The 275,085-nt window shown below is 53.1% G+C and overlaps 15 protein-coding genes and 1 long non-coding RNA gene across 43 annotated transcripts in view; 10 read left to right on the forward strand and 6 right to left on the reverse strand.

Annotated features, from left to right (window-relative positions):
• Positions 1-379: 379 nt before the first annotated feature.
• LOC102461821 (RNA-binding protein 14) lies at positions 380-19,664 on the reverse strand. Of its 5 annotated transcripts, none has more exons than XM_075939254.2 (4): positions 18,214-19,664; positions 5,139-6,744; positions 3,891-4,036; positions 380-3,484 (listed from the first exon to the last, which is right to left on the reverse strand). In XM_075939254.2, the coding sequence occupies exons 1-4, from the start codon at positions 18,557-18,559 to the stop codon at positions 3,480-3,482; spliced, it is 2,103 nt and encodes a 700-aa protein (XP_075795369.1). In that variant the 5' UTR covers positions 18,560-19,664; the 3' UTR covers positions 380-3,479. The 5 variants fall into 5 exon arrangements, with proteins under 5 accessions (XP_075795369.1, XP_006131671.2, XP_075795371.1 ...); XM_006131609.5 differs by having other exon boundaries at positions 3,833-4,036; XM_075939256.2 differs by lacking the exon at positions 18,214-19,664 and adding an exon at positions 17,827-18,207 and having other exon boundaries at positions 3,833-4,036.
• A 152-nt stretch (positions 19,665-19,816) lies between these two features.
• Positions 19,817-29,349, reverse strand: CCS (copper chaperone for superoxide dismutase). 4 transcript variants are annotated; one of them, XM_075939277.2, is made up of 8 exons: positions 29,296-29,349; positions 26,557-26,629; positions 26,336-26,473; positions 24,892-25,069; positions 23,533-23,593; positions 22,373-22,450; positions 20,869-20,972; positions 19,817-20,464 (listed from the first exon to the last, which is right to left on the reverse strand). In XM_075939277.2, exons 1-8 carry the CDS (start codon positions 29,332-29,334, stop codon positions 20,311-20,313), a joined length of 825 nt encoding a protein of 274 aa, XP_075795392.1. In that variant the 5' UTR covers positions 29,335-29,349; the 3' UTR covers positions 19,817-20,310. The 4 variants fall into 4 exon arrangements, with proteins under 4 accessions (XP_075795392.1, XP_075795390.1, XP_014433288.2 ...); XM_075939275.2 differs by lacking the exon at positions 29,296-29,349 and adding an exon at positions 28,720-29,261 and having other exon boundaries at positions 22,373-22,495; XM_014577802.3 differs by lacking the exon at positions 29,296-29,349 and having other exon boundaries at positions 26,557-26,719.
• Positions 29,350-29,639: 290 nt separating this feature from the next.
• Positions 29,640-32,575, forward strand: CCDC87 (coiled-coil domain containing 87). Its single transcript, XM_089781124.1, has one exon. It carries the CDS (start codon positions 29,640-29,642, stop codon positions 32,388-32,390), a length of 2,751 nt encoding a protein of 916 aa, XP_089637250.1. The 3' UTR covers positions 32,391-32,575.
• A 7,654-nt stretch (positions 32,576-40,229) lies between these two features.
• LOC102462531 (RNA-binding protein 4-like) lies at positions 40,230-62,875 on the forward strand. Of its 2 annotated transcripts, none has more exons than XM_014577804.3 (4): positions 40,230-40,366; positions 41,499-41,921; positions 57,235-57,933; positions 62,716-62,875. In XM_014577804.3, exons 2-3 carry the CDS (start codon positions 41,510-41,512, stop codon positions 57,924-57,926), a joined length of 1,104 nt encoding a protein of 367 aa, XP_014433290.2. In that variant the 5' UTR covers positions 40,230-40,366; positions 41,499-41,509; the 3' UTR covers positions 57,927-57,933; positions 62,716-62,875. The 2 variants fall into 2 exon arrangements, with proteins under 2 accessions (XP_014433290.2, XP_075795385.1); XM_075939270.1 differs by having other exon boundaries at positions 40,292-40,438.
• LOC149523796 (uncharacterized) lies at positions 57,147-67,564 on the reverse strand. The gene is made up of 3 exons (XR_016350425.1): positions 67,488-67,564; positions 60,289-60,385; positions 57,147-57,282 (listed from the first exon to the last, which is right to left on the reverse strand). It is a non-coding gene; the product is annotated as an uncharacterized LOC149523796 (long non-coding RNA).
• Positions 63,031-74,454, forward strand: LOC102445986 (uncharacterized). Of its 5 annotated transcripts, none has more exons than XR_016350424.1 (4): positions 63,031-67,727; positions 71,373-71,466; positions 72,002-73,699; positions 74,194-74,454. XR_016350424.1 is itself a non-coding variant. In XM_089781127.1 (4 exons), exons 3-4 carry the CDS (start codon positions 71,394-71,396, stop codon positions 73,339-73,341), a joined length of 1,413 nt encoding a protein of 470 aa, XP_089637253.1. In that variant the 5' UTR covers positions 63,031-64,703; positions 67,506-67,727; positions 71,373-71,393; the 3' UTR covers positions 73,342-74,454. The 5 variants fall into 5 exon arrangements, 4 of the variants coding, with proteins under 4 accessions (XP_089637253.1, XP_089637252.1, XP_089637254.1 ...); XM_089781127.1 differs by having other exon boundaries at positions 63,031-64,703; positions 67,506-67,727; positions 72,002-74,454; XM_089781126.1 differs by having other exon boundaries at positions 72,002-74,454.
• Positions 74,455-77,255: 2,801 nt separating this feature from the next.
• ZNRD2 (zinc ribbon domain containing 2) lies at positions 77,256-80,610 on the forward strand. The gene is made up of 4 exons (XM_006131612.5): positions 77,256-77,615; positions 77,983-78,134; positions 78,892-78,976; positions 80,037-80,610. Exons 1-4 carry the CDS (start codon positions 77,597-77,599, stop codon positions 80,414-80,416), a joined length of 636 nt encoding a protein of 211 aa, XP_006131674.1. The 5' UTR covers positions 77,256-77,596; the 3' UTR covers positions 80,417-80,610.
• Positions 80,611-83,319: 2,709 nt separating this feature from the next.
• FAM89B (family with sequence similarity 89 member B) lies at positions 83,320-87,248 on the forward strand. The gene is made up of 2 exons (XM_006131613.5): positions 83,320-84,003; positions 85,937-87,248. The coding sequence occupies exons 1-2, from the start codon at positions 83,749-83,751 to the stop codon at positions 86,219-86,221; spliced, it is 540 nt and encodes a 179-aa protein (XP_006131675.2). The 5' UTR covers positions 83,320-83,748; the 3' UTR covers positions 86,222-87,248.
• A 2,490-nt stretch (positions 87,249-89,738) lies between these two features.
• EHBP1L1 (EH domain binding protein 1 like 1) lies at positions 89,739-124,315 on the forward strand. Of its 5 annotated transcripts, XM_006131614.5 has the most exons (21): positions 89,739-90,574; positions 90,975-91,202; positions 96,342-96,399; positions 96,549-96,644; positions 97,104-97,157; positions 98,471-98,649; positions 99,331-99,482; positions 99,901-99,936; positions 100,038-100,151; positions 100,490-100,880; positions 101,648-103,508; positions 104,258-104,430; positions 105,010-105,058; positions 110,987-111,988; positions 112,669-112,738; positions 114,141-114,226; positions 114,325-114,445; positions 114,902-115,001; positions 115,092-115,165; positions 115,252-115,366; positions 116,520-124,315. In XM_006131614.5, the coding sequence occupies exons 2-21, from the start codon at positions 91,099-91,101 to the stop codon at positions 116,605-116,607; spliced, it is 4,923 nt and encodes a 1,640-aa protein (XP_006131676.3). In that variant the 5' UTR covers positions 89,739-90,574; positions 90,975-91,098; the 3' UTR covers positions 116,608-124,315. The 5 variants fall into 5 exon arrangements, with proteins under 5 accessions (XP_006131676.3, XP_075795361.2, XP_006131677.3 ...); XM_075939246.2 differs by having other exon boundaries at positions 89,739-91,202; XM_006131615.5 differs by lacking the exon at positions 99,901-99,936.
• A 5,055-nt stretch (positions 124,316-129,370) lies between these two features.
• On the reverse strand, positions 129,371-134,814 carry KCNK7 (potassium two pore domain channel subfamily K member 7). Its single transcript, XM_075939247.2, has 3 exons — positions 134,346-134,814; positions 130,550-130,945; positions 129,371-129,688 (listed from the first exon to the last, which is right to left on the reverse strand). Exons 1-3 carry the CDS (start codon positions 134,668-134,670, stop codon positions 129,429-129,431), a joined length of 981 nt encoding a protein of 326 aa, XP_075795362.1. The 5' UTR covers positions 134,671-134,814; the 3' UTR covers positions 129,371-129,428.
• A 9,757-nt stretch (positions 134,815-144,571) lies between these two features.
• SIPA1 (signal-induced proliferation-associated 1) lies at positions 144,572-171,710 on the reverse strand. Of its 3 annotated transcripts, XM_075939232.2 has the most exons (18): positions 171,589-171,709; positions 167,041-167,185; positions 166,084-166,141; positions 158,363-159,703; positions 157,940-158,061; positions 157,604-157,792; positions 156,937-157,111; positions 154,329-154,432; positions 153,890-154,047; positions 150,917-151,499; positions 150,498-150,772; positions 149,717-149,950; positions 149,190-149,280; positions 148,687-148,852; positions 148,040-148,138; positions 147,701-147,779; positions 147,203-147,284; positions 144,572-146,959 (listed from the first exon to the last, which is right to left on the reverse strand). In XM_075939232.2, the coding sequence occupies exons 4-18, from the start codon at positions 159,306-159,308 to the stop codon at positions 146,813-146,815; spliced, it is 3,450 nt and encodes a 1,149-aa protein (XP_075795347.1). In that variant the 5' UTR covers positions 159,309-159,703; positions 166,084-166,141; positions 167,041-167,185; positions 171,589-171,709; the 3' UTR covers positions 144,572-146,812. The 3 variants fall into 3 exon arrangements, with proteins under 3 accessions (XP_075795347.1, XP_089637256.1, XP_075795348.1); XM_089781130.1 differs by lacking the exon at positions 149,717-149,950 and having other exon boundaries at positions 171,589-171,710; XM_075939233.2 differs by lacking the exon at positions 171,589-171,709 and having other exon boundaries at positions 167,041-167,314.
• Positions 171,711-172,717: 1,007 nt separating this feature from the next.
• PCNX3 (pecanex 3) lies at positions 172,718-208,311 on the reverse strand. 2 transcript variants are annotated; one of them, XM_075939227.2, is made up of 35 exons: positions 207,077-208,311; positions 204,717-204,913; positions 204,315-204,420; positions 203,768-203,807; positions 202,992-203,087; positions 200,856-202,244; positions 200,364-200,493; positions 192,660-192,829; positions 192,161-192,257; positions 191,563-191,674; positions 191,112-191,272; positions 190,746-190,899; positions 189,844-189,876; positions 189,236-189,407; positions 188,377-188,487; positions 187,983-188,074; positions 187,528-187,637; positions 187,096-187,201; positions 184,144-184,236; positions 183,533-183,683; positions 182,833-182,980; positions 182,189-182,366; positions 181,679-181,787; positions 180,778-180,907; positions 180,471-180,529; positions 179,794-180,009; positions 179,214-179,467; positions 178,614-178,844; positions 178,286-178,389; positions 176,665-176,812; positions 176,127-176,357; positions 175,697-175,971; positions 175,274-175,482; positions 174,491-174,894; positions 172,718-173,943 (listed from the first exon to the last, which is right to left on the reverse strand). In XM_075939227.2, exons 1-35 carry the CDS (start codon positions 207,227-207,229, stop codon positions 173,758-173,760), a joined length of 6,555 nt encoding a protein of 2,184 aa, XP_075795342.1. In that variant the 5' UTR covers positions 207,230-208,311; the 3' UTR covers positions 172,718-173,757. The 2 variants fall into 2 exon arrangements, with proteins under 2 accessions (XP_075795342.1, XP_075795341.1); XM_075939226.2 differs by having other exon boundaries at positions 191,563-191,698.
• A 2,783-nt stretch (positions 208,312-211,094) lies between these two features.
• On the forward strand, positions 211,095-226,384 carry MAP3K11 (mitogen-activated protein kinase kinase kinase 11). 2 transcript variants are annotated; one of them, XM_075939234.2, is made up of 11 exons: positions 211,095-212,859; positions 216,149-216,226; positions 217,270-217,450; positions 217,620-217,768; positions 217,950-218,125; positions 218,782-219,022; positions 219,700-219,813; positions 221,534-221,675; positions 221,999-222,090; positions 223,863-224,459; positions 224,624-226,384. In XM_075939234.2, the coding sequence occupies exons 1-11, from the start codon at positions 212,169-212,171 to the stop codon at positions 225,091-225,093; spliced, it is 2,931 nt and encodes a 976-aa protein (XP_075795349.2). In that variant the 5' UTR covers positions 211,095-212,168; the 3' UTR covers positions 225,094-226,384. The 2 variants fall into 2 exon arrangements, with proteins under 2 accessions (XP_075795349.2, XP_006131683.3); XM_006131621.5 differs by lacking the exon at positions 216,149-216,226 and having other exon boundaries at positions 211,105-212,859.
• A 1,478-nt stretch (positions 226,385-227,862) lies between these two features.
• Positions 227,863-249,153, forward strand: LTBP3 (latent transforming growth factor beta binding protein 3). 4 transcript variants are annotated; one of them, XM_075939228.2, is made up of 28 exons: positions 227,863-229,044; positions 232,942-233,268; positions 233,592-233,827; positions 234,221-234,326; positions 236,331-236,423; positions 237,120-237,242; positions 237,686-237,844; positions 238,080-238,265; positions 238,836-238,897; positions 239,124-239,208; positions 239,509-239,604; positions 239,970-240,095; positions 240,574-240,705; positions 240,926-241,054; positions 241,675-241,794; positions 242,096-242,218; positions 242,841-242,963; positions 243,500-243,619; positions 244,418-244,546; positions 244,806-244,973; positions 245,609-245,692; positions 245,998-246,126; positions 246,431-246,568; positions 246,970-247,110; positions 247,496-247,660; positions 247,952-248,032; positions 248,280-248,411; positions 248,718-249,153. In XM_075939228.2, the coding sequence occupies exons 1-28, from the start codon at positions 228,786-228,788 to the stop codon at positions 248,870-248,872; spliced, it is 3,927 nt and encodes a 1,308-aa protein (XP_075795343.1). In that variant the 5' UTR covers positions 227,863-228,785; the 3' UTR covers positions 248,873-249,153. The 4 variants fall into 4 exon arrangements, with proteins under 4 accessions (XP_075795343.1, XP_075795344.1, XP_075795345.1 ...); XM_075939229.2 differs by having other exon boundaries at positions 227,868-229,044; positions 247,499-247,660; XM_075939230.2 differs by having other exon boundaries at positions 227,868-229,044; positions 238,836-238,852.
• A 738-nt stretch (positions 249,154-249,891) lies between these two features.
• Positions 249,892-258,239, forward strand: MEN1 (menin 1). The gene is made up of 10 exons (XM_075939245.2): positions 249,892-250,049; positions 250,461-250,920; positions 251,250-251,458; positions 252,816-252,944; positions 253,972-254,012; positions 254,978-255,065; positions 255,314-255,450; positions 255,760-255,898; positions 256,102-256,272; positions 256,534-258,239. The coding sequence occupies exons 2-10, from the start codon at positions 250,479-250,481 to the stop codon at positions 256,978-256,980; spliced, it is 1,803 nt and encodes a 600-aa protein (XP_075795360.2). The 5' UTR covers positions 249,892-250,049; positions 250,461-250,478; the 3' UTR covers positions 256,981-258,239.
• An 866-nt stretch (positions 258,240-259,105) lies between these two features.
• MAP4K2 (mitogen-activated protein kinase kinase kinase kinase 2) overlaps positions 259,106-275,085 on the forward strand; it is a 21,402-nt gene continuing 5,422 nt past the window's right edge. Inside the window, exons 1-23 of one of the 5 annotated variants that reach the window (XM_075939238.2) lie at positions 259,107-259,318; positions 263,352-263,409; positions 263,849-263,939; positions 264,185-264,249; positions 265,090-265,145; positions 265,569-265,616; positions 266,351-266,393; positions 267,095-267,167; positions 267,675-267,806; positions 268,299-268,361; positions 268,615-268,696; positions 269,136-269,243; positions 269,797-269,875; positions 270,318-270,376; positions 270,708-270,748; positions 271,420-271,458; positions 271,915-271,945; positions 272,031-272,190; positions 272,732-272,844; positions 273,444-273,485; positions 273,604-273,688; positions 274,053-274,132; positions 274,383-274,443. In XM_075939238.2, coding sequence (XP_075795353.1) covers positions 259,223-259,318; positions 263,352-263,409; positions 263,849-263,939; positions 264,185-264,249; positions 265,090-265,145; positions 265,569-265,616; positions 266,351-266,393; positions 267,095-267,167; positions 267,675-267,806; positions 268,299-268,361; positions 268,615-268,696; positions 269,136-269,243; positions 269,797-269,875; positions 270,318-270,376; positions 270,708-270,748; positions 271,420-271,458; positions 271,915-271,945; positions 272,031-272,190; positions 272,732-272,844; positions 273,444-273,485; positions 273,604-273,688; positions 274,053-274,132; positions 274,383-274,443 — 1,705 coding nt within the window. In that variant the 5' untranslated portion in view covers positions 259,107-259,222. Of the gene's footprint in view, positions 259,319-261,196; positions 261,718-263,351; positions 263,410-263,848; positions 263,940-264,184; positions 264,250-265,089; positions 265,146-265,568; positions 265,617-266,083; positions 266,134-266,350; positions 266,394-267,094; positions 267,168-267,674; positions 267,807-268,298; positions 268,362-268,614; positions 268,697-269,135; positions 269,244-269,796; positions 269,876-270,317; positions 270,377-270,707; positions 270,749-271,419; positions 271,459-271,914; positions 271,946-272,030; positions 272,191-272,731; positions 272,845-273,443; positions 273,486-273,603; positions 273,689-274,052; positions 274,133-274,382; positions 274,444-275,085 lie in introns of those variants that run through there. The other 4 variants (XM_075939236.2, XM_075939235.2, XM_089781131.1 and 1 more) reach the window with 4 other exon arrangements.

Consider the following 275,085-nt stretch of genomic DNA (forward strand, 5'->3'; position numbering starts at 1 on the left):
GGCCCATTCCAGCCCAACCCCATTTAATGAGTTAACCAATTAAACTTAATGTTTAACAAGTTAAACAGGATTTTACATCTCTACTAGGAGAATACCTCTGGCTGTTCTAAGTGGGGTGATAAAATGATGCTACAGTCTTGCCACTGTAAGAGTAGACATAGCCTGAGTTCCACAAACTAGTAAGACAATATTTCTTCCACATACTGTAGTTTTGAATGTGTCCCCTTATTTACACATCCAGCCTCTTTCCAGATTTTTCCCTTCAAACAACATTTAACAGAATCAAAACTTTTAAATCCTCCCCCAGTTTCCCAAATAGGATTAGAACAGGCTAATTCTTTAATAAGTGAGCTTCCACTGAATTTCACAATTCAAAGAAAATATTCTAGATATTTTAATAAAAACATACCAGCAATGAAAAAACCTCACATTGATATAAGAAATCAAAAGTCAACCATGTTACTACTTACATAAAAACATACAAAATCAGTTACAATCAGTACAAAACTACTGTCATGTAGTAAATGTTTTTAAACTGTTGAGATAAAGATTTTTGGCTTGATTATAAAAAAGCATTTAAACATAAGTTGAGCTAAATTCTACAGGATTCAGAACACAGGTATAAACTAATTATAAATTCTGCCCAAAGGACAGATACCATTTTCTACATGCATGAATGACAAAGTTAAATCATCTGAAGTTAAAAAAATATTTCTAATCTATAACGTATTTAAATTTCCATATCCAGCCCAGATTTTCAACAAACACCTACAGGACAGCAAGTGTACTAGGGACCAGATAGATATTTGACATGGAACATTTAGCAGAGAATGTTTAAAGTAACTTTTGAAGTAAAAATTGCAAAAAGTTCATACCCCACAGTTATTTTGTCACCAATTCCAATAGCTACAGAATTTCACAAAATTTTCTGGATACAAATCATTTAACCATAATATAAGTTTTCCAACTGAAACTGTTTTCCTACTCAAGTTTAATTATTTACATGTCTGCATTTAATTTTTAAGAGCATTTTAAGAAGTTAAACAGGTTCAGTGGCAAATCTAATAAACATTTACACTCAACATACTGGAAGGGTAAGATTTATGTGGATAGTTAGTAAAGCAAAATTTGAACAACCCTATAGACAAGGCAACTGCATACCACATCAAATCAAAGTCACGTATAAGTGACTGAAACATACAAAAATAGATATCTTCTGGGAAAAAAAGTTGAGGTAGCTCCTGCATTTATCAATTTGGAAAGAGAATATTCTGATGCGGTCGTTACAGGTCATGGATTATACAAAGGAAGTTTGATGAGTCATTATCAGTCCTCTTGGTTTAGGGTTGGGGACTGAGGTAAATACTAAGGTAAAGCATCCACTACCACCTAGGAGACCTACAGTGGGGAAAGAAGCCCTCATCACTAGAACACACAAAAAAAGGAAATTGATGAGTTGTCATTTTTGGCTGGCCTATGATGAAATCACACCGCCTCAAAGAGATTTTAGAAAGAGCAGCAAAATTATTACTAGCAATAAAAAAAGCCAACTGCTTTTGGCATCAACAGGAAGCAAGTACATTCTAACAGCCAGAGGAAAAAGCAAATTGGGATTTTAATCCTTGCAGCTGTAACATCCCCTTTTATCCAGCAATCCACAACCATTCTCAACATCGTCTGTTCAAGCATCAGACTCCACAGTGGATCTCTTTGATCCTTGCACTAGGGATGCTAAATATCTTGTAATTAAAGATGTGTAACCGCATGAAATCTTAGTGGTTACACGATTATTCTACAGTCCCCGGCAGCAGGGCCAGCAGCCAGTGCACTCTAAGGATGTCAAGTATCCGGGTAACTGAATAATCAAATAATCAATACAGTTTGCATCGACTATTTGAGTAGTTGATAAGGTGCCTCTGCCTTTGAAGTGCCGCAACAGCCCTAAGCACCGTGTGGAGCCCGAGGTGCAGGGCTGCCGCTTTGAAACACTGTGGTGGTGTTTCAGAGTGGCAGCGCCGCACTGAGCCCAGGGTCAGTCCCCAGCTGATCCAAGGCTCCACGTGGTGCTGCCACTTTGAAACGCTACATGCAGCCTGGGCACACCCTAGCTGGTGTCTGGGCCCAGGCTTCAAGCAGCGCTGCCACTTTGAAGTACCTTCTCTTCTCCTCCTCTATAGGAGGCAGTGGGGGGGGGGGGCCATGGCCCGTGGAGCTGGTATTCATGAGAAGATTGCTTGCCTGCCCCTCTCAACCTTCTGTGTTACTGCCTCTTTATCAGTGTCTTCAGGCAGACACACATCCTTTCCCTATCCCCGCTGCTTTCAGTCCCTCAGATATCATTCCTTAATTTGCCCTTATACACCTAGGCCACTTGCTTCTTCCTAGCTACTCTGCTCTACTTTGAAAATTCAGAACATTCTCTCAAGGCAAGTTATTTCCATAGCCCTTGTCCTTCCCTTCCCTACACCTGTCCTTTAGCAGTTTCAGGCTCCACGTTAATCTAATATATGCTGTAACAAATTCAGGACAGGGACTGGAAGCTCAGTTCTTGCATCATGTAGATGGCGAATCTTTAACACCTTCAAACCCCAGGCTTAAATGCTGGAAGAGTTGATGGGAGCGATCTGTGCTGTAAATGAATCCACTACCAGGCAGTGTTGTGTGAAGAGGTACTTTGTAATAGGACTTAAGAGGTGTTAACCCACTTTAGGAAATAAGTCACCCACTGCTCTCCCCCCATGCATATTTTCTGTTTTAAGTTCTCAAGGACCTCTGACATGCCTGTTAAGGGGGAGCAGGGCACAACTACAATGCAACAACAAATCTCACAGCACATCTTAACAGCTGACATCTGGCCTGCTCTTAACCTAACCTCCAACTTTCTTTACTGTTGTTCAGCAGCTAACTACCACATTTCTTCCCTAGAGCTGGCTGCCTTGCAGTAATCTGATTTACTTTTAGGATGAAAACAAGAGTAAAAAACATGGGACATGACTGCTGAAACAAAATAAACTGGGGGAAAAAATACACCAAACAACTTTCTAAACTGTAAATAGCCCCGCATTTTATTTACAGTGAATACAAAAACTAACTCATTTCAAATGTATAGATTCAAACATCACATCTACTGCAAACTTAACACGGGTGTAAATGGAAAAAAAATTTCATGTTACATAAAACAGCATTTGCTCTTCCGTTCAGACACAGCAATTGCTCGGGTTATAAAAACAATACTGAGCAACAGTCATTGTAAATTGCATTTATTAGAAATCCTGCATCTGCAACTTATGTCTTACTAATGGAGACATGAAGCATCAGAAGTCGCAAGCAAAAAACGATTCCAGGTATGCTATGGCATTCTTAGCCCTACTGGAGCACGAAGGAACTCGAGTCTTCAACTTTCAAAGACAATGTGCAGCAGCCATCTACATCGTTCCTGGGATCGCAACACGGGTTCTTCTTGAGATCATAAATTCAGATCATTCTAAAAATGCAACAAAAAAGGCAGCTGAAAATAAAATCCTCAAAAGTAAAGACCAGGAGAATGCTATTTGTGTTGGATGTAGTAGCATGTCTCAGAGACGCCTCATACTATCACCACCATTCTTTAATCAAGTGACGTGAAAGTACAGAACCAAAACAGGCGGCTATGACGACGCCTGCGAGCATGGAAGGGAAGGAAATTTAGTAACTCAGAATCTGCAAAGAACTGAATGAGGAAGCCAGCCTAGTAAAGACGCAGATTGGCTTTATGCTAAGAACACGTCCCAATGGGGAACATGTAAGCAATGACACAGCCCCCATCTGGCACAGGGACCCCACCCCCACCTACAGGCGGCGCTGAAAATTTGAATGTAGTCGAGCAGTATGCATATAATCGCCATAGGCACCCGAATAGCGGGCATAATCGGAATGCACTTCTGGAAGACGGCGATAATCCAGCGGGGACTTTGTCGGCGAATGACGGAACACAAGTGGCGAGTCTGCTAAACGACGGTAATCTGAGAGGTCAGATAAACGGCGGTCGGAACTGTACCTGGTCGAAAAAAGAGACATTTAATGAATAAAACAAAAGGTTCTATAATAATGCCCTAACTGTGCCCTGGTTAAGCAATGTATATTGGCGAGACCCTCATGATAGATCAGAATCTCCACAGTAAAGACAATACCTGCAGAGCAACACGTCTCCCTAAAGCACACTAGAGGAACTTGTGGGTTAATTAGTTCTTTTCAGAACAGTTCCTTAGCTATCTTTTACCTCCTTCATGTATAACTCAAGAAGACACATTACATTTCCCCCAACTCTTCGCCAAGTAAATAGCACTTGGGAAAACAAGAGCTGGATGCACTTGCCATTTCTCTTAAGCAATGCCCCTTATCAAATACTGAAAATAGGGAGGACTGGTCTGATGACTTATGGAGTTCAGGACACTGGTTAAAATCCAATCCAGGTCAGTTCTCAGTCCAGTTCCTAGAGAGCAGGCCCCTACAATACTGCGCGCCATAACTGGCGGTAGTTGAGTCGTTCGCAGTCTAAGCAGAGGTGCCAACCTGTGAGAGAAACTCCCCAACTTAGCCCTAAGGGTTGTAGTTCCAAGTGAAAAATAAGGCACACTGTGTAGAGTGCAAGAAATCTGCAATCCCATTGTCTGGGGTATACACGCCCTAAATAGAAAAAGTTTCCAGGCCCCAGGGCTGCCAATCTTGCAGTTTTCACACAAAACTATAAGAAAACACTGTAAATAAATATCCAGTAGAATCTGCAGTCCAGAAAGAGGGGTGCACCAGCCTATTATCCCACCCTTCACCCTAGACGCACCAGAAGCAAAGAAATGGGAATGAGGGGGAGACTACATAAGGACCTGTATTACTGCGGCAGTGGGAAGCCATTTTGTCATTTTAATAATGCAGCGAGTAACACCTCCCACCCTGTCAATGCTTCCAGAACTGTAAGTAAGTTTAATGTATTAGCAGGGGAATTTCCACCTTTTGCTGAAGCAGAACCAAGTTTATAAAGGCGAAGACCAATAGACTTGTATTGAGTCTGACTGCCTCTAGTCCCTTGGACAGCACATCGAGATCCTTGAATGAGAGGCGCTATTTATGTGCAAAGTATTATCACTGGCTTAGCCGCATACCTTTTAGCCAAAGCAGATGATTTTTTGAAAGGATCATCATACCCAGCACTCCGTGGAGGAGAGAGGCGGGTGCGTTCGTATGGTGGTGCGATGGCAGCAGAAGACTGAGACAGTCCCAAATACGGGTTTGCTTGTTGTCCAAGCTGGGTTGGCCCATCATATGCAGTCACAGGCTGAGCTCTGTAAGCGGCTGCCAAGGGAACAGAAGAGGGTTGCTGTGCTGTATATGAAGCTGACATTGAGTTTGAAGACTGTGTTCTATAGGGTGTCGTCAGTGGAGCAGAAACCTGTGATTTGTAGGAAGCTGCTGCAGACTGATTGCTGTAAGATGCAGCCAGAGTGGATGCAGGCTGGGTGCCATAGGTTGCTGAAAGCATAGCTGCAGGCTGGGCACCATACGAGGCTGAATGACTGGCCATAGGTTGGGTGCCATATGAAGCTGAATGACCGGCAACAGGCTGAGCACCATATGAAGCTGAGAGAGCAGCTGCAGGCTGAGTGCCATACAAGGCTGAATGGCTGGCCACAGGCTGAGCACCATATGAGGCTGAGAGGTTAGCTGCAGGCTGGGTTCCATAAGAGGCTGAGTGGCTGTCCACAGGCTGGGCTCCATAAGAAGCCAAGTGACCTGCTGCAGGCTGGGCTCCATAAGCAGCTGCATGTGTGGCCACAGGCTGGGCTCCATAGGTGTTTGTATGCCCAGCTGCAGGCTGAGCTGCATAGGCAGCAGCTGCATGCGTGGCTGTCGGCTGAGCTCCATAGGATGAGTAACCGGCCATAGGCTGAGTACCATAAGAAGCTGCATGCGTGGCTGAAGATTGAGCTCCATAGGATGATGCTAGTGTTGCTGTGGACTGAACCCCATAAGAGGCTAACTGAGAAGCTACAGCCTGGGTGTTGTAAGAAGCAGCAGCCTGAGCACTGTAGGAATTTAGTGATGAGGCTGCAGGCTGGGAATTAGAAGCTCCTAGTGAGACAGAGGACTGGGTTCTGTAAGTATTTCCAAGTGAGGCGGAGGGCTGGGCTCTGTAAGAGGCTGCCTGTCCTGTTGTTGGCTGGGGTCTGTAAGACATTCCGAGTGATACAGAGGGCTGGGCTCTGTAGGCTGCACCCAGTGAGGTTGATGGCTGAGCTCTGTAGGATGCTGGCTGTGCTGTCATGGGTAGCGACACAGTGACAAAGCTGGTTCTTGATGGTGATCGTCGAATTGGGCTTCTGTCCCTTCCAAAATATGAGGGAGATGCTTGCCTTATCTGAGTATCAAAGGAGTTGTATTTGCTTGAAGTGTTGGCGCCACCGAAACGCTGCTGGTACTCGTAGACTGAGGATGCAGTGTATCCTGCAGAGACTGACTGGTAAGTAGAGTCTGTAGGCCTAAACTGCTCATAACCATCTATCTTGGGTTGATTTCTCTCTCTATAGTCCACACTTGCTCTCTTGCTCTTGTCAGCATTGGTGCCTGCCTGGGCATTTTGTCCTGCTCCCTTTTTCTGAACATTAGTAGAGAGTTCCACATTGACTCTTCTTCCTTTCACTTCCTTTCCGTTAAGATTTTCGATGGCAACTTTTGCATCTGCTTCTTTCTCCATGTGAACAAATGCATAGTCTGATAAAGCAGACAGAGGGTTATCAGTGAAGAAGACATTTTATTACAGGATCGAACACTTAACAGATGCACGCATCTCTCTGCTATTATTTAAAAGCAGTTTGGTTATAAACATTGTCTGTATTGTAGCATTCCTAATACACAGCAGGCTTGCAACTAAGTTATCTCAATTTACCATAGCTGCCACATTATGAAAACTGATAGCTATTCTAACAAAGATGTGACGAGAAAACCCGTTTGTATCTAAACACGGCACAGAAAGAAATCCATAGGCTCAGTAGGTTTGCCTACAAATATTAAATCCTCAAACAAGTCCCTCAAAAAAATTTTAAGTTGTGCAATACTGTCTCATTCACAGTCCTGAACATACTGAGCCAAACTGAAGTTCATGGAGTCACACCAGAGTTGAATTTGGTCCATTCTGTGACATTAAAAAGTGTGTAACCAACACAATTTTATTGAAATTTCAGGAAACTACTACTAGCCATATAGCATTTCTCCCAGCAGGTCATGCTAATCTTGCAAAAACATCCAAACTAATTTGCTTTTGGAACCATCTAATTTGTCAAAGATATTACAAAAAGGTGCATACTTTATTAAAGTACATTTAGTCAGTGGAGTGAGCAATCAGTTTAAATATTTATGAAAATCAAATATATCTGATCAGCTAGAATGGAGACTCTGTGCCTTTTAGATGTTAAAAAGCCAAATAATTAGGAAAAATAGCAGTACTTTGATTATTCTGACTTTAATACTCCTGAAATTCAGTGGGGGATGAGCATTTTAATCTCCATAGTAGCCTCTGGAAATTCTAGCTATAATGTGCAAGTTTTACAGTTACATTGAAAAAGTCAGTATTTCAGAAGGATTTATTCTTTAGTTTCTGAACTTAAAATTTTTAATTCAAAAAGGCACATTTTCTGTGATGTATCATACTAGACAACCAAATCCACTGCCATTTCCTTCCTGCACTGAAAGTGTATTTATTTGAAAGTCTACATATATTAATAATTTGGTATATTCACCTCTCCTTTACAGAAACTGTACAGTTCCCCTATTTAAAAAAAAAATCAAGTGTGTGCTTGTGACAGGACGCCAGGATGAACATAATAGCTACTAAGGATGTAAATAGTTAACCGGTTAGCCTCACCCTTAATAGGTGAGGCTTACTGGTTCCAGTTACCTGGTAGGAGCTGGCACATTTTTCTACTCACCCCAGTAGGGCTGTAAGTGATTAGTTGAGTAGTCGACTACATGATAAGCCCAGGCTTATCGGGTAGTTGAGTCACTACTTGACTACTCGCTTCTCCTCTCTCCCCTCCATGCTGCCTCTGTATCAGAGGCAGCAAGGGAGGGGGGGGGAGGAACAGGAGCCAATGCTGGGGGGAGCCAGCTTTAGTTCCCCCAGCACCATCTCCACAGGGTGGCAGGTGGCACAGGGGAGACAGAGGCACAGCAGGTGACCTGGCATGAGCCAAATCCACTTCAAGGACTGTCAGGTGGCTCTTACTACATTTAAAAGGAAGAGGTGCAGTGGTTGAGGACCAGGCGCAAGCCAGGACAGCTCAGTCCTGGCTTGCACTGCCAAGAGAGCTAAACCCTCTGTGACTCTGCAGTTTAAATGGAGTAGGAACCGGGCTGCCTACACACCCAGCTCCTACTATATTTAAACTGCAGAGCTGCAGTGGGGGTAGCAAACATCCCACCTTATTGATTAATCATTACCTAATTACACACTACTTAACATCCCTAGCCCCTAGGGCCAACTACAGGCAGGGGCTACTCTGGCCACCTAGCCAGAGCAGCCCCTGTCCTTAGTGTGCCTGGCCCCAGTCAATTACACACTGGCTCCCTGGCTGGCCCCACTCCTGGGGAGCTACCTACAGAGCCTGCAGCAAAGCCTTCCTGGGGAGCGGGGCTAGTAGCCCTTGCTACTCTCCATCACTGGCTGGCTGCTTTTGGGAGTGGTGCAGGGACAGGGTAGGAGTGAGCCTGCCTTAGCCCCACTGCACCACCATGCAAGTCACCTGTGGTAAGTCGTGCCCAACTGGAGCCTGCACTCCAAACCCCGGCCCCAGTCCTGAACCCCAAACCCCTGCTCCCAGCCTGATTAAAGTGAGTGAGGATGGGGAGGGAGGATGGAGTGAGCAGGGGCAGAACCTCGGCGAAGGGGTGGAAAGGAGGCGGTGCAAAGGTGTTTGGGTTTGAGGTAGATGGTGGACAGCATTTAATTTCAAAAAGTGATCTCATGCTTAAAAAGTTTGGAGACCACTGGTATAAAGTATGGATGTGAATGTGTATCTAAGTACATGGTTACACGCGCACCTCCCCACCACACTGCCATGTGTGGGGAAGGGGGGGAGGGGAGGGGAGGCGGGAGCTGTCTGTCCCCTCCCCACTGCCTCCCACAGTGGCAGCAGCAAAGAGGGAAGGGAGGGAGGGAGGCAGGCAGGCAGAAACTGGCTTCCAAGCCAACTCCCACCGAGCCAGCTGTCCTCCTCCCCTGTGCTGCTGCCTCTATCATGGGGAGCCAGCTTCCCCCCCATGTGTAAATGTGTAATCACTGCATTTTTTTTAGTGCTTACATGTTTACACACAAAAAAATGAATTTTAACATACAGGCAGTCCCCGGGTTACATGGATCCGACTTACATCGGTTCCTTACTTACAAACGGGGTGAGGCAACCCCGCACTAGCTGCTTCCCCCCAGCAGACCAGCAAGACGCAGAGCGGCTTTTCTCAGCAGACACCTCAGCTTGAGAATAAAGGACTGAGGGAAGTGAGGTGTGGGAGAATAAAACTGAGCTCTGGAGAAATGTTTGGCTAGAGTTTCCCCTACAATATGTACCAGTTCCGACTTACATACAAATTCAACTTAAGAACAAACCTACAGTCCCTATCTTGTACGTAACCCGGGGACTGCCTGTATAAAGCTTTTTATGGCAGAGCCCGCAGCATGTATAACCACTAGGATATTTAGCAGTTACACAGTTACCTTTTTACATCCCTAATAATTACAGCAAATTCAAAGCTACAGCAGCCCAGGTATCATTCTAGAGGTGTGTGTGTGTGTAATTTTCTTATAGGTATAATTCCAGTGTATACCAACAAAAACTTGAAGTAACTACTACATTTAAAACAGGAGCTAAGAGATATTCAGCAGCAATTCTATAGCAATTTAGAAAAGACACGAGAAACTATAATTTTACTGAACACAAAGCTCGTGCCTAACCCAACACTGCATAATGTAGATCCCCATACTCTGGGTGGCAGAGACCCTACACACACAGGACAACCCCTACACACACAGGACATGATGGAAACTAATGGCTCAAGGGACAAAAAACGGCCCGCATAAAACCAATTACTCAACCTCCCTGTTACAAAAGCAGAATCCAGGCCCTGGTATTTCTTTACTTCTATACTGAGGACCCTGGCAAGTCATTTCAATTTATTTGCTTCTGGAGATAATCCAGCTCTTTTATAATGAACAAGAAGAAGAAAGGAATTGGCTATTCATGGACTGGATACTAACACAGCTAACAAGGTCATTGTTCCCGACACTCCTTATACAACACATTTTTCTGGGTCCCTGAAGCAACATGAGCCCTTTCCAGTGTACTACAGCTGAGAATGCTCAGCTGAGTTGGGACTGGCAACATGGGAAGCTGTACTGTCCCTGCAGGGTACCTTCCCAAGGGTTTATGTAGGCTTAGGAATTCTAAAGTGCCATGGTGTTCAAACATGGCTTCTACTGGCCTGCTTCACAAGTAAGCCATCTTTTTCAACCAACAAACCAGAACGCAAACATACTGAATTTAATCTGGAAATGAAGGAGCTGGAGCCAGGCTGTACTCACAACCCCATACATCTTCCCAAGGGCTCATTTGGCCCGATAGGGCCATACCAATAATGCCGGATTCCAGTAGTCGTGCTACAAAAACATCCAACCGTACAAACACGGTGTGCCCATGTTACAAACACATCAGATGCACCAATGCCTCACAGACTCTCTCAAAGTGCCTCCAACCATCCTTCTACTATTTCCAGCAGGGTCAAAAGAAGAGTGGTATTTTTTTGACACAAGTAATGATGGTAGCAGCTGATTTCAGCCTAGAGAAGCAAGGAATAGTTTTCAGCAATAATATTATGGTTCAATCACTTTCAGTAAGTGGGCATGGCAATCTGTTGTTCGTGTGTGATGGTCAGGTCTATGAAAATAGAATAGATTAAACTTGTAAATTTTAAGGCCAGAAAGGACCATTACAATCATTTACTCTGACCTCCTACATAACATGAGCAAGATAATCCTAACCAGTGATTGCTGCATTCAACCTGTTTTAGGTAGAACTAGAACATATCTGAAAGGTGGCACACACAATTTCAATAGAGATTGCAACTAATGGAGAATTTCCCACATCCCTTGGTAATTAGTCCAAATAGAGCAGTGCTATAAGCATCACCATGACTTGCTCAGATGTAGGCAGCTAAAAAAAATTGAAAACTCTCTCAAAGTCTCTCAAGGACTCAGCAAGCATCTCAACATACTTGAATTAGCAGTGCAGATTATATAATAGTGGTCTGTTAACCACCTGCAAGTGAAGATAAGGGCATTAAAGGATGTGAGGTGAAACACTCAGGACTCAAGTAATTACAGAAGAGTCATCACCACTATTTATGGTTTGGTTCTTGAATTCTCTTCCTGAATTAAGAGAAACCAAAGCTCAGCACTTTAGAACCTTGGCAAAAGGGCTCCCTATTGCCCCATGAACAAAGCATATGGACACCTCTGTGCTGGTCAGTTCCTATATAGTGAACATTTGGTATGTGGCATAAATGACCTAGACTGCATGCCAGAAGGTGAGCTGAATACTCTTGAAGTGGCAAGTAATGATTAGTAGAGGAAAAAAGTGAAATTTCTATGCAACATTTGAGGGTAAGACACTCAGCAATAGTATTAGTAGACAAGTATGAAAATGCAGAGAGCCACAGTGAAGAATTATCATGCTAAATGGGGGACTTGGGCTCAGACTTGAGCCCAAAACATCTCAAACCCCACGCCCAAACTTTGAGCAGAAGGACTGGCAAGATCCACTGAAGGGTAAAATCACAGCTAGCAACACCAAAATTAAGATCCCGCTCCTTCCTCAAATCAACAAAGGCAGTGCAAGAAATGGTACAGGGCAAGGGATTGTTATTTACAGTGAAGAAAGTTACCTAACAGGCCATGCCTCCAGTGGCAGCTAGCACACAAATTCTGTCAGTTGCAATTTATCATAATCAATGGCGAGTCCAAATCACTCAAATTTACCCCATACAAGGAGGTGACACTTTTCTGGGAAGAAGAGGCCTTATTTACCTCATTTAGAAGAGGAAAATAATCATGCAATTTGAGCTGCTGTTGTTCCAGAACACCACTCTCTGAAATGAATCCCAGGCACACAGGTACTACAAAGCTGAGCTGGGCCCCAGGGAGAGAAGCGTAGCCCAACTGCAGCAACAGGCAGCACTTAATAAGGGAGAGCATGTTGTATTTAATATTAGATCCAGGAAATGATGCTGCCTTTCATCACTTCCAGAAGAAATACACAACCCTATGAGCACACGAGTTCTGCATTAGGCTCATCTGGTTGAGTCAGGAAGCTGGGGAGTCTGCCAGGGAACATTTGAATAGAGTAGATGAGAAGCTAGGGATATCTGCTCTGCGTGAGGGGGCCCTTTTGAGTCACAATAATTTTAATTATGAAAACTAGTGGGCTGCACCCTCTGCTCACCAACCTCCCCCCCCCCCCGCAGGGATAGGTGTCTGGCCCCGGGGGAGAGGGGGAGGGAGAGGTGCAGAAGAGGGAGCAGGCTGGAGGTAGACCAGGGAGGTGCGGGCTGGGGGTGTAGGATCTCGGTGGAAGGGATGAGGAGCTGCAGGGAGTTGGACTTGGATGACAGAGGGGACACTGTGTGGCCCAGGCTCAGATGGCAGAGGGGACACAGCCCCTACAGCTTCTCCTCGGTGGCACAGCCCCCCCAGGACATGAAGCAGGAGCTGGAGCAGCCCATGCCCAGAGGGGACGGCACAAAGACTGGCCACAGCAAGCGGCTAAGGACAGAGGCAGATGGCGGCATGAGGACGCAAATGATGTTATATATAGAGATTTTCTCCAACGACATGTTGGAAACGAATAGGGATGTAAGCGACTAGTTGCTTCCCCCACGTCCCTGCTGCCTCTATAAGAGAGGCAGCAAGAGTGGAGGAGACACAGAGGCATGGGGAACCCATGCTAGCCAGGCCCAAAGCTGTCCCTGCTGGTGTGCCTCTCCCTTTGAAATGTACAAGAGCCACCCATGACACATACATTTTAAAGAGGAGGCACAGCTGGGAACCTGAAGGAACGGGGACCAAAGCAGTCCCTGTTGGCGCAAGGTCCCCGCTGCTGCGCCTCTCCCTTTATATGTACCAAGAACCACGGCAGCTCTTGTACATTTCAAAAGCAGACACACAGCAGAGTGCCCTCCCCACTCCTGCTTATGGAAATTCCATCAACTACTCCATTAGCTGATTGACATTTAACATCCCTAGAAATGAGAAGTTAAACCCCTCTGAGAAAGAGTAGAGTGTCTATTTAGTTTAAGGGATATTTGACTCTGCCATGGAGTGTACATCTGGAGGAAAAGAGGCTGTATGGAGCTCTTTGCAAATAGACTTTAACAAAAAAAGCAGCAAGAGTGATAAAGGAAAAACACCAAAAGGATAGTTAAAAGGAAGTTAAAAAAAGGATAAAGACAGCAGACACAGAAAGCTCGTTACCCCTTGCTAGGCTCTGGCGATGGAGTTGCTCCCAAGATCATGAGGCAAGGAAGTATGTTACCTTTCATTGGGAATGTTAAAATGCATTTTATTTTTGTAAATGTGTAACCACTGAAATTTACAGCAGTTACACATTTACACAGGGCAGGGGAAGATGCGTGACCTGGCGCACCCCCCCACCACCACCACGCTGCTGCCTCTGTGGGAGGCAGCAGGCAGGGGGGAGGGAGGCAGCTCCATGCCAGCTCCCTAGGCATACCTGTCCCCTCCCTCTGCTGCCTCTGTATCAGGTAGCAAGGAGGGGGAGAGTGCTCAGATGCAGCTGATATGCACAAGGTGCAGGCTTAAAAGCTGGCTTCCACCTCCCCCCCCCCCCCATCTCTGTATCAACGGTAGGGGTGTGGGGGAAAGTAGATGGGTATTGAGTGAACCTGGGCTCAGTTAATCGCGTAAAACAGTACCTGTTCACATCCCTACCTTTCATTACACTGGATTATGGGCTCTGGCCAGACCTTCAAAGGTGCATTATCCTAGAAGTGCTGGGATAATACAGGTGTATATGGGCCCCAAAATAAATTTAGTTGATTGACTGTTATGGTATTGTTTTAAAGAACAGGTTCATGGAATCATAGCTTATGGGCACAGAGGCTGGGCCTGGAAAGAGGTAGTTACACTGGTGAAGCAGAGATGGTTACCTATGTTGCATCTGGTGGCAGATCCATATTACTTTAAACAGTTCTGCAGATCCCAGGGAAAGTAGTACGCTCCCCACCCCATGATTATGTCCCAAGAGCAGAGTAATTACCTTTCATTATATTATAAGTAGTTAGAGGATGAGACATTCAAAAGGTGGCATAAAGCTAAAGAGTTCAGTATTGATTACTGGCCATGTGATGCCATAGTTGATGGGAGTACCATGGCACTCTATATACAGCTCTTTCATAAGGGAAAAGGGTGGTGGGATGGTTTGTCCATTCAGTGGTCCCATATAAATGTCATACATGACGACGGGTCCAGGACATTAGAAAATGGCGCAGGTTATAAAGGGAATTTTTATGCAGGGGCAAAGAACGGTGATTGGCTTCAACAGTGCCTTAATTATGGTCCCACATCCCTGGTATTGCAGGACAAATAGAAAGGTGTTGTAAACTTCGAATGATGTATTTGACAATAGGCTCAGGAACTGCCTGATGGTCCAGGATACACTTCTGAGGATATATCCACTTCTGAGGACACTGATTATCTAAGGCTTAGAGAAATAACCTACAAGTATTAACCCTAGATCCAAGCCTATCAGCTAATGAGAAATACCTGTGCTACCACATTGTTGCTTTATTTTGAAATATTAACTGTTACTATTAGCTCTAGCACTTAAAATCATTTTATGTAGCAATTGTATTACTGGGTCTAATGGAGTAGCAAATAATTTCAGATATATTGTAAGGATGTTAAATTGCGGTTATCTGGCTAATTGTGTATCAACAAAATCTGTACCAACGACACAGTTAGTCGATAAGGGCTGCTCTGCAGAGCCACAGCAGGGGTAGCTCCTGGAGCTGGCTGCACTACAGCTCTGCATTTCAAATGTAGTAAGAGCCACTGGACTCTTACTACATTCAAAATATAGAAGTGCAGTGTCCCAGACCACTGAGAGCCAGGACTGCTTGGTCCTGGGTCGTACCAAGTCCAACAGCCCCTGCTCATAGCAGCCAGAGCTGGCTGTGACCAGAAGCTGCTCCGGCAGAAGCCTCTGGCCACCATGAACAGAACCCCTGGTCGCGGTCAGCCCTGGCCATGGATAGGGGTTGCTGCCGGAGCAGCTCCTGTCCTCGGCCAACCTGGGCTGCTGTGAAGAGGGGCTGTTTGATAGCCACGGCCCCTGTCTGCAGGGGCCCAGCTCTCCCTAGGACTCCCACGGACAGGTGCTGCTGTCTGAGCAGCCTCCCTTATTCCCTCCCAGCTTCCTCTGAGAGAGAGGCAGAGGTAGGGAGGCAGACAGCACCACACAGACAGTGCTGGGGAGAACTGGCTTTTAAGATGGCTCCCCCCAGCACCAGTTTCTCCACCCCACTGCCTCTCATACAGATGCAGGGGGTGGGGGAGATGAGTAATTGATACTCCACTCAACTACCTGATAAGCTTATGCTTATTGTATAGTCCACAACTAACATCTCTAATATATCGTTCAATAAATTTTAGCCGCATTCAGATAGAACTCATCAGCAGTTTGACTAAAACTCTTATGAAGTCTGCCAAATGCTAGTGAAGCTAGAGCAATAATTGTTAATACTATTCACACCCATCTCTCCTGCTTTATTAGACCTCTGACCTAAATCCTCACAGCCTATTTGTCTTATCCAATATACCCCATTAATTTCTCCTGCCCATCCACTCATGTTCATTTGAAAATGTTCAGTTCCCAAAAGCAGAGGAAATATCAGTCAGACTGATATAAAAGGAAGGGAATTCCACTAGTCACCAGAAAATACCCAGTGAAAAAAATAAACCCATCCAGGCTTGGTGAAGACTGTGTTACTTTACTCTCAACCTATTTTTGCATTCTCCTCCCCTTGGAAGAACACCCTCACACACCAGCAAAGACCAAACTGTCACCCTGAAGGATGCAGGGGAAGGGTGTTAGAAGTTGTTGGCACCTTTATCACAAGCCTGTGCCAACTGAAGAGCTCTCAACTCCAGCAAGTGTAGGGGCTGAATTGGAAAGGAGGGGGGCATGCTCTCAAAGTGAGGTGGGATGGGTCGTGGGTACCTTTGTCAGTGTACTCTTCCAAGCATCCATACTGTTAGCAGAGGCCTCAAATAGTCCCTTGCTGTGTCAGAAAAGCATGGATTAAGGCAGTATCTGCCCCAGGAAAGTTTAGAGTGGTTGTCTACCCACCTGCTGGTGGACAAAAGTAAATGCTCTCTTAAAAGGGGGAGTTGAGAGCAGTCAGTACCATTGCTGATATTGTGCTCAGTAACTATAGCAGGCCCTTCATCTCTCCCCTGGTATGTGGGAGAGGTGTTATGGAGAGTATCTGCCCCCAGGAAGTGAGGATTGATGCAACAGCACCTTTTAGGTCATGCTCCATTATGGCCTTATATTGCCAGAAAATCTCCATTAACATCCTGCTGGAGTAAGGAGAGGGAATTTTGGGGGTATTTGCTCCATGAGGGGCTTGGGGCAGAGACCCCTTCTGATAGGATTGATATTTTTAGCATTTTCACACTGTACTTCAAGCCCGTGTTCCTGAAAAAAATCTCTATCACTTCCCACTGGTTCAGGGCAGAGAGATGATGGCAATACCTGGTCCATGGGAAGACTGCTACTTTTGACATTACATGTTCTACTGATGCCTTGCTTTGCTAAAGAGGCCCCATAGCTCTCCATCCCACTAATGCAGGGAAGAGATGTGGTAGTACTGGTCTCAAGAAAAGTGTGAAAAAATTGGTAATATGGTAACATCTCATTTCATCAAATACATAGTGCTGGATTGATGATGGAGTCTCCATCTCATGAGGATTTTGGTATCTTGGACTACATGACATTACACTACAGGCCCATGCTGCTGGGAAGATGGAGAGGGTGTTTGCCTATAAATCAGGTGGTCATTATCTTTAACCATGTGGCATTCCACCACAAGTTTGAATTGGTAGGATAAAGGAAGATATTGGACTGAGTATTAGGGTGTGGGCGCTGCTCCAGTGAGAGGATTAGTATCTTCAACTGTATTACACTATCATAGCTCATGGGCCCATACTACTGGGGGAGGAATTCCTGGAAAGGGATTCCAGCCCCATGGAAGGGAGAGTTGGCATCTGCCCACATCATACTCCATCTCAGGCCTGTACAGAGAATAATGCTGTGACCACATGGCACTCCACCATGGGCCTGTGAAGGGAAAAAAAAGATCACTTGAGGGGTTGGTACCTTTCACCATGTTGCACTCCACCACAGGCTGGTACTACAGATTGGGGAGGCGAGGGAACCCAGAGAAGGGTACCTTTCACCACATTGCATGCTACCAGGCTGGTACCAAGTGGTTGTGAAAGCTGGAGGTCGGTATCTTTCATCCCCAAGAGGCTGATAACTTTGACCACGTTGGGTGGAGAATCAGAGGGGTCACTACCTTTGACTAAGTTACACTCTACCACAGGCCAGTACCACGTGTAGATCAAAGCACCCAGAGATCAGTACTTTTCACCACATTGCACTCCACCATTGGCTGGTAAGTGGGGGTGAAAAGTCCCAGCCCCACGGAAGATACGGAGGGGGTCGGTACCTTTGCCACGTTGCACTCCACTACAGGCCAGTACCAAAGGTGGGAGGGGGTCTCTGTCCAGGGGGAGGGTTGGCCCCTTTGACCATGTCGTACTTCACCATGGGCGGGGAACCTAGGAATCGGTCCGTGTGACCACGTTACACTCCATCAGGAGCGGGAAGTCCCTGTCCCAGGGGAGTTGGGGGTCAGTGCCTTTCAACACATCGTACTCCACCACGGGCTGGTACTGGGGAGCTGGGGGAAGAGGGATCCCACGCCGCACTCCACCGCGGGCCGGTACCGGGCAGGGAGGTGGTGGGGATCCCGGGGGTCGGTACTTTCCCCACGCCGCACTCCACCGTGGGCCGGTACCGGGTAGGGGGTGGTGGAGATCCCGGGGGTCGGTACCTTTCACCACGTCGCACTCCACCACGGGCCCGTACTGCTGGAAGAGGGCCCGCAGCTCTCCGCTAGTGCAGGCCGCCGACACGTTCCCCACGAAGATCTTGCAGGTATTGGTGGGCCGCGGGCGGGACGGCTCCACCACGATGCGGCGGCCATGCAGTTGGTGCCCGTTGAGCTGGGCGATGGCGCGGGCAGCGGCCGCTTCATCCCGCAGGTGCACGAAGGCGAACTGCTTCATGAGAGCCACGCCGAGCACCGGGCCCGCCACGCCCGTGAACAGCTCGCCCAGCTCCTCGGCCGTGGCCTCCTCGGGCACATTCCCCACAAACAGCTTCACGCCAGGACGCATGACTGCGGCCGCGCGGGCACCGGGACGCCTGACAAAATGGCGGCAGCACCTCCGAAACGCCGAACGCTCAGCGGGAAGGAGGAAGGAACCACCCGATTGTCAACGCGCCTGCGCAGTGCGCTGCCTGCCACCACCTACGAACAACTGCGCCGGCGCAGTGAGACGCTCAGTTACTGCCACGCCTACGTCCTTGCGCACTCCTGTCTTTTCGTTCACGCCTCTGGTCGTCTCCTAGCAACGTCGGTGCGCCTGCGCCCTTGCGGGCCCAATCGCCCATAAGCATTATGCAGCCATTACAATCCACAAAATACCGGCCCTTTCGCGCTTGCTCCCTTCCAGAGTGTCCCCATGCCTGTAAAGTGTGACGCGTACGCCTATCCGGGCGCATGCGCTAAGCCCGACCTTACATTTTAACTCCCGCGTAAACAAAATGGTGCGCCCGTCAGCCATGTGCAGCGTTCGCGGGAGCCACGGCCCTACGAAAGGCCCCGCCCACACCATGTACCCGCCTCGTAGTGTTTGTCTGGGAGGGGAACCAGCTTGTCGGCTTGCCCCCGCATCCCCCACCCCGAGTGCCCTCACCCAGAATCCCAGGCAGACAGAACTGTGTGTTTAGGGCATCTTGTAAAGTAGGTGCCTGGCAGTGGAGTGGGCATCACCACAAGGACAGTCGAGCACCAAGACAGCAGGGTGAAAGTAGGAAAATAATGTGTCAGGGCAGATTCCATGCACTGAAAAATGAAGTGGTCCCAGCTTCCCAGTTAATATAAATGGAAAGCAGGCTTCTGCCTAACCCGTCTTCCTCTCTGGCTGCTTATGTTCAGGCTGGAGTCCTCTAGAAACATTAGGCATAAATAATAAGCAGCTCAGCACCTTCTCTTCTGTAAGTAATCAATAGTACTTGTGAGGAAGAGGCAGGCCTTAGCTACTGCCAAATTTCTCAAAACAGTCTGGGGCAAGAAGAACAGCAAGAGATTTTGATGCTGAGCTCAAAGAAACCTGTGTAGGTTTCCTGTAGATACTTAACTCCAGTGTCTAAAGCTCCTTATAGGCAATATTATATCTGTTCATGTGACTTAATGGAAAGAGCACTAGATTGGGAAATGGGGGTTCTAAACCCACCTCTGGCACTAGCCTGCTAGATGATTTTGGACAAGTCACTTTCACCCCCCTGCCTCAGTTCCCTCATGTAAAATGCAGAGGATACTAAACTCCTTTGTCAAGTACTTAGTGAGATGCTGGATCAAGTGCTAGATATGAACTAGTGATTATTAATATTTTATTAATGATTCAACCCCAACCCATCTACTTAGTGCAAAAGTGATCACAAGATCACACCCATTCTTGCTTCCCCCTTCCCAGTTTCCCATCAAAACCACCCTTGACATCCCTGCTGTTTGAAAAGAAAGGAAAAAAAATTAAGATGTTTTTTCACTGCCCTTTCAAATCCCAAAGCAGCAAAAAACTTCAGAGCCTATTTACAGCTCCCCTATAAAATGAGACATCATTTGCAGTAAGTTTAGCAGCACCCACCCAGGGAAGGGTCAGGATAGAAAGCTATTCAGAGCTTGGCAATAGAAAAAAAAATGAGACTGTGGTATTAGAGGGAGATGCTGTGAAGAAGTATAGTGCACACCTAAAACTCTCCCATACATCAGGCCCAAAAGTGTCACCACTTCAAAGCTAAATTACCCTGAGCCCTGGCATAAAACCACCACCAGCTGGCATAATGTGAAGGGAAGGCCATAATTCTACAAGTGAGAGGCAGGCTGGCCTTGCACTCTCCTGCCTGGTCCTGCCACTGGCTTCTCCCGCTCCTCCCACAGCGTCACACCATCACAGGTACAGATTTGCTTGGGGTTCTCGAACAACCCAGCAGAGCGGGCAATAATCCCACAGGCCAGCCTAGAAAGAAGAGGAGGAAGAAGGATTAGCAGGGTGATTTCCAGGGGGCAGCAGCCATTGCAAACTGAATGGGCAGCCCCACAGCCTGGCCATTTGCCCAATCACAGGTCAGACAAGGCCAGATCTCTCAATTCTTATAATGCAAGAAGTGAGCTGTACCAAGACAATAAAGAGGTGTTAACCCCTCCTCTGCTGACTCCACTCTTGCTTCATGTTCCTTTGCCAGGGGCAGACTGACTCCTTCTACCTCCTGTGGATCCCTTGGGCCAAGCCATCCATCTTTACAGTTGATCCTACTACTCCATGCTGTTGCCTGGTCTGACAATCAACTTGACTAAGTATTTGTGCCAGCAAGATGCCTTGAACTACTTCCCTGGCCCCTGCTTCCTCCCCTGGCTTCTCACCTCTCTCCCGAGTTTCCACAGACTTTAGAGAGCGGGTGGCCCCCTTGACCAAGGTCATCCTCACCAGAATCCACCACCAGAGAGCGGCCGATGATGTCCCAGACCTAGGAAGAATCACAGCCTTTGGTCAGTTGTGTTGCATGTATGGATCCCCAGCCCCCCAGGCAGAGGCCAGTATTGTCCTGGGAAGGGACTTCTGCATGATGTGAACCAGTGCAGCCAGGCACAATTTGGACAAGGGTTTGTGCCCTGGACCCAGGGCGAGTACAATCAGCTCTAAAGAAGCTCTCAGGAGACAATGCCCCACCCCCATTGCTTAGCTTCCCATCATCTGTTGCTAGCTCCACTTCTGCCCCCTCCCCAGAGCTCAGCTCCTTGTCCCATTGCACAAAGTGGGTGGCTCATCTGCCACAGGGCATGAGTTTGGAGGGAAGATGGAACTCTCCTCCTGAAGCTCTCAGGACAGCACCTTACAGAAGCTTTGGCTAGGGGAGTGAGAAGCAGAGGCAGCCCCAAGTTGCTACATGCTCTTAGTACACCTATTGCTTCAGGGTTCAGACAGTTTAACTATTAGAGACAAGGATGATGCCTAATGCTTGGGGCCAGAATTTCCCACATCTGCTATTTTAGGCAAATCTTCATGTGAAGCACCTGGTGCTGGGCCCCATGCTAGAAGAGACCCTGTAGCGACATGGCCAGAGGTTTGAGCTACTTAAGCAGTGCCTCTCTTCCTATGAGATCCCAAAGGCCAAAAGTGCTTAATAAGATTCAGAAAAGGATCAGAATTCTCATCTATAGCCAATGTCTGCAGCTGTAATATTAGAGAACCTGGAGCTGAGGAAGTAAGTTTTCCCTCCTATTTCACAGTAGGAGTTGACATCTCACAAATGGGATCAGGGAAATGTTCCATAGGGTGAGGTTATCCCATCAGTGTCTAATGCAAGGCTGAGTGTCTCGCCCTCTGAAGCAGCTGGGGGATAGTTGTAACCACAATTTTTTTTCAGGAACAGTACAAACTTATTATTCAAGTTCCCTCCCACACAAGTACTAGCGATGTTAAAAAGCATATATACACAAAGGCAACAGCATGCCGTGCAGCGGAACAGACGGCTTCCTGGGAGCCAGTGCTCTCAAGAAGCTGCCTGCCCCCCCCTACCCATGCTGTTGCCTCTGATTCAGAGGCAGCAGCGCTGGGTGGAGGGGGCTTGTGTGTAAACTTGAAGGTTAACCAATGAGTGTAGGCTCATCCATTAGCCATTTACAGTATTACATCCCTAACAGATACCACAATTTGCAGCCTGGGCCTGGGCCCCCCCAGGCTCCAGTAAAATGTACCTTTCCTCCCCTTCTCCTCCCATCCCCCGTGTGGGGGCCCAGACAACTAGATTGGTTCAGAACAATGAACCTCTCTAGTGATGCCTTTCTGAAACAAAGAATTGGATCCCTTCATGTGCCCTGATCTGACAGATCTCAACAATTCCTTATGTGGCTCAGGGGACCTCACCTTTAGCTGGGTGTCCTCCATCTGGAAGGCTGCTCTTCCATTATTGCCAGCCAGCACGTTGCCAAGGTCTCCAAGATGCTGGAATAGAGCAGCCAAATTGTCAAAGTTCCCAGGGTGAGCTAACTACAAACACAGCAAAAGCAAAATGAAGTTTCTTCTCTCAAAACTCTATTCTATCTGAGGAATAAAAGCTAGCTTTTCAACCTAAAAATCATGATTTGGATTGAAATTTGCTGGAATGGCGAAAAAGAAATTGCCCCAAAATCTAAGGTGTAACCAAAAAGAGTTTTTGAACGCCGTAATTTTTTACATTTTACTGGAAAGACTTTTGAGGAAAATGTTTGTTTTTCAAAACTTCACACAAAACAGTAATTGGCACTTTCCAAGCAGCTGGATAAGCAACTGTGTGGGCTGTGATCAGGCTGTAAGGGGTCGCAAGTATTTCAGATTTAGTTTGTTTCAAAGCCAGCCCTATGTGGCAAAGCAAGAGCCAGCACACTAGCATGGGTATGCAAATGGAGATCCCTGAGCAGTGACTTTAAAGAGCAACAGAAAAGATGTGGCAACCTGAAGACTGTGAAAGGTGCTTTTTTGCAGGGAATTACAATGTTTGAAGTCTTTGCTGTCTCTGGACAGAGGTGACTGACTTAGTTTCACTCTGGCATGCTCTCTTTTGAGTCACCCGCATACTCTCCCAGTATCACGCTAAGGTCAGCCAAAGAACACCCTATCAAGTCACACTCTCTCGCCTGGTCACCCCCAGAACTGACTCAGGGGAGAGTGCTATACTGAGCTGCCTCCCAGCTCAATGCAGCACAGCAGCCTTTCCAAGATGGACACAGACTGAGAGAATACTAGTGTTCCCTGCAAGTTGTGTGCTTGGGCAACCACCCTGGAGAGATTCCAGTGCTGCCCAATTGATTAGCAGAACAGTCACAGCATCATGTGTTTATATTGGTGGTGCACATCTGCTCATGCTTTGGTGCACATAAAAATTATTCCACACACAGATGGGAAAAAAATTGCAGAGAATATTGGAGAATGCCCCCTCATAAGTCACTCCCTCCTCTCTTTGAAGCACTGCACACACTACTGCCACCCAAAGGCACTGGGGCCAGCACTGACTGAGGGCACAATGCATGAACATGATCAGAACTCACCCTGTGTGCATCCTGCGGGCCCCCATGACACTCCCTGTTTGGGTTGAAATGGTCTCCACAGCTGTTTGGAAAACTAATGAGGTTAGTATGACTTCGTACAGAGGCCTCCCATATCCAAACCACAGCCTCCAGAGCAGGAGTAGGCAATTTTTAAGGGGGTGGGACACTCCAAGATTTTGGTAAGTGGTCAAAGGCTGCACTTCTATGGAGGGGATGCGGGGTCTGGGACAAAGGTTGGGTGCAGAAGGGAGCTTGGGATGAGGGACTGGGGTACACGAGAGGGTATGGGATCTGAGAAAGAGTTTGGATGAAGGAGGGGATTGTGATCTGGGGAAGGGGAATGGGGTGCAGGGTCCAGGAGGGGTTATAGGTGCAGGAGAGGATTCTGACCTGGGGGAGAGGTGTAGGAGGGGGTGCAGGGTCTGAAAGTTAGTTGTGATCTGAAGGAGGTGGAGAGGGGGTACAGAGAGGGTGGTGGCCTGGGGCAGGTAGTTGGGGGGAGTAAGGGGGTGGGGTGCCAGAGGCAGGCTCTGGCTGGGAGAGGCTTATCTAGAAGGCTCCCAGCCACCAGTCCTGCAGAACTTGAGAAAGGTTCCCTGCCTGTCTGCTGCAGTTCTAGGCTGCTCCACATGGCTTCGCTAGGGCGGGAGGAGAAGGAGACTTTGCATGCTGTGCCTGCCCCCAGCAAAATTTCTCAGCTCCTATTGGTCAGAAACTGGCCAATGGGAGCTGAGAGATTTTGCTGAGGGGCAAGGGCAGCATGCAAAGCCTCCTCCCTCCCTCCCTCCCCAGCATCCAGAGCAGAGAGCAGCCAGCCAGTAGCTGTTGCTGTTCTGTGCTAAGGGTCCCGGCAAGGCGACCATGGGACAGATCTGGCCTGCTGGCTGCATCTTGCCCACCCTTGCTACAGAGAGATCTGGCCTGCTACCTGCTCCATTCTACATTCCAACATAAAGCTGGAGTGTGCAATGGCCAAACAGCTCAAAAGGAAAACAGCCCTTAGCCCAGTTCATGTCCTCTTGCTGTGTCTGTCTACATGCCTCTGCCAGGTGTTCCCCTCAAAAAGCTAATCTGACTGAGCTAAAGTCAAATATGCTCTTCACAGTTGCTGAAAAATGGAGGATCTAATGAAGAGGGCACTGGGCTGGGAGCCCTGGGTTCTATTACAGGTTCTGCCACTGACCTCAGGAAGGCCACCCCCTTTGTCACTCAATGCCTCAGTTTCCCCACATGTGAAACGGGGAGCTTGATACCAAATACCATTAAGTTAGGAGGCACCCAGTTCCCTTAAGTCCCTTTGCAAACCCCAGCCTGATATACGGGAGAGCAACACCTCCCTGCAGGAGAGAGGTCTCTCACCTGTCACAGGAGTTTGTGATGTCCCCAAATTCATGGATATGCAGCCCGTGCAACCCTGGCTCCAGCCCATCAATGGTCCCTTCAATTATACATTTCTCTGGAGAAACTTGCAGGAATCTCACCACTCCCTGGACCAGGCTGGGGCCTGACATCATGGCAACAGCTGCACCAAGGCTGTCTAAAAGAGAAGGCAAAGTCAGGTGGACACAGACCTGCTGTCATGATCATGAGGGTTAGCCAGCAGCCTGGGAACTAAGGGGTTAACCTTACCTAAGTCAGGTAGATTCAGCCAATAGGAATGTAGGTAGGAATTTCAAACTAGGACAAAGGGATGTTTGGTTTCTCCCTCCTTTGTACTGGGGAGTGTCTCTCCAGCTACTGAGGGAGTCAGACAGAACGTCTCCCTCCAAGAACAGATTCTTCACTCTTCTGTAATTTGGGTAAAGTTTAGATAAATCCCTTAGGTTTTATTGTCAGATCCCATTTCCCAAACCATAAAACCTAATGGATTTATCTAAACTTTACCCAACTTACAGAAGAGTGAAGAGTCTATTCTTGGAGGGAGACGTTCTGTCTGACTCCCTCAGTAGCTGAAGAGACACTCCCCAGTACAAAGGAGGGAGAAACCAAACATCCCTTTGTCCTAGTTTGAAATTCCTACCTACATTCCTATTGGCTGAATCTACCTGACTTAGGTACGGTTAACCCCTTAGTTCCCAGGCTGCTGGCTAACCCTCATGATCATGACACCTGCATTCCCCTTCCCAGCCAAGATGTAGGGGAGCCCCTGCTGTGCAGAGCAGCAACAGTGTCCAAAAACTCCCTGTGGAGGAGCGGAGACGCTTCAAAACACAGACTGTTTAGGGAAGGGGAAGATATTAACCACTCAGCACAATGGAATGGGACCATTCTGTGCATTATGATATAGTGTAGGGGCTAAGGCATTAGCCCAGGCTTTGGTAAACTTGGATTCAAGTCCTTGCACTGTCCCAGTCTCCCTGTGTGACATTGGGCAAGTCTCTTATCCTCTCTGTTTCAGTCTCCCACTGGTACATTTGGGATAATTATCCTGCCTTCCAGGAGAGCTGTGAGGATAGATGCAGTAAAGACTGAGAGTCACCAAAATACTACAGTGATGAGGATCATAGGAGTAGCTTACACAGAGATATATAACAGAGGCATCAAGACAAGAGGCACCTATCTGACATTGGGGCCCCTGTGGTGTCAAGTACAACATGCCCTTCCCCCCTTTCAGGTGCAGCAGAGATATACAGCATGAAACAGTCTCTGCTCTGAAGAGCTCAATGAAAACAGACAGACTGTGTGTGTCAAGAGGGGAAAGGATTTGCCCAGTGCCAGAATAAGACAAGACAGGGATTCCTAGTTGCTACCTCACACTGCCTCCTGTTCCATTCAGACTGTGACCCAGGGACTCCACACTCACGTGGCGCATTGCTCCCCATGCCCTTCAGCACAGCCCGGCGGCCTGTGCTCTCCAGCAGATCTTTCACCTTCTCAGAACTCATGCTGGTCTCCACCAGAACACTCTGAGAGTCCAGCTGAATGTCCAGCACCCGGAGGCCTGCAGGAAAAGCCCTGGTATGGTGAGAACAGTAGGAGCCTGCAACAGCTGTCAAAGAATGCAAGAACTGGAGTGCATCTCACCTGTTGCTCCTTGCAGAGAAGCCTGCACAGCATCCACACATTCCTGGCAATTCATCTGCACAGCAAACTCCAGCTGGTTGATTTTAGGAAGCATGAGACAGAGTTTGTCATGGGAACCAACCCAACTCACCACCTTGGAGGGCTTCATCCAACAACCCTACCCAGCCTCTGGTCCAGAACGGCAACTCCTTTTTTGAATAGGAGTCACAAAAGAACTGGGTAAGTTAATGGAGAATAGCTATTAGCCATCAATAGCTAATAGTCAGAATGGGCAAGGATGGAGTCCTAAGGCTGTTTGCGCCAGAAACTGGGAATAGGCAACAGGGATGGATCACTTGATAATTACCTGTCCCGTTCATTCTCTTTGGGGGACCTGGCATTATCCGCTCTTGGAAGGCAGATACTGGACTAAATGGACCTTTTGTATGACCCAGTATGTTCACTCCATAACAGGGGAATTTTTTATCTTCTCCATAATTGCTTCCCACACAGAGGAGGCTAAACCAACCATCTCAAAACCTATAGCTGTACAATCCTCCCTACGTTGAGTAGTTTGGATTTTTCCCATCTGCAGCAACTTCCCCTCTCTCAAATCCTCCAATGGATACACTGACCATATGTCCTGGTTTTTCCGGGACTGTTCTGAATTTAAATGTTCTATCCCAGTCGCCCATCAAGTAGGGAAGTGTCCTAGAAAGCTCTGTTGGATCAGTCTAGAAATGGCACCGCCATTTCCCTCCCCCACTGGGACAGCCTCGCAGATGCTAGTGTGGCGCAGTAGCAACACCCCCCTTCCCCAGCAGGTAGGCAGCTCCCTGGGTGCTTTGCTAGCTGGAAGCCAGGGCCACTTTCAATGGCATGCAGTTACCAGGTTGGGTTGGAAGCTGGAGCCCGGAGCATACTCTGAGCTCCAGTGCAGTACATGCCGCCAGCCGGCAACCCCCTGCCAGCCCCTGCCCCACCACCACGTGGCCCACTCCGAAGGAAACCTCTGCAGCACGTGGCCCAATCCGGCTGCACCGTCTCCTCCTCCATCCCCATGCAGCCTTTTGCTCTTTGTACAACAGCTGCTGCGGGGAGAGGAAGGAAGCGCACCAGACAGGTCCAAAAGTGCACCACATGCAGCTGCTGCTTGACTCCAGCTGCAGCCGGGGCCGCCTGTGGTACTATTTTTAATACCGCGGTCCTGGTCCCTGAGAGTGGCCCTGGTTCCATTCCCAGTATGTGGTCCCATCCTGGAAGCAGCTGGGCCCGGGGCTGTTGTGGGCCCCGGCTCCAGCCCCCGCAAACTGCTTCCCACATGGAAGGCAGAAGGTGAGGGAAGGGGCAGGGGGAGAACTAAGGAGAAAGTGGGGGTGAGGCGAGGAAAGGCCTTGTGCTTAGGGAAGAGGGGAGAGCAGGGCAGGAGAAGTAAGGGGAAGACACCAAAGGGCAAGGTGGAGGAGACACAAATGAAAAGGGGGCAGGAGACAATGAGGGGAAAGGGCAGGAGGGGGAAAGGGGAGATGTTACTGGGGGTTGGAGAAGGGAGGGGACAGGGTGATGCTGGGAGAGGGGAGGGACAATGTGGGCAAGAGGGAGGAAGAGGGGAGGAGTGGGTGCTGGTAAAAGAGGGGCTGAAAGGAGGGGTGGGGATGGAGCTAGTCATGTGTGAGGGCACAGAGGATCATGAGGAGAACTGGCGTAGAGAACGTGGTGAGGAGGCAGGCACCAGGGAGAATGTGGGCAAGGAGGGCAGGGGCAGTGAGGAAAGGGGGAAACACCGGGAAGGTGCAGGGTTAAGGGAAGGTGCAAGTGCCAGGGGTACTATGAAGGAGAAAGACAGACACCAGAGGAGAGAGGCAGGGCGGGTGTTAGGAGGGGGGATGGGGAGGGGTAGCTACAGATGATCAGAGTGGGGCTAGAAGAGGAGGAGTGGACACAGGAGAAGAGAAGGGCTGGTGCAGGCAAGGGTGGCAAGTTAGGGGAGTGAGAAGGCAGGACAAGCAGAGAAGGGTGAGGGGTGGGAGGCAGCAGGCACCAGGGGAGCAGATGCAGGGAGGGGAGGAGACATGGCAGCAGAGAGAAAATGGAGAGTTATGTAAGATATTTATTAATAACTTGGATGGCATACATCCAAACAAGCACACATGGACTCAATACTGGTACACAAGACAAACTCACTCTGCTCATGGGTGGAAAACCTTACAGGGAACACTGCCCCCGACCTCTCCCCCAGAGTTAATGCAATGCAAGTTGGGTTAATGGAATTGCAGGCTAGTTGTGGGAGGTAGGTGTCCCGTGGAGGCCAAACCCCTCCCTATTGGTAGAGGATGGTAGGAGGAACTGAGGGAGTGGGAGGACACCCTTTACTTCCAGTCATGTGTCCACCTGGACCCCTGGAGTACTACCTCCAAGGGTGGGATTTCTTGTGGCAGAGGGCGTGGCTAACAGGGTCAGGAGGCGTGGTTAACGTGTCACTAATTTTGGTTCAAAAAAATACGGTCATCGTACCAATGGAGACTCCGCATTGAGCCCCGCATGCTCCTACAGAGGTGACTTTGCCCCCCGCCCATGGTCATCGCTTCACCCACAGGATGTGAGTTCTGCCCTATTCAGCCCTCTGCTCAGCACCCAACACGAGACGCCGCCCAGAGGCGCTCTCCGCCTTGAGAGACCGCGTTCCCCATTGGCTCCGCCAGCACGAGGGGCAGGGAGAGCCGGGACAGAACTCTCCTCCCTGCTGCGGAGCCTTCTTACCCGGCAACTGGCGCCTTCTGCCTCCGGTGCCGCCTCCATCGCTCGCTCTGTCCACCCGGACTCGTTCTCAAGGGGACGCGCGGCATCCTCACTTCCGGCCGCCAGAAGCACTGAGACTGCCTAAGGGCCGCTGGGGTCTACCGGAAGTAACTCGTAGATAACGCACGGGCTATTTCCGGTGCGCTGTTACTATGGAGACTACTGCTGGCTGGGACGCCCTCCTGGCTCTTGCCGGGCAGCGGCTACGCTGAGCCCTGGAACTAGGGCGCAGCAACTGGGGTTGTTGTGAGGCAGGGGTGGGGCGCTGCTGGGAAGCTGAGGGTCAGAGCCCTCTTTGGGCCGGCATGTCCGGATTCAAGGGTGCCGGGCCACGCGCTGTGTCTACCTGGGATCACCGTGCCTTGGAGAAGACGGAGGGAGTGACCCAGACGCTACAACAAGTCTACCAACGCATCCTGACCCCTCTTTCTCTCTTGCAGCCTGCCACAAAGGAGCCCCAAGGCACCTCACAGCTCACCCTAGCCCCACCCTCACCCAGCTTCTCGCTCCATGGTACACCAGAGGCGAGTCCTGCAGAGCCTCCCAGCACCCTGGAGACCAGCCACATGCCATCATCTGGCTCCCCAAAGACTCCAGCCTCGGCATTCTCTATCCCCATCTCCCTAGCTGCTCTGACCCAGCAGATTGAAGGGCGGCTTGCCCAGGGCAGGAAGTCGTTGTCCAGCAACAGCCAGGCAGGGCAGGTCTTCAAGGAGATCATCCTGGCAGAAGTAAAATTTGCTTGGGAGGATGCCAGTCAGTCACTGTCCAACCCCGCCCTCAGCAGCTGGCAGAACAAGGATGTATACCACCACCTGGTCTCATACATCACACTTGTCTCTGAACACCTCTTCTTTCACTATCTCTGCCTGATGGAGCTACATCGGGACATGGCTGTCTTCACCGACTATGCCAACCTCACCCGATTTGCAGCCCAGCTCTCTTTAGATTGCTCTAGTCTCCTCAATATGACTGCTGTTCAGCGGCGTCTCATAGCAGAACTAAAGACCCCACAAAACCACTTTTTTCTTGACAGCAAGCCAGCTCGGCCAGAGCGAAAATGTCCACCACAGAAAGGCCAGGGCTCAGCACGAAACACTCCTGGTTGCCGTCTCGGCCTCACCATGAATCACTTCATCAAACTGACCAGGCCCCACACCCAGACATTCAGGCAAAAAATAACAAAGGATATAAAAGAACTTGAGGACATACCCCCACTAGATTTAAACAGAATCCATCACTTGATCCCAAATGTAGAGACTTTTGACAGCTGCTTCAGTAACTTGCCATGTGTAACAGTGAGAACCACCTATTCTTGTACCCCTGCCTCAGAAGATCAGGAAGACAAAAAGTGGATGAGACATGAGGCTGGCTTAATTTTCAAGAAAAGTCATTCATTGCCCAATATGAGAGATGGACAACTCCTTTCAGATGAACTTGGGATCCATCTCCCCCCTCGCCCTCTCACACCAATAGTGCCCAGTCACTCTCCTGAGTCAGCTACAGATAATCTCCAAGAGTCCACGCTCATAGCCAAGGACCTCTGCAAACTAGTTCAAGGTTCCCTTCTGAGTAGCTGTAGAAGAGACAAGAGTGAGGACACCGAGCTGCCTCATATCATTGGAGCACTGACACGACGCAGAGCCAATGAAACCAAGCTGCAGCAACTTCAGGAGACACTTAGATGCCTCCAAGAAGAGGAGATAGCTGAGCAGCAGCTCAGGGAGTTGGTAGTTTTTGCACCACCCACTCACCCTCAAGCTGCCACAGTGAACCTTCAAATACACCATGGCATGGTAGCAAAGGCGGCCGACCTACAAGTGTCCGACAGAACACTTGTTGACTCTGTGGCTATTCATAGATATGGCCCCTTGTATAATGATCTTTTGGGAGAGATTGATAGTGTTGCAGTGAGTTACCTGGATGCAAACCTTTCAGCTGGGGAAGAGATCAGGGAAATTTACAAGGAACTAATAAAAATCATCCCCACAGAGCATCTCAGATTTGACCAAGGACCTTTCATAGAGCCTGCAGCTTTCAATGTGGATTTCAGCCTGGCTTCCTCCACACTGACCAGAAAGAAAAACGAGCAGGTGATCAATGAAGAATTGAATAATGTGTTGCCTGGTGGGCTGTTCAGCACCCAGAAAGTGGATACACCAGTGCAATCAAGCTTGTCCGTTATGACTGCCCATAAACAAAAAACCACTTGGTATCAGTGGTGGAAATCCGCCCTGAATGCTGATGACTACCTGAAGTATATCTCCACCAAGGAATCTGATTACCTACATGTGATCTTTCATTTGTACAATGAGGGGGAGGAGCCAATTTTCATAGATGAAGCCCAAAAAAAGCTGCTGGAAGAAGCACAAAGGGAGGCAAAACAGAAAGTGGCAGAGGTCCGCTCACAGAGAGAGAAATATATGCCTGGGATGTGGAACACCAATACCATCAGGCTTGGTGGGCTTGGAACTTTTGAAGACCAGGACCATAAGCCTGAAGACATCAGACTGCTGCAGAAACGCCTGGAGAGACTTTGGACAGTTCTTCATTTCCCTGATAGGGAGAGGCTTGATATGGCAATTAAATATAGCTCCAACCAGTATTATGCACAGCTCTCAGCTATGCTTGAAGCCTGGGAAAAAGCAGCAACAATTATCCAGGAACGGGAACTTTTGCTGGTAGAGCTGGAGAAGTTTGAGCAAGCTGCCTCAGACCCAAACCGCTTCTTTGAAAGGAGCCTTGAGTCTTCTGCCACACGCACATGGGAGTCAAGGACAAGAGGCCGCCTGTATGCGGCGATTGCTGAGTGTGACATCGACATCTGTATCATTCTGCAACAGATCAAGGAGAGCTTCCATGACACTGTGACCTTTAAGGGCCGCCCGTACCTGGAGAAGATGCGGTGGGACAAAGTGGAGATGCTGTATTGGCTGCAGCAGAAACGCCGTGCTGGTGCCCTATCAAAAGAAACAAGGAGAGAAGCGAGGTTTTGGAAGCTGCCTCCACTGGCTCAGGTAGGCAGCAGTGCAGGATTTTCTCCCCCATCCCAGTAATGTTCAAAGAAAGAATTAGCTTGGTAAATGATTCAATGGGGACAGTTCTCAGTTCTTGCCAGGCCAAAGCAAGGATCTTTATATATAGTCACTCTGTGATGGAAAATCATCAGAAGAGGGTGAGGGACATGCCAAACAAGATCAATAACACATTACAGAGCCAGAGCAATAAATTATTCCCTTAATCTGTATCTGTTTTGACTCGGCGTACACAACTTAGAGCAGCATCAGCTAACCTTATAAAAAACCCAGGGAACAAAGTTGGGCTCAGGGAGGCAGATGCCAGTGTTTGGATCATCCAAGGTGAAATGCAGCAGCGAGAAGAAGGAAGGGGAGACAGAACACTCCATTGGGGAAGGTGGGGATTAAGGTGTGAAGAAGCATGGAAAGGGAACTGGGATTTGGGAGAAAGGGAAAGAGCTAAGATTCACTGGAGTAGGCTATAGGTGGGGAAAGAATAATGCAGGGAGAGAAAAGTCATTTGAGACAAACCCAGTAGAGGTGGGATGCCAAATACTCAGGCTTGTCCTAACTTTGCTCCCATTGACTTTAAAAAAAAAAAAAAAAAGGAAGATTTTAGCACTAACCATAATGGAAGCAGAATCAAGCCAGCATCAGATGCTTTGCAAACTCCAGCTCTAGAGGATTGATGTTCTCTGAAGGGCCCAGAGTGGACAGAAGTCTGGTCAGTGTAATGGTAGGTACAAGTGATGAGCTATGTGGGATGCTTCACCCTATGTTATACAAGGAGTTGAACTGGATGATCCAACTGGGCATTTCTGGCCTTCATTTCAATTAACCCAATGAGCCTGAGCCCACTTAACACACCGCTACAAAAATGGTTACCACAATCTTCTCAGTGCTGGGGGAATTGGAACTGGCAATTTCTTGGAGAAAAAAAAGAGTTAGTATGCAGCCCAGATATTGCAGGGCCTTGAAGGAAGATTGAGCTACACCAAACCAAGGCAACTTCACTTCTGAATGAGAGCTTCTACAGAGCTTAATGCCCTTCCCCTCACTATTCACTTAATTCAGCTTTCCAAAGTATCCCAGTGCAGACCAACTCTAACAGACAGCCAAAATCAGACTGCCTGTATACTTGGAAGTCTCTCCAATCCAGTGTCCTCCACAAAAAGATCATGCTCTGCAGAGAGGGTTTTTCCCAGACCCGATTTCACCTGCCCACTGTCAGGTGAAGTGAACTTGCTCTTTGTTAGAAAACAGTATTTTATGATGGGAAATACTATCATCTATTAACTCCTCCATATCCTATTGAAAATGGCATATCCACATCTGCTGTAAACTGTTAATCACCTGCAGGGACAGATTGAGCCTGGAAAATTACAGTCCCAGAAATTAATTTGTTCAACTTAAAACAGACCATTTTTAATTATAGTAATCCCTAGCTCTTATACAATGCTATTTATCAGTAGACCTCAGAGCACTTTGCAAAGAAGAGCAGTATAATTATCACCATTTTACAGAGGAAAAAAAACAGGCAGAGAGAGGAAGTGGTCACCCAGCAGGCCAGCAATTGAACTGGGGCTAGAACCAGGTATCCCAAGTCCCAGTCCAATACTGTAGCCACAAGGCCATGCTACCTTGCCCCAGTGAAGCATCCACAGCTGATTTGGCTGGAGAAGATTCCCACAGGCTAAATGAGCAGATGGGACCTTGGCTGCACAAGAACAGGCTGCAGTGTTATGTCAGAGGCATCCCGGTTCCCTCTCATATGGCATTAGTTGGGCAGATACCACTTCTACTTCCCACAGTGCAGGGAAAGCTGTAGGAGCTCAGTCTTCCCTCCACTGCCAAAAAAACCTGTGGTAGCTCTTAACTGCCTATTTTTCACAGCACACCATAGGAACACCTCACATTTACAGACCAAGCTCCAAGCCTGCAGCAGCTGGCTAGGCTATCCAACTGACTAGGCTCTCCACTGGCCTCTGTGAGCAAGTGCAGTGATACAGTCCAGCCAATGGCCATTCCGACTCCCAATGTCACAAGACACCATCAAGGCCAAGAACTTAGTAGCATTCATAAAGGTCTGGACAGAAGATTCCCTTTAGCCATGTATCTCCCTAGAATTCCAAAAAGGATCCGAACCATCCTGCATCAGGGCATATATCAAACACTAATTCTTGAGGTCAAGAGAGAATGGCTCTGGAGGACAGCTTATACCATCACTGCAGGATTTCTTGACCTTTCCTTTGCTACTAATCACTATTAATGACAGGATGCTAAGCTAGAGGGATTCACTCATCTGATATATTTTGTTTGTTCTTATATTCCTAAGGAGTAGCCATATGGAAACAGGGAAGGGAAATATACATACACATAAGTGAAGAATGAGGCCAGTATAGAGTGGTATAGATGGACATGTGAGGTGTACCTGGGTACAAACTCCACCAATAAAGTCTGTATTTATATGGCACCATGGATAAGAGTAGCCAGCTTCTAAGGACAGTCAGTTTTACAAGTGGGCAAGCAGGGTTGTAGTGACTCATTGTCAGAGCCAGGCACAGAATGCATGATCTGGCCTATTCCTTCTCTCTGCTAGATCAGCAGTTCCAAAATGTGGTCTGCAGAAGACTGTCTAGCAGCAGGACCATGGGCTCAGGGCTCACCCTCCCCCTGTAGCAGGGAACCTGCACTGGCGTTCCAGCCCCACCAACTCTGCCCCTGCCCACAAGGTTGGAGCACCAGCTTTCCGCTACAGGGGCGGAGAGTTGAGCCTCATGGGCTGGATCTGGCTTGCGGGGGAAGGAAGCAGCTCTGCACGCTGCCACCCCCTCCCCTCCCCTCCCCCAGGCTGTGCGAACCAGTTCAGGAAACTGGTCACCTGGAGGCTTTTCTGGGAGCGGCAGGAGGCATGGAGCCAGATTTGCACTCCCCACAATCTCCCTCACACATCGCTCCTGCTAAGACTGTTTACCCACACTGCTCTTGTACCTTCCCTTCCTCCCAGACCTCCTACCACCACCACCCCACTCCTGTACCTTCCCACCTAGAACCCCCACCTTCAGCCCAATCATGTACCCTATCTCCTACCCAGACCCCTCTCCTGCACGCTTAGCATTCTCCTGCTCCCAACAACCTGGACAGACTCTCCACCCCCAGACTGCACCTGCACCCATTTTGTCATCATGGGTGGTGGGCTGGTGGTCCGTGGAAAGGTTTGCGTTGAGCAGGGTGGGCCATGGACCAAAAAGTTTGAGATCCACTGTTTTAGACATTCCTTTAAAAACAACCCAAACATCTCTCCTAAGAAAATACTTTTATTCCTCACCCCCACACAAAAATAGTGTCCTTCCCTGTACTACAGAGGGTGTCACCTGCAACAGCAACTGGAGCACACAGAGCATGTGCATTTACATGCTAAGTTGGAGAACAAAGTAGCCAGTTTTGAGTGTGAGAACTCAATGTCATTATCTGACAGGCCTGGCAGTACTTCTGGTTTCTGCTCCCCTGGAGTGAACTAAAGCAGGCTTAAATGGGGCACAGAAATTTTAATGTGTCCTACACATCTTTCTGCTCTCTCTAGTAGAAGAATTGCTCCCAGCTCTAGCTGTCTCTCATTCCAGCATTCACGAGCTACCCTAGAATAGCATGGGCACTATCAGGGTGATCCTATGGACACACAGATCTCTGACAATCGGCACTTGAATCCTGGAAAGTGGGTAAGGGTGGGTTAGTCTTCAGAATGCTGAAGACTAGTATATCATGCCTATCTCTCTCCCTATCAGGGAGCTACCCTGCCTTTACTCAGAGACCATTCAGCCAATCACATTCCCCAGACTCAAAGTCCGCTCCCCAACTCAATGCTCACTCCTTCCCCCTCAGATTCCCAGCTTCATAAACCACAGCAGACAGGGCATTTAAGAGCAGAGGGGGTCTAAATAGGCCTTTGCCACCCAAGAGCCAGAACCCCTCCCTCCTGCCAGCATACAGCTCCCTACCTGGAAAATAAAGCCATTAGCCAGGCCTCTAAAGAATGAGAAGGCAGCAGGATGATCCGTGACACTGGGAAGGGGCTCCTCAACTTACAGTGCAGTAGGCTGCAGACATGCACTTTTCCAAGTTAGGGCTGGAACACTCTCAGAATATGGGACTAACCCAGAGGTTCTCAAATTTCATTGCAATACAACCTCCTTCTCTCAACAAAAATTACTACATGACTTTAGGAGAAAGAACAGAAGCCTGAACCTACCTGAGCCCTATTGCCCAAATAAGGGCAGGAGCCAAAGCCCTAGGGTTTCAGCCCCAGGCAGATAGCCTGCCATGTGAACCCCACTATCCAGGGCTGAAGCCTTCGTGTTTCGGCTTTGGCCCCATGCAGTGGGACTCAGGCTTCAGCCCCAGCAAATCTATAGCCAGCCTTGGTAACCCCATTAAAACAGGTTTCAAAACCACAGTTTCAAAAATGCTGGATTTAACCTGTCCTCTACATCCCTGGCTGGGGAAGTCACTGCTTCTAGAACCAAAATCTACAGAGGCTACTTGGCCAAGGCTGCTGAGTACCTCGGGGATAGAGCAGGGATGAAAGTTTAGAGAATTCCAATCCCCAGTTTTGCTCAGGATAGGAGGAAGCAGTGCCTCTCAATAAAGGCCACTCCCATTCCTTACCCTCATGTTGGTGGAGAGGTTCAGTTCATTCCAGGCTGCCAATTTCAGCCAAGAAGCAATCTATGGGCAGCCAAATATTGTCTCTCTCCCACAGCTAGACTAAAAGAGCATGTGTGAGTCAAGTACAGTTCTGTATAAGCTACAGCCAATCCATAACCTAGTAACAGTTCTGTGGTACAAATATAGTAGCATCTTCCATGCTCGTAGAACTATCCTCAGTCACTAACCTATGGACAAATTAGAGTTTTTTAAAAAACAAAATGCAGTCCCCTGCAGTGAAATCCAATGTTAGAAGCAGGAATTGCTGGCAGCTCTTCTTAGGACAGGTCAGTGCCAGGAATGCCACCAGGTCTGGGATAAGATATATTTCAGCTGCTTAGAGAGAGGTGAAGTCCATGGTTTGTACCAGATGCTCATGGTGAGAACTTGGCATGCTAGTCCTTTTCCTCACCAAGAGCCGTTTCAGAAGCAGCTGGTGCAGCACAAGGATGCTCTCTAAGTGAGGCTGTCTCTGAATCGTTGCACAATCCGCGCTCTCACTGCCCGGGCCTCACTGGAGATCTGAACAAAGGGGGTTTGTACTGGTAGCTCGAGTTCAGCATCCGACCCTTCCACCAGCTCCTCCCCCTCTGCCAGATCCAAGGGCATTCTACGGCTCAGGGCGATGTTGTGCAGTATACAGCAAGCCAGGAATATCTGGCAGACTTTCTGGGGTGTGTACTGTAAAGAGCCACTTGATTTATCCAGGCAGCGAAAACGCATTTTCAAGAGGGTGCATGTCTGCTTGAGCACCAAGAGGGCCTCTTGATGCATAGCATTGTACTTCTCCTCTCCTGGACTACATGGGAATAAAATTGGAGTCATGAGCCATGTTTTCAGCGGGTAACTTCGGTCTCCTGCAGGCACAGAAGCAGCATACAAGAAATACATTAGCAACAGATTTTCCCAGGCTTTGGAAGCTGAGCTCCCTCCCTTCTTTGGCAGAAATTAAACCAAAGCAAGCACTCCTTCCCAACCCCATCATGTGCTGCTAAAGACCACACATCATTTAAATGATCTTCACACATCCTTAAAAACATAACAGCTATGTCTACACTGGCAGCTTCTTGCGCAAGAACTCTTCCAGAAGAGAGCGTCTACATTGGCATGTGCTTTTGCGCAAGAGATGTGCTTTTGCGCAAGAGCATCCATGCCAGTGTAGACGCTCTCTTGTGCAAGAAAGCTCTGATGGCCATTTTAACCAAAGGGCTTTCTTAAGCAAGAAATTCATGTTGCCTGTCTACACTGTCCTCTTGAGCAAGAACAGTTGCGTAAAAGAGCTTATTCCTGAGCGGAAGCATCAGAGTTCTGGCGCAAGAAGCCCTGATTTCATACATTAGAACATCAGTTTACTTGCGCAAGAACACGCGGCCAGTGTAGACAGGCAGCAAGTTTTTGTGCAAGAGCAGCCGCTTTTGTGCAAGATCACGCCAGTGTAGACACAGCCAACTAGAATCAGTACAAGACAGATGATAGACTGAAAGGTACCTGCACACTAAGTACTCACCTGGTGTAAGCCTACTCCTTATTGACACTGGAAGTAGTTGCAGCTCTTATTTTTCTAGATGAACATTGCCATCAGCTCACAGTTTACCCTCATGCCCCTGAGGCAAAGAAGTCCATTTTACAGACATAGGATGGGATGAAGTGACTTGCTGAAGGTCACACAGCAGGTAAGTGGCAAATTGAACTCAGCACCCTATTCTCTGGACCATCCTTCCTACTTATTGTAAATCACATGGAGATAAAGATTATCCCACCCAGGTGCTAGAAATCCCTGCATTCGATGAATGGGATCATTTAGGAGACTGCTCCATCAGAGAAGCGCCTATGGCTGCCCACCCCCTAGAGCATCATTGTGGTCCAACTCACCCAGCAGCCACAGCCCATCAAGATGGGCTCCATCGAGTAGCCGAGCCAGGGCAGAGTTCTCCAGCACCGCAGCATTGGGGCAAGAGCCAGGATACTTGGCCACCACGTTGATGATGGTACCACGGGCATCGCACACCACCTGCATGTTCATGGAGTGATAGTTGCGGGCATTGCGATAGGCAAGCTCATTTTCTGAGGGGGCCCGCAGTGCCACATGCATGCTACCTAGCAGACCAAGCACCCCAGGAAAGCAGCCCTCAGTATGCCCTGCTGTGGCACCTGGAACTGGGAAAGTAATGTAACGGGCAGCCCGGCGCTGCAGTGCTTCCAGGAATTGGGCCAGGCAGTTGGACATGGCTGACTGGCTGATGCCTGTGGTGTCCCGTGTGGCCGTTTGGAAGGAGCCAGAGGCCAGGAATGTGAGAGCAGAGGTCACCTTAACAGCCACAGGCAGGGCATGGCTGCGACCTGTCAGGCTCTCCAGGTCTGAGCCCAGCTCGCTGCAGAGCCCTGCAATCGCTGCCTTGTCCAGACGATAGCGCCGCAGCACTTGTTCCTCACTGAGGTCCAGGAAGGAGCTTCGGGCCCGGTACACCCGGTGCTCAGGATAGAAACGGCGCCGCCTGCTCCGCTTCCTCCGGGCCCCTGCAGCACCTTCAGTACTGCGCTCCCGGACCCGCCGCAGCAGCAGCACTGCCTCTGACATCTTTCCCACACCTAGCACACCAGAGACAGAGGAAGACAGAAGTCACCCCACCCCTCCCCTCCCTCAAGCAGCGGGGGCCTCAATCCCTAACGAGAGGGACCCCCATTTCCCTAAAACGGGTGAAGGGTTAGCAGCACAGCTAGTGGAGGCCAGGAACCAGGGTGCCTCTCAGGCAGGGCCCCTTCTCCGAGCTGGGGCCCGAAGTGCGAGCCAGTCGTTCCACACCTGCCAGCTAGTGGGTACTAATGCTGTCAGCGGGCACCTCCGCCACCCCTAGAAACGGGGATCAGGAGACGCCCGAGAAGGGGACGGGCTCCCTAGGCCGCCCGAAGCCCCTATCCTTGGTCTGCAGCCGCAATCAAATTAATCCCGCACTGACTCTCGCAACCTCTCCAGCGGTCCGTGGAGCGAAAGCAAGGCAAAAAAAAAAAAAATCCACCCCTTCCTGCCAGCATTGATTGGCTACAGTGCTGTCATATGACCGGAACTTGCGCTCTATCAGAACGCGATTGGCTGAGAAACGCGCAGTGTCAACTCCCTAGTCGTACCCATCACCCATCACTTCTATTCGTCCAATAACAGTTCACCGATAGCAACCGGCAGCCAATCAGAGCGTTGTGCTGGGAGAAATGAGGCGGGGACATACGAGGTCAATGGCGGGGTGGAGTGAGTAGGAGGCGCCGCCATTTTGTTATCGTCATCGAGACCGCGGGCTGCAGAATAGCTGATCTTGGTGAGAGACCTGAGCCACGGTCCCCTCTCTCCCCGCAAACGGGCCTTGGACGGGATAGAACCAGCAGTTCTGGTGACTAGACCCTGCCCCCGATCCACTACCATCCCCTTGGAGTTAGGCCAGAACTCAGGAGTTCTGGGGCCCAGGCCTCCCCCTTTTCGTCCATCTCCCCAGACCTGGGATAGATCCCAGGAGTCGGGGGGCCCGTCCTTTGCCCTGAGCTAGGATAGAAGCCAAGAGTCTTAGCGCTCCACCGCCCCCGCTTAACGTCTTCACCCCCTCCCAGAGCTGGAAAACAACACGGTTCTGGCGCCTATCCCCACCCTCTCCTGAAGCTGAGATTGCTACAGTTCAGTCCACTGAAAGGGGTGTGGAAATCTGAGAGCCAGGACTTCCATCTCAGCTCTGGGAGGTGGAGGGAGCTGTGCTCTATTTCATCTTTTCCCCTTCAGACAGGGCCTGAATTTCCCTGAAATATCAAATAGAATCTTTCCTCTTCTCTTGTTTGTTTTTTAGGATAAAACACTCCTGGCATCTTCTGTCACAAAAGACAAAAAAGGGGCATGCACACACTTTTCTGTTTTTATTTTTTTAAAGATCACCTTTGAGATGGGGGCCAGTGAGCATGAGCCTAAATCTTGTCCTTGGCCTTGTCACCAACTATTGTGTCATCTTAGACAGGTGACTTAAGCTAGGACTTTCCATTTGGACGCTTACTTCCCATTGACACCTGATTAGAGTTTGTAGCCCTGTATGTGAAAGAATCAGTTTGAGTGAGATGCTGAAACAGTAACTCAAGATAATAGTGCAGTCAGTAAAGGCATGCCCTTTGAATATCCCAAATGCAACTTCACTGCATAACATGGTGATGATGTTTCACTTTCTCCTGGCCATGTTCAAGGGAATAACCACCAAATGATTATAGAATGCTTTATCTTTAGTTACAATTAAAAAATAACTAGCTGAATTAAAAAGTGGCCCTCTTAAGTCTGCCAATGCAACTTGAAAGCTAATATTTGAAAGCAGGAGGCTTCTGTTACCCCCCAGCTGATGTCATTTAGTAAGGGATCCTGGGAACTGAGTCAAATCGTTACTTGTGCTAGTGCCTCATCTTTAAGTATTCCACCCACAGGTTCTGCTGCAATGGTGAAACTCTTCATTGGAAATCTGCCCCGGGAGGCAACAGAGCAAGAGATCCGGTCGCTTTTTGAGCAGTATGGGAAGGTGCTGGAATGTGATATCATCAAAAACTATGGCTTTGTGCATATCGAAGACAAGACCGCAGCCGAAGATGCCATCCGTAACCTGCATCACCACAAGCTGCATGGTGTCTGCATAAACGTGGAAGCCAGCAAAAACAAGAGCAAAGCCTCCACCAAACTGCATGTGGGCAACATCAGTACCACCTGCACTAACTTGGAGCTGCAGGCCAAGTTTGAAGAGTACGGCCCAGTGATCGAGTGTGACATAGTGAAGGATTATGCCTTTGTGCATATGGAGCGGGCTGAGGATGCGGTGGAGGCCATCAGGGGCCTAGACAACACAGAGTTCCAAGGTGAAACATGAACCAGGGAAAGTGCAGCCTTCCCTAGGACTAGATAGTGCTAGGTTCTGTCCTGAAGAGCGGGTCAGGTAGGAGTGCAGGATGGCAAGGCTGTGTCTCTGAATGTGAAGCCAAGATATGGGAAGGGTCTGCTCGAGATGTGAGCTCTCACTCCTGACATTAAGTGTTACTAGGTAACCATGTGAGCCAGATTCTATGTTAAGAGTCCACAAAGGACTTGTGTTTGAGTCAGTGCACTGTTCAATCAAATTAATTCCATTTTTCCTCAGAGGATTTTGCATTTTGTCTAATAAGTTCTTGGACTGCATTGGAGACAATATTTTATATCAGAAGGTTGAGAGAGCTACTGGGGAGGAAGCTGTTCTAGATTTGATTTTAACAAATAGGGAGGAGCTGGTTGAAAACTTGAAAGTGGAGAGCAGTTTGAAAGTAATTATGGAATCATAGAGTTCATGATACTAAGGAATGGTGGACAGCAAAACAGACAATAGATTTCAGGAAGGCAGATTTTAGTAAACTTAGAAGGTTGGTAGATAAAGTTCCAATGGGAAGCCAAGACTAAGAGGAAAAACAACTGAAGACAGTTGGCAGTTTTTCAAAGGGAAATTATTAAGGGCCCAAAAACAAACTATTCCACTGCATAGAAAAGATAGAAAGTATGGCAAGAGACCACCTTGGCTTAACCAGGAGATATTAAAGGATCTAAAAAACAAAAAGTAGTTGTATAAAAAGTGGAAACAAGGTCAAATTTACAAAGGATGAATATAAGCAAATAATGTAAGTATGCAGGGGCAAGATTAGAAAAGCAAAAGCACAAAACGAGTTCAATCTAGCTAGAGACATAAAGGGTAACAAGAAGACGTTCTACAAATATATTAGAAGCAAGAGGAAGACCAAGGACATGGTAGGCCCATTGCTTAGTAAAGAGGGAGAAACAATAACTGGAAACTTGGAAATGGTGGAGTGCTTAATGACTTCCTTTTTTTGTTGTTTGTTTTTTGTTTTCAGCAAAAAGATTGATGGTGATGGGGTGCCTAACGTAGTGAATGCTAGTGGAAATGGGGTAGGTTTAGAAGTTAAAATTTTAAAAAAAGTTAAAAATTACTTAGAAAAGTTATAGAAATGTAGCCGTGTTAGTCTGTTGTAGCTGAAACAAAATACAGGACTATGTAGCACTTTAAAGACTTAACAAGATGGTTTATTAGATGATGAGTTTTCGTGGGCCAGACCCACTTCCTCAGATCCACTTCCTGGATCTGAGGAAGTGGGTCTGGCCCATGAAAGCTCATCATCTAATAAACCATCTTGTTAGTCTTTAAAGTGCTACATAGTCCTGTATTTTGTTTTAGAAAAGTTAGATGTATTCAAGTTGCCAGGGCCTGATGAAATGCATCGTACAATATTCAAGCAACTGATAGAGGAAGTATCTGAGCCTTTAGCTATCATCTTTGAAAAGTCATGGAAGTTGGGAGAGATTCCAGAAGACTGGAAAAGGGCAAATATTGTGCCCATCTATAAAAAAGAAATAAGAACAACCTAGGAATCTACAGACCAGTCAGTGTAACTTCTGTGCCAGGAGAGATAACGGAGCAAGTAATTAAGGAATTAATCTGCAAACATCTGGAAGATAATAAGGTGATAGGTAACAAATCATGCCAAACCAATCTAACTTTTTTGATAGGTTAACACAACTTGTGGATGAGGGAGAAGTAGTGGATGTGGTATATCTAGACTTTAGTAAAGCATTTGATACGGCCTTGCATGGCCTTCTTATCAATAAACTAGGGAAATACAACCTAGATGAGGCTGCTATAAGATGGGTGCATAAGTGGCTGGATAACCATTCTCAGGGAGTAGTTATTAAATGGTTCACAGTCATGCATAACAAGTGGAGCTCTGCAGGGGTCTGTTTTGGGACTGGTTCTGTTCAATATCTTTATCAGTGATTTAGATATTGGCATAGAGAGTACGCTTATTAAGTTTGCAGATGATACCAAGCTGGGAGGGGTTGCAAGTGCTTTGGAGGATAGGGTCATATTTCAAAATTATCTGGAGTAATGGTCTAGAGTAAATAGGATGAAGTTTAATCATGACAAATGCAAAGTACTCCACTTACGAAGGAACAATCTCTCTCACGCGCACAGAATGGGAAGCGGCCTTCTAGGAAGGAGTACTGATGAGAGGAATTTAGGGGTCATAGTGGACCACAAGCGAAATATGAGTCAGTCGTGTGACACTGTTGCAAAAAAAGCAAACATGATTCTGGATTGCATTAACAGAAGTGTTGTGAGCAAGACACACACAGTAATTCTTCCCCTCTATTCTGCACTGATTAGGCCTTAGTTGAAGTATTGTGTCCAGTTCTGGGCACCACATTTCATGAAGATGTGGAGAAATTGGAGAAGATCCAGACAAAAGCAAGAAAAATTATTAAAGGTCTAGAAAACATGACCTATGAGGGAAGACAAAGAACTGGGTTTGTTTAGTTTAGAAAAGAGAAGGCTGAGAGGGGATGTATACTAGTTTTCAAACATCTAAAAGGGTGTTACAAGGAGAAGCGAGAAAAATTGTTCTCCTTAGCCTTTTGATGATAGGACAAGAAGCAATGGGCTTAAATTGCAAGAAAAGATGTTTAGGTTGGACATTAGGAAATATTTCTTATCAGGGTGGTTAAACACTGGTTGTGGAATCTCCATTGCTGGAGATATTTAAAAGCAGGTTGGATAGATATGTACAGTAAAACTCCATTGGTCCAGCATCCAATGCTCCGGCACTCCTGATGGTCCGGCACCATCAGGAACCTGGAAGTGCTCAGGGCAGCCGGACAATTGGAGCTGCTCTGTGCCCCGCTTCCCCAATTCAGCTGCTGCTGAAACTGACCAGCAGCTGAATTGGGAAAGCCAGGGGACGAGCAGCTGGGGTGCTGCCGGGTTGGTCCCATAGCGCTGCCCCTCGGGGCTGCGGGACCAACCCGGCAGCACCCCAGCTCCTCTGCCACAGGCATCCCTGATTCAGTCGCTGCTGAAACTGATCAGCAGCGGCTGAATCGGGGACTCCTAGGGCAGAGCCGGACTATCGGAAGGAGGAGCTCTGAGAGGTCTGGGGTGGCATCCCCCCACCCCACCCCCTTCATAGCCCCCCTTCTGATAGTCCGGCATATCTGATAATCCGGCACCCCCTGGGTCCTAAAGGTGCCGGATTATTGGAAGTTTACTGTATCAGGGATGATCTAGATCAGAGCTTCGTGGCCCATGTTCCCTTTGTTTGCAGCCTGCGGGTGGGAGCCAAAACGAAAAAGTAGTCAATATAATGGTCTTCTGTTGATATGTTTTAGTAGTTAAATTCTTGGACTGTCATTGCTCATTAAAAGTGCTGACATATGGGTGGAAATCAGATAAAGATTGCATTTTATTAATATCAGCAGAACTGACTTAAATGGGGCCTGTGTTGTATAGTCTTTCCTTAATTTTTGTATTCATGCCCATCAGTGTGAAAGAAGCTATTTACATATATTTGTGTATATAATTGAATGTATATGCAACCGCACTTAAGTTGTGGCCCTCAGCATGTGCTGTGAGTATCATAGTGGCCCTGGGGCTTCCAAAGTTGAGTAGCCCTGATCTAGATGGTACATGATCCTGCCATGAGGGCAGGGGACTGGACTTGATCTCTCTAGGTCCCTTCCAGTTCTAGTATTCTATTGTTTGTTTCTTCTATCCTGAGTTGCTTATGTCCTGTAGAATGTTTAGGCTGCTAGTCCTAGATTTCATTGCAGGATCCGCCCCCTGTGGGATTGTGGGAGAGGGGATGAAAAATCCACAAGAAGGAGTGAATAGTAGACTCCTGATAGGTGCGGTGAGGGAAATGGGAGACACCTTGTCTCTTGTTCCATCCCCTCTTCTAGACAGGTCTTGCTCCTCTCTCCCTCCTTTTCCCTTCTGTCTAGTGTTTCTCCGACTGCTGAAAGAAGATGGAAGTGTTGGGCCATGTGGCAATGCCAGATTCAGTATTGTCTGAGTAGTTAATGTAGCCTAATAGAGTAGCATTATCCAATGATGTGGGTCCTTAAATTGCCTGCTTAGTTATGGAGCATTACAGTAGCATGTCTTGAGTTTTTTACCCCATTGTGCTAGGCTCTGTGCAAAACTTTAGCAAGACAGTCCCTGCCACACACAAAAGGCTACAGTCTAAGATAAGAGAGAGCAGGAGGATATAGTATACAGATGTGGTGAACACAAGCTAACTGAAATAAGCAGCTGCTCCAGCATGGCAACCTCTTAACCATTCTTGTAGCCATCACACCAGAGGATAGTCTTAAGGCAGGTAATGTAGGTCCTGTGGGTTTTGAATGGAGCGTTTCTTCTGTCAGAAACCCATAAAATAGCCTCAATTGAAGATAGCATAGCGCTGGGTCCTGTGGGTCTGTCCTTCCTCAGATTGGTACATGCAGTCCCCGAGTTACGCGGATCCAACTTATGTCGGATCCGCAGTTACGAACGGGGTTTGCTGCCCGTCTCCCTGGTCTGTTGGAGACCAGCAGACCAGGGAGACGGGAAGCAAAGCCTCTGAGGACGCCGGCAGCAGGACAGCCGCAGCGCGTCTGGGCTGTCCGCTGCCCGCGTGCTCCGCGGCTTTGCTCCACGTCTCCCCAGACCAGGGAGACGGGGAGCAAAGCCGCAGAACACGCCAGCAGCGGACAGCCCAGACGCGCCGCAGCTGTCCCGCTGCCGGCGTGCTCCGCGGCTTTGCTCCCCGTCTCCCTGGTCTGCTGGAGACCAACAGACCAGGGAGACGTGGAGCAAAGCCGCGGAGGACCCGGGCGGCAGGACCACGGTGTGTCTCGGTCGCCCGCCTGTGTCTCCCTGGTCTGCTGGGGGGGGGGGGGGGGCGCAGCTAGTACGTCCCTTCGGGCCCCCCTCCTCCTCCCAGCAGTCCAGGCTTCTCGCCGGACACCTGTGGTAGAGCAGCTCGGGCGCTGCCGGTTGGTCCCGCAGCGCCGCTCTGGGCACTACTGAACCAACCCGGCAGCACCCCAGCTGCTCTGCTCCAGGCATCCTGATTCAGCCACTGCTGAAACTGACCAGCAGCGGCTGAATCAGGTTTCAGCAGTGGCTGAATCAGGACGCCTGGGGCAGAGCAGCTGGGGTGCTGGTGGACTGGTCCAGTAGCGCCGAGGAGCGACGCTACTGGAGCAACCCAGCAGCACCCCAGCTGCTCTTCCCCAGGAGTCCCCAAGTCAGCCGCTGCTGAAACTGACCAGCCCTGACTACAGGAAGCCCGAGGCAGAGTTGCTGTGCCCCGGGCTTCCTGGAATCAGCCGCTGATCAGTTTCAGCAGCAGCTGACTTGGGGACGCCTGGGGTTCTTAAGTTGAATCTGTATGTAAGTCGGACCTGGCGTCCAGATTCAGCCTGTTGAAACTGATCAGAGGCTGATTCCAGGAAGCCCGGGGCAGAACAACTCTGCCTCGGGCTTCCTGTAGTCAGCCGCTGGTCAGTTTCAGCAGTGGCTGAATCTGGACGCCAGGTCCGACTTACATACAGATTCAACTTAAGAACAAACCTACAGTCTCTATCTTGTACGTAACCCGGGGACTGCCTGTAGTTGGTAGTTCGGAGGAAGGAAGTAGTTGGACCTGCATTCTCTACCATCACTGTAACTGTTCCAAGGAAACCGGAAGAGCCAAACATGCCGAGTAGGATCCTTCCTTCCTAAAGGGGGCATCCTCTGTGTGTGACTCAGTCCTTACTTTCCTGGCTGGACTCTGAACTTTGCCTGATTCAGCTCTTAATTTCTCAGGCCTATAACTGGAGAAATTTGGTTCCAGTATCACTAAAATAAAGCTGTTTTAATTGTAGGAGTTTGTATGCAGTGGGGCTGAAGGAAGCTGGGCAGCAAGGGAAGTTGGGACCAAATCTAGCTGCTGAGAACAAGAAGAAACGGAGGAAAGTGATTTGCATTGGGTGTGGGATTGTCTTTTTTGATCCCCAGTGTTGCTAATTGAACTGTTACCAGAAAATTTAATCTTTTCCTGTGAGCTGTCAATTTTCCCTTACTTTGAAGTGTGCATGTGTGAAATAGAACTGCCTCAACATAAGGAAATGAACTCCAGAATTGCCCTGCGTCTCCTACTGGTAGAATCAGCACTTCGAAGGAACTATAGGGTTAAAAACCACATGTCAAAGTTATATTTGCTCCTCTTGTGCCCTGCAATTCGATGGTTGGTAAAAGGCACGTTCATCTTTGTTAATACCAGTATTCGTGCTGTTTGCTTTTGGACAATGAAAGTAGCTTGTGTCAATGCTACAGATGCTGACCTGATCACTGAAACTGAGGCCAAAAACTTGGCTTGTATGGGACAGGACCAGTTGAGAGGAGTAGCTGGCTTAGATTTATGCTGTTATGGGCTGTGTCAGATCCATACCACTCAGGAAGACTGGGTGAAGTTTTCTGGTCTGTTAGGCAGGTGGTCAGAATGGTCCCTTCAGGCTTTAAAATCTATGACGGTCAAATCCAAAAACACTTTTCACTGAAATGTAGCAGAAATGTTTCCTCTGAGGTTTCGTAAAACTGTTTTTAGCCCAGTCAGAGTCCTTGGCTTGAACTTTCTGATCTTAGCATAATTCTATCCCAGAATTAGAATAATAGCCTTCTATCTTGGCTAAGGTATTAGTTAGGAGAGGGTTTATAAGTAAGTTTTTAACTTAAAAGCAAAGCCCTTCAAAAAGCAGCAGTATCTTATAAATGCTACCTCCTAGTGGCTGCTTTGGGGGTTTTCAAATTTAATGTTAGTTTTCCAAAAGGGTGGAAGGGGTTTCACCTGTGGTCTAGTTCTGCACAGGGCCAGTTAAGACTGAGTTTTCAAGGAAATATTTTGTGGAGTAGGGCTGGTGAGTGGGTAGCATTTGGGGAGTGTGAGTGGTGGTGTGAGGAATAGCATTTATTTGGAAAATATGTAACTTTCCTAGATTTTTGCACTGTCCCCCATTGTGACTTGACAAAGAATAGCTCTTGCTCATTCTTGTTTCAGAATAGAATATCTCTGGCACGTACTTAGGTCTGGATTTATTGGATTTGTCAGAGAGGGGTTTGAAAAGAGACACCAGTGGCATAGTAAATGCCATGTAGTAGGGATGCTAGTGTACAGCCGTTTAAACAATTAACTGATAAGCCTAGGCTTATTGGTTAATCCAAATTACTACACACAGTCCCCACCTCTTGCTGCCTCTGATACAGAGGCAGCAAGGCAGGGGGGAACAGGAGCCTATGCCTGTGGCGAGCTGACTTTTAAAGCCAGGTTTCCGCATGTGCCAGTTTCCAGAGCCACCTGCCCCCTCTGCTGCCTCCCACAGAGGCAGCATTGCAGGGTGTGCAGACGGGAGCTGGTGCTTGGAAGGAAGGGGTAGGTGGGATGCCAGAGCAGCCTCTGTTCTTGGGGAGCTTGTATACCCCATGGACAGGAGCTGCTGCTTCCTCTGTATCCAAGGTAGCGGCGTGGGGTGGCAGGTGGGAGCCAATCTGTGCGGGGAGCTGATTTTTAAACCAGCTCCACCTGCCATTCCATACTGCTGCCTCTGATACAGAAGCAGCAGCACATGGTGGCAGGAGCTCCCCAGCAGTGGGGTCCAGAGCACATTGGCTGCCAGCCCTGCCCCCGGGGGAATATTTTAGTAACCATGTAACCACTAAAATTGTTGCAGCTACACGATTACTAAAATACACGATATCTAACATCTCTATCATGTAGCTCAGGGACATTTGCATTGCCTGCTTAGTACATGCATAGCTGCTTCTATAATCAAACACTGGCTTTTGTGTCAGTGAAAAACAGGTAGTCAGAAGGAAAAATATATTGCAGTGATATGCGGCCCATTTACTAATCATGGTTGCCCAAGTGGCCCTCCTTCATCTTAGTGAGCTGCATGTGGCCTGTCCGCTTCCTCCACAGTCCTCTTGCAAACTGAGGCACTGCCCTGCAATTATCTGCTCCTTCCCCCGCCCTCAGCACTTTTGGAGCACCTGCTGATTCACATGCCTCCATGCTCCTTCCTTTCCCTCCCAGAGCTGGAAATTCTTAGCTGTTTAAGCTCTGGGAGAAGTGGGAACTGAGAGTGAACTCTTTGAAAGGGGTGGGGGGGAGTGCAGGGCTTCAGAGCTCTAGTGTGCAAGAGGGGCTTAAGGAAAGGGGCAGAGAGGAGATCCATGGGCCACAGACAGAACCCCAATGGGCCGCGGGTTATCTTGACACGCCACTTCTGGTGTGTTAAATGGCTGTTTGATTCACATATCCTCAGCTCATCTACCTCTAGCTTTTTCAGTCTTTTCCCTGGCTATTAATTGCAATAGGGAAGAGTTACTTTATAGACATTAGGAAAAACTTCCTGTCAGCATAGTTAAGTACGGAGGCTGTGGAATCTCCGTCACTGCAGGTTTTTAACAACAGATATGGGGCACACCTATTGGAGATGGTCCAGATGATACTTAGTCCTGCTTCAGTAAAGGAAACTGGAGTAAATGATCTATTAAGATCATTTCAAGTCCTACGTTTCTGATATTTCTATGAGAGTTTTTCTTAGCTGTACTTCCCCAGCGTGGCTTGTAGGATCCTGCCTCTCCTTTCTAAGGTAGGAAGGTCTCTCTTGTGTATTGCTAGAAGTCTCTACCTGGCTGTGTACTTTCCTGACAAGCTGCCAGTAAATTGGCTTTTCTCCCTAGTTCTGTAGCTCACATCTGGCCTGGCCAGTTGTTCACCTGGGGCCATCTTCTGCAGCTCACTTGGGATGTACATGGGCTTCTACTCAACAGGCAAAGTGGCATTGTCCAGACTGCTGACGACAGAACCACCAGGTTCTTGTAGGAGGGGGAGCGTTCCACACCATGGCCAGCGGGCTCAAGCAAAAGAATACCTGCTGCTGTCAAGCCCACCAACCAATATGTGTCCTCCAAGACCAGAGCCCCCCATCCCTTTTGTAGACCAAAAAGCTGCACAATTTGAATCCGAGAGGCTCCAACTAGAAGTTTGATAAAAAGAATCCAAAATAATATAATAATGGAGATTGCCTATCTCCTAGAACTGGAAGGGACCTTGAAAGGTCATCGAGTCCAGTCCCCTGCCTTCACAGCAGGACCAAGTACCATCCCTGACAAATTTTTGCCCCAAATTTTTGCCCACAAGGATTGAACTCACAACCCTGGGTTTAGCAGGCCAATGCTCAAACCACTGAGCTATTCTTCCCTCCTTTCTAAACTGTATTAGTTTAGAAAGAATCATACAACTTCAGATCATCTCATGATTTTGGGTGAGCCAGATGTGCTTGTGCTTAGCAGTACCCAAAGAGCAATAAACATAATGCTGATTCTCAGCATCACTCACTCACAAGAAAAGTCCACTACATTTTGTCAAGTAGTAACAGATTCTGGTCTGTGCCAGCCTATTACTAGTTTCCTGGGAGTGACCCATTTAATGTGCCAGGTCCCATAGACCCACACTGTTCCACATGGGTAGGCCTGTGGTTTCCAAGACTCTAAGACCAGGCTTTTGGCACTGCAAAATATCCCCTGCAATGAATTTAGCAAGTCCCAGCTCCTGCAAGAGGCTTGTAATCTAGCCCTTCAGGACTCAGTGCTTTCAGTGAATATTCACAGCGACAACAGGCAGACTTTTAAAACAAGGTAACCATGTGATAGTCATCTGGCTATAGAATCTGAAAGTTCTTGGATCAGCAGAAGGAGTCAGAAGTTAACCCACAATGCATCCTGGCCGAGCCAGTGACACAATGAGCTGGCCGAGCTGTGATGGGCTCCAGTCCTCCCTCTTCCCTCAGGACAGAGCTTTAGAATTCTAAAAGGGCACCATTTATTGCTGTCCCCTGGCACATCAACAGAGTTGGAGTGCACGTTGCTTCTGCAGCGGTTCCCTGTTTTTAGATCAGGGTGGGGCAAGATGCTCCTTGGGGGCTGGATCTGGCCCAAGTAACGTTTTGATCCGGCCTGCAGAGTGCATCTGGCAGTTTTCTGTTTATATCCTGCTGCACATGCCACCAAATTTCTAGGAGGTGACTCAGGCAGCAGAATCCTATTTAAATGGCTCATGTCCACAGTGCTACCCTGGCAGGGGCCATAGCTACAAGCCTTTTAAATAATGCAGAAACCCTGGATGGCTGCCAGGCAACACACGGTAGCAGCAGGACCAGGAGCCGTGCGCCCTTTGTGATTTTAATTCAAAGCCTCCAGCCCCAGACAACTTGGGGGAGGCTAGTCCCCAGCCCTGCCCCTTTGAGGGGTGGAGCCAGCCTGTGACCACATAGCAAAATTCATTGTGGCCCTCCCTGAAAAAAATGTTGCCCACCCCTGTGTTAGATGGTGTTTCTTCACTAGTTTGGGGAGTCTTTTTCTATGAACCCTTTTGATTTGGGTTGGTTTCAAACAGTTCTTTAATTACTCTAATCATTCTACTCAGATAACAAGGTCTTTTTCTCTCTCTCTTTCTCCTGTCTCCTGCATTGTTCCAGGAGCAAAGTTAACCCTTTTGCACTCACTGCGTAGCAGTGTGTACAGTACTGTGTACTTCTATGTACAGTAATATACAGCGGGAAACTGAGGCATGCTTAGAATTCATGAAAATGTAACAGAAAATTCCAATTCTGTCACCCACTTATGTGAGCAAAGGAAAAGGGTGGTCACTTATCTATATGTGGTAGCTTTGAATCTCTGCAATTTCATAACAGGTGTCCCCTGGAAAATCTGCATTCAATATCTGCTTGAGCAGTGATTAAGGACTTTCCTGTCTGAAGTCCTCACACTATGGGTTCATCTACCCTCTACCAGCAAGTACACTTGTAGGAAAATCAAGCAGTACATCTCACCTTTTCAGGCTTAATATTCTGGAGACTTGGTCTGTTGGCGTCTGTCTGATGGTAAGAGGTATTGTAGCTTAGCACCAAGCATGTTACCTGAAAGAAGTGGTTAGTGTCCATTCAGTACTATAGTATTTTCTTCAGATGTCTTGGAAGAGTAGTTCTCAACCTCTTCCACATCGGATCCCCTCTCACACTCAGTGTGGGGTGGCAGGATAGCAGTGACTCCCTGCCATTTGTTGGCTATACCGGATTGAGAATCCTTCTGTAGAAGCATCAAAGTCAAGCAGCCAATATATACCAATGAGGTTATCAAGAGCCATTTTAATCTTGGGCACATCCATTTGGACTTTGGAGTGGCCCAGTAATAGGACACTGTGCTGCGAGCCAGCATACCTGGGTTCTATTCTCAACTCAACTGTGAGACTTCGAGCTAGTCCCTTCTCCTTTCTGTTCCACTTTTTCATTCTCTGCCTCACTTATAAGCAACAATATTCCTATTATGCGAAGTGTTTTTGAGATTAACAGATGGAAAGCTCTGTTGAAGAGTTAGATATTGTTAAACATTTGCTAGGCCCTTTCATTCATGGGCCTGATGCCATTGGTAGTAACTGTTCATATTGTGATAGTGCCCAAAGGACCCAGTTGGATTTGTGCTGGGTCTACATATTAGTTCAGTGGACATGCTCTATACATTAGAACATATTTGATTTCTTGCATTAACAGGCTTGCTGTAAGCAAGACACAAGAAGTCATTCTTCCCCTCTACTCTGCACTGATTAGGCCTCAACTGGAGTATTATGTCTAGTTCTGAGCACCATATTTCAGGAAAGATGTGGAGAAATTGGAAGAGGTCCAGAGAAGAGCAACACAAATGAATTGGGTTTTAGTTTGGAAAAGAAGACTGAGAGGGGACATGATTGCAGCTTTTAAGTATCTAAAAGTGTGTTACAAGGAGCAGGGAGAAAAATTATTCTCCTTGACCTCTGATGATAGAATAAGAAGCAATGGGCTTAAATTGCAGCAAGGGAGGATTAGGTTGGACATTAGGAAAAACTTGCTGTCAGGGTGGTTAAGCACTGGAATAAATTGTCTAGGGAATTGTGGAATCTCCATCACTGGAGAGATTTAAGAGCAGTTTAGACAGACATTTGTTAGGGATGATCTAGATTTATAGAAGGTACTGCCATGCAGGACTTGATTACCTCGCAAGGTCCCTTCCTCGTCTAGTATAGTAGTCTATGATCTTTGTCAGACAGAAATCCATATCATCCAATAAATAAATTTTGGCAGCATGGAATTAGGAAGATGTCTTGTTTCCCTAAAACAGTCTGACAAGCCAGAGACGTGTTGGTGTCACTTACGTTGTCTTCTCCAAATGGATAGCTTTTCATTAGCCACAATTTCATTGTCTGACCTATTTCCCCTGCTAGATGGCCAGCTCTACTCAGCCTACTACGCTCTGCCTTTAGAAATTAAAAGGTTAAAAAGACCACTACAGTTATTTCTGTTTGAGTAGAGATTCCTACTTACATCACAGTCATATTTTGCTAGACACTATAAACACAGTGAGTCAGTGTCTTCGCTAAACCACCGCAAGGTGGGAAAAGAAGGTACATAAAGAGGAAGGGACTTGCCTGGAGCCAGCAAGTCAGTAGAAGAGCCAAGAACAGAGCTCAGGTATCCTGACTGCCAGTCTGTCCACTGGAAAAGGCTATTAGCCAGGGGATAAAATGGTGTCCTTGGCCTCTGTTTGTCAGAGGCTGGAGAGGGATGGCAGGAGACAAATCGCTTGATCATTGTCTTCGGTCAACCCTCTCTGGGGTACCTGGTGCTGGCCACTGTCGGTAGACAGGATACTGGGCTAGATGGACCTTTGGTCTGACCCAGTACGGCCGTTCTTATGTTCTTATGTTCTTATGAACTATACTGTCTTTTTCACTCTGAAGGTAGTTGAGCTTCTTAAGATAGCTGGAGGTGTAGTTAGTCTACTGTTTGTGTGTGAGACTTTTTTTTTTTCCCCTCAGTGATTATGTGGCCACAAAGTGTCCAAATGCTGCTTTTCTGGAGCACTGAATGACTGGCCATCCAGACAAAACTCTACATTGAGATTGAAATGTGCCCCACTTAAAGCCCATCTGCAAATTCAAAGGAAAACATAAAGCACTCTCTTAAGAGTTCTATAGCCCCAGAGGAGAGTGCTTATAATTCTTAGTTCAGTTAACCTTTAAGAGTAGCTTTATCTTCAAACAGATGATCTGAGCTATAAGCTAGGTGGAAGGCCAGGTGCCATATGACTGCAACTGGATTAGAAGCCATTCCTCCCTACCAAGCTGCGGTTCCTGTCCTTCTCCTAGTTACACAAAACAAAGAGCATGATGGTATCTCTTACTCTGAATCCATCTCCTGTAAAGCCATTGGAACTGTGTTGCAAGTAGTATTACCATGATTGCCTGTCCTTGTTTGCTTTCTGAGGCTTTCTTTTAGTCGGATGCAACTTGCTGTTCCCAGTAATATGTGCTGCCCTTGACTACCATCAGTCCCATCCATCATGGAGGAGCTGAGCAGATGGCTTTGCCATACCCCTCTCTCGGTTATTACCTCTTGGAGATGGGGAACTTTGAGCTCAATTGTTTAGCCATATTCACTGGGATTTTCAAAGAAGCCGAAACATAGACTTCCAGCTGCCTTCTCGTTGAGCTAGGAACTGAGCACATTGACAATCCCAACTTCCTGGGTGCATCATGCAGCCATGCATGGACTCAGAGTTTCATGCTTGCAGGATAACTGCTGAATTATGCCAGTGGAGAGTAGAGAGAATAGATTCAGTTTTCTCTGTTGCATGAGTTTCCTGTTGGACTCTGCTGATAGGAAAGATTCAAGAGTGCAGCTTCTTTAAATGGAAAAGCTCTGTTCAAGCTGCAGTTGGCGTGACTAACCGAAAGTGCATTGCATAGAACTGAGGTTCTGCATAGCCATTCTAGCAGCCTAATTTCCCTCTGTCACCCAGCTGCCTATTAATCCCTGTGTAGTGGCTCAGGGCTGCAGCAGAGAGAGATGCTTCTCCCCAAGTCCTGAACCAGGCACATCCTCAGCAGGGCACTTCTCCCTGCCAGCTGGAGCTGCTGCAGCCAAAGGAGAAATACGTCTGCCCACCGGCCCATAACTAGAGCTGCCGCAGCTGGGGGACAAGTGCCCCTCCCCCAGATGTGCCGGCTGGGGCAGTAGAGGGGCACCTCTCACAAGGCCCTGAGCTGCTGTGATGAGAGAGGCCTGGGGATACTCCTTGCTCTCTGGGGCATCATGTGCCCCCAAGCCATTCATCCTCCAACCCTGTACCTCATTCCTGAACCCCTTCTTGCATTCAACCCTTTTACTCCACCGCAAACACACACTGTTCGTGTGTGGAATGACCTCCATATTGGTGCACATAACAAAGTTGTTCCGTACGTGGACATAAAAAATTAGAGTGAACACTGCTAGCAACCCTGTGACAAATCCTGCAGCAGCAAGAGTAGTTTACAGGCCTGGAAAGAGTGAGCTACAGCATGAATTACAGTAATCGGCTACTTGTCAATGCAAGCTGTACGGGGGCTAGGGTGGGAGTAATCCCAAGAATGTGTGAAAGCTAAATTGCGGTTCTTGAAATGCACTCTTAAGCATGATATCCCCTGCAGTTATCTCCTCATCTCATAAAACAGAGATTGAATGAGAGAATTGTCTAGAGCCAGGCTATGAATTGCATAGTCACCTTGGTGAGATCTTACTCATGAGAATAGACCCAGTGATTTCCCCAGGGTTAGAAGACTGACCTAATAGAGTTCTGGCTTGGGACTTGGGAGCCCTGTATTCAGTTCCTCACTTGGCCACAGGCTCCTCTTGTGACCCTGGGGAAGTCGCTTCTTGAACCCTGTGCCTCAGTTCCTATACAACAGCAACAATACTTCCCTACTTTACAGTGGGGCTGTGAAGATGCTAACATGAAGCACTGAGAATCTGCAGGGACCATATAGGTCCCTAGACATGTAGCTATTCACCAGTGTGAGGAAGAAGTTGATAATCTGGTCTGGAGCACACTTAAACTTGGATTGAGATTGGAACTAAGGAAATGTATGTGAGTAGCCCCAGAGAGCTAAAGATTTACATCTGGCAAGTAGCTATCTGGATCATGATCTAAATACCTTTCTGAAGCAGGCCTTAATGCTATTGAAATGTTACTGTTCATGAGAGCTTGCTTTTTATTCTTGGCATGATTCTTACTGTAAAACTGTTCACCTCAGCCAGTAGGGATCCTTCCCCATTGTAAGTGCTGTGGAAAAGCTAAGTTTAGATTGGCAACTGAGGGAATGAGATGGCTGAGTTACTTGGTTCTTGCACACTGCAAATCTTGTGGTTTTCCATGTGGCGTCAGTTTATTATAGCAACCATTCTTGCGTCTGTTTCTTAAAGGCAAGCGGATGCGCGTGCAGTTGTCCACCAGTCGGCTTCGGACGATACCTGGGATGGGAGACAAGAGCGGCTGCTATCGGTGCGGGAAAGAAGGGCACTGGTCTAAAGAGTGTCCGGTAGATCGCACGGGGCAAGTGCCTGACTTTACCGAAACCTATAATGAGCAGTATGGAGCGGTGCGCACTCCCTACCCCGCGGGCTATGGGGAAACCATGTATTACGATGATGGGTATGGAGCAATGGTCGACTACTACAAAAGATATCGCGTGAGGCCCTATGCTACGGCATCTGCATACGACGCCTATGCAGAGCAAACAATGGCCCAGTATTCTCAGTATGCGCAGTACTCACAAGTACAAACCACAGCCATGGCCGCCACCACAGCCATGGCCAATCGCCTCACTACTACCCTAGACCCTTATGATAGAGCACTGCTGCCAACCCCGGGAGCAGCAGCAGCAGTCGCTGCAGCTGCAACTGCTGCTGCAGCAGCTGCGTCCTCCACCTATTACACCCGGGATAGAAGCCCCCTGCGTCGCACGGCAACCGCGGCCACCACCGTCGGAGATGCGTATGGTTACGAACGTTGTCAGCTGTCTCCAGTCTCGTCGGTCGCTCGGGCCTCCCTCTACGACGTTCAGCGATTCGAGCGGGAATCATACGCGGACAGGGCGCGGTACTCTGCGTTTTGAGTCGGAGGTGAGAGCTTTGTGCGTGGCAGGACATATGTGCTGCAGGAGTATAAATTGTGCTTGATGCACAGACAGATGTGCCAGAGTTTCCACTAGCAACTGTCTGTGATCTGCCAACTTTAGCCCAGTGAAAGCACATTGGTAGTGTTACTGTAAAAGCCTGGCATCTTTACCACATTACTGGAGTATTTGTATCCCAAAGAAGCCACAACAAATGTGCATTCACCCGGGATGGGCATGGAGGTTTTCAGAATAATCCCTACCACCAGTGTTGAACGAGTCCAGCTCATTTGTCATGTTGAATGAAGATGATTTGAGATAAGCATTATGCACTCTGAGAGTTGATATGGGGTCAGTGTAAACCTGCTTTGCTATTTTACCACAGGATCTAAATCTGGACTTTAAAGTAACTCCAGATTAAAAACTATATTTACACTTAGAAGAATGACTCTGTCAGAAGAGATTGTCACTGTTTTCCCCATTTGAAAAGTTGACTGGATCCATACTTACATGCTGGATTTGAAGTGTCAAAATGCCATTCTCAGTTTATTCTTGAGAAAAGGGTAAAGTCACATTTTTACCATGGAAATGCTGCTAACCTTTCAGCATACTCTAAAATTGGCAGAGATTTTGATCTTCCTGCTTAAGGGTCTTATAAAATAGCACAACACTTTAAATAGTGAAAGTGCTAATTAAATGTTGTTCCTGAACAACATTTGAAACTATCAGTAGGACAGCTGTCAAGTCAGATCTGACCCCAACATTTCTTAATTTTAAAACAAGCCTTTACAATTTTCCATTGCTTGAAATCTCTAAATCGAGATTACAGATCTTTCTCAAAACCCCTGTTTAGCTCAACAGGAATTTACTGAACATAATCCAAGCACAACAGGATAAAGTTCTCTGGCCTCTTGTACACTAAGCCTGACTAGCACATACAACTAGAGGTCCCTTATGACATGAAAAATCTCCGAAATGCTAGAGTGAATAGAAATGTTTTTATTTTAAAATTTCACTAAGGCTTATGGAAGAAATCTTTCCCTATGGTATTTACAGCCTCTGGGAGCCAGTAGATACAGACTAAACAAAGTCTAGTTAACCAGTCTGTTTTCATTGTTTCAATGAAATGGCACCAAAGTAGACTTCAATTTTTAAAAAGTCTGGAAGCTTTAATTTTAAAAATATTTCACCTGGGAAACCCCACCCCCCTGCCCTTATAACCTTCACAAGTGTATCATAAGTCTTGTGATATAAGCCCCTGTCCCTGGAGTCATGTGATTGTGTGAGAATCTGTTTACTTAAGTTATTAGGCCTTGTGATTGCAAACATTTTAAAACATGAAGTAAGTTTACCCTGACACCAAGTGTTATTCAGGAATGCTCTCAAGGCTTTGTATTTTCCAATTCCAAATAACTCAAACATCTGGATTACTGCTTCTATTGAGGTATTATCTCTGTTTTTTCTCCTGCTGTTGCCTTTAACTCCATCCTGTTACTCCTGACTAATCTTCACTTGTGTAACTTTGAACCATCTCTTTTCCCTCGCTGCCAATTCAGCGTTTATATACTCTGCTAACACTCAGTGCTCTCCAGGTCCCTTCCAGTGCCTTGGGCACATTGGCGGTCATCCTCCTTCCCACAGGTGCATAGCTAAGCTATCTACCCTAACCATCTGTCTTCATAAATCTGTCTGGACTGACTTGTTGCCCTGCCCCAAACGCCTGACTTAGGGTTGCAGGTTTTTGGGGTCTGTTTCCCAAGCCCTGCTCATCTTCTCCCTCCCCTCCTGTGCTTCTGACTTTTAACCTTCACTCTTTACTCCTAAATTTGGAGACAGTGGAAGAAACCACAAATGGAATGAAAATTCTGGAAGATTTTCTGCTCCCTTTTATGTCATCCTAGTCCCATCCCATGTGTCTCCTAATCAACAGGTGACTTGATATAAGGGTCTTGATGGAGAGAGAATCCTGGTTACTAAAGGGCTCTTACATCTAGCAGAGACTGGTACAATACGAACCAGGGGCTGGGAGTTAAAAGCCAGACAAACTCAAATTAAAAATAAGGCATAGATTTTCCACAGTGAGAGTGATTAACCATTGGAACAAACTCCCAAAGGGAAGTGGTGCATTTTCCATCTCCTGAGGCCTCCAGTCCCACCTGGCTGCCTTTCTGGAAGGTGCTTTACTCAAACACAAAATACTGGGCTCAAAGTGAACTGTGATATATTCTCTCAGGTGTTTATATAAGAGTGTTGCCTGACACTCTGGCTGTACATTTATAAATCATACACGGGCTTTCAAGTTTGAGAGACTGCAAGAGCACAGAAGCTTCTCCAGAATATCAAGATCCCTCTAAAAACTTACCTTTAATTTAGTCCGTCCGTTCCCCCCTGCCTCCGCCCCAGTTTTAGCAGCGATCAGAGCAGATAGTTTCTGCTGTGTTGTTTAGCTTGAGGGAATCCTGAGTATAGCAGAGCAAAACAACTCACATTAATGTGGACAAGCAATGTAGGTTGAATCAACAAATACCTTTTGCCTCTGACATCATCTCTGATAGCAGCTTCACCTCTCTCTTGTAAAAGCCCATCAAATATTCCACAAACGAAGTGGTGAGGATTTGGCTGTAAATGGCAGTTTACAAATGCACCAGCTCTGTAGCCTATTAGTGTTTGATGTGCAAAATTGGACATTGTCTGAGATTATGGTAGTTGTTGAGGGAGTGACCATTGAAGGCAATAAAACCCCAACAAACTGATTAGCTAAGACTTTCACTTCTTCTGTTTGATAACCTCTTACTGGAACTTAATCAGCACCCTGATTAAGTTGGAAGGGCAAAATGCCTCCTGAGATGCCATTGGCTGCTGTCATGAACAGAATATACATGGTAGTAGCTAGTGGCCCTAGGTCTGCCAGACAGTGAACCATGTGCTCAAAACTGTGGAACTTAAGCATGTGCTTTGCTGAATGGAGATGGATGTGAGTGAGTGCTTAGGGCACCAGAATGAGAGCACAGAAGGGACTTCACGTAGCATTAAAATTAAATTCCAGGGATTTTTAAAGTTATCGTGGACTAAATAGTCCCTGCTGATTAATATTTCTACTACATGGTGCACAGTCAGAAGCAGGCATAGATCCATTGGCTTTTGCAGCTAGAACCTGGGCAGCAACAGTGTGGTCTAGAGAAAGAAGTGCAGCCCCGGGAGGCTTGAGTTCTAATCTTGGCACTCTCCAAGACCTAGTCTACACTATGCCCCCTCACCCACAGCCATCTAAGCTGACATACCACAATGTTTTCTATGCAGTAAGGTCAGCGGGGACTGCTCTCCCATCGATTCAGACTAATCTTGTTGTCCTGGAGTACCAAAGTTGACAGGAGAGCGTTTGGAGGTAAATTTATTGCATCTAAGCAGACACATTAAATCGACCACCGGTGAATCAATTGCTGCAACATTGATCTACCATGTAATGAAGACGACAAGCCCTTTGGTTTAGTCTACATAGGAACACTTGGTGGAGGTTAAGGCTAATTAACTATAGGTGTGAAATATAAGCACATCAAACCCCTGTGTGGAGACTTTCTTTTAGAAGTGAAGTGGGGCTTTAGTTGGCTGCAGTGAAGGTTATGCTACACCAAACTAAGGGTTTGTCTACACAGGGACACTTGAAAATTGTGAATTAGCTTTTAAAGTTAATTAATACGCTTTTAAAGCTTTTAAAGTGGATTAGTAAAACTGTATTAAATCCCTGGGTGGACATTCTTATTCAAAACTACAGTGGCCTCAGTTTGGTTTAATTAACTTTGTAAGTAAATTAAAATAACCAAAGTAAGGCCATTTTAATTCTGAGCAAGAGCAACCACACAGTGGCTTAATGCAGTTTTGTCCTCTTAAAATTCACATTGTTAGTTAATTCTTCTTCACTTTCCAAAAAGTCCCTGTGTAGAGTCATTTCACCATTGATTAATCTCCACAAGAGCACATGGGTGGTAAGATGACAATATCTGTACAGATAAAGTGCTATTTAAACTGGAAAGTGTTATTAATTTTGTTCCAGTGAGCCCAGTGTTGTGATTCCACATCGAGGCCCTAATTAAGATAAAACCCCCACTATGCCCAATGATCTGCAGACAGAGTCCCTGCCCTGAAGAGCTTGCAGTCTAAATAGACCCAGATGAGGAGGACCAGAAGTGCAGAGAGGAGAAAAGACTTGCCCGAAGTGTCACAATAGCTCAATGGCAGAGCCAGGAGTGGAAACCAGGAGCTTTACAAGGTCCTCCTTGCTTCCGCCACCACTTCTCACCCTGAGGCAGGAACAAAGCACAAGTCTCCTTATTCTCAGTGCAGTTCCCTATCAACTGGGCCATATTTTATGTATGGTGTTAGGCAAGGTGCTCCTTTGGTTTTGGAGCTACTTTGGGGTGAAATGGATCTCACTCCCATGGAAATGTAGCACTATCTACATTAAATTGTTGTGCCAATTTTACTTAAGGTATGATTTTTAAATTGGTTTACTGAAACCAGTGCAAGAGATACAAGTGGGTGGACTTATAGCTGTTTAAACCACGCTTATTTCATTTCACTTTAATTGGTTATGGACTGGTTTAAAGTACTCCAGAATAGGAGCATCTACCAAGGGCTCCCATTACACCAGTTTAAAGCCAACTTTAAACCAGCATGGCTTCTGTGTGTGGACAATACTAAAGCTTGGGGTAGACCTAATGTCTCTGCGTTTTTTTCCCATGATGGCTATTTCTGACAAAATACTTTGAAACTGTATTGTGCTTTCTTTCAGGTAGCGTATTCTCGGGCGGACCCTCGGGCTCCCATTACACAGGAAAGTTTGTCCTACTTCCCCCACCATCCCGCTGCCTGCGACGGGTATTGGCTGCCTCTAGTGTGTTTTATTTTTAATGGAGATTCTTGTGTTTTCAGTAAAGTTGTGACCCACTGTATCTTTTTCTTAATTTTTCAGCCCTTGAACACTTCCCCCTCACCTGCAAGCATAGTTCCTTTTCTTCTCCTAACTCCACATTGGCCCTGTCTGGGCTCAGGTTGTGCATGGGTTGAGGTGGGGATTCACTGTCTTCCAGGTAACTTGCTCAGAGTTCATATTATTTCCTTTCTCTTCTCAGCATTGTGGATGGAGAATCCCATGTCTCCTCTTTATTTATTTGTTGTTATGTAGGGAGTTGTTTTGAATCCCAGTTCACACCCATCTCCTCTGAGACTAGACTGTAGCCAAGGTGTTTCCAAAGCAGCTAGTGTTTGTGTAGAAACTTATCTGTTGTGGAGTTTTGACCACGGCTTTTCCAGCAAAATAAAAATTTCCAACAGAGGGCCCTGGCTATTTTCTTTCTTTCTTTCTTTCTTTCTTTCTTTCTTTCTTTCTTTCTTTCTTTCTTTCAGGAAAACTCTTTAGCCTCAGATGGGTTCATCTCCTGGGGTGTGGAACACTTGTGTCTTCTGCAGCCTCATTGTTCAGCTTGAGCAATAGAGGTTTATGTTTGAGGGCAAGCTCTTCAGTCTGGACAGGGACACAATCCAGTCATGCAGGAGCTGGGTTGAGGGAGTGGAATTGTACTGGAGAAGCTCCTGAAGGCTCCAACAACTATAGTGAGAGCCACTTCCCTGCCCCAAAGAGCCCTCAGCTAATGAGAACATACTTTTATGTATATATTTCAAAGTGTGTCCCAGACTGAGCCAAGCCATAATGGGAGGCTGCAAATGCCTGAGGAATGGATGATAGTCTCACAGAGGGGTGGGAAGAGAAGATTAGGTTAAATAAGGCATTTGTGAGAAAATGGCAAGGAAGAATGAGGTGGAGAATAATACTCAAGCCATTATTAATGCCACTTTGTATATCTATCGTGGACACTGGTAGGCCCCTCTTACCATAGTGTCTGAACATCTCACTATCTTTTAATGTAGTTATTACATCCCTGGTGGCAGGGCAGCACTCTTGTCCCCATGTTAAAGTGGGAGAGACTGAGGTGTAGCGAGCTTAATGCAACTTGACCACAATGAGTGGGGCAGAGCAGAGAATTTAATTTGGGCCTGAGCCCCCACCTGCTACCTGAACCATCCTTCCTAAAGCAGGGGCTGCCCACTTCTGAAATTCTGTGTTTGATTCTGATCCTTTCATACATTAAGCCTTAAGTGTGGATGCCTTTCTAAAGAATATGCTGTAGGTCAGGAAGAAGGGAGGTGCCTGATCCAGGAATCGTTAACTGAGATTGTCTGCCCTGCTACAGACTTGAGTATCTAATAAGGATGTTAAGGAACGGGTATTTTGTTAATCAAATTGTATCCTCTACATGATTAGTCAATAAGGGGAGGTTCGCTCCAGGACCGCTGTGCCTCTGCATTTTAAATGTAGTAAGGTCCTGGCAGCTATTACTACATTTATAATGCAGAGGCGCAGCGGTCCCAAACATGCACAAGCCAGAATTGCTTGGTCTGGGCTCACGCCAGGTCCAGCAGCCCCTCTTTGTGGCTTTTAAGCTGCCTTCCCCTAGCACCAGCTCCTGTGCCCTGCCTCCTTGCTGCCTCTCATACAGAGGCAGCAAGCACGGGTGGGGGGGAAGCAAGTAGTCAACTACTCGCTTACATCCCTGGTATCTAATGGTCCCTTCTTGCCTTAAACTCTATGAATCCAACTGGCTTTAAACAGTGGGGGACAAGAATGGAGGGGAAATCTCTTGAGAGATTGAAGAGACTGGGATTGCTCATCTTGACAGAGGAGATTGGCTTGGACCTGTGAAAGACTACCCACTGGAGAAGGTAGGTGGGGGCTGCTCTACTGCCCATTTCATGATACAAGAACAGAGATTGCAGAGAAACTGAAAAGTGACAAAAGAAAATACTACTTCATACATATACACCATATACTTTGTCTGGGAAACATTGTCACAAGATTTCACTGCAGGTGAGAGCTGAGTAGAATCTGAAAAAAATCAGATACTTATAGGGGTACTGGAAATAACTAGAATTAAACCATTAATAAAGAAGATCTTGTGAATGGCTCTAAGCCTGCCTGTTTCAGGGCATGAATTGACCCTTAGCTTAGGGGGGCAGAAGGTCACCAATTACCCCAATACTGCTTCCAATGGGGATTGGTGCACCACTTTGTGAAGCTGCTGATAGAGATAGGATGCTGGGCTCTATGGACCTACAGATCTGCTCCATTATGACAATTCCCATGGGAATGAGATGCTCCATTATGACAATTCACATGGGAAAAGGGGTCAGATTACTCAGGAGGGAAGGTTGTGGAGCTCTGATATTGTGCAAGTGCTTGGGGTTAAAGGTGTGAGCTCTGCACAATTCACTTGAGCATGTAGGAGCTGAGTGTTTAATCCCCTGGATTCATTGAATGACTAGGGAGGTAATTCTGGAAGAGCACTGTGCTACAGTGCTTCTCCCCCATGACTTTCCAATTCTGTGGTCAGAGATGCTTCTTATGTTGTGTTCACACATTTAATGGAGTGGAAAGAAGGAAGATTTGAAGATCCTATTGACTACAAATGTCACCATAGTCTGAGTTAAGGATGGAGATGGGCCACCCTATGGCAGCACACTGGAGATGAGACAGCTCTTCATGGAAAAGCAGAAATGTCTCCCCTAATCTGAGATCTGCAGCAGGGAAGTCAAAGAACCATCAGGTAGCTAGGAGAGCAACAGCCAGTGGTCCTGTCTAGTGTGTTAATGCTGGATGCACTCACCCTTCTTCCAGCCACAACCTACAGTCATGTGCAGATTGACGTATGAGTTGCAGCAGCCCAGTCAACCGTGGTTTAGACTGAATTGTGTCTTAAGTTCAACAAAGGGCAGTGTCTTACCACACAGATGATGTGGACTTTTCACCTAAAGCTGTGTCTCAAGTCCTATATGGCCACTAACCTGCCCTTCATTGCCAAGAGGTTATTCCAGTGAGAAGCTACCAATTAAAGTATATGACCCAATGCAGGATTGTGAGAATTAACTTCATTTGGTTCCCAGATGATGGTGCAAAATCATCCATAATTCACTGCAGTTTGGCACAGTACTGGGAACTCAGTCTGTACCCAGCAGGACTGCATTAAGACAGTATAAGACTATGCCCAAGTTTCTACACTAGTGTGGATTCACGACTAGCAGTCTCAAGTTTGATTTATAGAACCTTCTGCAGATACAAATTTTGTATCTGCATCTGATCTACAAAGGTGGTCTGTGGGTTTGCAGGACTCTGTTTAAAATAAAATGTTCGTTTCCAGCCCTTGTGCTTGTACATGTCATCTGCTGCAGCCATGCCAGCCTGAGTCTGCAGTAAGCCTGGTCCAATTGCTCCAAGGGGGAAATGATGTGAGGTGTACCTGAAGCTGTCTACACTAGCACTTATGTTGCTCGAGGGTGTAAAATTTCCCTTTGAGTGATATAATTAACACCTCCAGAAGTGCTGGTGTAGACAGTGCTATGCAGGCACTGACACAGCTATTCCTGCTCATTGGGGGCTGTTTAATTATGTGGAGAGGAAAGCTTTCTCCATGTCTGCATAGAACAGTTTACAGTGGAGACCACTGAGCAGCACAGCAGTATCAATACAGCTGTGCTGCTGTAAGATCACTAGTGTAGACATGACCTGAATTTATAGAGATCTTGAGAGAATTACTTGAGGGAATTGCAGGGTCTAATCAATCCAATGGAACAGGCTGCAGTGGCAGAAAACCTGATTGCTTGCAGCATTGTAACTGGTGCATTGACTGTGGCTGAGAGCAGGGAGCCTGTGCTAATTGCTCCCAGTAAAGGAAACGGCCCTGTGCATCCAGGATAGGGTAGGTAGATGTTGATTACCAGCCTGCTTCAGAAAGGGTCCTTGAGGGGCAAAGTTCAGTGGGGTCAGTTCCTCAATTCATGCAGACCCCTGACTGCTGGGGCAAGTGCTGAGGGTCTCTGCCACTAACAAGCCAAGTTGGGATGGGGCCATGGTGCAGTGGCAGGGCTTTAGGCACAGCCATGGGGGAGCTGAGCTGCAGGGGGAATTCCTGCTCTTCCCTACTGAAACTACCTTCCCCAAAGCCCTCCTTCCCACCCCCCATAGAACCCACCTCTCCCAGGCTATGTCTACACTGCAGAGTTTTTCCAGAATACCAGCGGTATCTCAGAAAAACACTGCCATGTCCAGGGAACACATCTGTTCTTCCAAAAAAAAATTTTTTTTTTTGGAAGAGCAGATGCGCTTTTTCAGCATCCCTGTAAACCTCGTTTTACGAGGAGGAAGAGCTGTTCTGAAAAAGGGTTTTTTTCTGACATTTGGCCCAGTGTAGATGGGCCAAATGTCAGAAAAGCCTCTTCTGAAAAAATAAACAAAAAAGCTATGCAAATTGCAATTCACAGTTGCATAGCTTTTTCCGGAAGTGCAGTGCAGTGTAGACATAGCCCCAGAGTTGCTCCCCAATAGAAAATACTTTCCCCCAAAACACAGAAACCACCTTCCCTAGAGCCCTACCCTAAGCCATCTCCCCAGACATCACCTCGGTGCCCACCGTCCCTCTAGCAAGCCCCCTCCCTCTCCCCAGTAGAAATCACCTTTTCCTCCATCCATAGCAACTGCCTCTAGTGGAACCGAGCAACCATCACTGCGCGACTCCCCTCATCATAGGAACTACTTTCCCCAGAGTGCTTTGCGAAAGCCTGGCTATTTCCCATGGTGCCTTGCAGGGGAAACTACACAAAGGGGGCAGGCTGCGCTCTGCCTTCTTAACCAGCTGCTGCTGCAGGGCCTCCAACCCCGCCTGCATCCTCTTCCCGTGCACTGTGGAGAACCAGGTAAGTTGCCAGCAGGAGTAGCCCCACAGGGGCCGGGGACAAGAAGCCTGTCCAGTGCTGAATGCAGGCCAGAGGGCCCGGAATGGAGCCAGTCTGTCTCAAGCACTCTGCTGGGCAGCCCTGTCCTACCCCAATGCTTGGCGTCTGCCCCACTGCCTGTGGCTGGTAACACACTTCAGGGCTTGCTGAATCTCAGCACTGGGCGAGGGTTCCCTGTGTGAATGGCCTTTAGGCCCCATTGCAGAGGCAGCTGCATCTCAGCACCGGGTGAGGAATGCCTATATAAACGGCCCCTGTGCCTCACCCCAGTGACATATGCATTTCAGCACTGGGTAAGAGAATTTTGTATGAACAGCTCCATTCTAGAGGCAGTTGTCTATTAGTGCCATGCAGGGGATCCCTATGAACAGCCTGTGTGCCTCACTCCAGAGGTGGCTGCTTCACTGATGTGGATGAGGGATCCTGCATAAACAGTCTCCACTCCTAGGGCAGTAGCATTGTGGTGGGTGCCATGTGTGTGCAGTTACCTCCGGTGTTCCAAACAGAAAAGGAGATAAGGTCTGTAAAGTCCTTTGGGAGCTGGATTTATGTGTGCCCAGGACTGTTGGGGTAGTTGAGATAAATTTCTGCATGCAGGGTTATTGTAGCTGTGATAGGTGAGGTAACTTCTTTTATTGGATCAATTTCAAAAGACAAACTTCTGATCTTACACAGAGCTCTTCTTCAAGTCTGACCTTAAACGCCTCTCTTTTGTAATAAAAGCTGTTACCTCCCCTATCTTGTCATGCAAGGGCAATTTAATGTTATGGGGTCTCTGGAAAGGGCTTTATTGGGATGTTGTGCTTAATTCAGAGTTGTTGCCACAGAGCTGATGACAGCAGCGGGGTGATGTACCCTACCCCGAATCAGGAGTTGGGCTGAACCTATTTCCTCCTCCCCCACTTGAGCACAGGTCTTCTTATACAGTGGATTCTTACAAGGACTGATTATATCCTGGGGGGCAGGCACCCCTAAAGATCTAATGAAGGTCAGCACAGGCCAGTGGAGAAGGCAGTGGATTGGGAGTCAGGACTTGTGGGTTCCATTCCCAGTTCTGGAGAGGAGTGGGGTCTAGTGGTTAGAACAAGGGGGTTTGGGAGCCAGGAATCCTGGGTGGCTTTCCTAGCTATGGGAGGGGAGTGGGATCTAGTGGGGAAGAGGAAAGGAGGTGGCTGAAGTCAGGACTTCTATTTCAAGTCCCTTCCCCTCTTGAGCTATGTCTACACTCACGGCTTCTTGCGCCAGAAATATGCAAATGAGGTTAAGCGTGGAATATTGCCAAGCCTCATTTGCATACCTAATGAGCCACCATTTTTGCAGAAGGAGCTGTCTACACTGCCCCTTCGTGAGCAAGAAAAACCCTCTTGCGCAATGCTGCTATGCCGATTATTTTCAGGAATAACGGCATTGCGCCAGAGGGTTTTTCTTGCGCAAGAGGGGGCAGTGTAGACAGCTCCTTCTGGTGCAAGAGCCTTTTCTGCAAAATGGCGGCTCATTAGGTATGCAAATGAGCTTGACGATATTCCACGCTTAGCCTCATTTGCATATTTCTTGTGCAAGAAGCTGCAAGTGTAGACATAGCCCACATGTCTTTATTTCCCCCACTACCCACCTTTCTGTACACTGGAGTTTCTCAGCCTTTCCAGGTCAGTGATCCCTTAATTGAAATCAACATTTTTTTGCGATTTTTTTTTTTTTTTCCCCCCCCTACCACTTTGCTATCAAAAGTAAAATTATCTATCACTGACAATGCTAACTGTAATATAATGCATTGTTTATTTTGAGAGGGTGACAGAAATATTTGACCTTGAAAGGGTCAAGCTATGTTGGAGAGGAGTGTGATAGGAGATATTGTAATAACCTTTGCAGTGCATTGGTACCCCGGATTGGCCTTTCATAGCCTGCATGGGGGCGGTGAGAAGCTCTGATTTACTGTGAGTTCTTGGGGGCAGGGATTGTCTCTCTGTGTGTCACAGAGCAGGTGCTAGAGGATCAGTTCTTCAGTTTGCCCCAGTTCCTATCATTTTAAATGAACAAGAGGTAAGAGGGAAAACAGACACTAAGAAAGTAAAGGACTTGCCCAAAGTCAAGGGCGGAGCTGAGAGAACCCAGGCATCCTGACTTCCTGTCTACTCCTTGCTCTAACCAATAATCCCTCCCCCCACCCCACCTCAAGCTAGGCTAGAATCTTGGACCTGCCCACTGGGCCAATCTGCCCTTATGAATTTCAGTAGCCCTATAATATTTGGGTTCTAATCTTCTCTGTCTCACTAAAAACAATCAAAGCTTCCCTAAGGCCTTTCTGTCTCTCACATACACCTCTCTCCATATATACAGTACATCTGGGGAGGGGGATGTTGTGTCCTAGAAGTCAAGGATAAGGAGGGTAAAAGGGATTTCTTGCCATGATTTCACCATCTACTACCAGAAAGCTGATGTGCCAGGGAACAAGGGACCAAGAGAGGTTTGGGGGCCAATTTCCCCTCATTAGGTGGGATTTTTCTATCAGGGCTTTTGGCCGCAGTGTCCAAAAGCCTGAGTGATCTGAGCTGATATTTCTCCAGGCTTCCTTCATTGTGTTTTCAGAGTGTTCTCACCTGATTCCTGGAAGAGAGTGCCCAGAGTGATGGGTGTGCCTAGGTTCTGTTTCCAGCACTGTAATGGGAGTGGAACCTAGATGGTTAGAGCGGTCAAGACTGGGAGCTAGGACTACTGAGTTCCATCCATAGCTCTGTGGCTAGAATATGAGTGAGGGGCTGGGAACCATGACTACTACTATTCCAGCTCTGGCTGGGGAGTAGGGTCAAGTAGACTAGAGTTGTTGGGGGTCACCAAGTACTAAAAAAAACCTCATGAGGCTGACTTAGAAATCATGAGCATCTTGGCTGTGTCTAGACTGCATCCCTTTTCCATAAAAGGGATGCAAATTAGACACATCGCAATTGCAAATGAAGTGGGGATTTAAATCCCCCCACTTCATTTGCATAAACATGGCTGCCACTTTTTTCCAGCTCAGAGCTTTGCCGGCAAAAAGCGCCAGTCTAGACTGGGATCTTTCGGAAAATAAAGCCTTTTCCGAAAGATCCCTTATTCCTTTTTTTTTTTTTTTTTTTTTTTTTTTTTTTTTTGAGGAATAAGAGATCTTTTGGAAAAGGCTTTATTTTTCGAAAGATCCCCGTCTAGACTGGTGCTTTTTGCCAGCAAAGCTCCGAGCCGGAAAAAAGCGGCAGCCATGTTTATGCAAATGAAGTGGGGGGGTTTAAATCCCCACTTCATTTGCAATTGCGATGTGTCTAATTTGCATCCCTTTTACGGAAAAGGGATGCAGTCTAGACACAGCCCTTCAGGAGAATTGATAGTTCAGCTTTTCAGAACAAAAGTTGCAACTCTTATTCAACCCCCTGCTGCCAGGAGCTGGGCATTTGAGAGAGGCCATGTAATAGACTCACAGATCCCTTAACATCAGTCAGAGACAGCATGTATTTTTCTCACTCTAATACATCTCCAGTTTTCCCCAATATCCCCTCTGGGGAGCAGGAGCTGGAGCTCCCCATGCAGATGGTCTCTGAAGGGATCTTGCCTCATCCCTTTGCTTGCTCCAAACAGGGCTAGGAGTCCCTGATCCAGATGCAGAAGGAACCGGGGGAGGAGTCCACTCTTCTGGATCCTCAGGGCTCGGAGGAAATGGAGGCTGGAGTAGGTGAGTGACTGGGTCAGTCTATTCGGAAGCTACCAATGAGTGAGGCATAATATAGAGCTTAAAAAGGAGGGATTGGAATCTAGTGGATAGGGCATTGGGCTGGGAGCCTGGACTCCTGGGTTCTAGCCTGGCTCTGGGAAGGGAGTGTGATCTGAGGTTGTGTGGAGCCAAAATGTTTGAATTCTATCCCCAGCTTTGACCTTGGGCAAGTCCCTTTCCTTCCTGATGCCTCTGTTTAACCCTGCACCCTTCTGTCTATTTAGATTGTGAGCTCTTTGGGCCAAGAACTTTCTTTCACTGTGTATCTGTGCAGTGTCCAACAATGCCAATGTTGGGAGCCTGTCGTGCATTTGTGTGTGTCTGTGCCTCTGCGGTGCACAGTGCAACAGGCTCTTGTGATCTTGCGTGGGGGCAGGTTGCTCCGTAAAATAGGGCCTTGATCTCTGACTGGTCACTATTTCTGCCCTGTTGCCTACCATCCTACCCCAGAGCTCTTTCCTATATCAATGCTCACCTGCATTCTGCTGTCTTCCAGCAGACGACTGTGCCGCCTGCCTCTTGAAGGAAGAGGATTCCGAGCTGGAAGACCCGGAGATGGTGCCATCCCACAAGATGCAGCCAGGGGTCTCCAAGGGCGACATCTCACCTGGCTCCCAATGGGACATGGCTGGCCAAAGCCCAGGCACTGGCGCAAAGGTGCTGGATGACTCTGGTGATCTAGAACAGGGGCTGGAGGGGTTTGGTGATATCATTGTGCACCGGGTGACACAGATGGGTGTGAAGCCTTGCCGCTACATTGAGGGGGGGCGCAGCTACGAGCTGAGTCCTGGGCTGGCCCGCAGGCTTCTGCGGCTGGACGAGAAGCTGTACGAGTGCCCTGAATGTGGCAAGAGCTTCAACCAGAGCTCCAATCTGCACCGGCACCAGCGCACGCACACTGGTGAGCGCCCCTACCGCTGCCCAGCCTGCGGCAAGGCCTTTAGCCGCCGTTCCAACCTGGCACAGCACCAACGCATCCACACCGGCGAGCGCCCCTTCCACTGTGGCGACTGTGGCAAGAGCTTCAGTGAGAGCTCCTATCTGATCCGGCACCAGCGCACCCACACTGGCGAGCGCCCCTACAAGTGCCCAGCCTGTGGCAAGGCCTTCTCCCGCAGCTCCCACCTGGCGCGGCACCAGCGCACCCATACTGGCGAGCGCCCCTACCCCTGCACCGACTGTGGAAAGCGCTTTGGGCTCAGCTCCGACCTGGCCACACATCGCCGCACCCACACAGGTGAAAAGCCGTTCCGCTGCACCGACTGTGGCAAGGCCTTCTCACGCAGCTCCCACCTAGTACAGCACCAGCGCACCCACACTGGGGAGCGTCCCTACCACTGCGCCCAGTGCGGCAAGAGTTTCTGCCACGGCTCCAACCTGCTGCAACACCAGCGGACGCACCGCGGTGAGCGCCCCTACCGGTGCCAGCAGTGTGGCAAGGCCTTCAGCCTCAGCTCCAATCTGATCCGCCACCAGCGCATCCACACTGGTGAGCGCCCCTATCGTTGCACCGACTGTGGACGCAGCTTTGTACTGAGTTCTGACCTCCTGCAGCACCACCGCGTGCACACAGGCGAGCGTCCCTATCAGTGTCCTGACTGCGGCAAGGCCTTCTCACGCGCCGCCCACCTGGCCCAGCACCGCCGCACCCACACAGGCGAGCGCCCCTACCACTGCCAGTACTGCGGCAAGAGCTTCAGCCACGGCTCCAACTTCATCAAGCACCAGAGCACCCACTTGCATGGCTGGCAGCCTTGCTGGCCTCTCACAGAAGGTGGGGAAGGCCCCCAAGATGGCGGGGCCAGCAAGGAGGTGGAGAGGCAGGCACAGCCTTAGCGCACAGCAGTGCTTGGAGCATGGGACCTACTACACACAAGAATCCATTATTGCCATCCTCCTAGCCAGATCACTTGGATGAAGTGAGAACCTATTAAACACCATGGAACCCTGCTCCGGATGCTGCCGGGAACCTATTAAATGTTGCGGACCCTACTGCTGCTTTAAGAGCCACATCACAACCCACAATGTATTGTACATCAGACTATGCTGCAATAGGGTTCATAACCACCCAGCCTATCAAGCATCCAGCAACTCAACCCTGGCTCCAGCACAGTCCTTTGGGCTTGTTTAAGTTGGCCTGGTTTAGAAGCAAGTTTTTTGGGCCTGGTGCAAACATGATCTCAGCGACCTGCAGGTGAGAGCAGCCAAGCCATAGTTTGATCCTTGCTGTCAGATGAATGCAGCTCCCATCTATGCCAAAGTGCTTAGTACTTAGAGTGGAGGGCTCAGATCTCTCAAAGGCTGAGCGATTCAGCAGGCAGAAGCCAACCTGAGCCAAGTCAAACTAGCAATGAAGGGCAAATGTGTGCCAGGAGGGGGGATTCCAAAGCAGGGCAGCTCCTTCGGGGCTGGGGGGAGGAATGCTCAATCTCTGGGGGGGCACAACATCCAGGCCATGTGTCTCTGAAAGCTGTGTTCTAGCTCCAGGGTGAGCTCATGTGATACAGGGAGGCAGGTTGGGAGATGAATACTGTTCCTTCTCTCCTGTTAGCTGTAGTGGCATTCCCACATGTGCCCAGCTGTAGAGGGAGGCTCTTGTGAGCAAAGGCCTTAGAAGCTGGATCTGGGCCCTTCTTTTTGCAGTAACCCACCTCTACCCAGCAGTCTCATTTCCTCCCCTTCTGCCAGAGTTCAGCATGGCTCACACTCAAATGAGAAGCTGACCAGCAAACCCAAAGGATGTGCACGGGTGGGGGACGTGCTCCCAGAAAATCCAGCCAGCCAGGTGCCTCCAGATGAGATGCTACTAACCTCTCCTCCACCTGGCAGCATGCCCAGCCTGTGGCAGCTCTATAGAAGGCTGCCAGTTTGGAAGTACACTGATAGCTGGGCTGGAAAGAGGCATCTTGGATGAGGTTCTGTGGTCTGTGCTATGTGCAGGATAGACAGGTGAGTGCTGTACTCCACTGGTTCTCAGATGTCTGTGTTTGTGACCCCTTTCACCCAGCAAGCCTCTGTGTGAGACCTCCCCTTATACATTCAAAATACTTTATAAAAACACCATTATAAATGCTGGAGGCAAAGTGGGGTTTGAGGTGGAGATTAGCAGCTCTACCCCCATGTAGTAACCTCATGATTCCTGAGGGGTCTCAACCCACCCCCCATTTGAGATCCATAATCTCTTCTGGTCTTGGACTGTACACTCTTGTCCTAGTCCGTCCTTTACCCAGTCTGTGCTGCTTCCAGCCTTCCTGGTTACTATCACTTGCCCAGGTCTCTCTCTTGCCAGTACTCTAGCTTCTTTGGGTGATAAAGAAACCCCCCATTTCTGCTTTATAGCACTTTTAGGGAGTGATCTGTATTTTGTCATGGGCTACGTTCTCGCTGAGTGATTTCTCTGAGAGCCACTGCCCTTGTCAGTCTAGTCTTCAAGACACACAGTGCAAAGAGACAGGTGACACTCATAGGCTGTGTTCTTCCAGTCTGATCTGGGAGGCGATTGAATCTGCCCCCCTTTGGAGGTGCTCTCCTCAGAGGCTGTTGCTGTTTCCTAAAGGCATTCTGCAGGGTGGGCTTGGGGCTGGACTTGACCAGAATGAGCAGGTTCTGGGCTGTCCCTCAGTGAGAACGTGGGAAAGCATAGCAGCCAGCTAGCTCAAAACCTCATGTTTAAGTCAGCAATGGCAAGGCAAAGAGGTGACTTGGTACCCGTCTGTTAGTCCCGGCCTACAGGGAGAAGTTTCTGACAGGCAGTGACATGGGCCCAGCAAGGCTGGGAACTGTTGCCACACAAATTAACACTGGCACTAAGGGGCAAGAATTTCCCAGGGGAGGGATTCCCCCAGTGGAAGAAGTGACCTGCAGAGTGGGAGGGAAGATTCTCCATTGGTTGGAGTCCTTCGGTCCAAAATGAGCTGTCTGCAGAAGCTACTAGGTGAGTGCTATGCAGGAGGTGGAATTAGACTATCCTAAAATAGTCTTAGAATGGAAATGTGCCTCACTGCCTGTAGTGCAGTGGTGGGCAACTTGTGGCCTATCAGGGTTCTATGTATGGCCTGCAAGACATTTTGTTTACTGTTGCCTGTGTGCAGGGTTGCCAGATTCTGCTGGTTTCCATCCACATTATTTTTTCCTACCAGTATTACTAAAGTGAAACACACACAAAGCAAAGGCACGTGAAGCAATGTGCATGCTGATTGCTCATACTATTGACTGCAAGAGCCATGCACGCCCTCTGCATCCAATCAAAGTGCTGCTATAGTTCATTTGGCAAACTCTGCAAATTCTAGGTATGCAAGTGCAGTTAGCAAAACAATTCTATCCCAGGAGACTGTCTTGGTTACAACAATCTTGCAGACCACTGAGATGGAGGGCAACTCATGCAGCCCATGCACTTGCCTAGTTTGCCCACCACTGCTATAGTGGCTTTGAAAACCTCAAGGCCAGTTCAGGCAAGCAAGCAGTGTGGAAGAGCTGTCCAGTACTGCTGCAGTGGGCTAATATGCTGCCAACCATACTGGCTTCATTATGCTTTTGTTACCAAGCTGCATTGTGAAGACATGACAGTCCAAAACAGTGTGGCAATTCCCTCTAGGAACCAGCTAAACTGGTCAGTCATTCAAGGAGGATAAGGACACTGCTGAGATATACATGATCTTGTGGGATGATAAAGTCAGTAAGGCATCCAAGAGTTCATAAGAAAGAAGCTGCTGAGATTTTTGGGAGCACCTACTTATAAGCAACAAATGATGTGCCTCCTTAGAAAATCCTGGAAGTTTTATTTCATTCCTTGCTAAACTGTTTGGAAGAAACACAGTACTGGAAGCCATCAACAATGGGGGTAGGAAGAGCTCTGACTGATGAGGGAAAGTCAGGCTGTGCTGGTGCATTAGACTTTGTGGAAAACAGCTCCAAACTAAATGTCAGCGAAAGAGAATCCAGTCCTATCATTCATCTGAATTCACAAAAGTCTGTGGCAGAGTCTCTCCCGAGAGCAAGGAAACTAGAAAGGAGGCGAGAGAGATAAAGGCTTGACATCTACCAGAAATGTCCTAAGAGACAGGAACTAATGGGTAGCCTTAAATAAATGGTCTCCTTTCATTAACATTCCAGTCATGCAAATCATCCCAGCTGATTTCAGTAATACCTACTAGGGCACATTATTACTCATCAATGAGCAACTGCACTTCATTTTGTTTATTATGCAGGCTCATAGCATCAGTGTAGAGGCAATTAAATAATTGCTTTTCTTTGGGTCCCTTGTCTTGCTTCAGTTCCTTCTCACTAAATGATCACCACTCTCTCGCTCCTTGTCATACAACTGATTACAAACAAGCTGATACAAACACTGAGGGGGAGTACAACTCTGTATAGCCAACTCTGACTGAAGCTATTCCAGAAGATTATTTTCCCCTGACATGGCATCATCTCAGTTTCTTGCAATATTCTATTAAAAGCTCCTGGATTGCTGTCAGTAGTCACCTTGAAATTGAGGCCAATTCACGAAGGCTCCAGGCTAATTCTGGAGAGTTGGCAACTAAAACGGGGAGCCAGCCTAGCTCCTGCAGGGTTGAGTGCTCCCTGCAGTGTGGTGTCCTGTGGGGGTGCCCTCTGGCTGTGGAGATAGAGCTGTTGGAGGGCAGTGACCGAGCCCAGCTGTAGGTGGTGGGACTGGAGGGCGGGGGGGGGGTCCCAGCAGGCTGGATGCTGCAGGTGGAACCTAGGCGTCCTGGCTCCCGTTGGTCTTGGGCTGGGGGCTGGAACTGGCCTTTCCCCGGCCTGCAGGCCGGCGGTGGGAAGGGAGGACCGCGGTCGCTTCAGGCCGGGACCAGTCTCCCGCCGCGGAGGTGGGAGCGGAGCAGGGCTCCCTCCGGTTGGAACGCGCGGTCTCCAGGCCGGGAGGGTGGGAACAGGAAGTGCGCGGAACGCTAGAGCTGCTCCTTGCTCGGGGTTGGCACTTCCTGTCCAGTTTTCGTGAAACGTCACTTCCGTCACTACATTGAGTCTGGGTACCCTGCGTGAAGGTACTTCCGGCCAAAGCAGGAAGGGGCTGGGACTGAAGCGGCGCAGCAGCGAGGGAGTCCCAAGCGGCATGGCCCTGAACGCGACAGGTACCGCCTGGGGGCGGGGCAGGGGTAGGAGCTGCCTGGGGCAGCCGGAGGGGGCGGGTGCGGCTGGGGGCGTAGGGCTGAGGGAGGGGAGCTGGGTCCGTGGGACTCCCCCAGCAGAGCCAGGGCTGGGGGCATCTGGCAGTAGAGGGGGGCAGCCCCATGTTACGGCTTCAGCCCAGCTCAGCCTCTCCTGGGCACAGCGGCACCGCTCTAGGCAGGCATAGCGCTGCGCGAGCGATTCAATAGAAACCCCCTGCACCCGTCGCTGAAGTGGCTCCCTCTCGGGGCCGGGCGCAGGGTCACTACACTGACAGCTTGCAAGGACTGCTGTGCGATGGCTCTGCCAACTTCCTGTATCCTCCCTCAGGCAACGATGATGGGAACTGGGAGCCACCTTCAGAGGCAGAGCTGAAGGTGATCCAGGCACGGAGAGAGCGACAGGATAAGATCAGCAGGGTGATGGGCGACTACCTGCTCAAGGGATACCGCATGCTGGGGGAGTGCTGCGAAGAGTGTGGGGTATGACCTGGGGCCCGTGCAGGGAGCCCAATAGAGGGCACTGTGCTCCATGCAGGAGCAGAGGGCGGTGGGGGTCCCCCAGCTATCCATCATTAGTTGTGCAGGTAGTGTTCATGGCCAGCTGCATCTCTTCTAACCTGGACTGATGCCTGAGTGTACTGGGACCTTATAGGGAGCAGGCTGGGCCAGACCTGTCATGTGCATGGGCCTGTGGGTCTGATCCAGGGGGGATACTGGTTTGGATGGGCCCATTGGTCTGCTCTAGCAGCCAGGGGGGCTGGATACTAATCTAAGTGGGCCTGTGCATCTGACTGGGAGAAAGGGAGGCATAGTGAGCTGAATGGATCTCAATGCCCTGCTCAGTGGTTCTGGAATGGGAGCTTCCATCACCCAGGAAGAGTTCCCTCCACTCCCAGTATGAGATCCTCCCCTTCCCATGTTACCTATTCCACCCATCCATATACATTGTGTTCCCCTGTAGAGCAGCATAGGCTGCTGGGAAAGCTGCTCCACTTCAGGGTCATGAATTCTAGTCCCTTCCATGCAACAGGGCTCCCAGCCTTCTGAGAGAGAATTATTGGATTCACCTCCTCCCTTTGCTCCCTCTCCCTCATTAGAAGCCTAGGGGTAATTCTAGTCTGCCTCTGCATTAGAGATAGAGAGCAGCTTTGGTGTCACTGCTTCCCCCAAGTTGGGCCAATCCTCTCTCTTATTGTTATGCCCTGAAGTCCCACACTAGTCTGTCTCCCCTTTGCAGACCATCTTGCTCCAAGACAAGCAGAGGAAACTTTACTGTGTGGCCTGCCAGGAGCTCAACTCTGACATCGATAAGGACAACCCAGGTATGGCCCTTCCCAGCATCATGCTGTCTGCCAGGGAGGGGTTGGAGTGACTTGGGAATTATGGGGGAACTAGCTGATTCAGAAGCCAGGGAATGAGACATTGGTAAAACGGAAAGCATGTCACAGAAGTCTGTGACTTCAGCAACTTCTGCAGCTGGCACGTGCTATTGACCTGAGAGCCACCCCAGAAGCTCAGGCAGCACAAGGGCCATCTGTACTTCTCCCCCCCCCCCCACCCGATCCCGCTGCAACAGTAGCAGTCCCAGGACACCCTCCCCCGGTAGCTGTGGCAGTGCTAGGCCATCCCCTGCCTGCACCAGTGGGTGCACCAGAAGCCACCTTTAGATCTCCCACTACAAGCACCAGCAGGTGTCCTTGAGCCATCCTAGCATCAGTGGGCACCTCGAGCTCCCATCCAGAACATACAAGATAAGTCATGGACAGGTCACAGGGCCATGAATCTTTGTTTATTGCCCATGATATATCCATGGTTTTTTTATTAAAAATACTTATAACCAGGGCTCGACAAATTATACAATCTACTCGCCTATGGCGAGTAGATTGTAACCCGTAAGAGCCGGGTTTGGGCGATCTGCGCATGCACAGAACGATCTGCACACACACAGATCACTGGACAGCGCGGCTGGTGAGCGGGGCTCGCCACAGTTCGGCGAGCCCTGCCTATAACTAAATCTTAGCTTTAGACATAAGGCATTCCCTTCTCATCCACTCTTATCTAATTCTGGGCACTGCATAGAACCCACCTGGTATCTGGGCTCTGTAAAGCCAGGCACTGCACAGAGCCATAGAAAGAAAGACCCTGCCTGGAAAAGCTCATAGACTGAGCAGATCCAGGATGGAGAAGGAACAGGCACTGAGAGGGGAAGGGACTTGCTCAAGTTTAGTGGCAGCACTGGGAACAGATCCCAGGTGTTGTGGCTTGCCTGCCCTCCCTCACTTCAGCTGTGGACTGTGACTGCACCCCATTCTGCATCCTGCTGGCGCTGGAGGCAGCTCTGGTACTGGCAGATCTGATCTCATCTGTCCTCTCTCTTTCCAGCACTGAATGCCCAGGCTGCACTATCCCAGGTCCGTGAGCACCAGCTGGCCTCCACTGCAGAGGAGGCCACGCCCCTTGGGTACCTCCCAGCCACTCACCAGCAGCTCCATGTGCCACGACCAGAACATTGTGAGGGGGCAGCTTCAGGACTCCGAACTGCCGCCACTGCAGCTGCCATACCACAGGCCCAGCCTGCCCCAAAGCCTGCCCTGCCTGCCAGCCCCCTGGCTGCAGCGGAGGATGCCATCCTCCGGAAGCTCGTCTGGGCCACCCAGGAGCTCCAGCACAGCATCTCCATCGAGCTCAGCCTCCAGCTGTGTAGCCTCATCCGCTCCTGTGCTGAGTCCTTGAAATGCCTCAAGGAGCTGACCCCACAGTGAGTTGTGGAGGCCTCCTCAATGCAGTGACCAGGTCCCGGAATGCTGACTACACCTGGCACAGCCATGCCGGGGGTGGAGGGGAAGGAGGATGCTCCCCCTCCTCCGAGACTCTGTTTCGCCAGCCCCCTTCGGCTGGACAAAGATCCGGTTCTTTGTCTGTAGATTCTGATTAAAAACTCCAAAATCCTGGGCAAGACTAGTCTGATAATTTGGGGTTGGGTTGTCAAAGCATCAGATCCACAAGGATGCCAGACTGGATCTAACCTGGAGAGGGGGGGATCCTGAGCTGGATGGTTCATGGATCTGTTCTGGGGTGAGAGGAAAAGATACTGGGTGGGAGGAGCAGATGGGGCCAGCCCATTCTTTGTTCCATTGTCTCATGGTCTCGCCTGTGCAGCTGTGGGAGGGGCCATGGAGCAGGCATCTGCCAGGCCTATTATAATATTGAGACAACCACTATGCAGCTAGGATCCTGTAGGCCTAGGCTGTCATGCCCTGTCCATCCATAATGGAACTCATAATCAGCAGGGGGTGGCTAGGAGGTTGCTGTGGTGACTTGGGGGCTCAGCAGGAGGCTGTCTCCAGCAGTAGCCAGTACTGGTCCAAATGCTCAATTATAGGGCTAGGGGATGCTTTGCTGCAGGAAGTGGGGAGGGGCTGCTATGGGGTGATCACCCCTTCATAAGTGATCAATAAATATCCCACTGGAGTTTCACCAACAATCACAATTCCCTACATTCTTCCTTGCATTGAAATCCTTTGCTTCCTGTTGGAGATTTTAAGCAGTGAGTGAGACAGCCACATTCTCACTACTGGATGAGGGACTCCTGTGTAAACATCCTTCCCACCCACCCCAGATCTCAGCACAAGGAAAGCAACCCCTGCATAAACAGCCCCCACCTCAGAGGCTGCTGCATCTCCACACCAATCAGAAGGGATTTCAGATCAGGACATTGTCATGCCCAATGTGCAACCCTCAGGCCCTACACCTTGTGGTCTGAGATGTGGACATTGAAATTGACTAAGGTCTGACTTGAAATTATCCAGCCTAACTTCACAGTAAAATGTGAACACACAGTTCAATGAGCTTTTTCTTTGCTTTTTTTGATTTTTTTTAAGTGCAATGTGACTCCCCCACTGGTCACTCAGGGGAGCCAACAGCTTCATTTTGAATTATTTTGTGACTCACCTTTACATATATGCACACTCTTTCCCAGCACCACAGCCTTCATCCCAGCCCCATATGGAAGAGGTGAAGGGTGGGATGGAGAGTACACCTGCCCTGCAGAATGGAATGTGCCCCCACCAATGTTCCTTCTAATCTTTTCCATCCATGTGCAGGAAAAAATTTTTATGTGAACGGAGGCATGTGCTTCATCAATAGAAACAAAACCTAGATGTGGGCACTCTGCTAATCAGCTGGGCAGCCTTTGAATCTTTCCTGAGCGGGCGCACAAGAGCACATCTTACAAAGAACACTGCCCCCCACACATGTTGGCCAGACCTCACACATTGCGTGTGCAAGGTTGAGATTGAGTGGCTCTTCAGAAGGGCATTCACTGTCCAGCACCCAATAAAACATTGTCCAGTTTTGCTTCAGTAGTGATGGGGGACAGTCCCCCCCAAAAAAGAGGGCTGCCCAGTCCAAAGCCAGATTAATTACCTCCCTGGACTACGGAGCTGGTTCCCCTTCCATAAGGCTGGACTCAGCTCCCTGCTCTGCCTTAGCAGTTGCCACCTGGTACACTGGAAAGCAGTGCCACTAAGCTGCCCAGACTGCTGTTGAGAGGGGAGGGCCCCTGCCATGCTGGGTGCTGCCCGGGCTGAGACTGCACCCTTTTGGGTGGGGCGCCCTACCGAGAGAGAGAGAGAGAGAGAGCCCCACTCCTCAGAATGTTGCAGTGGAAACAGCCAACAGAAGTTTTCCTTTGCTGGGAAACAGGGGCCAAAGGCCACACTGCAAGTCAGTGCCAGAGCCAAGGATAGAGTCCTGACCCTCGTCCCTGCCCCTGCTCTCACCCCCTAGTTTCCCTTCCAGAGGTAGCAATAGAGCCCATCATCCCTAGCTGTCCGGTATATTTTTTTTACCTGATGGAGGAGGAGAGAGGTAGAGCATAGATGCCAGGGTAGCAGGCTGCACAAACCCAGCACTCTAGACGGGCCCCTGGGGACATGTCTGATCTGCCCCTTCCCCCCAGCCCTGCTGCTAGCTGAGGCCACTGTTTTTCTCCAGCTAAGCGGCTTTCCGCACCCTCCAGGCGTCTGGCCAGAGGATTAGCATCCCAGGGTTGGCCTTCCCTGCCAGTGGGCCCCACCGCAGACCTGGAAAGAGCCTATTGGTGGAGACGGGGAGGATCTGTTTGCTAGGCCACTCGCTGAGGAGCCAGAGCCCTGTTTGCCCTCGGGAGGGGGTCTCCTTGTGTCCCAGCCGCTGTTGCCCCTTTAAGCCCGAGGCGGCCTGCCCCTTTCGGGGAGGGGGATCTGAAAGGGACCAGGTGGGGTGTGGTAGCAGCAGGCAGAGCAAACAAAGGGCGAGCCGGCTCGGGGGACGGATTAGGGAACCCATCAGCTGTTGTCAGGCTGCCACGCCCCCTCTGTCCGTCTGTCTGTCTCTGTTCCAAGGGCTGCAGGGCCGGAGCGGACATCCGAGCTCCCCGAGCCGCTGGGAGCGTGGCTTGCTAGCCCCGCGCTCGTCCGCCTGCGAAGGGTTTCTCCATCGCTCCAGCCGCCCCCACCCCTCGAGCTCCGCAGAGGGCGGTTCGCGGCCAGAAGCCCGCGGAACAAAGAAGCAGGAAAAAGGCACCAGATGGAAAAATAGACCGGAAAATAGCGAGCCGGGAAGCGGAGCAGCGCGGATGGCAGCGGGTGGAAGGGGAAGGAGGCTTCGAGATGAGCTGTCCTGAGATCCTGGGTTAGCCGAAAGCGTTGGGCGGGAGCACAGAATGATCCGGCCGGCCCTTTCCTAGCCCCCCAGGGGTGAGGGAGTGAAGCTAGCGTGACCCACCCCCCCCCCGCCCTGAGCTAGATCAGCACCGGACTGGGCGCTGCAGGGGCTGGCTGACGGGGGGATCGGCCTGTTAGAAAGCTGTGGGGGCAGCTACCAGCTAGGACGGTCGAATTGGGGCATAGTTAGCTCGATCGTGGATGCCCCCTAAAGACAGTGTGTGGGGACCTAGTAGAAGGACCCTCCCCGCTGAGAATTAGGCTTTGGACAGGGACAGAGAGAACTGGACACCTGTATAGCCCGGACGCACCTCTCTGCCACAGGCTGAGCTTATCTGCCTGGGGGGCTCTCTCTTTTTCTTTCTTTCCCTCCCCATCTCCTGTCCACGATGAATGGCCTCCAGCCCCCCCAGGACTGCCTGGGGGGTAACGTCTGCTCCATTGAAGGGCTCCCCCCGCTGCCCAAGGGCCTCAGCGGGATCCTCAACTCCAGTGGCGGCTCATGGCGTGAGATTGAGAAAGTGTACAGCAAGAAGACACGGATCCAGGACGACCTGAGCAAATCACGAGCTGCCTCCGAGAAGCTGCTGCGGAGCAAACCAGCCAACCTGGACTCAGCGCTGGCCATGCTGCGCAAGGAGATGGTAACCGCATCCCTGCCCCCATAGCACAGCCTCCCCCACGTGGCATGGCCGTCCTCTCCATGGCACAGCCTCTCTGCCCTCCCATGACGTGCCCCCTGCCTCCCATGCACCACTTAGCTGGGGTAGACTGCTAAGCTCCCCGGGCAGCCGGCACTGTGGACACAAGTTGGGGGGGGGGGGGGTGGAGACTTGCCTCAGAACTTGGGACACTTGTGGGCTGGGGAATTTCCCGGAGTCACAAGCTCCCAAGGTTTCACTGAGAGTCTCATCGTATTTGGGGCAGCTTTCCTTGACTAGTGCCTGCCCACATTCCAAAGCTGCCCTGCTCTAAGAGCTCCAGGCTCCTTAAAGTACCACAGTGCCTGCTTGTGTGGACACAGTTCTAGTGGGATAGAGGTGCTTATCCCAGGGCAGCTATTCCTGATTGAGAAGGGAACTAACTAGCTGGAGGATGTGCCTATGCTATGGTCCTCCCCTTACTCCCACTTTCCAGGCTCCAAGGCAGCAGGCAAAGAAATGGGACCCACCATTATGTATGCCCATGTGCAGTGAGGCGGGGATCTGGCTTACAATTTTTCAACTCCTTAGGCTTGGCATGACTGAATGTGACTGGCATTTGGATCAAAATGTCTTTGGTTGTGTTTGTGTCCATGTACATGTGTAACTTTATGTTGGTGTCTGTGCGTGTAGGTGGAGGGAGTGTATACAACAGCATATGCATCACACATGTGTGGGTATTGTGCTGCATGTGTGTATTGTAAATACCTAGCATGTGGGGAGGACATATATGGGCATGTTTGTGTACATGTGTGTGTAGCATTATGTTGGGTTTGGGCAAAAATGCATGTGAATGTCCAGGCTGTGCATAAAGGATGTTGCATACATACAGGTGGCATTAGCTGGCCTGTGCAATACAGGAAGTTAATCTAGATGATCTAATGGTCCCGTCTGGCCTTGAAATCTATACATTTCAGTGTCATTAGTAGCAGTAGTGAATTAGAAATGAGGTTGTGAAGGACCTCATGGGGGTTGCCCCATTGAACACAAGTTGAGAGAGGTCAAGCTGTGTTGACATGGACCTTACCAGTAGGGATCCCAGAGGTATATTCATAGGATGGCCCTTACAATGACTGTGAATAGAAGATGACCCAAGGAGAAGCCAAAGACTCGGAACATCAGATACATTAAGAAGGGTAGGTTGATCAAAATGTCTATGAGGCAAGATGGTCAGGGATGCAACCACACACTCGGGGTGTCATTAAATCCCTGACAGCCAAAAGCTGGGACTGGACAACAAGGGGTGGACCACTCAATGATTATTCTGTCCTGTTCATTTCCTCAGGAGCACCTGGAATTGGCCACTATCAGCAGATAGGACACTGGGCTAGAGGGACCTTTGGTCTGACCCATTATGGCCCTTCTGTTGATATGGGCCAGATATAAGCAGAACTTAGTAAGATCAGTTTGCACCAAAGGCAGACACATGGTCATGGGTTTGGAAGAAGTCTATAAAGGTTGCCAACCCTGAATAGGGAAGTGGAAAGAAGGAAGAAGAGTATTAGCATCTAGGAGCCCTCGTCATGGAACGGGGCTCCATTGCACTGGGCATTGTATGGATACAACTCACACAGCCAGGCTAGTGTGAATGTGCACTGTATTTATAGAATAGGCATGTAGTGTGGTGATAACGGTGTGCAGACACTGCTACACCTGAAATACATGCACCCAAGTATGGATATCCATATATGCAAATACACACATAAAGCAGGTCTTGTTCCCCCCAACAGGAGGCAGCAAAGGTAGGATGGAATAGCAGGCGGCAGAGTCACTGGCTGAGCAGTGGGGCTGTGGGTTGGGAATTGAAGGGCATCAGGGAGCCATGAGGAGGAACGGACCCAACTGTGACAGACCCTCCTGGTCCCTGTCCTCACAGGTGGGCCTGCGCCAACTGGACATGTCACTGCTGTGCCAGCTGTGGTCGCTGTACGAGTCAATCCAGGAGTACAAAGGGCTGTTCCAGGACATGTCGTCGTCCCTTCACTCTGAGGGCTCCTACGCTGCTGAGAACGGCTTCTCTGATGAGGATGATGAATTTGAGGTGGAGCCACCAGGACCTGATGTGCACAAGGAGACACCACTGCTGGGCCGGCTCAGCCTGCCTCAGCCCCAGAACTCCCGTGACCAATGGCTGCAGGACTCCTTCCACATCACTATCTGAGCCTGTGGTCACTGCAGCCTCACCCCCTTTGGACATAGTAGCATGTGTAGCTGGGAGCTCCCTATGCTGGGAGAGGCCAGGGCTGGAGAAGCCAGGCATTCCCCCTGCAGCCAGCGATCCTGTCCCACTCCCTACAGTGCCGCCTGCTGGGAGAGGCCAAGGCTAGAGTATCTGGGAGCTCTCTCTGCAGCCAGCTCCTGTCCTTCTCCTTGCAGTGCCCCCTATAAGGAGAGGCTAGAGCAGTGCATTTTGCTGCATTGTTGTGGGTGGGCAGTTAGGATCCTGTTAGCAGGTTTTAGTGCCTCAGCAAGGAGCCAAAAATGGCCACTTTTAAGATATTTAAAAATAAAATTTAAAAACATTTGACACATACGGGAAAAAAACCCGGCCCCTCCTGAAGGGGGAGAGGCGAAATGTAATATATACAGCCTGTCGGGACTTGAACCCCAACCGAGTTGTGGAATAAATCCTCAGAGATTGACTTTGCCTTGTAATATTCCAGTACATAGGGATGGGAGTCAGAACTTGGAAAGTAATTGCAGCATTTGTGTCGGACCTACTGGAATTCTAGTTTCATCCCCCACCCTCGCTTGCCCCACAAGGTAACTGAGAAGGCCAAGAGTTACCTGTCTCCATTCGAATTGTCAGCTGGACCTGTAATAGCCTTCAGGCAGGATGAAGATGGAGGACAGGTGTGGGGAGTGCATGCCAAGAAGGGCCATGGAGGGGTATTGGTAGTGGTAGAGAAGAGCAGCATAGGGTTAGCAGCCCAAAGTGGGGGGATGTCCCAGCATGAGGAGAACAAGAGGAGAGAGAGCTCCCAAACCACGGTTTCATCTCCCCAATGTGATTCTGAGGGCTAATCTCATGACATTTGACTGGTCGGGGTTGGTGACACTGTATTCCCTGAGAAGAGCCCAGCAACTGCTCCTGCCCCACTTATCCGGGAACAGAAAGGGCTGGTATGTTGAACCTGGAGGGCTCTGTGCACTGCTTAATTAGTAATTAAAAGAGTGCTTGGGCTTAAGCAATCTTTTTACTTTCATAACTGACATGGCAAGCCCAGAGATGCCAGGCTAGGAACAGCCAGGCTTAGAGATTGAACCCCAGCAATAGCTGATTCCGTGTAAAGTTTTCTTGCATCCCTGACCCCAGGGCTACTCAACACATGGCCCGTGGGCCACATGTGGCCCGCGGTGCATTTTGGGTTTACATGGGGGCTCAACCCGCGGCCCATGGGTGGGATCCTTTGAACATGGCCTCCTCTGGGAACACACTCCACAACGGCAAGGCCTCTCCCAGGCAGGGTGAACACTGGAAGACGCAAGTGGATGGGCTACCTGGCACAGATGGATACAGGGTATCGGTGTTTCTAGCCCCCAGGGAAGAGGTGCTGGGAGCACCCAGGGTGGGGGGAGAGGTACTGTGTGAAAGAAGCTATTTGCACATATTTGCATATGCATTTCCATGTATATGCAACCACACTTAAGTTGTGGCCCCCCGCACATGTTGTGAGTATCATTGTGGCCCCCTGGGCTTCCAAAGTTGAGTAGCCCTGTCCTACCCTGTAGCTGACATTTCCTGCAGGAACTACTCATGGCCAGCAGGGGGAGCAGTGAGTCTGAATTTCTGTCCACAGGGAGATGGGCTCATGGCTCCTTTAGCAGGATGGTGGGGGCAGGGACATCCCATCCCTCCAGGCCCAGCCAGTCTTGGTGTCCCCCTGCCAGATTGATCGAGGGGACAGTGGGGCCCTGAACCCTCAGTCCCACACTGTGTCATTCAGGAGGCTCCCCACACACAATGTTCTTGTCAGCCCCTCTTCCTCCTATTCTCACCCAGCAGCTCTAGTGGGAAGGCCCCTGCTGGCAGGGGTGGGAGCGTGGCTAACACTGTGGACCCTCCCCATCCACTATGGGCCCCCTCGAGACACACAGCATTGCCTGGGCCTGGCTGGACAATATATACCCCATCCCTTCTCCCTGGGGAGGGGGGGGGTGCAGCCCTGTCTAATTTACACCAGCTGTCCAAATCTGGAAGCATGGTGGGGTCTAGTGGGTGGTCTGGGTGCTAGGATTCCTGGGTTCTAGGCCTGGCCTCTGGGAGCACACAGTGGGGTTGGGGCCAGGGGCCAGGTCTCATTTGCTTGATTTTTTTGCCCCAAGTGAGTTCAGCAGCCTCCACTGGTTCCAGGATTCCCATGGCCGAGTGGCCTTGGGGAATATAGTGCATTCAAATAGCACTGTTGGCCCTGTCTCCTGTTCCCGCAGTGTTTAACAATGTGCTGCAGCTGCCCATCCCTGCTCTGCTGTCAGCTCCCAGGTTCATGTCCCTACTCGAAGGTGAAGGAGTAGAGGCAGCCTGGGAAGGGCTGACTGCAAGTTCTTTCCAAGCTGACAGTCCACCCCCTCTCACCCTACTCAGCTGGGGCAGGTGTGGCTAGAAGATCCCAGCCCTGAGTCAGGATTACTCAGTGTTTGACAAGAGAATCACAATGGAAAAGGCCTGGGTGGGTGTGGGAGTGCATTCCCACCGGGGCTGTGTGGAGGAACTGAGGGGCATTAGCAGAGCTGGGGGAGCTCATGTTGGTATAGCTGGGGGCTGTGGAGAGGGACTGAGGGGCACCAATAGGGCTGGGTGTGTCCGGGAGCTGAGGGGAGGCATTGAGAGGTGCTGTAGGACTGGTGGGGGAGAGCCTAGGACAGGGCTCATGGGGCTGTGGGTCTGAAATGAGGACCAAGACATGACACCCTGATTCAGTTGCAGATTCTGTTGTGTTAACATTGGGGTGGGGGCTGATGATGCAGCCACTGACTCAGAGACAGCGGGTGTTTTATAGGGCAATAGGGACACGGGGTGTTGTGGTCATTGCTCCCATACACACACTTTGGAATGGTCACTGCAACCCCTGTGGGTAGGAAGTGGGGAAAGGATTCATGGCAGACTGTGTTTGGAGTGTAACAGGAGTCCAGGCCTGTGATTCACTGACAAGCAACATGTGACATGTGTGGTTGCACACAGGACATGATCCATGTGTGGCCATCTAATGGCCCTGACACACATGACATGAACACAAGTACCAGGCAGATGTGTGGCCATGAGCTTGTGCACCCACCTGTAGCCATGCATGAGTGTCTACACAGGGACCCATGGGCACAGCATATGTACATATGGCTTATTTGTGACCCTGGAGGGCAGGGATCCTTGTGCCAATGCCTGTGCTGGCGTGTGCACTTTTGCAGGAGGCTGCATGCAGCAGGAGGCCCCTGCCCGGAGCTGGGGGAGTTAGCTGCTCTCTGGGCCTGGCAGGCCATTTCTAAATTTGGGGTGGTGGCTCCTATGCCAGGACCCAGCTCAGCTTACTGGGTATTTATACCCGCTGAGCCCACAGGCAGCTATGTGAGCAGGGGGGTGGAGGGTGGGAAGTGTCAGTGGGGGTGGGGTAGGAGGGTTGGGCTGGGGAAGTTGCAGGGGGGTGTCTCCAGTCTGGTCTTAGTCATGACCCCCACAGTTGTGATCCTTTCCCCATCCCCCATGCTGTGTCCCCCTCCCCCAATCAGGACTAAGATAACCTAGTGCTGCAGGGAAAAAATGGGAGGGGGGGAAATAGGGGGTGTCCAGAGAAGGGAGCATGAGGGTGCAGTGGGAGGCTTTTAACTCAGATCTGTTTACCCCTTCTCCTGCCCCCTCAAAAACTGTATTCTCCAACTGTGACTCCCTCTGGCCATCTCCCAGACTCCCCCCCCCCCACAGCTCCCCAGAACCCACACCATCAATCTCCCGCTACCCCCATTTCCTCTAGCTACCCCCACTTTTTCTCTATCCCTTCCATTTAGCCCCCTCTCCCTACTTCCACTTATGTAGCACCTCCCCCATCGACCCCCTCCCCAGTGCATAGCCCCCCTCGCTCCCAGGACCCCAGACGTGCCTGGGCCAAAGCGCCCACCCTGGTGGGTGGCATCTCCAGGCACGACCCCATTTACCGCTGCCCTGCCCCCACCGCTGCCCCCTGGCTGGGGGGGGCGGACTCGCGCCTTTCTCTGCTTCTCCTTTCCTCTGCTTCTGCTTCTGGTTTCGTCTCCGCGCAAACTTCCTGCGCGGGGCGAGCCCGGCCCAGCCCGGCCCGGCGCGCACCCCCGGCGCCCCGAGTCCTAGGGAGGGGCGTGCAGGATCCAGGAAGCGCAGCCACGGCCGGCCGACAGGCGCTGGCAGCCTGGCACGGGTCCCTTGTTCGCTCTCGCCGGAGTTTTCCCTTCTCCGCTGCCTGTCGGGCTCGGGCACCGGAACCGAGTTGGAACTGATCTGCCCGGCGTCTGGCCCGGGGGCAGAGAGCGGGGCCGCAGAGACCCGGGGGTGAGAGCCAACTTCTCCCCAGGCTTCGCGGTGACAACACCTCTCCAGGGATCGGGTTGTCCGGGGGGAGCCCAATCCCCCCCCCCCCACAGGAATCGGAGTGTCCGGGGAGGATCCACGCCAGGGAACGGGGTGTTGGGGGGAGTCCAGCCCCTCAGGGAACGGGGTGTCGGGGGGAGCCCAGCCCCTCAGGGAACGGGGTGTCGGGGGGAGCCCAGCCCCTCAGGGAACGGGGTGTCGGGGGGAGCCCAGCCCCTCAGGGAACGGGGTGTCGGGGGGAGCCCAGCCCCTCAGGGATCGGGGTGTTGGGAGGCAGCCCAGAACCCCGCAAGTTTTCGAGGAGCCCCGTTGGCTCTGCTCGCATCCAAGCCGCCGCCGCTCGGGTGTCGTGTTCCGGCAGCGTTGGGGTCCGGCACGATGGGCATCGCGGGGCATCGGCCGGTGCTGCGGGGGCAGCCGTAACCTGTGGGGCGACTGTCTCGGGTCGGACGAGGGCTGCTCCGCGTGACCCGCCACGAGCCGCGATGAGTTCCGCGTGGAAGAGACTCCAGCGCGTGGGCAAACGCGCCGCCAAGTTCCACTTCGTGGCCTGTTACCAGGAGCTGATGGTGGAGTGCACCAAGAAATGGTGAGTGGGGCCAGCCCCCCGGGCTGGGACGGGACGGCTCAGCCGGGCATGGGCACAAGTGTGTGCGGAGAACCCCGATATAGCTAAGGGGCAGAGCTGTGCACAGGGGCCCCCAGTATAACTAAGGGGCAGAGGTGGGTGAGGGGGACCCCATTATAACTATGGGGCAGAGATGGGCATAGGTGGAGCCCCTCCATCTCCAAGAGGGAAATTAATAATGGGAGGATGAGGGGCTGAGTCTTCTGGGGGATCTTGGAGGGATTGTCAAAGGGAGAAAGAAGTTCTTCTCTTGTTCATTGACATGAGTTAATTAATCCAGCTGGCTGGGGGGAGGGGAGGGGGCAGGCACGTCTGGCGGAGGGGGGTGGATATTAACTCTTTCTCAACCATCAGTTCCAATGGGGGCAGTTCAACTATGTGCAGGGAAGTTTCACTCTGGGATGGGTTTTTCCTATTTTAGCCACAGGGATGGAGCTCCCAAAATATTGTTGGGGTGTATGTGACTGAGTGAGAGGTGCCCAGGACAGGTTGTTGTCCTGGGGTGGAGCTGTCAGGGATAGGCTGGAAGACAGGACACACATACACTGTGGTCCTGGTGGGGAAATGTGGGAGTTGGGGCAGGGGGAGAGTTGAGGGTGGAAAGGGGTCGATCCCCACAACTCCAGATTATAGTGGTTGAGTCTCTCCTTTCTCCTTTGGCCCCATGTTCCTGCTTCCACCCCCATGCTCCCTGTTTTCAAATCTCCCTTCCCACCCCATGCTGACTCCAGCCCCTAGCAGGCCTTTGGTCAGAAAGGGGCGACCTGAGGCACAGAGATGGTTGTTGTGGAGTTGGAAATTTGTAGATTTGGTGGGGTGGATGTGATGTCTGAGGGGGACTGTGCCCTCTGTGAAGGTGTTTTCCCTGTCCATGCAGGGCCTGGGGTGTGTGTGTGTGTGGAATCTAGAGCTGAACCTAGGATTCAGGGACTGATGGAGGTAGGGACACCCCTCCATGCTGGGGAGCGAGACAGAATGGAGAACGTGCTCTAGAATACAGGGACTGGCAGAAGGTGGGCATCTCTCCAGGCCTGGAGGAGGGACAGGAGCTGGAAGGCTCTAGAATGTGCACTAGATCCTAGGGAGTGACAGGTGGTGGTGAGGCTCTTTTAGGTTTATGACAGGACTGGAGAAGTATAATGCATTATCTAGAACATAGAGATGAGGGAAGCTCTTCATTTCCTGTTTTGGGGGGACAGAGGGTGGCTAGAGTTGGAGACACCCCTGTGATTTAGGGGGAATCTCGGAGTGGAGAGATTCCCCACTCCCAAGCTCTGGACCATCTCTGTGGAAATAGAAGCAGCCAGCATGGGAGGAGCCTGGGATATTTTTTAACTAAAATTACCTTAAAAGGGATTGGGGGAAAATGTAAAATATTTAGTGGCAGCAGCTAAAAATAGAAACAGGAGAGACGGGGAAGAGCAGGGGTAGGGACCTGGGGGAGAGGGGCAGAGGGACTGTAGGAAGGGTGGGCCTGTTTGGAGGTGGGGTTGGTGGCAGGATAACGGCCTGAGGCCTCTTTTAGGATTAGACCGGGGCGCTTGCAAAGCAGAAGTATCCCAGCAGGGTGCCCTCCCCAGGCACCTCCCTTCTTCCTTCAAACTCCTGCTCATCTCCCTCAGACTCCTCCCCTTCCCTTCAAATGCCCTCCCCCAAGTGTTCCATCTACTCTCCCTGTGGTTCCTCCTCACAGTCTCTTTCCTCAAGGCCTCCTCCCCTTTCCAGATGCCCCTCCTCTTCCCCCTCATGACCTCTCCCTTTTCGCTGGCCCCACCCTGCATGCTTCTCCCGCCTCTCCTATGGCCATGCCCCAGTGATTTCCCCCACTGCAATATCGGGTTAGGGCCTAAAGCCCTTCTCTCCTCAGCCTGGGGATATCTCCCTGCCCTCGGGCTCTGGCTGCTCTGATCCAGCTCTGTGGTTGGGGGGGTATCAGGTTCCTAGCAGGACACCAATTTAGCTCAGCACCTGCAGAGATGCTGTGATCTCCAACCCCCCTCCTGACAGGGCTAAATTTAGCCCCTTGGCCACAAGCCCAGGAGTGAGGAAGGTGTTTGTAAGCTGGCCCAGGTCCCAGAGCAATGCACCTGGCCAGGGATTCAGGATAGGAGTTGCAGGGGGCTGCACCTTGAGAGTGAGGAGCATTGGCAGCTGTAGGGAGCCCAGGGCTGGGATGGCAGTGGGCTGAGAGTCAGGAGTGAGGGGCACCAGCAGAACTGTAGGTGGGGGAGCCCAGGGCTGAGTTGTAGCTGAGCTGTGGAGGGCTTGTGAGCTGGGACTAAGGATTTGCTACAAGCTGTGTGTGTGTTTATATTTCCACCTCATACAAGAGCTAAGAATACCCTGCAACAGTCAATGTTATGACAGTGTTAGGGTGGGGGAGGGGCGCCTCCTGGGTGTCCTGACAGGGCTCAGACATTCTGGCTAGCACGATGTTTAGAAACTCCTGGGTGGGTGGTTGTGAGTGTGCCAGGTTGGATGGTCCCATCCGTCTGCTCTGGGGCAACTGGGCAAGCTCAGCCTATTGACCTGGCATAGTGAGGTCTTTGGGTTGAAGGTGAGGGGCCTTGGCTGAGATTCTGGGAGAAGGGGAACCCTGGGAATCAGTGACAGCATGGGGTAGGGGAGCGAGGCCATGACTGACAGACAGGCGAGGAGCTGGCCAGTAGACTCCATAGCATTGCAGGCCAGCCCAGTTCTTCTGGGAGCCAGAGCTAAGACAGCAGGGGACTACGGGTCAGGACTAAGGGGCATCAGCAGTACTGGAACGTCTGTGTGGTGCATCTGGAGGAGGCTGAGCCCTGTTCACTTGCATCCACTTGCTGTCAGGATGTTCCCAGTTTTCTTTCATGTTGTGAGTTGTGATGCTGAGGGGGATGTAAATGAACAAAGTGAGCTGCTATTAACCCTACTCAACTGGTCAGAAATCCCACCTCCCACAGCTCACAGGCAGCTAGAGCAGCAGTGACACCCCCCTACTCTGCCAGCTACTGTCCTGTAGCCAGAAACCCCCTGGACAACTAGTGAGTCAAATTCAGTTGGCAGTGTTACCATGTGATAAACTCACTGTCAGCACCCCACCCCCTTAATAGCCCTTGCACACCACCCCAGAGGAAGCTGCATCTCAGCCCTGGGTGGGAGATTCTTGGATAAACAGCCCCGTGCCTCTTCCAGAGGTGGGTGCATCTCAGGCTGGTGCATAGAAGCTGCCGAGGAACTGAGGTAACCTCATGTATAAGCATACTTTGGAAGTGCGACCCAATCAGCCAGGGCTGGGCTGCATACTCAGAGTTTCCAGAATGTCCCTTTGCAATAACAAGAAACCTTCAGCTCTTCCCTGGTGCCTCCGAGCCAGGAATTCCAGCCTTTACAGCCAGTAATGAATTACACCACTTCGCAGTCCTGTCTGCAACCCTGCTAGGGAGATAGCAAACTGGGACACACACAGACTCTCCCAAGGTTGTGCAAAGGATCCGTGGCACAGCCAGGAATGGAATCCAGGAGTCCTGTTTCCCAGTCCCTTCCTCCCTCCTCCTGAATTAGCCCTCTGAACCCACCCCCTCCCAGAGCTGGGGATAACACCAGGATTCCTGACGCCTGCACAACTCTCCTGTTCTAACTCCTAGACTCGATTTCCCACAAGGCCTGTAGCGCTGCAGCATCTAGGGTGTGTGAGTGCAAGCAACAGCCAGCCCCACCCCAGGGCTCGGCCCATGTGGCTGTGAAAGATACTGAGCAAAATGTCTGAGCCAGAAGCTCTTACGTCAAGGGGTGAAGCAGGAGTATTGGGTGTGTGTGGGAGGGGTGCCCAGCACTTCTCAAGGACCATGACAGAGGCCTCAGACTCCTGGCCCAGAGGGCTGGGATCCTACCGCACACTCCTGCTATCTTAGCCCTAGCCCCACGCCTCCTGAGTAAACACCCTGTCTGCCCTGAGTCCAGGCAAACTCAGCTTCTCTGGGCTACAAAGTGATTCACTGGTTTGCACCATGCCAGGGCTGGCTGATCCTATCTGGACCTGGTAGTAGGGATGTAAAAGGTTAACAGTTAACTGGGACGGGCTGGAGCAGCTGCCTGCCTGCCCTGGGCAAGGGGTGCTCCAGCCCCAGGGAGAACACTGCAGGCAGGAGTGGGATCGACCTGCCTCACCCCCACGCAGGTTGTACACTGTGGCTCCCCAGGAGCGGACTTGAAAGGGGCTGCCAGCCTGTTCCTGGGGAGCCAACTGCCGAGCCTGCAGCGTGTGTAACCACTAAGATTTTTAACAGTTACACAGTTAACTTTTTAAACAACTTTTTACATCCTTACCTGGGAGACAGCAGCAGGGGGCAAGGTGGGAGCTCGGTGTGGGGGCTCTCCCCTGCCAGTCAGTGCTGACCTCAATGTCCCAGTGCGGTGCTAGGGGAAGTTGTGATGCAGAGGCCAGAGGTCAATGTGGGGTGTATGCCTCTTGCAGTCAGCACTGAACCTAATGCCTCGGCGTATTTTTCTCTCCAGGCTCTTCCAATCCTTATCTTTTTCTCTCTGCCCCAGTGTCTCTCACCCTGTGTAGGGAGAGCAGGGGGTTCAGGCTGGGCCACACCCACCTCTCCACACACATTCAGTGGCTAGGCCAGGAAGATAAAAACCCTCCCCACCTAGCTCTGCAATATGCTGATCTGTGGGCAGCCCAAACTAGGAGTAGTGTTCCAACCTCTAGCCCCCATTTCCCTCCCAGAGCTGGGGACAGAACCCAGGAGTCCTGGCTCCCAGCCCCTTCTAGGCTAACATACTGGCCCCCTTCCTTGAGCTGGGGGCTTCCTGACTTTAGTTCTAACTAGAGGGGTTTCTGTGTGGAGGGACAACTGGTCAGATCCAGGGAGCGGGGAGGATACTGAGTTAGATGGAGTTGCACAAGGGGGCAGGTCTGGGGGTTAGCAGAGGTGCCAAGGGGGGAAGGTTTTCCATGAAGAACATGGCTGGTGAGGGGCAAACGCTGGGGCTAGGGCTGGGACCTGGGTCACCCACGACCATGATCCCAATGGGAAGAGTCCTTGGGACTGTAGCTGCTCTTCCTCTCCTCCCCTCCTAATTTGTTCATTTGTTCTCTCCTCCTTGCAGGCAGCCAGACAAGCTTATTGTGGTTTGGACCAGGAGGAACCGACGCGTCTGCTCCAAGGTGGGTGGATTCAGGATTCCCTCCCTGTAGTGGGACCAGCTGTGATCCAGCCCCACGGTGGGGGACTGTCTGGCTCGAGGCTGGGAATGGCACATGTGGCTGTTCCCCTAAAGGGCACCAGCTCTGATCTGGCTGGGTGTGTTCTGCAGGCACACAGCTGGCAGCCAGGGATCAAGAATCCGTACCGGGGGATGGTCGTTTGGATGGTGCCAGAGAATGTGGATATAATGGTGACGCTATACCGGGTAAGGAACTTCTGCTTGCACAAGCACACCATCACCCTGCTGCACACACATGCTCATGTACCCCTTTGCACAGACACGTGTGTTCTTACACTGGCCTGTGTATGCCGGCACAAGGACTACACCAGCACATGAGTGACTCTTACCCAGATGTGCAGCTCTGTGGCTGTGCTGGTGTTTGCACCAAAGCAGTGATGCATCTCTCCCACTCACAGTTACACAGCAGCTCATGATTACAGTCCTTCCGTGCATAGATGTGTACCTGTGCACTCCTCTGTGTACCTGAGGGTGCACATTGGGCACTTGCACTTGCAGTCACACATCCATCTGCACACCACCACATGCAGTCTCAGGCCTCTCTTCGTATAACCACATGCACACACTGGTACCCTTGTGAAGAACTCCCCCGTCCTGTGAAACAAACAGTGCAAAGCCCCGCTCACCTTCTGCTGTCCCCCACAGGACCCCCATGTGGATGAGTATGAAGATAAGGAATGGACCTTTGTGATTGAGAATGTACGTCCTGGGATAAGCAGAGTGTGGTAACTCAAGGCTGGACGACAGCCAGCAAGGTCATGGGGTGTTCCATTGCCAGGAAAGCCAGATGCAGCTTCCTCTGGGGTGGAATGATGCCCCAAGGGCAACAGGGCTGGAAAGTGCCTCGCTACCCCTGTCCTTAGCGTGATGGACTTTTGTCTGTGCCTGTCGGGACCCACCTCTGCCAGCCACAGGCAGCAAGAGTGCCCCCCATGTTGACGTCCCTCTCCAGCAGTAGTGGGCAACATGCAGCCCAGGGACCCACCTATCAACCCCATTCCCTACACACCTCTTATGCACTGGGGCACTGGAGCCCCCCCCTCTGCTTTGCTGGACACTCCCAATGTTCATGGATACATTGCCCGGGGTACAGAAGATAGCACATCATATGTCTAATGAAACTAGTCCTCAGGTCAATTAGACTGGAGCCTCACGAAGCAGCAAATAAAGGTCTTGGGAACAAATGGAAGCTTACAAAAAATTCATAACTTGCCTTTTTGGGCCTAAACTTACCTAACAAGATACTTTTCCATCTAATCAGGAATTGCTCCCCACAAATCTTCCTCCCAGTGCATAACAACCAGGCTGGCCGTGCTCCTCTGTTCACAAGAGAAATAGGCTTGCAGCTTGTCTCCTATGTACCTCTGTGCCTCCTGTTATGCCCCAACTTCCATTGCCTTGGCTCGTAAACATGAAAACACGAGGCCCCTGTTGCTTGTGTTTCCCTGGCTGCAGGTTTCTTGTAGTTTCAGGCTTAGTAAAGCTAATAAGGTCCCTGCTGGGAGTCATGTGGGACATGCTACATGCAGGGGAGAAGCATCTTACCACCCACTGTTCCTCACTTCAGGTGTCAGCCCCAATTCCCAGAACTTACCCTAAGTAGGGAATGTACATTTTGCAGAGGTCATGATGACTAATGAGCTACTGGCTTGCAGTAGAGACCTCACTTGTCACGCTTTGGTGAGTTATGGTGAGTGTACCAGAGCCCTGGGCACCCTCTCCGTGCCCTCTCCCAGTTCGGACTAAAAGCTTGCTAGCTCACAGGCGGAACACTGGAGCCATTTAACACCACAGAGTCTGTAAAGGGAACAGTGTTGCTGAGGGAAGGTGGGAAATCAGGATTCCTAGGTTCTAGACCCATCTCTAAGCATGGGAGTGGTGTCTGATGGTTACAGAGAGTGGGGCCGGGGAGTCAGGACTCCTGGGTTCTGTCCCCAGCTGTGGGAGTGGAGTGGCATCTAGTGGTTTTAGGGTAAGAGGGGCTGGGAGTCAGGACTCTCTCCTCTTCCCAGGAGTCCAAGGGACACCGGAAGGTGCTAGCCTCGGCCGATGTTAACCTTCAGCGCTTTGCCCGCCCCACGCCTGCCCAGGCTGAGCTCAAGTTGAAGCTGAAGCCACGCTCTGTTAAGGTGGTGTCTGCCACGCTGCAGCTCACGCTGTCCTGCGTCTTCCTGCGTGAGGGCAAAGCCACGTGAGTTCTGTCAGTGAAGTGGGGTCTATGGAAACAAGCCTGTCTGGGAACAGGAGTGTCCCTTGGCAGAAGGTAGGGCAGGGATGAGTTTTGGCTCGCATGTCTCTCTCTGTGCTGTGCCAGCAGTGTAGGCAGTGCAGGAGCTTGGCCCAAAGAGGGGCTGGACAAGGAGCAAAAGACTTGGCTGGGGGTGGGTGCTCTTTACGGACATCTTAGTGCAGGAGGCAACTGACTTGGCGTAACTGCAGGGGAAGAGGGCAATGTAGGTAGCTATCTTGACATGGCTTTACGGGAAGAGAGGGGCGTTCGCAGTCATCTTGGCATGAGCGAGGAGGAAGAGGGTATGTAGGCAGTCATCTTATTTCTAGGGTCTGTCGAGGCAGCCACGCTGGCACCACTGTTGAGGAAGAGCCTGCTTTAGAGGGGCCACCTTGGCAGTTTTTAATAGCAGGACGTACTGTCACCTGGCCACAATTGGTGCATCGTTAACAGTCCCTTCCACTGCCTGTAATGGCCACAGAGGCAAGGGTGGAGCTGCTCTAGCCCATAGCTTAGGAAAGGCCCATGCTTCTGGAGGGACAGTGCGAATGGTTGCGAGAGTCATGCCAGGCTGGGGAGGGAGGGAAATAGGGCTTTGAGCCCCCACTGCAAATCCCCTCCTTACACCGTGCCTTGCCCCAGAGACGAGGACATGCAGAGCCTGGCCAGCCTCATGAGCGTCAAACCCAGCGACGTCGGCAACCTGGATGACTTCGCTGACAGCGATGAAGATGACGAGATGGCCAGGAGGGGGCAGCAGGAGGACAAGAGTGGCCAAGGCACAGGGCCAACAGGTGGGGTCAGCCAGCCAGTCCCCCCTGCCCGTGCTCCTCCCAATCTGCAGCCCCTGCCATCTCAACCCATGCCCCTCACTCCTAGCCTACAGCCGTTGCCATCCCAAATCTTGTCCATTCATGATTGCGGATTCACTTGGTTGCCTTTGGTGGGGTTCCCCTTGGCCCCGCTATTGCTGTGGCCCTGAAAGCAGCTCCTAATGTCTCTGTGCCTTCCAGCAGAGGGCGCTCACTAGGGTTCTCTTTGCTGGGACAGTGACCGGGCCCAGTCTCTTCCCCAGGGCTGGCGGTTCAGTCCCCGCTCCTTGGGGTAGCTGTGCTGTCTTGGGATTGGTTATTCTCTCTCTCTCTCTCTCTCTCCTGTCTGTCTGCCTGTCTCCATCCCTTCCTGGCTGTCCATCTGTGTCCTGCACTGTAGGTTTCATTCAGACCATATTGCTGGGCTATTTCACAGGTAGGACCATCCCGCCGAGTGGGCTTCAGGGCAGGTGAGGCGCAGAACGTGCAGCAACTGCTACATCTCTCTCTCTTTCTCTCCCTGCCTCCTCCCTCCAGACACATCGCGAGAGCTCAACACACTTGCTGAAGAGGAGGAGAATCCCTCGGCCCCGGGGACCAGCAGGGCAGCAGCTGGGAGAGCAAATCCTCATGGAGTGCCCCTGGAGGCAGGTAAATCAACAGTGGGTGCAAAAGCCCTGGGCTGGGCAACAAGACTCCTGGATTCTGTCTGGAAGGTGAGCAGGGTCTAATAGTCTGAGCAGCGGCTGGGAGTCAAGACTCCATGGTTCCCTCCCCTACTCTGGGAGGGGGTGGGGGGTAGAGGCTGGGAATCAGGACAGCTGGGTTCTGTTCCAGCTCTGGGACTGCGTGGGGTCTAGTGACCTGAGGAGAGGAAGGGCCAGAGCTTACTCCCGCCGCCCCAGGTCAGGGATATGGGGAGTTGCAGTGTAGTTGTCCTCCACTTCCATTGCCCTCATCTCTGACTTCTGGGACCCTCTCTTCTGCAGGCTCTGCCAAGGGGGAAGCCGTCCGAGTGGCTGACGTCCCAGATGCCCCCCAGCAGGAAGTCCCCGGCCCTATCCCGGAGTTGGTCCTGCAGGGAGCAGCACCCTCCCCTCCACCAGTGCTGATGGGCACCCTTCCAGTAAGTGGTGCAGGCAGGGCCGGGAGGGCTGGGCAGAGCATGGCAGCCGGTGGGAACCTGATGGGAACTGCAGGGGCTCTGGAACCAGGCGATAAGGGGGAGACGGGGACCCAAGCCCTGGATCAGGCCCACAAGCCAGGCACAGGCCCCTCGCAGGAGATGGGACAACGTGGTGGCAACCCTGGGGCTGAAGAGGAGGAGAAAGCAGTTGCCTCGATGGAGCGGCCGGCATCAGGGAGTGATACCAAGGGCAGGTGAGTCTGGACTCCTGGCTTCTACGCTAGCTCTGGGAGAGCAATGGGAGCTAGTGGTTAGAGGAGGGGGCTGGGAGGCAGGACTCCTGGGTTCTAGCCTTGCTGTGGCAGGCAGGGGTTGGAAGAGGAGGCAGGGGGTGCCAGTGATGAGAGTGTGGTGGGAAAAGGTTAATGCTCGATTGATCGTGGATAAACCCGGGGCCTTGTGTGGGTTTCGCTTCTGCCTTCTGGAGCGTCTGACAGTCGCTCCCCTCCCCAGCTCAGGACGAGTGCGGGTTCCCACCCAAGGAGGAAGCCGTACTTCCCCTGCCCAGGAAGGGAGCTGGGCTGCCAGCTCTGCCCCGTGCCAGAGGGGTGGGGCTTGGGATGCAGCTGGCCAAGCAGGAAACTGCTGTTCTCTACTGCACAGAGCAGATTAACAGAGGAGGAAGTTTGGGGGTGGGGCAGGGAATGGAATATGGGGCCTGTCCCTTCTAGGGGGCGCTAGCTGTGGTCTGGCCCGAGGGAGAGTGGGGTCTAGTCTAGTGTGTGGCGGGTGCCTCCAAGCCACCACTCCGGGGTTTCATTCCAGGATCTGAGAGGTGGAGTTAGAGAAGAGGAGTTTGGGGGGTGGGGCGGAGAGCCAGGATGCTGGTGTCTGTTCCTGGCCTTTCAGTCCCTGTGCCGAGAAGGCTGGTTTTGTTGTCAAGGTGGGAGGATGAGAAATCACCCCAGGAGGCAGCTCTGCCCTCAGGATGAGACCAGTTCCCCTTTGTTCCTCCATCCAGGCCCAGTGACATCTGGATGCCCCGGATGGAGAGCCCTGTCCCTGCCCCACGGCGTAAGAAATCCCTTCTGCCGGAACCCGCTGCACCCACGGCCCCACCTCCTGAGGTACCCTCCATCCAGAGACCCGGATGGGAAGGCACCAAGCCACCTTCCTCCCAGCTCAAACTGGGGGCATCAGAGTCAGTGCAGGACCCTCGACCCACAGCCTCTCTGCCTGCACCAACAGTGCCTGCCAGGGCTCGGCTAGCCCGGCCCCGGTCAGCAGAACTGGCAGCCCAGCCAAAGCCACTGCCTCGGCCCCAGAGGGACAGGCGGGCCCGTTCGGTGTCTCCAGGCATCTCTGTAGTGATGTATCTCAATGAGGACGCACCAGGACCTGCCATTATTGCTGGGGAAGGCACCAGCCTGGCAAGGAGAGGCCTAGGAGCAGATGTGCCCTCGGCTGCTGCGCTGCTGGCCGTGTCATCTCTGGTGGGGTTTCCTCCAGGGCCATGGAGCGGGAAGGGAGAGGAGGTGGCAGCAGATGTGACTAGCCGGCCAAGCGTCGGGAGTGCTGTTGCTTATGCAGTGGTGCCCCCAAAGGAAGAATGGGGCAGGGCAGCAGGAGAGGGTCCCAGGTTGGCGCCCCATCTGGAGGGGCTAATTACAAATGGGGCAGGTGGGAAGGATGCTGCTGTGCAAGGAGGGGCTGGAGATGCCTCCTCTCAGGTGGTCCCCCCCAAGCCATGGAGGTGTCGGCCGGAGGATGTGGTGGAAGAGGGTGCCAGGGGGGCATCTGGAGGGGTGACAAAATCAGGCACCCTGGGTGCGATCCCTGGCCAGCTGGAGATCGGTAGCTTGGAGCAGGCCGCAGAATGGAAGAATTGCAGAGCAGACAGGCGGGTGCAGAGCGTAGAAGTTGTGCCTTCGCTGGAGGGGCACAGAACAGAGCTGGCGGCCAAGGAGGATTCTGGGCAAGGAGGCTGGCCAAGCCCAGTGGCAGAGCCAGCTCCTGGAGCAATGCCTCCCAAGCTGGAGCAGCGCAAAGCAGTGGGAGAGCGTCCCAGGGCAGCATCCCAGCCAGAGAGGTCAGGAGCGGAAAGGGCAGCTGGGAAGGATTCCGCAAGGACTGTTGCGCATGGTGGGGCAGGTGATGCCCCCTCGCAGATGGCCCCCCCCAAGCCATGGAGGTATCGGTCAGAGGAGGTGGTGGGCCAGGGGGCTGGGGAGGTGTGCAGCAGTGTGATGGAGGCAGGAGCGAGAGAGGGACTGTGGGGGGCAATCCCAGCCCGAATGGAGGGGGCCAGAGCAAAGGCATCTAGAAGTTCCTGTGGAAGTGCACTGCAGCCAGTAGCAGTGGCCACCCTGTCTCTGGAGGCCCCTGCCCAGCTGGAGGGCACCGCGGAGAGCCCAGGAACACACGGCAGAATTCCAAGGGGTGCCACCCCCTGCACAGTTGAAGACCAGCTGGAGAGGGCTGGACCAGAGGAGGCAGCGGGTTCCAGGGAGTGCAGTGAGGCGGTGGGCTCCCTGCCCAGCAAAGAAGATGCCAGCGGGGCAGGGCCCCCCCTGGAGAAATCGCACTCAGAGTTCTGCACAGACCAGCTGGCTGGGCATGCTGCCCCAGGAAGGAGCAGAAGACGGGCTGCAGCCCTCACTACGACATCCCCCCAGGACGTGCCCATTCCGGGCCCCCCAGCCCCCTCCGCTGAGCCCTACGTCTCACAGTGCCACCTTACCCTGAGCCTCCCGCCCACCTGCTCTGCCCGGGAGAGGAGTGCTGGCCCGTCATCCAACGAGGGGACCCAGGCGTCCGGGCGGGAGCCATCTACCCCGCCCTGCGGTGCTGCCCGGGATAGCGTAGGGCAGGGGACGGCCCAGGTAGGGACAGTGAATGTTTGTGCCCCCAGCCCTGCCAGCTGCCATGGTTGCTTGCCCTTGCTTCCAACTAATCCTAGGGGCTGTGGGGCAGGGGGGAGTGGAGTTTGTGGAAGGACAGATGGAACCACAGTCTTACTACTGGGACACAGGTGGGCATCCTATGGGATGGGAGTAGCAAGTTCCTCCCCTTTAATTGGGGCGTGTGGCGGGGATAAAATCCATAGTGGGCTACCTCCTTCCCTTTAATTGGGACTGGGGATAACACTTGGCGATGGATCACCAGGGCCTTGCAGTCCCCTTGCTAATCTCTTCCCCTGGCCCGGTGGCCCACAGACCCTGCCCAGCATCTGGCCTGCTGACTGCGCTGCATGGGGGTGGCTGGATCCCAGTTGCCAGTGCGCACTGGGCACAGTGGGGCCAGCCAGGAAAACCCCCTTGCCTAGCAGGGGGCATGGGAGGGTGCAAAAACTGGGGATTGGCTGGGTCTTTGTCCCGTACAGCCCCAGACCTGGGACAAAGAGGTGGCTCAGTGCCTCTGCGTTGGGATCCCTGAGGATGGAGAAGGTACTGGTGCCAAGGTGGTGGTGGGGGGGTTATGCAAGCAGGAGTATGGGAGACCTAGGAGGGCAGTATGGTTGCATGGCTGGCCAGTGCTAGGGCGGGCTTAGTGTGGGGGTGCTTTGCCTAGCGTGCAATGAGCCAGTGCCTCCCCAACCCATATCCCACCCCATCCCCTGTTTGTCTCTTAGGAGGAGCCCCAAGCTTCTAGTCCAGGCCTGGTCAGTTGCAGCCAGTCGCTACTGGAATGGTGCCAGAATGTCACAGCTGGCTACCGGGGTGTCCGGGTCACCAACTTCACCACCTCCTGGCGCAATGGGCTGGCATTCTGCGCCATGCTGCACCACTTTCACCCAGAGAAAATGTGAGTCCTGGGGCTGCAGGTTGAGACTGAAAGGCAGTGAGGAAGCCTGGTGTTGGGCAAGCAGGGGGCTGTGAGTCGGGGTTGAGGGGCATCAGGAAAGGTGAGTGTTGGTGGGGAGACCATGGAGGGGGAGTGTCTCTGAGAGGCAAATGGGGGCAGGGTAGGAGGATGGGTTGGGATGCAGACTCTGGAGTAGGGATGTGAGCTATCGATTAATTGAATAATCAACTAACTGCATGAAATCTTAGTGGTTACACGACTATTCGATAGTCCCTGGGGGTGGGACCAGCAGCCAGTGTGCTCTGCCACCACTCCTGGAGAGCCCCCTGCCACCCTGTCTGTGTTGCTGCCTCTGTATCAAGCCAGCTCCCCTCATGGTCTGGCTGCCTGCCACCCCACACTGCTCCATTTGATACAGAGGCAGCAAGGGAGAGGAAATGCAAGTAGTTGACTAGATTAACCAATAAGTTTAGGCGTATCGGTTAATCGACTAGTCGACTACTCATTCACATCCCTACTCCGGAGATCTCATTCATTGAGCAGGATCTATCATTGTCATGTCTGTCTGTCCTCCTCCAGCAATTATGAGAGCCTGGACCCTCTCGCTATCAAACAGAACAACAAGCTGGTAAGTTTGCGATCCCAGCAGGTGGGGGACAAAAGACTGTAAGAACATAAGACTGGTGCTACTGGTTCAGCTCAATGGTCCATCTAGCCCAGTGTCCCGTCTTCTGACAGTGGCTTGTGCCAGATATTACAGAGGGAGTGAACAGAACAGGGCAATTTACTAAGTGATCCCTACTGTGTCCAGTCCCAGCTTCTAGTTGTCAGAGGTTTAGGGACACACAGACCATGGGGTAGCCTCCCTTATCTGCAACCCATGTTCCTCACATCCTCTGCTGCAGAGATCAATGGAAAGCATTCATTTAGCTTCTCTGAACCGGACTTGTCTTCCTTGAGTGTCGACTTAGCAGCTCAGTTATCCATTGGCCCCACCAATTGTTTGCCAGGCTTCCTGCTTCTGATGTACTTAAAATATTTTACTCTTCAAATTCTTTTTTGGCCTGCCTAATTACACTTTCACACTTGATTCACCAGAGTTTATGACCCTTCCACATCCAATTTTTAAAAGATGTCATTTGTCTCTAACCACCTCTTTTACTCTGTTTGTTTAGCTAGTATAGTATGTTTGAGCCTCTTCTTGTTGTTGTTTTAATTTGGGGCATATCTTTAGTTTGAAACCCTATTATGGTATTTTAAAAGGTTTCCATGCAGTTTGCAGGCATTTCACTCTTGTGACTGTTCCTTTTAATTTCCATTTAACTAACCTTTTCATTTTTGTGTGAAATTAAATGCTACAGTGTTGGGTTTCTTTTGGATCCCCTTCCCCCCACAGATCGTGTGCAGCACTTCGGAGTAAATTGCCTCTCCGCTTGGGGGATCCAGAACTAGGTGCTCCAAGAAGCAATAATTAATGGTGTCTAGAAATGTTACTCTGCAGCTGGCCCTGAGGAGAAATGTTCCTATTCAGTATGGGGATAGTGGAAACCCCCCACTATTATTAGGTTTTCTGGTTTTGTAGCCTCTCTAATCTCCCTGAGCATTTCACAATCACATCACCTTCCTGGGCAGGTGGTCAGTATATTCCTGTTACTATACTCTAACTATTCAAGTATGGAATTTACCATAAAATAGACAGTCTGCTGCATTTAAGATTTTCCCTATGTTTGATTCAATACTTGTTTTCATCTGTAGTGTCCTTCCCCCACCAGCACCTCACCTACTCTGTCATTCCTGTCTATTTTGTGCCCTGGCATTACCGAGTCCCATTAGTTGTCCTCATTCCACTCAGTTTCTGTGGTGCCTGTTACAGTAATACCCTCAGTTAGCAGCAGGCCGGCCAGTTTTTATCCTTCTAGCATTTGGGTACATAAGCACTTTATACAATATGTCAGTATTCAGTTCTCTGCCTTCATGTGATGTAACTGAATTGAACTCGCTTTCCTTTCACTGACTCTCTTCAGTTCCCTCCTGTACTTTATCAACATCTAGTCTCTCCTCCCTTCTAGGATATAGAGAATCTCTATTAATAGACAATCCCCTAAGGGATGTGCCTGTCTGAACCACATGCTCCTCTGTACCTTTGGCTTTCCCCCAGGCCTTAGTTTAAAAACTCCTCTTCCACCTTTTTAATTTTACATGCTAGCCATGAAGTTCCATTTTGGTTTAGGTGGAGCTTGCTCTTCCTGTATAGGCTCCCCCTTTCCTAAAAGGTTCCCCAATTCCATATAAACCTAAGCCCCTCCTCCCATCATTGTCTCAGCTACTCATTGAGATGCTGCAGTTCTGCATGTCTAACTGGCCCTGTGTGTGGAACTGGAAACGTGGCAGAGAATGCTACCATGGAGATCCTGGACTTTAATCCCTTACCTAGCAGCCTAAATTAGGCCTCCAGGGCTTCTCTGCTAACCTCTGTGTCATTGGTACCTACATGTGCCAAGAGAACCAGCTCCTCCCCAGCACTAGACAGAATAATAGAATACTAGAACTGGAAGGGACCTCGAGAGGTCATCAAGACCAGTCCTCTGCCATCACAACAGAACCAAGAGCACTAGATCATCCCAGACAGGTGTCTGTCTAACCTGCTCTTAAATATCTCCAGAGATGGAGATCCCACAACCTCCCTAGGCAATTTATTCCTGTGTTTAATCACCCTGACTGGTAGGAAGTTTTTCCTAATATCCAACCTAAACCTCCCTTGCTGCAATTTAAGACCTACATTTTCTTGTCTTATCAGAGGTTAAGGAAAATAATTTTTCTCTGTCCTCCTTGTAACACCCTTTTAGGTACTTAAAAGCTGCTATCATGTCCCCCGCCAGTCTTCTCTTTTCTAAATAAAAAACAAACAAACTCAGTTCTTTCAGTCTTCCCTCATAGGTCATGTTTCCTAGACTTTTAATCATTTTTGTTGCTCTTCTCTGGACCTTCTCCAATTTCTCCACATCTTTCCTGAAATGTGGTGCTAGGAAATGGACCCAGTACTCCAGCGGAGGCCAAATCAGTGCAGAATAGAGGGGAAAAATTACTTCTTGTGTCTTGCTCACAACACTCCTGTTAATGCATCCTAGAATTACGTTTAAAAACAATGAGTACTCCCGCAGCACCTTAGAGACTAACAAAAAATATATATCTATAGTATCATGAGCTTTTGTGGGCAAACCCTGCTTCTTCAGATGAAATTATCTTGATATTTGTATTATATTACCCTAGTTTATTGAAGGTCATCTTGAGATCTCAAGATCATCTTATCTGAAGAAGTGGATTTTGCCTACAAAAGTTCATGATTTTGTGTGTGTGTGTGTGTGTGTGTGTGTGTGTGTCTAAGGTGCCACAGGACTACTCATTTTTAAAGTTACAGATTAACACAGCTACCTCTCTGAGACTTTTAGAATGATGTTTGCTTTTTTTTTTTTAACAACAATGTTAAACTGTTAATTCATATTTAGCTTGTGGTCCACTCTTCCCCCTGATCCCTTTCTGCAGTACTCCTTCCTAGACAGACACTCCCTTTTGTATGTGGGAAACTGATTGTTCCTCCCTAAGTGGAGTACTTTGCATTTGTCCTTATTGAATTTCATCCTATTTACTCCAGACCATTTCTCCAGTTTGTCCAGATCATTTTGAATTATGACCTTATCCGCCAAAACACTTGCAACCCGTCCTAGCTTGGTATCATCTGCAAACTTTATAAGCGTAGTCTCTATGTCATTATCTAAATTGTTGATGAAGATATTGAACAGAACCGGTCCCAAAACTTATTCCTGTGGAACCCCACTTGTTATGTCCTTGCACCATGATTGTGAACCACTGATAACTACTTTTTAAGGGTGCATCTACACAGCACCCTAAATTCAAAATAAGATATGCAATTTGCGCTAGCAAATCGCGTATCTTATTTTTCTTGAATTTCTAAATAGGTTATTTTGAAATTTGGTGAGTCTACACAGCACCAATTTCAAAATAACGCGCTATTTCAAGACATCCCTTAGCCCTCGTGAAATGAGAGTTACCAGGATGCCAAAATAGCACACCCATTATTTTGAAAAATATTTTGAAATAATAGATGGCTGGTGTAGACGTGGGATAGCTATTTTGGGATACCTCCAGTATCCCGAAATAGCTGTGCAGTGAAGACATACCCTAAGAGTGGTTATCCAACTAGTTATGCACCCACCTTATAATAACCCCATCTACATTGTATTTCCTTCGTTTATTGATAAGAAGGCCTTGTGAGACTGTATCAAATGCTTTACTAAAATCTGAGTATACCACATCTACCACTTCCCTTTTATCCATAAAGCTTGTCATCCTATCAAAGAAAGCTATCAGGTTGGTTTGACATGATTTGTTCTTGACAAATCCACACTGATTGTTACTTATCACATTATCTTTCAGATGTTTGCAGATGGGTTTGTTGTTTATTTGCTCCATTATCGTTTTTGTCACAGAAGTTAAGCTGACTAGTGTGTAGTTTCCTGGGTTGTTCCTATTTCCCTTTTTAGAAATGGGCACTATATTTGCCCTTTTTTCCAGTCTTCTGGAATCTCTCCCGACTTCCATGACATTTCACAGATGAGGGCTAATGGCTCAGATACCTCCTCTATCAGCTCCTTGAGTATTCTTATGTATTGTAGATGTCTCAAGAGGTCCACAGCCTTTGCCCATGGCAGCCAATTCACCATAGAATGGTAGGGGGTTACGAGGGTCAGCTAGTGTAACCCCCTGCCAAGATGCTGGATTTGTTTTGTCTAAACCATCCATAACATATGGCTCCAGCCTCCTTTTGCAAACCTCCAGCAAAGGAACTTCCACATCCTTCCGGGGCATTTGTCCCACTGTCCTACAGTTCTTACAATCTGGAGTATTTCCTGGGATTTAATCAACATCTTGCTCTCCTATAGTTTAAACTCTTTGCCTCTTGTGCGGCCCTTTATGGCAAGCAAAGACAACTTTTCTTCATCTTTTTTTCTGGCAGCCTTTCAAGTATTTGAAGGCTGCTGTTATGTCCTCTCTCAATCTTCTCTTTTCTAAATTAAAGATACCCAGTCCCTTCAGCCTTCACATACAGCTCGCATTCCAGCTCTTTGATCATCTTTGTTGCTCACCTCTGGATCCTTTCCAGTTTCTTTAAATTCTTTTTACATGTTGGAGACCAAAATTGGGTACGATACTCCACCAGGAGCCTAACCAGTGGTTCCTTCTGTGACCTGCATGCTAGACCTCTGTGAATGCAACAGAAAATTGCATTTGCTTTTTTTGCAGCATCATCACATTGCTGACTTGTGTCAAGGTTGTGATCCACCACAACTCCCAGATCTTTCTCAGCAGTGCTACTGCCAAGCCAGTTAGCCCCCAGTCTGTATTTTGGCATTTGTTTTTTCTTCCCAAAGTGTAACACCTTGCATTTGTTTTTGCTGCATTTGAGTTTGTTGCCTATAGCCCAGTTTTCCATTTTATCAAGAGCCCTCTGAATCTTAGCTCTGTCCTAAAAAGTATGGGCCACCCCTCCCCCCCGGTTTTGTGTCTTCTGTAAATTTGACCAGTAAGATCTTTATGCCTATATATCCAGGTAATTAATAAAGATATTAAACAACACTGGGCTGAGAACAGTTCCCTTTGGAACCCCCGTTGAGACCTCCCTGCAATCCAACTTCATTCCATTCATAGTGTCTCTTCGTTTGTGATTGTTTAACCAATTATGTATCCACTTAATGTTAGTTCCGCCACGCCCACATTTCTCCAGATTCTATATCAGAATGTCCTATGGGACTGTGTCAAAAGCCTTGCTGAAGTCTGGGTAAATTATGTCCACCACATTATGTCCACCCATCCACCAAACCAATTACCCTGTAAAAGAAGGAAATCAAGCTAGTTTGGCATGATTTGTTCTTGGTAAATCCATGCCAGCTGCTAGTGATTGCCCCTTCATCCTCCAGGTATCCACAAATGGAATGATTGCTCTAGTAGTTGCTCCCAGATATCAGTCAGGCAGACTGATCTGTTGTTCCCCAGCTACTCATTTTTATGTTGGCATTTCTCCCATCTTCTGGGACTTCTCCTGTCACCCATGAGTTTGCAAATATTATTGCCCGTGGATCAGCAATTTCCTCAGCTAATTCCTTCTGTACCCTGGGGCAAACGGCATCTGGCCTGCTGATTTGATTTCAGCTAAATGTGGCGCTCTCAGTCATCAGAGAGCCAGCTATCTATATTTCTAATATTCAAATCCCCAGTTACTATTCTCTGGCTCTTCCTATTAACAGGAGCCCTCCCCCCTAGAGAGGGCAGAGGAGCTGTTCTGGTTTGGGGAGACTCCTTGAGATAGGAACTCCCCAATGTGGGAGCATAGGCTGCAGGGTATGTATGTGGCCTGGTGATCACAGCATATGAAGGATGACCAGAGGGCATTAGAGCTTCTGGATTCTCTACTTTGCTTGGGGGGGCGGGGCTAGATATTGGGGTTGATCACCCCCCCCCATTTGTTCTCTCCCCTCAGGCTTACGATGGCTTTGCCTCCCTGGGTATCTCACGAGTGCTGGAGCCAGCTGACATGGTATTCTTGACAGTGCCTGACAAACTCATTGTCATGACATACCTGTGCCAGATCCGGGCCTTCTTCACAGGCCAGGAGTTGAATGTGGTGCAGATCGCCAACCACAGCAGCGAGAGCACCTACAAGGTGGGCAAGTTTGACTCGGACCCTGCCTTCTCCATTGACCCTGCCCGCTTCTATGCCGAGCGCTTCCAGGGTGCTGCCAGAGGGGTTGAGGAGCCTGGGAGCACTACCCTTGCTGCAAGGGATGATGGGAAGGCAGGGGCCAATAAAGCTATGACAGGAGGAGCTGAATTGACCAAGAAATTGGAGGCAGAATTTTCTGCCTCAAAAGATGCTGGGACTGATGTCAAGACAGCAGAGGCAAAGGATGCTGGGAAAGTGACCGTAAATAGTGCCATATCCCAAACAGCTGTGAAATCAGAGGTGGAACCATCAGTCCCAAAGGATTCTAGGAAAGTGCCAATCAATGGTGCTACAGCCGAGCCAACCATGAGTCCAGAGGCAGAGCCACCCACCCCAAAGGATGGGGAGAGCGAAGCTGCAAAGGATACTGCAAAAGCATTGGTCAATGGTGCCCTGTCCAAGCCAGCCAAGAAACCAGAGGCAGAGCCCCTGGCCCCAGAGGATGCTGAGAAAGTGCCAGCCAATGAGGACGAGAAGCTCGTGCCCCCTCCACGGCTGAAGCGTCTGTCTGTGCGGAATGGGGAGGCGCCAGCCCAGGCCGAGCGATCCTTGCAACGCTCACTGTCCACAGGCAGCCAGGGCCCTGTGGCCCCACCACGTTCCCATGGCAGTAAGTCAGGCTTCTCCCACGTGCGTGATGCAGATCTGCTCAAGAAGCGGCGCTCGCGGCTCAAGAGTGAGTCACTGTCGATGGACGAGGGAGAGTCGGGCAGCCCCCCAAGGGAGACACCACGAAGGAGGGCTGACTGGCTTGGAGCGGTGAGTAAGGAACAGGGAAGGGCTCAGTTATTGTAGGGTTTCTCTGGGGCACTGCATTGTTGTCATAGGCCAGAGGTGGGGAACCTAAGGCCCAGGGGCTGGATGCAGCCTCCAGCTTGCCTGAATCCAGCCCCCAAGGCTCAGGGCCCCCCCAGCATTGGGGAACCTGCACTGATGCTCCAGCCTCCCCACTGCTTCCCTGCAGGGCTGGAGCACACAATGTACTAGCCTGGGCCCCCTAGGCTCCAGCAGGGAGTGTCTTTCTCCTTCTCAATGGGGGGCCACGTAGAGTCTCCCAGGAGCCGTGTCTTGTTATTGGGTAGTTCATAACCCATTACGTAGCCCCTAATAGTTATGAGAGACCCTCCCTTCTGGGATACTCTAAACCCAGCATATGCTGCCCCTTATGAGTCCTTACAGTCACAAATTAGCATGTACAACCCAAGTATTGTATTATTTCAAGGTCTTTCAGGGTGGCAGGCAAAAGTTTGTTATTGTAGGATCCTCTGGGAGCACTGATTTATTTCTGTAGGGTGTCTCGTAAATACAAGGGCTGTGGATGATGGTTTGTTATTGTAGGGCCTCCTGGGGATGTGCTGCATTGACTGCTTTGTTATGGTAAGGACTCTCCTGGGAGCTGTAACCTCTCCTAATCCCTTTTCTCCACCTCCCCACATCAGGATGACCGTGAAGACATGATGACGTCCAAGGTGGGACCCCCTGCTTCTGCCAGGACTCAGCATGCCCCAGGTGAGCCCGAGGTTTCCATTGGGTCTGCCTTATTTATCAGCATCACTCAGGTCTGGGGGCAAAGGAGCAAAATGGATCCTTAGGGGAGAGCAAGGTGTCACAGTGCAAGCCCACAGAGTCCAAGGTGTTAGCAGACCACCTATCAATGCACAACACTAAAGAGCTAACCCAGGTTCAAAGTGTGGAATTCAGAGACCTCAGCCTGCTTATTCCCAGGGCAAATACTCCATTAAAATCCCTTTAATCTTGTATTAAACATTTAGAAAGAGTTAGCGGGGCAGGGTGTGTGCGTGTGTCTCACACACAACGGAGTGAGTGGACAACAAAATGGCAGAAGAAGTTCAGCATTGATAAGTACAAGGTAATGCACACAGGCAAAAATAACTCCAACTACTCATGTCTAATGATAGGCTGTCACCATCAAAGAAAGTCTCGGTGGAGAGTTCTCTGAAAACTTCAGCTCAGTATGTAGCCATGAACCTAAAGGCTCACTGAATGTTAGGATCATTAGGAAAGGACAGAAAATCCTGTAATTCCACTATACAAATCCATGGTACCCCTCCCCCCAAAACACTGTGTCCAGTTCTGTTTGACCCATCTCAGAAATGATAGGGTGCAATTGTAAATGGTTCACCCAAGAGCGGAAAAGATGAGCAAGATGAGGGAGCAGCTTCCAAACAAAGGGAGGCTAAAAAGATAAAGGCTTAGAAAAGGGACAACTAATGGGGGATAGAGCAGAGGTCTAGACGAGTGGTTCTCAAACTGTAGGTCAGAACCTCAAAGTGGGTCATGACCCCATTTTAATGGGGTCGCTAGGGCTGGCATTAGATTTGCTGGGGCCTGGGGTTGGAGCCAAAGCCCTGATGACTTCAGCCTTGGGTGATGGGACTCAGGTTACAGGTCCCCCCATCCGGGGCTGAAGCCCTTTGGCTGTTCCCCTCCCTGCACTTGGGGTGCTGGGGCTTGGGTGGGTTCAGGCTTCTGTATGATCCTCCTGGGGTTGTACAGTAATTTTTGTGATCAGAAGGGAGTTGTGGCACAATGAAGTTTGAGAACCGCTGCTCTGTACAATCATGAATGGTGAGGAAAAAGTGACTTGAGACGTTTTATTCATCCTCTCCTTACATACAAAAATGGGGTCGCCTGATGAACGTAATAGGCAATAGGTTTAATACAGGAAATACTTTCTTACACAACACATAATTATGCGGTGGATCTCATTGCCATGAGATGTTGTGATGGTCCAAAACTTCTCTTTATTAAAAACCAAACACCCCAATAATTCACACCCCAATAATTACAAGGGGGGTCTCTCCTTCTTGCCCCCTGCCAGTGGGAGAATGGGGTTTAACTTTCTCTAGGGACCCCACTCTAACTGCCTCTCTCTGTCTTCTCGCCCCAGAGACAGCCCTCTCCCCTGGTGCTACCCCCCAGGAGCCATCCCGGGACCCCAGCAAGGAGAGCAGCACTGCAGATGAGGAGATTCCGGTAAGGCTGGGTAATTGTGGGAGGTGGTGGCAGGGAATGGGACCTGAGGCCTTTCCCCTTGAAAGGACAGTGGGTCTGACCTCCTACCTCCCTGGCAGCGGTTCCAGGACACCAGCCAGTATGTGGTGGCCGAGCTGCAGGCCTTGGAGAATGAGCAGAAGCAGATTGATGCCCGGGCAGCGGTGGTGGAGAAGGATCTGCGCTTCTTCATGGAGTCAGGTGCTGCGTGGAGACACACACAACCACCCTGCAGACCTTGTCCTATGTCCAGCATGGTTGGCTCTCAGTACCACCTGCTGGTAGCTTCTGGAACTGCTCAGAATCCCCTTGGTGATGTTATAGAGCGGGAGCCTCCCATTGGGGGAGGGGATGGAGCCAAAGCCCTGAGAGTTTCAGCCCCTGTGTATCTGCCATCCTGTCTGATGGGACAAAGAAGCAGGCAGTTAGGAAAGGTGGAGAAAAGTTGGGGAACTCTCCAGAGGGTGACCCAACCCCATCGCTGGGCCACACTCACACACACACTAGTGCATGTTCCCTCCCTCCCCCAACACTCACTGCTGTGCTGCCCGACAGTTGCAAGTGTCACTTGCTGGTTTTTGTACAGTCCTGTGCAGTGCATTCCCCACACCATTGCAGTGTACTCACTTGTGCCCCACTCCTCCCCCCCATTGGCAGGCACAAATCGGGCCCAGGAGGAGGAGCTGATCCAGGAGTGGTTCACACTGGTCAATAAGAAGAATGCACTGATCCGGCGCCAGGACCAGCTGCAGCTGCTGTGAGTGAACTGGGAGAGGGTGGTGGCTGGGCTTTGAAGGAAGGGAAATGCATAACCTTGGGAGTGCCTCCCAATTCTCTCTTCCCCCAGGATGGAGGAGCAGGACCTGGAAAGACGATTTGAGCTACTGAGCCGGGAGTTGAGAGCCATGCTGGCTATTGAAGGTGAGGACTGGGTAACTTAGAAGGGCAGGGAATAGGAGTCTAGAAGACTTGCTCTGGCTTCTTAGCTGAGATATCAACCCATGCAGACTGGCTCAAGACAGAAGCCCAGCAGAGGCGGGAGCAGCTCCTACTGGAGGAACTGGTGTCATTGGTGAACCAGCGGGATGAACTGGTGCGAGACCTGGACATCAAGGAGAGAATGTGAGTCTTGGCATGGCTGTCAGGTATGGGTTTGGTGGCATGGAGAACACATTCTGGACATGACACCCTGAGGCTTTGTCTATACTTAAAAGTTTAAAGTGCAGCCACCACAGTGGCTATGTCTACACTGGCGGGTTCTTGCGCAAGTACAGCCCTTCTTGCGCAGGAACCCGCAGAGCGTCCACACTGCCCATCCTCTCTTGCGCAAGAAGATTTACAGTATGGTGAGATAAGAGAGGGCTTCTTGCTCAAGAGCTGCACTCTTTTCTTACAAGTGTAAGCATTCTTGCACAACAGCTCTTGCGCAAGAGGGCAATGTAGAGGTGCCGCAGGGGTTTCTTGCGCAAGAAAGCCCTATGGCTAAAATGCCCATCAGAGCTTTCTTGCGCAAGAGAGCGTCAACAATGCCGTGGGCGCTCTTGTGCAAAAGCACATCTCAGACATGGCAATGTGGATGTGTTCTTGCTCAAGACTTCTTGCACAAGAACCTGCCAGTGTAGACATAGCCCAGGAGTGCTGGGAGAGAGCTCTCCCAGTGCTGTATGTAAACCACGTGCACCAGGGGAGTAGCTAACAACGTTGGGAGCATGGGGCTCACACACTGGTGCTTTGCAGTGCTGTAATTTGCTGTGTGCAGGGAGAGGGTGTATTTTCATACTCTTGAGCCAGAAAGTTACAGCGCTGTAATGTGACAGTGTAGACTTAATGGCTGCGTCTAGACTGGCATGATTTTGCGGAAATACTTTTAATGGAAAAGTTTTTCTGTTAAAAGTATTTCCGCAAAAGTGTGTCTAGATTGGCACGGATGCTTTTGCTCAAAAAGTGCTTTTGCGCAAAAGCATCCATGGCCAGTCTAGACGCAATTTTGCACAAGAAAGCCCCAATCGCCATTTTAGCCATGGGGCTTTTTTGCGCAAAACAGTTCTTCCCTGTCTAAACTGGCCCTCTTGTGCAAGTATTCTTGCGCAAGAGGGCTTTTTCCCGAGCGGAAGCATGTAAGCATTTGCGCAAGAAGCACTGATTTTGTACATTACAAAGTCAGTGCTCTTGCGCAAATTCAAGCGGCCAGTGTAGACAGATGCAATTGCTTTTGCGCAAAATCTTGCCAGTCTAGATGCACCCAACCTGAATTACCACTTGCATTTCCTCATAGAGCCCTAGAGGAAGATGCCCGGCTGGAGCGGGGTCTGGAACTGCGGCGGCGCAAATACAGTCGCAAGGAGAAGTGCTGTATCAGCTAAGAGCCCCTGCCGTCCCGATGGCTGGGACATTGCCCTTTGCCTCTTAAAGGGCTCAAAGAAAGGTTTGCCTGCTGCTGCTGTTACCTCAGTGCCTCACTGTGCTGCCCCTTCCTTCCCACCCTTCTCCAATGACTGTCAAGGGCAGTACAGGGAGCCTGACTGTCCCCTATGGCAGAGGGGAACAATCTGTGGGGGCTATTTATTTCTGTGAGAGAAAGACTGTTTCCCACCCTATCAACTGCCATTTCAAAGTTGTTGGTTTTTTTTTATCATGGTACAAAAAGTTGATGTGGGTTTAGGGAGGCCAGAGAACAGAAGTGCCTTGAATAATAAGAAGTTTCAATTCCTTGCTCCCTGGATATTTGCACTAATTTGTAACTGTTTGAATAAAGTGATGTGGAAGTCACAATAGCAATCCGCAACTTTCATATACACTTCCCATTGCGGGGGAGAAGAGAAATAGAAATCCTTAGAATATGTTTTGTAGAGTAAACGTTTCACAACAGATTTGTTGGTGGCCACTCTCACAACTACATGTCGATGGAGTCCTGCAAATCCACAACTAGCCGCTTTATAGCCACAGGTATCTGCAGCTGTGCATGTGGATACAGATAGCCATGGCTCATTTTTGCAGCTACAGCTGCAGATACAATTTTTGCATCTAGATCCCTACAAATTTGCAGAGATCCACTTTGGGTAGTTGCATCTGTGGAGGCCAATATCTGCAGATTATTTTTGCAGCGGTAGATGCAGGGGTTTACATATAGAATCTTGCTCATTTTTGCAGAATGTTTACTTTTTTTACAAAAACATGTAACATTATTGCCTCATATCTTTCCACAGTAATCCTTCCCAGGCAGTCAGCTAAGTGGAATATGTTGTATTTGTCCTTATTGAACTTCATACGATTGACTTCAGCCCATATCTCCAGTTTTTCCAGATCATTTTGAATTATCAGCCCCTTCGAGCCTGGTATAATTTGCAATGTTGTGCCATCATTGAAATTATTAATGAAAATGTGAAAGAAAACCAGACACAGAACTGATTGCCTGTGGAATCAGTTATGCCCTTCCACCATGATTGTGCAGCATTAACTGTTTCCAAAGAGTAGTTATCCAACAAGTTATAAAAGCCTTACTAAAGTCTGGATCAGGGCTGGTCAACCAAGCGGCTCTTCCCCCCTTGAAGTGTGGCTCGCGAAGCCTCCCCCGTAGTTTGTGAAGCCACCACTACGTGCCTTAAAATGGCCCCCATTTCTCTGTGCTCACTGTCCAGCGTGGCAAAGCAAAATGGCACCAGGAGCCTGATGTGGCCAAAAAGCCACCTGGAGCTGTGTTTAAAAGCACAGCATCCTCTTCTTTTTGCTTGCCCAAACATGGCTGGGGTTGTTTAAAGGGGCAGCTAGGGCTTCCCCCCCCCCCCCAGCAATTTGCGCTATATCCCCCCAACTAGTGTGGCGCTTTGCTTTTAACCGGTTGGCCACCCGGTCTAGATATACCCTGTATGCTGCTTCCTGTCTCTCACAGAAAGCTGTCAGGTTGGTTTGACAATTTGTTCTTGAAAAATAGCTCACCATCTCCTCAGCTGTATAGTCTAGTATGCATTTCCTCGGGCATGTATATACATAGACTTGTATTTTATTTAATGTAGCTCCCGCCCTTGTTGTTTTACTACTGGCAAAAAGAGCTGCAACCCCTGGCTGCTTCTCCAGCTTGTGTGTCTCCAGAGGCAGGGTGGGGCCCAACCACTACAGACAGGCCTAGAGGAGGGGGAGGTGCTTTGCCCACCCCATAACACTGGAGCAGATACAACTGTGTACTTTAGAGCAGGCTTCTAAGCCAGCTGTTTGCAAACTGGGTGTGGTTGGGGGGAAGGAGGCAAGAGAGCTGACAGACTTGCAGGGGTCCAGGGCCAAAGCGGAGGCCCTGGGGCTACGTCTAGACTGGCATGATTTTCCGGAAATGCTTTTAACGGAAAAGTTTTCCGTTAAAAGCATTTTCGGAAAAGAGCGTCTAAGATTGGCGCGGAGTTCGTATTATAACGATGCGCTTTTGCAGAAAAGCGTCCATGCCAATCTAGATGCGCTTTTCTGCAAAAAAGCCCCAATCGCCATTTTCACGATTGGGGCTTTTTTGCAGAAAACAAATCTCAGCTGTCTACACTGGCCCTTTAGGTTTTGCGCAAAAGGACTTTTGCCCAAATGGAGCAGCATAGTATTTCCGCAAAAACACTGACAATCTTACATGAGATCGTCAGTGCTTTTGCGGAAATTCAAGTGGCTGGTATAGACAGCTGGCAAGTTTTTCCAGAAAAGCAGCTGATTTTCCAGAAAAACTGGCCAGTCTAGACACAGCCTGGGGGTTCAGCCCCCAGAGGCAGGGCAGGGGTGACAGGCCCTTGCAGCCAAGCTGCGCGCTAGGCGACCTCACTGCAAGGGCCCTGTCAGCCCAGCAGTGCCCAGCGCCACAAGGGCGTGGAGGCCACTGGCAGGACTGGGAACAGGCCGCCGATCCCCCGCCCCTTTGGCTCCGGATGTCGCCGCCGTTTCCGGGCTTTCACCTCGCCCAGGCGCCACATTGGCCGCCACCTCAACCAATAGGAGCTGAGTCTACGGGTGTGGCGGGGGAGAGGGCGGGTGTCTATTTCTCAAGCGCACGCGCCGCACTTTGTTTTCAAGGCGCATGCGCCGTTTCACCAGTCCAATGGCGCCCCGGACTCCCAGCAGGGGGCAGCAAAGGGTCTCGAGCAGGCGGGGCTGGGGGCGCGCTCTAGAGGTGCCGGGGCTGCAGAGTAAGACGAGGCTGGTCTGTCCCCGCCTGGCCGCTTTCTCCACGGAGCGCTCGGGGAGCTGCGTCCCGCCGCCCCGCAAGGTCAATGGGGCCCCGGACTCGGCCTCAGAGCAGAGGATGGAGCCTGGGCAGAGATTGCTGCCCCCAAGCGGCTCGGGAACCTCACGCGCGGGGAAGGAGGAGCAGCTGCCAGGATGCCACAGCCTGGCCTAGCAGGGAGGGGCCACTGGGCTCAGCGTGGTCACCTCCAGCCCTGCCGTTCCTCCTTGGATTAGAGACAAACCGCTCCTTCCTCTGACCTTGGAAATGGAAGACCAGCAGGCGCCTTTGACGTTAGACCCCCCCTCCTCCGCCCACCTAGCTCCACCATGGATTGGGATGGAAAGGGACATCAGATATATACCCTCCTCCTCCCCCAAAAGACTGCTGCAGCCCCTGCAGAAACACTAAATCCTGCCCCCAAAAAACCGTATTTGTTACTAAATAGTTCAAAGAGCCAGCAGATAGACCATCACTGAAAACTAGCTTCCTACTGGCAACCATTCCCATCATGCCCAGAGGCACAGCTGAGCCCATTTCACACATTCCTGGTGGGAAAGTGCCTAAGTAAATTGCAGCAGCTCAGGCTGCTCTCCCTTATTTGTGTCACTACTCAGTAGGGCTAGGAGGCTGGAGGAGGAGGGGAAGGGCTGAGAAGGAAGATTTTCTGATCCCCCTTCCCCTCACTCACTCTGAAAACTGAAGAATCCCTTGGGGGAGACTGGATGCAAAGGAAAAAAAGAGCAGAAGCAGATTCAGCTGGTATTAGCACAAAACAAGTCTGAGGAAGGAATTAAACAAATATAATTACAAGATCCTTAGCCCACACAATGGCTACGTCTACACTGCAGGCGTCTTGCACAAGGACTGTTTTGCGCAAGAGTTCTTGTGCAAAAGGTCTTCCACAAGAGTGTGTCCACACTGCCATGTGCTTTTGTGCAAGAGTGTGCATGGCAGTGTCGATGCTTTCTTGCACAAGAAATTCATGTTGCCTGGCTACACTGCCTTCTTGTGGCAGGCAACAAGGCTTATTCCTTGTGGGGAGAGGAATAACTTCTGGAAGAACCCCTGTTTTCTGACACTGTATTGTAAATTTACATGCGCAAGAACACCCATGCACTGTAGACGCTCCGCAAGTTTTTGCGCCAGAACAACTATTCTGGCGCAAAAAGCCTGCAGTGCAGACGTAGCTAATATGTTTAGGTGACATTAACCCTGTAAAAGTAGCTAAAGAATGCATAGATTTAGTAAGAGCCAGGAGGTTGTAAGCTGGGGGAGATCTTTTAGCTGAATATAAAATTTAAAAAAGAGCATATTGGTAAACTGGTTAAAAATAAAACAAAACCTGAAACACTTGGGCTACGTCTAGACTGGCATGATTTTCCTGAAATGCCTTTAACGGAAAAGTTTTCCATTAAAAGCGTTTTCGGAACAGAGCGTCTAGATTGGCACGGACACTTTTCCGCAAAAGCACTTTTTGTGGAAAAGCGTCCGTGCCAATCTAGACGCGCTTTACTGCAAAAAAGCCCCAATCGCCTTTTTTGTGGAAAACAAATCTCAGCTGCCTACACTGACCCTTTTGCGCAAAAGTTTTGTGCAAAAGGAACTTTTGCCCGAACGGGAGCAGCATAATATTTCCGCAAGAAGCACTGATTTCTTACAGTAGGAAGTCAGTGCTTTTGCGGAAATTCAAGTGGCCAGTATAGACAGCTGGCAAGTTTTTCCGGAAAAGCAGCTGATTTTCCGGAAAAACTGGCCAGTCTAGACACAGCCTTGGGGAAGTTAAAGTCAGCCAGCAGGTAACAGCATATTTGACTGAGACAAAGAGGGTAATATATGAAGAGCCTTTAGAACTGATCAACAATGCAATAATAATGGTATAGGAGAAGACTTACTTACTTACTGCCCGTTACGCCAATGGCGCATAGGGCAGCAACAAAGTCCTTCCACTTCTGTCGGTCGCAGGCCAAAGCGCCTATTGTTCCCCAAGTATGATGATGAACTTTTAATTCTTGTTCTACTGTTCGGCACCAGGTTGTTTTTGGTCTTCCTCTCTTTCTCTTCCCATCTGGTTTCCAGTGGAGTGCAATTTTCATAATAGATCCGTCCTCTCTTCGTAACACATGACCTATCCATCGCCAGCGTCTTTTCATAATTATAGTGGCCATGTCTTCTTGTTTACACTGAGACAGTAGATCTTCGTTGGAAATTTTATTTGGCCAAAATATTCTGATTATTCTTCTAAGATTCTTGGTATGGAATGTAGACAATTTAGTAAGGTCTCGTTGTATCATGCGCCAACATTCTGCTCCATAGAGAAGCACTGGAAGAACACAGCTGTTGTATAGTTTCAGCTTAGTGCGCACGCTGTACTTTGAGGATTTCCAGATATAGGAGAAGAGAAAGGTATTAATTAAGCAACTAATTTGTAAATGTGTGGAGTAAATTAACAGAGGAGACTGCAAATCATTTACAGCAATTGATTACATTTAAGTGCAGGCATCTATCTGAGAAAGTAACACTAGGGTTTCAGAACTCTAGAGTCAAACTATAAATTTCCCCTTCCCCAAAAGTGCCACATGTACCCATGGGGAGGGCATGTAGCAAATGTTTGGCAAGGGAAAGTGAGGGGTGGTCAATGTGGCGGCCAGCATTCCTATGACACTGGGTGGAAGCGGAGTGTAGTAACTGCCCTGGTGACCAGTCTGTCTGATGGAGAGTGTATTGCAGCCAAGCCAAAAGTAGTTATTCACATAGCTTATGTGGAAGTTGTCAGTGCTCTCGAAACATCAGATGGAGCAGGGAGAGAGAGTCAGCACAGGACAAGGATCCATAGCCACACTTTATACAAAAACACTAAACACTGCAGAAGGAATAGGTGGAGATATACTATTAGTAGTGAAAAAGGAAGCTTTGTTGCATTTTATCATAAAAGAAAAACTGCACATAAGTGGGGAAAAAAATAAAATTACAGCAAGGGCCATGGAAAACTATCCGTGTGTTAGCAATTTCTCAACAGGCCATATTCATGGAATTTTGAATGAGGTTAATGGCGACATATCACTTTTATGGGACCAGAAGCTTTTGTGAGAGTGCACAGTTCAACAGCATGTAGTTAAGACCTAAAATAATCAGGAAATGAAACCAAACTAAATGTCCAGTGTGTCCTGGTGATTGGTTCAATAGCTTACTTTTAAAATCCCAGGGGGATTTAGACAAGCCTTTAGAGAAGACCAAAAACTAGGGAGAGGTGGTGGTGTATGTACTTCCACAAGGTAAAGATTACTTCTTTCTCTACGGCTGTGTAGTGTAAGTCACAAATACAATGCTGTGGAGATCCTAGTGCAGGTGAGAAATCATTATGTAAAGGATTGATAATATCTGTAACTGAAGTAGGAAATCAGAAGGCTTAGAATTACAAGGAATAGCAAAGAATACTAACCTGTGGGGAAATAAGACAGATGATACCAATGTGGCATGCTTGGGAAAGTTTATTGTTGATAATGATCTAGTGGTTTTGAATGATGGCAGTCCAACCAGATTTAATGCAGCATATGGCATTTGTATTGCTTAGCCCTGGGAATTATAACAACAGATAATGCAAGTAGATGCAACTGAAAACGTGTAAGGAAGGAGAAATGGGAGTGATCATTTTCTTACATTTACTTTACAAAGGATAAAGTGAGGTTAAAGGTAATAGAAATGTCCCACCTGGTATTTTCAGAAAGCTAACTGGGAACTACTTACAATTAAGTTACTGAGTCTGTGAATGGTGATTGTGAGAGTGATAAGAGAATTTCAAAGACCATGTAATTAAATAATTAATAGCAATAGCTACAGTAGCCATAAATAAGATGCCAAAGTACCCCAAAACCCTCTTTCATGGTAGAATGAGGGGTGCAAAATGGAGCAAGGTTTATTAAAAAGCAAAAACAACAAAGTAGAGATCTCACTAAGTATAAAACTAGCAAAGCAATAGCACAAAGAATTATTAACTAAAAAACAAAGAGTTGGAGTCTATGCTGTGGGCAGATGATAAAGATAGCAAGACATTGACAATGTTCAGACCAGTTAGAAGAATGATTAGAATTTAGACTAAGCCCTAGTCTACACTACAGACTTCTCTCCTTCAGGAGAGGCAGAAATTCACACCCTGGAATGATGTAGTTATACCACCCTAACTCCAAGCCTGCGTCTACACTGGCATGATTTTGCACAAATACTTTTAATGGAAAAGTTTTTCCGTTAAAAGTATTTGCGCAGGAGCGTCTATACTGGCATGTGCCTTTGCGCAAAAGCATCTGTGCCAGTGCAGACGCTCTCTTGTGCAAGAACGCGCCGATGGCCATTTTAGCCATCGGGCTTTCTTGCTCAAGAAATTAACGTTGCTGTCTACACTGGCCCTGTTGTGCAAGAATACTTGCGCAAGAGGGCTTATTCCTGAGCGGGAGCGTCAGAGTATTTGAGCAAGAAGCACTGATTTCATACATTAGAACGTCAGTGTTCTTGCACAAATACTCGTGGCCAGTGTAGACAGGCGGCAATCTTGTTAGTCTAGACGCACCCCAAGTGTAGACAGCACAGTGGTGGCAGATCTCCCATCAACATAGCTACCACCTCTTGGGGAGATGGATTAACTACATTGATGGGAGAAAGTCTCCTGTTGGTGTATTAGCCCCCTTATTAAAGCACTACAGTGTTTTAAGCGTAGATGTGCCTAAGAGTAGCTGTTGTGCATTTGTTGATGTGGATGGATGGATATAAATCTTGTTATGACAGTAACTTCCTTAGGTCACTACGGGTGAGCCCAGCTGGTTTGGGCTGGTGCTAGTTACTTCTGTGTTATGAAATAAATGGACACTTGCAACTGCTCAAGCTCACTGTGTTTCCAATGATTTCTTTCTAAATTCTGGAATGCCAAACGATACAACAAAGTGGCGACAAGGATGGGATACCTGTGCTGCCTCCAGCAACACAAAGAGTAGAAGTCAATGTAAGAAAACAAACCTTTTTGCTGTTCTGGAAGGTGGGGATGAGAACTGACTGCTACACTGACAGTGCAAACTGAAACTACAGTCAGTGAAGCCCAGAGGCTTGGAGCCATGCTGAGGTGCTGGATCTCATCAGCATTTGGGGAGAGGAAGCAGCACAGTCCCAGCTGCGCTCCAGCAGTAGGAATTACAATATCTGCGGGCTCATCTTTAGGTGTGTGACCGAAAGGGGCCATGATTGGGACTCACTGGAGTGCAGGGTCAAAGTGAAACGCCTACCAGCAGGAAGCAAACAGATACTATGCCCACGACATGCAGGTTCTACACAGAGCTGGATGATATACTTAAATGTGACCCCGAGCCAGGAGGAGGAAGTTGTGGCAGAGTGTGCTGAGAGGGAGAGGGACTCAAAGCCATAGGAGGACTCGGCCTCCACAGAGGTTTGCAGTCAGGAGCTGCTGTGTACCCTCGATGAGGCGAGCCACTCTCAGGCCTTGAGGCTGCGGACAATGTGCTGGGTAAGCGGGCTGGCTCTCAGGCAGAACTCAAGTGACTTGCTGAGAGCAGGAGTGTTACAGAAAGGAGGCTTGTTGGTTCTGTGTAGTGTCACTACCAGCAGAGGGTTGGTCAGATGGTGACTGAATCGTTGACGCAATCCCTTACGTCTCAGTAATCTGCCTCACAGACCTCGTAGAAAGTTTCATGCAGCTGCTGTGCCACCCGTCTCCTGAGATTCGCTGGCAAAGCAAACATAGTACTAGACCCCTGCAGGCTGAGATTCCTTTTCCACTGTGCTGCCAGTGGGGCAGGGGGACCACTGCTGAGCAAAGACAAACCACGTATGGCCCCGAACAGAACCCACAATTGAGTGAAAGTTCTTCCTTTGCTTCCCTGCTCACCCTAAGCAGCAAAATGTCCTCCAGGGTGAACATGGCCTGTGGAAATGAATGGCAGTGAAATAACGTTCACTCCCTGCCCCACAGTGCTGTCCCCAATTCACAGTTGCAAATGAAACCCCTTGCTTCCTGGCTCAATTGGGAATCCCTGCCTGGCTGCACCAAGAAATTTTCCTGCAAGTCTAATGCAAAGGTTTCCCCTGCCCTTTCATCCCCCTGGCCAGTTGCACCGAGGGATACCCTCGTGCCGCTACAGCAAGGGTTTTCTTGGACCTTTCTCCTGCCCTGCTGCACCGAGGGTGTCCCCTGCTTCCCTAGTGGTGAACTCAACATTGTGCCGTTCCTGTATGTTTTGGGACAGTCAGGCAGTGGCAGTGCAAGTGCTTGAAAGGGATCAGGGCAGTGCTGTGTCTAGGGTTAACAATGGACCTTCTGTAACATGTTGCAGTTTTGGCCTGGATAGCGCCAGACTTGGAATGCCAGTCTCAGGAAGTTCTAACTCCCGCAGAGCATCTGAGGAGGACATGGAAGTGCCCAAGAAAGACTTGAGAGGAGTTTTTGCAAGATGTCCTGAGGCACACGGGCACTGAACACAACCGAAAGAGTGGTTGGACAGCAACAGGAGGGAGCATAAGGAGAGCAGCCCTCATTCGTGTGTCCTTGCGCCACACGGTGGGAGTGAGCTTAGCACACAGTTCTATGAAAAGTGGCTTTCCTCATCCAAAAGTTCTGCAGCCACTGCTTGTCATCCCAGGCTCGCGTGATGATGTGACCCCACCACTCAGAGAGCCCAAAAGCAACATTCTGCAGTGGTCAGTACTTCCGGGAATGCCACAAGAAATCTCATGTTGTATAAATGTTGCACAGATTCCTCAACAGCATTTTGCAGCTTCAAGAATAACTCAGCTGCCATTCATGACATGTCAGTGAGACCTGTCCGCATTTTCGTCAGCAGCTGCGAGTCTGTTCCTACAGATGGAGGCAGCAGTGTGTGCAGCACAGAAGCTATTGAGAGGGCGCCAAACACAGATGGACGCACAGCAGTTGCTGGGATGTGAATTGATGCACTGCAGGGCATTGGGACAGGACCCAGGATTCTGCCTCCCCACAAACCTCTGGCAGAAGGGAAGAGGTGCTCTGTGGGACAGCTACCCAGAATACACCGTTCCGAAAGGCACTGCAAGTACCATGAGTGTGGACACGCTGGCAGCTGACAGTGTGGACTCCCAATAGCATTTTCACTGCTGTACTCCATGAGCAGTACTGTAACTACCAACACTTTCCATCTGCCAGTGTAGACAAGATCTTGTGGTTTCAGCTTTCAGAGATTTCAGCTCTCAATGAGGCAACCTACTAGTTGAGACTGATAAATGCAGGCTGGGCTGGGCTGTCTCTTCCAGGAAAACATTGTCCCAGAACAGGCTTAAGCATTTCAGATCTAAAGCGGTCACTTAAAAAAACCAAAAGACTCTCTGGAGTCCAATCAGCTCTGTCTTTAAACATTGGAGAGAGGCAGGGCAAATAGTATGTGTGATTCAGAGACAGGCCATCAAACAAAACACCTGTCTCCACCCTCTCTCCCCACTGGGAGCCAGCGTTTCAGTTGAGGGGGACACCACAATCAGGACAAGTCTGCCACCCTTTACTCAGAGAGTAAGGAGAACAACATTGTATTACTCCGGCTTTCAGTGATTTGTAACCCAACATCAGCCAAAGCTGATCACTTGGGCAACCTAGTGAGGTAACTAGCCAATAACTGGGATGGGGGGAGGTCAGGGAAATTCAGAGTGTAGGGAAATCCCTGGGGCTGGGTTGCTCTGCTTCCTACAACTGCCAGCGAGTGTGGGGGTGGGACCATCTGCCCAATCCCTGGTTTAAGGACCACGCCCCCTACTAATACCTTTGGCCTGGGATGGTAGCCCTGAACCATTCAAGTAGTATAGATGTGAGGGAAGAAGCAGTATAAGATGGAATGGAGCCATGTGTCCATCCAGGGCAGACAGGGCCAGCCAGGCTCAGTGACTTTCCCAAACCCAGGGCAGGAGGCAGGGAATGCCAGCCACCATCAGGGGCCCACCCTGCACTCTCCATGGCTTGGACCCAGCAATACTTCCAGTAGGGGAGCTCACCTCAGAAGGCAGGAGAGAGAAGGATGAACGTACTACTGCAAACGTTCTTCACAGCAGTATCCCCAGCTGGGGACTCGTGCTGTGAGCCTCCTTGCAACAGTTATTAACAACCAACCAACCGCCACAACAGCGTAACTGGCATTAAGAATGTTTTACTTATATTGGACTATTCAGATCCTGGAATAGAACCCGGGAGTCCTGGCTCCCACCACCCCCTTGCTCTATAGACCTTACACTCCTCCCAGTGTCAGTGCTAGAACCCAGGAGTTCTGGCTCCCAGCTCTGCCTGCTCGAGCCCACTAGGACCCCCTCCCAGAGCTGTACCCCTCTGGGAAGGGAGGAGTTTCTCACATTGGTGTGGGCAGGTGGGCCCAAAGCTAGGAACAACCATAGGACCCAGATGCCCTGTGGCCTGTGCTGCTCTCCTGGACTCTGAGGCTGGCATTGGCTTGGCTCAAGGTCAGTCACAGGGCCCAGGACTTACCCCCTCCTGGATGACAGTTCTTAGCAGCTCCTGGACAGGGGCCACTTGCTATGTGATCCCTCACTTTGGGGAAGGGCTGGGACAACCCCCCTTTGCCCCAGCGCCACCTCTCCCCAGCCTCCTCACTTGCCCGTGCTCTGCCCCTAGCCTGCTGCTTCCCTCAACTGATGCTGCCTGAGGGACCACCCTGCCGCACTCCCCAGCAGCAGGGAAAGCAAAGCAACGTGGCCCAGCTTGCTCCGCTTCCCGCCCATGAGTGTGGGACAGTCCCCCCCCGCCGACATGCCTCGAGAGCAGAGAGAACTGGGGCTGTGCTGGCTCGCTTTCCCCATCACTGCAGGTGTGTGGATCCCTGCTGTGCGCACCAGCTCCCCCCCCCACTAGTTTACCTGCCAGCTGCTGGCCAGTCCCTTGCCCCTCCTGCTCATGGCATTTGGGGAGCATGTCCCCCTCATGCCCTCCCTACCCAGAGCAGGGGCAACACATAATTCCTGGGGGGAGGGAGAGGAAATAGGATGCAAGAAGGTGCTTGTTTATTCTGAGGATACTGGGTGTATTCTAGGGATACAATAGTGTAGTCGATTAACCGATAAGCAAAAGCTTCCAGGTTAATGCTATAGACCAGTGTTTCTCAACCAGTGGTATGAGTACCCTTAGGGGTACTTGAGAGAAGTCTGGGAGGTACATCAACACAACTGAAATTTGGAGAAAACTGAATTTGTTTTAGGTTTTACAGAGTTTTATTATGTTTGTACTTTTCAAACCCCAAAATGTCATCACCTGCCCAGCTATGATTATGTTGTTTAAACAAATGTGTTGCAATGGTTTAAAAAAAAAAGTGTGTATCTGAAAATTGTAGGTCCTGGGTTATCCCTTTAAAAAAAGGTTGAGAAACATTGCTATAGACTACACACATCTCTGCCCCTGCCAGTAAATTTTTTAGCAGGCAGGCCAGCAGCTCAGCTCAGTCCCAGCTTGCCCTGGGTCCTGGACCTACCCCCACTGTGGCTCTGTGTTTAAAGTGTATTAGGAACCAGGAAGGCAGGCAACCCAGCTCAGTTCCAGCTCATGCTGGGTCCAGGAGCTCAGTCCCCCAGCCCCCCAGACAGGGGCTGCCCAGAGACTATAGAATAATTGAGTAACCAATAAGAATTCATGAGGTTAATAGACAATTCAATTAACCGATATTTAACATCCCTAGTGTATTCCCATCCCCATTCAGTCAGTATCTCCCTCTCCCTTTGCAACTCTGGCGTCACACCTCTGGGCCCTTCCACCCCAGTGTCTCCTCTCTCTGCTGCCCCAGATCCAAACCACAGGGCGAGCCACCCCAATATTCCCCCCCAATGAGCCTTTCCAGCCCATATCTGCCCCCCAGAACAGACCAATGGTAAAGTTACCAACCTGGCACCCCCATGTCCACTGTCAGTGACTATTCTGTACAGCTTCATTTATTGATGCATGGGAGGGAGACAACACATTGTCCAAGGGGGTTACCCAGTTGGGCTGTCAGGGGATGTTACTGTCTCATCAGCCTCCTTGTCTGGTTGGCTCCCAGAGGGGGGGGCACCACAAACAGTAGCCAGGCCCAGCTGGTCACAGCTCAGGATCTCAAGCCGGTCGTCATCCTCACTGGAGGGGCAGGCAGGGACCCGGGGAGGAGCAAAGAATCGGATAAGGTTGTGGGTCTCACGCAGCTCATAGATGGTCTCCAGGGCCAGCAACATGGCCAAGAGCCCCACGAGAAGGTAACCTGGGGGGGAAAAAGAGGAGGACCAGGGGGCTCAGATGGGATTTCTCCCCTTTCCCTGTGGTGCAGCCCCCCCCACTGACCACTGCCCTGCTGCCTGCGGCACAGCCCGCCCATCCCGCTGATCCCCCCGCCCTGCTCCCTGCGGCACAGCCCTCCCGCCCCGCTGACCCCCACCCTGCTCCCTGCAGCACAGCCCCCCCCACTGGCCCCCGCCCTGCTCCCTGCGGCACAGCCCTCCCGCCCCGCTGACCCCCACCCTGCTCCCTGCAGCACAGCCCCCCCCACTGGCCCCCACCCTGCTCCCTGCAGCACAGCCCCCCCTTGCAGACTCCTGTCCTGCTCCCTGCGGCACAGCCCCCCCCACCCCCACCCTGAGCCCCCACCCTGCTCCCTGCAGCACAGCCCCCCCCCCCCTCCCCACCCTGAGCCCCCGCCCCCCGCCCTGCTCCCTGCGGCACAGCCCTCCCGCCCCGCTGACCCCCACCCTGCTCCCTGCGGCACAGCCCTCCCGCCCCGCTGACCCCCACCCTGCTCCCTGCAGCACAGCCCCCCCCCCTGACCCCCACCCTGCTCCCTGCGGCACAGCCCTCCCGCCCCGCTGACCCCCACCCTGCTCCCTGCAGCACAGCCCCCCCCCCTGCCCCCACCCTGCTCCCTGCAGCACAGCCCCCCCTTGCAGACTCCTGTCCTGCTCCCTGCGGCACAGCCCCCCCCCACTGACCCCCACCCTGCTCCCTGCAGCACAGCCCCCTCCCCACTGACCCCCGCCCTGCTCCCTGCAGCACAGCCCCCTCCCCACTGACCCCCGCCCTGCTCCCTGCAGCACAGCGCTCCTTAGCGGCTGCCCGGAGAATGGCTCACAGGTGATGCTGATTTTGTAGAGATGGCGCAGCGAGGGGTGGCTGCTGTGACCTGGCACGTAGTCCCCAAGCCCAATGGTGCTAAGCGAGATGAAGCAGAAGTAAACGGACTCCAGGAAGGTCCAGCCGTTCTCCAGGGCCCAGAAGCAGAGGGCTGGGAGCAGGATAAAAAGCCCCAGCACACACAGTCCCATGGCAGTTGCGTGGCCCAGTGCAGCATGGCCTGGTGAGATGCCCCAGTGGGTGTGGAGATACCGCACAGGCCGGTGGCTTAACAGCTCCATGAGTCGCTGCAGGAGACAGGTGGCCAGGAGCAGGGAGGCTGGGAGCCCCAGCAGGGTATAGAGGATGCAGAATACCTTCCCCCCATCCGACAGGGGCACCGTATGGCCATAGCCTGGGAGGAGAGAGTCAGTGGGGTGAGGGACAGGAATGGTGCCTCTTATGCCCAACCTGCAGCTCCTTGCTGTCCCAGCTCTGCCCCACATGCTCCTCCCGAGCTTCACCACAGTCACTCATGATCTGTGCAGCCCACCTCCCCCCACTGGTGCCCCATCCCTGCTCTTCCCCCTCAGCTCTTCCAGCCCAGGGCTCTTCCCCCCCGCCCTTCCAGCCCGCGGCTATCCCCCCAGCTGCCCCCCCCCGAATGCCATTTAAGGGGGCTGGGGGCAGTAGTTCCCTGAAGTCTGAACCACTGGATTTCATACTTACCATCTGCTTAAAGCTGCATGCCCTGACTCCAGAGGCAGTTTTAAATGCAACAGAGTTTGAGCTGTTTGCAGCTTTGCCTTTAGGGCAGGGAGTTTGTTAAAACAAGAGGGAGCCAGGTGATCAAGAACAACAAAGGACTGGCCAGTCAAGTAATTGAAGGATCCTTGAATCATCATGAAAACATTGCCAGGTATGTAAAAGTTGCAGGGGAGGGAAGAGTAGCAAAGAGTGTTCTGCTGCTGGGATTTGCATTTAGACCAGTACTGTTAAATTTATAAATGTTATTGAAAAGGGGGTAAATAGTGAGATGGCAAAATTTGCAGATACTACAAAATTACTCAAAATAGTTAAGTCCAAGGCTGACTGCAAAGAGTTAAAAAGGAATCCCACATAACTGGGTGATTGGGCAACACAAGGGCAGATGGAATTCAGTGTCGATAAACGCCATGTAATGCACCTGGAAAAATATAATCCCAACTATACATGCAAAAATGATGGGTTCTAAAATAGCTGTTACAATTCAAGGAAGAGAATCATTGTGTATCGTTCCCTGAACACGTCTGCTCAGTGTGCAGTGGCAGTCTGAAAACTAACAGAATATTTGGAATCATTAGGAAGGAATAGATAAGATAAAAAAATCATATTGCCTCTATATAATGTCATGATATGTCCACACCTTGAATACTGTATGCAGATTTGGTCGCCCCATCTAAAAATATATATTGGATTTGGAAAAGGTAGAGAAAGGCCAACAGAAGTGATATGGAGTAAGGAACAGCTTTCATATGATGAGAATTTAACAAGATTGAGACTTTTCAGCTTGGAAAAGAAATGACTAAAGGGGGGGATATGTTAGAAGTCTAGAAAATCATGAATGGTGTGGGAAAATAGAATAAGGAAATGTTATTTACTCCTTCACTGACATAACACAAGAAGTTCACCCAATTAAATGCATAAGCAGCAGATTTAAAACGAATTATTTCTTCACAGTCAACCTGTGAAACTCTTTGCCAGGAGATGGTGGAAAAGCCCAAACTATAACAGGGTTCCAATAAGAGCAAAATAAGTGAAAGGAAAATAGGTCCGTCAATGGCTACTAGCCAGAATGGACAGAGATGGTGCCAGAAGCTGGGAATGGGCAATGAGGGATGGATTATTTGATGATTGTCTCTTCTGTTCATGCCTTCTGAAGCCCCTGGCATTGGCCACTGTCAGAAGACAGGATATGTGGCTAGATGGGCCATTGGTCTGACCCAGTATGGCTGTTCTGATCTTATATACAGCCCAAATGTATCTGCCACCTGAGCTGAGGTCCTGCCCCCCACCATGGGGAGGAGACGAGGCGGGACATGCAAGCATGTGACCCCCTCTCCCATCTCAGGGAAGGAATGGGGTGAATACCTGCATGCCTCAGCCTCCCTGGCTCCGCATCAGGGGGAAGAAAGGTGCTGGGGGCAGCAATGCTCCACCCCCAGAAGGCCTACAGCCGTGGTCCCCTACGCGGTGCCTGCGGGCGCCATGGCGCCCGCCGGGGGATTTCTGGGCACCCGCTGAAACATCTGGGCTGGCCCTGCCCCCGGCACACGGCACATGCATGGTGCCGGCTCCAGGCGCGGGACGCATGGGCAGCCCCTCCCCTGGGCGCACGGCACATGCGCAGGGCCGGCCCGGGGCGCGTGGGCGGCCCCAGCCCCGGCCCCAGGGCACATGTGCGGTGCCGGCCTGGGGCGCATGGCTTGTGGGCGGCCCCGGGCACGCGGCCCATACGCGGTGCCGGCCCGGGGTGCGTTGCCGGCCCCTGCCCCGGGCACGCGGCACATGCGCAGTGCCGCCCCCGTGTGCACGGCTCGTGGGTGGCCCCACCCCCAGGCGCGCAGCTCGTGCGTGGCCCCGCCCCCAGGCGCCCGGCAGCCACGCAACATTGGGGACCACTTGCCTACAGAGTGTTCAGGAAGGCAAAACCTTCCCACACCTAAGCTACCGGATGCCCATGCTCTCTCTCGTTAGTAAGAAAATAAGAATATATAGTCACATTTTAAGGCTGACCAGTGTCTCTTCAGTGACCTGCTACAAGATGTCAGAATGCTGAGTGAGTCTGGTTTGTATTTACATTTTCTTTCTTGTACATAGGAATTAGATACAGCGCTTCTATCCTGTCAGCTAGTTGCTAGGTTATCTGCCAAAAACCCTAGGCCAGTGGTCCCCAATGCGGTGCCTGCAGGTGCCATGGTGCCCACCAGGGCATTTATGTACGCCCTCTGAGTGATCAGGGCCAGCCCTGCCCCGGGCACGCAGCGCATGCGCGGTGCCAGCCCGGGCATGTGGTGCATGGGCAGCCCTGCCCCCGGGTGTGTGGCGCATGGGCAGCCCTGCCTCTGGGCACGCAGTGCATGGGTGGCCCCTGCCCCTGGGCACCCAGCAACCCCAAAAGGTTGGGGACCACTGCCTAGGCTATGTCTAGACACTGCAGGCTTCTTGCACAAGAACTGTTTTGTGCAAGAGTTCTTGTGCAAAAAGTCTTCCATAAGAGCGTGTCCACACTGCCATGTGCTTTTGTGCAAGAGAATCCATGGCAGTGTGGACACGCTCTTGAGCAAGAAAGCTCTGATGGCCATTTTAGCCATAGGGGTTTCTTGCACAAGAAAATCATGTTGCCTGTCTACACTGCCTTCTTGTGGAAGAGCTCTTGCTCAAGAGGGCTTATTCCTTGTGGGGGAGAGGAATAACTCTTCTGGAAGAAGCCCTGTTTTCTGACGCTGTACTGTAAATTTACTTGTGCAAAAACGTGCATGCAGTGTAGACACCCAGCTAGTTTTTGTGCAACAGCTGTTCTTGTGCAAAAACAAAAAAGCCTGCAGTGTAGACATAGCCCTAGAGTTTCAGTGTCTTACTAGCCCTAGAAGAGGTGATGTGTGTGTAGGGGGGAGGGCTCCCCCCTCCCGAATTTGCTGCTTGGCTTTTACTGAGCATGCTCAGTAACACTGACGAAGCTGCTATGCTCAGTCCCCCCAAATGCGGACATGCACAGATCGCCCCCCTCCCCCGAGCTCTGGCCCCCTCCCGCCCGCCCGGCCGGCCGGCCTTACCCGTGGTGGTGAGGACGCTGGCGGCGAAGAAGAGCGCGGAGCTGAAGTCCCAGTTCTCGTCCTCGGACACGTTGCCCAGCGCGGAGACCCCGTAGCTCTCGGCCTCCAGCGCCAGCTCCAGCAGCTGCTCCAGGCCGGCCTCCTCCAGGCAGCCCCGGTGCTGGCGCACGAAGCCGTCCCGGGCGCCCCGTAGCGCCTCCCGCAGCGCGGCCTCCTGCGGCCCCTCGACGCCCACGAAGACGGCGGCGCCCAGCAGCAGGAAGAGCCCGTAGGCGCCCAGCAGCAGCCAGTAGCGCCAGGGCTGGGGCACCGCGGGCAGCTCCATAGGGCCAGGAGCGGCGGCTGCTTCCTGGCCGGGCCACACCTGCCCAGCTGGCACCGGCCAGGACCCGGGCCGCGCAGGTGCGGCCGGTTCCGGCGTATGCTGCGCTGGGCGGGGGCGTTAACCCTTGCAGCGCCGGCCTCCCTGCTCCGCATCCAGCCCGGCTCTCGGGGCGGGCCCTCAGGCTGGAGAGGAACCTCCCAAATGGGCTCTGGCAAGAATCGCCCCCGGGGAAGCAGCCTCGGGGAGGAAGCTAGGCTGGAAGCCAGGAGCCTGGTTCTACCCGGGGGATAGAGGAAGACTGGTGTCTAGTAGCTGGGGGGAGGCTGGGAGCCAGGATGCCTGGGTTCTCTACTGCTGACATTGGTCAAGTCTCTTCCCCATTCAGTGCCTCAGTTTCTCTTTCCATCCTGTGTCTTTTCATTCAGGCAGAGGCTTTTTTCCCCTGTGGGTCTGTGCAGCAATGGGGCCACAATCTCTGCCATGCACTGCACAGAGCCAGACCCACAGGGAGGCAGCCCCTGCCCTGAACTGCTTTCCCCTTTTTACATATGGGGGAAACTGAGGTGCAGGGATCCACCCATGGAATCTGCAGCAGAGATGGGATTTGAATCCAGGTGTGGTGCTGTAGGCCACCAACCCAAAAATCCTTCCCCTCTTAAGGGCAAGGTTATGCATAAAATACCCAGCAAATTACAGAGACTCCAGCATAGAAAGGGTTAACCCTGGAGTGCTCCAAAGCGGGAGAGGAGTATTGGGTTATTCTGCTCCCAGCAGCTCCACGGGGCTCAGAGGAGGTCAGGGTAGGCATGTGTCTGGCTATTGAAAGTGATTGGCATTGGGGAGAGGGGTCAGTGGGGCATGAAGCTGCCCTCCACCCCCAGGGATTGGAAGGGGTGTGTCTGTGTGTGTATAGAACTGAGACCAACAGTGACCCTCCTGCTCCTACACATACAAAGGGGAGAGGCACAAGGCAGCTGGGATCTTTTGCAATAATCCTTGGCAAAGTAGGTGGGCTGGTGGGGCAGTGTTGCCTCCCCCTCCCCCAGGCCCAATCCCCTTCTGTGGCATGAAGGCCCAGGCATGCTGCATACCCAGTTGGCACAGGGAAGCATCTGTACAACAGGGAAGACCAACACACCTCTAGGGACAATAAATGGATATAGCGATCCTATCCTGTGTCCTAGAGTAGCCAGGGGCCACTTTTGCTCTAGGAAGACAGGATAGGATGCTATCAGACAGAAAGAGTGTGGCTGAGCTGGTAGCATTTCACTTGTGCTTTGCACCGTGCCAGGATGGATCAGACCAATGGGCCAATTTAGCCTGCTGTCGTGGAAGCTTTGGGATGGCTTAGCCCCAGGTAAAAGTTCTGCCAGACACCAGGAAACTGAGGCACAGCTCAGTGTTGCTGCAGCTTAAACCCCAACCCAAATTGTGCAAAAGTGAGGTGCAGTACAGTATTGCTGTAACTTACATCTCAGCCAAATCTCAGGACTGAAGGAGCCTTTTCTTGGGGGTAAATTATCCTATAGCTGAAGAGGTATTAAACTAGCCACAGTACAGGGCAAGATGGAACCACTGATTATTTTTTACCTTGTATAACTCTAGATAGGGTGTCTATCTCCCTCCCCCTCCCCACTCTTTTTGGTAATAATATATGGCTAAATGGGAATCTAATGGCAATGAGTCCCGTAGGCAAAAGATGCATGGGAGGGGAGCTTACTTCATGAAACGATTTCTCACAAGGCAGTGCAGAAACACCAAGTCAGGATTAATAGGATAATTGAGAACTAGTAATAACCTGAGAATGAGGAAATGATCTCTCCTTGGAATGCTGCACTGGAGAATTCAGTGATGACATGATAAGGAAAAGGAACTGAAAGAATATTGTAATAAAATAAATAAAATAACAACCACACATCATCACTAGTGAATAATCAAACAATCAAGATGCTAATAATATGATTAAATTATTAACCCATGACAAATCGTACATAATAAAACATACCGATAAATATAAACAGAATAAATATAACAAAATAAGAAATAAAACATTACTAACAAAATAAAATAAACAATTATAGTCTCAATTACTAGTTGTAAAATAATAAAATAAATTGACACTATTTTGTGATCATTAAACATAAAATAAGTTGTATTGTTAATTATAATAATAATTACATTGTGTTAGCATCAACATTATTTAAAACAAAATACAATAACATTAATGATAAATCAAGAATAAAATAATGTATTAATTATAATTGTTGCTATAAAATAATACAATAAGTATGCCTATTAAAAGTACTATTAACAACATTTAACTGATCAATTATAAAAACAACATAACCACATAATACTAAATGATAAGATTTAATAATACATAATGCATAATATAATTAATAAAAATAACAAAATAGTTAATGCAATGATAGAGGTAACTAATAAAATTTTATATAAGAATAAAATCAAGATATATATTAAAATACATTAAATAAATAAATAAATAAATAATAAAATTAATTACAACAGGGAAAGCAATAGAAACTATTAAAAACAAAACAAAAAACCTTCCCATGAATTTAACCCAATAAAAAGGAAATGCATATGAAGAAGAAAAAAATACAGGAGGATACCATAATAAAGTCAGTAAAGACAAATGTAGTGTTAAGAAACCATAAGCAATTCACAGGTATAACAAAAAGCTCATACAGTGTACATTTAAAAGCAAATTATTAAAGTCAAACATGATGACAAACAATGCGACTGACTATGTGGATGAATAAATGACAACACATGGATGATTGTAGGGGACAAGCCTATACCATGGTGGGATTGGGGGAAGACTAGGGACTGATAATGCACCCACAGCATGTACAGGAGAAATAAACCTTAAGAGGCAATCCTGCTCTGTGCACTCTATCCCTGATCCTCTTTAGAAACTGAATCAGAGCTCCCTCCTTCTCCATGTGCATCTCGGGAGTGCAGTAAAGAGTTAATAACTCCCTACACCTCCTACCGCACAGCCTAGCTCCAGTGTCATTTCTCTGACTGGGGGGAGGGGATGACTAATTGGAACCCCACAGCACGTACTGTGCCTATAATAGGGGGTCCTTTGTGCCTGGCGCGTGCAAGGAGCATGTGTGGGGAGCACCTGCCATCTGCCACTGCCCCTCACTCCTTGGGGACCTCCTACCCTGCTGCCAACCCCCTGGCCATTGGCTTCCCCAGCCCGACCATCTGGAGCTGTGGGGCTGCACAATAGGGGTGAGGACTTTATATACAGGTCTGGGACATATGGGCTACATAGGCTGAAGGGAGTGGGAATGGTGCTAAAGTCCAAGGGAACCGCCAGAACTGGCAACAAGGTCCAGACAGGCTGAGGAGTCACCAGAACTGGCACGGAGGTGCAAACAGCTCTCAGAACCAGCACCAAGGTGCAGACGGGCTTTGGGAGCTGCCAGAACCAGTACCGAGGTGCAGGCAGGACGAGAGAGTCACCAGAATCAGCACCAAGGTGCAGACGGGCTGAGGGAGTCACCAAAACTTGCATCAAGGTACAGACAGGCCAAGGGAGTCACCAGAACCGGCACAGAGGTGCAGACAGACCGAGGGAGTCACCAGAACCGGCACAGAGGTGCAGACAGACCGAGGGAGTCACCAGAACCGGCACAGAGGTGCAGACAGACCGAGGGAGTCACCAGAACCGGCACAGAGGTGCAGACAGACCGAGGGAGTCACCAGAACCGGCACAGAGGTGCAGACAGACCGAGGGAGTCACCAGAACCGGCACAGAGGTGCAGACAGGCCGAGGGAGTCACCAGAACCGGCACAGAGGTGTAGACAGACCGAGGGAGTCACCAGAACTGGCATCAAGGTACAGACTGGCTGAGGAAGCCATCAAAACTGGCATTGAGGTGCAGGCAGGCTGAGGGAGTCACCAGAACTGGCACGGAGGTGTAGACAAACCCAGAGAGTTCCCAGAGCCAAGGCTAGGTTGGCTGCAAGAGCCTCCAGGGCTGACAACAGTGAAGTTCTTACAGGCTGAGGGAGCCTCCAGACTTGGCACCAAGACCCAGACAGGTCAAGAGAGCCCCCAGTGCTCAAAATGCCCCGCGGTTTCCTAGTGAAAAGAACACACAAGGCAGGCCCAGCCTCCTACCGGATCCGAGCCCCCTCAGCTGAGCCCTTTGGTGCCAATCCCTGGCCTCCAGGCTGCCTCCCACCACTGCCCCCCAACCAGGGGAACCCCCCAGGAGCAAATGGGCTTCCAGCATCATGCCCTCTACCCCAGAAGCTCCTGCTACCAGCAGCCTCCCCCTCCTCCTCAGGATGGGGGGCTATTGTGTGCCAGCTGTGCCACCAGGCTTATGGCGACCCACCCTCGCTGGCCCGGCATGGCTGCTTAGGCCTGGCCCGTGTGGAGTACCGCTGCCCTCAGTGCCTCAAGGCCTTTGGCTGCCCAGCCAACTTGGCCTCTCACTGGCGCTGGCACAAGTCCCGTGGGCAGGGGCCAGCCAAGGAGAACCAGAGCCCTGAGCTGAGTGCCGGGCCTGGCTCCTACCGGGCTGACTTCGGCTGCACCCACTGTGCCAGGCAGTTCCGGCGTCGCAGTGACCTGCGCAGACACCTCCTGCTGCACCGGGCTGGGCCAGGACTGAGCCAGAGTCAGCATCTCCATGGCAACTGCCCCCCAGCCCCAACCCCCCTCTGCTTGCCAAAGGAGGAGGCTTTGGGGCTAACCACTGGCTCCCAGCTCTGCTCGCCAGGGATGCTTGTCTCCTCCAGCCTTTCCCAGAGCAAGAGAAATTGGATCAGCCCCCAGTAGTCTGACTCTGGGCTCCCCCTTAGCTGCTCTGCTAGTGCCCCTCAGTTCTGATCTGCAGTTCCCAGAAAACCAAATGCTGGGCTCCCCCTGAGCTCTGCCAATTCCCCTCAATCCTGACCCACAGCCCCTTGCTATCCCAGCCCTGGGCTCTCTCCACCTCTGCCAGTGCCCCTCAATCCTTTTGTGTGGCACATTTTATTAGGAAGTCTGAGAACAACAGAGAACTGTTTTCAAAGAAGAAAACGGCTCAGGGCAGGCCAGCCCAGGGCCCCACCCTCTTCAAATCTTGAGCACAGTGGTGCTGGTATCAGATGTGCACTGGACAGAGTCATGGACAAGGTGCACCTGGAGCAGACAGACTACTTGTGGCTTTGCTCTTCTGAAAAACTGGAGACGTTTGCCTTGAAGATCCAGCACTGCAGGGAGGATTTTTGATTTGCAGCACCTGCTCTGTTCTGTGTGGAGCCCTAACCAGCCATGGGCAGAGAGAGGCCCATGCCAGCACTACCTGGGTCCCAGGCATGCTGCCACACACAGCTTGGCACAGGAACAGGACTACACTGGTGGTATGACTGGGTACTGCTTCAGAAGGCTGATTTGTCTATGCCTGGGAGAGGGCATGTCTATTAACTGAATTAGGAAGGGGTCTGGGGTAAGTTATTGTGTGGGCGAGGCAGTGGGTGTGTCTGCATGGGAGGAGTTTGTCTGGTTAGGGCAGTCTATGCTGCATGGAGAGGTGGCTTGTGTCAATTGGGAAGCATCTAGTGCAGTGTTTCTTAAACTTTTTAAGACCGAGGAACACCAAACAATAATTATATTTTATGAGGAACACCAAGGATTTCTTGTTGAGCAAAAAAAAAGGGTCGGGAGAAAGTTATTGAGCAAAAAAAAAAAAGTCCCTGCCCCTTTAAGGGAGGCCATTTTGAACTCTGTTGTTCTCTGCGGCACGCCTCCCACTGCCTCATGACACACAGGTGTGCCGTGGAACACAGTTTAAGAAACACTGATCTAGTGGGTCTATGGGTATGCATTTTGCAATGCTGTTGTAGTTCTTATCAGATAAACCCAATAATGGCACGTTTCTGTAGGCAAGCATTCATGTCCCCATTTGCATGTCTCCACAACTAGCCTGGCATTAAAGCATTCCCCAGTGCTGCCCATGCCGGTTGCTCCTGACATAGTGACACATCATAAATGCAATGAAGTGAAATAAACCCTGCTTCCCAATTCCTGGGTGTCCCTCCATAACCTAGCATGGGCAGCACACAATGTGGGACAGGCCTCAGAGGAGTCTCTTCATACTCCAATCAAGATCAGGGTAGGTATTGCACAGATCTCAGCTAAGATCATGGCCACTGTCATGCCAGACACTGCACAGGCCCCAATCAATGTCAGGGCCCTGTCATGCTGGGTGCTGCACAGATACACAATGGGAAACAGTCCCACCCATAAAGATCACACAGTCTAAAATAAACAGATGTAGTAATGAAACCCAGGAGTCTGGGCTCCCACCCAGTGCCTTACTCCTGATTCTAGACATTACATCAAACACCTGACCAACCATTCTACAAAGTCAGAGCTCTTCAGAGATCAGCTTCTGTGCTCTGAAAAACTCTGCTCCCTCATAGTCAGGGTCTGCTATAGACCACTAACTCAGGAGAATAAGAAGTTCAATGATGCATTTCTAGAACAAACACCAGCAATATCCATGACATGAGACCTAGCAGGAATGGGAGACTTCTGCTACCTGGATAGCTGTTGTAAATGAAACACAGCAAAATACAAAATGGCTAATACATTCTTGGAACACGTTGGGGGACAATGAACTGTTTCAGAAGGTGGAGGGAGTAACCCAGCCCTAAAGAGGGAATAGAGACCAGTAGGAGGGATTACTGGCGAATCTGGGTAAAAGTGACCCTGAAATTATACTGTTTCTTGGTTACTCTAATGAAAGGAAGGAGTCAGAGCAGCAGGACAACAGGGTTGAAAAGAGCTGACTTCCCCAAACTCAGAACAGGTGCCCTGGGAAGATAGCGGAACGGGAGCTCAGGAGAGACACAATGTTAAAAGCACAAGAGCAAACTAGACTGATGCACTGGAAAGCCAGGAAGACTAGTGAGAGGCCAATGCGACTTCATCGGGAGCTCTTTTGATCTGAAAATCCAAAGGGAACCCGACCATGGGAATGTGGACAAGGTGCTGAGAATTAGTACAAAGAACAGCAGCCACAGGCAGGGACAAAACCACAAGGCCAAGGCACAATATGTAGCAAGGGACTCATTTAGGGCCCTGTGTAACTCTGACATTCACAGCCCAGAACAGCAGCGTTCCCAGAAGCAGGGAGGCAGACATGGGGCTGTTGGAAAAATCATGGTATTAGGCTAATTTGGCTGCTTGTGAGGGAGTGAGGGCAGGGATGAGGACTCAGGGTGCTCCATCCTCAGCTCTGGCCCAAAGGGTCACTGTTGTTTCCTGTCTGGCCAGGTGACAGGGAAAGGCAATGAGGTGATCCCCAGCAGAAGGGGGGAAACTCTGCAATACCAGTTAGTGAGAAATAGTGATTGGGATCTACCACTTGGAGCACAAGCAAGGGGATGAGAGGGTCCATTGGGGATCAGGGTGTGAGAAAGCCCTGTCCTGGCACAGGGATCAGGGTGGAGGGACAGGATAGAACACCCGCCCCCCCAACGCAACTGCTCATGCTCCAAGCAGCAGAACCTGGTCTCACCCCCAGTCCCTCCACAAGGACAGGGCCTCCTCACACCTCAGTCCCCCAGCCAGGAAATGACTCCTTACACATCCCTGTTTCTCCCAGTCGGGCAGGGCTCTCACCCCCCTGCCCAATCTTGCCCTAGGCCAGATTGCCAGCCTCATGAGATGAGACATCCCTCTAGCCCACAACCTCACTACTCTCTGAGGTAGGACTGGCCTGTCACCTCCCCATTCCTCTCTGGGATGGGACCAGTCTGTAAACCTCCATGAGCCTGCCTCAGTGGGGAGGTGGAAGCAGATATGAGTGCTGCCTCCCAGCAGTTGGAAGAAATCACAGCAGTTTGAGGACAGGTGCGTGTGTGGGGAATTGAGCAACTGTGCATATTGAATGAAATTCAAATGCCTACCCACAACTCTGTTGTGATTTTAAAAGAGAAAACCCCCAAAGCAATGAAAGAGGTTCTATAATACTTTGAGAGCAATCAAAAGATGGAGAATGTAGGTCCACTATTTAGTGGAGAAGGGGAGCTAATAACAGATGACATCAATAAAGTCCTTTACTCCTTGTTTTGCTTCAGTCTTCACTAAAAAGGTTAATGGTGACCAGATACTCAGTACAGTTAATGTTAACAAAAAGGGAAAAGGAACACAAGCCGAAATAAGGAAAGAGCAGGTTAAAGACTATTTAGCTAAGTAGATGTATTTCAGTTGGCAGGACCTATGGAATTCAGGCTCACATACTTAAGGAACTAGGTAGAGCAATCTTGGAATCACTATTCGCTATCTTTGAGAGCTCATGGAGGTTGGGTGAGGTCCCAGAATGTAAAAGGAAGGCAGAGAGCAGCTGTCTCTACAACAGGCCGGCCGACAGAGGGAAGGGGAGACAAAGAGGGCAGATGCCCAAGGGCCCAGCGAATCAAAAGGGTTCAAGGCTTCTGGCTACTATAGGAGAGCTGTGCGGCTCTGAGAGCTGGCTGCTGCAGCCCCACCCCTTCCACCTGAGGACCCTTCCTTTCAGAGAGCATAGAGCTGCCTCCCCTCCTGACCAGGGGCCTGGCAAATTTGTTGGCCGCCTGCTCTACAATGGGAACAAAGAGGACCCAGGGAATTGTAGACCAGACAGTCAAACTTCAAAATCTGGATAGATACCAGAATAAATGATTAAGCAATTGGTTTGTAGATACCTAGAGGATAATGGGGTTCTAAGGAATAGCCAGTATAGGTTTGTCAAGAACATATCATGCCAAATCAACCTAGTAACCTTCTTTGAAAGGATCACTGGCCAAGTGGATAGTGGGAAAGTGGTAGATGTGATAGATCTTCATTTTAAAGGGCTTTTGCCACAATCCCACATAAGCAGATTAGGGAAATGTGATCTGAATGATATTGCTATAAAATGGCTGCACAACTGGTTGGAAGACTGTCCTCGAAGAGTAGTTATCCATGGTTCTCTTTCAAACTGGGAAGATGAATCTAGTGGGGTCCCACATGGGGTCAGTTCTGGGTGTGGTACTAGTCAATATTTTCATTACTGACTTGCGCATGGAGAGGAGAGAGTATGGTTGTAAAATAATGTGGATGACACCAAGCTGGGAGGGGCTGGGAGCACTTTGGAGAATAGAATTGGAATTCAAAATGGGCTTGATCAATTGAGGAACTGGTCTGAAATCAACAAGATGAAATTCAATAAAGACAAATGTAAAAGATTGCCCTGAGGAAGGAGAAATCATGCACAAGAGTATGGTGAATATCCAGCTAGGTGGCAGTACTGTTGAACAGCTTCTGGGGGTCATAGTGAATCACAACTTGAACATGAGCCAACAATGTGATATTGTGGTGAAAAGGGCTAATATTCTTGGGTATACTAAGAAGAATGTGATAAGCAAGACCGGTAAATAAGGGTCCTATTCTACTTGGCACCAGTTAGGGTATGTCTACACTACCCTCCTAGTTTGAACTAGGAGGGTAATGTAGGCATACCGCACTTGCAAATGAAGCCCGGGATTTGAATTTCCCGGGCTTCATTTGCATAAGCGGGGCGCCGCCATTTTTAAATCCCCGCTCGTTCAAATCCCGTGCCGCGCGGCTACACGCGGCACAAACTAGGTAGTTCGGACTAGGCTTCCTAGTCCGAACTACCGTTACTCCTCGTGGAATACTAAGAAGAATGCCCTGAGGAAGAGGAGTAACGGTAGTTCGGACTAGGAAGCCTAGTCCGAACTACCTAGTTCATGCCGCGTGTAGCCGCACGGCACGGTGTTCGAACGAGCGGGGATTTAAAAATGGCGGCACCCCGCTTATGCAAATGAAGCCCGGGAAATTCAAATCCCGGGCTTCATTTGCAAGTGCGGTATGCCTACATTACCCCGCTAGTTTGAACTAGCGGGGTAGTGTAGACATACCCTATGTCCTTAGCTGGAATTCTGTGGCCAACACTTTAGAAAAGATGTGGAAAACTTGCCAAGCATCCAGAACAGGGCAACAACCATACTAAATGGAAACCTGCCCTCTGAAGAAAGGTTAAAAGAACTGGGCATGTTTCATATTGAGCAAAGAAGACTGAGGGGAGCTAACAGTCTTCAAATATATTAAGGGCTGCTCTAAAGAGGACAATGATCAATTGTTTTGTGTCCACCAAATATAAGAACAATCATTGACTTTGTTTGCAGCAAGGGACATTTGGGCTGGAAAAATTAAGGACTGATCAGCTCTGGAACAGGTTAGGAGGCTGTGGACTCCCATCACTGGAGGTTGTACAAACAGGATGGATGAACACCTATCGGGGTGGTCTATGTATCCCTGGTCCCGCCTCAGCGTGGGGTGATGGATTAGCGGGCCTCTTGAGGTTCCTTCCAGTCCCTCATTTCTTTGTTTCTATGGAAATGTTTCCCCCATCACTCTGAGCCAAACAACCCCTGAGGCAGCCAGTCCCCTTTTCCCGGGGCTGGATCAGAGAACGACCCCCACAATGGGAAAGGCCCCATGTCCCATTTCCCACACCATGAGACAGCCAGTCTTCCTGACCCTGGGCCAGATCACAGCCAGCAATCCTAGAAGGAAAAAACTGATGTCCCACTCCCAGCCATGAAAGCCAGCATTTATATGGCCAGGGGAGCTCACACAGTAGGCAGGCAGGTGATGGAGCTGGAGCTGCATACCGACTCTTTATTGCACAGAGGGATTGGGGGATGGACATGCTGCGGTTTGTACATTCATGTCAGACACAGATTCTCTGCCTCTAAGATGGTCCATTTTCAGTGTAAAAAACTAACAAACAAATAAAACCTGAAACAAGCACTTTGTGTTTTGCTTGATTCTAAAATATTTACAACCCAAAAAGAGATGTGACAACCCCCCCATGTCACAGGGGACCCCCCCATAAGGGACACTCCATAAATACCCCGCTAGCACCAATGGGGGGCAGGGCCCTGGACCTCCTCCCTCCCCAGTACAGTATGGCGGCTATTCCCCTGACAGCATGTGGGGGTGGGTACTGGGGGATGGTCTTGTGCAGAGGGAGGGGCATTGCTAGGGGGGAACAGGGGACCAGAAACAATGTCTCCATGCCTCCTGGTTGCCATGCAGGAGGCTGGAATGGAGGGGAGGGGGGGAAGCATTAACTCACAGCTTACAGCATCTTCACAGTTAGCAGGCGGGGTGGTGCCCGTTTTAGGCTGAAAGGCTCCCGCGCTGGCTGGGTCAGTGCTGGATGGGGGTGGGGCTCTGGACCCTCAGGGAGCTGGGTGGTGTAGGAGCCCAGGGAAGGTAAGAGAGTGTGTGTTTGCATGGGAGCGCATGTCAGTGTATGTGAGCTTAAGTGAGAGCACTACAGTGTGAGCATGGTCTGCCCAAGTAAAAGTGGGTTCATGTCTGCATGAACATGGATCAAGGTGAGGGCATGTGTAGGACCGGGAGCAAGTCTGAGCTGGTGAGAGAAGTGCATCTGGGTAAGTACTGCTGTGCACATGTATGAGAGAGTGTGCTAGTGTGCACAAGGGTGTGCCGTCACCTGTGTGTGAATATTTGCATGAGTATGTGTTTGAGTGTGAGTGTGGAATCATTTCTCATGCCAGTGTTTTCCTGAGGCCTGAATCCATACAGCAGGATTTGGGAGTTATTGCAAATTGAGAGTCCCTGATTTTTTCTAAGGGAGCAGAGTCTCATCTCCTCATTCCCGCCAGCCCTCCTTCCTATGCCCCCCAGATGAAATGGCCACACCCCCATTACAGTCAGATTCACCAAAGACTTAAGATCCATGTGTGAGCTGAGCCCCTGAGCCCCACAATAAGGGACTACTGCTCCTGGCAGCAGCCGTCAGACGGGTGAGTCTGTGCTGGGCTCCTAGGAGGTATCAGTCTTGAGAAATGAGAAGCTGTGATCCTGGGGGTCTCCCTTCCCTCTCAGATGGTATGGGGAGTTGGTAGCCAGAATCCACTGCGATGACCAGTCAGAAAGCCAGCCCCCCAAGAGTGCAGTTCACATTGTGGTCCCTTCTTGGGATAACCACAGTGGAGAAGGGAGGGGAGGAGTGGAAGTGGGGTCAATGGGAGACAGAGGTGGGGGAGGGGATGACTGGGCGGGGAGGAGGGAAGGGGGGGCAGGGCCCTAGAGAGGCTGGTCAGAGGGGCCACACAGCAGGCGGGTGACCTGGCTGAGCCGGGCAGCCGCACTCTCCTGCTCCTGCTGCAGCCGCTGATTGTTCTGCCGCAGACTCTGCACCTCAGCCTGGAGTGCTGCCTTGGCTGCCTGCTCCTGGAGAGCACAGGGGTCAGTTTGGAGATGCAGCACCCCCATCCCCACTTCCTCGACAAGGACTTCCCACCCCACAGCTCCTGCCCCATCTGGCCCGCCCCTGCCACCTCTTCCTACACCTGGCCCCTAAGTCCCATACAGTGCCTTGCCCCACAACCTTCCTGCTGTCTTCACTGCCCTCTGCTCCCCTCCCTCTTTCCCTCACCTTTGCCCCCCTCCACCGCCCTTCCTGGCCCAGCACACCTGCTGCAAGTCCTCCTGCAGCTTCTTCAGCATGGACTCCAAGTGAGAGACCTTCTCCGACAGCGACCGGGGTGGATGGGCCCTGGGAGAGGGAGGAAAGAGCGAGAGACGGAGGGGTGTGGGGATGGAGGGACAGAGTTATATATAGGTTGATGATGTCCATCAGTCAAGTTGAGATCAGATGGGGAAGGAGGAGCAAAGATCCTTCATCTCCCCCCAGACCTCTTCTCCTTCTCAGGCTTGTCAATGGATGTGTCAGCCTCCCCCTAGGGAAGTGTTTGCTATTCAGCCCTCCAATAAGCTGGTGGCTTTGTGGTAAGCAAGCTCCCTAAGCTGAGAAAGGGATGGTTTCTTGCTGTTTTCGCCTTCTATTACTGCATTATCATGGAAATACACCAGAGGAGGATGGGAGGAGGGGGATACAGTGAAATGGGGCTGGTGGAAGAGAAACCCTCCCCCCCCCCATCATTCCTCCCACCCCTCTGTGTAGCTCCTTACTCATCCTCAGGGGGCTGCTGGCCTGGGTTCCTCTGGCCACTCCCACCGGGGGGCTCTCTGCTCTCCAGCACCTGTTGTCCTGGTGTAGGAAAGAGGGGAGACAGAGTGAGACACTCCTCCTCAGACTGGGATTCACTACTCCTGGCCTCCAGCAAATTTACCAGGGTCTTTGCTTAGGGATTTCCCAGCTTTAGCTCCACATCAGAGAAACTCTTTGCCTGGAAATTTGCTACTGGACACAGCCAAGTCCTCCAGCAGGACGTCTCTGACTCCAGCCCCTCCCTGCCTGTGCAGGTTGGCGGCTCCTACCCACGAGGCAGCCCAGGAATCGGTGCTCACCTTCCTTTGAGAGCGCCTCCAGGATGCTGTTGCAGGCAGTAGCCAGGTTGGAGATGGAGTCCCACTCCTCCTCCAGGGACTCACTGGCTTCGGACAGAACTGCAGAGAGGAGAAGCGGGAGGAAGAATGGCTGAATGCGAGTAAGGAGCCCAGCAGCTTCCCAAAACAAGGCCCTTCAGACCCACAGTCCAGGCCCCACCTCTTGGGGCATAGGTACTAGCTGTTACGCTACAGTGGGGCCTAGCCCCACAGTTCAGCTGCAACTCCTCCTTAGCCTCTGTCCTCAGTGTTAACTAGAGTTGGGAAAAATCTGAGAGTCCCCTTCTCCACAAGCTGCCTTTGGTCAAAAGGGTTGAGATTTGGCTTCTCGCCAAAGGAATTTTGAAGGAAACAAAGGGGTCAAAACGAGATATGTGAAAACTGGGAATGTTCCTGGCTTTGGAGCCCCTCCCCCGCATGTTCGTGCCATTTTTCTTTTCCCCTCCCCTGCTTTGTTTTTCTTCTAATTGCAGAAAAATCTCTTGCTCGGCACAAAACCATGAACCCAAAGCAGGCACTTGGAGCTGATTGCCGTGCTTGGGAAGGGAATGCTCCCCCAATGCTAAGGGGACGGGATGAGACCAGGGGTGCATGTGTGTGTGTCTTACTCTTGGTGATGGAGTTTCGTAGCGAGATCGTCCGAGGTAGGAATTTCTCGGTGTCACTCATGTCCGAGGTGGGCGGGGCTGTCTCATTAAGGGGTGGGGCTTGGCTGCCCATGACCCCATGATCTGGGGAAGCCTTCTCCAACAATGTGGGGTCTCCTGGATGATCCTGAGACAACACAGCGATTGATGAGTGGGGTTCTGTAAACCAGGGGTTTACAGATGAGTAAAGTTGGAATTTCAGCCGCCACTGGGGTAGGATGCAGAGGCTGATTATACAGGGAACCTTCACCTAGTGCTGAGATGCAGCCACCTTTGGAGTGCGGCATAGGGGCTGTTAAACAGGCCCACAGGTTTATTTCACAAGTAAATAACTGTGCACATCATGGAACACCACGAATGACTAGTGCATGTGAAAACCCCAGAACTACAGCACTATGAGGGGCCTGATTGCACCCTGTCGGGGGCAGCCAGGGTACTTCCACACATACACACTCTCCACTCACCACATCCTGCTCCGGGAGCCCCTTGGGGGTGGCTGCCAGGATGAGGTCAGGTGTAGGGTCAGGTAACATGGGGATCTCCCTGCTGTGGGACCTGTAGAGGAACATTAGCTTGTGGTAAACATAGCCCAGAAAAAAGGCGGGGGAGAATGCAGAGGGGATAACAGCCGGTGTGGGAGGCCTAGTAAGAGAGTTTTAACCAGTCCGTTGGGTGGGATATGGATCTGAGGTGAAAGCAGAAGACCTAGGAGGCTGGGGAAAGACTCACAGCAGGTTGGGGACTGGTGGAGGTGGGGTGGAGGCAGAGCTCCCAGGAGATGGGAGTCACGCCTGGTGTGGTGGGAAGCTGGAAAGGGATAGAGGTGGGGCACCCAGGAGACAGGGGTCACTCCCAGAAGGGTGAGAGGTGAGATGGTGGCGGGGTACTCGGGAGGCAGGGATCACCCCTGGAAGGGTGGGGGGTTGGGGTGGGTTGGAGGCAGGGCTCCCAGGAGGCAGGGGTCACTCCTGACAGGGTGCGGGGCACTCACGGTGGGTTGGGGAGGGCAGTGCCCTCACTGTGGCTGCGCAGGAACTCAGTGCGCTCCTCAGCCAAGCTATGGGGGGGCCCATCCTGCAGGGAGAGTGAGCGCAGCAGCTGCAGGGTGGCCGGTCTCAGCTCCCCCTCAGGCCCCGGGCCCCCCTCCGACCGGAGGGGCTCCCCTGCTGGGGAATCACTGCGGCGCTTCTCCTGCAGGGACTTCATGTAGAGCTCCGAGAAACTCCTGTCAGAGAGAGACGATGGGGCAGGGTCCCAGAACTCCCAACTCCCATCCCAGCAAGCCCCCCATCCTGCTCCACAGCACCCCCGAGAGAGGCCTCCTCCCTGCCCCATAATGCTCACCACTACCCCCCATTCTGCCCCATCACACCCTCTATTCAGCCCCCCAGACCTCCCTGCCACTGCCACCTATCCCCTTTGTCCCTCCACAGTGCCGCTCTCCAAGGATTCCTGCCCCTAGCACCCCCATCCCACCATACCCCTTGCTGGGGACTCTTGCAGCCAGTACACCTGCTTCCTGTCAAGCAGCACCCCCCCAATGGTCGCACGCTCTGCCCCACAGCAGCTCTTCCTGAGAGCTCCTACCCGCTCCTGCTAGTGCTCCTGCTGGGGTTCCCCTCTTTTCCTGAGCACCCCTGCCTGTAACCCATATCCCTGAGGGACTCTGCTGGGAGCTCCTGTCCTATAGCACCCCTGAATGGAGAACTACTCCTCCCAGCACCCTTGGGACCCAGAGCTCCCCCACTGCCCCCCGCTGGCACTGTGCTCACCTGCGGGGCTTGCCATTCTCATCAGGAGGCACCATGGTGATGGTGACTTTCTTGGCAGTGCGCAGCAGTTCAGAGGTCTGGGCATGGCTCAGGCTGGGCAGTGCCCGCTCGCACACACGCACCAGCCGGGCGCCAGGCTGCAGGCCAGCTTTCTCCGCAAAGGTGAAGCGCTCGACGTCGGTGACAAAGCCCTCGTTGTCCACCTGGAAACCCAGCTGGCCCAGCCCATTCCTCAGCAGGGTGAGCTCCCGCGTCTCGCAGCCCCGTGTCACCAGCTAGAGGGAGGAAGAGCATTTGGGGGGGCTGGCTGGCTCCCAGTGCTCCTGGCCTGCTCCTGCAGCGCCCCCTGCCGGAGAGGCTGGAGTAGCTGGGAGCTCCCCTGGAGTGCCCCCCACACCTGCCAGAGACCTGGGCCCTACCTGCAGCCGGTGCACAATGTCCTTAACCTCGTCCCCTTGGCCGTCAGGGAGCTGCACAGAGACGTAATCCCCAGAGCCATAGTAGAGGTCCAGGCCGCAGTCAGAGTAGGTCCAAGCCAGTATGTCACGGCAGGAACAGTTGAAGACGACTCGCTTGACCTTAACCTCAATGAGCACCAGGAACTCAGCTGAGATGCCCAGCAGGCAGGGCAGCTCGGGAGCGGCCCGGTTCCCGTCTCGTGCCCGCACGCTCCACACCAGGGCCCCGGCACTCTGCAGCTCCCAAGCCTTGGCACTCTTGGCCCGCTCCTTCTTCTTTGCACCCAGGGAGAGCAGGGGCAGGCGAGAGGAAGAGGCCTCCAGGCTGGTGGTGGTCGAATGGCTGCGTGCCAAGTCCTGCAGGTACTCCTGGCGTGTGCGGGTAGCCATGGCGTGGAATTTGCCTGACCGCTCAGCCGCATTCTCTGCATTGATGGCTTTGGCCAGGAGGAAGTGCCGGAAGGCAGGTGTCCGGGGGAAGCGGTGCCCAGCTGGGATGGGCGGCCCAAAGAGTGGGATGTCCTTGGTGCGGCTCACTGCCACACTGAGGGGAGAGATGGGAGTCAGGGCATGGGACAGTTGGGGACAGCCAGGAGTTCAGCCAGTGACTGGGATTGCAAGGAGGCAGGTAACAAGGGAAAGACTTTGGCACATGCACTGCCCCACACTTGGCACACACAGCACACGCTCCCTCTTCCCCTGTACGTGTCACACTCAACACACACTCCCCCTTCCCCTGTAGGTGTCACACTCAGCACACGCTCCCTCTTCCCCTGTAGGTGTCACATTCAGCACACGCTCCCTCTTCCCCTGTACGTGTCACACTCAGCACACACTCCCCCTTCCCCTGTAGGTGTCACACTCAGCACACGCTCCCTCTTCCCCTGTAGGTGTCACACTCAGCACGCGCTCCCCCTTCCCCTGTAGGTGTCACACTCAGCACACGCTCCCTCTTCCCCTGTAGGTGTCACACTCAGCACACGCTCCCTCTTCCCCTGTACGTGTCACACTCAACACACACTCCCCCTTCCCCTGTAGGTGTCACACTCAGCACACGCTCCCCCTTCCCCTGTAGGTGTCACACTCAGCACACACTCCCCCTTCCCCTGTAGGTGTCACACTCAGCACACGCTCCCCCTTCCCCTGTAGGTGTCACACTCAGCACACGCTCCCCCTTCCCCTGTAGGTGTCACACTCAGCACACGCTCCCTCTTCCCCTGTACGTGTCACACTCAACACACACTCCCCCTTCCCCTATACGTGTCACACTAAGCACACACTCCCCCTTCCCCTGTAGGTGTCACACTCAGCACACGCTCCCTCTTCCCCTGTACGTGTCACACTCAACACACACTCCCCCTTCCCCTGTACGTGTCACACTCAGCACACACTCCCCCTTCCCCTGTAGGTGTGACACTCAGCACACGCTCCCTCTTCCCCTGTACGTGTCACACTCAACACACACTCCCCCTTCCCCTGTACGTGTCACACTCAGCACACACTCCCCCTTCCCCTGTAGCTGTCACACTCAGCACACGCTCCCTCTTCCCCTGTACGTGTCACACTCAACACACACTCCCCCTTCCCCTGTACGTGTCACACTCAGCACACACTCCCCCTTCCCCTGTAGGTGTGACACTCAGCACACGCTCCCTCTTCCCCTGTACGTGTCACACTCAACACACACTCCCCCTTCCCCTGTACGTGTCACACTCAGCACACACTCCCCCTTCCCCTGTAGCTGTCACACTCAGCACACGCTCCCTCTTCCCCTGTACGTGTCACACTCAACACACACTCCCCCTTCCTCTGTACGTGTCACACTCAGCACACACTCCCCCTTCCCCTGTAGGTGTCACACTCAGCACACACTCCCCCTTCCCCTGTAGGTGTCACACTCAGCACACGCTCCCCTTCCCCTGTACGTGTCACACTCAACACACGCTCCCCCTTCCCCTGTAGGTGTCACACTCAGCACACACTCCCCCTTCCCCTGTAGGTGTCACACTCAGCACACACTCCCCCTTCCCCTGTAGCTGTCACACTCAGCACACGCTCCCCCTTCCCCTGTAGGTGTCACACTCAGCACACACTCCCCCTTCCCCTGTAGGTGTCACACTCAGCACACACTCCCTCTTTCCCTGTACGTGTCACACTCAACACACACTCCCCCTTCCCCTGTACGTGTCACACTCAGCACACACTCCCCCTTCCCCTGTAGGTGTCACACTCAGCACACGCTCCCCCTTCCCCTGTAGCTGTCACACTCAGCACACGCTCCCTCTTCCCCTGTACGTGTCACACTCAACACACACTCCCCCTTCCTCTGTACGTGTCACACTCAGCACACGCTCCCCCTTCCCCTGTAGGTGTCACACTCAGCACACGCTCCCCCTTCTCCTGTAGGTGTCACACTCAGCACACGCTCCCCCTTCCCCTGTAGGTGTCACACTCAACACACACTCCCCCTTCCCCTGTAGGTGTCACACTCAGCACACGCTCCCCCTTCCCCTGTAGGTGACACACTCAGCACACACTCCCCCTTCCCGTGTAGCTGGCACACTCAGCACATGCTCCCCCTTCCCATGTAGCTGGCACACTCAGCACACGCTCCCCCTTCTCCTGTAGGTGACACACTCAGCACATGCTCCCCCTTCCCGTGTAGCTGGCACACTCAGCACACGCTCCCCCTTCCCCTGTAGGTGACACGCTCAGCACATGCTCCCCCTTCCCGTGTAGCTGGCACACTCAGCACACGCTCCCCCTTCCCCTGTAGGTGACACACTCAGCACACGCTCCCCCTTCCTGTGTAGCTGGCACACTCAGCACACGCTCCCCCTTCCCCTGTAGGTGACACACTCAGCACACGCTCCCCCTTCCTGTGTAGCTGGCACACTCAGCACACACTCCCCCCTTCCCATGCTCACCCCTCACCTGTAGGTGGTGCGTTCAGTGCAGGGCTCATGCGCACGTACTATAATGAAGACGTGCTGGAAGTGTGAGCGGATGGTGCGGGGTGTGAAAGGCTGTGCGCCCGGCTCCTGGAAGATGATTGTGACGATGTCATTGCCAATGTGACGCTTTCGTAGCAACTACAACCAGAAAGACAGTGTTACTGCAGCAGTGGGGGAGATCAGGATTTCAGCTGTTCATGGGGGGAACCTCCCCTCCTTCCAGGTCATCTTACCCTAGCCCCCTTTCCTGGTCCACCTGGACTCTCCAACTCTTCCTGGAGCTTCCCTGGTGCCCTCCCTGAACCTTCTGGACTTCTCCTTCCCAGAAACCCACTGGATCCTTCCCTCTGAAGCCCCTGGTGAACTCCAGAATCCCATCCCCATGCCAGTCCCATCCCAGTGCCCTGGCCCCCCCTCACCTGCTGGCGGTTGTTGGGTGTGTAGGGAAGCATGGTGGAGACATGGAACATGATCTCATAGTCCTGGTACGTGGTGTACAGTGAGTGGGTGCCCGTGGAGTCAGCTGAGGGAGACACAGGATGGGAAATTTCAGTGGGAGAGGGAGTTATGGGGGCAGAGAGAGATAGGGGCTCAACAGTGATAGCAAGGAAAGCCCTGACTGGGTCAAGTGGAGTTCCCTCCTTCAGAGCCTCCCCTCCCTTGTTGCTAATGTGTTCTACTCTGGAGTTAAGAAGGAATTCTAAGACTAGGCTTCCTACCCCATGGAATGGGCTGAGGGCTGACAGAGTACAGCCTGATAGGACAGCTCCCAATGTGTGTACTGGTGCCAATGCAGTCCAGCCCCATTACAAGCCTCCTGGCCAGGGTTCCCTGTAAGGTGCGTGCCTACAAGAGTGTACACCAAGAATTTCAGTTCCGCCCACCTCCTCAGCAGAGCTGTGCAGCGGTGGGCCCAGCTGTTCCTGCGGGTGGAGCTGCATGGTGAATGGTTGCCCTGATCCAGGAGCATCTGGGCAGCCACCATGTGGCCTGTGTGGTGGCTGCTGGAGCTGGAGCCTGGGCCACAGTACTAAAAATAGCACCACAGCCCTGGTTCCAGTCCTGGCACACGGGGCTGCTGCCCGCCACGTGGCCCCACCGCCAGGAGCAGCAGGGACCATGGCTGCATGGCGGCTGCTAGGGCCAGGACTTCAGTACTAAAAATAGCACTGCGGTCCCAGCTCAAGTCCCAGAACACAGGGTGTGCGGCCCCATGTGCTGGGACTCGAACTGGGGCCATGATGTTATTTTGAGTACCATGGTCCCAGGCCCAGCCGCCACATGGCCTCAGTTGTTCTCAGGGTGGTAGTTCTCGGGGCAGCTGCCATGGGACTGAAGCCGAGCTGTGGTGCAGCTGCTCCTGTGCCAAAGCCAGGGTACTAGAAATAGCACCGCTGCCCAGGCTCCAGCCCTGGCACATGGGACATCTGCCTGTCAAGCCCTGAACCAGGGAGCTAAAGGAGGCTGAGGAGTGCAGGTGTCAGGAAGACAGAAGGTGAGGGATGGGGCAGGGGGAGAACTAAGGGCAAGGTGGGTATGAGGAGAGGAAGGGGCTTATGCTGAGGGGAGAGGAGGGGGCCAAGGCAGGAGAAGAAAGGGGAAGATACCAAGGGCCAGGGTGGAGGAGAGACAAATACCAGGGGCCAAGAGGAGATAATGAGGGGAAAGGGCAGGAGGAGTGGAGATGGGATAGGAAGGTGTCAGTGGGGGTGGGAGAGGGGAGGGAAAAAGGTGATGCTGGCAGAGGAGAGGGGAGGGGCAATGGGGGCAAGAGGGAGGAAGACTGGGTGCTGGGAAAAGAGGGGTTGAAAGGGGACGTGGGCATGAGGAAGGCTGGGAATGGAGCAAGTCATGTGTGAGGGCACAGAGGGGTATGAGGAGAACTGGGGCACAGGGTGGTGAGGGGGTGGGCACCAGGGAGGAAGAGAGCAAGGGAAGTCAGGGTCAGTGAGGGAAGGGGAAGGCACCAGGAGGGTGAAGGGGTAAGTGCAGGTGCCAGGGAGATTGTGGGGGTGAAGCAGAAGTGCAGACACATGGAGGAGAGGGACAGGCATCAGAGGGCAGAGGAGAGAGGCAGGGCAGGTGGGTGGAAGGATGTGTTAGGAGAGGAGATGGAAGGGGAGCTAGAGGAGGGGTGGGCACAACGGGGAAGAGAAGGGCAGGTGCATGGGTCAGAGAGGAGTGGGAGGGAGCAGGTCCCAGGATGGCTGAGGGGAGTGAGAAGGGCAGGAGCCAGGATGGCAGAGGAGGGTGAGAGGAGGGGGGAGCAGACGGGGTGAGGGGAGGGTGGGAAACATGGCAGCAGAGAGGAAAAGGGAGAGGTTTATAATTTGGGTGCCATGGTGGCACACATCCAAACAAGCGCACATGACTTCGATATTGGTGCAGAAGACAAAAATCAGTCATGGATGGAAAATCTTAGCGGGAACACTGCTCCTGGCCCCTTTCTCAGTAGTCCAACCCTCTGGTTCCTCCTCTCCAAGGTCTGGCCCCATATTTTCTTGATCCTCCCCCAAAATTGCCCCTTTCCTGGGTCTCCCCCTCCCTTCTCTGGAGTTTAAAGCTAGAGGGGACAATTGTGCTTCCATGTAGCACAGGCCATAGGGCCACCCACAAACATTTCCTGGTTGACCGAGAGTGAATTGGTTAGAAAACCATCCCCCCCAGGCTGGAAAATGTCCAGGTGTGGAGAATCCATCCCAGCCCTGGCAAAGCTGTAACAGCAGTTTATGATCCACTGTTAACAGACTGAATGGGTCTAGCTTCAGCTGCCAGCCACAGGATTGTGTCTGGCCTGACGAGCCTCCGTTAGCCCGGTTCTATTCCCTGCGTAGGTGCTTAGGGATGGTGGCCAAGGATCAGCTTAAGGTGGCACTGGCAGTCCCTGCTCAGCAGGTTACTTCCTCCTTGCTCCTTTCTGAAGTCACTGCTTCCTAGGGCAGAGCCCCTCGCCTTACGAGTGTGGTTGGGCCTCTTTGCATGGGCCTGTTCACAGTTACTGCCCCGGCAGCCCTTCCTCACACTCACTCTTGGTGTCGAGCTGGGCACGGTACTTGGTGAAGCCGCGCAGTTGGACGTGCTGACCCAGCAGCTCCAGGAACTCCTGGAAGGGGGGCCCAGCCCCCTCGTTGTTGTACATCTCCTCCTCGGAGCCCTGCCCCGTCCGGCAGTACAAAACGCCCACCTTGCGCTGGAAACTCACCTGGGGAGGGGAGTGGTTAGGGGAACAAGAGATCAGCCAATACAACACCCCCAAACTGTCCTGATTCAACCCACAGCCACCTTCAGAGGAACCCCTAACTCAACTCCTCAAAATACCCTGACCCTCCACAGCAATCTCCGATGAGAGCTTTAACTGAACTCCTCAGAATACCTTAGTCTCATCCCAATGCAGCATCCATCACTGATTTAAACTCCCAAACTACCCAGTCTTGATCCCTTGACACAGTGACCCCAATGGGGCCCCCTAAACTGACCTTTCTCAAAGTGTTCAAGCCCCTGACTGAATACTTTGATCTAACTCCCCCAAAACCACCCATCAGAACCCCTCAACCACCCTGATCCAACTCTTCGAGAACTGCCCTTCTCCCAGAACCTGGCTTCCCTTCTTGCCCCAAACTTCCCCACCACTGCCACGGTGGTACCCCCAAAGCAGGCAGGTTCCCCTGGGGCACTCAGTGACTCACACACTCACCCCCTGCTCATCCAGCTTGAGCAGCGTCTCTGGCACCTTGGGCGAGTTGGATGCCAGGCGCAGTCCCTGCAGGTTCAGGTCAGGCAGCAAGTGCTCCAGCAGCTTCTTGGGGGACAGCCCGCGGGCAGCAGGGGGGCGGGCGGTGGGGGGCAGTGCCTCCTCCAGCACTGAGCCACGCAGGGTCCGCAGCTGTGAGGAGAGGCCATGACAGGGGAGGTGAAAATGATGATCAGGACCTCCTGGCAAGGACTCCCCCCAGAGCGTCCCCTCCCCCTGGCAGTGCCCTCAGTACTGAAAGCTCCCCCCAGGCTGTGGTCTCCCTCTGGTGGTGCCCACCTCACTGGTGCGCAGGATGAGGCGGTAGATGTACTGCAGGCTGGCCCCTTCCTTCTCCTCGCGCCGCAGAGACAAGGCCACCGCCCCCAGGCGCTCATCCATCCCGAAGAAGTTCTGGTGCTCTGTGCCAGGGGAGGGATGTTAGAGATGGGCAGCGCCAGAACTGTCCCCAACCTCCCCACACCACATATGCCATGACCCCCCCAAATGCCAGCTTTGTGGACCCTCACTTTCACTTCCCCCATCTCTGAATGCCGGCCCCCTCTCTCCCACAGCTCACCCTCGTATAGCAGCACTCATACCAGCTAGCCCATTGTCCTCACCTGTACTGCCCCCAGCACCATGCCCTCTATGTCCTCTGCCCCTTCCTCCTCACTCCTTGTACTCCCTGCCCCTGCATCCTACCCCCCTGCCCTGGCTCACCCTTGCCATAGAAGTATTTGCGGTAGTAGCTGGCGCCCTGATCAGCATACTCAATGCAATGGGTGGCTCGGCTGCCTCGGGGTAGGTAGCTCTCTCGTGGCTCCTCCAGCACTGACACGGCTGCATTGGGCAGCTGCCCGGCACCCCCTCCTGCTGCCTGGCGCCGGCCCAGCCCTCCTTCTTCTTCGCCCCCTGTCTCGTTGCGAAAGTGGGGGCAACTGAGCACCAGGGGCCCATCTTTGCCATCACCAGAGTCAGGTTCCTCAGGGACAGGGGTGGGGGTAGGCCCTGCTGAGGCAGCCGAGGCCCCTGTGGTGATGTTACGCACCCGGCGCCCGGCACTGCCCTGGCACCAAGCCGCCTCACTTGGATCAAAGAGGATGCTTTGCACATCATAGTGGGCCAGCTGGCGCACCCAGACCTGAGGAGGGAACTTGGGGGGCTCTTCCCCTCTGTCCTGTGATGGCATGGTGGCCCCAGCCCCCTGGCCATCCACCTCCCACACCTCGTCTGTTGTGAGCCCCAGCAGCACTAGGGGGTCCCAGAAACGCCGGGCAGCTGGGCTTCCCACCCGGGGCTCCTCATGGCTGTGGGCGCGGGTGCGAGGGGGCACTGGGACTCTCTCAATAGAGCTTAGGCTGCCATAGTCTCGGTGCAGCCCGGACTCCCCACTTCCCACCAGTGATGAGGAGGGGGGTGCCCCGTCCCCAGGCAATCCCTCCCCAAGGGTCACATCACTGTTGCTGCGGTGCATGATGTGGCTGGCAGGCCTCAGGGCCAGGCCAGGTGGGGTGCCATGTGCCCTAGGGAGTCCCTGGGTCACCTCACTCCGGGCGGAGCGCAAGACGGGGGCTGAGAGCCCCTTGGCATCGAAGGAGATGGAGGACAGAGGGGGCCGGGTGGTGTGCCGTCGGATCTTGCGGACAAAGAGGTCATCTGACTGCATGGCCCTCCTCCCCACCAGCACCTCCCCCCCCAGAAAATGGGAATGAGATGGCCTGGCCGAGGGAGAGACACAGCTGCTGATCACATGCAGGCAGGCTCAGGGGAGCAAGAGTCAAGGAAACAATCCAATTGGCTGGGAAGGACGACGACGTGCTCTGCCCCTTCTCCTTTATGGCCACTGGCTGTCAGTGGGCATGGCCCACCGTCTCATTGGATGGTGGGGAGGCACTGCTGTGCTGGAAGGCGTCAAATCTAGCCATGGGGCATGGCCAGCCAAGGTGCCTTGCTCAGGGGCTCTTGGGGCAGCCCCAGTGCTGGGCAGGGTTCTCAGCTCTCGAGTGCTGGTGAAGCAGCCTGCTCAGTTCCAGGTCCGGGTCTGGGTGGAACGCCGCCTTCCTGCAAAGGGAATTGGGGGCAGATCTAAGATGGGGAGACCGGGAGAGGCCCAGACTGCAATGCTGGACCCCATCATTCCAGCACTGAGGCAATTTGTGAAAGGTCACATCCCCCCAGTTGACCCAATACGCCAGGAGCATTTCTGGTGACTGGCTGGATACCCTTCCCCTGGTGTGATGGGAGCAGCCTGGAAACACGCCAGGTGCCAATCTGGGACGCTCGCCAGGGAGATGATGAGGAAAGGGGCTGTTTGCCTTGACAAGAGGGTATTTCTACAGTAATTTTCTCTATCGAATACTGAGCCATTCCCTCTCTGATACCTGGGGTATGTCTACACTACAAAGTTAATTCGAACTAACAGACGTTAGTTCGAATTAACTTTGATAGGCGCTACACATACAAACCGCTAGTTTGAACTTAATTTGAACTAGCGGAGCGCTTAATTCGAACTAGGTAAACCTCATTCTACGAGGACTAATGCCTAGTTCAAATTAAGTAGTTTGAATTAAGGGCTGTGTAGCCACTTAATTCGAACTAGTGGGAGGCTAGCCCTGGTGGCCACTATGGACACCACCAGGGAAACTCATCTGCCCCCTTCCTGGCCCCGGAGCCCTTAAAGGGGCCTGGTCTGGCTACGGTGCCCATGCCAGGTGCAAGCCTGCCAGCACCCAGCCAGCAGACCCTGCACCTGGCACAGCACGAGCCAGCCACCCACTGCCACCCAGCCCTCCGCCTCTTCCCGGGACCAGGCTGGCGGCTCCCGGGAGCCTGCCCGGGGCCGCAAGAGGCGGGCGCCCGCCCGGTCTAGTGCGGAGATCATGGACCTCATCGAGGTTTGGGGGGAAGCCTCCAAAGTCCACGACCTCTGCACTAGGCACAGGAAAGTGGCCATCTAGGGCAGGATAGCTGCCAGCCTGGCCACCCAGGAGCAGGTTTGCATGAAAATCAAGGTGGTTGAGTGAGACCCTGACCCTGAGCCCTGATCTTAGAACATAAAAACATAAGAATGGCCATACTGGGTCAGACCAAAAGTCCATCTAGCCCAGTAGCCTGTCTGCTAGGTACCCTGGAGGGGATGGACCGAAGACAATGACCAAGCCATTTGTCTCATGCCATCCATCTCCAGCCTTCCACAAACAGAGGCCAGGGACACCATTTCTACCCCCTGGTTAATACCACTCCATGGATTTATCTAACTTCTCTTTAAACTCTGTTATAGTTCTAGCCTTCACAGCCTCCTGCAGCAAGGAGTTCCACAGGTTGACTATTTGCTTTGTGAAGAAGAACTTTCTGTTATTAGTTTGAAGCCTGCTACCCATTCATTTCAGTTGGTGTCCTCTAGTCCTTCTATTATGGGAACTAATGGAGAACTTTTCTTTTTGCACCCTCTCCACACCACTCATGCTTTCATAGACCTCTATCATATCCCCCCTCAGTCTCCTCTTTTCTAAGCTGAAAAGTCCCAGTCTCTTTAGCCTTTCTTCATATGGGACCTGTTCCAAACCCCTGATCATTTTAGTTGCTCTTCCCTCTCTAACCCTCTCTCTTCCCCTCTCCCACCTCCTTTTCCCAGTCTCCCTGAGTTTTGTTCAATAAAGAGAGTTTCTATTTTTGAACACACGTGTCCTTTATTTTGTACATCAGGAAGGGGGGCTAGGGAAGGGTAAGTGGAAGGAGGTGAGGGAGGAATGGGGTATGAGCCCCTGATGGGGAGGACTGGGGTGGCTCTGCAGGCTCCTCGGGGTGGAAGCTCTCCTGCAGCCCCCCGATTGACCACCACCCCCCAGATGGCAGCCTGCGGCAAGTGCAGCCGGGCTGATGGCCGAGTGCTGTGATGTGCCAAGTGTGGGCATTCAGGGCACTCCAAGCCAGGACTGCTTTGCTGTCCCTCATTGAGTTAGACAAGCAAGCGGGGAACCCCTGAGAACTGTCTGTCCAGGGTGCGGGTCGGGTCCCTTTAAGCACAGCCTTCAGCTAGCCTGAGAGAGCAGCTCCACGCTCTAAGTCCTAACCTGATGCCCTGCTGGCACTGCTTCCGGCCATCCTTAACCTCGGTTCAGGGTCCACTCAATGTGGACATGCTAGTTCGAATTAGCAAAATGCTAATTCAAACTAGTTTTTAGGTCTAGATGCACTAGTTCGAATTAGCTTAGTTCGAATTAACTAATTCGAATTAAGTTAGTTTGAATTAGTGCTCTAGTGTAGATATATCCCTAGATTCTTTCTTTCTAATACTGGGGTATTTTTCTAGGTCATTTATCTACCTGGGACCCAGAGTACGTTTCCTCTCCAAAACTCCTGTGCTTCTTTCTAACACCTAGGCACTTTCTTGGCCAAACTCCATACTGATGGGGTTGCACTTTCTCTCTAGTACTGGTCCTGTTCTGGAACATTAATCTGTCTTCCTGGCTCAGTGGGAATCTTTTCTATGCCCTCTGACCACTGGGGATGCCCCCAACAGCAGACTGAGTCAGATGGAGCCGGGATGTCACAGGAAGTGTGTGTGCGTTTGTGTGGGGGGAGGAGGAGGGAGACAGAGCTATTGCTGCATACCCAGGGCAGTCTGAGGACGAGGAGGAAGATGCATTCTGGAAGGCTGATGTGTCTGCTGGGGGGAGGCGCATTCTGTGACATTGTGGGACTGTTTTTTTTGGGGGGGTAGATGCATTGTGGGAGTTTGAGGTGACTGTTATGGGTCAGGTGCATTCTGGGAGGTTGATGTGACTGGTGAGGAGGCATGTGTATTCTGGGACACTGACATGACCCTTGTGGGGGGCAGGTGCATTCTGGGAGATTGATATGCCAAGAGGGAGGCAGGTGCATTCTAGGTAGTTGATGTGAACATTGCGGGGGAGCAAGTGTGTTATGAGAAGTTGATGTGACCAATGAGAGGGAGGTGCATTGTGGGATGCTGACGTGACCAGGAGGGGAACAATACTGTATTAGCAACAGCTGCAGACAGAATAGGGCTCTGTGGTCAGGGCTTCAGGAAATCACCCCATATGCTCCCCTGTAGCCGCATCTTCCGGCCCTTGCTCAGATGGCTGGCTGTGGTGTGGGGGCGGGTGGGGGCTGTCTCAGTGCTGAACAGGGAGATCAGGGACAAGCAGCTGCCTAACATAGGCACAGCCTGTGACACACAATAGCTGGAGCAAAACCACCTAGACACAGGCCTGATAGCAGGGGGCACTGGGCCCAGGAGTGGGACCTGGATGGCTCAGGGTGTGGGAGAGACAGGACCTACAAGGTCCTCACAACTGGGGTGGGTTACAGGGCTCGGCCTGGCCAACAACAGAAAGAGTAAAAAAAACAGGAACTTGCACAAGTACCTGGCACAGAAGTTTCCTCCTTCAGAGGTGGGGGGTGGGGGTGCTGGGCACAAGGGGCTGAGGCTCCCAGCTTGGGGTGATCCCCCCAGGGATAGAAATAGAGCTGCTGCCCCACCCCCAGCTGCATCGGCATCCCCTGAATACATCTGCCCCCTGCACCATCCTCCCACTCCCTACACCACCCCAGTGCCTCCCCCCCGCCTCGCATTCGCACTTCTGCTTTCGGTGAGGTTGCTGAGCCTAGCAGAGAGTGGAATCCATGGGGGAGGGTGTCAAATCCTCCAGAGACAGTGGTGGGGAGAGGGGTTTAAAGGAGAACAGCCAGGGAAGGGGGGAGGTCAAAAGGACGTAATGCTGTACCCCAGAACTGAACTTGCCCCTCAGCTAGTTGTAAACCTGCCCACCTGGGACTGACTCCCCCAAACCTGCCCCTCCCACAATGACTCCCCCCAGCTAGGGTTCCAAACACCTGCAGAACAACGCCTGCCATGGCTCCCCCATTCCCAGCTCTTCCTTGGTCTCTGGTTTCCCAGGATGCTTCCCCAGTGACAAACCAGGTTGGGGAGAGCTCAGGGAGAGGCAGAAACAGCAGAGAGAGAAACAGGGAAGGGAAGCAGCAGATCAGCTTCTGCCACAACGCTGACGGTGCCCCTCACTCCCAACCTGCAGCCCGTACAATACCAAGGCTAAGACCCATCAAACTCGTTTCACTGGTGAGCTGCTCTGTATTGGAACTGAAGTTCCCATCCCAGCCATTCTTGGCAAGGAGGGGTGTGTGTGGGTGGCCCCCACTTCCCTATTGGTGGTTGGCTCAATTTGCCGCAGATGAATGCCTGAGCTCCCCTCCCGCCCTCACATGCCAGAGCCACATCCATGGCGTGTGGATACATGGGGGAAGTGGGTGTCTGCATGAAGCTCATGGTTGGGGGCGGTGCTGGCTCAGAAGCCCTAGCCCACCTGTGTGCAGCCCTCAGCTCAGGGGAGACAGCAGGGAGAGGCCCACTCACACTACTCCTGCACCCCACATCCTTCTCCCATTCCCCCCACCTCCATACCCTCTTCCTGTTCACCCCTCCCTCCAGGACTCTCTTCCAAAACACAACCCTTCCCCATGTATAGCCCTGCTGCCATGAGGGCAGAGAGGAAAGCTTGGTTCCCAGAGCTTGCTCCCCACCAACCTTTCTTCTAGCCTGGGGGCTGAGGCCCAGGATGGGAGGTGCCTTATTCTACTGGAGATGACTGGCTTAAGACCCAGCAAGCTCATCTTACTAACAGCAACCACCTCCCCTATCAACCTGGGGCTCAGTCAGAGCTGGTGCCCCCTGGAGGGGAAAGGCCCATTTCCCAGTCTCTGGTGCAGAGAAGCTAGTTGGATGACCTAGGCCAGTGGTCACCGACCAGTCGATCGGGATGTCCTGGTAGATCTTGGTGATCCTGACTGGCTTGGCCAAGAGGCTGTCAAGCACTGCACTTCTGCTGCCCCTTTGCATTTCCTGCCCCTTGCCTTGGAGCTTCCCTCACCCCGGGAGCCTCCTGTTTGATGGGTATTGTACGGGCTGCAGGCTGGGAGTGAGGGGCACCAACAGCGTTGTGGCAGAAGCTGATCTGCTGCTTCCCTGTTTAAAAGCCTGTCCCTCAGGGGCCCCACCCCAAGCCCTGCAGAGCAGGGAAGGGAGAGGAGGGGGCTCTGATGTCAGCAGGCCCCCTCCCACCCTGTATTCTATCTCCACTGAATGGGGAGGGATGGAGGGAGGGTACAGGCTCTGGGCTTGGGATGGAGGGAGTTTGCTGGCTGCTTTTGAGAGTGGTTCAAGGCCAGGGCAGGGGTGATCCTGCCTTAGCCCCACTGCACCACCACCCAGGAGCGACCTGAGGTAAGCAGGGTCCAGTTGTAGCCAGAATCCTGAATCCCTGCCCCAGTTGTGAACCTCCTCCTACACCCCAAACCACTGCCCTAGCCCTGAGCCCCCAGGACCCAAACTCCCTTAGAGAGCCTGTACCCTGAACCCCCTCCTGCACCCCAACTCCCTGCTCCAGGCTTAGCTCAGAGCCCCTCTCACACTCCAAATCCCTTCACCCAAGACCAGAGTCTGTGCCCCAACCCTCTGCCCACTGCCCCAGCCTGGTGAAAGTGAGGAAGGATGGGAGAAAGGGGGATGGAGTGAGCAGGGGTTGGGCCTCAGAGAAGGGGCACGAAGGAGGCGGGGCAAGGGTATTTGGGTCTGAGGTAGATCCTGGATTGCACTTAAATTCAAAAAGTGATCCATCTGCTTAAAACGGTTGGAGACCACTGACCTAGGCTATGTCTACACTGCAGAGTTTTTCCGGGATACCAGAAGTATCCTGGAAAAGCTCTACCACATCCAAGGAACGTATCTGCTTTTCCAAACAAAATGTCAGAAAAGCAGATGCATTTTTTCACCATCCTTGTAAACCTCATTCTATGAGGAAGAAGGGATGTTCCAAAAGAGGGTTTTTTCAACATTTGGCTCCATGTAGATGGGCCAAATGTCGGAAAAGCCTCTTTTGGAAGAAAAGCAGAAAAAGATACGCAAATTGCAGTCCACAATTTGCATATCTTTTTCTGACTTTTCCCTGCAGTGTAGACATAGCCCTAGTTGCTTGCTGGAGCATTAATGCAGGAAATACCTGGCACAATCCAGTGCCCCATTACTGCAATAGGCAGCCCCACGCCATCCTGGAAACACACACATGCCAGGTGACAGACCCCCCAATTTATCCTCAGCTTGGGGGTCAGACTGGAGACAAATCAATGTTTGTTGGTGTTGTCCAGAGAGTGGGTGGAAGTCCAGGGTCTCCATGGGATGGGGCTTGGCAGGGAAAGGGTTAATGAGAGATGAATGGCTTGGGCAGGGTTGTTGCTTGGTGTCTACTAGGGACCAAATGTGGGGGGTGGTGACAGCAGTGCTTGGTGGCTGAACCAACCTCCTCTCGAGCTCCCATATTACCTCCATGGCACAGTACCCTCTGCCCCACACAGATGGGTTGGGTGTCTCCACTTCCCTCCCCACACATGAGAAAGTGACTCACCCAGCTCCCCGGGATGTGGGGGGGGAACAGCGGCTGAGCCCAGGGGTGTCACGGGGACCTGGAGGAACAAAGAGCAAGAAATCAGTATTTCCTGGGGGAACCCTTGCCCAGCACTGAGATGCAGCCACCTCTGGGGTGGGATGCAGGGACTGTTTGTACAGAGCTCCCTCCCCTGGCACTGAGTCATCTGTGTCTGGGGATTTGTTTAACAGCTGCACATTGACAGTTCCCAATGATTTTGGACAGGAGATGAAAGAGGATCTTGCATGCTGTAGTAGCAGCAGAGGAAGAATCAGGAAGCTATGGGGCTCTAGCTGGGACTCTTTTTTTGGACCCTGGGGTTCACTTCCCTTGTCAGGGAGGAGGGGAAGCTTGGGGGCAGGGCTGGGGCTGGGATGTCTGTGAAGGTGGGAGATGCTTCCATTGCCTCCCTTGACTTCCCAGGGTGAAGGGGAAACTGGTTTGGCCGTGGGGAAAGAGGACCCCAGTGGGGGCACTCAGTTTCAGAGTGTGATGTCAGTTCTAGCTACGATGGCAGGAAGCACAAAAATTCACCCATTTAAACTAGGGGATGGGAGGGGGGGCAGACACATGGCCACAGCTGCATTGCCATGGACACCAGGATTTGGCCCGAGCCCTGCTGGGACCCGTTGCCAGTCACACTTATTTTGCCCTGGGGAAGCACCCCTTGCCTGGGAGAGCCCCTCCTCACCCAAGGAACAATGGGTGGATATGCAGTCCCCCCGCACATGCTGCCCTTGGCTGTTTCCTCCCACCCGCCCTAGCCCCTTGTCAGCCAAAACCGCTCCCCCCCCACCTGACTCCCAGACGGGCTCCACTGCTCCAGTGCGAGGGATCCCCGATAACCTGCACCCCTGAACCCCTATCAGCCTGGGAGCCACCCACATTAGCCCCCTGACATTCCTACATCCCCATGACAGGCAAAGGGCTCGGTACCTGGGGGTCGGTACCTCAGGTCCAGACGAGCTAGGCGGCGCGGACGCTCTGACTCGCTTCCTGCTGTGCGGGAAGTGATGGCGCAACCAGGAGCCCAACCCCCCTCTTCAACATCCTCAGGAAAGAGCCAGGCCCCGAATGTGACCTGCCGACACCCCACCCCCAAACCGGTGAGCAACTTCCTGGCCGCACAGATGGGCTTAACAATCACCCCTGCTTCCGCTCTGCCAGTGCCCCACAATCCCAATCCACAGCCCCCTGAAATCCCAGCCCTGGGCTCCCCACAATCCCAATCCACAGCCCCCTGAAATCCCAGCCCTGGACTCCCCTCTGCCCTGCTGGGTTCCTCACTCCTAGCTCACACTCCCCTGCTATCCCAGCTGTGGATCCCCCACCTCTACCAGGGCCCCTCACTCCCAGCCCTGGGCTTCCTGCTTCATGCAGCCCAGCCCTGAACCAACCAACTGGTGTTTTGCTCTTTCCTCTGCCGTTTCAAAGTGGAAACCACAAATCGGTGCCTCATGGCCACAGGGAGATAAAGGGGAGCTGTGGATCTGGCACTGGCACTGCGGGGGTGGGGAGCCCAGGGCTAGGATGGCAGGGAGCTGGGGTCAGTATTGAGGGGCACTAGGCAGAGCTCTATGAATGTTAGGGGATCCCCGTTACTGGCACCAGGGTGTGCTCAGCCAGCCCCCAATGCTGCTCCAGGAACTCTGCAGCTGGTGCCCCCTGGCCCCTGTTGAGCTTAGGAAGAGGCCGCCCTTGCCTAGCCATGAATGTGCCCCCCCCTTCCCCACCCGACACACAGTGGTGGGGGCGGATGCCATTTGTGCTGCGTCACCCCAAGGCTGCTGCCCTCAAAGGGGCCATTCAGGGACGTGCAGCATGAGGCAGGGAGGCACTGGCAGCCACTGAACAGAACGTTAACCCGGGTGTAAGGGACCCCAGGTATTTGCCAGGATGCTCCTAGGCCTCAGTACCCCAAGCTCCAGTGCCTAGGGGCCTTAATGTGGCTGTAGTGTTGGCAGGACCCGTCCCCAACCGTCCCCCTCCTAGGCCTTCACCCCACCCCTGCATCTGGCCTATCTTCCAGCTAGAGGAGGTGGAATTCAACCCGCCTTGAGCCCCAGCACAATGAGATCTTTAAAGCTGCCCCCCATCTCTTCCCCTCCTCCCTCACTGTCCAGCTCAGCAGCGCCTAGGCCCTACGTCTCCCTTCTTCCTCTCACCCACCACTGCACGACAGAATCCTAGTTCCCACCCCCCTCCCTGGATCTAACCACTAGACCCCTCGTTTCCCTTCTCAGAGCTGGGATAAAGCCCAGGAGTCCTGGCTCCCAGCCCCCACCTCAAAGCTAATCACTGGACTGCTCCTGTCTATTGTAATTAATTGTTTGAGTTATAAATTCACCATCAAATTATTCCTTTGAGCAATCCCATCAATTTAACGCTCTAGCAACCACCTGGGTATGTCTGTCTGTCTGCCCTGTCTGGGGTCCTGCTTGCGACAGGGGGCAGCAGAAAGGCTGATGGTGCAAGGGGTTAGGGCTGGCATGGTCAGGGGCTGCGGGTTGAGACTGAGGGCACTGGCAGGGCTGGGGAGCTGTGTATGGTTTCATTCATATTCACCTAATGGCAGGATACTGAGTCTCCAACTGCATCTAAAATCCCCCCCTGCTGCTCTCTCCCCATGTCTCTGCTGCCACCCAGGGCTCTCCCAAGCTCATGGGCCAGTGTTGCCCAGGGGTTCCCCAGTCACTCAGAACAAAGCTGGGAGCGGGGGGAGTGGCAGATGGATCAGAGCTGTGGAAGTGCTGCAGAGCCTGAATCCCCCTGTGGGGTGGGATGGCATGTGAATCCCAGTGGTCGAGCTGCTTCTCCTCGCCTCATCCTCCTCTGGTTCTGCAAAACTGGCCTAGTCAACCCCCCCCCCATGCCAATGCACCCAGCCCTGCCCCCCGTTAATACCGCCTCATCCGTTCCACTTTTCTATTACAAGTTTATTTCCTTCATCCTATTAGAAGCTCCCTTGGCCCTTCCCCACCCCACATCCACTTTCCCCCAGCTGACCCATCTCCCTACTCTACCCTATAGTTAACCCACCAGCTCTCTCCCCAGCTCCGGATCCAGGCAATTTAGGTTGGCAGGGGGAGACAGAGCTCCCTGTTTAAAAGCCTGTCCCTCAAGGGTCCCACTCCAAGCCCTGCACTGCTCTGCCAATGCCATTCCAGTCTGCAGGGAGCTATGTGAGGGGGGGTCATGCAGGAGTGAAGAGGTGGCATCAGGGGGATAGGGCGGTAGAGGTGTTGGGTTATGGTGCTGTGCCAGGAGCCAAGGATATTGTGTTGAGATAATGGGGTGCATGAGGAGTGTGCTGGGAAGGGGAAGCACTGAGCTCAGTCTGAGCTATACTATATTGTGTGGGTCTGTTGTGGAGGGAGGTATCCCCTGTGTGATGTGCAAGTGGGGCTGTGGTGAGTGTATCAGGTCACAGGAGGCTGTGTTGTGTTGTGCTGTATATATCAGGTCACCCCACGCACCGAGCACAGGGGTTGTGTTGTAATGTGTATGTCAGGTTTCGCTGAGCATTAAGTGAGGGAGTTGTGTTGTGCATCTGGGATCACAGCAGGCCTGAACGAGGGGGTTGTGTTGTGTTGTGTGCATGGCGTTATGCATTGTGCTTGGAATTTTTTTTGGCTTGAGTACTCTACTGGTAACAGCTGTTCTTTTAATGTAAAATGTTTCACCGGAATTTGCCAATTCCGACAACATTTTACATGGGGAGAAAACCCCAAATTGCTGATTGCCTCAGTTTCATGAAGGAAAAATGGTTGCTTTCAAATTTTATTATATTGGATCATTTCCTTTGGATTTGTGTATTTTATGAAAATATAAATCTACTTGCTATAAATATCAAAATATCAATAGTGCTGGAGGAACATTTGACATATTATAATAGATGTTGATATTTAATAGTGTAATGTATGCTCAGTGATATACAATATTGGATACATATAAATTACAATCTTAATCAATTATATATATATATATATATATATATATATATATATATATATATATATATATATATATATAAAATCTTCTCTAGAATGTATCCAATTTACTATTTCAATACGCTGGATAAGTTAAAATTAAATGGACCAAAATGAGAAAATCAAAATGGCATCACTTTTTAATCAAACCCACATAACATTGAGGCCCTGATTTGCCATTTCAGGACATTCATTTTGCCTGAGATTTTGCCTTTTTTTTTTTTTAATAAAAACAAAATTAAAACGGTGAGACTTGCCCAGCACTTGCAGTCCCTACCCACAGCAGTGGTTAGGCACTGGGTGAGGGAAGTTGTTTTGTGGGCTTTGGGGACAGAGGTGCTGCACAGCACATGAGAGGCGCTGTATTGTGGATTTTGCATGGGGTGGGGTGTGTACTGAACATGGTGCCAGAGGGGCTGTACTCGGTTTGTGCTGTGGTAGAAGAGGAGGGTTGCTTAGCATTGGGGTTAGGGAATTACTATTGGGGGGCTTTGTATGGGCATTCAGTCAAGGGGGTCTGTGGTGTTGCAAGGGAAATTGTATTGTGTGGGCATTGGGGGATGGGCAGCATGAAGGGGGGCTGTATTGAGGGGAGAGGAGTGGTATTGTGGGGGCTGTGTTGTGTTGAGGATGTGTATTATAGGGATTGGAAGAGGAGTGGCAATGTGGCGGGGGCTGTGTTGAGTAGGTGCTGGTGAAGTTTTAAAATATTAATAAAACAGTTTTTTAAAATATTAAAAATGAGCTCCACTGCCCCTTTTTAGCCCCCCGCCCCTGCCCCATGACTCTCCCCAAGTCCTGCCTGCTACACCTTATTTTATAAATAGCCCAGATGATGCCCAACTAGGCAGCCCCTCCTCTCAATGGAAGCAAACCCAAGGTAAGTTGGGAGCAGCCCCCTGAATCCTTTCATTACCCGTGAGAGTAAATGCCCCACCGAGAGGCACCAACATCCCCCCCATGCTAGAAATCTGCCCTTCACCTTCAGAGTGGAAATCTCATGCCCTTTGTGCAGGAGGCAGTGCCTGGGGGTAGTGCTGGGAAGGGCAGGTGCAGAGAAGGGCGCTGTGTTGAGTAGGGCTACAGGGGGATTGGTAGGTGGGGGTGCAGGGGGATGAATGGGAGGGGTGGGGTGTTATGTGGGGTGAGGGAAATGGATGGGATGGGCAGGGGACTTGTGTGAGGTGAGGGGTGAGAGTTAGGCTGGGGGTTCTGGTGGGGTGAGGGGAGGGGGTTGGGGTGGGGAGCAAGGGTGCAGAGTGGGGATGCAGGGAGATAGCTGGGATGGGGCGGGGCACTGCATGAGGGGGCTTGAGGGGGGCGCTGGGTGGGGTGATGGGCAGGAGGTGCTGTATGGGGGAGGTGGGAGAATGGGAGTGTATGGAAACGGGGGGCGCTGGGTGGGGCGACGGGGAGGGGAGCGCGGGGGATGGGGGATGGGCAGCCTGTGGGGCGGCCAGCGCTGGGGTCAGGGATGGGGGCGGGGGGCTCCTACCTCCGGGTCCGGCGTCCCGCGTTTCCCCCCAGCCTCCGCACCGGCCGCTCCCTCCCCTCCTAGCTGACAGCAACCCCCTCCCCGCGCTGTCCTAGCGCCGCCGCCGCGGCCGAAGCGCGGGGACAGACAGGCAGGCGGGGAAGGGGGATGACAAGGACAGGCAGCGGGGGAGGAGGGGGGAGGGCTGGAGGGAAAGGACGGGCGGGGGCTGGAGGGAAAGGACAGACAGGCGGGGAGTAAGGGAAGGAGACGCAGACAGGCAGGGAGAGGGCAAGGACAGACAGGGGAGAGGGTGGAAGGGAGAGACAGATGCTCTACCAGGTGCCTGAGCACAAAGCCCGAGATTGGGCAGACAGACAGGCAGACCCAGCAACCTGGGTACTGGAGGGATGGGCACAGAACAGCCCAGAAATGATGGGGACACAGCATGCACAGGCGGGGGGGGCCACTTCGGTCACAGGACAGGGTCAGGGTGCTTGCCACCAGGCATCCAGCCCCCCATGTAGAGAGAGGACAGGGCAGTTGGCTCAGAAAACATTTAGGGTAGGGACAGCACACCTCAATTAACGGGTACAGGCACCCTATTCATTCCTTAACCATCCCCACCTCCCGTAATTCACACTCCTGCCACTAATTGCCCTTTGCCAGTCAAAACAGCAGGGCTACATCTAGACTGGCATGATTTTCCGGAAATGCTTTTAACAGAAAAGTTTTCCGTTAAAAGCATTTTCAGAACAGAGCGTCTAGATTGGCACGGACACGTTTCCGCAAAAGCACTTTTTGTAGAAAAGCGTCCGTGGCCAATCTAGACGTGCTTTTGCACAAAAAAAGCCCATATCGTCATTTTCGCAATCAGGGCTTTTTTGCGGAAAACAAATCTCAGCTGTCTACACTGGCCCTTTTGCCCGAACGGGAGCGGCATACTATTTCCGCAAAAAGCACTGATTTCTTACAGTAGGAAGTCAGTGCTTTTGCAGAAATTCAAGTGGTCAGTGTAGACAGCTGGCAAGTTTTTCCAGAAAAGCGGCTGATTTTCTGGAAAAACTGGCCAGTCTAGACACAGCCCTCGTGTCAGGGTGCCCTAGACCCACACAGGAACCAGATGGGCGGACCCCTGGCATTGAGGGAAAATCCCTCCTTCATGAGCTCAGTGGCACTTATGTTCTACCTCTTGGGCCCACCCAACAAGCCTTGCAGCATTGATGGGCTCCCCTGCGCCCAGACATATACAAACTGGGGGGGACCCCTCGCCCCAGTAGGGCTAGCTCCCTGGGGCCAGGCAGATTGGATGTGGAAGGGAAAGCAGAGGGAGCTGCCCTGTTTCTCTGGAGGAGTGTAGCTGGACAATGAGGCACCACCCACTCACCCAGTGGCCCCTCCTGGAAGGATGTAACTCCATGGTGAGCCTGGAGCAGGGCAGGGGGTGGACCCCTGCCCCCACTAGTGAACAGCTGGAGGGAAAAGAACGCTGGGTAGGCTAAACAGTTACTCTCACGCTTGGACAGAGGGGGAATCTGAACCACACAGATGAGACTGGAACGCAGGTGTCCTAGCACATCCCCTCCTGATGTAACCCACTGGAGCCCCATCCCCTTCCAGGACAGAACCCAGGAGCCCTGAGAGCCCCCTCCTAGGCTGAGATAAAACCCAAGAATCTTGTCCCTTGCCCACCGACCACAGAGTTGTTGGGAGGTTGCACGACGGGGGGTGGGAGTAGGGGGAAGGGGTATAGTGTTTTACTCTTTTTTTTTTTTTTTTTTGTATTTTTTTAATTTTTTGTATCAACCAAAAAATCCAGGATCAGAGAAAAATAAACCATCAAAAAAAAATCAAAAATAGTGTTATCCACTTGCCCCCTTAAATACAGCGCCATGAGGGCAGCTCCAGGGAACAGTACTGAGGATGAGGGGCAGTTGAGTCTCTGAAGGAAGGCACACCATCTGCTCCTCCCCCACTATGGGGAACAGCACTGTTGTCCATGGGGCCTCCTTTGGAGTCCAGTGGTGGGAGGCAAGGGCAGGGGGAGGGGCTGTTCACCCCCCTTATTGCTGTCCAGGATCCTGAAGGAGAGGGGGGGCAGGGTTGTGTGATGGGACCAGCCCATTGGTATCGATGGGAGGGGAGGGGAGAGAAGGGAAGAGAAGAGAACAGCTGCTTCCATTGCCCCCGTCAGTACTGGTGCTCCAGGAGCGGCTGGGCAGCAGGGCTCTCCTTCTCTTGCTGCTGGCCCCATTCAGGTGGGGGGATGCTGGGACCAGGTGGCAGCTGCTCTGGTTCTGGCAGTGGGGGGCACTGCTGGGGGGAGTCGACTTCCATGGTGTTGGCAAGGGGGCCTGAGTCCGGGAGGACAGAGGGCTGTGGACAAAAAAAAAATAGATGGGTTACAGGCTAAATGGGAGGGATGGATTCCAAGCCAGGCTAGGGTCCCATAGGAACTAAGCTCAGCTAGGAGGACAATGGGGTCCCATGAGGGACAGGTCACGATGGCAAAGGTGGGGAACATCAGAGCTGCAGCTAATCCCAGGTGCCCTTCAAATGGCTTCTTGTGGGGGCAGGGTCCTCCCACGGGTGCCCCAAACCGGCTTAAGGGCTTTCTATTAGCACTAAGCTGATATACTGGAGCTGGCCTGAGCCACCTGCTGTGAGAGGAGGGGCAAAATGTGTCCAGAAGCGACCCCTCTGCACAAGGAACCAGCCTTGCCCCATACGGAGGGGGCTCTGTGCAACAGGCACAATGCCTAAGGAGGGTAGCTCGCTGAAGTACCCTGGATGTGGGAGTGGGGGAATTAAGGGTTGCTCCCCATATGCCACACAATGTGGAAGGAGGAGCTGGGGTCGCCCCTGGGGGAGAATGGAAGCAGGAGTTTCTGTGAGCTTCAAGGCAGGGGGGACCCATTCTTACCTGTGCTCTGGCATTGGTCCCCCGAGGGGGTGTGCCATGGGCAGCGCCAGTGTTGACAGGAGTTCCTGGGGAGGTGTCTCCCTCACTTCCTCCCAGCCCATTCAGCCCCTTGCGGCCTGGTAGGCTCCATTTTCCACACAGCCCCTCGTAGGCGAAGGTGGCCGAGGTGCCCAGTGCTGGTCGTAGGGGCAACGGGAGTGGTAGGGGAGCCCGGCCCTGCCCCGTGCCCTCCACCTGGGAGGCCATGGAGGCCAACGAGCTGGTGCAGGACAGCTGGCTGCCAGAGAGACGCTGGGTGGGCACCCAGGTGGCAGCAGTGGGGGCTTCGCGCCGGCCCTCTAGTTGGCTTCCTGGCACCGGCCGCACTAGCCAGCTCTGGCCCAATGGCAGGCTCTGCTCTGACCCTGTTGGGAGACGGGAAGGTTATAACTGGCATGACCCATCCCTTTTGCCTACCCCTGGCCCCTCCCCATCCCTGTGCTCCAACTCCCAATCCTCAGTGAGATAGCCTGGCACTCCCCATCTCAACCCACTGGATCTCCCAAAATACACCCCTGTATTGCACAGATGGGCCTTGTGTGTGCTTGCAGTCGGATAGCTCCTTGCTCCAGAGAGACACTTAGGCAAAGAGTCTGGGCAGATGGGAACAGAATCCAGGAATCCTGGCTCCTAGGTTTCCCCCACACCTGCTCTAACCAACTAGATGCCCCCCTTCAAGCTGGGGAGGAAATTCAGACTTCCCAGCTCCCCTAGACCCCACTCCCTAGCTGGTAAGCTCCATACCTGGCTGAGGCTGGGTAGTGGTGATGGATGGCTCCTGGGGGTTTGAAGCCCCCGGGGTGGCCATGCCTATGCTCTGCCCACCTGGGGCACTGCTTCCCTGCTGCCCATGCCCTGCAGGGTTGTTGTTGATGGATGAGGAGCCTCCACCACAGTCAGAGTCCTCAATGTTCCCACCACTATTGCACCCAGCACCGCAGCCCTTCTGTAGCCTGAGGAAATAAAGCACAGGGTCATCAGTCATGGAGAGCTCTGCTTCCTGGCTAGCTGGCCCAGCTTCTCCAGCCGGGGGTGCTGCAGTGAACAAGGCAGGAGCTGGCTTGGGGGGAGAGGGAGGGAGAGCTCCCAGTTTCTCCAGCCCAGCCTCGCTCAGCAGGGGGTGAGCAGGGCAGGAGTGCTGGCTGGGGGCTGCTCTGGAGCACTCACCTCTCCCAGCTGCTGATGAGCCAGGCAGAGATGTTGTGCAGGCTGATGGGACCGCCCCAGAGGGAGCGCAGCTGGGGGTGGCTGCCAGCGTAGGAGGTGGTGAGGGGTGATACGTAGATGGGGTAGCCAATGGGCTGGTCACAGGATGAATTGATCATGTTGCGCAGAGCCTGCTTGGCGTTCTGGATGCTGCCCCGCTCTGGGTTGCGGTTCCGCAGGAACACCAGCTCCTGCTGCTGCCCAGCCCAGAGCCCCCGCACACACTCCCGGTTCACCTGGCCAAGGAGAAAAAAATGGGGTGAGGGGTGGAGCTGAGTTCTAGCCCCAGCTCTGAGAGGCAAATGGGGTCCAGTGGTTAGGGCAGGAGGCTGAGAGGCAGGACTCCCATGTTCCATCCCAACTGTGGGAGTGGAGGAGGGGCGGGGCTCACCTTGATGACACGGAAGCTCAGGTAGCGCTTGTTGAGCATGATGATCTTGTACTCGTCGCTGGCGTCATCCATGACATGGCGCAGTGCCAGGAGGGCGGGCGTGTTGGTAAGGATGGCGCTGCGCCAGGCGGGGTCGCCCTCATGTGAGATCACCATCTTCTCCTCATTGGCTGTGATGGCATCGTACAGAATAGCTGGGTCCTCATACTCGTCTGGTGATGTGAAATGGTCCTGGGTGGGGGCAGTGGGGGTGGAGGCAGTCAGGAAGGCAAGCATATGACTCTCTGACCTCAGCCCCTTCCCCTCCAGCACAGAGCAGGATCGTTCCCTCTCTCTCAACAAGTAGACAGGGTTACCCCTCTCACCCAGCCCGTTACCCTCTACACAGTCCCTCCTCCCCCCATTCTCAAGGCTGAGCAGGCAGGCACCAGGACAAGCCCTCTTTCCTCCCCCTGGCCATGGCCCTGAGGGCTCACCAGAGAGAAGGGGACCCCATTAACCATATGCTCTGGGATGGGGTCTGTGACAGGGATGGTACCTGGTGCAGCTTGAGTGACATGCGGACACCAGGTGCTACCACGCGATGCAGCAGGTCCATGTCAGCGAAGACCCACTCATCACGGGGCGAGGTGATGCGGAAGTCACCCTTGAAGAGGGCGTGAAGGCCATACAGGAAGGGCTCCAGGCTGTGGAGACAGCATAGCTCAGTAGCAGATGGGGCAGTTGGCTGCCAGGCTGAGGGCAGGTCCTGCCAGTGCTGTGGGGTGTCTCAGGGGTGTCCCACCCCTGCCCCAGGGTGTTTGTTTCAATGGTCAATTGCCTGCCCTGGCAAACACAGGTCTTGTTTCTCAAGGGAGACAGTCCGGTCAGTTTCCAGCCACTAGTCCTTGTCCTGCCCTTCCCCCTAACTTAAAAGCCCTGTGGTAGGTGGGCCTCACACAGGCTGGTATTTATACAGTGATCAAATTACCTCTCCATCAGCTTTCTGATCAACCAACCAGACAACGCTCAATCACACCCTGCCTGCCGTGTTTTCTCCAGCCCTTCAACCACTGCTGTGGCTCTTCTTTGCACGGGCCTCAGCTTCCTGTTAAAATGTGGCCCCCAGAGTGGGGCACCGTACCCTAGTCCTGCACTCACCAATGCCATAGCCAGAAGTAAAATCCCGCCCTGCTCCTTTTCACTATTCCTCTACCCATCCACGCAAGGGCCACAATGGTGCTGGGAACTCATACTGAGCTACTGGTCCCTTAGTACTTTGTCAGGACACCAAACCCTATGCTGTGGGGTCTGACCTGCACTCCTTGCCCCCGGGCATCTGGTATGCACTGGGGTGTATTAAAACAGCTTGTTTGTATAGTCCCAGCTTTGCAAGTGATCCCCATAGCTCTGCAGGGCTGCCCTGTCCTCATCACTCCACCAAGAGGAGGGCAACTTGGACATACCTACAGGACTGGTCATTGGCTCTTTAGTCTAGCAGAGAAATGTCTGATGTGAGCTAGCAGCCAGACGTTGTAGCTGGCCAAATTCAGTGGAAATAAAGCATGTGCCTGTAACAGTGAGGCTCACTGGAACAATTGACCAAGTGTTGTGGTGGATTCTTCATGACCAGCCATTTGTAAATCAGGACAGGACATTTCCTCTAAAGGCTCTGCTCTAGCAAGTAATTTGGGGAAGTCCTCTGGCCAATGTGATACAGGTCAGACCAGATGAGCACAGCTCTGGCTGGCCAGGGAAGCTATGAATCAGCAATGAACATGTTGACTCACGTCTGGCCTCAAGCTGATCCGCACAGCACCTCGGCAGACTCACCCGCACTGGCTGAGCAAGCAGCCCCTCGGCGACTGAGCCTCAGCCACTGACTAGGGCTTTTCTGCCATTGCATTCCGGGTGGGTCCAGAACATAATGCAACAATCCATGACGTCTGCACAGCAGCCATCAACCCATCTACTCACCGAACAAACCCACGATTCTCTGACAAGGCCTATCTGATTGGTATTCATTATATTTCCAGCCTTCAATTCATTAGTAAAAGAACCCTGCATCTGCTTTCCATTATTTTGCCTTGCAGACAAGCTGGGGGCAGGTCCTGAGGGCAGGGCTGCTTCACCAGGCAGACAGGCCATGGATGGGGTAATGGGGGGTGGGGCTATCTCACCTGGCAGACAGGCTATGGGAGGCAGTGCCCAGCGCTCGGCGCCCCAGGATGCACAGCCCAAAGCAGAGGGTGACCAGTGGGGAGTCCCACTCCTTATCCATGGGCTGGAGAGAGAAAGAGGCAGCTGTGAGAACAGGAACCCCACCATGCAGCACAATGCTCTCTGCTTCTAACGAGAGACACAACTTTCTATGAAGGACTTGCCCCATATCCTGGAGATAGAACCCAGGAGTCCAGGCTCCCAGCCCACATACTCTGACCCCCTGGACCTCATTCCCTGCCAGGTGTCCTGGCTCCCGGATGCATGCCCTATCATCCCAGTGCCCACCTTGTCCCTGCGGCCAGCGCAGTACTGGATCCAGTCCAGGTAGATGTTGCAGAAGGAGGACAGAGTGATGCCGGCCATGCGGGGGTCATAGTCCTCGTCAATGTTCAGGTTGAAGGTGGGGTCACTGTCAGCGTAGCTGGGGGCCATGCAGGGGCGCAACGCCTCCTGGATCACCGTGTTCCCCAGCCACTCCTCTAGCTTGGACGAGCACGTCACATAGTAGATGATGCTCTGCCGGGGCACAAAGAGTTAGCCCCTTCAGAGCACCCCCCAGGCACAGACCTTAGCACTGACCTTGGCGGACGAGCCAGTGACTCACCCTGGGATCAGATTGTGGCCAACGTCCACTAAAAGGGAAACTCCAGTGACCCATTTCCTGGCCATTGGCTCCACCACCATACTGCAGCCTTCCCAGACTCCCCACCCCACCTCCGATAGCCTTTCTTGCCAATCCCCCAGCCCCTCTTCTCCTGAATGTGCTCCTAACTCCCACGGGTTTCCCCACCTCCACCCTTCAGCTGCAGCCAACCTCCCAAGTCTGCTCTATCTTGGCACCCTCACTCACCCTCGAGGCTCTGTCCCCAGTCCCTCTCCCCTCACCTTGACGTAGTACGTGATGAGGATCTTGCGCAGGTCGAACACCTGAAGCATGGAGGCGGCATTATTGTCGCTGATGCTGTAGCCCTCAAGCACATACTTGGTGGCTGCCACCTCCCAGGCCAACCAGCGCTGCCCGAAGGCTGCATTGAATGACAGCATGTGGGGCAGATGGCCCGGCTCACAGCAACAGCAGCCTTCATCCTCCTCCACACCCTCTGTGATGGCCTCCACCTCACGCTGCTGGCAGTACGTACCTGTGGGGCACAGGAAGTGAGTGGGGCTGCCAGGGGCTCTCTCAGGGCAGCCCACCACCATGAGGCAAGGACAGACAGGACACTGGGCTGGGTGGGCCTGCTGCACTGCCACGGGGGGAGGGGGGAAAGATACTGTGGTGGGTGGGCCCATGGGTCTGATGCAAGGGGAGGGTAGCAGGCTGGGCTGATGGAGGCCTGGCATGCTATGAATGGATGAGTGAGGTTACTAGTGGGGCGGGGCATAGGGTCCGGGAGAAGGGTGATATCCAGGCCAGAACCTGCAGGGCTCCCCACCCAGCCCCTCGCCCTGCAGCAGGTCCCCTCACCCCGGAACTCAAGGCCACGCAGCTGGAAGGTGACGAGGCCGTTGCCAATCTCAATGAGGTGCACCAGTGCGTTCAGGTAGTCCGAGGCCAGGATGAAGCAGTCACCAGTGGCATAGTTGCCCCAGCGGCCCAGAAGCAAGTCCCCACACAGCGTGTGCTGCAGGGAACGCGTCAGGTGCTCGTAGAAGATTGAGTTCAGGTTGTTGTCATCAGCGCCTGGAAAAGGGAGGGGAGGCCGTGGGGGCTCAGAAGAGGTGCTTGCCCCTTGCAATCAGCGCTGACCTAGTGCAGCACTAGGGGGTGCTGCGCTGCAAGGAACAGGGGACTCGGCAGGGCGTGCTCCCCTGGCAGTCAGTGCTGACACAGTATGGCACCAGGGGTGCCGTGCTACACAGAATGGGGGGCTCAGCAGGGGTTGATCTCCCTTACAGTCAGTGTCGGCCCTCAGGCTCCAGTGTGGTGCTAGGGATTGTGCTGCAAAGGACAAGGTGCCGCTGGGGATTCAGGGAGAGGAGCTCTCCCTTTGCAGTCACCACTTTCTGGGCTGGGGCTCTCTCCTTGCAGTCAGTTCTGCCCCCACAGTTCCAGCGCAACACTAGGGAGTGCAGTGCTGCAGGAGGCATGTTCCCTGGGCAGACGACAGACATGGGAGCTCAGTGGGCACCCTGGGTACGCACCTGGGTTGCGGTCGAGTTGGGTGGCCAAGCGAGTGTTGGAATGGTCGACCCTCTTTGTGCTGGGGAAGGAGGAGAGCCAGATTAGCCCAACTTGCCACTGGATCCCTGCGCAGGATCCCCCACCCAGGGTGGTCTCCTTGCAGTACCCGAATAGGCCAGGAGGGGGCACTGCTTGCACAGTGTGTGGGCGCAGGTATGGGGAGGCTGGCCTAGTTGGGCGGGCACTGACAAGTGGAGGGAGGGAGGCTGGCTAGGTGGACGGGAGGGTGTGTGGTGAGGATGCAGGGGGAGGGCGTCTCTCACTCACTTGTAGTCGCGCTCCCAGAACTTGACCGGGCGGGCGTACGACATGATGAACACAGCACTGCCCAGCAGTGGGTTGAGTGGGGTGGAGAACAGGGCTGACAGCACGGCTTGCACAAACAGCATGGCTGAGTCTGGGGGGTGTCAAGGCAACAATCCCTGTGGAGCCGCAGCAACCCATCCCACTGCCCCTAACCACACCTGCACCACCTCCCAAATGCCATAAAGCCATGGCACCCTGCTTCCTACCATCCCTGTGCTCCATCCCCTGCTGCCACCCAACTGCCACAGAGCCATGACATCCCATCCCGCTGCCCCCCCACCGCCTCGCTGTTGCCTCCAATGCCACAGGGCCACGACACCCTGGGTTACTGTTGCCCAACTGCCCTGCCACTGTCCAATCATGCCAGTGTCCCATCCTGTCACTGCCCAAACACCCTGCCAGCCTGTCCTGCCACCACTCCACCATCCTGCCCTGCCCAGTCAGCCTGCCACTCAGTCCTGTCACTGTCCTGTCCCATCCTGCTGCTGACTACCCACCTCAGCACCCCATCCTCCCCACTGAACGCCCCTTGGAGAGCTGTGGCACTCTAATCCCCCCACTCACCCTGGGAACATGGCCCAAACTCTGTCCAAAAGAGAGTAACACAGAAAGGGGTGGTCTGAGAACTTGCAAAAAGTATCCTAGTCCCCCCACTACCGTCCCACTGTCCCTTAACCCTCTCTACTCCTCCCCACAGACTCACTCACTTATCCCATAAGCCCCCTAAGAAATCCCCCTCCTTCCAATACTGCTTGGCTCATGCCCATCCTCCACTAGTTCCCAGCCACATTCCTCCAGTCACTCTCCTACAACCCTTGTCCTGCCCCCAGCTCAGGGCACCCCAACAACTCCCCAAGGATACGGGGTACGGCGAAGGGCTGGGCGAAGGCATGGAAGGCTGAGCCCCACGTGATCTGCCAGGGGGCGATGTAGGTGAGCACAAAGCGCAGCTTGTAGAGTAGGTCCCATAACTGGGGTGGGGGGTAGGGAAGGAGAGAGAAATATGTCACACAACACAGAGCCCAGGTCAGACACAAGGAGCCAGGACGCTTGGGTTCTATCCCAGGTTGAGGGGGAGGGGATCGGGGTCTAGGGGATTAGAGCAGGGGACCTGGGAGCCAAGACACCTGGGTTCTCTCCTCAGGCTCCCTGTGAGACTCAAACGTCAGACAGCAGGATCATGCTGGGCAGGGCAGGGCAGGTCTGGTACCTTTTGCACAGCATCAGGGGAAACCCCAGTAGGAGTGAGTACTGGGACAGGTGGGTGGCAGAGTGTGCTGGTAGGGGGAGCAGGACACTGTGGAGCAGAGTGGCAGGCCGAAGTCAGTCTGGGTGCCCGGGGCCGTGGCGAAGCCGAGGGGCATGCGGGCACCTTGCTGAAGAGGATGGACATGATGAAGTAGTCGATGAGGAAGCCTTCCGAGTAGCGCCGGTAGTCGAAGTGGAAGAAGAGGACGGTGAAGCCCAGTGCCACATACTGCTGGGGCGGGCAGCAGAAGGAGCAGCGCAGCAGCTTCATGCCAGCCATGGTGATGAGGAGTGCACGGCAGCTGGAGGCGAGAGAGTTAAAGTGACAGGGCCCCAGGCAGGAAACTACCAGCCCAGCCAGGCATGGGGCAGGGAGCCCTGACCCTCATCCCTGATTAGTTAGACAGGAGCAGAATGCTAAAGCTAACCCAGAAGAAGCAGTTTCCAGACCCCACTTTTTAATGGGAGTTTCTACTTCCCCACCTCCGAGCAAAGGAGAAGGTTAAAAACGCCCCCTGCAAGCGCCTGCTGCCCCCTGTCCAGCTTACTGCTTGTTACTCCAACCCAGGCCTTGCTTCCTGCACTGTAGGTTCTCCCTCCTCATTGATTTTCCTGCTGTGTCTGTAGAGAGCATGGGAGGGGTGGCAGGGATGTGTGCTGCAGACTCAGCCCCAAAGCATGTGGGAGGCAGGGAGACCTGAGGCACTAACTACAGCCAGGGAGCCTTGGCCAGTGAGGGCCCAGGGATGAGGGGCTGCAGGTACCTACTAGATGCAGATCTTGTCCTGGTGGGGGGTGCTAACCGAGTGGGCATCCACCGTCAAAGCATTAAGCACCACGGCTGGGTAGATGAAGTACTTCTCCACACACTGCAGCCAGGCATACAGCTTCTCAAACCACATCAGCTGAGCCGCGCCTGCAGGGCATTCAAAGTTACTCCCCCCACCCTCCAGAGGGCAGCAGCAGAGGAACAGCGGGTAGTTCTAATGCCCACACAATCCCAATGAACCCAGCACCCAGGAGCAAGGATCCCTGAACTGTGCTGCAGTGCAAAAGGACCAGCTTGCACTGCAAACTGTGCTCAGAGCAAAGGGATCAGCTCTGAGATGGGGCAGTCTCTGGGATGGGGTGGGGTGGGGTGTATGCTTTATAGAGGGATCCCTCACTTGTGCTGAGATGCAGCTGCATCTGGAATGGAGGGGCAGTATAAAGAGGGATCACTCGCCTGTGCTGAGATGCGGCTGTGTCAGGGCGGGGTGGTTTATACAAAGATCCATCACCCACACAGCTGTTTGGAGCACGTGAAAGACAAACAGGGCATTCCACTAGTGTGCATGGGCAAGGGCTCTAGAAGAGCTCCGCCGCCCTGCTCCTGCAGCACAACACCCATAGTAACATGCTGGGACACTGGGGCCAGTGCTGAAGGGGAGGGTGAGCGCCCCCTGCTGGGCACTACAGGAGCACTTACTGCGCACTTCGAACTGGCTGTACTCCCGTGGCTTCAGCACGGGCAGCGAGAAGCAGAACCAAGGCAGCTGCTTGCGAAGCTGGGGCAGCAGGTAGTGGGTGAGCAGCCCAACCAGCCCAGCCAGGGCATACAGCACGTAGCCTAGAACAGACTGAGCACCCAGAGGGATCAGGACCCCAGTCCTCCCCAGATGCACCCCTCCCCCTAATAGCCCACCCCACACGCAGGTCCCCAAAGCCTCCCTCCCCTAAACAACCCCCTGCCATGCCATGCACCCCCAGCCCACCCCTTTCCTCCTCACAGCTCCCATAACAACCCACCCCAGCTTGCTGTAACTCCCTTTATAGTCTGCTCAGAGAAGCAGGCTGGCAAAATGTCCTACCCCACCTTGGCCAGGTGATGGGGTCTCCTCAGTTAGACCAAGGGAGACTGGGTACCAGGACTCCTGAGTTCCTTGTTCTGCCTGCTCAGCTCTTAGCATCCCCACAGGCAGCCAACAGTCCCTGGCCCACCAAGTCTCTCCTGAACCCTCTTCTGCCATAAGCTGCAATGGCCCCATGCCGCCGAGGGGCCCCCATCGCTGGCAGCACCTTCCCTGCCCCGCGCAGTACCTTGAGGGCGATGAAGACAGTGCTGGCACTGATGGCGAAGGTGAGCACAGCGATGACCATGCACATCACCAGGTCCGAGTGCAGGATCTCCCGCTGTGGGGAGAGGGAGAGGCTGCAGGCACCTGCCATGTGCACCCCTCTATGCAGCCACCCACAGGCTCCCAACCCACCTCCAGCCATGCCCAGACCATAGCCTCTCCCCATGCAACCCCTCAGCCATCCCTGCCCTCCAGGCACGTACTCCCACCAACCACATTAATCAATGTACCAGCTGTTTCCAGCCTTATGCAGGCTGCAGTCCCCTACCCGCACCCCAAACTTCCCAGTTATGTGCCTGGTCCCACATACCCAGCCACATGTGCCATCCCTCCATGCCCCCTGCTATCTACCTTGTATTCCAACCCCTGCCCCCTGGGAAACAAGCCAGGAGTCCCACCCCCCACATTTAGCCACTAGCACCCGCCAAGTCCCAGCCATGTGCCCCTCCCCCATATCCAGCTGCTTACCCTGCCCCAGAAAACAAGCCATGAGCCCCCTTCTCTCCACATCATAAGAACATAAGAACGGCCGTACTGGGTCAGATCAAAGGTCCTTCTAGCCCAGTATCCTGTCTACCGACAGTGGCCAGCACCAGGTGCCCCAGAGAGGGTGGACCGAAGACAATGATCAAGCGATTTGTCTCCTGCCATCCCTCTCCAGCCTCTGACAAACAGAGGCCAAGGACACCATTTTATTCCCTGGCTAATAGCCTTTTATGGACCTAACCTCCATGAAATTATCTAGCTTCCCTTTAAACTCTATTATAGTGCTACCCTTCACAGCCTCCTCTGGCAAGGAATTCCACAGGTTGACTACATGCTGTGTGAAGAAGAACTTTCTTTTATTCGTTTTAAATCTGCTACCCATTAATTTCATTTGGTGACCTCTAGTTCTTCTATTTAGGGAACTAATAAATAACTTTTCTTTATCGGCCCTCTCCACACCACTCATGATTTTATATACCTCTATCATATCCCCCCTCAGTCTCCTTTTTTCTAAACTGAAAAGTCCCAGTCACTTTAACCTCTCCTCATATGGGACCCGTTCCAAACCCCTAATCATTTTAGTTGCCCTTTTCTGAACTCTTTCCAAGGCCAAAATATCTTTTTTGAGGTGAGGAGACCACATCTGTACACAGTATTCCAGATGTGGGCGTACCATAGTTTTATACAGGGGCAGTAAGATATTCTGTGTCTTATTTTCTATCCCTTTCCTAATAATTCCTAGCATCCTATTTGCCTTTTTGACCGCCGCTGCACACTGCGTGGAAGTTTTCAGAGAACTGTCCACGAGAACTCCAAGATCCCTTTCCTGATTTGTCGTAGCCAAATTAGCCCCCATCATACTGTACGTATAGTTGGGGTTATTTTTCCCAATGTGCATTACTTTACACTTATCCACATTAAATTTCATTTGCCATTTTGCTGCCCAATCACTGAGTTTGGTGAGATCATCTTGGAGTCCCTCACAGTCTGCTTCTGTCTTGACTATCCTAAACAGTTTTGTATCATCTGCAAACTTTACTACCTCACTGCTTACCCCTTTCTCCAGATCATTTATGAATAAGTTGAAAAGGACTGGTCCCAGGACTGACCCTTGGGGGACACCACTAGTTACCCCTCTCCAATCTGAAAATTTACCATTTATTCCTACCCTTTGTTTTCTGTCTTTTAACCAGTTCTCAGTCCAAGAAAGGACCTTTCCTCTTATCCCATGGCCATGTAATTTACACAAGAGCCTTTGGTGAGGGACCTTGTCAAAGGCTTTCTGAAAATCCAAGTATACTATATCTACTGGATCCCCCTTATCTGCATGTTTGTTAACCCCTTCAAAGAACTCTAATAGATTAGTAAGACAGGATTTCCCTTTACAGAAACCATGTTGACTTTTGTCCAACAAATTATGTTCTTCTACATGCTTCACAATTTTATTCTTTACTATTGTTTCGACTAATTTGCCCGGTACTGAAGTTAGACTTACCGGTCTATAATTGCCAGGATCGCCTCTAGAGCCCTTTTTAAATATTGGTGTCACATTGGCTACCTTCCAGTCATTAGGTACGGAAGCCGATTTAAAGGATTCCGAGCCCAGGGTGGGGGACTGGTTGGCTCCTTCCAATCATTAGGTACGGAAGCCGATTTAAAGGATAGGTTACAAACTACAGATAATAGCTCAGCAATTTCCCATGTGAGTTCTTTTAGAACCCTTGGATGAATGCCATCCGGTCCCGGAGATTTGTTAACATTAAGTTTTTCTATTTGTTCCAAAACCTCCTCTAATGACACTTCAATCCGGGACAGTTCCTCAGATTCACCACCCACAAAGGACGGTGCAGATTCGGGAATCTCCCCAACATCCTCAGCTGTGAAGACTGAAGCAAAGAAATCATTTAGTTTCTCTGCAATGGCTTTTTCGTCCTTGATTGCTCCTTTTATAGCTTGATCATCTAGGGGACCCGCAGGTTTTTTAGCAGGCTTCCTGCTTCTAATGTACTTAAAAAACATTTTGTTATTTCTTTTTGAGTTTCTGGCTAGCTGTTCCTCAAAATCTTTTTTTGCTTTTCTTATTACATTTTTAGACTTGATTTGACAGTGTTTATGTTCCTTTCTATTTATCTCACTAGGATTGGACTTCCACTTCTTAAAAGATACCTTTTTGTCCCTCACTGCTTCTTTTACATGGTGGTTAAGCCACGGTGACACTGTTTTAGGTCTCTTGCTATGTTTTTTAATTTGGGGTATACATTTAAACCTCTACACATCCAGCCTCTACACTGCCCCAGAACCCATGCCTCTACCCTCCCCCCCATCCAACCTCTATTGTTCCCCTGGAATCTCAGCCACATGCCTCTCTTGAGCCATTTATGTCCCATCCCCTGCCCACTAAGCTCAGCCCTCTGCCCTGCCCCCTCACCAGCGAGCTGCGCAGTTTCTCAGGCAGTGGGTCCCGGATCTCGGCCGGCGGGTTCTCCACGTTTCGGTTCTCAAACTCAGGGAAGAGCTTGGTCCGGATCAGGGACCTAGGAGACAGGGGAGTTAGAGGAGTTCATTCCCTCCCGAGAGACCAGTGGGGGGTGAGCCCCTGGCAGCTCAGCCCCTCTCCAAGGGGCCCAGCCTGGCATCCCCATGACAGAGTGTTCCCCTGCCTGACTCCCATGGACCTATCTGACCTCTATGGCCAGAAGACAAACCTTAGTCTTCCTAGAACTAGGGCTTGAACTCAGGCATCCTGACTCCTAATCCCACCCTCACTCTCCCCTGGCTGAGCTGGGATAGAAGACAGGGGCCCTGGTCCCAGTCTCCCAGTGGAAAATGGCCCAGCCCTCCCCCAGTCCTGGGTACACACCACATCACGGTGGGATCGCTGCTCTGCCGACTCAGGTGGTAGGACAGGGCGACCAGGAGGCCACAGAATACGGAGAAGAGGACAGGGACGTGCTGGTCACCCCATGGGGCCTGGTAAGGAGAGAGCAGAGAGCGTGAGCCCTGGTGCAGGGAGACCCGCACTGACACATTGCACAGCACCTTAAGCCACAGCCCAGCCCACATGGAACCAGAGCCCTGGGGTGTCCACCCAAAGGAGCCAACCAGTCCCCCACCCTGGGCTCGGAATGAAACCGGCACAGCCTAGAAGGGAAAGGGCCTATTCGCCAGCCAGGGGCCAGATCAGAACTGGTGCCCCCTAGAAGGGAAAGACCCCAGACTCTATTCACCACGGCTGAGGCAGCCAGGCTCCCACCCAAGGGCTGGAATGCAGTCAGTGTCCTGTGCCCCGTGCCCCACCCCCACGCACCCAGGTACCTTAATGGCTCCGAGACAGAAGCCATAGAGGAGGGCGGCGACCAGGAGGCTGCGCAGGAGACTGAAGAGGGCAGTGAGGGGGCTGGTGGCAGCTGGAAAGCAGAGATGGCAGAGTCAGTGTTGAGGGGGAATATCCCCCACCCAGGCCCCGTGCACACACGGAGGTTGCAGCACCACCTGCTGCCCAACACCTGCTGCCCTCACAGGGAAGCATCAGCAACACACCAGCCAAACTAGAGAACCCAGGAGTCCTGGCTCCCAGCCCCAGCCCTAACCCACCAGAACCCACTCTCCTCCCTGCGCTGGGACAGAACCCAGGAGTCCTAGCTCCCAGCCCCACTCTGCTCTCACTACTAGATCCCAACCCCTTTCTGGGCCAGGCATCTGGCCGTACCTGTGCCACCAAAGATGTGCATATCCACCTGCTCCAGTAGGTACATGAGGCAGGTGTTGACCTGGGGCAGGAGCCCAAAGAGGAAGATGGCAGGGAAGCAGAGGGTGAAGACTGCAAAAGACATAACAAATGGGGGCTACATGAGTGACACCCCCTCCTGGATTCCCACTGGAGAGGATTGCCCCACCCCTGCCTCGGGAGGGCCCAGCATCCCCTAACTCAGGGCTGGGCAAAATGCAGCCTGGGGACCAGATCGGGCCCTCGTGACACTTCGATCTGGCCCTGGACTGCATCTGGCCACTTTCTATTTATAGTCCACTGCCTGTGCCACCGAATTTCCAGGCGATGGCTCAGGCAGCAGGATTGTATTTAAAAGGCTCATGGTTCCCATTCACAGAGCTACCCCAACAGGGGCCAGAGCCCCTGCACAGCAACCCCAGGCAGCTGCCAGGCAATGCGGCAGTGGCAGGGTCAGGAGTCGTAAGTCCTTTACTGTGTTTTTAATTCAAAGCCTCTGGCCCTAGGTGATTCTGGAGGGAGGCTAGTCCTCAGCACTGCCCCTTCCACCCTGGACTCTGCCCCTTCTGGGGGTGGAACTGCCCATGATCGTGTACCAAAATAATGTACATTAATTGCTCCCCTCCCCCGTGAAAATTATTGCCCATCCCTGCCTAACTCCTCCCTGGGGGACAGCAAAATCTCAGAGCCTCCTACCCCTGGCTGGGAAGGCTGCAGCAGGGGGAGAGGAGGTGATGCCTCCTACCCTTAGCTGGGGGGCTGCAGTGGTGGGCAAGGTGGTGCTCCCTACCCCCCACTGGGGAGACTGCTGTACGGCACGGGGGGGGTGCCCCACACTCACTGGTGGTGACATCCCGGGCGCCGCAGAAGAAGTCTGTGGAGAAGAGGGTGAGCCCATAGAAAGTGACAGGTGGGACGGGCCCAGTCTGGGCGCACAGGTCCAGCACCCAGATCAGCACGCAGGCCACGCAGAAGTAGACAGGCCGGCTGTATGCAATGATCCAGTTGTGCCCCTGCAAGAAAGCATGGGGTGAAGGGCACAGGGGCAGCCAGGGCCTGGCCCTCCCCACATCTCAGGGGTGGGGGCAGCTTAGTTCCCAGGCAGCACTAACAGACATCTGTGCTGCCAGCCACAGCTGAGAGACCAGGCACTCTCCAGGCCAAGGGCCCGCACCCAACTCCCAGAAGCTCCCAGCTCCCAAGTCTCAGGGGCTGCAGCTCTGGGCACTGACATACCCTGAGCCCTTTGGGGACCCTGTGGCCCATTTATCCAGGGATCCTGTGCTCAGTGCTGAGGTGCAGCTGCCTTTGGGTGTGGCGCATGGATGGTTAGAGAAGGGGGGGTCACTCAGAGATGTAACATCCCATAGCAGGGTATGGGGGCCAGCGCTGACTGGAAGAGGAGAGCACCCCTTTCTAGCCTGGCAGCCCCCCAGGAGGGTCACTTACATGCATGGGGGAAGCAGCATCAGGCTGGACACTCTGAAAAACACAATCAAGGTGATCTTAGTGATGCTCCTTTCCCAGCAGCAGCACCAGGAGCTGGGAGGGATGCAGGCTCTCATGCATTTAGGAACGGGACACGGGGCTTCTCTCCTCTGGTGCTGGCACAGAGGATATGGGGACTGTCTGTCTCGGGTGGGGGGGAATGGGCAATGGACATGGGGCCTTTGCTAGTGCCAACCTGGGCTGGTTCTGGACTCACCCCACACCACACATGGCGAGACATTCCTGCCGTCCCTGGGCTTAGCAAGTATCTGAAGGGAACCCAGGGACACAGCAGAGCAGGAGGTGCAGTCCCTCCCTTGCTAGGAGAGGTCACTGTTGGTGAGTGGAGCCTGACAGCTTGGTTCTGTCTGTGACTGCGTTCCACCACTTGCTCCCACGGCTAGGCCCTCTTTGCCCTTCTGTCCATCAGCCTTCTGCTCAGTGCAAGCGCTCACCAGAGCAGGGCTGGAAGTGAAATGGGCCCAGCACATGTGGGAGGCAGAGGAGCTGGGATTTCAGTGACTAGCCAGTGTCAGGAGCTGGATTTCCCAGGGGAGCAATTCAAAGGGCTGGATGCCCTGGAAGAGAGGGCTGGCACTGCCAGAGGCCAGTGCGTGAGTGGCCAAAAGGCGGGGGCTGGGCGCTGGCACTAGCCTGGCACAGGCAAGGATCGCTCACCCTGGAGCAGGGGTGCCAGGTGGCTCACTGTGCTAGAGGGCTGAAGATTAGGATTAAGGGATCCCAGCTGGGGGAGCAGGAAAGAACCCAGGGCTGAGAGTGCAGGGTACTGCAGATGGGGACTGTGGGGCACTAGCAAAGGTGTGCTGTGCCCAGAGGGTATGGCCACACAGGCAGGCTCTCACCTTCAGCAGTGAGTACTGACAGCTGGCGATGACCAGGCAGAACTGGAAGACCCAGATGTCACAGAAGAAACCCTGTAGCAGCAGCAAGTAGCCTAGGAAGGCCACTAAGGACCCCAGTGATATCACGAATATGTTCTCCGTCACCTGCCGGTTCCTGGGGGCCCAAAGCACAAGGAAGTGTCAGCCACTCTGGGCAGTCACCAGCAGGGTCCCCAGGCACCCAGTGCTGCCAGGGCCTGGTCGATCCAGCTTTAGCCCCAGCAGCTTGTCTGCGCTGCATGGGCCCATGGGGCTGATCAGGGGAGGGGAAGACTCAGGCTGGATGGGCTCACAGGGCTGATCTAAGGGACAGGGGGAGCGACTCACCGATCGAGTAGCGCCAGCAGTGCCAGCCGGTCGTAGCGCACCCGCATCCAGCGCCCAGGCAGCACCCAGTACTTGTAGTATTGCCGTGGCTTGGACTTGTCCTCAATCATCAGTGTGTTCTCCTGGGACTCGTGCAGGGACTCCTGATCTAGCAGGTCAAACTGGAAGGAGACCAGGCTCAGTGGGGTGAAAACACTCACCCGCTGAACCCTGCAGCCAAGCCAAGATGTGGGTGCACCCCCCATCAAACCTTGCCCCATGCAGCAAACCAACCAGAGAGGAACTAATGACCCCACATAGAGACCCCGTCCCTCCCACACTGTATGGAGCATCCCCCACCACAGAGACCATGCTCCACTACAGACCAGGCTCAGAGGCCTCCCCACCAATTCCCCTCATGAGCCAGAGCCCTTCTCACTGCCTAACTCCCAGGGCACTGACCTCCCCTTACCTCAGGGATCTCCAGCGGTACCCTGCGCACCTGCATGCCCTGCAGCACCACAGGGCGCGGCTGCAGTAGCGACAGGGCAGGCGTCCCCTCGGGCACCTCAGTGGAGTTGAAGCTGGAGGAATGCGAATGCCGGTCCCTGAGATGGCAGTAGGGGCAGGGAAGTGAAGGGAGAGAGTGAAAGAAGCGGCCCCCTTCCCACCACAGATGCAGATCCTGGGCCACTGTAGCTCAGCTGAACACTGAGGAGGGGAGAGCACCACCAGTTGGCCCCCTACCCTGCAGCATGGTGCCCCATAGGCCCAGTATCACCAGTGAGGGAGGTGCACCCTCTGCTGGCCTCCCACCCATAGCACAGCACACCCTAGGGCCAGCACTGCCCAAGAGTGGAGTATGCCCCCTACTGCCCCACTCCCAGCAGCTCCCAGAGTTTCCCTTGTTGTCTGCCACCCAAGTGCTGACCTGGCCCCTCCCAGCTTAGTAGAGGGCAGCACAGACCATGCCAGTGACTTCCCCCAAGCCCTGCCTCACCCAGGGTGTCCCTGTGCTACCAACAGGGAGCAGTGTGCATGACAAGCAGAGAGGAAGGAGTGTCACTCACCAGGCGCTGTTGGTCACATGATCCACACTGACTTGCTGCCCCACTGGGTTCTCATAGCCACCTCCTGCGAGGCCAAAGGTGTAGGAGCGTCGCACACCTGCAGGGGGAGGAGGAGCCAGCTAGAATGGGGGGCCAGTAGCAGGCAAGGAAGGGAGAAATCACAGCCATAGGGCTGAAGGAACAGACTTGCGATGGGACCAGCTCCAGGATACAGTCACCATGTCAGCCAGGGAAATGCCCTTCCCACTCCAATTCAGGTGGATGGTGCCAAGGGGAATGGGCAGTTCCCTTCCCTACAGACTATTGGTACTGGCAGCAGCCCAGGGCTGGGATGGCAAGGGACTATGGGTAGTGTTTGGGGGCACTGGCAGAGCTGGAGGGAGAACCCAGGGCAGCAGCACTGTTAGATTGCCACTGCCCTGTGAGCTCCAAGGCCCTGAGGGGAAGGGACAAGCCATGGACAGGCCCGTGAGAATCCCCCCAGTCCACATGCACTCACCGCTCTCATCGTAGAAGTAGTGCACAGCGCCCTCGGAGGTGTCGTCGAAGTTGCAGGCCTCATGGATGGCACCTCGTGGCAGCAGCAAGGAGCTGGCGAACTGCAGGGCTGAGGGCAGGGTGAGTGCCCGGGAGTGGGAGGAGGCACGGCCCCGCTGCAAGTCCTGAAGGCTATGGAGAAAGGGGAACAGAGGTGTCAGGCTGCACCAGCCAAGGATCAGCCATGAGCATAGTGCAGTGAGGCAGTGTGAGCAAGATGGAGAGGCAGGACTCTGAGCAAGATGAAGAGGTAGGACCAGCTAGTTGAAGGATACTAGTAGAGTGGGGGGGAGCCCAGGGCTGGGCTTTCAGGGTGCTGGAGGTCAGGACCGAAGGACACTGTCAGGGCAGTGAGGGGAGCCTAGTGCTGCCATATCAGAGCTATGAGACAAGGCTGATCAGACACAGTCAAATGAACAAGAGTTCCATTCAATTACATCGCGTAATGGCAAACAGCTAAAAAGTGACACATTTTTAAAGGGCTCGTAAGCCATCCCCAGCAATCTAAATAATAAAATGTGGGGAACTAGAGAAGATATTGCTATAGGGGTCACAGAATCTTAGAGGAATGATGATAATCAGGGCTCGCCGAACCGCAGCGAGCCCCGCTCGCCAGCTGCACTGTCCGGCGATATGCACATGCGCAGATCGCCCGAACCCGGCACTTCCGGGTTGCAATCTACTCACCACGGGCGAGTAGATTGTATTATTTGTCGAGCCCTGATGATAATCAGCAGGACACAGTAATACAGGCAGTCCCCGGGTTACGTACAAGATAGGGACTATAGGTTTGTTCTTAAGTTGAATTTGTATGCAAGTCGGAACTGGCTCCAGATTCAGCTGCTGCCACTGAAACTGACCAGGGGCTGACTACAGGAAGCCAGAGGCAGAGTTGCTCTGCCCCCAGCTTCCTGGAATCAGCCTGATCAGTTTCAACAGCTGCTGAATCTGGAGCCTGGGACAGAACAGCTGGGGCGCTGCCCGGTAGGTTCCCACAGGACCAACCCGGCAGCACCCCAGCTGCTCTACCCGAGGTGTCCCGCAACAAAAGCCTGGTCTGCTGGGGGGGGAGGGGGTGCACTAGCTGCGCCCCCTCCCCCCCAGCAGACCAGGGAGACCTGAGCAAAGCCGCACAGGCGGCGGGGGTCCCGCTGCTTGGGCGGCTTTGCTCCCGGGAAAACGAGCAAAGCCGCCCAGGCGGCGGCTTTGCTCGGGTGTCCCTGGTCTGATGGGGGGGTCCAGCGGCTTTTCTGGACCCCCCCCAGCAGACCTGGGGGACAGGAGCAAAGCCGCCCAGGCGGCGGGGGTCCCTCTGCCTGGGCGGCTTTGCTCCCGGGCAAACAAGCAAAGCTGGGTGTCCCTGGTCTGCTGGGGGGGGGGGTCCAGCGGCTTTGCTGAACCCCCCAGCAGACTAAGGAGACCGGGAGAAGCTTTTCTCGCCCCGGAGGACATGGATGGCGACCCGCCGCCCGTGAGCTCCGGGGCGAGAAAAACCCCGTTTGTAAGTGCGGATCCGACATAAGTCGGATCCGCGTAAGTCGGGGACTGCCTGTACCAGGGTACAAAATCACTGGAAGGACGGAACAAGCTGTGCTGTTGGGGAAGGAGCACTTCATGTGACAGAAAGGATATAATCAAATGAACCAAACACTACCACAGAATCTCAATGGATGGTAATGCTATGCTCTGTTAATATTATAATAGCAGTAGGGATGTACTACCAAGCACCTGACTAGGATGATGACTTTGAAATGCTCAGGGAGGGAAGGGAGATTATGAAAATACTCAATAATGGGGGATTTCAACTAGCCCCACCCTGTCTTGGTATGTATCATCTCAGTACATCTTAAATGACTGCTTCTTGGAGCAGCTAGTCCTGAAACCCACAAGAAGAGAGGCAATTCTTGATTTAGTTCTAAATGGACTGCAGGATCTGCACTGCTTGATAATAGTGACCATAATATAACTAAATTTAATATCCCCATGGCAGGAAAGACACTACAGCAGCCCAACACAATTTCAGAAAGAAGAACTACACAGAAATGATGAGGTTAATTAGACAGAATTCAAAGCTACTGGGCCAAAAGTGAAATCCCTGCAAGCTGCATGGAATCTTTTTAAAGACACCATAACAGAGGCTCAATTTAAAACGTACACTCCAAATTAAAAGACATAAAACCAAAAATGTGCCACCGTTGCTAAACATCAAAGTAAAAGAAGCAGTGAGAGACAAAAAGGCATTGTTTTAGAAGTGGAAGTTAAATCGTAACAAGAAAAACAGAATGGAGCATAAACTCTCGCAAATGTAGTGTTAAAATATAATTACGAAGGCCAAAAAAGAACCTGAAGAACAGTTAGCCAAATACTCAAAAAGTAATAGCAACATTTTTTTAAGTACATCAGAAGCAGGAAGCCTGCTAAACATCCAGTGTGGCCACTGAATAATCAAGATGCTTACGAGCACTCAAGGACAATAAGGACACTGCAGAGAAACTAAATGAATTATTTGCATCAGTCTTCATGGCTAAGGATAGGAGGGAGATTCCCAAACCTGAGCCATTCTTTTTAGATGACAAATCTGAGCAACTGTACCAGATTGAGGTGTCATTAGAGGTGGTTTTGGAACAAACTGAGAAATTAAACAGTAATAAATCACCATGACCAGATGGTATTCACCCAAGAATTCTTAAACTCAAATGAGGAATTGCAGAAGTACTAACCGTGATCTGTAACCTATCATTTAAATCAGCTTCTGTACCACATGACTGGAAGCTAGCTAATCTGACACCAATTTTTAAAAAGGGCTCCATAGGTGATCCAGGCAATTACAGGCTAGTAACCCTGATTTCAGTACTGGGTAAACTGGTTGAAACTACAGTAAAGAACAATATGATCCAACACAGATGAACATAATTTGTTGGGGGAAGAGTCAACATCGTGTTTGTAAAGGGAAATCATGCTTCACCAAACTACTATAATTCTTTGAGGGGGTCAAGAAGCATTCAGACAAGGGAGATCCAGTGGATATATTGCACTTAGATTTCCAGAAAATCTTTGACAATGTCCCTCACCAAAAGCTCTTTAGGCAAAGTAAGATGCCATGGCATAAGAGAGAAGGTCCTCTCGGACTGGTAACTGGTTAAAAGATAGGAAACAAAGGTATAAATGGTCAATTTTCATGATGGGGAAAAGTAACTAGTGGTGTGCTCCAGGAGTCTAGACTGGGACCAGTCATATTCAACATATTCATAAATGACCTAGAAAAAAAGGGGTTAACAGTGAGGTGGCAAAATTTACAGATGACACAAAAATACTCAAGATAGTTAAGTCTCAGGCAGACTGCAATGAGCTACAAAAGGATTGCTCCAACTGGGTGGCTGGACAACAAAATAGTAGATGAAATTCAATGTTGATTAATGTAATATGCAAGTTGGATCTCCCTGGTCTGGCAACCTCAGGACTTGAGCAGCCCCGAATGAGGGAATTTGCCAGACCAGGGGAGGTCACAGAATCATAGAGCTGGAATGTCATCAAGTCCAGCCCCCTGCTCTAGGTAGGACCAATCCCAACTAAATCAACCTGGCCAGGGCTTTGTCAAGCCGAGACTTAAACACCTCTAGGGATGGAGACTCCACTACTTCCCTAGGTAGCCCATTCCAGTGCTTCACTACCCTCCTAGTGAAATAGTTTTTCCTAATATCCAATCTGGACCTCTCCCACAACTTGAGACCATTGCTCCTTGTTCTGCCGTCTGTCACTACTGAGAACAGCCTCTCTCCATCCTCTTTGGAACCTCCCTTCAGGAAGTTGAAGGCTGCTATCAAATCCCCCCTCACTCTTCGCTTCTGCAGACTAAACAGACCCAACTCCCTCAGCCTCTCCTCGTAAGTCATATGCTCCAGCCCCCTAATCATTTGGCTGCCCTCCGCTGGACCCTCTCCAATGTGTCCACATCCTTTTTGTAGTAGGGGGCCCAGAACTGGACACAATACTCCAGATGTGGCCTCACCAAAGCCAAATAAAGGGGAATAATGACATCTCTGGAACTGCTGGCAATGCTCCTCTTAATGCAACCTAACATGCCATTAGCCTTCTCAGCTACAAGGGCACACTGTTGACTCATATCGAGCTTCTCATCCACTGTAACCCCCAGGTCCTTTTCTGCAGAACTACTACTTAACTGGTTGGTCCCCAGCTTGTAACTATACTTGGGATTCTTCCATCCCAACTGCAGGACTCTGCACTTGTCTTTGTTGAACCTCATCAGATTTCTTGTGGCCCAATCCTCCAATTTGTCTAAGTCACTCTGGACCCTATCTACTTCTTCCCCTAGCTTAGTGTCATCTGCAAACTTGCTGAGGGTGCAATCCATCCCCTCATCCAGGTCATTAATAAAGATACTGAACAAAATCGGTCCTAGAACCGAACCTTGGGGCACTCCGCTAGAAACCGACCGCCATCCTGACATCAAGCCGTTGATCACTACCCGCTGGGCCTGGCCTTCTAGCCATCATTCTATCCATCTTACCATCCATTTATCCAATCCACACTCCCTTAACTTGCTGGCAAGAATATTGTGGGAGACCGTATCAAAAGCCTTGCTAAAGTCAAGGTATATCACATCCATTGACTTTCCCACGTCTACAAAGCCAGTTACCTCATCATAGAAGCTAATCAGATTGGTCAGGCACAACTTGCCATTTGTGAATCCATGCTGACTATTCCTAATCACTTTCCTCTCTTCCAAGTGCTTCAAAATGGATTCCTTAAGGATCCCTTCCATGATTTTTCCAGGAACCGAGGTAAGACTGACCGGCCTATAGTTCCCTGGATCGTCCTTCTTCTCTTTTTTGAAGATGGGCACTACATTTGCCTTTTTCCAATCATCTGGGATTTCTCCCGATCGCCACAACTTTTCAAAGATAATGGCCAAAGGCTCCGCAATGACATTTGCCAACTCCCTCAGTACCCTTGGATGCATTAAGTCTGGACCCATGGATTTGCGTATGTTTAGCATTTCTAAATAGTTCCTAACCTGTTCTTTACCCACCAAGAGCTGTCCATCTTCATCCCATCTTGCATCACTTAGTGCATTAGTCCGGGAGCCCACCTTGTCCGTGAATACAGAGGCAAAGAAAGCATTGAGTACTTCAGCTTTCCCCACATCATCTGTCACTAGGTTACCTCCTTCATCCAGTAGGGGCCGCACACCCTCTCTGATCACCTTCTTCTTGTTAACATGCCCGTAGAAACCTCTCTTGTTATCCTTTGCATCCTTAGCCAGTCGCAATTCCATTTGCGCTTTCGCCTTCCTGATAACCTCCCGGCATTCTCTAGCTATACATTTAAACCCCTCCCTGGTCATTTGTCCAAGTTTCCACTTTTTGTAAGCTCCCTTTTTGTGCTTAAATTCACCAAGGATTTCCCCTGTAAGACAATCCGGTCTCCTACCATATTTGCCTCTCTTGCTCCGCGTTGGGATGGTTTCTTTCTGTGCCTTCATTAAGGCTTCTTTACAATACTGCCAGCTGTCCTGGACTCCTTTCCCCTTCATGTTAGCATCCCAGGGGATTCTGCCCATCAGGTCTCTGAGGGAGTCAAAATCTGTCCCTTGCTACCAACCTCCCAGCCTACTGCCCGTCCCTGTTGCCAGCTCCACTTTTGGCCCCAGTCCTGCTGCCAGGTTTGTGCTCTGACCCGGCTGTTGCCAGGCTTGGGTTCCTATCACTAGGCTTGGGCTCGGGACCCCCTGTTGCCGCTCCGGATGGGGCTCCCTGAGGCCAGGACTCCCTGGCCACTGCCGGCCCCACCACCAGGGCTCTTTGTTCCAGCAACATCAATGGTCCAGTTCAACTTGTAATGCACATTATGTTTTCCAGTCCCAACAATACATATAAAGCAAAGGTATCTAAATTAGCTGCTACCACTCAAGAAAGTTCTTGGAGTCATTATCGATAGTTCTCTAAAAACTATCACTCCATGTGCAGCAGCAGTCAAAAAAGCAAACAGAGCGTTGGGAATCATTAAGAAAGGGATAGATAGAAGACAGAAACATCATATTGCCCCATGGCACATCCACATCTTGAATACCCGGTCCAATGTGATCGTCCCAGCTCAAAAGATATCTTGGCATTGGAAAAGGTTCAGAAAAGGGCAACAAAAATGTTTAGGAGTATGGGAGTGCTTCTGTATGAGGAGAGGTTAATAAGACTGGTTTTATTCAACTTGGAGAAGAGATGACTAAGGGGGGATATGACGAAGGTCTATAAAATTATGATGGGTGTACAGACAGTAGATAAGGAAGTGCTATTTACTTCTTCCCATAACACAAGAACTCGGGTCACCGAGTGAAATTAATAGGCATCAGTTAAAACAAATCCAAGGAAATATTTCTTCATACAATGCACAGTGGAACTCTTTGCCTGAGGATGCTGTGAAGGCCAAGACAATCATAGAATCATAGACAACTAGGACTGGAAAGGACCTTGAGAGGTCATCGAGTCCAGTCCCCTGCCCTCATGGCAGGACCAAATACTCTCTAGACCATCCCTGATAGACATTTATCTAACCTACTCTTAAATAGCTCCAGAGATGGAGATTCCACAACCTCCCTGGGCAATTTATTCCAGTGTTTGACTACCCTAACAGTTAGGAACTTTTTCCTAATGTCCAATCTAAACCACTCTTGCTGCAGTTTAAGCCCATTGCTTCTTGTTCTATCCTCAGAGGCCAAGATGAACAAGTTTTCTCCTTCCTCCTTATGACACCCTTTTAGATACCTGAAAACTGCTATCATGTCCCCTCAATCGTCTCTTTTCTAAACTAAACAAACCCAATTCTTTCAGCCTTCCTTCATAGGTCATGTTCTCTAGCCCTTTAATCATTCTTGTTGCTCTTCTCTGGACCCTCTCCAATTTCTCCACATCCTTCTTGAAATGCGGTGCCCAGAACTGGACACAATACTCCAACTGAGGCCTAACTAGCGCAGAGTAGAGCGGAAGAATGACTTCTAGTGTTTTGCTCACAACACGCCTGTTAATGCATCCCAGAATCATGTTTGCTTTTTTTGCAACAGCATCACACTGCTGACTCTCATTCAGCTTGAGGTCCACTATGACCCCTAGATCCCTTTCTGCCGTACCCCTTCCCAGACAGTCGCTTCCCATTCTGTATGTGTGAAACTGACTGTTCCATCCTAAGTGGAGCACTTTGCATGTGCTTAGAGAGTTCAGAAAAGAACTAGATACATTCAAGAAGGATAGGTCTATCAATGGCTATTAGCCAGGATGGATAAGGATGGTGTCCCTACTCTCTGTTTGCCAGAAGCTGGCAATGAGCAGTAGGAGGATGTCTCGCTTGATGATTACCTGTTCACACCCTTTGGGGCACCTGGCACTGAACACTATCAGAAGACAGACATGGTGCTAGATGGATCTTTGGTCAGACCCAGCCTGGCTGTTCTTGTGAGTGAAGGACGCTGGGAGGGCTGAGGGAGGTGAGACCAGAGCTGGGATAGCAGGGTTGTGGGCAGGATCAGAGTGCCTGGCTAGGCTGGGACAAGGGGCCAGGTTAGATTGTTAGCAGACTCTGGGCATTTGGACTGGGGCTGAACGAACGTCAGCGCAGACCAATTCATCAGTGTCTCACGCATGGGGAGAGGTGTCACCTGGGTGGGGAGCCCATCACCGAGGATGGGGGCGTAGGGTTGCTGCCAGCGTTGTGTCGCCGCCTCATGGCCTGAGTGCGTTTGACGCTGCTCACCCGCTCCCGCTTGCTGCCTTCCTCGCCCAGGGCAGCTGAAATGGAGAGAGAGCTGTAAGGAACCCTGGACCTGAGTACCCCACCAGGTGTTGCTGGCTCCAATCCAGCCCTCGGTCAGTAACAATAACAAGTCAGCCCCATCCATAAGATGAGCATGCAGGATCTCAAGCAGGTTCCTAGTGGGCTGGGGGCCCCCCATCATGCCAATCCCTGCCTCTCAGCAGAGTGGCCAGGGTCTGCATAGGCCACAAAGGCTGAACCCCATTCTGTCCTTGGACCATGCCAGCTGTGGGCTCACACATAGAAGCCTGGGGCTGAAGACTGTGGTGGGAGAGCAGGTCACCCTCTACCCCAGCTCCCCAGGCTGCCAGAGCCAGGTCCCCTCCCAGTCACTCACCTCCCCCAACAGCCCCCTCTTCCAGCAGCTCCCCCCTCCAGCCAGGCTGGTTTGCTGACTGGCTGCGAGTGCTGCCTCCTGACTCCAGCCGGCGAGGGGGAAAGTGCTCCTGCTGCCCCGTGCGGGCTTCTAGGTCCGACTTGGAGACGGTGAGCACTGCTACAGCCTTGCTGTCGCCGCTGCCCCCATCCATGCTGAGCACGCGGGCATGGGTCTTGGCGCTGGCCGTGCTGGCACTGCGCTGGGCATAGTGCGGGCGTTTGGAGGGTTCAGCGCCCTCAGGGGCTGGCTCAGCCTTGGAGGTGCGGCGTGGGTGCGGGGGCACGGCCTCGGGGGAGTAGCAGGAGGTGCTGGAGGAAGTGTCTGAGCTGTAGTTGTGCTGGGAGGGAAGGCTGGAGGCACGACTCAGGTCACTGCCATCGCTCGAGTCTTCATCCTCGAAGAAGGTGTCACTGTAGGCCTTGCTGTCCAGGATGGCTCGAACAGGGGCATAGTCCCGTGGGTACCCGCTGTCAAAGCTGCTGCTGCCTCCACCATGCTTGCGGGAGGGGCGCCGGCGCCCCGGCTTGTGTCCTGGGCGCAGCAGGGCCAGGTCCTTGGGTCGCACCACCTGCTCAGCTGGGCCCTCCCAGGGCTCCCCATCACCCCGCACTGTCTCCAGTGAGGCCAGGGTATTCTGGGTGTCATCTGTGTGGCTAGTGAAGCTCAATTCCCCCAGCAGACCTTGCTCAGGAGAACGCAGTAGTTCGCTGTCCGACAGGGCATCTGTGTCACTGCCATCTGGAAGGGCCCTGGTGTCCGGAGCCGGTGTTGCATCTCCTGCTGGCCCCAGAGAGGGGCTGTCCAGGTGGGTGGAGTTGGTCTTCTCGCTGCGGTAGCTGCTGAGGGTGCTGGGTGTCTCCTTGTCAGTGCCACTGAAGCAGCTGTCGGAGGAGCCAGCCTTGTGGGGGCACTCCTCGCTGGGTTCCCCCCGTCCCTCCAGGGGCCTGTAATCAGGGCCTGAGCGGCGCTTCTCCTTGCGGCTGCTGGTGCGCAGGATGGTGCGCTCGGGCAGCGCCAGGCTTAGAAAGCTCTGGCTCAGCTCCTCGCTCAGGCTGCTCTTGATCAGCGGGCTAAGGGGGGTGTCGCCTACACTCTCCGACTCGCTGGCATGCCAGCTACCGGGCAGCTGACGTGAGGCCCCACTGCCCAGCCCTGCCAGCCCCACTCTGGACAACGATCCCATGCCCAAGGGGGACTGGTCAGAGGAATCTGTGCTCTGGATGGACGTTTGGGCTGGCAGTGAAGGGGGTGGCTTCTTCCCAGCTGCAGGGGGCTCCACCTTGGGAGGGGGCATCGGGGCATCGCTGCAGGACCCTGGGGCGAGAGAAGCTGGCTGCGAGTCACCAACTGCAAGGAAACAAGATGGCAGAGGTTATACACACCACAGGGAAACTGAGGCACAAGCAAGGCACCATGCTCATCCAATGAGCCAGGAGCCGGGGATGGAACCCAGCATTCCTGACACCCTGCCCTCCTCCTCTGAGTTTAATTCACTACAGCCAGTCCCCTCCCAGAGCTGGGATGGGTACTAGGGTTTCTAACGCTGCACTCCAAGCTCTAGAACCTGTCCAGCAGTAACTCATTGCTCCCGTCCTGAGTGCAACTCCCAGACTCTACAGCCGTTCCCCCAACCCCATGCAGGACACCTACTCAACCCCCTCCCCCACTGGTGCCCCAGGGGTGGGACTCAGGGCAACCCTCTGCTGCTGGCCCTACCCCCCCATTACTACCCTACACCCAAGCAACATGAGCTGGGGAGTGAAAAGAGGCTTGGCCAGGGACAGCAGCAGGGGTCAGCCCTCCTCCCACGCTCACTGTGTGGCCCAGCAGCCTGATCTTCTCCACTGCCCCCTCCCAGCCTGCTACACCCTGCTTTTCCACAGTGGTGGGAAGCGGAGTGGCTGCTGCAGTATGCGTGGGAAGGGGGTGACCCCTGCTGCTACACCACACCAGGACCCTTCTTCCCAGTAATCCCCTGGAACGCATCCATAGAACAGTAACCCCACCACCACCACCACCTCCCGTGACTCTCCTGAGAGCTGGGCTGTCCCAGGCTGTACAGCCCCTACTCCACACCCAGCACAGGACACCTACTGATGTTCTCCCGGGAGCTGCGCTTCAGCAGCTCGCGATCGGCTGAGGTGACAATGACGTTATTGCTGCCCTGCTCACGCACCAGCTCCTTGATGTCTAAAGGACAAACAGAGGGGGAAGGAGGCATGATTAGGGTGCAGGGGCTGCTGATCTCAAGGGCAGACCTGCCCTCACTGGTCCCTCCACACTTTCCACCACCTCAACTTGCATGCAGTGCTGCCCTCCCACCACTTTATATCACTGTCTAGAGCCCTGACTGACTCCCCCCAAGCAGAGGGATCAGGGTGGGGCTTCAGTATCCATAATGGTTCCAGCAATTGAAGGGGCTCAAGTCACCTTAAATGTGCCCGGATATATAGAATTTGCAGCTCCACCCCCTGGGAACATGCAAGTATGAGTCACTTTGGGAAGTGTCCAAGTGGCCCAGAGAATGTGACATGGGACCTTTCCTTTCTAAGGGGTGGAGCCCTGACCCAGCCCCAGGGAAGAGGATATGCGTCCTTTTTGCTCTGTGGCTGCCCCTGCTCTAGCTTGGGCCCAAGGCAGGGGAATCAATGGAATATCCACTATCAGCTCTCTAGGTCTGATAGCCAGGGAAGGGACACGGCAGGATATCAAGCAGCAAGAGCCAATCAGGGAACATCCTGGGGAGGGGCAATTCAGACAGCTGCAGCCTGGGGCAGGCTCCCCAAAGGGCCAGAGACACTGGTGTGGGGCAAAACCTTTGCACTGGGCCAGCCAGAATACCAGGGGTGGGGAGCCAGCCACACACTTACCTCTCACTGCTCCTGTGTCCTCGAAGTGGGGCAGCAGCTCCTATGAGGGGGAATCAGTCAGAGATTATATGCCAGGCAGGCCCAGGAGAGCCCTTCACTGCAGAGGGCCCAAGGCCAAGCCTTCCTGGTGCACTGTTGGGGCACACATAGGCTTTTCTAGCTTCCCTGCTGCAGCCCCACTCCCCACAAACCCTGATACAGCATAACTGACCTAAATGCCAGGTTGAGACTGCAAAAAGCCTGCCACCTTGGCTGCCAAGGAGCCAGATGTCTCGCTGATAACATCAGGGTGAGGAGAGAGAATTCTGTCCTCCCCTGCCCCCATACTCTCCAAGGAGCAGAAGTGCTTTTCATATCAGAGTGGTCTTCCCACCTCCAACACTGACAGGCAGCCACCTCTGGGGTGAGGCACAGGGGCTGGCTGTACATGAACCCCAAGCCCAGTACACGTGCACACGCACACCCCCTCAACTCCCCACACAGGGGAAGGGTGAGGAAATCCAGTGTTTCCAGTGCAAGGATTTCCCCCAATCCCTCCCATACTCACCATGACTTGGTTGAAGCCAAATACTGAGTGCTGGGAGCTGCACCTCACTGGGGGCGTAGAACTGACTTTTCGAAACACTGTCATCTCCACCCCCCCACCTGGGTCTCTGTAGAGAGAGGGAGGAAGAAGAGTTGCATGGACACACACTGACAGGCAAGCACATTTAACACAAGTACAGAGGAAAGCAAAGTGAACAGGACCTGCTACTCCACATCATATCTTCCCCCCCACAGGCAAGACCAATGAACTAACCTGAGAAGCAGCTGCCTGGTACAGAATGCCTGTATAAACACCCCACGCCAGAGGCAGCTGCATCTCAGAATCAGGTGAGGATCCAGTATAAATTACACTGCACCTCACTCCTCTACCCCCATCCACGCATCCCAGAGGTTGGAGACCTACCTGGTCAGGTTGCTGTCATCCCCCGCAGTGCCTTCCTCAGCCTTGGCCCCATCAGCCAGCACCAAGCCGCCCTTCTCCACAATCTCGCCCTGGTCGAACATGGTGTGCAGCCGAAAATTGATAGTCTTGATGGTGGTGAAGAAGACGGCTATAACAGCACAATACACACCGGCTACCAGCATGCTGGGTGGCAGCACCTGGCAGAGAGAGATGGGACAGCACGGGGTTAGTACCAATCAGGGCATTGGGGTCACCAGGCTTTCCACCAGATACATCACCCTGATACACAGAAATTCAGGCATTACCAGTGATCTGTCAGGCTAAAGCCAGGAGTCCTCTCAGACCCTCCTCCTCCCATCTAACCACTAGATTCCACTCCATTCCCAGAGCCAGGGAAAATCCAGTCTGCCAGACCCCCCTGCCCTACTCTAACCACTGAATCCCATTCTATTCCCAGAGGCAGAAACAGAACCCAGGAGTCCTGCCTCCCAATCGTTGTCCCCAGCCACTGGGTAATGCTTTTGGTTGTAATACTAGGCTCTATACAGCCAGTCTCAGGGCCCTTTAGGGCAAATGGTAACAAAGCTATAGGGTAGGGGTGTTGATGTCACCTTCTCTGCCATCACTTCCATTAAAGCTGCTTGTTGAGATAGCATTTAAATATTTTCAGCTACCAAGGATCTAGGGATGTAAACAGGTAACTGACTACCTGGGAGCAGCCAGCCACGGGCAGAGGGCTGCTCCAGTGCTTCTGGGCCTCCATGTGGGGTTGCCAATTCCCAGCCTGTGTGGGCCAAGAGCCGGCAGCCACATGTAGGACTAGGAGAAACCCACACCGCTGGGCTGGAGCAGCCCACCTGCCTGCCCCTCCCTTAATCTATAAGGGCCACTCATGGACCCACACAGGACCAGAACCAGAACTCTTGGATTTTATCTCCCAGGGCAGCCTAGTGGATGACAGCAGAGGGCGGGGAACTAGGACTCCTGGGTTTTATCCCCAGCGTCTATACCAACTTGGTGTCTAGCACTGCACATCCTGTGCTTTAGTAGTCTGTGACTGAAGTGAAGTTGATTATCTTTTACCACCCATAACACCACAGTGCCAGGAGCCACAGCCATGGTTCCACACCCTGTCCCCAATATACACTGGGTGAGTTTCACAAACTACCCCCCTGATCTTTTTGGCTACAAACAATCCCCAGCAGCATCTGCCACATGCCTTCTGCCTATCTCAGCCCAGATTCAGAGGAGTGAAAGTGGCTCCCAGGGCAGGGAATGGTATTGGGAGGGCTGGTACTCGGGCTGCTCTAGTTCTCAGTTTTCACTGCCTCGGGCATCTCTCATAACAGCAGCTCAAGCAAAGGCCTGTTATTATTTGTCCTGTGTTATGGTAACACATAGGAACTGCTTCCAAGCTTAAGCCTCCTCTTCCACAGAAGATGTGGTCAGAACACCCCAGCCTCTGATAGAAACTGGTCTCTCTCGTCACACCAGGCGTTACATAGTCTCCTTTACTGCTCTTTGCCAAGATTGGGGCACTACACGCTGCACAAGCCACTGAACTGCTCACAACAGAGATTGGGCAAGGATCCCTAAGCAAGACTGAGGGTCCTCCTTGGCTCAAGTGCTGCACAAGGAACCCCCGTTGTGCTAGGTGCTACTCTGACCCCTCTCTCCAGCCATGGCCAGAGCCACCACCACTGCACAGATTCCCCAACTCCAATTGAGGGTTGCAAGGAGCCACACAGACACAGTGATCAGAATAGCCACAACATCAACAGGCAAAGGCAGGGTCTGTCTCCTCTTTATACAGATGAGGAAAGTGAGATACTTAGAATGGATGGGACTCGACTTGAGGCAGGCAAGAGGGCTGAACAGAAGTATACTGCTCCCCACACACAAGCCCACCATCCTTCTCTGAATCTCAACATGCCCATCTTCCACTCTGCTAAAGGCTCAGCCAGCAATAACATGGGACATCTTGCCTAGAGTCCCCCAGCAGCTTCCAATTTCTGTGCCATGCTCAGTGGCAAGGGGAGCTTGCCTCCAGGTGAAAGTCAGCTTTGGGGATCAGGTCCTAAAGTTACAGTTACAGGTCAGTGCAAAGCAGGGGTAAAAGAGACTCAAGTTCTACCCCCAGCTCTGCCATGACCTGTGGGGTGATCTTGGGCCACTTACTTCATGATCAGTACCTCAACTTCCTCTCCCATCCTTTGGCTTTTACACTGGGAAAGGACCCCAGGTTGGGGCATTAATGCCAGGACCCCACATCCCAGGTTACCAAAAGTGACATGCATGACTGGCTGTAGGGTCAGGAGCCTAACTTCCAATCTGCAGTGAGGGGCCTGAGGTTGACTCACCATGTAGAGCAGGAAAGGGAAGGTGAGCAGGAAGATCCAGGTATAGAGGTGGAAGCAGTTGGAGAAAGTGCTCTGGTGCGGATCAAAGAACCAGCCGCCTGTCAGCGAGGCCCAGACGCCCTGGCGCAGGATTTGCAGCACCTGCGAGCCCATGGCCACGGTGGTGCCTCTTCTTCCTCCCCCTCCGCCCGTTCCTCCTGCTCAGGGAACGTGACTGCCAAGCTTGCACCTGCAATATCCTTCATCAAGGCAACTAAAAGCCCATGATCTGCAGCCTGGGACCCCAAAATCCTACCTCACTCCTCTCTTAGTTAAACCAGGCTGCCCTCCTTCAGCAGGTATGGGCACCTCACACACCTACCCCTGAGAACCTCAGCTACTGCTGTGGAGTCTCACTAGCCATCCAACGTGCCCTTTTGCCTCCACAGCAAAAAGCTTCCCCCCTCCCTCCACATTCACCCTTTTCTTGCTCATGCCATTATGACTGCTGGAGGGAGGGGGGTTATCTCCACTGTCCAAGGAAATTTAAATTAAACTGTGGAGGAGGTAAAGAAGGAGGTAGGGTGGCAGGGAACTAACTCTCTAGTGGTGGGGATTGCAAGCTCAAGCAGAGATAGGACCAACTGGAGACACAGGAGAGGGACACCCTGGGGAACAGGCTGGCAGCCCCCGTCTTGTCACTGAACAGCAGCCCAGGATAGGGGGCCTCAGTAGGGTGAATGGGGCAGGAAAGGGTGTGGGCAACACGGTGTCAAGGTGGGACCCCCCAGTAGGAGGCTACCAGTATGATGGGAGGAGACCGGAATGGGGCAGCACAGCCCTGTAGAGAGGGCAGCGGGGGGCAGGGAAGAAGGGCGGGCGGGGGTGAGTGGGGACCCAGGTAGGATGGTTGGCGGGCAGGGGAACCCACGCAAGCAGGGGCCGAGGTAGGAGCAAGGGTGGGGAACCCGGGTGACGGGCCCGGGCAGTCGGGAGACCCGAGGGTGGGAGGGTCGGAGCAAGCCCGAGCGGCTCCCACCAGCGTCCCAGAAATGCTAAAGGGCCCCCCCAAAAAAAATCTTGTTCACTTCCGGGGTCAGAGGTCAGTCCGGGAACCCTTCGAGCGCAGAGGGAACCCAGCAGCGGCACCTCAACTGGAAACTGGGGAGGCCGGAAGAGGAGCCCAGGGAGCAAAAGGAACAGCAAGAGCAGCACGCATGCGCCGATCACCCCTTAACACACAGCCAGGAAGCGGAAGTGAAAGTGCGTGGGTCAACTCAGAAACGGCTGACGGCTGAAGCAGCACTGCGCATGTACTAAATTGTGTCCTCTATACGCATGTGCACTGCTCCACACTCCCCTGGGCGCATGAGCAGACTTTGCGGAACTTCTTTCACGCATGCGCAACAGGTTTTAGTCACGCCATTCCTCCTCTTCCAGTTGCGTTCTTCGCGCACAAAAGTTAAAGCGTTCTAAAAAGGTCCTTGGGGGGGTAGATACAGGATGGTGAATTGCGCGTGCGCAAATCCAGGCGTTCGCTCGCGCGCTCTAACGGAAGTATAATCTTAATTCCTAATGGACTGTGCTGTTTGATTGACATTTTACTCCTCCATTGAGAATTGAGGAAGGCTTAAAGGGGTGTATTGGGGGCGTGACTCTTCCGTATCCTAACCAAATAGAATAGCGAGGAGTCATGTTGCACTAACAGATTTATTGAGTCGTGAGCGCTCTGTAAAAGCCACTTCCTCCCGTCAGCTGGAGTGGGGGTTGCAGAGTGCGGAGATACGCACGACAGCGGGTGTAGGAGCGGTGTTGCTGAGGCTAATTAGGCTGGGGGGGGGAGTGTTTCCTTCCCAGAATTTGATGCGACTATCCAAAGGGGGAAATTACCTTTGTGTAGCCAGTTAAGAGCTTTATTCGAGCCTAAGCTGGTAGCGTTGGATTTGTAAGTGAACTACAAGCTTTCCAGGAGCATTTCACAGGCGGCCGTTCTTCACACCTGCTTCATCTGATCCTAGGCAGGGCATGGGGCTCTGGCAGGCACTGGATGCTCTAGATAGGGCCTCAACTATGGGGGTTCTTTGCCCCAGCAGAGGCTCTCAGTAGAACTAGCAACTCCTCCCAACTCCTAGGCATCATCCAAAAAGCCAACCATATCACTATTAGCCAGCTGCTATAGTAGGCTAGTATTCCATACAGGGCTCCTCTTGGGTATTGATGGTTGAAAACTGAGTCAGACTGAGTGGGCTTAGGAATAAGTAAGGTGCATACCACTCATCCTCTCCCCCTTGCTGAGGGGAAGTAAATGGAGAGATGCCCAAGGATCAGGCCCTAATAGGAAGTAATGAAGATTGATGGTTAATTATTATTTATTACTAGAAGACTTACCTGGCACTGCTCGGGTCCTTTGGGGCTGGGTGTATGGGGGAGGGGGTGCAAGAGTCAAGGCAGGGTCTGGGGGATATGAGGGGCTCAGTATAGAAGGCTGAAGGTGTAGGAGTCAGGCTTGTGGGTGAGGAGAGGCTCAGGGAAGGGAGCTGGTGATGTGGGGGTGCAGGAATCAGGATTGGGGGTGACAAGGGGCTCATGGTAGTCAGTGCAGGAGTCAGAGCAGAGGGTTGGAGGTGGGGAGGGCAGCTGCAGATTTCTCCCCTGAGGCAGTGGGGACCATGCAGCTTGCCCACCAGCTTTTCCATAGGGCTGGGGTGGCAGGGGCCGTGCTGCTAGTCAGCAGCTGCTCTCTGGGGCTGGGGTGCTTGCTGCTTCCCTGAAATCATTAATGAGAATAACTGTCCCTGCTATCACACCCCTCCCTTTCCAGGTGATGAGAAACAATTGTATTCGACACAAACCCCATTGTCCTGGCCCAACCAAACCCTGACCTTGCTTTAAATTATAAGAGGAAGCTGCATACCAAATTTGGTGGTCCTAGCTCTTACCATTTAGGAGTTCTTGAACAAACTAACTCACGGATGGAAGGACATGCAGACAGAAAGATGCACATCCGCTCTCAAATATATAGTCAACATGAATATGAATTGCTGTAGCTTTCTCTACTATAAAGTGCTACCCGACCATTTGCTTGCTGTTTTTTTCCACAAAGTGAGTAACACTCCTTGTCCCAGAGAGCACACTGTCTAAATAGTGGGAGGGAGAGGACTTAGCCAGGGTCCCACAGTAGGGCAATGGCAGAACCAAAAGTAGAACCCAGGAGTCCTGAGTCCCAGTCAAGCGCTATCACTATGGGGGTCCATACAGTGTGCAGTAAAATAGAGACTCCCCTCTTAGTTAAGGTCTATGCAGTGTCTAGCATGACATGGTCCTGATCTCTGTCAGGATCTGCACAGTGCTATTCTAATTCACACACTAATAGTCTGAGACAGTCCAGGCCCCAGGAAGCTTAGCATGGCCCAGCAGTCAGGAAACCAAGAATAGTTCCCCAAATCCCCCAGAAAATGCCATTCCCAAGGGAACTCAGCTGAATTTAGTATGCATGGATTTATGAATGTGGTAGTGAACTGTGCACCCTGCCACTTCCTAGGCAGGCACTGCCACTGAGGAAGCTTACTGCATGGAAACCATTGTTGGCTACTGCTATGAGGAAGCTCACAACTCCACAGTTACAAGCACGGGAGAGGGGGAACCCACAGTGACAGAGTCCCTGCCTGGGCACTGCCATGGGAGCTCAGCTGACAAAGCTGCAGTTCCTGGCTGGGCACCTTGACAGGGGGACTCACTGCAGCCACAGAAAAGTAAATTCTGGACGACTCATGAATGAGCACAGAGTCAGGAACAAGAAGGTGCCCAGGAGCCCAGGCCTTCTGTCTCCCAGCCCCCTCCCTGTTTTAACCACCAGACCCATTTCCTCCTAGAGCTGGGGCTAGAGCCTAATGTGCTGATTCGCAGCTCCGCCAACCCTGCCGCTCCCAGAGCGGAGAACCCAGGCGTTCTGGCTCCCAACCCCTCCCCCAGTCTAATCCGACTCCTGAACTGTGTCTCCACTCTTGTTCCTTTTCCTTTGTCCCGGTAACAATGTGACCCGCTCCGCCTTCCTGGTTCCAGACTCCACCCTAGTGCCCTGTGGGGGCGGGGAGACGGGCCGGGCCAGGCCAGCGGGCGCTGCGCTGGGGGATCCGGAGCACACCCCATGAGAGGCGGGGAGAAGAGGCCACCTCTAGCCGCCGTCGCAAACTCTCGATCTTTGAGCCCCCAACCCACCGGCTCTCTGTGGGGTCGGAGCCGCCCAGTGACCGAGAGGCAGAGGCATTTCCCACGTCCGGACCGGCCGGGACCCTGCCGAAGAGACGGACCCAGGAGCGGCGGCTTCTAGCCGCGGAACTTCTTCAACAAGCCGAGGCATTTCCTCCCCGCTGTGCTCCGGCTTGGGACGGAGCTAGGGCCAGGCCAGCTGGAGGGAGCGAAGTGTGGGCACGGCTAGGCGGGGGGAAGCCGTAGCTAGATCGGAGTAGAGGATCCCGCAGGCAGAGGGGCACTTCTCTGTCCCGGTGGGGAGCAGGCGGTAGGGGGAAAGCCTAGCCTCTGTGGGGGGAGTAAACGGTAGGGGGTGTCCCTGTCTTCTGTGGGGAGTAGGGAGCGATCCTAACCCCGTGGGAGGAGGCGATTCTAGCCCCTGTGGGGGAAGTAGGCGGTAGGGGGTGGCCCTGTCCTCTGTGGGGAAGTAGGGGGTAACCCTGGTCCCTGTAGGGGGAAGCAGGCTGTAGGGAACGATCCTAGCCCCTGTGGGGGGAGCAGGTGGTAGTCTGACCCTGGCCCCTGTGTGTGGGGAGCGAAATAGGCGAGAATAAGTCTGTGCCCTGAGTGGGGGGACTAGACTGCGGGGGATGGTTGTGGCCCCTGGCAGTGGGAGTAGAGTGTAACTGTCCCAGCAAGGGGGGGATTAGGCTGTAGAGGAGGATCCTGATTCCCAGATGGGAGGGGACTCCTGTAGGTGGGCAGGTTTCCCTGTCCCATAATCATCTTGATCTGGGGAGACCCCTGCGAGCCAGGACCCTCAGCCTGGTCTTACAGCACCCTTCTAGGAAGATGCCTGTGTTGTGAAGGGCCCCAGCTGGGCAGGGGCTCACTAGAAGCCTCCACCAGCCTACGACCCAGCATGGAGCCACTGAAGAACCTGCTGCGGAAGGGTGCCTGGGGGCCCGAGCGGAGTGGCGGAGCAGCCTACGCCAACCCAGTGTGGACAGCACTCTTTGACTATGAGGCAGCGGGCAGTGACGAGCTCAGCCTGCGCCAGGGGGACCGCGTGGAGGTGCTGTCATGGGATGCCACCGTGTCCGGTGATGAAGGTTGGTGGGCAGGCCGGGTACGGAGCCAAGTGGGCATCTTCCCCTCCAGCTACGTCTCCCTGCAGCCCGTCGGCTATGGCGACGGTCCAGTTCACGCTGACTTCCGGGAGCTGCGGCTGGAGGAGGTGATTGGGGTGGGGGGCTTCGGCAAGGTGTACCGTGGTACCTGGAAGGGTGAGCTGGTGGCTGTGAAGGCAGCACGCCAGGATCCAGATGAAGACATCAGTGCGACAGCAGAGAGCGTACGCCAGGAGGCCCGTCTCTTTGCCATGCTGCGCCACCCCAACATCATCGCCCTCAAGGCCGTCTGCCTGCAGGAGCCCAACCTGTGCCTAGTGATGGAGTACGCAGCCGGGGGCCCACTCAGTCGTGCGCTGGCCGGGCGCAGGATACCCCCCCATGTGCTGGTGGATTGGGCGGTGCAGATCGCCAGAGGCATGCAGTACCTGCACTGTGGGGCCATCGTACCTGTCATCCATCGTGACCTCAAGTCCAACAACAGTGAGTGTCACTCTGCAGTCATGGTGCCCCACAGGACCCACTGGCTCCTCAAACCCACCTTACAGCCCCCACCCCACGGGATTTCCCAGATCTATTAGAGTCCCTCATACACAACCTGCAGCCCCCATCCCATGGAATCCCCAGATCCACAAGTGTCCCTCAAACCCAACCTGCAGCCCCCACCTCATGGGATCCCCCCCACTCTATGGGTGTCCCTCCGTCCCGACTTGCAACCCGCCCATGAGATCCCCCCAGCAATATGGGTGTCTCTCAGTCACGACCTGCAGCCACCCCCTGAAGATCCCCCATCTCCATTGGTGTCCTCAATCCTGATTTGTAGTCCGTGGTAGATTAGCTACTCCAGCCAATTGGGCTGCCCCCTAGAAAAATGAGTGCCCCATGCTCCCTGCAGGAGTGCTGAGGGTACTGCAGGCAGGAGGGGAGGGGAGGGGTCCCCAAACTCCTAATATACCTCTGCCTGCAGCCCTCCAAAGAATCCCCCAAGTCCGCTGGTGTCCCTCTGTCCTGACCTACAGAACCCTGCTATCCCAGCCCTGCCCCACTAGGCTCCTCCCTGCACCTCTCTCGCAACTCAGCTGGTGCATCTGGGTTCTGACCTCACTGACCCTGGGCTGCAGGAAGTGATGACAATTGTGGGGCCTTTGAAAAATGTGATTTTGGCATGTATGTAAAATGCAGGGGACAGGGAATGCGATACTGGGCCTTGGCCCTCCAAAGGCCACTAGTTCTGATCTAGCACCAGGGTTGGGGACTTGCTGACTATGGGGGTTCTGTTAGATCAAATGAGGTACCAGGAGCATCAGGCTATGTCTACACAGCAACCAAAGTCCCACTGCATGGCTGGCCTGGCTCATCTGACTTGGGCTTGCAGGGCTAAAAATTGCAGGGCAGGCATGGGGGTTCAGGCTGGGCCTGCAGGGCTCAGAGACTGGATATCCACTTGAGTCTTGAATGTTTACACTGCAATTTTATAGCCCCCCCAGTTCAAGCCCCATCAGCCTGGTCAGCAGAACCAGGCTTAGACTTGTGCGGTGGGTTTGTCTTCGCAATGCAGACATACCCTTAGAGCAGGGCTACTCAACTTTAGAAGCCCCAGGGGCCACAATGATACTCACAGCACATGCCAAGGGCCACAAATTAAGTGTGGTTGCATAGTCATGCAAAAATATATGCAAATATATGCAAATAGCTTCATTCACACTGACAGGCATGAATATAAAGATTAAGGCAAGACTACACAACACACAGGCTCCATTTAAGTCAGTTTCGCTGATATTAGTAAAATGCAATAATAGCCCAATTTCCACCCATATGACAGCACTTTTAATGAGCAATGACAGTCCAGGAATTAAACGACTAAAACACATATCAACAGAAGACCGTTATATTGGTTACTTTTTTGTTTTGGCTCCCACCCACAGGCTGCATGCTGAGCCCCATGTAAACCCAAACTGCACCGTGGGCCGCAAACAAACGCGGCCCATGGGCCATGTGTTGAGTAGCCCTGCCTTAGAGACTTGATGGTGAGAGAGCCTGGGGTCACACTGAGCTGGATTAGGAAGAGGAGGTGAATAATTAGTGCAGGAGTGACTGAGAGTCTATCCCCAGCTGTGGGAGAGGAGTGAGCTCTAGTGTGTGGGACAGGGCTGGGAGCCAGACCCCTGTGTTCTATCCCTGGTTCCTAACTAATCAATAATGAACTGGATAGAGGGAAAGGTTGGGGGGGCCTGTCTTTCACCCTGGTTGACCCCTCTGCCTATTAGTATTCTCCCGGCTCCTAAGGAGCCGATTGGCTGGCACTCCCTTGGCCCAGGCCACCATTGAATTACCAGCATGCCCTACTGCAGGGACCATTCACAGGCACATGTTGGGGAGCGGGCACAGGGACACCTGCTAGCTGCCTCCTGAGGTCATGCCTGGTGGCGCGCGCAGGCCCTCAACTGGCTGTGTGCAAATGGTCCCTCCTAGACCAACCCTCCACGTTCCCTCACCTTTGTGAGGCTGCAGCCAGCCCCTAAGGCAGGGGTGGTCTTTCTCAAGGACTGGGAGAGGGTAGCATTGTGGGGCAGGGAATTATCTTGCATCCTGGGGAACTGACACAGGCTGAGATTGGGACCCTTGAGGGGCTGGGCATTACAAGATCTCAACATCTCTCCCCAATTGAGATCAGGGCTCCATGGACCCTGAACCCCACATCCTGACTGAGATCAGGGCCCTAAAGGGCTGGACTCTACACAGACTCCAACTCCCCCCAACCAAGATCAGGGCTCCATGAGGCTGGACTCCACAGAGACTCCAACTACCCTCAACTGAGATCAGGGCCCCATGGGGCCAAACTCCACAAAGATGTTGATTCCCCCAGCTGAGATCAGGGTCCTGTTGGGCCAGGCATTGCACATACCCAGAGTGAGAGGATCTCTGCTCAAAGAGCTTACTGTTTGACTGGACTAATGGACGAGAGGGGAAACTGACGCACCCTGAAGGGAAAGGACTTACCCAAGATCAGCAGCAGAGCCAGAAATAGAACCCATGAGTCCTGACACCCAGCCTCCGTTGCTCTAACCACTAGCCTCCATGCCCTTTCCAGAGCTGGAATCAGTGGGAGTGTGGCTGGTGGTAGGAGCAGCCATTAACCCACATTTAGAGGGAAGGGAATGTGTCTTTCTAAATTAGACTAATTCCTGTTTGCCCAGCCAGCTCTGGAACTGGCCCCACTGGAGGTGCCTGGAGCTGGGGTGGTTTTGTGGGGGCAGAGCTGCCTGTCTTACACACACACAGTGAAGGGCTCCCTTTAATGGGGGCCTGGCTTGCCAGAGGGAGATGTAGCCTCTGGGGGATGCTGTGGAAGGGAGGACACTGCTTGGGCAGGGAATTGGTACTGGGGTGTCTGGGAGGGACTGGAGAGGAAAGAGTATTGGGGGCTGTGGTGGGGGACATGGGTCATTGCAGCATGGGAGGGTCCAATGCAGAGAGAACATAATATGGGGGAGAAGGATAAAATAGGGATTGCAGTTTGGAGGCTGTGGGGGAAGGGAGTGGTTATTGGGGGCTGCAGGCTGGGGGAGGGAGGCTCGGTGGTGGGGGATGTGGTCTGGAGAGCAGCAGGTGTGTAGGATGGGACAGTGAGGGATGTGATCTTGGGGTCTCCGGGGTAGGGGAGAGAATATTGGGGGGCTGTTGCCAGAGGGCAGTTGGAGCTGCTGTCCAGCTGTCCCCATTTCCCAGCTGTGGGAACGCCTGGTCTGGCTTATAGGGCCTCCCTTTTCAGCTTCCTGCCGGCAACTTCCTGCCCCAGCTTCCTGCTCCCCAAGGGGGGAGCAGAGAGAAAACAGCAACGGGAGAGAGTGTAAGTGCAGAGAATCCAGGAGAGGGGGTGAAAGGGATGAAAAAGCAAGGGACTCACGGGTGGGGGGGATTCCAACTGTGCTCTGGTGCTTGGAAAAGGGGGCCCATCTTGCTCTTCCCCTCCCTCCTGGAGGGACTCCCTGGCATATTGTCAACTGGGAGAAGAGAGAGAGGCAGTGGCTGCAGTGTTGGGAGGGAGATGGGGACAGTGCTGGGGGGAAAACTGGGGGCAGTACTGGGGGTGTGGCTTCAGTGCCTGGGGGAGCTGAGGGTATGGCTGCAGCATTGGGAGGGAAATGGAGGCAGTGCTGGGGGTGTGGCTGCAGTGTTTGGGGATACTGGGGGTGTGACTGCAGCGCTTGGGATGGGGAACTGGGGGCAGTGCTGGGGGTGTGGCTGCAGCATTTGGGGGAGCTGGGGGCAGTGCTGGGGGTGTGGCTGCAGCACTTGGGGTGGGGAAACTGGCTGGAGCAGAAGACAAAGCAGCAATTCTCCTGTAGCTGTGCACAATAGACAGCTTAGTGCAGCATGGTCTCAGGGAATGTTTCTCTTTCGCCTACGGGTCATGGGGCTGCAGAGCCAAGCTGGGCCCAGACAGGGTGGAGCTGGGAGCCAGGACTCCTGGGCTCTCTCCCCAATTCCTAGAGACATGTGTGGGCTAGTGGCTAGAGCACAGGGGCTGGGCGTTGGGGCCCGTGAGTTTTATCCCTGGCTTTGCCACTGTGGCTTTGCACAGAGTTTGCCTAAGTCCCTGCTCCCTGCCTTAATTTCCATAGCTGTGAAATGGTCCTGGGCCAGCTTTGCCAAGGAGCAGCTGCTGGTGACCTGTCCTCACTGGTACCTGCCCTGGCACAAACTAGCTCATGAGCCCTGGCTGGGAAAGGGGAACTGATCACAGGGCAGACAGGTTCCCCAGAAAAACGTCACAGGGAATGTGCTGCGAACAGCACGTCAATCCTAGAGGTGTGGGCTCCCATAGGGCCTCAGGCAGTGGGGAATGGGGCCTTTCCCTGGCAGGGCACTGACCCCTTCCCTCCCCCAAAGTCCTGCTGTCTCAGCGCATTGAAGAAGGGGACATGAATGGGAAGACGCTGAAGATCACAGACTTCGGGCTGGCACGAGAGTGGCACCGCACCACCAAGATGAGTGCAGCTGGCACCTATGCGTGGATGGCACCTGAGGTGATCAAGGCATCTACCTTCTCCAAGGGCAGTGATGTCTGGAGGTGAGCACTCCCAGGGGAGCCAAGATGCCTGGGTTCCATCGCAGCACTGGCGGGAGTGGGGTCTAATGTCCATTGCCCTCTTTCCTGCCCTCCCAGGTTACCTTGGGGATGAGGGATGCTGCAGATTGTTTCCCTGCACTCACACACAATAACGCTCTCTCCCCCCCAGCTACGGCGTGCTGCTGTGGGAGCTGCTGACCGGGGAGGTCCCATACCGCGGCATTGATGGACTGGCCGTGGCCTACGGCGTCGCCGTCAACAAACTGACACTGCCCATCCCCTCCACCTGCCCCCAACCCTTCGCCCAGCTCATGGCAGGTAAGGGGAGGGGTCATGGTGCCCTGTTCTATCCCAGTGCTGGGAGGGGGTGTGGTCTAGTGGGTAGAGAGACGGCAGGGACTGTGTCTCACCAGGGCCAGATGCTGGGTAACTGGGCAGTTTGCCCCTCCCCCGCTGGATGAGACAGACCCTGCACACTGACGTGTCATTCCCCTCCCAGAGTGCTGGGACCAGGACCCCCATGGACGGCCCAGCTTTGACTCCATCCTGACCCAGCTTACGGCACTGGAGGCTCAGGTGCTGGAGGAGATGCCCCAGGACTCCTTCCACTCCATGCAGGATGACTGGAAGCTGGAGATCCAGGGCATGTTTGATGAGCTGCGAGCCAAGGAGAAGGTACAGCTTCTGTCTGTTCCCCAGTGAGCCCCCCGCAACCCAGTCCCACATTTCCACTGCACCCCCCCACAGCCCAGCTCCATACTCCCACTCCCCACTGAGTCCCCCACCCTCTACTCCACATGCCCACCCCTATTCAGACTCACCAGTCCCCCAACCTGTTCAGCCCAGCCCCCCATTCCCTACTGAGCCCCCTTAATCCCCACAGTCCAGACCCCCACTCTCCATTCAGACCCTCCAGTCTGCTCCCCCCACAGTCCATACCCCCTACCTACTTACCCCCCACTTTCCACTGGGCCCCCACAGCCAGTCCCTTCCTACAGTCAGGCTCCCCACTCAGTCCTCGTAGTCCAGCCCCCCTCACCCTATAGATCCCCCTGACTTCCTACTGAGCTCCCATGGCCTGGCTCCTGCTCCTTACTGTGCCCACCAACTTCCCATTCCCCACTGAGCCTCCTGACAGTTCTCCACTGCAGTCACACCCCCAGCGCTGCCCCAGCGCTCCCATTCCCCTACAGCGCAGAGCAGCACCCCCTGCTGAGTCCACCCCACACCCCTCCCTCTCCCTAGCACCCAACTGGCACCCAGGGGCGTTGCAGTCGGCGCTGCTGATAACCCCCGAGTGGTGTGGTGACCCCCTCCCCCTCCCTTGGCAGGAGCTGCTGAGCCGGGAGGAGGAGCTGCAGCGGGCAGCGCTGGAGCAGAAGTCCCATGAAGAGTTCCTGCGGCAGCGGGAGCACCAGCTGGCCCAGTGGGAGCTGGAGGTGTTTGAGCGGGAGCTCACCCTGCTCATCCAGCAGATGAACAAGGAGCCTCCCAACGTGAAGCGCAGGAAGGGCACTTTCAAGAGGAACAAGCTCAAGGGACGGGACAGCGAGAGGATCAGCATGCCCCTGGGTATAGACCAGGGGCTGTGGGGTGGGACTGAGGGGCATTGGCAGGTCTGGCGGGGAGCCCAGGGCTGGGATAGCAGAGCAGTGCAGGTTAGGACTAAGGGGCACTAGCAGGGCTGGAGGAAGCCCAGGCTGGGATAGCCAGGGGCTGTGAGTTGGGACTGAGGGGCATTTATTTGTAGTGTTAAGGGCTAGGCCAACCCAGGGCTCACAGCCGGGGGAGGAAGGACTGGTCACCCATCCTTTGTGCAAGGCCCCCATTTCTCCCTCTGCCACCCTGCTCCCCTCCATGGTGAGGTGCGTGCTCCTCAGAGCTGCCCAGATAATACCCCGTTTGGGGCTTTGGATGGGAGTACAAGGGCTTCAGGCTGTGGTTAATCAAGGTTAATTACCTTGTATACTCTGGTTTCCCGGAGGAGCGGGGGGCTATGACACTAACAGAAACACTTGGTGTAAATCTGGAGTAGCCAAGCACATATGAGTGTGGGAACCCACCCAGGGAGCAGAGATCAAAATCTGGCCTTAGCCCCCGTGCAGTTGCGGGTGACTCTGGATTGACCTTAGGGAGCTGAGATCAGAATCCAGCCATGGCCCCTGGGCAGCAGTGAACAGAGATCTTTTGGAGGTGGTCATTTTGGGAGAGGGAGCTGCGCTGACCCATTCGATTCTTCATCCCCCTAGATTTCAAACACCGCATCACAGTACAGGCCTCCCCCGGGCTGGACAAGAGGAAGAATGTCTTTGAGGTGGGGGCTGGAGGCTCCCCGACCTTCCCACGCTTCAGAGCCATCCAGTGTGAGTGAGACACAACATCTGTAAGGGGGTAGGAGCTGGAGTAAGGCTCTGTGCCCACCCTATGAAATAGTGGCTTGGGACTCCCCCTGAACTTGCCCCCACATTGGGGGTGTATCTGCTTGAAGAGGGAGAGCTTTGCTGTCATCACATCTGGCCAATGAGAGAGGCACAGATGATGACATTATATGTATTCATCCATGATGTCATTTCCTTCTGGTCAGTCACAGAAGTACAAACTATGATTAAGGCTGTGATTATGTCACAGAATCTGTGACACTTTCTGCTTCTGTAACTGTCAGCCAGTGGGACACCAGAGATCCCAGTTCTGGAACTCCAAGCTATGGCTCCCAGTTCCTGCAGGCGGAGGTGGGAGGGGACACAGCTCCTAACTACTGTGAGCTGCAGCAGCAGTGGGGCTGGAGCCCCCCTTGCCCCATTTTGCCGGGGTTATTTGTGGTACAGGTCATGGGCTTCTATGAATTAGTGTTTATTGCCCATGATCTGTCTGTTACTTGTACCACAAATAACCCTGGCAAAATCTTAGCATTAACTATGATGTCATAGCTACTTGGCCATGATATACTTTTGTACAATAAGAGCCATCCTGGGAGCTAGTTGTATTAGATATAATCATCCATGGGTTGCTTTATATTCCCCCCTCCCCTAGGGTAGCCAGATGGTTTCAACAAAAATACCAGACACACTTGACATTACATCGCAATCTACATTACATCTTATTTAGAAAATACCGGATATTTACATTTTGTCAATTCGTTTCCTGAACAGAAAGCTCAAATACTGGACTGTCCAATTTAAAACCGGACACCTGGCAACCTACCCTCCTCCCGTACATACATATACACGCACACCTCCTTCCCCTCAGCACTGACTGGCCTGAATTCAGTTACATCACTGGATGTGTCGTTAGTGTGTCCATCTTTACACTGATTGGATGGAGTGAAGTGACATCCCCTATTGTTAAGTCTGATGACCCAACATGGTACAGATAGAAGAAAACAATATTACAGAAAGTTGCTTGTGTTATCATTTCCTGTGGTTATTCTGAGTGGACCAGAGTAAATGAGGTTGGGGGAAGAAGCTGATGGGGGAGGACATAGGGACTTCCTGTTCCATTATGGTCTGTGCTTTGTGCTGATTGGCTGTCAAAAAGACACCACAGTTTTATAACATTGTTACACACAGTGATCAGAGTATCAGAAAGGTAGCTGTGTTTGTCTGAATCTGCAAAAGTGACAAGGAGTCCTGTGGCACCTTATAGACTAACTGATCTGTTAGTCTATAAGGTGCCACAGGACTTCTCATCGCTTTTACAGTGATCAGAGAGAATTACATTTTAACAGAGCATATGATATGATCTCTTGGGCCTCCCTGGCCTGCAGGAAATGCCATCATAAGTGTTGATATGTGATATAATTGCTAGTGATTTCTGATTGGTCAGAATAAAATGATACCTCACAAAGATTGCATGGAATGGAGTTGAGCATGCTTCTAATAAGTCAGAGGGAAATTAAGTAATTAGAATTACATGTGACATCACTTGTGCTTCTCTGATCAGAAAGAAATGACGTCATGGGGAACATGCTGCCATCGTAACATATTCACCTACAATGTCCTTTTTGTCTGATCCATGCTCTCCGCCCTGGGTGGGAGGCTGATGTGATGTCAGTCCCCACTGACCCAAGTGCTTCCTTCTGTGCAGTGGAGCCCGCAGAGAGCAGCCAGAGCTGGGGCAGACAGGCATTGCGCCGCACAGAGGAGTCCTGGAATGGGGAGCGCCGCCCTGGCAAGAACTGGGGTCCTGGATCCCCGAAGCCCTGGGAGGGCAGCACCCAAAATGGCAGGTAGGGGATGCTGCTTCTCCTCCCCATACACACTTCCCCACTGCTCCCTAAGCCCCAGAATTTGTGTTTGGGGAGACGTCCTGGCTGCCCCCTATGGCCACTAACTAAACAATTAGTAATGTTGAGACAAATACTGAGCTGAGAGCCAGCACTCCCAGGTTCTTTCCTAGCTTGGGGAGGGGAGAAAGTTCTAATGTCTGGAGCAGAGGGGCTGGGAGCCAGGACACCTAGATCTCAGTTGTCTGTTCTCTAGCTGCTCCCCCTGGCTGTCCCCCCTGCCTGTCCCTCTCGGGATTCTAACCCCCTCACCCTATCCTCTGCAGAAGGAGATCCCGGCCAGATGAGACGACCTGGTACTTTGACCCAGAGGAACCCAATTCTGTGGAGCTGGCCCCACCCCAGCATGCCCTGAATGGTGAGTCCCCATGGGGGAGGGGATACAGGTTGGCTCTGGTGTCAAGATCAGACAGGTAGGTGAGGTACCCAGAGCGTGTCACTGCATGAACCAGAGGAGGTCTTGCTGATGGGCTGGGCACCACACACTGCCCTCGACTGACATTCGGGCTAGGGATGTTAAGAAGCAGGTATTTTGCTAATTCCGTAGTGGATAACATTTTTATCAACTACATGATTAGTCAATAAGGGAGGGCGCTCAGTCCTGGCTCGCGCTTGGTGCGGGAGCTACTCTGCAGTTTAAATGAAGTAAGAGCTGGGCTGCCTGCAGGGAGCTGAGACCCCTCGCAGACAGGGGCTGCTGTCAGAACAGCTTCTGTTTGTGGTCAGCCTGGGCTGCAACACACAAGGGCTGCTCCGCAGGATGCTGAGCAGCCTGTGCCCACCACAGACAGAGGCTGCTTCAGTGATGGGGGGAACTGGCTTTTAAGTCAGCTCCCCTAGCACCAGCTCCTGGTTCCCCCACCCCTTGCTGCGTCTGATACAGAGGTAATAAGGGGGGGCGGGAATGTGAGTAGTCAACTTGACTACTCGCTTACATCCCTAATCCGAGCTGGGCAGCATATGCTCCCCTGTTGAGATCAGGCCCCTTCTGGCTGGCACTACACAGTACATGCTGGATCAAGAGCCCCCTTGGGCCTGGCTCTGTACAACCTCCTGCCCCCTGGCTGCAATCAGAGGCCCCCTTGGGACAGTCCCACACAGAACTACTGGCCACAGTCAGGGCGCCCCCTTATGCTAGGTACCATACAGACCTCCTGGCTGCAATCAGGGGCCCCCTCAGGCCAGGTACCACACAGAGAGACAGTCCGTGTCCAGAAGAGCTCACAGTTGAGTGTGTGTGGGTATGTCTACACTACCCCGCTAGTTTGAACTAGCGGGGTAATGTATGCATACCGAACTTGCTAATGAAGCCCGGGATTTGAATTTCCCGGGCTTCATTAGCATAAAGCCGGCTCCGCCATTTTTAAAAGCCGGCTTGTTCGAACCCCGTGCCGTGCGGCTACACGCGGCACAGGCTAGATAGTTCGAACTATGTAGCCATTCCGATCTATCTGTACGCCTTGTGGAACCTCGTGTAGCCGCGCGGCACGGGGTTCGAACAAGCCGGCTTTTAAAAATGGAGGCGCCGGCTTTATGCTAATGAAGCCCGGGAAATTCAAATCCCGGGCTTCATTAGCAAGTTCGGTATGCATACATTACCCCCCTAGTTCGAACTAGGGGGGTAGTGTAGACATACCCTGTGTGTGAAGATAGATGGGTGCAAGGGATCACTGGGAGGATGAATGGATGGAGGGGAATTCGCTGGAGGGATGGGACATGCTGTCTCTAGCTACATCTACACAGCAACATTATTTCGAAATAACTAGTGTTATTTCAAAATAACTTAGTCTTCATCTACACAGCTGGCAGTTATTTTGGAAGAGTGTTGAAATACTGTCAAGATGGAGGACTTCTTACTCTGACTCCTATAACCCTAATTATACAAGGAGTAAGGGAAGTTGGAGGAAGAGTGCTCTATTTCGAAATAAGTGCTGTGTAGACACTCCCAATTTCGAAATAAGCTATTTCAAAACAAGCTATGCAATTGACATAGCTCAATTTGCGTAGCTTACTTTAAGTTAAGCCCTGCTGTGTAGATGCACCCTCTGTGTACTGTTCCCTTCACTCACTGGGTGGGGGATTCCTAACATGAGTGGTGGTGTGGGTTATGGCTCTGTCCCTTCTCTGCAGGTGATATCCCAGCTCCAGGCCCCAATGGGACACAGGAGTCTGAGGAGCAGCGGGCACCAGCTCCGGAGCGGATCAGCACCCCTAAACTCATCCAGAAAGCACTGCTGAGGGGCACAGCGCTGCTGGCCTCTCTTGGACTGGGCCGAGACCTGTCCCAGGCCCGAAGAGAGGAGAAGGGTGAGCCCCCGCCTGCACCTACACCCCCACCATCTCCTGAGCTCATTCGCTTCTCCCCCAAGGACACACACTGCCCTGCCTTGCTGGTGGAGCTCGACCAGGGAGAGCCAGCCCAGATGCCAGGGTCCATGGAACAGAGCCAGGACAGGCCAGGCCAGACACCAGGGTCCACAGAACAATGCCAGGACCGGCGGATGCCAGGGTCCACAGAACAGAGCCAGGAGGGGCTGGCCTGGACGCCACAGTCCATGGATCAGGGCCAGGAGGGGCCAGCTCGGACACCAGAATCTGTGGAGTTGCTCATTGACCTGGTCCCAGGTGGTGACAGAAGTTCCCTGACCCCCTTGTGGAGTGAGAAGTCACCAAAGAGCCCACGACATGAGGAGGAATGGAGTCCTGGCAGCAGGGCAAATAAGTGGGGTAAGTGGAGAGTTGCAAAGATGCAGAGACTTCCCCTATAGGGGGCACTGGCTCTGACCCAGATCTGGGGCAAGGGATGGGCTGGCTGAGGTTGGGACAAGGGGGTTGGTAAGTAGGTAACCACCCCCTATTGTTCTAATGTTCTCTGTTCTCTTTCACCGTAGGTGGGGCCCTCCCATCCCCCTCATCCCCCTGCAGCCCCCACTCGCCACGCCCTTCCCCACACACCAGCCTCATCTCCCGTCCTCGCCCCTCCCCTGTGCGGAGCCGCATTGACCCCTGGAGCTTTGTGTCGGCTGGGCCCCGTGCTTCCCCGGCCCAGTCACCCCAGCCAGAGCCACGCCGTCATCGAGCGGCAACCCCTGACTCCAGCAACCCCTTCGTGACCTCCGACCCATTCTTCCATCCCTCACCGCAGCCTTTTGACTTGGAGACCTTTGACCCCTTTGCCTCAGCACCCAGATTGACCAGTCCTTCCTGCCGCCTGGACCATGGCCAACTCAGTCCATACCCCTCGCCCCCTCCACGCCACTCACCTGGTTTTCATGCCCGTCTGGACCAGACCAAAGAGAAACACCCCCTGCCATGGTGGGTGGCCAGATCCGCACAGGAGGAGAGCAGAGTTCCAAAATGAAACAGGCGACGCAGGAAGTCCCACCCTCTTTGGACAGTTGTACACAGGAAGTCCTACAAGGAAAGTGGGTGATATTGGGAATTCCACCCTACACGGACTTTGCATGGAGGAAGTCCAGCCCTCTTTGGACAATTGCACACTGGAAGTCCTGCCCTCCTTGAGCTCTGGGCACAGAAAATCCCATCTCGCATCAATCGTTGTACTAGATACAAGGCTCAGGTTGGGGGTGGGGATCTCTGTGTTGGATGTTTGGGGTGAGTGGGAGGAGCTTTTGCTATACACTGGAGAGGTGGGGGGAGTTCTGGGGGCTCCTAGGGAGTAACTGGGGCACTTCCCCACACCTTAAAGAAAAGACTAATAGTGGCTTAGGCACCCTCTGAGCCAGGTGCCATGATCACTGTGATCCCCAATCCCCAGCTACATGTGACATGAGGTAGTCTGGTCTCTGCCAAACTCCCACTCCTTGTTCTCAGAGACACTGCTTAGGTAATGATCACTGCTTGGGAGTGAGGGGCACCAGCAGAGCTGGGAGAGGCCAGGTTTGGGATAGAAAGGGGCTGCAGGTCAATAGTGAGGGGCACCAGCAGGGCTGGGGCGCTCAGCCCATGTGTTTCAAGAACACTAGTAGTGAACTCCCTTGCTCCCAATGTGGGGTCCTGGTGTCTGGTTGGGACTAAGCCACCCCTCCAAGGCAGCAGCCCCTTTGGTGGATAGCAGGCATTTGTCATAGGGATGTTCCTGTGTGGGGCTGATATGGGATGAACACCGCCCCCTCCATTGCTACATTCCTGAGCATTGACTGGCTGTAGGTGAGCATGTGCCTGGGTGTGCAAGCATCCATGTGCATGTAAGGCTGGGAGATGTGTACTTGGGCAAGTGTGCAAAGCATCAGCTGGTGCACATGCGTGCAGCTACCCCAGTGCCTTTGTGCTTGTGTCTGTGGGTGTGTGTGAAGCCAGAAGCATGGGAGTGTATGTGACGACTGTTTCGGGTGGGGTCTGAGTGCAGCCTGTGAAGCTGGGCATGTTTGCCCATGCATGGGCCAGAGACAAGTGTATCTGGGAGCTGCCATGCCATTACCTGCTCTTCCAGTTTGCTGCTCCCCCCCTCACCCTGGAGTGCCCATTAACTCTGTCCCTTCCTCCAGCAGTGAGTTCCTGCCCTGGGGGCAGGGAGGGGGACTGGGTCATGTCAATACCTCCTATAGCTGCACCAAGACCCCAGGCTGGGGAGCAGCCAAAGCTCGGGCTGCCCATGGATTGAGACCAAATAAACTCCCAGCTGCCTCCAGCCACTGCCTGCTGTTTCCGTTCTTGCCCCTGCTTTGGTTCCCCCACACCCAGCTCACTGCTCCAAGGATCTCAGGGCACCAGTGGGAGAGAGGCTCCCCCAGGGTGCGCTGAGCCCATGGCAGGCCCTTGAGACACACGAGTGGCTTGGCCACATTTGCACACCCACTTGGTATGGGCACAAACCTAGCAGAGTGTGGGGAGGTGCATGTGGTTGTCCAAAGGCCTCTGGGTGCAGAAAAGACTCAGCTGTGTGCATGCCCCTTGCATGTCTACCTGCATCAGTGCCAATCACTGCAGCTTTGCATCGACCACCTGGCTCACATGGCAGCCCTGGGTGCATGACACTATCCGGGCAAGTGTGGCTTTGAGTATCACTGGGGCATGGTGCTGACCCAGATACTGTGTGTGCTCATGCTTCTGTGCCTACATGCCTCACTTTGCACCAGCTGCAGGTTGCTGGCAGTGCTGCTAGTGCTGCAGGTCCCTGGCATGGAAAGGGGGTTGGGAAGTGACTGCTGCACACATGTGCCAGCAAGACCCTTTTACACAATGATCTTATGTGGGCAATGGGATTCATCCACCACCTCTAGCATCTGTGGGGCTGTGTTGGGGTCACTGGGCATGATCCTAGGTAACTTGGAGAAGTGGAAGATCAAGTGCCCGATGGAGGCAACAGCTGCAACATGGGAAACTCCAGTCCCAGAGCAACAACAGCTGCCAGCCAATGCAGGAATCTCCTAGAGCTATTAGCCACATGTAGGGGAGCAGCTATGAGGGGGCTCATTCTATCCAGCAGGGACAGACACTCCCAGCCCCTCCATGACACATGCTTGCATAGGGATATATCCCCCTTCCCACGTACACATGCTTGGGTGGAATCAGCCTCCCCCTCACAAATCCTTGGGAACCACTGGGACCTGTGCAGGTGCCCAGCCCCGGCCTGAAGAGTTTTTGCCTCAGGGGGCACTAGGAAGCTTGGAGCATGGGTACACAGGGATCCAGTTCTGATTGCAGGAGATTGGATGTGCTGCTATTATATGTACTACTGTAGAACAAATACCAGGCACTGCAAGCACCCTGGCTGAGATCAGGGCTCCAGAGAGTGAGGGGGCACAGACCCTCCTCTCCCAGCCAAGATCAGGGCCCCCCGTTGAACCAGACACTGCATAGAGCCCGTTTATTTAGACAAGGGTGGCCCTCAGAGACAGCAATCTTCATAAGTATGAGAGTCAGGGCATCAGCCCCCCTCCTGCTGAAGCCCCAGCCCCAGCAGGTATGCCCTGTAGGGCAGATGCCCCGAGATCTCTCTTTCCTGCTGGACAGGAGCCCCTATCCCACCACCCAAGGCGGTGGACCTGAGTCCCCCCCTCGTGTGGTAGGTGGAGAATAGGGAGGAAGGGGGCTTGTGGCTGCACTTTAACAGTGGCATGTGGCTCAAGAAGAGCAGTTTGGCCGCCCCTGGTGTAGCCTGTGAGGGAGCGCACTGCTTAGCGAGCCTGACTTCCTGCAGGGCACAGGCCATAGCAGGGAATTCCTGCTTTCACCCGCGCCGCTGTTAGAAAAACATCCCAGCCAGAGTTAGAAATGGCCGGGGCAGGAGGCTCCAGCGCCGTGGGGAAGGTGCCCGGCTAGTGACCCTCCCTGGAACAACAGGGATCTTACTTCCTGTCTGGGTTTGTCTCACTCCAGCTTCCAGCCACTGGATCTGGTGAGTCCCCTCCGCCCTGGGCCGCTCTCCCCCTACCTAAGCCCAGCCCTTGGCTCCTTCTAGCGCCCCAGCCCGGGCTGCCCCTTCTGTCCTTCCCGCCCCCTGGCGGCCTGCCCCGGGAACGCTCCGCGGCGGGGCGGGGGCCAGCCCCTCGGAGCCGCTTTGCAGCCCGGAGCCAGCACTGGCTCTTGGCCCCCGGCCCAGATTCCTGCCCCCGGGCCGGGATTGGCTGAGCGCAGCACAAACAGCCGGCCGGCCAGCCGGCCTCCTCCCCGCGCCCGTCTCGCTCCGCCAGCCCGGCCCAGCGCCTCTCCCCGCCTCCTTTCTCCTTCGGGCTGGCCGGAGCGGCGCGGGGCTGGCCGGGGCTCCGGAGCGGGGCGAGCGCGTCTCTCCGGGGGGAGCGAAGGAAGGAGAAAAGGCCCCGGGGAGAGAGCGGGGGTGGCAAGCGGGGCTCGGGATTCCTGCCTTCCTCCCTCCCTCGCCGCTCCGTGCCCCGCTCCCTCCATCCTCGCCCTCTTTGTTCCCCTCTGCACGGGACAGCGCAAAGGGGCAGGAGCTGCGCAGGAGGGTGGAGGCGGACTCTGGGCCGGCCGAGCTGTCTCCTGCCTGCTCTTCGCTGAAGGGGTCTCTTGCCCCCTCTTCCCGCCTCCCAGGCGGCTGGTGCCAGGGCAGGGCTGGGGGACCATGTGAAGATGCCCCGGGGACTGGCACTCTGGGTGCTCCTCTTGCCCTGGCTCTGTGCCCCCGGGGCACAGCCTGCCTTGCCTGCGGCCTCGGAGCGGGCGGCCGTAGCACGGGAGCGGTTCAAGGTAGTCTTCGCCCCGCTGGTCTGCAAGCGGACCTGCCTCAAAGGCCAGTGCCGGGACACCTGCAAGCAGGGCAGCAACATGACCCTGATCGGCGAGAACGGGCACTCGGCCGACACCCTGACTGGCTCGGGCTTCCGCGTGGGTGAGCACGGGGCACAGGCCAGGGCATGGTGGAGGGACAGCAGCGGTTGGCAAGTATGTGAAATGGGCATGGGGGGCTGTGGTTGCCCAGGGCAGGGACTGAGCTGCATTGGGGATGGGGGAACTGTCTGGGGGACGGGTGCCCTGGAGAGCCCAGCTGGGGCTGGAGGGAGGTGCTGGGTGCAGAGCAGGGGCTTGAGGGGCTAGAAACACATTGCCCTGATTTCTGCTCTGTGCCAGCATGCATGACTCTACCCCACTCACCTGTGTGGCTCACACCTGTGTCATCAGCATTGGTTGCACGCTCGTCCTGTTGCAGTTGGGACTTGGAACTGCTCATGCGGCTGCATTCCACCTGTTGCATGCTCCTCTTCATATGTGTGCCCTGATACATGCCAGTTTTTACATGCTAAGACCATGGAAGGCCCCCAGCCCCTGCCCCTTGCATGCCCCTTCCCCTTGTCTGCACACACATTTGTGCACTCACAGATCTCATGCATTGTGGTCAACATGTTCAAGTGGGCACATTTCCTCTTGTGGGCACTTGCTGGCACACTCGCTGGCACTCAGAAGCTTGCACGTTTGTTCACTTTAGCCACGCGGTGTATGCTCACTCTCCCCTGGCAGTTCTTCCAGCAGCAGTTCAGGGCTGGAGGAAAATCTCGCCTCAGCGAATGGCTCCGTCCCAGCTCCCATCCCCTGGGGCCCATCTGACGCCTGCATCTCCGGCAGCAAGCCCCCAGTCTAACACACTCATGCATACACACTCACACACACGCAGAATCCATCATGCACATTCAAGGAATCTAACAGACACATGTTCTGGCACACACAATCTAAAACTTCCACACACACAATCTTGCACATGCACACACCCATGCAATCTACCGTCCGCACATGCATGAGTGAACACTCCCATTCTGACATATGTCTGAGCACACATAAACACAATCAAATGTATGCATACACCAACACACACAATCTAACATGCACACCTGTGCAGTCTCATTTGCCTACACCTCCTCATGCAGGTTCCCACACACTCTCAGCCCCCTGCCACTAGCACACACTCAGACTCGTGCTTTCACATGCATGCTCATTTGCACGCATGACTGCCTGGCCCAGGTTTGGCTGCCAATTCCCTGTTTTTTAACATTTTTCTGCCTTCCGGACACCATGCCAGCCACCCCACCCCCTGCTTCCCCAGCTGGGGAAAGATACCTGGGGTCCTTCATCCTCTGCTGCGGGGGGCTGGTGTGAGGGTGGAGCAACCTCTGGGGCTAAGTGAATCCAGAGATGGGCTGGACCCAGCCTGGAAAATTCCAGGCCCAGTGTCTGCACCTAGCCTGGGATGGGGGAAAGCAGGAGGACTGGAGAGCTCAGGAAGAAGAGAGGTTTTTTTGGTAGGGGAGAACTCTTTGATCCTTGCTGAACCAGTTCTACCTCCTCAGCCTGGGTTTGACCCAGAATTCACCCTGTCTAGTCCCTCAGACATAGATCCCTGGGCAGCCCCTCCCTCTGCCTCCTAGCTGGCCATCCTATCTGTCCCTGCTCACCCCACACATCCCTCCCCAGTGCTCCATCCCCCCCACTGTGTGCATCCCTCCCTTCTCTGTCCACTTCCATTCCCCTGCCACACATGCCTGCAACCCATCCCCTCCTCCAGCTAGCCCCAATCCTACCTTATGATCCAGCCACATACACTTTTCTCCCCCCCAGCCTTTCCTGCCCCCTCTCCCTCAGTCTCATCTCAGCATGTGCTCTCTCCCTCCCCACTCCCGGTTTTGTCCCAGTGACACAAAGAGACTAAAAATACCTTGGACTCTAAAAACCACTGTGGTTATTGACTTTGTACTTGGGAGGGAATGAAACTGAGTCATTGCTGGAAGTGAGGGGGCTGAAGCAGGCACCAGGTGACATTCCCACTAGTGTCCTAGAGTCCTGATCTGCAACCCCTTGTTGTCCCAGCCCTGGACTCCTCCCCCTCACCCCCGCAATCCCTCAGCCTCACCCATACTTTTCTCTGTTCCTGAAATCTCTCTCCTACCCCAGCACACTTTTTCAACTGGACACACAAATCTCCTTCACTTCTTGTCCAGTGTGTGGCTGATCAACAGCCCTTCATGCTCCATCCCAGAGGTAGCTGCATCTCAAGCCCCCAAGTGCACAGTGTATTGGTCTTTCCGATGATGGGGCTGCTGCAGCAGCAATATGCCGTCCTCTTGTTATTGTCCTGAGGGTTTGGATAGTCCCTGCTCCAACACTGAGTCACTGGTGCTTGAGCCAGGGCATCTAACCGGGCCTGGGAACTGGGTATATGAGCACCACCCCCGCCCCTAAGCTGCAGCTGTTCAGCTGCCCTGGCAAACTCCTCACCCAGAGAAATCAACCAGTGCAGTTGGAACCCCCAGCCTCAGCCTGAGGGGGTTTGTTGGGACTCCTGGCTTTAGGAGACAAGTGAGACCTAGTGGTTAGAGCAGGGAAGGACCAGGGTTGTGAGTTAGAATTGCTGGGTTCTGTTTCCAGCTCAGATTCATTCTGTGACCTGGGGTAAGTCACTTCTCCCCTGAGTATTTCACCCTGTGTGGGTTGTGAGGACGGATGTGGGGCTTGTGGTTAAGGCCCTGGGGCCAGAAGACCTGGCTTCTTTTCCTGCTTCCACCACAAATACCCTGCGTGACCTTGGGTGAGCCCGTACTCCCCATCCTGTCTGTTCAGACTGTAGGGTCTTTGGGGCAAGGGCTGTCACCATGGTGAGTGCAGTTCATGGCACAATGGGCCCTGATCTCAGTTGTGTGTGTGTGTGGATGGGGCCTTGATCTCAGAGGTGTATGTGTACAACATCTTATGTTGTGCAATGCCCAGTGAGCTAGGCTCTGATTCTGCATGTGTGTATGTGCCCAGTGCATGGGGCTCTGATCTAAGCGGTGAGTGTGTTTGTGTGTGCGTTATGTGTGTGCATATGTCTGTACAGCATCCAGTACACAAGGCCCTGATCTTAGTTGTGTGCGTGCATGAGTACAGCACCTGCCACATTGGGCCCTGATCTTGATTGGGGCCTCCAGGTGCTGTCCCTAGACTAACAGAGATGTTCATCTGTCAGTGTTACTTTAGTTCTTGGAGGCCCTGCTGAGGTCCCAGAAACACACAGAGGAACAACTTCTGCCTTTTGTGCTCTGGCCGCCCCCTCCTCCCCGCCCCCGACTTCTGTGTGCCCTGGCTTGCTTGCCAGCTCTCTCCCCCGCATATGCCCTGGCTTGCCCACCAGCTCCCTCCCCTTGTGTTCCTTGGCTTGCCTGCTGCCTGCTCCTCCCCCCATGGGTGTTCCCTGGCTTGCCTGATGGCTCCCCCGTGTGTGCCCTGGCTTGCCCATTGGCTCACCCCTGCATGTGCCCTGGCTTGCCCACCAGCTCCCCCCCATGCGTGTGGTCTGACTTGCCTGCTGGGGGCATGTTACACAACCAGTTTGTCACATTGTTCACTTGATGGCACAAAGATTCCAGCACTGGCTGGGGGGCTTCCCCTCTAGGGGGTGCCAGCTCAAATCTGGACTCAGGGCTGGCTCAGGAAACCCCCTTAGGATATGTTGGGGGATGGCTGGGAGCCAGTGGGGACAATTGGGTGGATGGGGCAGGGTGGGGGCAAGGTGGGGATGGATGGGTGGGGATGTAGACAGCATGGTGGATGAGGCAGGGAACAGAGGGTGGGTGGGGTAGGGAGGGGGCAGGGAGCAGAGGGTGGATGGGGCAGATGAGGGGCAGGGAGCAGTGGGATGGATGGGGGAGGAGGGCAGTGGGATGGATGGGGCAGGTGGAGAGGGGGCTGCAGAATGGATGCAGGCAGCGCGGCAATGGGGCAGGGTGGGGGTCCCATCTAACCTCCCTCTCTCTCCCCTTAGTGGTGTGCCCGCTACCCTGTATGAATGGCGGGCAGTGCACATCTCGTAACCACTGCCTCTGCCCCCCTGAGTTTACGGGGCGCTTCTGCCAGGTGCCGGCGGGGCGCCAGTCCCAAGGCGGGCAGCAGCTGCTGCAGCCGGCAGTGCTGGGGCCCCTTGAGGGCCCAGCAGGTGAGACAGGCTCCAGCAAACACGCCATCTACGCCGTGCAGGTGATCTCCGATGCACATGGTCCTGGGGAGCCACCTGCCGGCCACAGCCCCAAGGCCACCGTCAGCCACTCCACCTTCATGGTGCCCCTGGGGCCTGGGCACCACTCATCTGAAGGTAGCGCTGCCAACGGCAGGATGGGGATCCCGGGGTGATGATGGAGGGAAAGGGAGAGAGTGCTAAGGCGAATGGGGGTGATGTGGTAACTGTGGAGCAAGGGTGTGATGGGACAGGATGATGGGATAGTGGGTGGATGGGGGCAGGAGACAGATAATTGGCAGGGAGTGACAGGGGGAGGGGCTGATGGGGCCAGGGGATTAATGATGGTGGTTGGAGGGTTACCTTATTCAGGGGGTTGCCAGCTGTTGTTGCCTGGGGATGTGGGGAACAGTGTCAGGAGATGCTCCACGTGTTGACACCCCCTCGGGTCCCCCCTCCAGTACAGGTCCACCCTCCACTTTTGAATGTGCGTGTCCACCACCCGCCCGATGCCTCTGTGCAAGTCCATCGCATTGACAGCATCAGCACCGAGGGCACTGGGCCAGGCGCGCAGCACCACCTCATCCAGCACCCAGCCCAGAGCTCCATGGGCCAGAAACCTCCCATGCCCCATGCCCGGCCCCACATACACAAGCCCCTGGGACGCTGCTTTCAGGAGACCCTGCCCAAGCAATCTGTGAGTTGCCTTCTCCCCCTGGAGGATCTGTGCTGAGGGAGTGGGACAGGGTCAGAAGAGGGCACATTGTTGTAGGGAGGGGGGAAGGGCCAGCAGAGGCCTTGTGCAGCAGGGAGCTGGGAGGGACCAGCAGGGGCACTGTGTTGCAGGAAGGGGCCAGCAGGGGAGTTGGGTAGCAGGGATCAGGGAGGGACCAGCAGGGGGCACTGTGGGGCAGGGAGCTGGGAGGGACCAGCAGGGGGCACTGTGGGGCAGGGAGCTGGGAGAGACTAGCAGGGGGCACTGTGGGGAGGGGAGGTTGAGGCTCTTTAGGGGTGCTGTGCTGCAGGGGAGAGGCATGCAGTTTCACTTGCCTGTGTTTTCTCTCTCCGGCGATGGGGGGCACTTTCTCAGTGCGGGAGCAACCCCCTGCCAGGGCTGACCAAGCAGGAGGATTGCTGTGGAAGCATCGGCACCTCTTGGGGGCAGAACAAGTGCCACAAATGCCCCCACTTGCAGTGTAAGTAAAGTCTGCAGCTGCCTTGCCCATACAGACTCACAGCCCCTCTCCACCAGTACTCCTGCCCCTACCCCAGAGCGCCCTCTGCTGGGATAGGCTGGCCTGGAGTAGCCCAGAGCTCCTGCAGACAGTGACTCTGCAGCCCTTATGGTAGCCAGTAGGCCCTGCCCAGTCGGGGAAGCCAGGACTGACCCACAGAGGGTCTGTAAGGGCTGATGCTTAACTGGTGCTGCCATTTCTCCCCCTGCCCTGGCATCGACCTCTCCCAGCCTGGCACAGGGTTTATGGGAAGTATGAATGGGGCCTTACGTATCCAGGCTGTGGCCAGTTTGGCTGCCAGATTCCAGCCTGTTGCCCTAGGAACTGGCTGGGCAGTGCACACCGATCCCTTCCAGGGCACCACGGTGGGAGATGCGGGGCACAATAACGTGTGTCCAGCCAGGGAGGAGATGGATCAGGTGGCGGGTTCCAGCTCTACATTCTCCCCCGCACCTACCCCCCTTCCTGGCGCTCCCACTCAATGGCTTTTCCAGCTCCCGGGGATCTGTGAGTGAGCCACAGGGTGTTTGTGTTGGAGGCAGCCAAGAATGTGCTTCATGGCCTGGCTCCTTGTTCTCCAGCTGGGCTGGGACACCCCTCCCTCCCTGCTGCCTTTCATCCTGCTCCAGCTCTTCTGGGCAACTGCCCGTCTGCAGTCGCCCCATCCCCACCCCTGCAGAAAGCGCTGGGCTCCCAGCTGGTGAGAGGAAGATGGGGGTTAGGGAGAATCGAACCGCTTGTTACCTCAGGGGCTGCATGGGGGGCTGCCACCCTGACCTCTCCCAGTAGGGGGAAGTGGGGAACTGGGAGGAACAGGGCAGGAGCTGGCTGTGGGAGAGCTCCTGGCTAGTCCAGCCTTGGCTTTTCCCAGCAGGGAGCACTGTAGAGAGCAGAGCAGGAGCACTGGCAGGGGGCGGGGGGCAGCAATTCTGAGCCAACTTGCCTCTGAGAGCAGTTTCTTTTAACCCTGTCAGTCAGAAGGCAGCTGTGACATGGGGTTGTGGGGCTGGCCCTGTTCCTCTGTCTCAGTGCCTCTGCCTTCTGTATGACAGTGTTGTGACAATGCCCCACCTTTTTCCCAGCCCTGCCTCTGCTCAGTCCAGTGGTGGTGAGTCCCTCAGGTAGCAAATTCCCATGGTCCCTTGGAATTCTGTTGCCTTTTGGAGCAGTCTTAACTGGAGCAGTCCCCATACCCCCCCTCCTCCCAGCCTCTCTTTCTCTTTTCTTTCAGTCTTTCGCTCCCCTCCCCCCCAGCAGTATTCCCGAGCTTGGATAGATCAGGAGCAGCCTGGCTGCACATGCCTGCTGGAATGAACATGGCCCCAGCCCCGCCCCCCTAGGCCTGCTAGCCTGGCTGTGGCAGTGAGTCTGGTGTAGGTGCTGGCTCGCTGATCACTACTCCCCAGCACCACCCGCAGGGCTGTTGCCAGATGCCAGAGTTGGTTGGGAAGGGGGATACCAGAGACCCTGGGCCAAGAGGCAGCTTGTCCAAACTGCTGTCTGTGCAAGCGTCTCACACCCATGCTGGGCAGTGTTTGTGTGTCTGCTATGCAGACCCCCATAGCTCCCCCAGCTGGGAATTGGGACCTTGTCTGGCCAGGTGCCATGCAGACCCCCCTAGCACTCTTCCCTCCCAAATCAGGGCCTTGTCACACCAGGCTTTGCATAGATACAGGAGCCAGCGTTTGCCTGGAAGGGCTCAATGTCTAGACAAATGAACAGAAGGGAAAGGAGAGGCAGCGAGTGGGAGTGGACTTGGCAGAGGTCAGTGGCAGAGCTGGGATAGAACCCAGGAGTCCTGAGTGCCAGTCTCCCCCTGCTCTCAGCCGCTAGGCCCCGTTCCCCTCCAAGAGCCAGGGCTAGGCCCCAGAAGTCCTGCCTCCCAGCAGGCCCCCTGCCCTCCCCTGTGCCACACTGCGTCTGGCTCTCTCTTAATCTCCCTCTGGGGCTTCTTGTGTGTTGCAGACACAGGGGTGCAGAAGACAGGCCCGATCCGAGGGGAACACGGGGGCGATTGCCCGCAGGGATACAAGAGACTGAATAGCACCCACTGCCAGGGTACCCGGTGGGCACTCTCTGAGCAGGGGGGCTGAAGACCTGCTTCTGTGTGTGTGCTGTGTCCATGGGAATGCGTTGTGTGTGAGACTGTGCTGCTGCCCATTTCCCCCCAGACAGACCTTAACCTGTGTGCCATGTGGGGTGTGTGCATTGTGTGTTGCTGACCACTTTTCGCATGCAGATATTAACAAGTCATGTGGGGTGTGTGTGCATGTTGTGTTGTTGTGTCCTTGTGTTACTGATCCCTCTTGTGCCTTGTACAGACAATAATGAGTGTGCCATGGGGCATGTGCATGTTGTGTTGTATTGTATGTATATTGTTGTGTTGTGTTACTGACTCCTCTTCCCATGCAGACATGAACAAGTGCACCAAGCAAGTCATGTGTGTATGCTGTATTGTGTGTTGTTGTATTACTGACCCCTTTCTCTCCCCATGCAGACATTAACATGCGTGCCATGCTCATGTGTGAGTATTGTGTGTGCATTGTATTGTTGTGTTACTGACCTCTCTCTCACCCCATGCAGACATTAACAAGTGTGCCATACAGGGTGTGTGTGGGTGTTGTGTGTTGTTGTGTTACTGACCCATTTCTCTCCTTGTGCAGACATTAACGAATGTACCATGTAGGTTGTGTGTACACTGTGGTACTGTGTAGTGTGTTGTTTTGTTACTGACCTCTCTCTCTCCCCAAGCAGATATTAACGAATGTGCCATGCAGGGTGTGTGCCAGAACGGCGAGTGTCTCAACACCCAGGGCAGCTTTCGCTGTGCTTGCAAACCCGGCCACGTGCTGGGCCCATCCCGTAGCCAGTGTGTCCGTACGTAGGGGGCTGGGGCCAGGGTGGGGGGCTGGGCGGATTGAGCAGAGGGTTGGAGCTCAATGATCCTGTCTCTCCTGGAGGGTATGGGAGGCTCGGTGTGTCTGGGTGCCTAGCTGGGGGCAGCAGGGAGCCAGAGCCAATGTTCCCTCTAATCTTTTCCATCTGTGTGTGGAATAATTATTTTATGTGCACTGAGGTATGTGCAGATGTGCAGCACCCATGGAAACATGCTGCCGGCTGTGGGCGCTCTGCTAATTCGCCGTGCAGCACTGGAATCCATCTTGAGCAGTTGCACAAGTGCTCTGCTTACAGGGAACACTGATTGGAGCGGCATTGACACTGTCTCTCCTGGGGCGGATGGGGGCTCAGTGTCTCTGGGTGCCCAGCTGGAAGCAGTAGGGGGTGGGAGCTTCACTGACCCTGTCTCTCCCGGGCTGCAGCGGAGAAGTCGGAGGAGAAGAGCCTGTGTTTCCGGCTGGTGAGCCCGGAGCTCCAGTGCCAGCACCCACTACCCACAAAGCTGACCCGCCAGATGTGCTGCTGTAGTGTGGGCAAGGCCTGGGGGGCCCGATGCGAGCGCTGCCCAGCTGATGGCACAGGTAAGGAACTGCACACTTGGCAGGGCTGGCATATCGGCCATGGCACTACCGGGGGGAGCTCACAGCACTGGAGTCACTGACTGGGGGACTGCCACAGGGAAGCTCGCAGCATGGGAGTCACTGACGGGGGGCACTGCCACAGGGAAGCTTGCAGTGCTGAGATCATAGTCAGTGGACACTGCCATGGGGAAGCTCGCAGCATCAGCATTAACCTGTCTCCTCTCCAATTTGGCAGCTGCCTTCAAGGAGATTTGCCCAGCAGGGAAGGGCTACCACATCCTGACATCTCACCAGACCCTGACCATCCAGGGAGAGAGTGACTTCACTCTGCACATCCACCCGGACGGCACCACAGATCTCCAGCAGCAGCGTGAGCTGCCCAGCCTGCCACCCCTGGAGGAGGACTCACAGGAGGCTGAAGGTCAGAGACCCTGGGGAGGAGGCTGAACTGCTCTGCTCACCTGGACATGGGGGCCCCTACATTTTTGCCTAGTGAATCCCAGTAATAGTGGGGATTGTATGGTACCCCACATTGCCCCACGGGGAGCCGCAGTATTCTCATGGGCTGTACCCCAAATTCGACCATTGTGAAATGCTGTCTAGGAATGTGGGGTTCACAGAGATGTTATAGAGGTCCCTGCATTCTCTGAGGGATGAGCCCACATTCCACAACAATGAATCCCTGTGCTCACGTATCCTCCACATTCTCCCATGGTGAACCCCCATATTATCAGGAGCACCCCAAATTCACTCAAGGTGAACCCTGCTTTCTCAGAGAGGTTACTGCTGTTTTTGTTAGCAAACCCCAGAACTCAGGGGGGCCAACCCCATGTTGTCAGAGCTGCTACCCAAGTTCTCTAAGGGCAAACCCCATTTTCCCGGGTGCACCCTGTTATCAAAGAGTGAATCACGGTATCCCAGAGCCAGGGGACCCTGCTCTCGGCCTGGCCTGGCGAAGTCTGAGCCTGTGCCCTGTGTTTGTCTCTTGCAGCAGTCACCACAGCCATGGTGAGTAGGGTCTCCGGAGCAGTGGACGAGCAGCGGAGGGGTGAGGTGGGTGTGGGGGGAGGCTGTAGGGAGGGGGGAGAGGGGATGAAGGGTGGTGGGTGAAAGGGAGGGAGGTAAAGGCAAGGAGGAGAGGAATGACTGACAGGATGAGAGGGGGAAGAAGGAAGATGAGAGGAAAGGGCAGAAGCAAAGGGGAGAGAGGGATAGAGCACCTGGAGGGGTAGCAGAGAGGAGCAGGTGCCCCCCCACTGTTTAACCACTGCCCTTCCAGCTGCCAGCCTATCGGACCAACTCAGAGGAGCAGTCAGTGGACCAGTTCTATGCCAGTGCAGCCACCCTGGGTGCCCGCTACCCTGGTGAGTGAAAGCAGAAAGGGCACTGTTGTGGGGAAGCTTGCAGCACCGGACTTCCCATCTGAGGGCACTGCTGCAAGGAAGTTTGCAATGCTGGAGCCCCAACTGGAGGCACTGCTGCGAGGAAGCTTGCAGCAATGGATTTCCCAGCTGGAGGCACTGCTGTGAGGAAGCTTGCAGTGCTAGAACCCCTGGCTGAGCCCTGCTGCAGGGAGGTGCGAAGCACTGAAGCCCTGGCTGGGGGCACTGCTGCAGGAAAGCACGCAGCGCTACTAACCTTGTGCTTTCTCTGTTGGATCTCAGAGGTGGTGGCCCGTCCCACAACTGCCATGGTGCGGAAGGTGCCGCCAGACCAATACACACGCAGTGCCGTGGAGATGGCCCCCACGCAGGTGACAGGTGAGAGCCCTCAGCGGGCGGGGGGTGGGGGGGATGTGTGTGCTGCCAAACTCCTCCTTCCCCTTTGGAAGAAATTTCACAATCATGCACCAAACTTCCCTGCTCAGGCACCCAGTAATTATTGGGGTGAATCCCAAACATTCCTCAGTGATGCGCATGATCTCAGGGAGTCCCCTCTGTTCTCTCTGGCTTGGAGATCTCTCCTGAGTGCTCCTGGCCCTGTGCTGGGCTGCAGCATCCCTAGGGGTGGGGGAGCTCCTCGCTCTTGGCTGGTTGGTGGAAGCTGCGGGTATGAGAAAATCTCCTGGTGTCTGATCTGCTCGTCCTGATGCTCCCGCCCGGGCTGTGTCTGCCTGTCCCTGCAGAGACGGACGAGTGCAAGCTGAACCGCAATATCTGTGGCCATGGAGAGTGCATCATGGGTTTGTCTGGCTACAACTGCATCTGCTACCCGGGCTACCGCTGGCACACCCAGCGCAGGTTCTGCACAGGTAACACGCCCTCCATTGGGGGCATGTGACACACGTAGAGACGCACATGTGCATGGCTATCCATGGGCACATCACACCCACACCACAGTGTTCGGGGGGGGGGAGTGACTTCTGGCCATGCCTGAATACACAGATCTGTGACAATCCCCCAGCCTGTAAGCAAGGGTGTGACACACAAGTGTCAGTGCAAGAGGTGCGTGACATGTCCACACATGTGTGTATGCAAATACAGCAATACAAAAAAAATGTGTAACACACCTGCACAGGTGCATAACAGGTGTGTGATATGCCTGCACATCAGCCTATGGAAGTGTGAGATACGCACTTGGCTTGTACATGCTGGTAACTAGGCCTGCAATGCATGCACGACTACACATGCAGCCTGTGATCCCCTGACATCTGTGTGTGGCCGGGGTGTGACAGGTCTGTATCCGGCATGGCAGGGATCAGTAATTCTTTCTCCCTCTGCCCGCTGCAGATGTGAACGAGTGTGAGGCGGAGCCTTGCGGCATTGGCAAAGGCGTCTGCATGAACACAGGCGGCTCCTACAACTGCCACTGCAACCGGGGGTACCAGCTGAAGGTGCACAAGGGCGTGCGCTCCTGCGTGGGTGAGCACCCTGGAGGCAGGGGCTGGGGGGACAGCAGTGTTGGGGGAGAGGCTTCTGGGAGCTGGGGGAAATGGGACCGGAGGATGGGCTGGGAGCTGGGGATGCACTGTGGGGTAGACTGAGGCTGGGGAAGCATGTTGGGGATGGGCTTGGGAGAAGGGTTGACCAGTACAGTCCCAACCCCCCTCCCCTGCCTTGTTCACATCCATCTGTCTGGCAGACATCGACGAGTGCTCCAAGCCCCACATCTGTGGGGATGGGGGGACTTGTGCCAACTACCCTGGGCACTACAAGTGTGAATGCTATCCTGGCTACCGTCTCAAGCCTTCTCGCCAGCCCCTATGCGAAGGTAAGGCCTTCCTTGGTTGGGGTGGAGAGGGAGGGGAGATTCTCAACAGATTGGGAGACACATACCCTACAGTAACAAACCAACAGCCCTGAGACACCCTGTCACAACAAATGGGTGTGCACAGCCCAAGCAGTAATGAAAGGCACTGCTTTCCAAAGATCCTACAAGGTCAAGCAGGTGCACATAGCCCGAGTTACTGAGAGAGACCCTACGATAACAAACCAGTGTCCCAAGAGACCCTACAATGACAAACCAATGTCCAGGCCCAGAGTTTGCACAAGACCTTAGAACTAGAGATGTGACTCGGTATCTGGGATCTGCCCATAGCCCCTCTGCAGTCCCGTGTAAGGGGTGGGGTGGGAGTGGGATTCTGCTTAATTGGTTAACCAGTTAAACTTAAGGTTTAACTGATTAACTGGGATTTGCATCCCTACTCAGAACGCAAAGATCCTACCTCTCGCAACCCTTCCCGTACAAACCTGTCGATGCAGCTGTCAGCGCCCCTTGTGTAATAAACCAGCTCCTCGCTTTCCAGAGGGCTTGCTGGGTCCTTCCCTGCGCTGTGCTCTGTGCCTTGGGTGGCTCCTCCAAAGGCCCCTCACCTTTTCTCTCTCCCCCAGACATTGATGAGTGCATGGACACCGGCACCTGCCCTGACGGGAAGTGTGAGAACCAGCTAGGCACCTACAAGTGCAGCCCCTGCCCGCCAGGCTTCCGGGGCCAGAATGGGATTTGCTATGGTAAGAGCTGGGCGTAGAACCAGCAGTCCTGACTCCCAGCCTCTTGCTCAGCCTTCTAGCCCCACCGACTCCCAGACCAGGGATTGAACCAGAAGAGCTGGCTCCCAGCACCCATTCTAACCCAGTCGACTCCCCGCCCCAGTGCTGTTGGTGCAGGATCTGGGGGTGACTCCTGTCCTTGTTGTGGGACAGGCCCTCTGCACCCCAAGTGGCAAACTGGACTGCAGACCAGGGTGCTGAAGGTCAAAGTTCAAAGGTTGTGTTGCGACAGGGGTGGGGCTCAGTGTCTGTGTCCCCTCAGATGTGGATGAGTGTGCTGAGGAGACCCTGTGCAAACACGGCTGGTGCGAGAACCTGCCTGGCTCCTTCCGCTGCACCTGCGGGGAGGGATTTACACCTGCAGCCAACGCCCGCAGCTGCCTGGGTAACTAGATCCCCTCCCGCCCCGAGTGCCCTGCTCTATCTACTGCCCCCCCAAACCTTCCCTCTACCCACTGCCCCCTGCCCTACCCACTGTCTCCTACCCCCATGAGTCTCGACTATCCACTGCCTCGCCAAGCTCCCCTTCCACTGCCCCTGTCCCACCTAAGGATGTAAGCAATTAGTCAACTACCTGATAAACCTAGGCTTATCAGGTAGTCGAATCATTACTCAACTAGTCGCTTCCCCCGCCCTTGCTGCCTTAAGATCCGTTCCCCCCAGCACTGTCTTGGTGGGGTGGGGTGGGGAGAGGTGAGGCAGAGACGCAGCAGGGGAAATGGCACAAGTGGGGACCAAAGCAGTGGGGCACAAGTGGGGACCCCTTCTTGCATGGGGTCCAGACTGCTGTGCCTCTCCCTTTGAAATGTACAAGAGCTGCTCTTGTTCATTTCAAAGGTAGAGGCGCAGCAGGATAGTGAGTGCCCCCCCATCGACTAATTGAAATTTAACACCCCCTAGTGCTACTGAGCCCCTCGTTCTACTCATTGCACCCCCTGCCCTTTCTGAGCTCCCCAACTCTACCCACTGTGCCCCTCCCCCATCCCAAAACTGCTCTTGCCCTGCAGATGTGAATGAATGTGAGGATGGGGGGCTTTGCCCCAACGGAGTCTGTGTCAACACACTGGGCTCCTTTAAGTGCCAGTGTCCCCCGGGCTTCCACTCAGTGAAGGACCGGCCACGCTGCGAAGGTGAGTGAGCTGCGCTGCGGGGTGGAGGGGCTGGGCTGGGCAGCCATGTAGGGGGTGGTGACGGAGTTGGACTGGGTGGCCATGTCTGTGGGGTCTAGGCAAGGGAGCTGTGCTGGGTGGCCATTTTAGAGGGTAGGTAAGGGGGCCAGGCTGGATGGCCAGGTCTAAAGGGTAGATAAGGGGGCCAGGCTGGATGGCCATATCTGGGAAGGCTAGGTAAGGGGGCCAGGCTGGGTGGCCAGGTCTAAAGGGTAGGTAAGGGGGCCAGACTGGATGGCCATATCTGGGAAGGCTAGGTAAGGGGGCCAGGCTGGATGGCCAGGTCTAAAGGGTAGGTAAGGGGGCCAGGCTGGATGGCCATATCTGGGAAGGCTAGGTAAGGGGGCCAGGCTGGGTGGCCATGTCTAAAGGGTAGGTAAGGGGGCCGGGCTGGGTGGCCATGTCTGGCGGAGGCTGCGGTGAGGAGGCCCAGGCTGGGCTGCCTTGTGGAGTGGGGGCTGGGAATGCCTCTCAGCCTGTGACTCTCCATGTTGCAGACATTAATGAGTGTGACTTCCCGGCTGCCTGCATTGGGGGCGAGTGTGTCAATTCTGTGGGCTCCTACCGCTGCCTGTGCCATGCCGGGTACAAGCTGGTGAACGGCAGGAAGTGCCAAGGTGAGGTGAGGGTGTGACACAGACAAGAGTGAGCACCAGGTGTGTGTGGGCATGGCTCGCCAGGTGTCTGGCATTCCACACTGGTGTGAGCAGCTATGTGCAGTGACATGAGGACATGGCACACGGGGGGGAGGTGGGAAAGTCTAGGGGTGGGAGGTATGAAGGCACAAGAAATGCTATGCCATGCGCCCAAGTGTGAACCTGGAACACTGCAAACTGGGCCTGCTGGGTATGAGCGCGGACACTGGGGTGTGTGGGAGGGACAGAATGTGCAGGCCAAGCAGTGCAGTGCAAGGGCCGTGCGGGGTGTCTACATGAGTGTGACATCCTGGCAAAGAATGGGTACAAGCCCGTGTGTGTATAACGGTGTGAGTGTGAGTTTGTGGACTGTGAACTGCCACATATTGCGCACAAGTGTGTGCCTTTGATGAGTGTGTATCTGTGAGTGAGCATAGGTGGGTTTGAAACATCTGGGCTGTGGGTGAATGGTACAAAGAGGTGTGACCATCTGTGTTTGTGCATAACTGGTTGTGACACAAGGGATGTGTGCTGCAGCAGTGGGTGTGAGCCTATGCATGTGGGATGTCCGAGGCACACTACAGGCTCTGGGGATGTTGCATGAATGAGTCCGAGTCCATGATTGGTGTGACGCTACAGGATATGTGCATGTTGCACAAATGGGTATATCTATGTGTGTGCGCACAAGAGGGTGTGGCACATCTGGGCACACTTGTGCATTATGCCACAAGTGTGCCATTGCACACCCCCTGCCTCTATCTCCCACCGGCCTCTGCCCAGACATCGATGAATGTGCTCTGGACCCCAGCTTGTGCCTGCCCCATGGGGCATGTGAGAACGTGGATGGCTCCTACGTGTGCGTGTGCAATGAGGGATACTCCCCATCTGAGGACCAGCACAGCTGTGAGGGTGAGTGGGACCTGGGGGGCATTCCCCTCAGCGGGGTGCCAGCTCTGATCTGGCCCCACGGTGGGGGGGGGGAATAGAATGCAGGGTCTGTCTCCTCTAGGGTGCGCCAGCCCCCATCTGGCCCCAGGGCAGCGGAGACTATCTGGCATGGGACAGTGGGGGTTGGGTCTAGACTTGGGGCCTTTCCCCTCTAGGGGTGCTGACTCTGATCTGGCACCAAGGTGGGGCATTGTGGGGCTGACTTACCCTCTGCTCCCAGATGTGGAGCCCCCCGATAACAAGAAGGAATGCTACCTGAACTTCGATGACACCGTCTTCTGTGATAGTGTCCTGGCCACCAACATCACCCGCCAGGAGTGCTGCTGCTCAGTGGGTGCTGGCTGGGGAGACCACTGCGAGATCTACCCTTGTCCCGTGCCCAACTCAGGTAGGGATGGACGCTTGCTACCTCTTCTTCATTCTGCACTCCCCCATCCCCTCCACCACCATGCACCTGTGGAACTACCAGCTATATGGTGTGACCGCCTAGTGTGGGACCTAGGAGCACAGAGGATGCAGTATTACCCCCAGGATTTACACAGGTTTCTGCTGCTGGTCCCTTCCTTGCCCCTGCTGTGGCCTCAGCCTTAGCCTCCTTACCCTGCCTGGGTCCCTTCCTCCTGGAGACACAGCCTTGGTCCTGGCCCCAGCTCTGGGTGGGGGTGGGGGATGTGGACAGGGGCCAGGGTGTTGGCTTTCAATACCCCCACTATGAAAAATGTTCTAGCGCCACTGTGTGGCTGAAAATCCAACCCCCAGGCTCCAGGGCAATGACTAGAATCCAACTGTGGGGAGGGAGAAGGGGTTAGGAAGACATTAACCCTCCCCCACTCCCATCCCAAGCAGGGAACGGGAGGACACCAGGCTGGATAGACCCAATTGTCTGATCTGTAGGGCAGGGGGGATCCCAGGCAAGATGGTCCAAGGGTCTGATCTGTGGAGCAAAGAGAGGGGATATCTTGTCTAGACATTAATCCCTCTTCACCCCTTTTGGGGGTTGCATCCCCCATCTCTCCCTTGTAGCCGAGTTCCACTCCCTCTGCCCTGATGGGAAAGGATTCATTCTGGACGACAATATACTGAACTATGGCATCCCTGCCCACCGAGGTGAGCACTAGAGCCTGCACTCCGATATGGCCAGGGCCTGCACTTGAGCACTGCGGGATCAGGAGCCAAAGCTACCTCTCCCCCTGCTCCTTACCAGTGAGTCAGGGGGATTCCAACCTTGCAACCCTCATATCTGGCCACTGAAGCCCCCCATGCTGCACCCCAGTCGTGGCTGCATCTTAATGCCAGATGAGGGACCCCCATTCCTTGTACAAACAGCCCCCATGCCCCACCCCAGGGGTGGCTGCATCTCCAAGTGATCTCTTATAACCAGCCTCCGCTCCCTGTCCCGGGGCTCGTTGCAGACATCGATGAATGCAGCCTGTTCAGGGAGGAGATCTGCAAGGAGGGGAAGTGCGTGAACACACAGCCGGGCTACGAGTGCTACTGCAAACAAGGCTTCTACTACGATGGCAACCTGCTCGAGTGTGTGGGTGAGGAGGGCAAGCAGCATTGGCTGGTCTAGAGACTGGGCGGATAGATAGGGATGCCCCTCTGGGGTCTCTGCTGTGATCTGCCCTTGGCAGAGGACTGGGAGGCTCAGGGCGTGCAGAATGGGACACAAGCCCTTCTCCTCTAGGGGCCACTGCTGTGCTGTGGTCTTGGCAGGGATGACTGACTGTCTCGGGAGTGGAGAGTGGGACACAGGGCCTTCTCCTCTAGCGGGTGCTGCCTGTAATCAGGGTTGGGCCCGGTGGCCAGAAGTGGTTGGGCTCTGAACCATGTTCTTCTCCCCAGACGTAGATGAGTGCTTGGACGAATCGAACTGCGTGAATGGGCTGTGCGAGAACACACGGGGGGCCTATGTGTGCACCTGCCCCGCCCCTGCCGTCTACGACCCCATACACAAGAAGTGCCTGGCACCCAGTGAGATCGGTGAGTCCGCTTCACAAGTGACATGAGCTTACTGGGTCTCAGCCTTGGCTCTGGCTGGGTGGGCAGTCCCATCACAGCCCTACCTCCTCCCAGCCCCTTTGCAAGAGGGAGGCTGAGAACTGAGCTGGTGGGGTGTGGACTCGCCAGCACTGGGTCTGGGAGGACAGAGGGCAAAGATGCCCCCTTGGTGTCACAATGACCAGTTTGTGGCCCCTGGTGCCAATGACAACCTACAGAGCCCCATGGTGACACCTGCTGGCCCCTGATGCCATGGCAACCCTATCAGGTGCAGTGTTACCATAGTGACCTTGGTGGCGCCATGGTGATTCCCTTCTAGCCCCCAATGCCATGGCAACTCTGTCAGGCCCATGATGCTGTATGACTGTGCATTGACTCTGTAGATGTGGATGAGTGCCGGGACCCTGGAGCCTGCCGGCACGGGCGTTGCATCAACACACTGGGCTCCTTCTACTGTGAGTGCAGCCTGCCCTGGATGCTGGATCCCAGTGGCAAGGAATGCCAGCTCCCCGACATGCAGGCAGGTGAGGGGCACAAGGGCTGTCACGTGGGTACAGGCCAGTATAGGTGGGAGGAGCTTAGGATTGTGAATGAGCAGGCAAGTGTGAATGAGCAACTGTGAATGTTAGTGAGCCATTGAGAGTGAGCAAGGGTAAGTGTGAGCCTATGAGTGTGAGCAAGGGTGACCGTGTATCCCTGATTGTAAGCTGGGGTGCATTTGAGCGTGTCGCTGATTGTGACCATGCTGTTTATGAAGATTGTGAATGTGCCCCTGCACCCACAGATAATGCACACTGTGGTGTGTGGTGATGTGGTCAGGGCCTGTCCAGCATGCCAGGCCCTGTGGGAGTGCCTGCTGTGGGCACTGGCTGGGATGGGACGTGGGCTCCCACTCTCTCTCTGTACCAGCAGACCGGGCGGCTGACCGGCGCGACATCTGCTGGCAGCACCGGGGGGAGGACAGCATGTGCGCCTCCCCACTCAATGGCTACCACCTGACCTACGAGGAGTGCTGCTGCCGCTACGGAAAAGGCTGGGGCTTCCAGTGCCGTGCATGCCCCCCGCGCAGCCCAGGTAGCACCCATACCCAGCCTGTCCTCTTGGGGTGCTGGCTCCAGCCTAGCCTCAGGGTGGGGGCTCTAGCTGCCCCTAGGGGGCAGGAAAAGGGGAGGGGACCTTGACCCTTTAGACATGCTGGCTCCAGTCTGGCCCCAATGTAGGGGGACTTGCTAGCTCTGGGCGATGGAGAATGGGGATGGGGCATTTCCCCTCTAGGAACACTGACTCTGGTTACACTGGGCTGGATCTGATGGGATGTGATTCACTGCTATGTATCCCCAGGCTGGTTGTTGTGATTCTTTGCAGGGCAGCAGTGCCAGCCATCTCAGAGCGAGAGCAACTCCTTCTGGGACCTCAGTCCCTTGTTCCTGGGCAAGCCCCGCAAAGGTTAGTGAACCCTCTAACACAGCCCCCCCTGTGGATCCCAGAGCTGGCATCTCATTGCAGGCTTAAGGGTTCCTGTATGAACAGCATCCTGCACCCTAGAGTCAGATGCATCTCTGTGCAGACAAGGGATCCCTCTTCCCCATGTCTCCCTCCCTCAGTTTCAGCTGCATGGGTATGGACTCCTTGCCATTCCCCTGGTCTCATCTGTGTCCTCCCATGTCCTCCCTGTATCCCATCTGCCTCTCAGAGGATGACACCTCAGAGGAGGATTCAGACGAATGTCACTGTCTGAATGGCCGCTGCATCCGGACCTACCATGGTGCAGTTTGCGAGTGCCCTGCCGGCTTCCAGCTAGATGCTACACGTACCCGTTGCCTAGGTAAGTCAATCAGCATGTACTTACCTGCTCTCAGTGGGTGAGGAGGAGGAGGAAGGACACTGCATGCCCTGGAAAGTGGAAAGGGATCTGCTGTCCACACCATCAGGACTATCTGGGACAGGAGTCTGGTCTAGTGGATTAGAGCAGTGATGAGGTTGGGAGCCAGGACTCCTGGGTTCTCTTCACCTTATACAAACAATGCTGCTGTCTTTCCCTGCCCACATTGGGGAATACAGGTTCAAGACCCACCCCCACACACTCCAGAGCCTTTCCATTAATGCCTACACTCTCTCTCCCCACCCACAGACATCGATGAGTGTCGGGAGCTGAACCAGCGAGGGCTGCTGTGCAAGAATGAGCGCTGCATCAACACCAATGGCTCGTACCGCTGTGCCTGCAAGCCAGGCTTTGCCCGCTCCCGCCACCACGGGGGCATGTGTATCCCCCAGCGTCGCCGATAGCCCTCTGTCACCTCCAGGGGTGCTGCCAGCTAATGCAAGAGAGACACTCCTTTGCTAATGGTTCACATCCTGTTTTGGGGGGAACTTAATATTTTTAATTGCTAAAAATGGGGCATTGTATTGGGTGTTCCTCCCTCTGCAAGACTTTTTTATTAGCATTACCTTAGGGCTGCGTTTATTTGCACTCATTTCTGTAGGAGACAAATATATAAAAACCAACAACCCTGTAAATAACAAAATGGAAGGTAATGGATTAATTAAATTGCAGGAGTAGATCCTGGGCAAGGTGTTTGTGTGCTGTGCTGTCCGCATTGGCAGGGCGGAAGGGGGTGGTAAACTGCAGCTGCTGTCTGGTGTGCTGGGGGTGCTGTGATACTGCAGGGAGAGGGGCTTGCAGTTGTGTGGGTGCTGTGACAAGGGAGGCTTGACAGAACTGCACTTTTGCAACCCTGCCCAGTCCTGTCCTCCAGGGAAAGCAGGGGCACAAATAGGCTGTAGCTTGCTCTGAGATCACCCAGTACATCCATGATGACATTAGATACCCTCCCTTACGCTGTACTTCCTGCCTCCCAAAGTGGGACACTGCTGCAGGGAAGCCCACAGTACCTGGGTCAACTTGGGCCAGGGCAGCTGGAGCAAGTGGATGACATCATTAAAAATCCCACAATGCTTTGGGCCTGAAGATTTAGAAAAAGTAAAAGCTCCAGAATCCCGCTGGTGCAAACAGCTCCTGGAATGCCCCAGCTGGGGTGAGCCATGCTGAGGAAGGGCTGTAGTTCCTGGGAAGACTACACGTTCCAGAATGCACTGCCCGGAGAACTACGACTCCCAGCATGCATCACGGCAGGTGTGTCCTTACAATTCGGGCGCCAATTTTCGTTTCCCATGAGGCGTTGGGGAGCTAGTTAACAGAACTACCAATCCCAACATGCCTTGGGGCATGCTGCTTTCCCTCCCCGGTATCAGACTATATTTCCAATAAGGCACCGGGGCTAGTTGTACATTATCACTCCCAGCATTCCTCGGGGAGATGGCGTGATTGGCTGGCCCGGCTTACTACAATTCCCATCGTGCCCTGCGGAACTGTGGCCCCCATGGTGCCTTGTGGCACTAGCATGGCTACTGTGTTTGTGCCGGGGAAGTGAAGCTGGTGGGGGAGGAGGGGCGGCTGCCTCTGGTAAGGGGGGGGGGCTGGGGGAGAGGGCCCCGAAAGCAAGTGTGAAAAATTGGGGCACTTTCTTCAGGGGGTGGGGTACAGGCGCTTGTGTGCGCCAATGCCCCTAATAACGGGACGGCTGGTCACCCTAGGTGTGGGGGTGGGAGTTCCTTCTCGGGCAGGTGGGGACAGAGACAGGTGGGGTGGGGGATCTCTTGAGGGGAGAGAGACAGATGCGATGGGGGGGGTTCCCTTTGGATGCAGGTGTGGACAAAGACAGATGGGGTGGGGAGGATCCCCCTTTGGGTGCAGGTGGGGACAGAGACATAGCTCCCAGACTTCAAGCTTCAGCTGTCTGAAGTGACATTGGAAGTGTCCCTCTTCCCCTGGCCCTCTCATCAGCCTCCCCTGATGCTCTTTACCTCTTCCCAGCTGCCCCGGGTGCCCACCATGGGGCTGAAGCCATGGCAAAAGGCCCTGTTCCCACTGCGCTCGGTGGAGGATGTGGTGCGGCTATTCGAGGCAGAGCTGCAGCAGGAACAGCCTGACCTGGTGCTGCTGTCGCTGGTGCTAGGCTTTGTGGAACATTTCCTGGCCGTAAACCGTGTCATACCTACCAATGTGCCAGGCATCAGCTTTGAGCCACGCCCGGGCCCTGAACCCGACAGCCTTACCTATTTCCCTGTGGCTGAGCTGTCCATTGTGGCAGCGCTTTATGCCCGCTTCACTGCCCAAATCCGTGGCGCTGTCGACTTGTCCCTCTACCCCCGGCCTGAGGGCTTCTCCTCTCGCGAACTGGTCAAGAAGGTGTCGGATGTTATCTGGAACAGCCTTAGCCGCTCCTACTTCAAAGACCGGGCCCACATCCAGTCCCTCTTCAGCTTCATCACAGGTAGGGGGCCCACTGGCATGGGGCTGGGGGCAGTATGGCTGGACTGGGGCATCCTGAAAGATCCCAGGTCTTTCTGTGGCCTGCAGCACAGCACCCCCTAGTGATGGGGCATTGGAGTTGGTACTGTGAAGACAGCACCCTCTCCTAAGCCCTGTTGTTTGTAGCATAGCGCCCTCTAGCACCGTGCTGGCATAGGGATCACCACTGACTTCAAGGGAAAGTGCACAGTGGCCCATTGGGATCAGCACTTTCAGAAGAGAGTACCCTCTACTGAGCCCCAAGCTGTTTCTTGCAACACAGCGCCCCTTAATGCGGTGTTTTCTTTGCAGGCACTAAGCTGGACAGCTCAGGGGTGGCTTTTGCTGTGGTGGGGGCCTGCCAGGTGCTGGGGCTGCCTGATGTGCACTTGGCGCTCTCGGAGGACCATGCCTGGGTGGTGTTTGGCCGGGATGGTGAGCAGACGGCCGAAGTGACCTGGCACGGCAAAGGCAACGAAGATCGGCGTGGACAGACTGTGAATGCTGGTGTGGCGGAGAGAGTAAGTGAGGGCAGGCTGTGAGCCTGTGAGGGGCTGGGGGGTTACAGTGAAATGTAGCTGCCGGGGGAGGTGAGGCTGTGGGGGGCTGTGAGATGTAGTGGGGAGCGTGCTGGGAGAATAGTCTTGGGGTCTGTGCAGAATTGGGGCTATCTATTTGGATCAGAAAACTGCTGTGCAAGTTCCCTTGTGCTTTAACCTTAGGAACTGGTGCAGCTGGTAACCTGTAACTGATCAGCATGAGATAAGGTCCCCCCCCATTAGGTGGGGTGCTGTTCAGACCCCAGCTGAGATTGGAGGCTTCTGTCTCATTCTGGGGTGTAATTCATCCCAGTGAGGGACAGTGTTGAAACAGAGCTCTGGATTAGATGTGAGTTAAAAACATTTTGAGTGACACAGAGATTGTGAATGAGTACAATATCGTCAGAAATGGCTACAAGGGAAACAAAGATAAAGCGCTTTCTAACAACTAAATGTAACAAGCTGGACTTAGTTCAAGGTAAAATTCTTACCACATGGTCCCAGCAATGGGGCTGCCCCAGGAATCTTGCAGAAAACCAGTTCTTTTGTCTTCTCGGGTATGAGAGAGAGCAAGCACTGGCGTGTGTGTGCCCCTCACTTTCCTAGTCCAGGCCCCCTTTGAAATACACTGTCCTGAGGTTATCCCTACACAGTTCCTTCCCACTGTGAGGATGCAGCCAAGAGGGTCTTGTGGTTAAAGAGGTTCCGTGTTGTTTACTAAAACTCAGAGTGCTTTGTTCTTGCCCCAAAGATCGGCACTTGGGTGGCGACTGACAGGAAGCTCTGGTCCCACCTGGCCTTAGAGGAACAGTGTCCCTCTCCCTCATCACATTTGTTGTAATTTATGCTTGTGTTCATTATTCTCCATATAGGGCTGCTCCACACATCTTGCCATGGTATTACTTAGGAGGCACCTTTTTCTTCTCCAGTGATACCTCACAAGGCACATTTGATACGATTATTACATTTGTGTGCAGAATGTAAATACGTTTGGTCACCAGCCCTCTTGGACCAACCACTGCTCATACTGAGATTGGCACTCACCTGCCTTGGACTAGGCATCGCTTGTACCCTGGCTAAGATCAACACCCCACCCGTGGTGGGACCAGATACTGCTTAGACCCCAGCTTAGATGGGGATAAGGTGTGCATCAGGCCAGGACCTCCTCTGAAGAGCTCACAGCTGAAATAGAGGCCTCGAGGGGAAGGGACTAGGCAGAGCTGGGGATAGAACCCAGGAGTCCTGGCTCCTACCACCACCCCTATGGTCTGGGCCAGCTGTGGGGCTTTTGGGGTAGGTTGGCCAAGATACCTCACTCACCTACTCCTGTCCCCCACAGAGCTGGCTGTACCTGAAGGGTTCGTACCTGCGCTGTGATCGGCACATGGAAGTGGCCTTCATGGTGTGTGCCATCAACCCTTCCATTGACCTGCACACCGATAGCTTGGAGTTGCTGCAGCTGCAGCAGGTGGGACGTGCCCCCTCCCCATGTGTGCATCTAGTCCTCTTCCCCCTGTGCACAGCCCCATGTCTGCTCCATCCCCAGGCCCATCAGCTTCCTCTCCCACCCCACAGGGCCTCTTCCAACTTGCTCCAACTTCCAACTGGAATGTGTCCAATCCAGGGTGTAGCTGCAGGTGGACCAGAGTCAGCCATGGCCCACCCACTGCCTTAGTATCCAGGCCTACCCACCCCCAGTCCTGGCTCGGGTCCCAAAAGGGAGGCTTTTCCCTCACTGCCTGGTGCTCCAGCTGGGCCTGGAGAATGGAGTTGGTGGTTAGCCCTGCTCTGCTTGCCCAACATTCCTGCCAGGGAGTGGAATTGAGGGCTTATAAGCCCCTGATCCTGTTAGGCAGCTGGAGTACCAGAGCCGGGACAAGCCCTGGTGCTCTAACATGCTCTCCGCCAGGAGCAGGGGCCAGCCAACGTGGGACAAGCCCCATTCCAAACTCTGCATCTGGGTGGGCAGAGAAGGGCATGCCCAGACCCTGCTCACCACTGGGAGGATCAGCCAGAATGGGATGGATCTCCATGTCCTGACCTCACTCAGAGCTCCAAGAGTGGGAGCAGAGCAGGGCAAGCTCCCATACTCCGATCCTGCTCCCCACTGGGAGCACTGGGCAGCGTAGCAAGGCAGGCCCCAATCCCTCTCTCCAGCAGAAGCACTCCCTGGGGAATCCCTGAGTGGAGCCCCTGGCCAGTGTAGCTATCCCTTCCTCCCCCCCCCCCCCATGGCCTTCTGGAGGGAGAGAGGTGGACCCATCATTGCCTGCTCACCTTAAGTCAGGGCCTACCTCCTTGTCTTATTCTGGCTATGCCACTGCTCCAGTCCCTTCTGCACCCCTCCATGTTCATCCATTTGTCTGTTCCTCTGCTGTGCACACCTCTCCCTTCCACTGGGAAATTATCCGCAGGGGGCATGGGGCTTACCCTCCTGTTCCTGCCCCCCCATGACTCTGTGTCCTCAGCAAGCCACCTTTCCCATTTCCTTGCAGCGCCTCCTGTGGGTTCTCTACGACATGGGGCACCTGGAGAGGTCAGTATGGCTGGTGTTTGAAGCCACAGTTTGGGGAGGGGAGTCGGGGGCTGGGAGTCTGGACTCCTGGGTTCTATCCCAGTTCTGGGAGACGGGGCAGCTTTGGACTTCAGCTGTCACCCCTGAATCCCTCTGTTTCTCCATTGTCAGGGGGATAATTAGGCTGGGCCAGTGAGGCGGTTTTATTTTGATAGTTCTGAGAGCTAAGCTTGATGTTGATTTTTTTTTAAAGCATTTTTCCTGGTTTTATTGGTTTTTAAACATCACTGTTCGGGGGACATTCTCGGGGGTCAGATGGTTATTTAGTGAGAGGAGATGTTGTGATGGCCAAAGTCAGCAGCTTTGTACTTGTTACCTGGTTCTGTCCGGTGTCGGAGGCTCCAAGGGAAACACCCTTCAGGCGGGCGTGCTTTGCTGACTTGTCTGGTCTGTAAATGTTAGTTAATAGCAAGGGAAGTGGTTCTCATTGCTTTGTGTGCTATGAAATCAGCCTTCAACATTAGGAGTCCCTCTAGCCATAGGGCTGGTGACCCTGCCCTTCGTAGAGCACTGGGAGGGAGGCAGGAGTGGTGATGGAGGTGTTCTTTAGTAGAGCTCAGCAACCCGACCTGAGCTCGATGGGGCCCACTCAGGACCAGGTTGGCTCCCTCCTCATGCCATGGGGCTGGCTGTACTCACTTCCTGCTAGTCACTGTGCTATATGTGCCAAAGGGTTGGGGTGCAGTGCTTGTGGCATAGAAGGGGACAGTATTGGAAGGAGTCAGTGCATGGGTCTTATCCAGCACCCCTTGAAATCACTGGGCCTTTTGCCTTCTGCTGCCTTGTGGTGCACCGCCCCTAAGTGCCAGGCATTGCAGTGCTGCCACAGTGCTGGCTGTCAGAGTCAGGATAGAAGGTCTCTTTCCCCAATTCCAGCTGCCTGTTTTCCCGGGGTAACACTCCTGTCCACTCTGCTGCTCTGGCAGGTACCCGATGGCGCTGGGTAACTTGGCTGACTTGGAGGAGCTGGAGCCGACACCAGGCAGACCAGACCCCCTCTCCATCTACCATAAGGTGACAGAGTACAAGACTGGAATTGCTGGGGCTGTGAGTTGGAATTGAGGGACACTAGCAGAGCTGTGGGGGGAAACCCAGAGCTGGGATGGCAGGGAGGGACTGTGGACCAGGCTTGAGGGGCATTGGTAGAGTTGGGTGGAGCTGGGATCCCAAGGGATTTATGGCTGGGATGTAATATGTGAAAGGTAAATGTTCTGATACTTTGGTGGGAACGGCCTTTTATTCTCTCCCTCCTCCCCCTGCAGGGCATCAACTCAGCCAGAAAGTACTACAACAATGAGCACATCTACCCTTACATGTACCTGGCCGGCTACCACTGTCGCAACAAAAATGTCAAGGAGGCGCTGGAGGCCTGGGCTGATACAGCCACTGTCATCCAGGAGTGAGTGCCTGGGGAGGCCCCCTACGGCCCCCAAACCTTCCCTTTGCTAGGGCCCGGCTGGCCACTAGCCCGGGCAACTGCTGGCCTAAAAATGAGGCTGCAGCTATTCATGTCTGGGAGGGAGATGTGGGACTTTCCCCTCTGAGGCGCTGGCTCTGATCTTGCCCCATACCTGGGAACTGGCTGGCACTGGGGAAGTGAGAAACAAGGGACGGCTTAAGCCTGGGAGAATGGGACATGGGGCCTTTCCCCTCTAGAGGGTGCTGGCCCCAGCTGCTAACTTCCTGGTCCTGTCCTGTCCTCTCCCAGCTATAACTACTGCCGGGAGGATGAGGAGATCTATAAAGAATTCTTTGATGTGGCCAACGATGTGGTTCCCAACCTGCTCAAGGAGGTGGCCAACCTGGCAGAGCCACCTGAGGAAAAGGGTCCTGGGGAGAGAGGAGAGGTGAGGCGGGTACTGGGCTGGGCCCTTGGGGCTGAGCACCAGTGAGGGCCGGAGGGGCCAGGGCGGGGGGATGCCACACTGGAGGGACCAGGGGGTTGGGCCGGGGAGGGAGGAATGCCAGGCTGGAGGGACTGGGGAGATGTGGGGGGATGCTGGGCTGGCATGCTGGGTCCCTGGAAGACACTAACTCTCTCCCTATTCAGGGGTCCCCAGTGCAGGCTGGAGGTTCGGCCCTGCAGGACCCCGAGTGCTTTGCACACCTGCTGCGCTTCTATGATGGCATCTGCAAGTGGGAAGAAGGCAGCCCCACACCTGTGCTGCATGTGGGCTGGGCCACATTCCTAGTGCAGTCCCTGGGGCGCTTTGATGGACAGGTGAGGGGTGATGGGGGCAGGGCTAGGCCTGGGAGCAGTTGTGAACCCGGGTTGGGATTGTGGGGGTTTTGTGCTGGGTTTTGGAGGGTTGGGAGACCCTGCCAGATTTGAGGGCTCATGTCTGGGGGTCCCTGCTGGATTTGGGAACTCAGGACTGGATGTGTCAGCAGGGCAGGGGCCTTAGGGTTGGGCTCTGGGGAGACTGGGGTGTGGCAGTAGCTATAGGGTGCAGGTCCCACCACTGACTCCCTCCCCTTCCAGGTGCGCCAGAAGGTGACTATTGTGGCACGAGAGGCGGAGGCCAATGAGGATGATGAGCAGGGCAGCGAGGATCCCCGTGAAGGGCGCCGGCGTGGACCCCGCCGCGAGTCCAAGCCTGAGGAGCCCCCCCTGCCCAAAAAGGCCCCTGAGCGGCGGCGCCCCAGCTCAGGCCAGCGACCAGACAAGCCCCCTGCAGGAGAGAAGGAGGAGGGGGGAGCCCCAGCCCCAGGGGCACCCCCTGCACCCCCACCTGAGGGCCCTGTCCTCACTTTTCAGAGTGAAAAGATGAAGGGTATGAAGGAGCTGCTTGTGGCTGCCAAGATCAACTCGAGCGCTATCAAGCTGCAGCTCACGGCCCAGTCCCAGGTGCAGATGAAGAAGCAGAAGGTGTCAGCTCCAAGAGACTATACCCTGGCCTTCCTCAAACGCCCCCGCAAGTCCCTCTGAGTCTCACAGGGGCACTGAGCCACAGAGCTGTCCCCTGCCAGTTTCTGAAGGGCTGCACCTCAGGTGGGGGAGGAATTGTTGCCTTTACTTGAGAGACGGGGGTAGTGCTTCCCCATCCTCAAGTGCAGGCCTCACCCCTGTTGGAGGGGAGAGGGGGCTCTGTGGGGTGGATGCTGAGATGGGGGAGCAGCTCTAATATTCCCCCCCTTTTGTATTCCAGAGACAGGAGCTGTTGTGGCCTCAGCTCCCCCCTCCCCCCCCCCGAGCTGTGGAGTTCAGAGGTGATGAGTTCTGTGCATTCTCCACGTCTCTGAGGGACCTGTAGGAGTTAGGTGGAGGAGCCCTTTGAGCCAGTTTATGGGGGTTCCCTCTACCCTGCACCTCTTCTGCTGGCGGGATACAGTATCACCTGGGTGCAGTATCACCAAAATACCCACCCCGAGACAGCCTGTGTCCTGCCCATGGGCCAGATGGGAGCCCATGCCTCCCTGGAGGACAAGGAAGTTGTATCCCTTTTTGTGTCCTGAGCCAGTGCTGGGTGGGGGTGGGAAGAAGGGTTAGCAGCTGACTTTGATTTTTCCCAAAGTTGGCTGCTGCATCCTTGTTAAGCAGGGACAGGGTCCTGAGCTTCAAAGGCATCTTCCAGCCCTACCCAAAGCCCTGGGTAGTTGCAACTGTTTGGGGTGGTGGGGGGTTTTGTACTTCCTCCCCCTGGAGTTTATCATGTGAACTTCTGCCAGTTGTGTTCTGTCCCCCTGTTCTCCTGGTCACGCTTCCTCTCCCTTCCGTGCAATCATGTTCTCAACAACAGCCTTTATGCTGAGAGCGCTAGACCTGCAGAAAGGGCAGGGTCGGATAGCAGGGGGAATGTTAGCACACCACAGCCATGGCGGAATAACAGAGAAAGCCAATGGGAATACTGGACAATTGTAAATCCTGCTAAACAAGCCCCAGCAGAGCCATGGCAAACGCATCTGGAAGGGGGGGGAGGGGGGCGCTACCTCTAAGGCACAGCTTAGGCAGAGAGCTATAGAGGTTGTGCAGACTGGCAGCCGAAGACCCCACTGTCTCAGGAGTTGCACTGAAGTGCCATGGGGGTCAGAGCAGGGTTGGGCGCCATTAGAAGGAGCGGGGAGGATGGGGCTGGGCTGGGACAGCTTTGGCAGCACTGAGATAAACAGCTCTGGGGGGGTCATGTCTACTACATGTGTATTTTTAGTTGCATGAAGGGTTAATAAAAATGGTTTTAAAATAACCTGCCCCTACTGGCTGGTTTGGTTATTGCAGATGCTGGCTCCCTCTTGGGAGCTGGCTGTGGGGAGAGTTACTGGCTACTCCAGCCCTGGCCTTTCCCAGCAGAGGTGCTGTGGGGGGAGGAAGGTGAGCTCCCATGTACCCCGGGTCTGGCCTTTCCCAGCAGGGGTCACTGTGGGAAGCGGGGCAAATGGCCCCTGCAAGGAGCCCCCTCCTTTCTTCCTCACCTCAGCCCCCTGCCAGTCTCACAGCCCTCAAGCCTAGCCAAGCTGGTTTCCCTGCTGCCTTTGCTGAGGGTTTGGCTGGTGCAGGGCCTGAGTGTGCTTCTAGCCTGCGGGGCTCCCTGCGGTGCCCAGGAGGGGGCTGGGAGAAAGGCCTCTGGAGCAGCTCTGGGCAGGCTCTGCGGCAGGTGCTCTGCTCTGGCTGTCACAAGCCATCAGTGCTGTGTGCAGGGAAAGCGAATGTGGTATTGCCCCCGGTGGGGAAGGGGGGGCGTTGGGAGGTGCCTACTGCTCAGCTCAGAGCAGTGTGTGGGGGAGGGGAGGGGGTTGTAGGCAGGCTCTGATGCCACGAGCCTATGTGTGTGGGGGGGTGACCGTATGCTGGGTTTATTCCAGTGCAAAACATTGAGGGGGGTCTCAGATCTGGGTCCGGACTCCCCGCCTCCCCTCCGCCCCCCCAGGCCGTCCCCGAGCTGGTTCAGAGCCGATGGGGGTAGCCGTGCTCTTTGCAGGCAGCGGAGCGGGAGGGGGGGCAGAGTGTGGCCTTGCCCCGGCCGCTCTCCCCTCCCCCTATGGGGGTGTGACCCCCGCCTGCCCCGCCCCCATCCCATAAGCAGGGCCCTGTCCCCTCCCCTCTGCGGGAGGATGACCCCCTCCGTTGTCCCCGCCCCCGGCGGGCAGGGCTAGCTCCGCTTCCCGCCCCGCTAGTTCGCGGCCGGCTGGGCCGCGCCGTACGGTACCTGCTGTTCTGCGGCTTCCCGGGGACCATGAGCCTCTTGCGGGACGTCTCCCTGCAGGACCCCCGGCTCCGCTATGAGCTGATCCAGCGCATCGGGGCGGGCACCTACGGGGATGTTTACAAGGTGAGGGGGCGCCGGCCGGGGGGTGCAAGGACTGAAGATTGACGCGGGGGGGCGCACGGACAGCTCGGCGAGGGGCTGCTAAAGACCCCGAGGTGTGCGGGAGGTGGCAGGTAGCGGGGGTTTGGGGTGCGGGGCGGGCAGAGATGCTGGAATAATGAATCTGTGTAGTGGGGCTGAGAGCCATTGAACCAAACTGTAAACCTGTGTATGATGGAAACCACTTCAATCCCGGGGGTGCAGCAGCATCCTGCGCACCCCTATAGTGCAGGGTATGGCAGGGAGCTGGGGTGAGTGCAGGGGGTTTGACAGTGTAGACAGGACTGGGGAGGGGGTATGGGAAGCAGAGGGGCAGATGGGGCAGTCGTGGGGGGGCATGGTGGCAAGCAGAGGGGGAGCAGGGCAGGTGTGGGGTGCATGATGGAGAGCTGCGGTGGACGTGGGGGTGTGATTGGGAGCAGAGGGGGAGCTGGGGCAACTGTCCCATGGAGCGAAGGAGCAGTGTATGTTGGGATGGAAAGCCAAGGTGCATGGGAGGCACATGATGAGAGCCTCTTGGGATTATGTGGGCTTGATGTAGGCGGGGCTGGGGATCCTGGGATGGGGGGCACGGCCCAGAGACCTGCGGTAGGGAACATGTAGGGTGCCTGGGTGGTGGGGAGAGGGTTCTGGAGAATGAATGAGGAGGTGCCCAGGGCATTCTGAGGAAGGGGCTGATGTTCGTGTCTGAGCAGCGCATGCTGTATGTGGGGGATGGTTACAGGCAGGGTGGTGGTGAAGAGAAGTTGTGAATGAGCAGAAATGTGGGGGAGCCCCTTTGGGGCACTGTCAGAAACTCAGGCCTCTGAAACTGGCAAGTGATTGCCAGAACAGGAAGGTGTGAGGGAATGGAAGGGGAACTGCTAAGATAAGGAGCACCTCCCTGGAGAGGGTGTCCAGTGCATTGAGTGACCTGTCATGGGTTTGAGCTGGACCCCTGGGTTCTAGCCCTAGCTCTGGGTGGGGAGTGGTTGTGATCCTGCCTGTGGTGCTGACTTAAACTTGCCTACGTTTGGGGAATATCCCTAATTCAGCACCTGTGCAGCTAGCTCCAACTCTGGGCAGCGCCAAGCACAGTTGGCATTTTCATCAGCTATTTAGAATGTGTGTCCTGAGGCCCCTTTGCCCCTGGCTCTGGCACCCAAAGTATCATGACTGCAGCTGGCCAGATCTGAACCCCTTTCAGGTCCCTTGGGGAGTCAAATGCTTGGCTTGCCCTTTCGAGGCATGAGGACGGCCAGAGCCATTTCTATTCTTTATGTGCCATCATTGTATTGACACAGAGGTGCCCTGTGTGGAGTGAACAGGCCCTGTGCCCCTTACCCAGTGTTCCCTGTAAGCTGAACGCTTGGAAGGCCAACCTGGAGAGATTCAGGTGCTGTCCAGTTTATTAGCAGAGTACCCGCAGTGCCCGCAGCCAGCAGCATGTTTCTACTGGTGGTGCACATCCATGCATGCCTCAGTGCACATAAAATTTATTTTGCACACGTATGGAAAAAATTAGAGGGAACACTACTCTTGCTTGCTGGATAGCAACCAACCTGGGCCACAGGTTCTTAACCCCAGCACTCAGCTGTGCCCATGGGGATGGTTCCAGGGCTGATCTGCCAGGGTCAGGAGAAATCTCAGGAATGAATGAGCAGGGCGGGAGTCAGCCACTCCATGTTCAGCCTCAGAAATTATTTTTCTTTGATGAGGTAGAGGGGGGCCACAGCTGGGCATGGGAAAGGGGGAAAGGAGCACACACGGCCTCTAGTATGGGGGGCACAGCAGGGAGTGCTGCAGGGAAAGTGGCATGAGAGGGAGAGTTGCAGGGAATCTCTATGAAAGAGAGGCTGGGAGGATGGTCGCAGGGAACTGTGGATCTGGAGGAAGGCAGGAGCCAGGGTGGGCAATGCACTGGGCCTACAATTATTTGAAGCCTATGCCCCCTTGTGTTCTCTGGTTTGAGAGCCACGGGTGCCTAGGACCAGGATGCAGCCCAGCATCCTTACACAATCTGGGTGCAGACTCCCACCCACAATGCCTGCCCCAGCCCAGGTCTATGGGGCACAGCTTTGTAAGAGAGACCTCCGGACAGGGTCAATAGAGGCCAAGAGCTGGTGAGTTCATGGCACAGTAGCACATGCAGCTGGGGGCTAAGACCCCTGGATTCTGCTGGGGCCTCCTAGATTAGATCAGTGATTCTCAAGCAGGATGTATATACCATGGGCGTCCACTGAGGTCGTCTTGGGGCCACATCAACTCCTCTAGATATTTGCCTACTTTTACAACAGACTACAAAAAACCACCGGGAGGTCAGTACAAACAAAGCTTTCATACAAGGACTGTGTTATGCTGCTCTGCATACTGTACGCTGAAAGGTCAGTACAGTATTTATATTCCAGTAGATTATTTGTATAATTATATGGTAAAAGCCATGACAGTCAGCAGTTTCTCAGTATCCACATGCTGGGGCACATTTGTATTTTTGTCTGATTTTGTAAGCAAATAGTTGTTAAATGAGGTGAAACTTGGGGCTATGCAAGACAAATCAGTCTGGGAGGCTGGAGAGCCACTGGATTAGAGGGGTTGGGAGCCATGACTCCTGGGTTCTATTCCAGACTTTGCCAATTGACTTGGGCACGTCTCTTAGATGCCTCTGTTTTACTTTCCGTTCTGTGTCTAATTAAACCGTGAGCCCTTTGCGGCAGGAACTGGTGCTCACTCTGTCTGTGCAGTGCCTGGCCCGGTCCTAGTCAGGGGCTCTGTGCAAGGCATAGATAGGTAGATCTTAGGAGTTTATTAAAGTCTCCAGGTTGCTGAAGTAAGGGTTGAAGGTGGAGTTGCTGGGAGTCAGGACACTTGGATTCTCTCCCTAGCTCTGGGTTGAGAGGTTAGGGAGAGGTGGGGGAAGGGCCTGGGTGTCAGAATTCCTGAGTCCTATCCCAACAATGGAAGGGGGAGTGGTGCCTAGGAATTAGAGCATTTCCCTTTCCAAGGCTTCTTATAGAGCTGAAATCATGAATTCCTTCCCCTCCCCCCATGCTTTAGGCAGCTGCAGAGCTCAGAGTGATAGAACAAGCCAGAAGCAAGGGGAGGGTAAAAAGGAAATGGCTTAATGTCAGGGTGGAGATGGCGTATGTGCTTGTGGCATGGCTTTGCTTCTGTCTTTGTTCTGGGGTGGGCACCCAGCCCCATCATGTCTGCACCTGAGGGCGCAGGCACCAGAGCTTCCCCCAGTCCTGGGTTGCTGGCACAGAGAATTTGCATTCTGTCTGCCTGGGCATCAGCACAAGGGCACTTTGCAACATGCCCTACCAGCCCCAGGGATGGGTGTTGCAGAGCGGAGCTGGGATGGGGAGCTATCTGTACTTTCCCCTGCTCCTCTCCTGTCTACAGCTAGGCCTCAGGAGGGAGTGGAGTTGGAGGCAGGAAGTGCTGGGTGCAGCAGCTGGCTGGGGGTCAGGACTGGAAACTCGGAACAAGGCTATTTTGGTGTCAGAAATCACAAATGGGAGTGGGGGCAGGACCCTGATATTGAAAGGAAAGGGAGAATTGGGCTTAGATGAGGGGTGGGCGGGTGAGGAGAGCTACCCTCTCCTCAATAGGGAGTGGAGTGCTGGGCTGGGTGAGATAGACCTTCGGGTTGGCTGGAGGAGAAATGGGGGCTTGGCTGGGGGGAACCCAAGCTCTGGGGTTCAGGGAGGGGTGCAAAATGAATTCCAGGCTCATGAGCCTAAGGCTCAGAAATGGGCTTTTGGGAAACCTGTTGAGGGGGTGCATCACCCCAGGACCTTTTGGGGAGGGGGATTTTTCTGAAGTAGGAGTCTTGGGGCCAGCTCTGGGCCCTGAGGACTGAGGGGTGTGTTGTGGGGAGAAAACAGCCCTGGGGGATTATGTCTGCAGTTGGGGACACTGATGTGGGAAGAGCTGGCTCCTGACCCCATTCCCCAGTAGGTGCATAACCGGCAAATGCTAAGGCCCCTGCAAACGATGGCCCCTTCCATGTCTTTAGGCCCAGAACACCCAGACAGCAGAGTTGGCTGCCATAAAGATCATCAAACTGGACCCAGGTAAAGACCAGAACCTCCCCCCTGGAATCACTCCTCCAGTGCCTTCTCCCCACACCCCTAGTGCTCACCTGGAACCACTGGTCTGTGTCTATAAATGACCCCTGCATTGCCCCAGTCTGCCCACAATTGCATGCACCTGGTGCACCCCGAATTTCCCTCGGAATTATGCCCCACCCCCATCACAGTGCTTACCTTTGGGACAATCTGCGATCACCAGACCAGACTTTCCTTTAGTTTGGCTAGGCCCTGGCACCGCCTGGACTCCCTGTAGCAGGGGTTCTGTGGGTGAATGGGAAGCATTGTAGCCAGCTTGTGGGATGACTCTGGGGACCCAGCTATGTCCCTGACACAGCCCCATTGGGATGATGCCATAGGGGTCCCCTAGGCTTCCCTATCCCCCATCTCTCCCTGACATACCCTCAACTCTTCTTCTCTCCAGGGGATGACATCAGCTCCATCCAGCAGGAGATCACGACGCTCAGGGACTGTGGGCACCCCAACGTGGTGGCGTATTTCGGCAGCTACCTCAGGTGAGACAGGCTTGGGGTGTTGTGCTACAGGGAGCAGGGTGGGAGCACTCTGCCCATACAGTCATTGCATCCCTCAGTGCCAGGCTTGGAACAACTCATCTCAGAAAATTCCTTCAGCATCCCTCAGGTTTCCCCCTTACATGATTTTCTTTCATTTCTTGTGCAAAACTCAGTACCAACAGCCCCACCCATGAGGTGACTGCATCTCAGTGCTGTAGTGACAGCCCTTCCCTTTGTTCCTTCAGGAATGACCGTCTCTGGATCTGCATGGAGTTCTGTGAAGGAGGCTCTCTACAGGAAATCTACCACAGTGAGTCTCTGATGTAACTAGAAGCAGGGAGGGAGGGAGGGTAGGTGGTCGCTGAGAGGCAGGATTCTTGGGTTCTTTTCCCCACTCCTCTTCCACAGCCAGAATCAGAAACCAGAACTCCTGACTCCCAAACCTCCTGCTCTCACCCACAAGATCCCACCTTGCTCCCAGAGCTGGGGATTGGACCCAGGAGTCCTGGCTTCCATGTGCTCTGCCACAGGGGCACAGAATGTTCTCTCATCAGGATGTTGTAAAAAGATGTTGTCTGTTTCACTTTCTGGTTGGTTTCCCTTCCTGTTTGCAAAATATCTCTGGTTCCTGGTCCTGTGGGGGTTGGGTGGATAGGAGGAAGTGGGTGTTGGAAGGGGGGTGAATAGGAGGAAATGGGGTGGGGGGAAGGCCGGGGGGATGGATAGGAGGAAGTGAGGACAGTGTTAGAACATGGGGGATGTGATGACACAGAAGCCAGATATGTTGCATTGTGTGCGGGGGCATTTGGGAGGCTTTGGGAGAGGAGTAATTTGGGTGTCTGTAGCTGGGCACAGGAAGGGGTTGGGAGCAATGGTCCTACTCATCTTTTCCATCCATGTGCAGAATACATTTTATGTGCACTGAGGCATGTACTAAGCACCCCAATAGAAACAAAACTGAGCTGTGGGTGCTGTGCTAATCAGCTGGGCGGCATTGGAATCTCTCCTGAGCAGCTGCACAAGTGCACAGCTTATAGGGAACACTGGTGGGGAGGTGTATTTGGAGAGTGGTTGGATGGTGGTAGGAGAATAGTGGAACCCCCCTCCCCCTCCAGTTATGCATTTGTCCACATCTGCCCATTTCTTGCAGCCACCGGCCCCCTCTCTGAGAAGCAGATTGCCTACGTATGCAGAGAAACACTGCAGGTGAATAAACAGGGAGCTGATGGGGGGGCTCAAAGCCGCTGCTGGGCACCCCTCCACTTAGCGAGCGCCTGACTGACACCTGGACTGTATCGCCAGATCTGGGAGAGGAATGGTGTTTGAGGGTTGCAGAGGGAGGTGGGCTAGGAGCCCGGACACCTGGTTTCTCTGCTGGGGCCCAGGCCAGGCAGGAAGTCCTTGTTTCATGGTCTATTGCCCTGTAGCTTCCTCTGTCCCTGGAGGCAGGAAGAGCTGTGTGAATTACAGCAAGGCACTAGCCTGGTTGCCATGGAGAGGGGACAGAGGGGACTGAGAGCCCCACCCCGAGTAGATCAGCAATCTCCCCAGGGTCTGGCAGATCAGTACTGAAAGGGTGGTAACATGTGGATGGGGGGGATGCTCAGAAGGTCACTGCTCCTCTTTCAGGGCCTGAATCACCTACATGCCAAGGGCAAGATGCACCGGGACATAAAGGTGAGACTCAGGGACCTCCCCCTCAGATCAGATCCCAGGGCCCACCCTGTCCCACATCCTCCTTCACCCCTTGGACCAGAACCTGGGGCCCACCCCACCCCAGATCCCACCTCACACCTTGGACCAGGCTCCAGAGCCCATCATACCCCAGATTCCCTGCTAATCAGACCCTGGTCCTGGTCCTGCCCCAGATGCCCCCTCCCCTTTTGGACCAAACCCCAGAGCCCATCCTGCCCCAGATCCCCCTTCAGCCCTCAGACCAGACCCTGGGGTCCACCCCTCTCCAGATTCTCCCCTGGACCCCTCAGACCAGATCCCAAGGCCCACCCTACCCCAGATCTCCTCTCCTCTCCTCTCGAATGAACTCTGTAGGTCCTTCCCACCCTGTGCCCCCGCAACACCCTTGATCAGAGCCATGAACCTGTGTTGGGGCACACCTTTGCTTACTAATCCCCTTTTCCCAATAGGACCCAGGCAGCTGACTCTGTTCGCCACCCACCCCGGGCCCTTCACTGTGGTAACATCCTGCAGCATGTTGTACCCAGGGTTAACAAGGGTAGAGGGAGAATCCCATTGGCTTTGGGGAGGGAAAAGATCAGAGTAGCATTCCCGTCCCTCCTTTGCCAGCCCTTTGGGTTTCTCCCCAGCTCAGGCTGCTTTGACAGGGGAGGTCACTCCAGTGGAGCAGTGGTTCTATCCTCACCCTCATTGACACTTTCCCCTTTCTGGTGCAGGGAGCCAATATCCTACTCACTCACTCTGGAGATGTGAAACTGGGTGAGTTACCTGCTCTTCTTCCTTCCTCATAGAAACCCCGGAATCTCTGAGAGTGGGAGTCCAGGGCTGGGATGGGGATGGGGTCATGACTGAGGGGCACCAGCAGAGCTGGGGAACAGGGAGGAAGCCCAGCGCTAAAATAGCAAGTGGCTGTGGATTAGGGTTAAGAGACTCCAGTGGGGATTAGGAATGTTAAATATTGACAAATTGACTAATTGAATAGTTGATGCATTTTGCATCGATTATTCAATAGGACGCCTCAGCCTTTGAAGTGTAGCAAGAGGGCTGTTGCTACACTTCAAAGGTGAAAGTGCCACATGGAGCCCGGGTCAGCTGTGGACCCAGCTGAAACTTGGCTCCATGCAGCACTGCCACTTTGAAATGCCGTGAGGAGCCTGATGCCGGGCTCCCTGCAGTGTTTAAAAGCGGCAATGCCACATGGAGCTTGGGGTCCGCTGTTGAGTACGCATTTGCTTATTGGATAGTAATGGGGATGGGGAGAACTCAGGGCTGGATAGTAGGGGGATGTAGGTCACAGTTGAGGATCGTCAGCAGATGGTATGTGCCCATCTGTCTGCCCATCCATGGTAGTGACTGTGGACCTGTTGTGCCAGGTGCTGTATAGACCCATAGCTTGCATATGTGATCCCTTTCTCATAGCACTCCTAACAAGGGTTCCTGACTCTCCCTCTGTCTTGCAGCGGATTTCGGGGTCTCAGCTGAGCTGACAGCATCAGTGGCAAAGCGGAAGTCCTTCATTGGGACCCCCTACTGGTATCTTACCCCTTCCTCCACCCTGGTGCTTCATTCTGGTACCCACCAGGGGAACATGGTGGCAGGAGAGAGGAGTGGAGTTATCTCACAGTTGGGAACCCCCCCATCTGGGGCTGTCTTGGAGCCTGGGATGTCCCTGTGGGAGGGGGTTTGGTGGGTGAGAGGAGGGGCCAGACAGCAACTTGGTTTGGGGGATGGAGGAGGGTGTCAAGCCTGGAGGATATCGGGGGTACTTTGAGGTGCCCAGCATCTGGGGAACTTGGCTGGGAGACTGGTGAGCTGAGTTGGATGCCTGGATCCTGGGGGTGGCTGGTGTGTATGTGGGGGGGATGTCATGGGGATAGCCAATTGCCTGGGATCGTGTGTGTGTGTGTGTGTGTGTGTGTGTGCGTGCGTGCGTGCGTGCGTGCGTGTGTGTGTGTGTGTGTGTGTAGCCAGATGGTAGCTAGATTCCTGTTTGTATGGTCTGGGGTTGTCTAATTGGTCTGCGGCTTCTCCCCCAACCAGGATGGCCCCTGAGGTGGCCGCGGTGGAGAAGAAGGGAGGCTACAACCAGCTGTGTGACATCTGGGCCATCGGCATCACAGCCATCGAGCTGGCTGAGCTGCAGCCCCCACTCTTTGACCTTCATCCCATGAGGTAAGAGGCCAATGGGCAGATTGCTCCGTTAGGCATGGGAGGAGGTAGGGAAAGTGCAGTAGAGAGGAGAATTGGGGTGGGCTGCTAGTGGCAATGTTGGATGCAAGGGAAGATCTGGGATCGAGTCCCCCTCCCAGCTCTGTTTCCCTTGCAACCCTTCACATTCTGGTTCTGTTTGTCTGGTTCCCCTACTTCCAGTCTCTCTTTGGGTATGTCTACACTACCCCACTAGTTCGAACTAGCGGGGTAATGTATGCATACCGAACGTGCAAATGAAGCCCGGGATTTGAATTTCCCGGGCTTTATTTGCATAAGCCGGCCGGCGCCATTTTTAAAAGCCGGCTTGTTCGAACCCCGTGCCGCGCGGCTACACGCGGCACGGGCTAGATAGTTCGGACTAGCAAGCTATTCCGAACTATCTGTACATCTCGTGGAAGCGGGGTAGTGTAGCGGGGTAGTGTAGACATACCCTTTCTCTCTCTCTCTCTGCAGGGCCCTGATGCTCATGTCCAAGAGCAGCTTCCAACCCCCTAAACTGAAAGATAAAGCACATTGGTGAGTGTTGCTGCCAGCCTCTCCCAGCAGGAGCTGTTGTGGGGAACAGGGTAAAGTGTGGGGGGGGGGGGGGTTCCCAGCAACTCCAGCCCTGGCCTTTCCCTCCAAGAGGCACTAGAGGGAGCAGGCCAGGAGTTCTGGGGTTGGAGTTAGGATTCTGTTTTAAAAGTGATGGAGAATTTGGGGGACTTGAAAGGGCTGGGGTCTCCTAAGGAATGTAGGGGGATTTGCTAATTCCCCCTTTGCTGCCCAGGACCCCTGAATTCCACCACTTCCTCAAACTGGCACTGACCAAGAACCCCAAAAAGCGACCCACAGCAGAAAAGCTGTTACAGGTGAACTAGCTGAAGGGATTGGTGACTGAGCAGGGGTGTAATTGGAGTGAAGAGTTTGGGAGGCGTTGGGGATGGTGACTGAGCAGGGGTATAATTGGAGTGTAGAGTTTGGGAGGCGTTGGTGTGGAAGGAGCTACTGGGGAGACTGTACTGCAGTGGGGGGCAGGGTGTGTGTCAGGGAAATGGGGGTTCAGGGTGACAGGGTTAGGGTGTGGTGAGTGGGAGGAGATGGGGAGCAGGTGGGGCAGTGCAGGGTGTATGCGTAGGGGTGCTGGGGGCAGTGGGGATGTGAAGTGTCTGGGAAAGATCAGGGCAGTGGGTGGGGATGGGAGGGAGAGTGGGGGTGGGGAAATGGGCATGCTGTGTAGGACAGTGGTGCAGCTGTCTGGGGGGGACCATTAGTCTCCAAGTTTCAGGGCCCTGACCCCTTTCCCCCCAGCACCCCTTCACCAGCCAGCCCCTTGCCCGTGCCCTGGTCATCGAGCTACTCGACAAGGTCAACAGCCCTGACCTGGCTGCCCCCTCCCTGGATGATGGAGACTTTGAGGTATCTGCCCTTTGGGAGACTCTAGGATCCCCCTTTATGCCCCTGACCCCTCCAGCCTTTATGGGCACTGACCCACCACCCTGCAGCAGGCTTATCTCTGTCATTGGGCTTGGTTACCATGACAACCAATGGGAGGCAGCCTGGATCCTATGACTCCCCACCCAGTGCCCATCTGCCCCTCCCTGCATTAAGCTGAAGTCTGTTGCCCTGAGATGATGGGGTGTAGTAGAAATGTTCTCATCCTGGGGGGGAATTTTACCCGCAAATGGGCCGCCTTGTGTACCTTGCCCCACTGGGTGTGTGGGGTCTCTGGGGGCTGCCACGTTGGCACTTACCACCTCCCCCCGCATTACAATCCAGCCTTACAGCACAATCAGCTGGGTCTGCTTCTGTGAACTTCCTGGAAAGCGGGGCGGGGGGTGAAGTGGGAGGGTTGGGGGCTTAAAAAAGACTATAAGTAACTCCTCCCTGTCTCCCTGCAATTCTGCCTGAATGTGAGCCCTCCCAAAACTCCTCACTGCCTTTCTTCCCCACCTCCATTCTTTCCTGTAAGGCTTATGACATCTTCCCAGACAAAATCCATTCCCGTGGGGCACATGGCCAGGCAGAACGGACTCTCTCCGAAATCCAGTGTAAGTCTTCCCCAGCTGGGGAGCACTCTTGCTGCCCCCAGACTGGTGTACCAAGATCCAAGTGCCCTAGCACAGTTATCCCGCCATGCATGCTGTTTATTTGGGGATCCACTGCATGGTGCTGAGATGCAGCTGCCTGTGGGGTGTGGAGGCACTTGAACATCACACAGCAAGGCTATACAACGGCTTAGGAAAATGAAGATGAATCCTGAATCCAACTGGAATGGTGGGGGAAGTGGTAGGCAAAAATAATGGAGCGTCTCAGAGCTGGGATTTGGTCACAGTCTTCAAAAAGCAAGAGTGGTTAGCAGCAGGACTGTTTGCCTCACCCCTAAAATTATAGCCAGTGCCTCTCTCTAGTACTAGCTGCTCTGGAGCCCAGCGGGGAATGAAGTGTGCCTCAGTCAGCAGATGAGCCAATTTTGTATTATTTGATTTTCAGTTAATCAAATTAAATTCGGGCCCCCACTGAGGAAAGAAACAGAACCGTATTGTGGTCTGGTGAGTGGAAACACCATTAATTCTTTGCCTCTCCCAGCAGGGTGCACCGTGGGCAGCAGGGCAGGAGCTACCTGTGCGGGGAGCTCCTGGCTACTCCAGACCCAGCCTCACCCAGCAGGGTGTGCTGTGGGCAGCAGAGCAGGAGCTAGCTGTGGGGGGAGTACCCAGCTACTCCAGTCCCTGCCTTGCCCACCAGGTGGTGCATTAGGGACAAAAGCAGGCGCTTACTGTGTGGGGAGCACCCAGCTGCTCCAGCCCTGGCTTTGCCCAGTGGGGGGCGCTGTAGGGAGCTGGTAACTCCATATGGATTACAAGTCTTGTCCTTCCCTAGAGGGAAGAGGAGGATGATTGGACGTTGCTAGGAGCTGAAGAGTAAGTATGTATCCTTGGGAAGGCTTGATGGACTCTTGGGTTCACAATTCAGCCTCTCCTTGTCCCACCTGGGAGTGTCACAGTCCTCAGCATGACGGGTGCGGCATGGGGAACTGAGCAGTGCCTCCTACTGCACAGGGGGTGGACGGCTCTACACGGGGTAGATAGGCAGTAGGAATGTGAACAGATAACCGGTTACCCTCATGCTTATCAGGTAATAGTTAACTGCCACTCAGCAGCAGCCCCCTGCCTGCCATAGGTGAAGAGCTGCTACAGTTCCACCAGGCCCACGGCGCTGAAGGCCTTGACGGGAGTGGCAGCACTGCACAGGACCAGAAGTGGCTGCTCCAGCTGGGCTGGAGCAGTCCCCTGCTTGGGATCCTGCTTAATCTGTTAACCAGTTAAACTTCACATTTAACTGGTTAACTGATTAAATGGGATTATATATCCCTAGTAGGCAGTTTAGTTAGCTCTAAGGGTGGGGGTGGCTTTGACACTGGGTTTGCAGTGCTGTGCATTAATAGCTCACTGGGCTCTAGTGGGTTACAGCAGCGGAGGCTGGGAGCCAGGATGCCTGGGTTCTATCCCAGCCCTGGGAGGGAAGTGGGGTCTAACAGGTTGGGGGCAGGTAATGTATGGTCTGTATTCCTACCCTTTTTCCTTGTCTTTAGGAGTCTCCTGCAGTCTGTGGAGGAGGCGCTGGAGGAAAGGTAAAGCTGAGACTCAGAGTGGGGCAGGCAAAGTGTGGGGGGGAGGGGGAGAAGGAGTCTCTTCACCTAACACCAAGCTGTAGAGATCAGGTAATTTTGGGGGGAAGGGTAGTAATGCAGGGTCCCTGCCCTCACACAGTGAGTTTTAAAAGCATCCTTGCCACTCCCCCCTCAGAGAGATGCACCTGGTGTGTGTGCAGCTGGAGTTGGCACTCGGGCTGTTTTGAAGGGTAGGGGCAGCAGTGTGAACTCCGCTCTCTTCAGCTGCTTATTATGCCTCCCTTCTCAATCCCAGGTCTGGAATGTGGCAAGGATGAATGTCATTGACCCACAGTATGCACTTGGAAACTCCTAGAACAGGGAATTCCTACACCCAAGGGCCCCCGCTTTTACTCACATGAGGGGCTGCCTTTCTCTGAGCCTTGCCCCAGACCCTTCTCTTTCTTTCCCTTACAGGAGCTTGACCATCCGCCCAGTGTCTGGACAGGTAAGTTCTTCTATACACATCTCTCCAGGCAGCTGCCTGCCCTGGCATACGTCTCCTCCCATTCTGTGTCTATCTCTATGCCTAGGTGGCCATGCCAAAGGATCAGCCTGTGGACTCCCACTGTGTCCCAGAGAATGAGATGGGAACAATCAAGAGGGCATTGCTTTGGGACCTGATGAATTGGGAGCTGGGGGGCATGGAGCCTGGGGCTGGCTCAGAGACCATGAAAAGACAGACACCAGCAGGTACCTAGGTTTGACAGGATTGGGGGGATTGGCTGGTTCAAAGAGGCAGGAAATGGGATATAGCACTTTTGCCCTCTAAGGGGCACTAGCTGTATTGAGGCCCCAGGTCTGCAGTGAATGGAAGATCCTACCTGTGATACGAGTTGGTCAGATGTCACTCCATTGATCCCTAGCATGATGGGGCTCCCATCACATTGACCTCCTTACTAGCAGAGAAGCAGGGGACTGAACTGACTACTAGGACTTCCCTCACATCATGACCTTAAAACGGGGGGAAGGGCGGAGGACACATGGGGGGGCAGTGTGTGTCTGACTATGGGGGTGCCCAGAGGAGCCCCTACCATAACTATTGCAGGGGATACCATGGCCATTTAAGCCCCACAGTCTAATCCAGGTGTGGTACAAGGATCTCTGGTGGGGGGCTGAGAACTGCGAATGGAGGGATCTGTTGCAGGGAGGATCCCGTTGCCAAACCGGGAGGAGGCTGCCGGGGCAGAATTCTCTCTGATTGGTGGGTACTGTGTGTGTCCCCCACCTCCAGGCAGCCCAGAGTCAGGTGACATCCCAACCCCCTTGCACACTGGCTCCCCAGAGCCTGCAGTATCCCTGCTTTCCACCGAATGGGCCACCATGAAGAGGAAGGAGGAGACAGAGGTAGGTGCAAACCACCTGGGAAACAGGCCGAGATAGAAAGAGGAGGGTAAGAGATTAGGGGGAAGCCTGGTGGTCATGGATTGATGTAAAATCCTGTTTAATTGGCTAACCAGTTAAACATACTGTTTGACCATTTGACCGATTAAAGGGGAGCAAGCTGGGCTGGAATGCCTCCCAACCCCCATTGCAGGTAAGGGTGCTCCCGCCCAGCCAGAGCAGTCCCTATCTGCAGCAGATCCCCCATTTGGCTGGAGCAGGCCCCTGCCCATGGCAGGCAGAGAGCGGCTCCAGCCCCATTGGTTAACCTTAACCGGTAAGCCTCACCAGTTAAGGGTGAGGCTTACTGGTTAACCAGTTAAACCTTCACATCCCTAGTTCATAGGCAACAAAGCAGCGGGACTCCTGGGTTATCTCTGTCACTCTGGGAGGGAAGTGGGATCCAGGCATTAGGGCATAGAGCTGGGAGTCAGGGCTCGTGGATTCCAGTCTGATGTTGGTTGGTTGGTGCCCCAGTGCTCTTGTTGCCTCTCAGTTGGCATGGGCAGCTAGTGTCCTTATTTGGTGGTGTCTGGTGCTGACTAGCTTTCTCTCTCTTTCAGAGATCCAGCTGCCATGGGCTGCCCCCTACCCCCAAGGTCCATGTAAGTTTCATTCCTCAACATCTCCCTGCAGGGGGCGCATAGGAGCAGGGCAGGACTGCTGGCTATTTGGGAGCTCCTGGCTACTCAGGTTCAGCCTTTCCTGGTCTCTTCTTCACAGATGGGTGCTTGCTTTTCCAAAGTCTTTAATGGCTGCCCTCTAAAGATCAATGCAGCTGTGACATGGATCCACCCAGAGACACGAGGTAGGACCCCCTCAGCTGCCTCCAGCACAGCTCCTTCCCCATCCCCCGCATTTATACTAAGCCCATCTCTGCCCAGCTACTCCATTCAGGGGAAGGAGGTAGATTCTCCTCCCACATAAAATTCACCTATGCACATGTTCTCTTTCACCTTATGCTGTCCTGTTTCCCCACTACCCTTGGGGCATGTCTTCATTATAGCTGAGCCAATCTGGGGACTTGATCTGTCCCTCCAGGTCCTGGATCCCAGCCACTTAGCTGAAGAGGGGCTTGTGGGTAGAAGGGAAACAGACACACTGCTGGCTTCTAAGTGGGTGCTGAGACTCTGCACCACCCTCAAACCTAACTCTGGCTGGCCTTGTTTCAGATCAGTACCTGGTGGTTGGGGCGGAGGAGGGGATTTACACACTCAACCTGCACGAACTCCATGAGGACACCATGGAGAAGGTGAGATGCCTGAGACAGGGATACAGCTTCATGCTTTGGGAGTTCCTGGCCTCTCCCAGCAGGGGGCGTTGTGGGGGAGCTAAGTGCACCAGTGTTGGCTTCTTCTGGCATGTGGGCACTGTGGACAGCAGTGAGTAACTAAATGATGGGCAACATGGGCAGAGGTAACGGCAGTGCTCGAGTTTCCTGATAAAATTGACTTAAGTATGACTGAAGAACTAACAGGCGAGGTGTCTGTCTGTCCCTCCAGCTCCTGCCCCATAGGTGTTCCTGGCTGTACTGTATGAACAACGTGCTGCTCTCCTTAGCAGGTGAGTGAGAAGAGACCCTTGAGCTGTGCTTCCTCTCAGTATGAAACTACATTCCTTTGGCTGCAGCTACTGAGAGGCACACAGAATGTCATACAAGTTATCAAGGGCATCAGCCAGAGCTGAGGCAGCCCAGAGCTGGGATGATGGGGACTGCAAGCCAGGACTAATATGCACTGACAGAGCTGGGTGTGTGGAGCCTGTGTTGGGATGGCCAGGACTGTGGATGAGGCTGAGGGGCATCGGCAGGGCTGGGTATGGAGGCCTGGTGGAAAGGCTGAGGCTGTTGGTGTGGATGAGGCGCATCGGCAAGGCTGGGTGTGGGGCCAGGGGCTATTGGTGGGGCCAGGGGGACTGGCAGAGCTGAGTGCAGCTCCCTAAGGATAGCACATTAGGCTCCACCATCCCAGGTATTTAATAACAACATGAATGGTTAACCAGTAGGGACTGGAGCAGCTCCCCACTTGCCCTGGACAAGGGGCTGCTTCAGCCCCACATGGCCAACTGCAGGAAGGAGTTGCTCTAACTGGCTGGCCAGAGCAGCCCCCCTGCCTGTTCCCCCTTTAATGGGTTAAACAGTTGAACATTTTTACTCAGTTAACCAGTTAAACAGGATTTTACATCCATAGTATCTAACGTAGCTCT

This window comes from Pelodiscus sinensis, chromosome 11, assembly GCF_052426305.1.
Source record: "Pelodiscus sinensis isolate ZL-2025 chromosome 11, ASM5242630v1, whole genome shotgun sequence".
Taxonomy (NCBI): Eukaryota; Metazoa; Chordata; order Testudines; family Trionychidae; genus Pelodiscus; species Pelodiscus sinensis.

Bases quoted from the DNA above. Each gene is read 5' to 3' on its own strand.
- LOC102461821 (XM_006131609.5), bottom strand. From the start codon at position 18,559: ATGCGTCCTGGCGTGAAGCTGTTTGTGGGGAATGTGCCCGAGGAGGCC. The intron at 6,745-18,213 runs GTACCGACCCCC...CTGCTTTATCAG, and splicing joins GGAGTGCGACGTGGTGAAAG to ACTATGCATTTGTTCACATG. The intron at 4,037-5,138 runs GTATGCGGCTAA...TTTTTCGACCAG, and splicing joins TCATCTGCTTTGGCTAAAAG to GTACAGTTCCGACCGCCGTT.
- CCS (XM_014577798.3), bottom strand. From the start codon at position 26,704: ATGAAGCCCTCCAAGGTGGTGAGTTGGGTTGGTTCCCATGACAAACTC. The intron at 22,496-23,532 runs GTGAGTTCTGAT...CTGTGTTTGTAG, and splicing joins GCCCGCAGGATGCACACAGG to TTAGCTCACCCTGGGAACTT. The intron at 20,465-20,868 runs GTGAGAAGCCAG...TCTTCTTTCTAG, and splicing joins TGTGGAAACTCGGGAGAGAG to GCTGGCCTGTGGGATTATTG.
- CCDC87 (XM_089781124.1), top strand. From the start codon at position 29,640: ATGTCCGGATTCAAGGGTGCCGGGCCACGCGCTGTGTCTACCTGGGAT.
- LOC102462531 (XM_014577804.3), top strand. From the start codon at position 41,510: ATGGTGAAACTCTTCATTGGAAATCTGCCCCGGGAGGCAACAGAGCAA. The intron at 41,922-57,234 runs GTGAAACATGAA...TGTTTCTTAAAG, and splicing joins AGACAACACAGAGTTCCAAG to GCAAGCGGATGCGCGTGCAG.
- LOC102445986 (XM_089781126.1), top strand. From the start codon at position 71,394: ATGCAGAAGGAACCGGGGGAGGAGTCCACTCTTCTGGATCCTCAGGGC. The intron at 71,467-72,001 runs GTGAGTGACTGG...GCTGTCTTCCAG, and splicing joins GGAAATGGAGGCTGGAGTAG to CAGACGACTGTGCCGCCTGC.
- ZNRD2 (XM_006131612.5), top strand. The intron at 78,135-78,891 runs GTATGACCTGGG...TCCCCTTTGCAG, and splicing joins AGTGCTGCGAAGAGTGTGGG to ACCATCTTGCTCCAAGACAA. The intron at 78,977-80,036 runs GTATGGCCCTTC...CTCTCTTTCCAG, and splicing joins CATCGATAAGGACAACCCAG to CACTGAATGCCCAGGCTGCA.
- FAM89B (XM_006131613.5), top strand. From the start codon at position 83,749: ATGAATGGCCTCCAGCCCCCCCAGGACTGCCTGGGGGGTAACGTCTGC. The intron at 84,004-85,936 runs GTAACCGCATCC...CTGTCCTCACAG, and splicing joins CCATGCTGCGCAAGGAGATG to GTGGGCCTGCGCCAACTGGA.
- EHBP1L1 (XM_075939246.2), top strand. From the start codon at position 91,099: ATGAGTTCCGCGTGGAAGAGACTCCAGCGCGTGGGCAAACGCGCCGCC. The intron at 100,152-100,489 runs GTAAATCAACAG...TCTCTTCTGCAG, and splicing joins TGGAGTGCCCCTGGAGGCAG to GCTCTGCCAAGGGGGAAGCC. The intron at 111,989-112,668 runs GTGAGTAAGGAA...TCCCCACATCAG, and splicing joins GGGCTGACTGGCTTGGAGCG to GATGACCGTGAAGACATGAT.
- KCNK7 (XM_075939247.2), bottom strand. From the start codon at position 134,670: ATGGAGCTGCCCGCGGTGCCCCAGCCCTGGCGCTACTGGCTGCTGCTG. The intron at 130,946-134,345 runs GTAAGGCCGGCC...CTCTCCTCCCAG, and splicing joins CAGCGTCCTCACCACCACGG to GCTATGGCCATACGGTGCCC. The intron at 129,689-130,549 runs GTGAGCCATTCT...TTTCCCCCCCAG, and splicing joins CTACAAAATCAGCATCACCT to GTTACCTTCTCGTGGGGCTC.
- SIPA1 (XM_075939232.2), bottom strand. From the start codon at position 159,308: ATGCAGTCAGATGACCTCTTTGTCCGCAAGATCCGACGGCACACCACC. The intron at 151,500-153,889 runs GTGAGGGGTGAG...CTCTCCCCTCAG, and splicing joins ACTGAACGCACCACCTACAG to TGTGGCAGTGAGCCGCACCA. The intron at 148,853-149,189 runs GTGAGTGGAGAG...GTGTTGTCTCAG, and splicing joins GGCTCCCGGAGCAGGATGTG to GATCATCCAGGAGACCCCAC.
- PCNX3 (XM_075939226.2), bottom strand. From the start codon at position 207,229: ATGGGCTCGCAGGTGCTGCAAATCCTGCGCCAGGGCGTCTGGGCCTCG. The intron at 204,914-207,076 runs GTGAGTCAACCT...TCTCTCTGCCAG, and splicing joins TCCCTTTCCTGCTCTACATG to GTGCTGCCACCCAGCATGCT. The intron at 191,699-192,160 runs GTGAGTGACACT...CTGCCATCTCAG, and splicing joins CATGTGACCAACAGCGCCTG to GGACCGGCATTCGCATTCCT.
- MAP3K11 (XM_075939234.2), top strand. From the start codon at position 212,169: ATGGAGCCACTGAAGAACCTGCTGCGGAAGGGTGCCTGGGGGCCCGAG. The intron at 216,227-217,269 runs GTAAGTGCAGAG...CCTCCCCCAAAG, and splicing joins AAACAGCAACGGGAGAGAGT to TCCTGCTGTCTCAGCGCATT. The intron at 217,451-217,619 runs GTGAGCACTCCC...TCTCCCCCCCAG, and splicing joins AAGGGCAGTGATGTCTGGAG to CTACGGCGTGCTGCTGTGGG.
- LTBP3 (XM_075939228.2), top strand. From the start codon at position 228,786: ATGCCCCGGGGACTGGCACTCTGGGTGCTCCTCTTGCCCTGGCTCTGT. The intron at 237,845-238,079 runs GTAAGGAACTGC...CCAATTTGGCAG, and splicing joins CTGCCCAGCTGATGGCACAG to CTGCCTTCAAGGAGATTTGC. The intron at 240,096-240,573 runs GTAACACGCCCT...TGCCCGCTGCAG, and splicing joins CCAGCGCAGGTTCTGCACAG to ATGTGAACGAGTGTGAGGCG.
- MEN1 (XM_075939245.2), top strand. From the start codon at position 250,479: ATGGGGCTGAAGCCATGGCAAAAGGCCCTGTTCCCACTGCGCTCGGTG. The intron at 251,459-252,815 runs GTAAGTGAGGGC...TGTCCCCCACAG, and splicing joins ATGCTGGTGTGGCGGAGAGA to AGCTGGCTGTACCTGAAGGG. The intron at 255,066-255,313 runs GTGACAGAGTAC...CTCCCCCTGCAG, and splicing joins CCCTCTCCATCTACCATAAG to GGCATCAACTCAGCCAGAAA.